The 249731-nt window shown below is 39.3% G+C and overlaps 6 protein-coding genes and 1 non-coding gene across 8 annotated transcripts; 1 reads left to right on the top strand and 6 right to left on the bottom strand.

Moving 5' to 3' along the window:
• Positions 1–2118: 2118 nt before the first annotated feature.
• On the bottom strand, positions 2119–34288 carry LOC139729942 (uncharacterized). The gene is made up of 16 exons (XM_071640862.1): positions 34176–34288; positions 31777–31843; positions 30324–30432; positions 28502–28760; positions 27864–28048; positions 25183–25366; positions 22683–22900; positions 21301–21718; positions 19803–19954; positions 16992–17113; positions 16063–16203; positions 14333–14492; positions 12959–13441; positions 6590–6892; positions 3579–3701; positions 2119–2711 (listed from the first exon to the last, which is right to left on the bottom strand). The coding sequence occupies exons 1-16, from the start codon at positions 34286–34288 to the stop codon at positions 2707–2709; spliced, it is 3042 nt and encodes a 1013-aa protein (XP_071496963.1). The 3' UTR covers positions 2119–2706.
• Positions 34289–49973: 15685 nt separating this feature from the next.
• On the bottom strand, positions 49974–98326 carry LOC139729931 (uncharacterized). 2 transcript variants are annotated; one of them, XM_071640851.1, is made up of 12 exons: positions 98077–98326; positions 67299–67539; positions 66694–66875; positions 62368–62743; positions 61639–61790; positions 61182–61303; positions 60212–60352; positions 58824–58983; positions 57337–57933; positions 56235–56537; positions 50862–50984; positions 49974–50113 (listed from the first exon to the last, which is right to left on the bottom strand). In XM_071640851.1, the coding sequence occupies exons 1-12, from the start codon at positions 98144–98146 to the stop codon at positions 50109–50111; spliced, it is 2472 nt and encodes an 823-aa protein (XP_071496952.1). In that variant the 5' UTR covers positions 98147–98326; the 3' UTR covers positions 49974–50108. The 2 variants fall into 2 exon arrangements, with proteins under 2 accessions (XP_071496952.1, XP_071496954.1); XM_071640853.1 differs by having other exon boundaries at positions 57337–57834.
• On the bottom strand, positions 63054–64680 carry LOC139729932 (uncharacterized). The gene is made up of 2 exons (XM_071640854.1): positions 64296–64680; positions 63054–63568 (listed from the first exon to the last, which is right to left on the bottom strand). The coding sequence occupies exons 1-2, from the start codon at positions 64678–64680 to the stop codon at positions 63054–63056; spliced, it is 900 nt and encodes a 299-aa protein (XP_071496955.1).
• LOC139729951 (uncharacterized) lies at positions 70948–79154 on the bottom strand. Its single transcript, XM_071640870.1, has 10 exons — positions 79151–79154; positions 78039–78413; positions 76888–77049; positions 76176–76331; positions 75493–75692; positions 74699–74921; positions 72976–73407; positions 72257–72519; positions 71564–71771; positions 70948–70988 (listed from the first exon to the last, which is right to left on the bottom strand). Exons 1-10 carry the CDS (start codon positions 79152–79154, stop codon positions 70948–70950), a joined length of 2064 nt encoding a protein of 687 aa, XP_071496971.1.
• An 18353-nt stretch (positions 98327–116679) lies between the features above and the next one.
• On the bottom strand, positions 116680–199542 carry LOC139729948 (histone-lysine N-methyltransferase 2C-like). Its single transcript, XM_071640869.1, has 52 exons — positions 199428–199542; positions 187501–187662; positions 183813–183850; positions 183280–183371; positions 182171–182539; positions 181254–181475; positions 179089–179222; positions 178377–178486; positions 176460–176564; positions 175808–175865; positions 175144–175324; positions 174259–174373; positions 173416–173609; positions 172738–172898; positions 172077–172255; positions 171373–171519; positions 170759–170878; positions 168855–168992; positions 167991–168095; positions 167213–167394; positions 166466–166630; positions 165186–165364; positions 163769–163984; positions 163007–163141; positions 162306–162437; positions 161511–161623; positions 159938–160159; positions 158315–158435; positions 157842–157988; positions 157079–157180; positions 156064–156298; positions 155423–155622; positions 154986–155059; positions 153339–153389; positions 151597–151753; positions 146753–149578; positions 138770–142807; positions 135577–135768; positions 130670–130840; positions 129961–130170; positions 128844–129529; positions 128191–128292; positions 127300–127409; positions 126835–127078; positions 125865–125977; positions 124580–124700; positions 122524–122686; positions 121855–121991; positions 121181–121311; positions 120614–120782; positions 119520–119822; positions 116680–117321 (listed from the first exon to the last, which is right to left on the bottom strand). Exons 2-52 carry the CDS (start codon positions 187505–187507, stop codon positions 117229–117231), a joined length of 14715 nt encoding a protein of 4904 aa, XP_071496970.1. The 5' UTR covers positions 187508–187662; positions 199428–199542; the 3' UTR covers positions 116680–117228.
• Positions 199543–220261: 20719 nt separating this feature from the next.
• On the top strand, positions 220262–220334 carry Trnak-cuu (transfer RNA lysine (anticodon CUU)). Its single transcript has one exon. It is a non-coding gene; the product is annotated as a tRNA-Lys (tRNA).
• Positions 220335–225008: 4674 nt separating this feature from the next.
• On the bottom strand, positions 225009–244112 carry LOC139729947 (ras-related protein Rab-11B-like). Its single transcript, XM_071640868.1, has 5 exons — positions 243797–244112; positions 238337–238532; positions 234105–234298; positions 231359–231439; positions 225009–230220 (listed from the first exon to the last, which is right to left on the bottom strand). Exons 1-5 carry the CDS (start codon positions 243834–243836, stop codon positions 230078–230080), a joined length of 654 nt encoding a protein of 217 aa, XP_071496969.1. The 5' UTR covers positions 243837–244112; the 3' UTR covers positions 225009–230077.
• Between the last annotated feature and the right edge of the window lie 5619 nt (positions 244113–249731).

Here is a 249731-nt window from a genome sequence, read left to right as displayed (position 1 = left end):
CCGCCTACTATTCTTGGTTGTACCCATCTACCTTCGCTATCACTGGTGTCAACTATAACACATAGGGATCAGTGGTTACAATCCATGCACGTGATTGGCGTGTGGCGTGTCAATCATTGTCTGTCTGCAATATTGAGAATTCGTATTGAGTGTATCTAAGCAATGTTACCGCGGCTGCGTTCTAATAGAAGGGCTGTCGGTTATTATCCTAGCTGGCTGGAGTAGAACTTGGCAAAAGTCACCAAGACAACGTCCGAGCAACATTTTGCGGGCACCGTTTCAACAGGCAGGGTAAAAAAAAAAAGAAAAAAAAAAGATTTCTAGGACACTACCCGGACGTTGTCATGGTAATTCTAGTTTGAAAGGCTCTGTTTAAATAAAACGGGCTAAGGGTTTAAAGTAAGTAATCGGGCCCCAATTTTGTCTTTGATAAATAATTACGCTCAATATTACTCACATATATGCATTACTCCTACAGCAGTAATCAGTACAGTGATTATTTATGAGTAAAGAGTCAATATGATTATATGATTGATATGTGTAATGGTGTTTGATGGATTTTGCAATAAGATTTTGATTTCTTTAATACGATAATGTTTGATTGTAAACTGTATATATAAAAACAATAGTAGTTATAATTCAGTGTCATATATTGTGACATTTTGATGACAGAACATGAGTTTGCGCTTAGCACAGATCACACAGTTGTGCATACTGCTGTAATGCAAGACGTCGCAACCAAACCACTTACGCCCTGGGTAATTTCACAGAATGTCATCATTGCTATATGTATTATTAAGTTATTACATATATTAAGTTATTACATTTACTTTTTGGTAATATCTAAATATATTTTATAAACATCAAATTGAATATATATATATATATATATATATATATATATATATATATAAATGTGTGTGTGTGTGTGTTGTATGTGTCCATATGTATACAATGCATGCATATTATGTATATAATGTATTTGTAGATATACATTAACATACATGACTGAAACCAATATACATATTTTATGTTTAAATGAAGGCAAAGTAAGATCAACATACTTCGGAAGAATGATAAAGGAATTGAATTTATGTTTTCATATGTATTGTTTATGATACACGTATACGTTTCTGTTGATGAGATGATGTTAGATTGTATTTTTGTTAAGTAAAATAATTGATTTGTGCAAAGGTAATATTTCAAAAGATCGATATCATCATTTTATATATATATATATATATATATATATATATATATATATATATATATAATATTCATACATCACGGCACATTATGCCATCTAGACAATTGTAATGTGTGTTTTCTTGGTAGATCCTGATGAAACCGTGACAGTACGAAAAGCTTGATGAAATGAAAAAAAAAATAGAATAGAGAGCAACATTCCCCTCAAATTTGATTTCTTCCACATAATAAATTATGCTCCTCAATTAGACGTTTCGGTCAGGATCGATCTCTCGCATTAAATATTATAAGTATTATATATAAGCATATATATATATATATATATATATATATATACACTATTTATCAGATGCCTCTCACATTCGTTGGTTGTTTACTTATAACATAGTCACCAACTTACATACACAGCTTTTGCTACCATAACACATGCAGTCTTCAGCGCACTATTTATCAGATGCCTCTCACATTCGTTGGTTGTTTACTTATAACATAGTCACCAACTTACATACACAGCTTTTGCTACCATAACACATGCAGTCTTCAGCGCAAGAACAGATACAAGCGATATATTGAAGGTCTTGATCGTTTATTATGCATAATCTTTCCTTGATATAGATTAGTTCGGACCATATATAATGCAGGCATATTTTAATGAGAACATAGAGAATAAGCATTGGTAGGGATATGGAAATGTAATTGCATTTATTTTGATCTCCACAGGTACACCCACACTTTATGAAAGTGTTTTTATGTTCCAAGTAACATTTCATTACATTGTCAGAAGATATGTATTAACTTGGGATTGTTACATTGTTTCTATTTTTACGTGCGATTAGCTAAGAACAGAAACAAGATTTGAAATGTTAAGGATTGAAACTTATATTGGAAAGAAAGATTACATGGAGGCTACATCACGTAATTACATTATACATGTACCTTGTTTTGAATACTGCAGAAAGAACTACCGAAATGCATCTTGCGATAAAATATTTAAAATCACGCCCGCCTACGATAAATCCATTTCGGTATTTCAATCTCGTAGTTATAAATCACTATTATTCATTTCCTTCTTATGTACAAAGGTTAAACAGAGAGACACGCGATATATTGTGCAACCCAACTGAGTCATTATTCTTTTCTCCCAGATGGTATCTTACATAATTATCATCCACTAGTACACTTTACCAAATATGCTGATCAAAATGTTTCATACTTTGTCGGTATTCTGGTATAAGAGTCATGACGTGACATGGGAATACCTTGGAATGTGTCTGTGTGTTCCATATGAACACACCAGTAACTACGAAGCTAGCACTCAGTTATGTACGTGAATCTCGCTGTAGACGATGGTACATTAATGACTGAACAAGGTAAATCTACAATAAATGTCAGCGTAAGTGTATGATGAACGTGATCACTGGACCGAGTCCGATAGCGCCTCATAGCTGATTTCTCCGATCCAACCATGAGGGCGTTTGGGTCGTTGAATTTTCAGCACGATTAATCTGGATGAAACACAGAGGACATAGTCGGTGAGAACTTTAGTTTTAAATCATGGACTACCGAGGTCAACCAAGGCTAAAGTGAAAATACAGTTCATTCTCATGGCAACGAATAATGTTCATTGAATCTTCATTGATCTACAGGACCTCTTAAGCTTTCCGGTCTAAAACTGTAACGTAATCTAGGTTGTACATCTTCGTTAGCTTCACTATACTTCATGATGAAACTTAACTGCAGGTATGTTATGATTATGACATGTAGTAAGTACCTAATTATTTCCAGCCGACTACTCAACGGATTCCTAGCGAAATACTGAGGGAACGCTATATAAAATCGTTGGGAAGCAAGTAAAAATTATTGCAAATAAAGAGTGACAAATTTCACTGGAAATCATAAAGAAAACTTAAGTTAAAAAAATACACGTAAATTTTCGATAACTTCTTTAAATCGAAACATCAGTCAGGGTTTATTTGTTTAGTTATTAAGCTCAATACTCGCACATTGTTAAAGGTTTTATTTTGATTTCGGTATTGATGAATATTCGCATCATTGAGATATTTTTAAATGGACTTCATCAGTATGATTATGTGTATCACAATTTCTTCTGTTTTTACTGATACAATGTTGACTGTACGTTTTTGGTTGTTTGTATCTTTCTTTCTTTTAAATGCAAGGACCCTTTAAAAATCATCCCTAACTGTCATTGTGACTGTACATGGCTGATAGGGTAATCTTTCCTATAAGTGAAGAATTGATATATAGAATGAAAACGGAATCTTTAAAACTTTGCTTTGTGTATAGGTACAAGAATGACTGCGTAAACAAGAAAGAGAGAGAGAGAGAAAAATCAATGTCCTTGTGCCACTTACTTTGACAATTTTGTCTCGAGCATGACACTATCTTGCCGCTTGAAGGTTGGGTCATCTCGTAGGATTGCGATCGGCCTTTGCCGAACTCCATGCAGAAGTACGTCTTGCGACCACATCCAAGTTCTGCAAAAGAATCGCGTAGAAAACAGAAAGATCTTTGCGTCTCGCCCCTATTAAGTTTCTGCGTGTGAGAACCTTATGGATTCTCTGGAAATATACAATGAAATGGAGTGGTTTGTTCCCAAAAATACAACTCAGAATGATATTCATTTATCACTTTCTGAATAACCTTTGAACCTTTGAACAAATAGTGCACTTTAACCTCGAAAACAAACTCAAATCTATTTGCATCATACCTTTTAATGATATTCACCTGAAAATGGATACGTAGTATTTTTTTTTTTTTTTTGGTTCTGAAAAGGAGTTTGAATGAAGTTTGAATAAGTTTCACTTATTGGAGTTTTATATCAAATCAAAATATCAAAATGCCAAAACAGCTGCCGTTAAAGTTCATGAGATGAAATAATCTCAGGAGGCCTTGAACTATTTACAATACAGCATACGGTAGAAAATGTGTGCTCAAATTACCAACAGTCACTATACTCTACACTCTAGGAGTAATACAAATATGTTCGACTTTGCGCCATTACGTGTGACAAGAGGCAATATTGTTGTACCTTTCAGACCAGTGAGTACCTTTAAAGGTGCACCTTAGCACCTTTCTGGTCTGAAACGTGCAAAATTCCACGCGTAAAGGAATGATTTCATGGAGCAAGCGAACGATTTGCGAAGGGCGTGAATGGCCAAATCCAGCATTCGTATGTTAGTCTGCAAAAGATCGCTAAACGAACGCGGAGGTTCGGAAGCGTCGTCAATAGTTCGCGGATGTCGTTTTTCCTTCAGCGGGAATTAAAAAAAAAGACATTTTTTGCAAATCTTTTCCGCACACTTGTTCGTGATTTGCTGTTGATTCGTTCTCGAAAGTGTCTTTAAAGCCTCGTCATATGCGCACGACCTTCGCAAGACATGCGAGATGTTCGCAAAATCTTCATAAAACCCTAAACAGACCCAGAAACTTTGGAGAATGTCTCGCGGAATATGCGAAATTTTTTCCGATCATTTTACGACGTAACCGCAAACTGTTCGCGTACCTTTTGAGACATTCTCTCAAACGTTTAGCGCATGTATTTAGGGCATGCATGACCTCTTTAAAGCTCTACGTTTTCTACAAATTAAAATCGTAGTGGTAGGACATCCACACATCAAACCATTATTGACAACTATATAGTAAAAAAAAAGTAAAGGCCAGCGAAGAGAGCAAATGTTTGATATACAAAAAAAAAAAAAAAACAGAACACACTTAGACTTAAAATGCAAAATTACATTTGAAACTAGAGATTATGTGTGGGAAAAACTGTAAAAAAAAAAGATCAGATGATTTACTAGTGGAGGTAAGTCCCCAGAAAAACTGTGGACACACACACAACAGAGAAATGTCTGGAAAAAGAAAGGAGAAATAATACAGGAAAGGGAAAACTTCGACTCAAGACAGCTATCATCTCTCCCTGGAAACGTTTCTACCATGATGACTAAAAAAAATTGCGTTGTTCGCATTTCCGTCGCGTGTTCTTAGGGATTTAGTGTATGTAACATGCTGTACTTTAGCAATGGTACACACAACATTCGCATATAGGTCGTGAGAACTTCGCACAAATTGTGCAAGAATGATTTTCAGCTTCGTTGTCGGAAAACACATTCGGAGAAAAACTTTTCCGAATGTTCGATTTTGCCATTTGCGTCCTTCGCAAATTGTTCGTGTGCTCCATGAGTGTGCACCCTAAAAGTGAACAGGTGAAATTAGTTTTCTCACAGTGTCTGGCTACGGAAATTGACAGTATATTAAGCCATTCTGATAATCGTACATTGAGTCCAACACGAAGAAGGGAAGTGCAAGGTTTTCCTGGAAAACGTGACTGATCGACTCAAAAAGTTTGATGTATATGTGTAAACGCAATATATTGTCCGATGGTCGAAGAGCAAATCAAAGTATGACTAAACGGCTACACGGCCGTATGGCAAGCCGTTTTAACATTTAATCCTATTTCTTGATATCAAGAATTCGACTTCTTGATATCAAGAAATATGATTAAATGTTAAAACGGCTTGCCATACGGCCGATTTAACTGTGCACGAGAAGGATTTGCTAGGAACGCGAATGTAAAAACATATCCAGCATTCTGAAAAGTTTTTCTTCGTGTTCCGACAATGAAGCCTAAAACCATTCTTGTGCAGATTGTGCGAAAATCTCGCGACTAGTAATGTACGGACGTCGTGTGTACCATTGTTAAAGTACACGGCCAGTCACAGTCATACACGAAGAACTTACAGTTGTATACGAAGAACTCCAATAATCGTGGAAGAAATGTTTCCGAAAAGAGTTTATAGCTGTCTTGTATAGTTTATCAACGATACACATGACAATCACACGTGCGTCGTGAGACGTTCACGAGTGTTTGGCGGCTCCGTAGGTGTTCTTCGTGTACGTGATGGGCTATACTTACGGTACACACGACATTCGCACATACGTCGTGAGAACTTCCCACAAACTGCGCAGAAATGGTTTTCGCTATCAGAACAGGTACGTTCGGAGAAAAATGTTGGATTTGTCATTCGCGTTCTTCGCAAATCGATTGCGTGCTCCGTGAAATTAGCCCTTAACACATTCGGAGAAAAAAAAAACTTTCCAAATATTGGACTTTGCCATTTTTTCGACATTCGCAAATTGTTTTCAAATCGTTTGCGGGATTCGTGAAATCATCATCATTTCAAGGAATATTGTGAGTGTAAATACATCTCGGTGACCGTGAAAGGTAGTCTAATAACAATGACTGGATAAAAAAACAAAAACAACAACAACGACAACAACGCACACACACACACACACACAAAACAAAAAAGAAACAAACAAGTACTGATAATTAGGTATTGTAATGATCGAATCAAGCTCTTACCTGCTACAGGGAATTCGAAGGAGACGCCGCGAATTGTCATATCTGATCCAGGTCTAAGGGGAGTCTTGGACTGCTTGATGGTCAAAACGTTATCTATGCGGTCGTACTCGGTTCCGCCTTGTTCTCTGTCGCTGGCGAAGACGGCCAGGTACCACTGCTGAGGGCCTTTTGGAATGCCCGAGTCTGCTGTAGATGACACGTGGAAATCCCCCCGCATTGTGCCTCTACCATTCTGGCCAACATTGCTGGCGCTAAACTGGCCCGACCGAACGCCAGTAAGTCTAACCGGCGCTGTGGTACTTCCTATTGAAAAGAAAGTGTAAAATGAAGTGTATCTTAGTCCTTTCAACATGATGATACTTACCTCAGATATGTCCACGGGAAAGCTTCGTAAAAGGAAAATAACAGAGCATTGTATCGTTTACTTTACAATGTTGGGTGGAATGATGCAAGAAGAAAGTGACAGAACGCATTTTGTACGATCTCACATCATGTAGTATGTAATGCATCGTTGAGTGCCATGTACAGATTTATGGAATTCATTGTTACTCTTCAGCAGATAAACCAATAAACTGAAAAAACCACATGATGCACAGACCGTGGGTGATGACATAGAAGGCTCACATATCATGTCAGTGATGAATATGATGAACGATGTAATCCCATTACAATACTACTTGCTTAACGATTGCACCTGTGTAGTATCTATGCATGCTTTCTTCTTTGGTTATGCGTGCTTTCTTCTTTGGTTGTGTTTCCTTGAGAGCCCAAGCACAATCATTCGAGCAGCAACTATTCACGTTGACAACAAAGGTGCGTACGGGCTGAGAAAATGTCCCCGAGAATCACGGTCTGTAAATCTCAGATTTTTATGTCAATGTCGGAGGAATGACCTATATCAATGATTTGTGCTCTGACTATATCATATCTACTTTTCGGAGACAATTGGAGGACATTATATACAACTTTGTGGTGTCATCTCTGGTGTGTGCCTGGAACTCGTATCCGTGAACTGGTGCATCAGTCCCATCCATAGCAGCTGGTGTAAGAACCCACAGATACAAAAGTAACCCAGGAACTAAAACCTTCAAGTATAAATTACCGAAAGGTATTACAAATGACAGTATCTTGTATGCCCTTGTTCTCATAAAAAACTGCCCACAAAACTGTACCTGAAGGGCTGAACGGAACTGACTTCTATCTTGGGGAACTAACGCAAGTGTACCCCAACCTAAACATCGAAATTTGCCGCCATTTTGTAGTCTCGAGGGTCTCAAGTGACACCAATGACGACCCTGAGACATCGACCCTTCATGATGACTCTATTGAGAATGATCCCGAGGAGAACGCAGTCAATCAAAGTGAGGACAAGTAGCGCTCCGCGGAATCAATGCCAGCTTTGTGATCTACAGTGTGATGCCAATTAACGGATTTGTATGCGCTGCAAGTGAACCAATCAACGGGTAGACCAGCTTTCAATGGACTTGAAGAAAGTCCAACATGCCGTGGAAGCTCTACTTGCCACCCCACTATACTACAGCATCGCATCTCCCCCAATCATCCCAAAGCAGATCGAACATGCGCCAAACATCTTCACTGCACCCGCTAACTACAACTCGGCCTCAGCATCCTCAACCAGTGCCCGGACAACATCCGCAATTACGCAACAACAACAGCAGCAACAACAACAGCAACAACCACAACTACTATCTCAACCAGCAACAACCAGCTCCATCACATTAATACCAACCACTGCATCCTTCCAGCCATCAGACACACCCACTTGCTCTACAAAGAGATGCCAGTGATCAACACCAATTCGGCCGACCTCTCGACCAATCAACGAGAATGGCGACATCACAAATTCCACCACCCGTGACCTTCAATACACAACATCGACATCCATACATGCCAAGCTGTGCTTCCGTCTTGCAAGCCCCACCCCCGATACGCGGTATGCCCCCACTGATGCCAAACTTTGGTCCGCCATTGAGTCACGGGAGCCCATACTACCTCATAGGATGCTAAAAGTGCGGTGAACCAAATCATCGTGCCTTGTCATGCAGACACACCTATCAGCTGCAATGTCGGAAATGTGCAAAATACGGCCATAAAGAAAAGTTCTGCCAATTCTAGGTCCTTGGCTAAGAAGAGAGCAGCCATTGAAGATAACGCTGACTCTGTACGCATTCCCATTCAGGATTTATGACGGAAAACAATTAATCTTAAAGATGATAATGATGATTTTACTGATGAGCATAGCAAATGTTATGCTAATCTCTCAAAGTGTAAGAGGTTAAAACTTGGTCACATAAATATACGTAGTTTATTTGACAAACTGGATGAAGTCCGATTTATGTTATAGAAAATTAAGCTCGATATCTTATGTATATCTGAAACATGGCTGCATAACAGAATACAAGATAATTTAATTCAAATCCCTGATTATACGGTAATAAGACAAGATAGACAAAATAATCGCGCGGAGGAGGTGTATGTATTTATACTCATACTTCACCCACTTTTATGAAAAGTTATGAGCTCTGTGATGATGCGCTTGAGGCTATTTGGATTGAGTTACCACAGGCTAAGTCTAATAAGTTGATTGTTGGTTGTCCTTATAGACCCCTAAATGCTGATAGTTTATATATAGATATTATATTTTATACATTAGAAAAGATCATAACGGAAGAAAAAGAACTCATAATTCTTGGGGATATGAATTATGATTATAAAAGAAATAGTGTAAATAGTGATATCAGTAACCCAATTAATGATATCGAGAATTTATTTATGATGACCCAACTTGTGAGTGAACCAACTAGGGTTGCTAAAACAAGTTGTAAATGTTTAGATCACATATTAACCTCTATCCCTGAATATCTTGATTTTTGTGGAGTGGCCAAGGTGTCCTTAAGTGATCATTATTTGATTTATACACGTGTGGTATCTCATAAGAAAGAGTATGGACATAATTTGATACATTTTCGTGATTATAGTAAGTTTGACTCTACTCATTTTATTGATGATTTAGAAAAGTGTAATATATTTCATTTTGAAAATGATATGGACGATACGATCGAAATGAAATGGAACAGATGGAAATCTGCATTCATGGACATTATATAATAAGCATGTTCCGATTAAACAATGTAGACTAAAACGTAGACACAATCCATAGATGACACGAGATATTATCAAGTTGATTTATAGAAAAGATTTTTGAAAAAGAAGTCTGTTTCTGTCAAATCTCAAGAAGTATCGTCAGAGTATCGACGAGTTACAAATAAGTTAACTGAAGAAATCAGATTGAGTAAGAAATTGTATTTTGATAATGTCACTCGAAAGTACTGCAAAAATAGTAAAGTGATATGGAAGGAATTGAATAGAATTCGAGGTGATAATAAGCATATGTCTACTATACCTGGGGAACTCGATGGTGATAAACTAAACAGTTTCTTTGTTAGTGTTGGTGAAACAATATCTAGATCTTTTAAATGGCATCACCCGCAGTGCATTCATTCTTTTAAGTTTGATAATATCGATTCAAACAGAATGCTCACATTATTATCGCATTTACCAACAGATAGTAGTATGGATGTGTTAGAAATAGATGCAAAGCTTCTGCAGATTGCTGCACCAGTGATTTATATGTCTCTTTGCTGTTTGTTTAATGAAAGCCTAACAACTAGTCAAGTACCTGTACATTGGAAGAAAGCAAGAACTACACCTGTTTACAAAGGCAAGGTTCGAAAAATGACCCTACCAATTACCGGCCAATCTCTGTAGTTTGCCACATATCTAAACTGTTGGAGAAAGAGGTCCAAAAACAGTTGTTGAAATATCTTCAGCGTAATGATCTAATCAATATTGATCAATTCACTTTTCTTCCCAAACATTCAACCCAAACTTGTTTGCATCGTGTTGTAGATGACTGGTATGAAGCGTTTGATAACAATGAATGTGTAGTAGCTTGTTATCTTGATTTATCTAAATGTTTCGATAGTATTCATGTGAATATTTTGCTGACCAAGCTTAAATCGTATGGAGTTCAGGAATATGAGTATAAATGGTTTTCCAGTTATTTACATGATCGAGCTGTCCGAGCACATGGATCTTTATCAAAGTTCCGTGACATTAGAGTGGGTGTGCCCCAGGGTAGTATTCTAGGGCCCATTCTATTTTTGTTATTCATGAATGATGTAACTCAGTGTCTTAGATTTTCACAATGTAACATATATGCGGATGATGCGATTATTTATACCACTAGTAGGCCAGTTGATGAAGCATCCTCACGTCTGCAGTCAGATTTGAATGATTTATATCTTTGGTATACTAGGAATAAGTTAAAGATCAATGTTCATAAAACTAAAGCAATGGTTTTGAGTATCTCCAAAAATATGATCTTGATATCTTTATTAATGCAGAACGTATAGAGCAAGTTCACAGTATCAGGTATTTAGGTATTTAAATTGATGATAAGTTATCATGGAATAATCATGTACGACAGTTAACGAAGCAGCTAGGTTGTAAAATCTATCTATTACAGAAAAATGTGTAACTTTGTCAATCAAAATGTGTTGAACTTTCTGTACCTCACACTGATACAACCTTGCATAGATTATGCTTCTTCTGTTTGGGACCATTGTACTTCTAAATCGTTGGATAATTTGTTACGTCTGCAAAAGAGAGCAGCAAGAGTAGTGAAAAGCAATTATGATTATGTTAATAGTCATGGTGCTGATCTTATCAAAGAACTTAAATGGCAATCATTTGAGCATCGGCGAGATTATTTTTTGGCAACATTAATGTACAAATGTATATATGGAATAGCTCCCACTCGTATGGTTAATGAAATAGAAATGGTCTGTGACAGGCATTCTCATAACACTCGTTCAGCCGACTCACTCAATGTGGTAATTCCAAAACCAAATCTTGCATGTTTCAAGAAGTCATTTCTCAGGAGCACACACGTATGGAATTCATTACCAGACACTCTACAAAATGCCCGGACTGTTCAGAATTTTAAATGTATATATAAGCAGTTATATTTTTTGTAATGTATACTTTTGTTGTAACCATCTCAGCTGCAGATAATCTTTCCTGCTACTTTTATGTCAGTATTGCCAATTGTTGACATGTTTTTTTTTTCTCTCTTTTTTGAACCTCCTTCTGCGAGAGACAGCGAGGGAATATTATCTTGTTTCTCATATGCTCATGAATCTTACGATTATTCATTGGTGTGTGTGTGTGTGTGTGTGTGTGTGTGTGTGTGTGTGTGTGTGTGTGTTTGTGTGTGTGTGAGTGGGTGGACATGTATGCTCATGACTGTGTGTGCTTAATTGCGTATTACTCCCATATTGACAAGTGTGACATATTTATATTTTTATGCCGGCATTTATGCCAACATGTTTTCTGATGCTAGTGTCAGTTTTTTCTGTGTCTTTCTCTGCAGTCTTTTCGCTAAAGGATCTACAAATATGAATCAGAAAATATGAATTTTATGTTGTTGATAATTAACTATCTTTCTGATTAATTATTTCTATTACTGCAGCTGATTTGGATTTTTATACTGATGAAAATTATTGTAATGTTTGAATTTTTTATTGTAATTTTATGTTTTATCTCAGGACCCTGATGAAAAACAGCTTATGCTGATCAAGCAATCCTGAATAGATACATTTCAATAAATAAGTAGATAAATGAATGAATAGAATTATGCATTCTTAAGTGAATATACTATGTCATCATCCTCGCTCATTGTGATTTTTTAATGGATTTTGAAAGCACCCGCATCGGTATCTCTGTCACAGTAATTATGAATCTCTGTACCCGGTATAGCATATTTCATGGACAATCAAATTCAAAAGTCGAAAAATCAACTGAACGTCTCTTTTAAAAGCTTACCCGCTTTCACATAACAGAAATGGCAGTAGCCACCATATATGGAAACGAAATGAGATGTTTGAGTTAGTTAGTAGACAGCCAATAGAGTTATACGGTGAGATTCTCCACGTGGTCGTTCAAAAATGTTTGACTTCATTAAATCTATGCGAACCCGTGATACAAGTTAGTGAAAAAGTGCTTTGCCTGGAATAATTTTACTGCTAACTCACCTGCACGCAACCTCCGATATATTTAGGGAGTCTGTGTAAGATCAACTACAATTTAAGAAATTATAATTTCATTGCTAGCACTACTTCACCCTATTGATAGTAAAGTAAAAATGACATTGGCTTCGTTTTTTGTTTTGTTTTTAATTGGGCAGGACCCCCATGAAGAAATATGCAGAATTGCTAAGGGTTTGTGAAAAACTACAAAGAAGTGAGGGATTTTTCTTCTTTTTTTTTTGCGGATAGCTGCTCTTACCACCTTGGCCACCGTCAGGGCGCGGAGGTTTGGGCTGGGATCCTGACGAGCCGTCCTGGTTCAAACAGGTGATAGGAGAACACTTTGTAAGGGCCTTTCTAGGCTTCCCCTTCAGCGCAAATGAGCCGGTCTTCGAGAGCTCCACACAGAGGAACTTGGTCTTCGAACACGTCTGTCCATCGAGATTGAAATTGTATTGGTGATTGTTGAATCGCAGTACGCCTCCCTTTTCAAACGGACGGTTGGCTTCGTAACCGATGTCGAGATTGGCAGCAGCCACCTTTCGTCCTTTGCCGTTCTTCTTCGAGCTCCCCCAGGCTTCCAACGTCCACCCTGGCTCCATGTCCAGGTCGGTTGTTGCCCTACCGTCGTAATTGACGCTGATGGTGAGGGTCATCCGGTTTGACTCGCCGGCGCGTACAGCGGTGAACGGTTCACGCACGATGCCCATGTTAGTGACGGTGAACGTTGGCTTCGGAGCGGCTAAATGTTCAGGTGGGACAGGGTTGACAGGAAAGATGGGGATGGCAGAATTGCGGAAAGAGTTGGCAATGGAAAGTGAATCGTCACTCGGCAAAGAAAGTATGATTTGGGTACAAGACAGTGATAAGTTTTGTAAGTAAACGAAAATTTAACCATACATAATTGGCAAAATATCACTGACTTTTAAGAGGTGCACTGCTACTTCTTTTGTATGGTTTCTAATAGTTGCAGTTTAGAAACACATGGAATGTCGATACCACCAATAAGTGGCATTGCATGATATCAGAATAATCTTAGCTGTGAAGCCGTCTTCAAGGCACAGATACAATATGTACCAAGAGTAAGGCAATATTAAATTTATATACGTTGATATCATTCAACAAACGTTAGCAGGGGGACATTTGTGAACGGAAAAATGGGAGAAAATTTGAAACTTCATAGAAAAAACGGCAGATCGGGAAGAGAGGACGTCAAACCATAGAAATAAATGTAGGAATCAATATAATGTATGTGCTGGTTAATGTTAGCCTCAAAGCTGTGCTTGTACACATCGGAAGAGGAAGGCTCTAAACCATTCTTGTGAAGTTACTAGTTTCTGAAAATTCAGCTGCTCTCAAGGAAGATTATGTTTATGGAGTTAGCCATTAAAGGATAATGTATCTCCTATCCAAAATGAAATAACGAAAAGGGTTCTTTTTAAGTCCTATCTCCAATCAGTAAATATATGTGTCCAAGCTTTGGCGCGCTTTCAACCTTTTACAGAAAGGTTTCATCAAAACGTCCAACAATTAAATGGACACTTGTAATCTCAAAGAGACAACAATGGCACCTCGGACTTCTGGATAGTTTGTGGCACCATCACTTTTTTCCAGTATCGCTGGCTTGCCTTACCAGCACATCTGACCTTCTTGCATCCCATGAGATTCGAAGCCTGATTTGATCGCGCCAGGAGCTGATAATTTGGGTTGGGATTGTCCTTCTGAAGTCTGACACACAGGAACTTTACGTCCGTACACTTCCGTCCACTCAAGTCGATGGTGTGAGAAACGCGCTGCAAGAAGCATAATCATTAAGGTAGGATGTTACTGACCATAGTTATATATATATAGTATGCATGTATGTATATATATATATATATAATCATACACGCACGTAATATTCTTTGTAAGTTTTACGATATATTATACACATAATATGTATTATATATATTCTTTATTCGTATTAAAACAAAAAATAGAGGGCGCATGCGCCCCCTTGATTTTGAAAGGCGCCTCCCATATTAAGGAATTCCTTGATCCGCCCCTGTTACCATAACTATTATAATCAGCGTTTCTATCATTGTCTTATCATCATCATTCATGATTAGTGATACTTTTGCTTTATTTCCCCCTTTCCTGAGCATGTACTTCTCATTGCCATAGACATATATCTTTAAATTTTTTATTGTTATGATATTACTTCTGAGGGAAAAATGTTTGTTTGCTTATTTTTGCTTGGTTAAAATTATTTCAATTTAATGAAAAAATTTTCCGTCTGATGTATGTCAAAGTTCATTAATTTTGATTGAAAATCGCATACTGTGTACAAATTGCATCTGAAATGTCTTCATTGTACATTAACAAGGAAACATAACAATTTTCATCTTTGTCTTTTTCGATTTCAAACTATCTTTGCCATTTTTTAGAATATAATGGTAAAAAAAGAAGAATTTTTGAAAAGTCAATTCTTACAAGTGAGGCCAATAAATCTTTGACATACAACAATAAAAAATAGAGTAAGTTAATTTCTCTCCATGACATGTCTCTTGTTCAAGGGGCCGTCACAACAAACATAATAATACTACGCAATGACGGTTGGTGAGATGACAGTCGTTTCCTCATGACAAAATGACTAGAAAAAAAAAGTTTCCAGGCTGTACTCACAAAGGAAAAGGAAAAGAGGGGAGGGAGGAATCATAAATACCCTGGTTTCATTTCAGGTAAATTTGAATATACCATATGATGACGAGAAAGAATTAACATATGCACTTGTCAATACTACACCATAGTTCAATATATTATTTTAGATAAGCGAAATTATGCATTTAATGATAAATATCTATTTATCCTCATTAATTGTAATCTTATAGAAGTTTTTAATCTTTTAAAAGGTTATGAAGGCTGTGAACTGTTTTGGACGGTTATGGAGAGCAAAAATGCATGAGATCTATGGTATGTTTTTGGATATCTCGTCTGTTGTTTTTTGGGGGTATCTATGGTAGTTTTTTGTTATTTCAAATGAATGTTATTGCAGGTACATGTTGGATGTTAATCTATGTTTTTATTGTATGGAAATTATTGTTATACCCTTGAGCAAAAATACATGAGATCTATGGTATGCTTTTGGATATCTCGTCTGTTGGTTTTTTTTTCTGGGGGGGGGGGTATCTATGGTATTTTTGTTATTTCAAATGAATGTTATTGCAGGTGCATGTTGGGTGTTAATCTATGTTTTTGTTGTATGGAAATTATTGTTATACCCTTTAGATTGACATTTTCCTTATACTGTATCATAAATGTTGCTGTTTCAAAAAGAAAAAAAAAAGGAAATAAAATGTGATCCATAAAGATACATGCACCTACCTCGAATCCGAAAGGTTGACTCGGCGTAAGAGGGGTGTCCTTTTGAAAGGTGCTGAGCACCTGGTCCGCGGCAGAAATTTGTGGCCCTGTCCCTGCGGCGTTCTTGCTCCCCCATGCCTGCAGCTTCCATAGGTTGGATCCCTACACGTGACAGAAGGTCACAAAAGAAGCCAACACGACAAAATTTAATTGAAAGACGGACATCAGCGTTTCCAATGCATCGAGAGTAGTGGAATAAAAATGTGCGTTTTATTCCTACCATTTAAAGTCAACAAGCATTTGAAAACCATCACACCTGCCTCAAAGTTTTTATACCTCTTCCTCCACACTCTATTGAAAAATTAGATTTGTTCCCCACCCCTCTTAATTTCGTTGTTTTATTCCAACAAGCAGGAAAGTATAATTATTAAGAACAAAAATAGTTTTTAAACCATATTTTCACGGCCTAAATATAATTTCAATCATAAAATAATGACATTGCTTAATTTCCTATTCCTCCCAAATTTCTCCACCCCCTTCTTTTCTCTTTCCTCTCTCCATTCTTTTCTCCTCGCCCTTCCCCTCACCTTCTCTTCTGCTCTACCACAAAATATGTAGGTTTTTAAACAAGAAAGTATTATGCAGAGGGGTGAACATTGAGGTATGACTTTTTCTTCAATGGGTATCCATTTTACAAAATGGAATTTGTAAGATCGCAAACTACTGATCTATGTTTTTGACAAAAATAGTCGATTCCTGCTGTTTTATATATATATATATATTTTGTCAGTATGCTCTGTTTAAATGCAGCTCACCAGTTGCGGTCTTACAAATTTCATTTGTGCATAAGGGGACAGATGGAAGTAAACTCAGACATAGGCTTTGTTGTGAGAAAGCAGTGAAAGAGGAAAAAAAATTGACAACGGCTTGAAGGTAGGTTATTCTCTCACCGATACTCTCGTGGTGTCATGCGTGTCGTATCTCACGTCGACATTAAAGGTGATATCGTTTCGTTGCCCTTCATTTAGTTCTACCGCCGTTGGTAGTACGCTATTCACACGGATGGTTGGCTCTGAAAGATAGCGATTTACATGTATGTTGGCAATGTTCGTCTAGTCTTCATAAGCCTACAAACACACACACACACACACACACACACACACACACACACACACACACATGATTTTGACAATCAATCTCATTCATGCCTTTGACCTTCCGAGTTATAGTTAAATTGAGAAGAGTGTCTGAGAGATCTTATTATGAAACTAGACTTGGAATTTGTCAACACTGACAAATTAGGTGATCCGATCTATTCGGAAATCAATGATTTGAGTCCTGATCCCAATATGCATGACCATACAGGTTTCATCTGTGTTTAGGGACATTGGCCGTGTGATGTTTGGATTCTCATTTAGAAAAGGGAGTCAGACCTGCCATCTTTGGTACCGAATTCCGTATACACTTCGAAGATACAGAATGAAGTATATTTGACCTTTGACCCCTCTTTGCACACCCAAGATGGAATCTGAGCAAAAAGTAGTTATTTTGTAAAATGATCCTTGCGACATCGTCTATACGTGTGCAAAATATGGCAAAGATAGGACAGGTATTCATCAAGATACAATATGTAACATTTATGACCTTTGACCCTAATTTACATACCAAAGATGGTGTCCGATCAAGTAGTTGTTATCTTATGAAATAATGTATGTGACATGAACTAAACATGTGCAAAATATGGGGGTGATAGGGCCTGTTTTTCTTGAGTTATTGAAAAGAAAGTTGCAAAAGAAAGAAATATCTCAATACATCGAAGATAAGCTTTAATTTCAACTAAGTTTTTTAACGTGATCCCGACATCGTATCAAAAAACGACGGTTACTCATAAGATAGCGCAAAGTCTCAGCTACAACATATTAAAATCTGAGAGAAATTCACCGAAGGGTAAGTGAGCTAGTGCTCGATAAAGACATGTAATCATGTCAATTTTCACATCTAGAAAAATTCCCTCCCATAGAGATAACACGTCATAACGAAGATAGAGAAAGAAGTACATATGACTTTTGACCGCACTTTGCACAGACAAGATGTCATCTGAGCAAAAAGTGGTTATTTTGTGAAATGATTCTTGTAACATGGTCTTTGCGTGTGCAAAATATGGGAAAGATAGGACATGTATTCACCAAGATACAGGATGAAACATTTATGACCTTTGACACTAATTTACATACCCAAGATGGTGTCCGATCTAGTAGTTGTTAATTTATGAAATAATGTACGTGACATGAATTAAAATATAGGGGTGATAGGGCTGTTTTTCATGAGTTATTGCAAAGAAAGTTGCAGAAAGAAAGAAATATCCCAATACATCGAAGATAAGCTTTAATTTCAATCAAATTTTTTAACGTGATTCCGACATTGTATGAAAAAACGAAGGGCATATTACAATAGCCCAAAGTCTCAGCTACAACATATTAAAAACATAAATGAGCTAGTGCTCGAAAAAGATAGTCATGTCAATTTTCATTTCCAGAAAAACTGCACTCCCATAGAGATAACACGTAAACTGGTCAAATTTGACAAGATTATTTTTAATCCATTTTTACGAGGTGATGCCGTCATCCACTCAAAATGTTGTTACTTCAATTATGAAAGAACATTAAATAAGCTACAACATACTGAAATCTGGATGAAAATCGGCAAAGGATAAGTGAGATACTCTCGAGTGAACTTGAAATTTGATGACGTCATTTTGAAAATTTACTTTTTTATTTTATTAAGAAATTTGATATTTTTTGATCATTTCTTCAGCATCACCAACCCATGAAATGACATGTACAATTCATCAGCTTTCAAAATATGTAAAGAAAATGGGGGTCACCGTCCATCCTGACGAATAAAATCGGATTTAAAATTGGCGGTTTTTTGCCATAGTTGCACTGTTACATATATCGCCATTGACGAGCGCGCGGAAGTTAAACTTTGACGGGCCCGTATGACGTCATATTGAGTCAGATTGACTTGAAACTTGGTATAAATATTCCTTGACATTTCAGACATCCGATAAAAGTGAAAAAACGTGAAATTTCTATTGTATATGAGCTGTGCGTGCGTATATGTGCGCGCGCGTACGCGTCCGTCCCATTTTTTCAATTTTTCAAAAAATACTTCAAATGGTCTGAAACGTGTGTAAAAAATTTTGAGCTCGATTGGAGCATGTAAATATTTCAATGCGCGCTTACGCGCACGTTTTAAGGGTATAGATGAATTTTGAGAATATGAGTAGAATTAACTTCACTTGAACTAAATGTGACGTGAATTTCATTGAAAAATTCAATTCCATTAAAGAGATATAAATGAAAATGTTTTTTCATGTAATGACGTCATAGTGACGTCACGGTCGACTGATCACAATGATTTTACTAGATCTGTCGTATTTGGGACACGATACATATATCGTATAATTTTGAAATTAATAGGCCGAGGACTTTCTGAGCTAACCTCTGCACAATTTTTGAGGAGAAAGAAGAAGAAGAAAGAATCCGTACAGACACAGGTGATCCAAAAAAACAAGCAAAGTTGTATCAGCTGAAAGGATATTATAACAGAGTGGCTTGTGAGAGGATTTATCCCCTTTATTTTGCATGTTGAAAAAAAAATTCGAACGTACCAATCATTCCAAGAATTACAAGTTTCGCAGTCGACGTTCATGCATTAATCGCAATTTTCTAAAACGTGCATGCATTTGATACACATACCTTGGGAGCACTGCTGTCTCTTGCACGAAACTATGGAATTCGTGGAATCTCTCCCTATCAGCGTGTACCTGGGTCTGGGGCGCCCTCCTTGACCAAACTCAAGACAGAGGAAAAGTTTTTGTGGAGAGCAACCGAGTCCACGTAAGTCTAACCTGCAAGTCAGATATGGAGTTGCGGAAAAAAACAAACAAACCTAAAACAATCATTCGTCTTTTAAGGAAAGCGTAATATGTGAATCATCACACCAACACTTACAGCAGGTCGCAAGTGTCATTGCAAATAGTGGGACAGAAATCAGCTGAGTCCGTGTCATAGAATCACTTCAAAATAAATCTTACTCTAAAACTCCATTCTGTGAAAAGATATGCACGATATCTGACCTCTGACGGCGTCTTAACAATTCTGGCACACTTTCATGAAAACATCTCCTCTAACAGCCAGCAGACATTGAAAATGTCAACTTTCTATCTAAAATCTAAATTTTACTCACACGGAATTGATAGCTTGGGCTTCAATTCGGCATTTCATTCCATAACAAGTTTTTAGGTAAAGTCAATGAGGCTAAATTTGCGTTTCTGACCACAAGACCTGCACCAATTCAAAGTGCTTCGTAGCGAGCACGGCGTGTACGTAACCTTCGGCTTTGATCGTCTGCTACAGGAATCGTTTCTTTCGGCGCTTTGCTTGAGTTTACTGCCATACGTGACCATCAATCTCTAAAAGTGGTTTTCTGTTTCTACTCTCAGGAGAAACTCAAGTACAGTGTGCAAATGAAGCAATAAATCGTCATTTTTGGTCAATTGTAAAATGTATATTCAAAGTCATTATCGATGTCTCCAAAACAAAGCAAACAGAATCAATATAAGATTTATGTAGGTCTGAGATACCGAAATAATCAAATCAAAATCTGTGTATCGCGCAAATATCACCAAGTTTTTTTCAACAGCCCTTGGTGCAGCTCTGTCTCGAGCAGTGCTGTGTAGAAACAATACTGTCCATCAGGAATGTGGTATCTTTGGAAGAGCTCTTTGACAGTCAAGGGATATTTTTGCTAGTTTTTATTTTTCAAAATCGGTAATAACTGGCAATTCTGTAGTTTTTATTTCTGCATATTTGTTTCATTCAAATTTGAGTTATTGCAGTCAGAATAACAGTTCTACGTAGTACTACGAGAATCAAAAAAGTCTACCTCGTGAAAGTTAGGTAAATGTGACATGTCTCAACTCGCACACTACAAGTATGTTTTCTCTTTATTTTATTTCTTTTCCCTAAGAAGGAGGCCTCCACCTACAATCACATATATGCTACCGTCAGGAGTGCAGACCTTAATTTATCTGTTCCCTTGTCATGTTTTGTCTTGTTTTTAAATTTGTTTCAACTTACGAGAATAAAGAAAGTTGCGAAATAGACGTTCATAGACAGTAGGTAGAGTGGTAGTTTATTGTCCTTCTGTCAAAATGTTTTACGATTTTGGACACTTAATTCCAGAACGACGTACCTTGTAGAGACGGTAAATGTGTTAGAAGCTCCACGGCTAATCTCCCGGTTCCGATCTGATCCCCTCAGTAGCTGCTCGTTTTCGTCGGTCCTGCTTTCCCCGCTGGAGTCAGAGCTTGTGAAGATGCCCAATCGCCACAGGTCGGAGGTCCCCGACCCACCAAAAGGATTTGGTGTTGGTTCCAAGCTCACGGATGCCTCCAAGTTTAGAGTTGTGGAGCCGTCTGGACGGTTTCCTGTACTGTCGGAACTCATTGCCCACCCAAAGGAGCGGATCCGAACCTGAGGATCGTTACTGCCTCCCCCACCAGCACCCCCGGAGCCACCAGCACCTCCGGATCCACCTGGACCACCGGACCCACCTGGACCACCGGACCCACCCGGACCGCCCGAGCCACCGGACCCACCAGGTCTTGATTCTGTACCAGAACACAAATATTTTAACAAAGATGATCACACACAACACACACACATACTCATACGAATTTTCTCTTTGTCCCCCTCACCCGTTCCCAATCCTTGTTTATTTTTTCTTTATTTTTTTTTTATCTTTGTTGATAGTAACGGCTTATTTGTTTCGTTTCGTTTTTGTCTCATACGCTCCTTCTCGCATGAAATCTCTATCATTTTTGTCCATCTTATTTTCCATCCTCTTTCCGGGCCTATATACATGTCATGTCATCATTATAATAACTATCACCAATTTACACATCTTTTCTTTTCACTTTGCACTTTCATATGTGATCACTACAATTGGGGACATATGATAAAAGTTGGACTAAATTGGATGAGTAAAATCTTACAAGCACATGTCGCAGCAACGAAGCTTTGATCAAAATCGGTGAAAATTAAGGAAGCTAAGAATTTTGAGGTTTCGCTCTTGTCATGAAAACAGTTCTTGGACAGACAATATCAACATGCAAATAATGAGTTGATGATGTCATCTTGAAATATTATCTTTTTTTCAGGGGGGGGGGGGTCAAGCATGATAAGACCACTGTCTAAACACTGCTCAAAAGCTACTTTATCGGTTTGATCATGATTTTGAAGTTGCACAATATTATTCACTTTAATTATTTGTATAAGATCAATGGATCGTATTGTAAATAAATGACATTATAAGCTTACTCTTTTGCATATTCATATCAATTGGTCAAGACCTATTTTGAAAAAAAAAATCTCTTACATTTTAAAGCTTCTTTACTTTTCATCATTTTGATCAGTGTTTTTTTTTTTTTTTTTTGCTTCTTTCTTTTTTTCTTTTTCTTTTTTTACTGTTGTTCTAGTAGCATTTCACTCTTTCTTCTCAGACCAACTTATTTCTGATCTGGAGTTCCTCTCTTAGAATTTACTAATGGGAAGCTGTGAGAATGGTGGCCTCACCTTCGCGGCAGCTCTGCTGTTGGCATGAAAGAACTTTCTCCAGCAAAAATTCAGTGGTTGGTCTCTCTCCTTTGTCGAATTCGATGCACAGGAATGGGTAGGTACATCCAATTTCTGCCGCCGGAAAGTTGAAAGATCCGCTGAACGTTACGGGCTGTCCCGGTCGCCAGATCTTGCGTCTTCCGAGGTAATCTAAAATATCTCGGACTTCGTTGAACCTGCCGATTGGTTCATAAATTGGTGGCTTGAATTCAATCAGTTTCATACGAAATACGACATTTAAAGCATGTTTATTGATTATCAATACTTACTGATATATCTGCTTGCAGAAGTCGGAGATAATTCCTGAGCTATATCTCGATTGAGCATGATACTGGCATTGATATTTCAAGAAAGCATAAAGTAACAAAATCTATAACCGTGCTTGATAAAATTCCCTGATCTTCCAACATTCCTTGATAGTTTTGGGGGTTTTTTTTTTCCTGTGGAGTGAAGATTACTTGTGTGTACAGTTCTATCTGTATTTTATTTCATATGTGTACATAATCATTTATAAGATGACTTTAGTGTCTTTATGAGATATAATCTACTAAAGTATTATTTCGGTGAACTATACATCGTACAAACTGAAAATATTGTCAGGTTTGTGCGTAAAAGCTGCTTGTAGAAATGTTGGCTAGGATGAGTAGACCTATACAATTTTACATGAGTGACATCAGACCATAATCTAAAATGGCTTATGATTGGTTCTCAAAGTGTCAACATTGTTGAAATATCGTTTCATTACGTGGATATTTCGTGGAGAACGAAAGACTCCTATCATGGTAGGACATATTTTGTATTTCAAAATAAAATGTAGGTTTTCTGCTATGGTTTCAGCCGCTTAGCTAAGACAACGAAAATTGTTGCTTGCTTGTTTTTACGCTTAAAAATGGACTGTAAGCAGATGTGCAGGAAATGTCTGCATACCGCGGAGTTTCGCGACACTGCATAAAAAATTAACAGGGTATTTGGGGTTCCAAGGAGGACCACAGTTCGGGGTTCCGACAAGTACTAAAGTTGGGCAGGAGCCAACGATTATAAAGGGAAATGACCCGCTACTCCAGACAGGGCATCATCACCAGCTTAGAACAACCAAGCAACCACGCAAGCTCAAGAACTGGAAACTTATCGAGTTTGTATTTATGTTCTTATCAAGCATGTAAACCATCTCAACTTTAGTATGTTGGCCAGTATAATGAAATCATTGTTTATTGTAAGAATACGGTGCGATTGGCTACTTATTTCGAGGCACACTAGCTGCGCAAGTAGAACGAGTTGATGAATGAATGGTCTGTTAACAATCTGTTGCGTTTAGAGATAGTCAACCATTGACTGTAGGTCCCTATAGAAAAGAGTCCCATGCAGTCGCAGGGAGAACTTCCGTTCCCCACATTAAAGGTACTGTCTACCATTGGGAGCAGTGCTTAAAAATTGAATCGAGATACATGTATTACATTTGATGTATATTCGTATAGGTCAAGGGTATCACATAACATTCTACAATATATCAAAAATTGCAATAAAGCCTAAGATATAAGGAGATATAACTATTTTTCTGAATAAACCATGATTGTAGACGGTTTAATCTAGACACATTCTTATCATAACCATTAGACACATTTTTATTGTAACCATTGTTCATACTTTGCACATTTAGATATACTTAACATTGATTGTGCCGAATCCAAAAAAAAAAAATGGTTGTTTCTATTCCGTACTCGCATTTTAGAAATATTTCGAAGCACTAAAGCTGGGTTTTTTTGTTTCATTTTTTCATTTGTTGTTGTTTTGTTTGTTTCATCTGCAAATTGTAAATTATGCCTTTAAAAGAGAAATTTGATTTTCACAATTCACATCATGCAGTATATAGAAACTCACTCTGGAAAGCCCGAACAAATTACACTGAGCAAGGATGATTACATAGAAGCTTCACTATGCTTGAAAATGCATAAGTGGGGGCTCACCATAACGAATGCACAAGTAGGAGGCTCATTACATTTCAGAAATGTAGCAATGGAATTCCATTACAATACCGGTTTAGAAGGTCACTCGTGTATGATTAATGCATGTTTTCTTCTTCTGTCCTGCTTCCTTGAATCCCTACTAATGCAATAACCAATTTATAATTTTTTCAAATATAATAATCTCAAAAGCATCCCGAGTTCTTCATTAAAAGTCCCCTGTGACAACTCCTTAAGTTTGTATCATCTGTTTGAGATGGAACTGAAACAAAACTGAATGAAAAATAAATACTACAAAACGGGTATGTTTTAATATTTACATTTCATCGTGACCCTCGGTATGTAAAGAACAATAAACACAGATAATCGTAGCTATAAGAGGTGAAGGTATTAATTGTACTCGTAATGCATGGACGTTTCCAGTCATTTCTGCTCCAACAGCTTGACTAGAAAGGCAACCAGTTTTAATACTGAACCGACGCAGCGGCCTTACGTACCTGCTATCGCCGTTTGCATCGTTGCTCGTAAACACGCCGACCCGCCACAGTCCGTCACCTGAGATTGTGTCCGTGTTTTGGCTTGGAGTGAGTGTCACGTGAAGAGTCATTCGAGCCTGCCCGTTGCTCCTAATGCTATAAGGATCTAGTGAGGCACTCATACCATCGTATCTGGCGGTAAGACCTGTAAGAGGGAATGAATAACAGATTTGTTGAGCATGACATTCAGGGAAATATCTCTGGAGAGCTTCCTTTGTTATACTACACGCATGTTCCAGTTACACCCCGCGCTTCCCTCTGACCCCCGTTTTAGCTTCTCTCACGAGGAAAGTATTACACAATACAATGTAATTAGCTCTTGTAGGATGTTCCTCCCACCCAAATCGAAAAGCTGCAAATTGCGTTATACCTGCCTTCAGCTGTTTTACCATGTGTTACTTCTTACCAGTTATACTTCAAACTTTGATTTATTTGTTTAGTTTGTGTCATGTTAATTCGTAAAAAGCGGAAGTAAATGAGCCGATGATCTTAATTGCGGCGTTCAATTTCCTAAATTGAAGATTTTATTGAAATTTGCTAATTTGAAAATGTTCCTAATTTGAACATTTTATTTGAAGATGATCAATTTTCTACATCGTGGAATCAATTAAATGAAGGAAATCGAACAGATTTATGAAGAAGGGGTAATGTGGGTAATGTGATGAGGATGGGGAGAGAGAGGCGAAAGTAACTCATATCAGCACAACGGTATACACCACTCACAAAGACTTATCATGTATGTAATTACACTGCGAGTCAGGTGTTAAATATGAAACACCGAGCTGGTGTTAAATTTTTGGTGTTCATTTTTTGGTGTTGAATGAACACCCCCGGGTGCGACTTCAAAATATAAGGCTTTCTTTTTAAAGACAGGTAATTAGTTATTGTTCTTCTTGTTGATTCTGAACTTAAACAAGATGAACAAGGACTTTCCGATAAAGTGCTTGATTTGAAAAAAAAAAAAAAAGTTGTAACCACATTGTCACCAGAGTAACACCAGTTAGTGTGGTCTCTTATTGACACTGAGTGGATGCTATACCATTGACATTAACACCAGGAATATCAAATCAACACCATGTTTTGTAATTGTTCAATTAACATTCACAGTGTCAAAAAATATCTCCAGTTACAATGTCAAACTAGCACTATGAATTTCCAGGTGAAAACTTTTCAACACTGTCGCAGCATAATTTCTACACCTGTTGGTGTGGTCCTCTACTGACACTTGATCAGTATTAGATACGCGTTTTAACACCCATAGTGTTGAATCTAACACCAATATTTTTCAGTGTATGTTTAAATGTAATGTATATATTTTGAAGAATGAGGGTAATGGGGTAAGGATGGGGGGCAGAAATGGGCGAAAGTTTCTTTTAAATCAAGCAAAGAGGTGGAGGTTTCCTACACAACCCACAACCCAGGCTTATATGCATTCAAATGCTTTTGTACTTATCATTCTGTGTTCATGTATTCTGAGTTTTTCATTTCAAGACATTTTGAATTATATTGTTATGGTCCAATCGGCAGTGCACCAAAGAATAAAATGACAAATTAGACATACCCCCTTGATGACACCGTACGCACTAAACCAAACAATGCAACAATTTAAAGAAAACTGACACACAACGATTTCACATAGTCCCGCAAGAGTTTAACAAATAAAATATCAATATACATAAACAACACGCATAGGCCTACAATGTTCGTAGTATCAGTTTTCATGTAGTCGAAATTGTTTTTCTCAAAGGTGTCAATCAACCTCCCCTATTATCACTGATTATGCTCGTTTGTATACAGTGCCTGATGTGCATTTATATGGCTGCCATTTTACCCTCGTTATGCTCATTAAGTTCAAATTTTAGATTGAACATGTGGATCTATTCACGGCCAAATAATCTTCATCATGAAGCTCAATCTATTCAAAGCTATTAAAAAACACACACATATACGGCAACAAGCTAACAAAGTGCAAGATTTCTTATGCGCTTATTTGGAACACGGTTGCATTTTCATGAATTTGAATGATCGACGAGATTCCATCGACGCGGCGTGCCGGCTTGAAATGAATTTGAATGCTTATTGCTGAAATGCATGCTACTACCTTTACAGATTTGAATGACGCAAATGAAAAACTGATTGCTCCGATTTCGAATTTGAATGACCGGATTTTGAATTCGATTGCTGCTTCAGTGCTACGTGCGTGAAATGCCTGAAATTGAATGCTCAGAATAGGAACTTGAATGACAAAATTATGAAATTGACGGGAAAAACCTACAACAAAAGCATTCACAATGTATTTTATAAGGGAAATAAAAATAATTGTCTACCAATCGGAAAATAGTTCTAACTCAACTGGGAGTCTTGATTCTTGATAATACCCGTACTTTCAAAGAACTTTTGAACATGTTGAAAGTTTCATTGCGACAAGAGTGTTTGCGACAATGAAAGCTTTTGTGAATTAGATTGCAACTGTTGACGAATTCTGACGAAACGTTAAATTCGCTACGTTGACAGACATTCACCGCCAAGTGAGATACTCTCTTTACATCTGTTCGGAAATAGAGAATATTGGGTATATAGTACATAAAGAAGATATGTAACTGTAAATATGGCAAATATGTATATTTTTACTTTGCCCTTACCTGATGGGCAGTTGAATTCGGAGCATAGTTTTACCATGCCTCCCTGGTGTGCCAGATTGAATGACGGAGAAGCGGCATCGTTCTTGGCAAACTCAATGCAGAAGTAGGGATGCCTGTTTGAGATGACGCAGACCTCTCGGAGATCAAATTGCGTTTGTCCTACGAGTTTCAACGGATTCCTCGCACTGAGGGCAAAAATAGATACAGGAAAATAAACGATTGAATTAATTGACGAATAAATAAATATATGAATTTCAAAAGTCAGTTAAGCAATGAATGCAATGAAAATAAGAAATAACTATGACAGATGAAAAATAAGAATGGGAGAAGAAAAAAAAGAAGAAGAAAGTGCGTCTCATGTTATTCGATTATTTACGGCCTAAACTGAGGATCTGACAAATGGGTCTATGAACAAAACAAGATCTTACCCGCAAAAGTCAGGACATGTGATAACGATTTGGTGATATCTCCATCTCCCAATGTTGGATATATCCCCACTCCCATCGTTTCGTCTTGCCTATGTACAAAACTGAGTTTTGCGATTGTTATTATAGATTCTTTTTGTTATTATATTATTTTTGCAAGCTAGTATTAGAACCTCTTTTTTCCATTATTTAGAAGTCATGGATCTCTCGTACGTGTGAGGTGTGCGCATGGTCCTAGAATCAAGAATGTTGTTCTGATAGGCATATTTCCGTCCCTCCCCGTACTGGTCGTCTGAGGCGTAGACGCCCATTCTCCACAGGTTCCTACCGCTAACGCTGTCCGAGCCGGTGTCGGGCGTGAGAGTCATAGAGACGTACATGCCGGTTAGGCCGTTGGGCTGGTAGCCGCCGGTGATGTTATAACCAACTTCCACATTCTGGAAGAGAACAGTCGGGCCTTGCTGGGCCGAGGCTGTTTATATCAAATTAGATTTTTTTTTATTAGAGAGACAAATGAAAAAAAGGATAAAGACGGTAATGAGAACAGTAGAATATGAACCCTTGACGCTGTCGAGGGAAGAAACTGAGTGGTTAGACAATTTATTTGGATCCCCATTTCCCAGGTATCAGCAACAGACATCAAAACCACAGCATCACTCGTGCCGCTCTCTTTTGATTCAAATACACATGGACAGAACCATACAACACATAACATCAAGTTTTCTCTCACACACGGGTACAAAACCCCATACACACAAACACACACACACACACACACACACACACACACACACTCACACACACGTATACATGCACACTCTGATCGGTCATACCACAACGGTAAGACGAGCAGACAAGTCGGGAAGGAACACAAGGGGGAACCACAAACTCTTAACATAACTTTTGTTGTGGGTATTACATAGACAGGTAGGGTTTGCGCTGGCAAACAAGTAACACAGACTCCTGACAAAAACATATACTTGAACACAGACAGACAGACAGACAGACACAGACGAACAAGAAGACAGACAATGCAACATGATGGTGATAATTCTGACATGGTTATGAAAATGTAATTTATGAAGTGTGCAGGAAGCGTAAGGGAGGGTGAACGGAAATATCAGTAACATCTCAACTCACCTGCATTTCAACTGTGCTGAAACCTTTGGACAAAAGCTTGGAAGAAAGAATTCAAATCCTCAAAAGACAAAACCATGTAAATGTTCTTTTCAAAGCCATAATGACATATGCATTACCCTCGAAGGTGGACACGCGCACGTTTACCTATATCAATCCTGAAGATTGACGAGATTATGAATTAAAGATAGTGACTACTAAGAAATTCTGGGATATCTCACCTATGATAATTTTACTACCTAAAGATCCGAGTCCCTCCATATCGTCGAATTTCTTTTAAAAATTTGAATTTCGTCGTCGTCATTACTTAGATTATTGTTTTATCGAAAGAATTCTAAAATACTGTAGCTCATGACTTTAAAAAAATCGGAGTATGCATGTTTTACCCTCTCTTCCAAACAGCAATCGAGATATTTTTTTTCCAGCCCCAAACACTAAGTAGGGTACATGTGCATTCACTCTGCACATGGTGGAAAACAGTATCACTTTCTTCGGTTTCTGTCTTTTGACAAAAACCCCTGAAATTTCTTCTTCTGAACAAAGTTTTCCCTTTCCCTGTCTCAGATGATCTTTCTTCGTTGGCATTTTCCTCCCTTCCCGAAACTGTGACCTTTGACCCCTTTACTTTTATCTCCAGAAACATGTTATGCCCTTAACTCTTTTCAACTTGTTCAATGCATCGATTGATAATTCCGAAAAGTCACTAGAAGATTACAGGCTTTTATGAGGACATAATTTGCATTGTGTGTTTTCCTTCATAATTATTCTAAGAACTAGTTCTTACTTATTCCCTGCTAACGAGTTCGTCGATTCACGTTTGGATTTTGTAATGACGTGTATGTCACTAAGACATTTAACGTCAATTGTCTGACATTCTTGAGAAAAATCGTAGTCAAACACGTTGCAGCCAAAGGCAGCGAGGTCTGTCTTGAATCTCCCATGGACGCCGGTATGGGCAGGGGAAGTTCCGCGACAATGGTTCGGGAGGAGACAATCTCGTCCAAGATCTATACGAGTGGGTGACGAGAAAAGACGGAAGAACATTAACTGAACATACCTCGCCTACTGCTGACGTGTGGCATTTACAAAGGAATTTAAACATAATTTATATGTACGTCTAGAGACATGTATGATGGGCTGTATAGCTTATTTTGCGATGAATCCGCTCCGTAATTACCCAGCCGTCTTATAAGTGCCATACGCTTTCTGCGACATTTATTATTTACGTACATGTATATAGGCCCTACTTGTTACTTCTTCCTTGTTTCAGAATGCGAACTGACATCAATTATGTCGATGACTGCGTTCGAAACAGACGTTGATACATCATGTGTTTTCATGTCAAAGGACTTTATCATTTTCCTGAACAGCATTCATAAATGCCGCAACAAGATCAAAAGGCATTGATAAGGACCGCCTTATATGCCTGAGAGGGAAATCATAAACATCATTAAGAAAAACATGCGCAACAAATAAAAACATAAACATCACATAATGATTGCGGTTCATATATAAAGCTGTTGCATCATGTCAAATTCTACAACTAAGGTTAACTTTTTCATGAACAAAGTGGTAGTTGATAGGTAACCCTTTGCCTACTTAAAGTCCCTTGCAAATACAGCAAGATGTCTTTTAATTTGCATCTTAAAAAAACCCCACGCAATAAATGTATCAATAATATGAACACTTGTGATGCCCCAATGTCCATAATGACTAGTTGCTTATGTCGCAAAGAAAGGCAGATAGAAGATATGAAGAGAGTAATGAGAACAAGAATGAAGGAAACAAAAGGTAGTGCTTCTCCAAATAACCGGGTTTTAAGTGAAATCTTAGGAAGGACGAATCATACGAATGTCTTGAGGAAATTCCACAAGATAATGAGAAAATTCGGCTCAGAATTAGAACTATGGCAGTATCAATCATTCCTGAAATGTTATTCACTATTCACTTTTATAATGAAACGGTGGTATCTTTCTTTTTATTCAACTCTTTTGACTTCATGGATTCAAGATTCAGTTAGCTTATAAAAAGTAGGTCAACTGTGTGTTGTCCCGTAGTCTCGTCCTCAACAGTTTGTTATATTTTATTCTAGGGTTTTGTTTTGTGTGTGTGTGTGTGTGTTTCATGACTACTAGTTTTCAAAGTAATAAATCTGCGAGATAAGCAAAATACCTGCTTCGCTACACGCCACCCTGTCAGAGCCGGTGTTCGTTTGTTGTTGTTGTTGTTTGATTTTTTGTTTCCTTCTTGGTTTTCATAATTTGATAATGATCTCCATAGCGAATCCCTGGCTCACAAAATTGAACACAAATAGAAAGGTCAGACCACGGAGATAGGATCCCTGCTCTGACCACGTGATCTAATATTACTAGTCCAAGGTCCTTTGGCATAGTGATGCCTAACTTCGTATCGACAGAGCTTACCAAAAAATAAAAGAGTTAAAAAGAAAAAAAAACTCTGGGAGCGACGGCGTGAGGCCTGCCAAAAGAATTAGGCTGCGGGAAATGTACTGCGTGTAGGTGTTGTAATTTCTGACAACGGATTCGAACCGAGGATTCGAATCGTGATGAAGATATTGTAATGAGTCACTAAAATGATTTTCAAAAAAAAAAGTATTGAACACTTGAAAAGAAAGCAAAGAGAGGAGAAGATATAATCAATGATTGATGTTTGTAGTTTCCACATAAAATCATACGCTATATGGGGTTCAAATTACGTTATTTCGCAGATGACAAATAGAACTTTGCTTTATCTAATTACAGTGCAGTTCCTATAGGACCTACATGTTTCTGATGACTTCAATAAACGGAGTAAAATCAACTGAAGTGAATGAAATGAATACGAAATTTCAATTTGACTGAATTCAATCGAAATGGCTGAGGTTTCATCAAAAATATGGAATGCAAAAGTTTCACAAGTTTTCATCGAAGTTACATAAGATGAAACAATTTCCCTGCACATTAGATGAGGCGACAGCCACTAACTGGCACCTCTCCTATTCAATTCTGCACAAACGTATCATCAAAACGGTGTATATGGTCCTGAACCTGGCAATTAGAAGCCTTTCCTACAAAACAGGTCATTGTTGCTTAGTTACATACTTGTATTTAATATCAACAATCATTCGGTGCTGAAGACAAAAGAAAAATGTTTTTGATGTCATGTTTAAACAAAATAAATTTAGGCGAAATTTTTGTAGGTAGTTTTCTGCTGATATCACGGACAAGACTTTGAATGCAAAAACAGATAAACACCATTTTCTCTTTTTTTGTGAAAGTAAGGACATCATCAACTAAAAAAAAATCTTTTCAATGATACTGCATTCGTTGCATAACAAGAAATGCTTTTGAAGATGTCATTGACATTACAGCTTATATTTTGATTTTTTGTTCTGTTTTCAAGCAGATTTAATGTCAACTCTCACAAATTTATAACAACGGATATATTGGTTTTTGTGGGTCTTTTTTGCAGTTTAACCCTTTATTTTGTGAAACTTTATATAACTTTCTAACTTCCTCCCAAGATCGATAAAATTTTCTGCAATTATTCATGTTTAATTTTACCCTAAATATTTACAGCAATATTGAACCTAGACTGAAATTTCACTTTGATAACAATTAAGTCTATTTCGTTCAAATTCATGAATTCTTCCGTCGAGATGTTTTCATTGCAACTGATATTGTCAATCATTTGCAAAGTCTATTTCAGTCTACAACTACAACTTTTTTCCACTTAGGGGTACAATGTATTATACTTTCTAACAGCTTTCGTACTGACCTTTAGAGAGCAAATGCGCATAACAGAACGGATGTGCCAAAGAGAGCTACCCGTAATGTTAAACGTGCAGTGCGAGGAAAGTTTCATCCCTCAATAGAACTCGACGAAGAATTGGTAGTTCATGCTGCAATTCACCTGAAAATAAAAAGTAACACAAGGACACGTGGTTGCCATAGATACGGATACAAACAGACCGGAGGAAGAAGGGTGGAATACCGTAAAAAGTCATTTTAAAAGCAAATTTAAATGTTTTTCAACATTATTTTCGAACGAGTTGACTGTATCTGCTCTTTTGATATTAGCGGGGAGACGTTTTGCTGCTATCAGTGGAAAGCTCATTTTACACTGGATAATCAATTTAGTGATGATTGGGGTTGAACTATAAGAGAAACCTTCAGTGGACTTGGAACGAGAATTTCTATTTAGAGGTGGTAACAATACAATTTGATTCTGGATGAATTCTGGACACAAGTTGGGCTCTAACCTTGTAAGCAGGAGAAAGTTATACAAACATTATTTTGAATTTCATCGCCTGTTGTATTAGCAGCCAGTGTTATTTACGCAAGATAAATAATTTTGCAGCTGAGTTTGGGAGTTTTGAATATTACTAACTTTTCAGCTGAGTATTGAAGTTTTTGAAGTTTACCAGTTTTTGTATCCGGAATCCACTCTTTAAAAAAAATGATATCACAACGGTCACGGCGTGACATTTGAGCGTGGAAGCACAAGTCACAAGCACATTTATACACGTTTTAATTTTCAAAGGTATTCATAGTATAGTTAGACGTCAAGTAAAACTTTCACTTTTACTATTAGATATGTCGTTTAATCTATTCATGAGTCCAAGTCTTTATAATTTCACATGCGGTCTGGAGCAGAATAAGGGGATCAAATCAGCATTAGTTGAAAAAAAAAATGATATCTATCTGAAACGTTGTCACCTTAATCACTGTCGATTGTTTGTAAGTCTTACCTCCTGGAGATGGTTGCCAACGGTCTCCCGGCACGGATCTTGCGGTACCGCGTCTGTCTCACCAGCGAGGTTAGCCTGGTCTCACCTGAGAGCTGGTACTCGGGGGATCCCATCTTCTCCTAGATGTCAGTTTCGTACTGCACGGCTCCGAAAAGAATCTATTTTCAAAAGGCCCCGGTCGGAGATGCTATCCCCCTCCTCCGACGTTTGAAGGGAGATACGGAGGAGGAGTTGTGCCGGTGAAAGAGATCTGGGTGTTTAACGCACGTTCACCAACCAATTGAAGCGCACCAGAGTGGCAGTATAATGTGTCTGCTTGTACGTGTTGGCTCGGCCGGGGACTAACATTTGCTTTATGACGTGGCGAGCGGAAGTACGTGTACGGTGATGTGGTGCGCTGTTTACTCATGAATACTGTTTATGTATTCATTCAAGATTACCATTGCTCCATGATCATAGCTTTGTCTTCCGGATATAGAATGCGACTGGAGTTAGGGCGTCCTTAATTGAAGATGCATGAAACTGCAGTCAATTATGGAATAAGCGATGAGTGCCTTTTCATGGACGCAAATCTATAAAACATATAACACTGATTATGCAAAACAGGAAGATTGATGAATAATGTAGCAGATACCTTAACATTTTTCGTCATGTGATCTGTCCATGGAAAAGTGCTTACCTATTCATTCTTGTCAGTCCGCGGACGATTGTTTGTTTGATTCATCTCCCTCCCCCCCCCCCCTTTTTTTTTCCCCGGTAGCAAGGGCACTGCAAGAGGTGGATCTTCAAACGTGTTATGACATCACTACATGTTTCACAATGATTGGCAGCACCCACTCTGTGGGTGTATTCAAATTGCGTTAGTGGCTCCACTCTCTAAAGCCATTAATCTCGCACAGACTGGGTGTATGGTAATAGAAACGACTGATTCGCAATCCAAACTTAGGATCAAAATTTGCTGGATCCCACGGGGAAAAGACTGCATGCAAAATTGATGCTGCAAAAATAAATGATAGAAGTATGTATATGATTTATGCACTCACTATACCGGAGGAACCTTACTCACACAAACTCGCTCACACCAATGCAGGGACGTGGACCTTCCTGCTCATACGTGACTAACTCACATACAGACATACACACGCACACCTAAAAAAATACAAGCGTTGGGTAAAAATACACATTCAGCAAACTTACCCATGGTTCAATCGAATTTCAGCTGACGCCGTTATGGCTGACCTTTCTCCGTGGCCTTCTGACTCACGGGGGAAAAAGAGATCTGATATATTTTTAAGTATCTGCGTCTCTTTCTGGGGCATCTTTATTTGTCATATTCAACTATAACGTCACTACATTACTCTGTTTGACATACAGTTTTAGGACGCTATGCGGCAATGAACAGAATTCTTTAAAACCCCTGTCTTTAGAAGCAATGATTTATCTAAGATAAATTATTTCTAGTCATTTCCCATTCCTATTATTTTTATGTCCACATTTGTATTTTTAGAAAAAAAGAACGAAATAGCGCAAATAATGAAAAGAGAGAGAGAGAGAGGGAGAGATGGAGAGATAGACCCAACATTGCACACCAGAAGCAAACAAATTGTTGTAACTAAACGGGAAGTTCACTCAATAGCATTATAATTATGTGGATTGATGGAACGCAGCATGCGATAAAATAAGTAGAAAACATGAACGAATAAAGTTAAGGAAATTGTGTCTGCGGACAATCCGTTCAAAAGTTCTGAATTATTAAAGTCTCAGTTCCGCCCTCGATAGGATGAGAAGACTGCAACAGTTCGTGACGTCACTGCAAGACAACTATACAAACGAAATGAAAATACTTTTTTTTTTCAAAGAACACATTCTCTCATCTTGTTACAGTTACTGCCGCAAGGGTAATATCATTCCCCGTGCTTTCTGATACAGATAAGTCGATGTTCTTTATGCTAGAAAATGAAAATATGCAGAATTCCCTTCATATTTTCTTTATGATGCGTGGTTATTCTGCAGTGACGTGAAAAATTGTAGTAGTCGTCTTATTCAGCACTGGATCTTTAAATAATAATATGTAACTTTTGAACGGAGTTCAATATTGCTCAAACTTGAGTGACGTGTTTGACTAACATTGCTGCATTAACTCATTAACCCTTTTAATACTTTTAACACATTTTCTCTTTCTGATAAGATATAATGTGATGATGATTTTCTCTCTCCCTTTTCATTTTCGCTTTTTCTCCCTTTCTCTCCCTTAAACACACAAACACACGCACATGTCCCCCCCCCACACACACAGTGACCCCCCCCCACACACACACACATACACAATTTCTGAGTCCAGCAAGGTTAGAATAGTACACGTGTACAATAATTATAATTCGGACTCTATACCTAATTGCTATAACTACATACTGCTTATGTCATATAAAGCAAGAAATATTCGCGGCTTGAAATTTTCCCTAATTGCCACTGGAAAATCCAATGCATTATAATGTAGACAAGAACTTTCGCGTGCATTCTAATTTCGAGAATCTTGGCTCTCTCGAAATTCAAGAAATGAAAAATCAAGCGCAAATTTCTGGTTCTGCAGCTCGTTATCCTTTCATCTCCTCTTTGCTGTATTCCTGTGGTTTTCTTGTTTTTCATGAAATTGTCAGTTTTCAAGCACTCTTTACATTTCCCCTTTATTTAATTTCGCCGTGTCCTTCTTTTCATTTTAAAGTTAAGGAATTGATTGAAATCAAAGTTTGAATTAAGATTAAATCAAAGAGAGTGAAAGTGACGTCATATTCGACGATGGTGGAGGTGGGGGGACTATAAAAGGGAAAAAAACATCTGTCCATGTTTGGCATTCGTTGAAGAGCAAACTACCTTGAAAAGAATTAGGCCATCTGTATTGTGGCCAACTACGAAGTAGAGGTATCCTGGTACTCCCTTGCGCGGGTAGCCCTTCCTTTCCATTTTCTTGCCTGCTGCGTGGGTTCGGTTGACATTTTGATCAACGATTTGTTACCAATAATCAGACAGTTCAGAGCGAGCTCATGTGCACATGGGTACAAATTGCCTTTTTCTTTTCTCAATTGGTTCGGTGCTACACTCGTTTTCAAAGCAACAAAATGCATAAGCTTGCCGACGTATAAAGTTGTATACATTTTATGGAATTCATCAACCATGTTCAAACAAAGGATGAACTTGCGCAGACCATGTGACCAGAATGATCCATCAATAAGCACTTGGGAAATCTTACAGATAGAAAACAATATGTTTATAGGAATGATAATGCCTCATCAGTGTGCAGTATTTCATGTGGAGAACCCCAAGGAAGCCTCCTTGGTCCATTATTGTTCTTGATATATATCAATGATACACAACTTTCTTCATGAAAGCTTTCTTTTGCGTTGTTCGGTGATGATTCGAATATTTTTATGATATTTTGATCTCATTCAGACCTTCGAGACCTTCATCATTTAGTCCAAATTATGAATGATGAATTACAAAATGTTGCGATTTGATTAAAGTCAAATAAATTATCTTTGAACGTGCAAAAAAACATCCTAATTACATGTTATTTAGTAATAAAGCCACTCTTTTAACATTTGTTTTGATAATTATTTACTTGATCAAGTAAAATCCACAAAATTTTTAGGTTTGATAATAGATAATAAGTTATTATGAAAGAACATATTTATTATATCTAGAAATTCTGGAGTTATGAATAACTTAAACATTTTTATACCTGTTCTGTTCTTCCTTAACTTTATTCTACTTTAATTCTTCTTCATTAATCTACATTATGGACTTCTGGCCTAGGGTAACTCAGGTAAACTTCTGACTGAGAACATTTATTTATTACAAAAGAAGGTCCTCCGTTTTATTTGTGACACTAACTTTTATTAACAGACCAAGCCTTTGTATTATGAACATTAGATTCTTAAAATGTCATATGATTTTCAATTAGGACAGTTTATGCATAAATTCAATCATGACTAAGTTCCGATAATATTATCTAAAACGTTTATCAAAAATAGTTTGGTTAATAATTACCCAACAGGACAGTCTACCTCACTACATTTACCTTTGAATTGAATATTATCTGCTGATATATTTTTTTTACATTCACAGTGCCTAAACTTTGGAATTCTTTGGGCACAAGTTTAAAGGAAATATCTACGTTGAGTAATTTTAAGAGGCAATTTAGGAATAAATTATTACAAAGATGTTCTGTTTGAAATTATCTATCCTCCTGCTTGATATCCTCTCTTCTCCATCTCTTCTCTCCCCAGTCATCTCAACTTGTCTTATCTATTCCCTCTATTTCATATCCTCTCCTGTAATCTCCCCCCCCTCTCTCTCTCTCTCTCTCTCTCTCTCTCTCTCTCTTATACCGGTATAAATTCTGTTTGTTGTTATATGTGTCTCATAATGATAACATTTGATTTTTTACAAGCTATTTGATTTAGTCTCTCCCACTTAGGTTTTCATGACTCCAAGTGATATTTTTAGTATATGTATTGTTGTTTCGATTATTTTTGTACATTAAGATGGACAAAATATTATCGTATAGTAATAATTGTAATAATCATTGTGTCTCAGTTACGTTTGTTTAATACTTTTGTGAACATAAAGTAGAAATAAATTGAAACAAAAATCTAATCGAATCATTTTGCAAAGAACGTGTAAACAATCTTTTCTTTTTTTCCACTGTCAGATAGCTAAGCTGGAAAGCTCCACCAGGGATTACTTGAATAATCTTGAATAATTACTTGAATAATCAGTGCATCACAGATGCTTATACCCCAGTGAATCTAAAAACAAACACGACCTTTTTTGTGCTCATGAGCAAAGAGGAACCCCGAACTGGCTTATTCACGATCGAAAACAGCGAAAGAGTTTTGAATTCTGTATCTCGGTTTCTTTCTCATTCCTCTTTGTTCTTCTGGCTCTTTTTTCGTCTCCTTTTCTCCTTTTCTTTTCGTCTTTTTCCTTCTCTTTATGTTGTTATTCTTTTTCATCTTTTGCTTTTATTTTTTATTCTTCTTCTCGTCTATGTAAACGGTTTTTCTTCCTCTCAAGTATTCTTGTTAAAGGGACTGTACAGTACTGGTTGAGGTGGGATTCATGTTTTGAACATTCCTAAGTGAGATAATGATAAACCTCTTATGAAATATGGAAGAGCATGTAATCTTAAGTAGGATTCAATGTTTATTTGATGAAAATTGGTTTTTCAGACGGCTAAGATATCCAAAAAAGTGATCCTAATAAAAGGCGACAGGCCACGCCTTTTATTAGGATCTCTTTGTTTCCCCTTGTTTTTGGATATCTCAGCCATTTCAAATCCGATTTTCATCAAACAAACTTTTGATACCCCTTAGAATTGCATGCTCTTTGACATCTCATAGAATGGTTTCTCAATATCTCACAAAACGTTAAAAGCTATATCCTCACCTCGACCAGAACTGTACACACCCTTTAATCTATCAATGTACCTTTCTGTTTCTCTCCCTCTTTCTCTCCCGTTATGATGGAGACTCCTGTCTGCTTCGTTTCTCACTTAAATTATGATACCCAAAATATTTACAAATTCAAAACAATACTAGCTTTTAAAAATGTGCACATTATATTGAAATGAAGTCTTTAAATGAGTATCTGCTTGAATACGCAGTAAACACTGTTTTTTGTGGGTTTTTGTGTGTTTGGGATTGTTTTTTATTATCAGCTGTGTTAGTCTCCAGCTGAGGTTAGCGGCACAAAATTTGGAAGGTTTTAAGGTCAAAGACGGATATTTTTCACTTCAATTGCTAGACAACAGCGCTCCGCCCACACCTGGTCAAATCGCACTGTGTTCGTATAGGTCAAGGTAGAACATGACGCGTGAATAGGAGAAAGGCACCCCGAGCGATACAATCCTATTCCCCTGTGCTCAATTTTCTTTCTTTCTCTCTCTCTCTCTCCTTCTCTCTCCTTTTCTCTCTATCTTTTTCTCCCATATAATCACTTTCTATCTCTCTCTTTCCCCTCTCTTTTTCTCTCCCTTTCTATATCTCTCTACGCAGGTGTACATGACATCGCCCTTCACAAAATTGAGCTTAACAAATCTGCGAAGAGAAAACCACTATTACATGTGGGAAAGTTTTAGGTGATTGTGAATTCGGACTCCCTGGAGTGTGTGGCGATTTGCTCTCATTCCGTTGATTCGCAGTATAGGAATTGAAAACAATTATCTAGAAATCGAAACTAGAAACGACAAAATGGCGGGAGAAATGTAGGTGATTTCACTAGACATCATGAATTCATATCTGTAGGTTTATTAATCAAAAGTTAGACATATAAGAAGGACGTTTTGCTATTTTTTCTATCCCCTCTCTCTCTCTCCTCTTCATTAACTGAGTATACTCTTCTTCTTATCTTCCCGTTCTTTAATTACTACTAAGAGCACACTAATCTATAACTTGCCACTAAAACTATTATTTCAGCTCATCCTTCTCCTCCTCCTTCATCTTTCCCTTCTTCTTCGTCTCTCCTTTTCGCTTCCTTCGCCCCAAACCTCCCCCCGCTTTTTTCACAGTTTTTCTTATTTCTTGTGCATCTCCTTCCAAAGGTCTCTCTTATTCTTCTTATTTTTGTAGGTCATCTGTCTCAGCGCATTTCGTGTCACGTCTTTCATTTCTTCTCCTTGGCTTCACTCGACACGAACTGACAGATTGCGACATAATCATGTCATGAATAATACTTGTCTGTGATATAGGGCTCACACGGGTAAATAATTTCCCATATAGAGAAGTGTGTTATTATTCAAAATATTCTGTAAAATAGCTGGGGGAAATGAGGTGTTTCATCTTCGGTAACCTGAAATAAGTGAGGTATACCCTTTCATCCATCAAATTTCAAAGGGGGTTCTTCTGCTCACAAATTCTGTCCAATTGTCCGCAAAGCCATGCAGACTACGAGTTCTTACTTAAAAATCACATATATTCCGTACATGCACCCAATCAAATATAGTACCTTCAAATTCTATGAGAAAAGCTTTCATCTTCCAACGAAAATGCAGTTTGTAGAGGAATTAATACTCAATATCTGCAGCTATTCAGTTTTGCCAAACTGCCTTTTCTGATTTTTGATTAAGTTTTTCTTCAATAATTTAAGTATTTTGTTACGATTTTGTAATGCGGTCAGGAACATTTCATTGTATTTGCAGGTGTGAGCCCAATAAAAGATTTGCGTAGTGCAGAGAATGACGTCATCATTGCAGTGCTCCAACGTACACCAGTAGTTATTTCTTACCAAGCATGTTCAATGTATTGAGAACTTCACCTCCTTTAAATAAGGACGTATAGACATGACTCCAGTTTTGTATACGCCCGCATACATTTGCAGATATTGCATTAATGAAGTTTCCCGTGACACTTGAATCACCAACGTTTCATATGCTTGCTGAATCGCATCTGTCTCTATGTTCTTATTTTTGATAGATTATCATATGACACTAAATAAAAAAATCGCTATTGAACTCTGACATAAAAAAAAAAATGACAATGAAAAGTTAACAAGAGGTTCAACCAGAATGCCTGAACCTCATGCAAGTAAAAACAGTCATATGTACGCATATACATATATATATATATATATATATATATATATATATATATATATATATTAATATATATAATCAAATAATAATACTAATAATGATACTAACAATAATAATCATCTTCAGTTCAGATATTTCAAGCGCATATAATTGTGAATTGAGGTAAAGTTTCTTTTGTCGATCGATACCACATTACCCCATCATGTTAAAATTGAATTCGTTAGACCTCAAATAGAATTTATTCGACTTTAAAAGCCTCTCATGTTTTATGAAACGGTGATGTTAAGAGCAATAGTAGGCCTACTATTAAAAGAGGAATTTTGCACCGATAAAAAGCTACACTGAATACAGAACGAAATTGTGTAAGCACAACAGTGAAAATTTGATCAAAATCAGATAAGATTTAGGAAAGATATGAAATTGTGAAGTTTCGCAAATGTTTGAATAGCAGTTCTCGAATATCATATATAATGGGTGAGCTCGAGATGTCATCTCCTCGCAAATGTCCATTGGTCCAAAATATACGACAATTAAATTTTCTGCAATAAAGGTGCAAAACATATTGTTATTTCTTGCTGAATATGTTCAAAATAGTGATCAATCTGATATATTAGGATTTGAGAATGTTACATTATTAGGATTTGAGAATGTTACATAATTGCGTTTGAACTCCCCAAAATTTCAAGATAGATCTTGTTCGCAAACAATATAGCAAGTTGTGAGGAGTGCATCATCAACTCACCCATTTGCATATTCACACTGACGGTTCAGCAATATTTTGTGAAAATCAGCAAAAGTTCATTATTTCATAACTTCCCTAGTTTTTACCCGACTTAGATCAAATTTGCAATGTTTACGGTGCATAGAATTTTACTCTTTATTATCAGACAAACTTTTGGCTAGTCTGGAACTCCGGCTTGACGCCCATCATTGTGCGTGTGTTTGCAAGTGTGATTAATTTTTGCGTTTGTATTATGTTCACTTTTTTTAGTGTATCTATTCTAAGTTTTCCCGTTGATTTTCACATTTTTAGAATTCAATTTCAAAACTTTTTCATGCAAATTCGTCCCGAGAAACTCACAGAATGCAAATCCTAACTTCAATTTAGTCAATTGTCATTGTAATTCGTTTTTCGTCAACCATTTTCAAAGACATCGCATTCAAAATCGTCGATTGTCAGTGAAATTTGTCCACGTAGAGCGCCCACTCTGTCTATGTGTGCGCACTCTACATGTGTAATTTTTGTTTTGCTTTGTTTTGATACCGTCATTGTCAAGACTCCTGAAGAAGGCCTAGGACGCCGAAAATTTGAGTCGAATAAATTCATGCTTTATTGGACAAAAATGCATTACAAGTTTGTTTCTTCATTTATATGTATATATATATATATATATATATATATAATATATATATATATATATACATATATATATAATGTTATTTCAGAATGCGTATTTATATATGTATAATACATGTGTATATATGTTGAGATTTCACGTATCAGCTGCACGAAGAAATGAAAAAACAAACTGGTAATGCATTTTTGGCCAATTAAAGGGATCGTATAGTTTTGGTTGAGACCTAATTTGAGGTTTCTAACATTTTTGGTGAGATAATGAGAAACCTCGTATAAAATATGAAAGAGCATGTAATTCTATGAGGAATTTAACGTTTATTTGATGAAAATTGATTTTGAAATGGCTGAGATATCCAAAAAACAGCAATTCTAATAAAGTGTGGGACCCACACTTTATTACGATCGCTTTGTGTTACTTTGTTTTTGGATGTTTCAGGCATTCCAAACCCGATTTTCATCAAGTAAACTTTGAATTCCTCTTAAAATGGTATGCTCTGTACTATATCATAAGCGTTTTCTTGGTATCTCACAAAAAGTTAAAAGCCCAATTCTCATCTCCACCAATACTGTACTATATCTTTAAGCATGAATAAACTCATGCTTTATGGGCCAAAAATGCATTAAAAGCTTGTTTCTTCTTTATATATATATATATATATATATATATATATATATATATATATATACATATATATATATATATATATATATATATATATATACATACATATATATATATATCATGTTTTTTTCAGAATGCGTATAAGTGTCTAGATCGTATTAATTTCTTTGTAGAGCATTTTCATTGTACATTATCATATGCGATTTACAATGGGTTTTTTTTAATGGAACAATTAAGTTTTTAGATATTTGTAAAGGCGTAAAGGGATTGCTGGTTGTGGAGAGTTTGGGGGAGACTAGTTGATTCTACAGTTTGGAAGCAGCAGATGAAAATGCTCTAGGTTTATGCTCTGTCGAATGACATTTTAAAAGAGTACCACATTTCAGTGATAATAATGTCACAATGAAATAAAGCGTCTCAATATTTATGCAGGTACATGTATCTCCTTTTCCCTGACTGGTGTTAAGTTTGAGCTCATCCAACATCAATTTCAAACTTGGATCCCTGGAGAGCGTTAAATAATGTGAGTCCGAATCATACTTCTCAGTCTATTGCAGCATAGCCTCAATCGTCCTTCCGCCGCAGAAAGATTGCAAACAAGAGGGTAATTCTCCTCCATTTCTTCCGAGTCGCCTCCATCCAGTTGTGGGGTTGTCTTTTCTGCTTGTGTCGTCACCTGCACGACGAGTGCTCTCCTACAAAGAGTTGTTGTGAGGTCTCAGCATGCGATGAACAAGACTCATTTTAACCACTTAAGGGCAATGACCGAATGACTGCCCATGGTGTGGTAGCCAAGCGTAGGAATTAGGCCAGTGGTGCCTAACCTGGTTTCAGAAATTGTATCCTAAACATGTTAAACAGCATGCTGAGCAGATGGTGCTGCATGCGTACTTCGTATTTTGAAAAGGTGTCGATGTCCTGTTATGGAATCCTGGCATGGGGAAACTGCTGTACAACTAGACTTAATTCTTTATTATTGATACAGAAAAGAGCTATACGGATAATTAACTTCGCCACATTTTTCGAACACACTAATGTCTTATTCTTTTCCAGTAGAACACTTAAGATCCAGGATTTATATCATTTTAATATCGGGTCATTTATGTATCAGTTAAACTCAGGTGGTCTCCCTGATGTGTTTTCTTCGATGTTTGTCAAAAATACTGAAGTTCATTTTTACCCTACTAGACAAAAAGATTCTTTTCATCTTTCTCCTGTACGAACCGTATCTGCTTTAAAAACAATAACCACTACAGGACCTAAATTTTGGAATGAGTTGGATAGAGAAATAATCCAATCTCAGTCTCTTTATTCATTTAAACATAAACTTAAACTAATTTTTCTGAATTCATATCTATAGCTATTCTTCAATCCTCCTCGATATTCTCTGTTCATACTTCACATTACTGACATTATCGATTATGTAACATGTGCCTCGCTCGTGATTTCTGTATTATCTCCTGAACTTCCTTTGTACACATTTGGTATCTCTGCTATTGTACACTGCATCTGACTTATACCTCGCTCGGGTGATCACGCAACACTCAAGAAGTCTGTGCCGCGGACATTGTTTTCATTGTTTTCTTTTTTCTTTTTCTTTTTACTTTTTGGCGTTTATATTTCTCCAATTCAGAAATTGTCATTCCTTTAATTACATACCCAAGTAAGAAATAATCTCACATCCGCATCTGGGAATCTACACAAGCAATGCTTCTATGTAGATTCCTCATATTTCACATGTTTTATTGTCTTATAAGCTGTACGTGACAATTCATCCAGGCTTTTGTATTGTGATGTTTATGTTTTATGTATTTGTTGAAATGTGGAATATGGAACAATAAAAAACAAACAAACAAACAAATGTCATAGATTTGTTGAGGAGTGTACAGACAGTTATAAGCCTTCCATTGGTATAATGAGAATTTGCACGCGGGAGGGGAAGTATGCTACATTGTTCTCTTCAAAGTCACATGTTCTACTCCGGAAACGAATGACAGCTCGGTCACAATAATGGTTCACATTTTTAGAATACATGTAGTTTTTATTTTCTCCTTTTTTTAATCACATAGGCACACCCCGCTTCTCTTATTTGGTACCATTAAATCGCCAGGTGTAATTTTCTATCCGTTCTCCGTTTCTTTTTCACAAACACTGATTACTCGGGGCTTACAGTCAAACAAGCTTGCTTTCATGTAGGTCCCGTCATACCTCTCTTTGTTCAACCCCATTTCCATTTCGACCAGTTGTCATTGCAATTGCTGTGTATTACCATGTATATTGTTTGTTTTTGCACATTGTTGACAAGGTAAGAGAACTTGGAACTATTATTTCTGATGTAATACTCATAAATGAGAAGTATGAAAATATAATTAGAAAAAAAATAAGAAGAATTTATGCCGACCAGAATACATAATACATGTATTCTTCACGTTTTCTTCGTGTGTATATTCTGTCAGGGTCATGATAGAACTTATTGGGAAGTGGACCCTTCTAAATTTAATGTTTGCATTTGTTAAAAAATGAACAGAGATAAGAAAGTCCCCTTTTTTCGTAATACCTAATGTAACTGGCAATGAAGGCAGAAAACAGTGAGAAAGCTAATCTAAACTAATGAGAAAGCTAGTGAGAAAGGAAATCAATGACTTTCACTTCACCGACAGAAAGACTACGATTTTCATCAGCATTTATACTGACTGAGGGTTCGATAACTGGCCAAGCCGCGTAGAAAAAAGTTCTACCCTGATAGATACAAATACATGTATACGTGTATGTGTTAACTCTGTTGAGCAAGTCGATCCCTGTGAACTGGACTTACACGAGGTTGGCTGTTTATACTCCTTTCGTCACACCTTATCTTGGCTGTTTATACTCCCTTCGTCACACCTTATCTTGGCTGTTTATACTCCCTTCGTCAAACCTTATCTTGGCTGTTTATACTCCCTTCGTCACACCTTATCTTGGCTGTTTATACTCCCTTCGTCACGCCTTATCTTGGTTGTTTATACTCCCTTCGTCACACCTTATCTTGGCTGTTTATACTCCCTTCGTCACACCTGATCTTGGCTGTCTATACTCCTTTCGTCACACCTTATCTTGGCTGTCTATACTCCCTTCGTCACACCTTATCTTGGTTGTTTATACTCCCTTCGTCACACCTTATCTTGGCTGTTTATACTCCCTTCGTCACACCTTATCTTGGCTGTTTATACTCCCTTCGTCACACCTTATCTTGGCTGTTTATACTCCCTTCGTCACACCTTATCTTGGCTGTTTATACTCCCCTCGTCAAACCTTATCTTGGCTGTTTATACTCCCTTCGTCAAACCTTATCTTGGCTGTTTATACTCCCTTCGTCACGCCTTATCTTGGTTGTTTATACTCCCTTCGTCACACCTTATCTTGGCTGTTTATACTCCCTTCGTCACACCTGATCTTGGCTGTCTATACTCCTTTCGTCACACCTTATCTTGGCTGTCTATACTCCTTTCGTCACACCTTATCTTGGCTGGCTATACTCCCTTCGTCACACCTTATCTTGGTTGTTTATACTCCCTTCGTCACACCTTATCTTGGCTGTTTATACTCCCTTCGTCACACCTTATCTTGGCTGTTTATACTCCCTTCGTCATTCCTTATCTTGGCTGTTTATACTCCCTTCGTCACAACTTATCTTGGCTGTTTATACTCCCTTCGTCACGCCTTATCTTGGCTGTTTATACTCCCTTCGTCAAACCTTATCTTGGCTGTTTATATTCCCTTCGTCACGGCTTATCTTGGCTGTTTATACTCCCTTCGTCACACCTTATCTTGGCTGTTTATACTCCCTTCGTCACACCTTATCTTGACTGTTTATACTCCCTTCGTCACACCTTATCTTGGCTGTTTATACTCCCTTCGTCACACCTTTTCTTGGCTGTTTATACTCCCTTCGTCACACCTTATCTTGGCTGTTTATACTCCCTTCGTCACACCTTATCTTGGTTGTTTATACTCCCTTCGTCACACCTTATCTAACAAGATTTATGAATGGTTCACACATCTCGTCGTCCCATTCATGAGTTCTCACGCCTATTTTCATCTCTCTAAGATTCTTTTAGCGATTGCCTCGGTTTCGCTCTCTTCCATTTACTATGTAGAGTCCATGCTTCCTCTAACCTATTATTTTTCTTAAAGGGATAGTACAGCATTGGTGGAGATGAGAATTGGGCTTTAACTTTTTGCGAGATACCAAGAAAACACTTATGATATACAGTAGTACAGAGCATACCATTTTAAGAGGACTTCAAAGTTTGTTTGATGAAAATCGGGCTTGGAATGACTGAAGCATCCAAATACAAAGTAAAACAAAGCGATCGTAATAAAATGTGGGTTCCACACTTTATTAAAATCGCTGGTTTTATAATACATCTACAAGTATCTCAGCCATTTCAAAACCAATTTTCATCAAATAAACGTTCAATTCCTCATAGAATTACATGTTCTTTCATATTTCATAAGAGGTTTCTCATTATCTCACCAAAAAATGTTAGAAACCTGAAATTAGGTCTCAACCAAAACTATACAATCCCTTTAACATCGGAAATACTTCTTTCCCCCTTATTTTCTCGAGAAAGTCATTCTGGTGTATTTTAGATCCGTAAATGCATCATGTATTGTGTTATTCTGATGAGAATGGGACATCGGTGATCTCACAGTACACTTAATGAAATTTTATGGCTAAAAGGCCAGTACACCTGTGTACTACAGGTGTAGTATATCGTAGTGAACATAGTTTTGGCGTACAGACAGATCCAACCTGGCTGAAAATCCGCCATTACGACGGTGTACCATTCGCGCAACGGACACATGCGAATGCATGATATAATACCGCGACTGGCTCGTGAACGCCGCAATATAGTTCATGCAGTCACCATACAAAGCGTGCGCGCTTGGGACACCGCAGTCGTGCGGATTTTCTACCAGGATGGATAGGTCGACTATATTACAGACAAGAAAGAGGATAATAAATCAAAAGATAAACGTCATGCAGTGCCATGGAATAGTTTATTGTGCATAATCATTTAATCATTTCTACATATAGGTCAGTCAAAACCATACGAAATTTAAGGCATTCCATATGAAGGAGAAGAGACGTGAGAGAGTTAAACAATGGAATTGTTGGCAATCCCTTTGCGTGATTAATGTACATAGGTATACTCACACTTTATGAAAGTGTTTTTTTTTTCATTCTTCGTCTTCTTGCTGTGAAATAGTTCTTCAAACTTCGAGATACAGGTAAAGCAAGACATCAGAAAATACTGATCAACCTGGGACTACGCCTTATTTTTCTATTTTACAAAAGATTCTTCAGACTGCAGAAAGTTTCAAATGTAACGTAATCATACATACATACATACACGTATAATACAAAGGTACATCCACACATTAGCAAGTGTTTTTTTATCATCCTTGAAGTGATTCTTTTTTTTTTAAAGAAACGGGTAAGGCAAGACATTATCAGAAGAAATAGATTAACCTATGATTACGCTTTTCTTCTAGTTTCCGGAAGATTTGCAGAAACGGAGTTTCAAATGTAAGGTAATAACATTAAAAATGACAAAGTGATATGACACACACACATACATACAGACACACACGGATGTGATGATTTGTCGGACTACGTAATTACACGAGACTTAATTTTTTGTATAGGGCCTACAGCAGGGATAACTAACAGAAGGGACCATGTACAGAAATGCTTTAAAACTGCGCAAACTTCTTATGTACAAAAGTTTCAGAAAACGAACAAGCAAACAAAAAAGGATCCCCCTAACGAAGAGATAGTCTTGTTATTTGCGTGATCACGATGGTCACGTGAACACAATGTTGAACAACAGAAAGTGAAAATTACTGATTGAAGTTTTTGAATGGGTCAGGACAATGTATTCACTTAATAAAAACAGTTTATTCTTTTTATCGTATCATTAACTGTTCTACGTTGTGATAGAGTCTTTTTGGGTGAGATGTCCTAAATAAAATCATTGGTTTTGTCTCAAACAAGAGAAAAACAGCTTGTCGGCTGGCAAAAGTAAAATAAGGATAGTAAAGTTGCCGATTGAAGCGTTACATACTTCTGCCAGTTGTTACGTAATTTCGTGACACCATGATACAAATGGAAGAATTATAGGAAGTTCGAAGAAGCTAGCACACAAAAATGCGTGTAAATGTCACTCTCGATGATGGCGTATGAATCCAACTGTCAGACGTTAGTGTGTACGTAGTGATCATAATCATAGGCTTGGGTTGCGTAGTACCGCACAGCTGGTGTCCTTATACGGTTTCTCTCAGCCAACCATGAGGGCGTTTGCGTTGGGGAATTTCAACAGGTTAATCTGGATGGAATGATGGAGGCAACTAGATCAGCTGCAACTGCCGTACATAATTAATCACAAGAAAACTGGTTGAGGGGTAAAAACAGCAATAGCTTAAATGAAGTCCATCTTCATTGCAACATTGCAATTGATCACATGCATACTTGAGTCATTTGACTTCAGCGTCATTCGGCGAAATGTTGTTACTACGTCGTTAAAGTCCAGTCAATACATCATTACGAATCTGAAGAGAAGCATATGTTGAAAGTTATGGTTACCGCGGGTGTCATTACTTTCAAGTGGATCCCTTTAGTACCCTTGATTGTTGGCCGGAGTTCAAAGGATAATTAGCAAATTGGGAAAATATTAAACGTGCCGAAGGTAATCTAGCTAGAAAATTTTCAGCGACATTTGAAAGGAAGCTACATTTTTCAAGATATATTTTTAAAATATATTGTCAGACAATATTATTATGTATCGACGGAAAGAAATATATTAAGTGATGCAATAACCGGTTTTTTTTTTAACTCGTGCTTATCTTTCTTTCCGCTAAAATTGTTCGCCCCTAAATTTCTAATCCCAATATAACATACATTGTTTCCCTACTGTTTTGTGACAGGATTTCGCAAATAAGATACCTATTGCTTTGGTGGATTAAAAACACTTCAAACTCAGGAAACTATTGTCCGCCGACACTATAGGACATTCGTGATCTTTGGAGACACGTACGACGCAAGAGTTGGACAAATTAAAATCATTATTCACTCACTTTGACAATTTTGTCTCGAGCATGACACGATCTTGCCACTCGAAGGTTGGACCATCTCATAGGACTGCGTTTGGCCTTTGCCGAACTCCATGCAGAAGTAAGCCTTGCGACCACATCCGATATCTGCCAAAAGAAGCGCATTACAAACAATAAGATGTCCCCTTCCTGCATTGACATAAATAATAATAATGATAATGAGCTAGTTCTTATAGGGCGCATTTCACACTTGTTAAGAATTTCAATGCGCTACACAGACTATAAAAAGAAATTATCTGCGTATTAATGGAAACCATGAAAAAGTTGCTTTTCACCGTGAATGCAAGTAGAATGATTACTATGTCCCAATGACCACAGGATAGAGTGGTTATCACACATCAAATTTGATAATTCTTTTAGGTTTACATGCACTCGTGAATTCATAGCCAATTTCATTAGGGCAATACATGTATTCTCATTTTGAATTTATGCGCCTTTTTGGGCTGGTATTCTCGTGAAAACGTAAGTGTAACTCTTTCTCAGGTCTAGAGAAAGAGTCAAGAAAATGTAGTTTCAACTAAACAGAGTTATATGATAAATTTAGATAAATCAAGTCGATAAGCAACACCTGACATTAAAAAGTAGGCGATTGAAAAGATATCCCTAAAAATCTCGACCGATATCTACTGACGCATTGGCTGGTCACAAATCGTACTCTGCCTGGGTTTCATAGCTGGCAGGGCCCAAACATATTACAATCAGAGGATACCATGTTTCTTAATTGAGAAACAGCACAGTGGCGTCTAGAGGAATGCTTTAATTCCATGGCCACGGACATTTTGATTGAATATCAATCAACGCAGTTTGATGGATTTTGACATAAATTCTGATTACCAGATGTACTAAGTTCAACAGAAAGGAACGAGTTGTAAAGCTTGTTACAAATCGTGATTTCCCAAACTGTTAACACACTGGCGGTCGTCTATCAAAACTAAACGCAAAAACTGTCTATAGATTAAACATTTTGGCGGAAAAAAAGAGTGGGCAAATGGGAAAAAGGAGTGAAGAGAGTGACGGTGAGAAGGTTTATAGCAAAATATGGCTGTCCACGTTGCTTTAATCCTTGCAATTAAAGGAAGCGCCTTCAGAATAATCAATTAACGGGTATCGAGTAATCACACATCTAAAAGATTTAGACAAAAAAAAAATAGAAGACAGAATGCTTTAAAGGCATAATTCACCATTTGCAGATGAAACAAAAATCCAGCTTTATAGTGCTTTAAAATAGGTCTAAAATGTGAGTTATGGATAGAAACAACCACTATAAAATTTTGAATCCGTATAATCGATGTTAAGTATTGTTAAATACACACAAACAAATAATATGACAATAGCTATAATAAAAATGTTTCCAGACTAAGCCGTCTACAGTTATGGTTTATTGAGAAAAAATGCTGATATCTCCTTACACTTGTATTTCAGGCTTTATTGCAAAAACTTTATACGGTAGGATGTTTTGTGATATAACAGACCTGTACATTATGCATCAAAATAAATGTGATATCTTGAAAAAAAAAATAAAAATCACTGCTCCTAAAGGTAAACAGGACCTTTAATAAATGGAATGAGACATAACCATTTATATACACTAATGTCTATTCGTTTTTCGTCCTTTTACGAGAAATGTTGAGAGCTCACAAGTCCATAGATCTGAGTTAATTATCAGAACCGTTATTCTTTAGTTCTGTTTATTTCAGGTCAGTTTTATTTCCTGCATTAGATTGTCAATACGATAAAGCACAATTTAACAAAGTTGCAGCGTAGTAGGAATCTATACGCAAAAGGTAGTACATGCGTACTTAGTGAAAACGTACGAAGAGAAATAAAAGATATAACGCCAACTGAAGGTACACTATCGCAGAGGGAACGCTTCGAATAAAGTTTTGGAAAAAATAGGGACCTATATAAATGAATATACATATAATTGGAAAAGCAGGATATCCTCTTCATTAGGAGATCGTGACTAGGAAGATGGTCCCAGGTAAACTTACGACAAATAGCAAACTATCATAAAATACGTTATAAACGTCGTAATATTCAGATTAAAAGCCATTAGACAAGCAACTTTTGCTTTTGCTCGTTAGCTTAAAACGATCTGCAGTAATTGACCGTTGTCCCTTTCGTGAGAAAGCATGCTGTCGTGAGTATTTCTATTAAGCCCAATCGAACGTAAAAACAAGCAATTTCACAACTAAGGAGAAAGTATAGACCTATAGTAGTGAGATAAGCGTTATTGGTATATGCAAGGCAGCTCAGGTCAATTTTTTTTTTCACTGACCGGAGAGAAGCTGCAATAACGTAACAATTGTAAACAATGACTGAATCAAGTTTGCGTTATTAGCCAGAGTACGAGCCTCCGATCGGTAGGATTTCTTGAAAATCCCATTCTCATAATTTATGTTGATTGGATTAGAGAAATTAGACTCGCAAACATATATTTTTCTTTATTCGACATCTCACTCTCTGGGAGGTATATAGAGTTAGTTGCAGCACAAACAAAGTAATCTTCTCTGTCATTGTTCGTTAATTGCTATAAAGGCGGAATTTGTTGCTATTTTGTGTTATCGAGGAGACCTAACTGTTTGATAACGTTTTATTTAATAAACTCTACTGTTTGATATTAGTAAAGTCACATTGCAGAAATAAAATGACAATATCAGCTCGAGCCGTGGTAGTAACTATGACCACAATATGTGGTAGTGTGTTAAAAAAAGATTAAATCCAGCCTAGTTTGCTTTTAAACATAAAGCTGAAGCTGAAGTAGACAAAAGTAGTGATTTACTGCACAAAAGTCATTGAGATATTCCGACATCGGAGCTAGCTGCAATCGGGCCCTCCATGCCTTCGACCAGTTTTACTGTTTTTGCTTCTCGTGAAAAACGCTGCACTAAAAAGAGTGGAGCGCTTTCACTCTTCTTTCACCTGACCAAAAGAAACAGACGAATTATAAATTTTGATAACGACTTTGAAAACTTGTAACATGTTTCTTAAGGGAAGGTTAATGACAAAACGAAGAAGTGAACATACATTAAAGGTGTAGTAACCCATTTCCTCTCATTCTCATATGTCAACTTAACCACTTAATTGACAAATGTACTTGAAGTTATGTAATAAATTTGATGTTTAAAACATTACATGGAAATTTTGTATTCAGCTATTCTTTCCAAGAAAACGAACATTACGTTAATTTCATTTGTCAAATTCAGTTAGAGCAGGGAGGTGAGCGTTTCTTCTCACCTCCCTGGTTAGAGTGTACTTACGACTGGTTGTAGTTTATTGATAGCCATACTTATAGTATTAGGAAAGTAAAGGGTAAATGGATATCGTTGTTATTTTACATTCTCAGGCAATCGGCTCTTGTGTTCAAGTGTTTTAATATCATAAAAGTACAATGTTATATCAATTGTTTTATGATGTTGCTTCATTTGCATTTGGTATATTCAAACTGCCAACTAAAAAGATTGCAAATTATACTCACTACAACCTGCAACAGGTAGAACCGAGAATAAAGTTAGCGTTCTTCTCTACTCAACATAAGGTGTTTGTTCCATGAACTTCTGTTGGAAGTTGCATTGAATAACATACTCTCAATATTCAAAAGAAGATATAATTTCTTTCTTGTCCATAAGAGATATCATAAATTTCCCGCTTTATTCAATGCATTACGTACTTCACGCTAATGACTTTTGCCTTCTTATCATGTGTTGTTCTTTCTATGGTTATGTAGTTCATTGTATTGTATTAATGTAGCATTCTAGCTGTAAATCTCGAGATCGGCCCTAGAAAGACTAAAGGTCTATGTTGATCCCCAAATGAAATGCCTGTTTTTATGCAGTCTTTCGTCTCTTATCAAAATGGCATAGGACTTTTTTTCTGTATCCTTTTCTGTTCTATGTATAGTTCTCATATCATGTGTATGCTTTTATCAGATGTGGAAATTAAATGAAACGAGATGAAATGAAATGAAACGAAATGAAACAAAATGAAATGAAATGAAATGAAATGAATTGAACTGAAATGAAATGAAATGAAATGAAATGAAATGATAAAAAAATGAAAACATGTTTCCATGTCCGCCACAAACAACTATAGCAATATTCCTTTAATTTCATCTTCACTGATAGCAGTGTATTAATGATTGCCTTTCATGACTACTGCATAGTTAATTCTCCACTGATATAATTAAGCATTACAATTCTTGGCACTAACACTATAGACGTACTATCTGCATCACATACATCGACCAAGACAATCTATTTTCTTTGCTTGTTCTCTATCATATAATAGCACGTAAAGATTCCACATCTGATAGTCTGATAGTAATAGACCCGAGTGCTGTAACAAACGTTGAAGTAGATCCGTTTGGTATATGCTCCTCCACAGACCTCGGTCTTCTTAACTGGTGACTACACCTTCCCCCCCCCCCCCCCCGAAAAACAATCAAAGCAAAAAATGAAACAAACACACGTCATGTGTTTATTTCTGCATTTATATGTATGTGTACATAATATACACAAAATAACGTAACTATTTTTTAAAGAAAATGTTTTGAGCAAAATAACGTGGCAGGGGTATTCTACATCCACTTCTGTGTGAAAATGAGAGTTACCTTCCGAGTCACGTTCGAGTGAGCCCATATTAAAAACAAAATGGTCAGTTATCGAAGAGTATAAGGGTCAGTGAAACATTAACATTCTGTTTTTGGTACAGGTTCAAGCGCTGTTGTTGTTTCATCATCCATTGTTTGACCCCCTCAGACCTAGCCTAAACTTATCTCTCTCTTCCTCTCCCTCTTAGACGGTTTGGTGAGCAAAATTGAACAGGGTAGTGGCTTTGTTCAACCTTTGTTAAACTGCAAAATCTCTCCAGTTAGTTCATGAAAGAACTGACATTACATTACATTACAATTTACATTGTAACCAACATGTAACAGCACATGATGTTGTTTGAACTTACGAGAGAGTCGTTATGTCGTGGTTGAATGAAAATAAGAAAAATATAAAATGTACTGTCGAAATTGCATTATGCGGTCAAACAATGAAACAAAACAGCCAGTAAGATATACCCCCTGCCATTGTAAATCACTTTGCTCAAAATATATTTTTTTAAGTTACGTCATTTTGACTGAGGGTTGCGGGAGTTACTTTTTGTTGTATGTAGCGTATACAAGAAATATTACACGATGCACCCAGAAATATAACAGAAAGTTTTCTCTCTGTTAAGAGAGAGAGAGAGATAACCTGGAGGAAGTGTATTCATCATAGGAAGTATGACATCATAATCGACAAAACATCCTGCTGACATTTCGTTACCGTAATGATCGAATCAAGCTCTTACCTGCTACAGGGAAATCAAAGGAGATGTCGCGAATTGTCATTTCGGTTCCAGGTCTGAGGGGAGTCTTGGACTGCTTAATAGTCAAGACGTTATCGATGCGGTCGTACTCGGCTCCACCCTGTTGCCTGTCGCTGGTGAAGACAGCAAGGTACCACTGCTGCGGGCCTTTTGGAATGTCCGAGTCTGCTGTAGAACGCACGAAGAACGTTGCCTCAACGGTGCCCCTCCCATCTCGGCCAACACCTCCGGGGACACTCATTTCGGACCGGGTAGAACTAAGGCGGACCTGCGGTGTGCTACTTCCTGTAGAAATACACAATCATTAAAAGGTGAGATATGACAGTCGTAATACATTCACAAAATTTCCGAATTTTCATACCGTACTGATTCTACACAGTTGGACTGGGATAAATCTCTTTGAAGAGAAATACAAAGCTCACGTTTAGAATAATTTCACAGAATAAAGTGGAGTTACGCATAATACAAAGTGACATTATCTTCAGACTTCAGAAAGATACAAGTGACCAAAGACTCTACTATCACCAAGATATCGGTTTATTGCCACTTGGTCAGATGGTCTACTCCCTAGTTCGACTAATACCACTACGGCTAAACTCATTTGGTCTACCATCAATTTCGTCTAATACCCTCTTGGTCTAATCCTCACTTGGTCCAATGCCCAGTTTGGTTATTTATTGCTTTGTCTAAGGACCACACAGTCTAATACAATTTCGTGTCCCTGGATTTTTTCCTCTTTGTCTAATGAACTGTGGCCATTAGACGAAGTGGGCAAAGCCCATCTAGAAATATATAGACGAACCGGTAATGAGGCCAAGTGATCATTGGACTAAATGGTCATTAGACTAAGTGGTTGTATATGAAACGGATTAAACAATGTGGGTTGAGACTAAATGGCTATTAGACGATGTGGAAGTAGACCAATTGATAGATCACCCCGTGATAAAGTAAAGTTGACTTTTATTTTCTTTTCTTTTTTATAATTGGCAGAATGCACGTTCAAAGTAAGAAAATGTGTCGAATTGCACATTGTAACAACCGCGAATATATGAGGGAAATTTTTCGAATGAATGCATGCTCTCACCGCCGCCGCCACCGCCGCCGCCACCAGGACGGGGAGGATCTGGCCTAGAGCCGCCTGTTGATGTACCATCTCCGTCCGTGCAGGTGACAGGGACACACTTAGTGAGGGCCTTCCTGGGTTTCCCCTTCAGCGAGAAGCGTCCGGTCTTGGAGAGCTCTACGCAGAGAAATCTGGTCTTTGAGCAAGACTGTCCGGCCAGATTGAGATTGTACGGGCGATCGTTGAATCGCACGACGTCTCCCGTTCGAAATCGACGAATGGCTTCGTAACCGAGGTTGAGGTTGGCTGTGGCTACCTTGCGTCCTTTGCCGTTCTTCTTCGAGCTCCCCCAGGCTTCCAACGTCCATCCTGGCTCCATATCCAGGTCGGTAGTCGATCTGCTGTCGTAATTGACACTGACATCGAGGGTCATCTGGTTTGATTGTCCAGCGCGCACGGCGCTGCGTGGCTCGCGCGCGATGCCCAGACTGGTGACGGTGAACGTTGGCTTCGGGGCGGCTAAAGGTTCGGATGGGGTAGGGTTGATGGGAAGGGAGGGATCGACAGTACCACGAGAAGGGTTGGCAGTAGAAAGTAAACCGTCACTTGAGTCAGTCCCTGCTTCATGAAAAAACACACACACACACACATCAACTAAAGCAATTATTTAGGTACAAACAGATGTCAATGTAAACCTACTGAAAGACAATATGAACATGATGTAGAATTAAAGAGATGTGGTGTCTTTGTTGCTTTTAATAGACGTTTCAGAAATCATGAAATATTCATACTTGTCATAGAATTCTCTTCATGGAACAATTTGGAGCGTTGATATTCCTACTATCAAGCAAATTAGAGACAACTAGCAATTGCGATTTGAAAACGGTTGAATGATATAAGAAATTGTTGTCGTGTCTAGAATGTCTGAAAAGTGACATGCGGGGGTGGATGGAATAATTGCCAGCATGTTTATTTTCATTTGACTTTTTTTTGGGGGGGGGAGGGAGTGTGAGGGGTGGTGGAGGGCTTACTTACTCATTGTTTTCATCTCGGCTTTTCCGAATCTTTTTTTTTTGGTTGTAATATTGAGTTAATTGATATTAAATTATTTAAGATGAATATTTTATGCCATATACTTGAATACAAGTGGGGATGACGAGTAGGATTTTTTTTTCTCAATAGAAATAACAATTTGTAAAGCGCATGAGCAAACACAAAAATCAAGGCTAGAGACATTTTACAGGTAGAGGCTTTTTTTAATTGAAGTGATTTAAAACGTTCGATCAATTCGCTACTGTAAAAGCGATACCAAATTCATCATTTCATCAAGCAGTTCTTTTCAGCATGTGTTTAGCGCACTGTATATCTCTTACATTTGCCGAAAGGTTTCATAAAAATGTCGAACATCAATAGAGACTAACATATTGCCAATAGCCATATCTCAGATTTCCAAATAGATAGTGGGATCGCATTTGTCTGGTATTTTTCGCTCTGTTACGAAACCTTACCAGTGCATCTGACCTTGCTACACCCCACGAGATTTGAAGCCTGATTCAAGCGCGCCATGAGCTGATAGGATGGGCTGGGATTGTCCTTCTGAAGTCTGACACACAGGAACTTTATGTCCGTACAACTTCGACCAGTCAAGTCGATGGTGTGTGAAACACGCTAAAAGAAGTATAATTTCATGCGTTAAGACGTTACACACAATTGGGGTTTGTTAAATGATAGACACACATTTCAACTGTTAAATATTAGTTGTAAGGTATTTATCTTCCTTCTGGTTGCGCGTTACTACATTGTGAAATAAAATATTATTGAAGTATGAAAAACGAGAGTTTGCAATTGACAATGATATGTACACATATATGTGTATTGTTACATACTAAAGGAATTAAAGTTAATTAAAATACAATTTTTGTCAAGACAATGCATTTCAGCAGATCTGAATCCTCCAGCTTAAAAACATGAATATAATAGCTTTCCCATTCTTTGTGAGTGTTTTTTTAAACGTTCGTCTTTTGACGGACATCTAGTAATTATTTCTATACTAAAAATCCTTTCATTTTTAACAGATAAATAGCCCAACTCACAATTCTGACTTTCATTGGCAAGGTACCTCGTGCTATTTATATATGCAACTTATTCAATTTCTGTAAAACACTTTGTTTCTGCTATAAATACAAGAAAATAAACGAATGACACGAGTCAGAGCTATAGATGCTATTTTTCAGACCACTGAAATGCTTCTTGATTTCTCAAGTGACATGGAAGACCATAATAGTTTACTTTATAAATCAAGTCATTAGAGAACTCGGCGTTTCACAAGGTTCCAGTTAAGTCACCTTATTTATTTGGTACAGCAATGTTAATCAACCTCATCCAAGATTCTTTCTTTTATTTGCTTTGAAAACGCTTTTTCTCATCGCAATTCCTGTACGCTTGTAACTGCACTGCATACTTTACAAAGGGACTCAATCTTATCCAATCAATGCAAAAAATCACCTCTTTATATTGGACAACTCATAACATGCTATTTAAATATTTTTAAATATCATCTATATTTAAGGCCAAGGACGAGGGTCTAGGCCTACCTGTCTCGATCTACAAGCCTTCTGATTTTTTGATACTTGTCTTTTATGGACTTGAAATTTCTCACTGGTATACCACTGAGCCATTTAATGTCTTGTTTCTGTACAACTCTAAGGTCAGAAGTATAAAAGCTCGAAAGCATGGCGATAAACCAAGTTGAACTTACACTACATCCACTGAATGCCTGTCTCCTCTTAGCGCAATGTACTATACCGTGCGTGTTAGGCATGTTATTATATCAGAGGAAATTAATATGGCGTGCAGTGTCACTTGCAGATGAATGGCGCTTTCACCATGTACCAACCTGGAATCCGAAAGGTTGTCTCGGCACAAGAGCGGTGTTTTCTTGAGAGTAGCTGAGCACCTGATCGGCAGCAGAAATTTGTGCCCCTGTTCCCGCGGCGTTCTTGCTCCCCCATGCCTGTAGCTTCCACAGGTTTGAACCCTTTATGTGGAAAAGTACAATTTATGGTGTATCAAATCAGAAATTTATCAAATATTTCAAAGCTTTCGAACAGTCAATTCAAGTGACAAATATGTATATCAGAGCAGTGCATTGGAGGTTCATGAATAAAACGTGCTACTTCACAGTCTTAGAAACAGTCCCGAACAACATAAAAAGTAACCTTCAGTAGTAGGCATCTGGTAATTTTCAGATTCACTAACACAGAGACACAAATCACAGAGACACACTCATACTTCTGTTTTATGAACATTATACAGGCCAAAAACCGCTTTTTTTGCAAAATAAGCCCTTCGTTGCCCTTCACAAATGACAACTCTTAATAACACTGACCTTTATTTTTGATTTGATTTGATTTGATTCATTGGTTTCTGTATCATCATTGTACATACTCACATTCATGTACAAACATAAATATGATAACATATAGTATTTTCTTGTTCATTGCCTGTGTACAATGTACAGCAAAAGTACAACAAAACATACAACAATGGATAATACAGTTTATACACAGTTCATTCAAAAATCAATGTCAGATTCATCACAATATTAACCACTAAAAGACGCAACGCATTATTATGTACATGTAACGCTTGATTATCCTCATAATCGGCAAACATCCCTTTCTTTATCACGCAGTAATGATACTTGTATATAATTTACCCTCCTGCTACCCTTTCCCCTTCCTTTCCCCCTCCCTCTTCCCTTTTCGCTCTCCTTGTCCATATACAAGAATGCAAAAACAAGAAAAACAAGTGTAGCAAAGGGAGAGGGGGCACCTGAACGGCTTGAATGAAGACTAGCATCCTACCTCAATTCTCGTGGTTTCTTCCGTGTCGTATCTCACATCGACATCGAAGGTGACATCATTACGTTGCCCTTCACGGAGTTCTACGGCTGTGGGCCGTACGCTATTCACACGGATCGTTGGCTCTGAAAACGGAACAAAGCAAAACAAAAATGAAAAATGAAAACAATAATCGTACAGCTTTCACCCAGACATACAAAAGGTATCCACGATCTCATAAATTTGTTGAATTAATGAAATCAATGAAATAAAATTGAGCAGGATGTGTCTGAGGAATTCATCGTGAATGAACGAGTGTCTCTGTAGAGCCATTAGAAGGATCATACAGCGTGGCCCGTGGAATTAGATGTCTTCTATTTTGTCACGTTTAGGAAAATTCGAGCAAAGCAGTCATTTCAAGAATATTCAAACGCATGTACAGCTCTATTTTCTGAAGAGCATACACACATTTGATACATACCTTGGGAGCACTCCTGTCTTTCGCACGAAACCATTGAATTGGTAGAACCTCTCCCTATCAGAGTGTAGCTTGGTCTGGGGCGCGATCCCTGGCCAAACTCAAGACAGAGGTAACGTTTTTCGGGAGAGCAACCCAATCCACGAATGTCTAACCTGGGAGTTCAATTAGAAAGAGAGAGAGAGAGAGAAACATATCCTGATATATCCTTTTTCTCTGTTTTTTCGAAATTGATAAGATATAACGCACTAATTTTAGCAAGCAGCAGCAACGCAATTACATTGAACCAAACAAGTTTGAGGGCTTGGTGTCAAACAAATCTTTACTGAAACTGTCCAAGGCAGGTAGATTTGGAGTGCTCTTATAAAGGCCAGTATAATTTAGCCAAGTCTGCAATAACTGACAGGATTGGTGCATGTTCATGCTTAACGCATAGGCTGGCTTTATTCAAATATGCGTCATCTCAGTCAGAATAAAATGTAAGTGTTTGTTTGTTCAATTTATGAATACAACAAAAGTCTAGTTACTCTCATACCTGAGATGTCTCCCTTACACCAACGCCATACGCTACAAGTAGGTCTTACATTGCATGCTTCTTCTCCAAGGAAAAAAAATCGAACAAACTGCACTCTCAAAAATACAAGGCGGACAAGTTCATGTGCGTTTAGTGGTCTACTGTTGATCCATATGACAATTATCAAAGATGTTTTGGTTGGTATCGGAAAGACGTACCTTGTAGTGACTGTATATGTGTTGGGTCTTCCGCTGCGAACCTCACGGTTCCGATCCGAGCCCCTCAGCAGCTGCTCGTTTTCATCAGCCCTCGTACTCCCGCTGGAGTCGGAGCTGGTGAAGATGCCCAATCGCCACAGGTCGGAGGTCCCCGACCCACCGAATGGATCTGGTGTTGGATCCATGCTTACTGTTGCCTCCACCTCCAGGGTTGAGGAACCGTCGGGACGGGTTGCTGTGTTTCCTGTGGTTCGAACTCCCCATGAGAAGGAGCGTAGACGCACCTCAGGATCGCCAGAGCTCCCACCCCCTGTGCCTCCGGATCCACCCTGACCTCCGGATCCACCCTGACCACCAGATCCACTCGGTGTTGTGTCTGTAGAAAAAAAAAACGCATGAAAATTGTCACTGACCAAGCTTAATCCAGCACTGTGGTTATCATAGTTGGACGGGAAAGATATACATACTAGTTAGGAAGAACAAGCCCTTATGATCACACAACTGAACCAGAATGATTCTAATAAAATATAATTGAGTGTTAGCGTACATGAATATTTCAGTAAATCTTCTCCGCAAATCAAGATGGAAGCTTCCTCTCTAAGGTTGGCATTAAACACAGAGGGTACTATATTGATGGCACACATGTGACACTTACGCAAAATATCAAATATCATTTAATTGCAAGCCTAACCCGCCTGACACGTAGACGGCTGACAAGACACGACCGAGTCGCCTCCTGGTAGAGGCATCTTAAAGTTTGGTATCGGAGCATCTCCCTTGCCAAACTCCACACACAAGTATCTCACGTCATCGCAACCAATTCTCCGCACATCGAACGTTGTCCTCACGGTAAACTCCAGAGGGGCTGCCGCATGCATTGGCATTGCAGCTTCTTGCTGATCTAACACCTGTCTTTGGTAACCAACTTTAGTTCCGGACCCCGTCATTGACTCGCTGCCATAGAGTCCAAGTCTCCAAAGACCCTCCCCGTGTATGTAATCAGTCCGCGGGGACGGAGTTATCCATGCTTGAAGGGTGACATCACTGGCACTGCTCTGATCGGGTTGAACATTCCAGCGGAAATTGCTGAGTCTGGCTACTTTGAGAATTGGCGAACGGGTCGGTTGAGGATTTGGGCGTGGGCGAGGATTGGGGCCAGGTCTTGGGCCTGGAGTTTCACCACGAGGTGGTCTTGTTTGATCTGAGTGTAGAAGCAAACTATTAAGATATCATCACTGGAACCCTTATTGTCCCATAGCTCGTGACAATTTCACTCATCAATAATCATTCACAAGGCTATACACATTTGGCGTTAGTCATTGTTACTCCTTTTTAGCAAAAATCTTCTTTAAGAAATCTTGTGCTTTGTAGAAGTAAGAAACTCCACTTTGTCATCCCCCTTACCTTGACTATACATTGTCAGTCACTCTAACCACCATCTGGTTGATATTTTACTTCATAGTATTATATTCATGGTATTATACGATTTATTGTATAAGCTTGTTGTGTATATACGTGCAATCTTCTATCTCACTTAAAGTCATCCACAACGTTTCCTTCTTTTTGGCAAATTTGTTTTCAGTCAGTTAAGTGAATCAAGTGATATCGACACGTTCTGGAAGGAGCAAGAGAAGGGACTTTATTCAACAAGTGGAATAGGAGGAGTACAGACAAGGGAAGAGGAGAGATATTACAAAGGAGGTGATATAGGAGCCATGATTGTTCGGAGGTTGGGATTTTTGGGGGGTGAGGTGGGGAGAGAATGGGGAAAGTAATGGTGAGCGGATGCTGTTCGATTGGAGAGAAGAAGAAATGACCACAGATGAAGGAGACAGAGCTTGGGGACAGACAAGCCAATTCACAAACGAGGGAACGATTAGCACAGAAACATCACACTGGAAGCATCACTGACAGCCACATTGACTGACCTGTAGTGCACCTATATAATTTACAGTCCACGAAGTGATTGTTAGCAATGGGAAGATTGAAATTCGGCCGTGGTCTGTCTCCCTTTGCGAACTCGAGGCACAAATATCGGGCGTTTCCGCAGCCGACCTCCCTCAAATCAATGTGGGTGTTGAGGTCGAAGCGGAGCGGTGACGATGCGGTCAGATCTCTGGCTGCCTCGTACTCGTTGAGAACCTGTCGAACGTAGTTTTGACGAACGCCGCTTCCGTCGCGACTGGCGGCGGAGAAGAGCCCCACACGCCACATGCCGGTCCCATGGATATACTCCGTGGTCGGTTCGGGCATGACGATTAACTGGAGACGGGCCTCGTTCTGACCGGCTATGGGAGTCAGCATCCACTGCATGCTTGAAATCCGGGCAGTCGGCAAGTTAGGAACACTCCCGCTGTTGTCTGCTTGCCGAGAACAGAGCTTAGTCAGTCAACAAAAGACGCAATTATCGTGCACATGCAAACATTCTCTATCATCAGGTGGGGCATTCACATCTACTGCTCGGTGCGTCTCCCGGTCAATGTGCGTGTTATCAGTGCATGGCGAGGAATACAACATGCTGCAAATTCTAAATCGTTCTCTAAGTCACACGTAATTCATGAAGGATGCAGCCAAGCTCCGATGACGTGCCAAGGGATTGCAATAACGCAAGAACACGACATCGCGACAGGTCTTCAAGAACAGAGCTGTCTTGATTCAAACATTCAATAAGCATATCTCGAGGCCTGTGACACATGTGTAAGTTGAAAGTGCCATGCGTAACATGCTCAGACTACTTAGAGAGGAGATGGCGACAGACGCTTTCTGATCGAAATACACTGTACTAGTATATCCACTATTTGGTTTTTTCCAAGAATTTAAAACAAACGAGTCACAACACACGAGAAGCACAAAAATGACAATTGGCAGTTAATACACTTGTTTTATGCGTGAATTACATATATCCGTCACATTCCTTTACCACTGAAAAATCTCTGATTGGAAGCTGCAGTTTTATCTTGTGAAAATGACCTGAGATGTCATAATTTGGATCATGTTCGTTATTTCGAAGGTGATTCCGAATCAAACAAATTTTTGAAACATCGATGTTTGTCAATTCGAGCATTTGTACCGCTAGCTATTACGAAGGTTCGTTATTTCGAAAATGATATAACCTTATTCCGAAGGTTCGTCAATCCGGAAATGAAAAGAAAGTGCGTTCTAACAAACCTTTGGAATGACGAATCTTATATTATTTTAATCTTACATCACTTTCGAAATAACGAATCTTATAATGAACCTTATTTCATTTTCGGAATTACGAATAACGAACAGTAACCACAAATCTTACGCAGCTCTGAGGTTAACGCGAGGACGTGACACGTCCCAGAGGCCGATAAAAGAGAGATAGCTGCACTCCAATTCATTCACACAAAAAAAACCCGCAGGAAATGATACATGCACACACGCACACACACACACAAAACCCACAGGAATGTCATGCACCATCCATAACCATCATCATCTGCTAATAACTAAAGACGAGCCATCTAATTGGCCGTGTCTCACGCACGTGTCACTATTCTGGCAAACTGTCGTATAAGAACGTGATGCTACGGAATCGTGCAAAACATCGGTCGTCATGCACGTCATAGGATACATAAGAATAATGATCATCTGTATAAAGCACAGAAAATCCAAGATTGACAGAAAATAAAACTGGTTTTAAAATAATAATAATAATAATAATAATAATAATAATAATAATAATAATAATAATTAGCCAGGCATGTAGAGGTGATTATGAATAATAACGTTTACGATATAACCTGAACTGTGAGGTTTATATAATTGATTCAGGGATCAAAATATGGATTTGAAATTACAGATGAGAATTTTGTGGGTTTCCTTTTATTACTGCACAGTCATTTCACTATGGCATATCCTAAAGTAGTTCTCTTTCAAACATCTCTTTCTTTTAGAGAGAGAGAGAGGGCAATTCAATGATATAATTTGCGGGGTTTTTTTTCATAGCAGTGTAAAACGAAGGATATCGTAAATATTGCCTACGTTAGCCGTCACGTGTTCACAACGTCATTATGTGGCCGTCCCATTCGGTTGTCTCCTCTCTGATAACTTGACCTATCGGCTGCTCGGATTACACAGAGCTGACAATGGCCCTAATTAAGAAAACTACGATTGTGTGTGGTTGTGGTATGAACAGAAAATCAGTTTCTGTTTTGAGTCATCCAGGACTGAGAGCGAATCTATACAATATGATTATTTACATGAAATAAATGTCGAACAAGCGGGAATATTAATTTCACGGTATAAGGAATCTCGGTAAGTATCTATTTTGCTCAAATTCCAGGTTTTCTTCGTTCTTACCTGGGCAGGTGTATACCGAACACATTGACACCACGCCTCCCTGGTGGGCTAGGCTGAATGACACGGAGGCAGCATCGTTCTTAGCAAACTCAATGCAGAAGTAGGGATGCCTGTTTCGGATGACACAAATCTCTCGGAGATCGAACTTCGTTTCCGCTTCCAGCACCAGCTGATCTCTGGGACTAAAATATTTAAAAGAGACCAAAAATAACATCAATGTTAGATAGATAAATGGACACATACAGACATGCGTCCCATGAAGCTCATCATTTATTCAACTTATGAAGTACAATTCAGCTTTCACATGCAGTCAGTAATGTAAAATATTTAGATGCCCTTCTCAACCGGTATCTGTTCACCTTGATCAAGCTGACTTTTGTGGCTACCTCAATTTGAGCTATTTTTGTATCTCCGTGACCACGAACGCACACACACACACATACACACACACACACGCACACGCACAAATAAAATAAGAACAGGTTGAAAATCAAGAGAAACGGTCATACGAAATATTATTTGCTATAAGAATGACTACCCAATAAAAGTACTAATCAAAGACCTCCCCTTTTGAAAAAGAAAAATTGTGATTTTGCGGCTCGTACTTGTGAGGTGTCTGCATGGCCGTCGCATCCAGAATGTTCCTCTGATAGGCGTATTTTGGTCCGTTGCCGTACTGGTCGTCCGAGGCGTAGACGCCCAATCTCCAGAGGTTCCTGCCGCGAACGCTGTCCGAGCCGGTGTCGGGCGTGAGCGTCATACTGACACGCATGTCGCTCAGGCCGTTGGGATTGTACTTGATCCTGTGCCAGTTCACGCTCGCATTCTGGAAGAGAACAGTTGGGCCTTGCTGGGCCGAGGATGCTTACATTGAAATTTTTGATGAATCAAGGGTTAAATAATCAGAAGCAGCATGATGGCACTTGAAAAGAAAAGTTGAATACCAACCGTAAACGCTGTCGAGAAAAGAGATTTTAGTGGTAAGAAAATCCATTTGGATCTCCATTTCCCAGATAGTACAACAGACATCGAAATATCAGCACGTCATGCACCAGCATTTCTATTCCAAATAATGAACATACACAGAGGTGGATGGGAACCATACACACGCAACAGCAGTAATTCATGGGGCACACCAAACATTAATCTTTCTCACGCACGGACATCGAAACATCCACACACACACACACACACACTTTGGTTCATCAGTCAACAATCGGACAAAAAAAAAGGAAGGAATACAGGGTGCAGGGTAAAAACAACAACTTTCGGCAAATGAGAAGAGGAAAACGGTAGGTCCTGTGCCCATTTTTACTGGAACAAAGGTTTTCAAGTTGATAGAGGTTGCCCTTGTGATACTAATCAAGCCTTACTCGGGTGACCCATTTTAATGCAATATGATAGTAGGGTCCCAATTTGGGGTTAATTGGAGTCAAAGTCTGAAATGCTCCGATTGTTCTAAAACATGATATGTCAAATTACTCGTCTTCAATATTTAAAAATCTGAATGACAAAAATATAGATATTGATTGCAGCATGCCTGACTCATCCTTAAATCACACAGAATAGGAATGTAAGCATGAATTGTACTAACCGTTTTGTTTGGCTTTGTTTTTACAAAATACGCGTTCAAGTGATATTTTGTTGTTTTACTCGACAAAGAGCAGAGTAACTTTCAAAAGGTCAAATTTTCACCATGAAATTTTAGCTACTTGTTGTAGATAACACCTCCTAACTTATCTCTGATTGCCAAAGAAAGCATTAATAACTGATGATGGCTGTATGTAGTTGACTATCTGCGGTTATCTAGTACAGCATTTCAAAACCTCATAACTTTAAAAGAATCGGCCTACATTTTATAACCATCCAACACAAACCTCTCGACAATTTCGCCGGATCAACCTGAAATGAATGATAGCATAATTATAACTCCATTCGACACCACAGCCTGACCAACGGGAGTGTCTCCCACCTATTTATATCAAGCGTCACGGTCTGTTTCCCTGTCTTTTAAAGCTGTTACGAAATACAACTTATCAAATTCATACTAAACCATTCGAATCCTTTTCGAATTATATGCATTATTGTGTATGTATGTATGTATGTACGTATGTGCGTGCGTGTGCGTGTGCGTGTGTGTGTGTGTGTGTGTTGGTCGTAACATTTTGCCACAGTGCACGTGTCACAGTCATGAAATAGTGCGTTGGTGATATACACGACCATGTAAGCCATGAGCGCTCTTGTCTCAGTCACAATGCACTCACATCTTGTCTTCATATTATTACTCTGAGCATCCCCACGCATACAACTGTACAAACACACACATACACAAGCTATTATCAAAATGAGAGTACACAATGTACCTCTCATATGCCGAAACCCTATGCTTTCAAGCAAAACGCACAGCTTTACCTGGTAATTGTGAAGGTGTCATCTATTGTCGCTTTCGGAGACCACCATGAGTAACGTGTTGTGGCCGGATGCCATATTAGGTATCGTGTCAAGATTACAATATTAGTCTGAAAGCTGCTTCTAGGAATATTATGTACAGAAGCCTCAAGGAAGATTAATGATATTGTTCTGCTGAACCTGCTGAAGAATCAGTACAAGCATCTTAGGGGAGGGCGTTATGACTGACGCCGTGGTCCAAATTGACCATTCAAAGAGCAATTTTGCATATTTCACGTTTCAATTGAAATCGCCTTGAATTTGACATTTCCTGTCATTGTGAGTTAAAAAGAAGTTGCGGATATAGTACCTCACTATAATTTTATACATTACTTTTTCTTTAATACAATGTTGTTAGACAGATCAGGGTCGACGCAACAGGGGGCCACCTATATCCGCCCCCCCCCCCCCCACACACACACACATTTTCGCATCATACAAAGGAATACATAGGATCTTACCTCTTGGGACCCCACTTTTTCCCCCGTAGTGGTAAGAGAAAATGTGGTTAAACTTTGATTATCCCCGGAAGTTGTACTAGAAAATTGCGGTGAAGACGTTTTTTTTTTTTTCTTTTTCTTTTTTTTTTTGCCTATCTAGGCTGATGAAACCCAGAAGTGGCACCAGAAATTGCACTGAAGGCCTTTCATTTTATCCTATTTTCTTATCTTATTATTTTTTTTTTTTTTTTTTTTTTGCTTAACAGCTGATGAAACCCGGAAGTACCACCCTAAATATAGACTGCTCCCCCCCCCCCCTTTTTAAAAACATGGCGCCGGCCGTGCAGATAATTTGAATTTTATTTGTAGCAATCTGAGCATGTTGGATGCTGTTATGAGCCGTCAATAAGGTTGGTTATGGGAAATTTCAGAGCTGTTTTGTTTGAAAAAAAAAAATAATTACACTACTTTTAAACAAATTTTGTAATAACATTTCAAATAGATTATCGCAGTATTCAAACATAGATGATTTCGCGCCCTGCAGAGTGTTTGGAGATTTCAAGACTAACCAAGCAGACAAACAAACGGAAATCGAGAGTTCTGAGTTAGCCAAGTTATGTTGATACGGCACAAAAGCGAAATGCTTTCTCGAGACAGTAGAGGACTGGTTGATTAATGTATCATATCCTATATAGTAAACAAATGAACATTTCGAGAGTCCAAAAGCCGTTTAACCTTCTTCAAATGGCCCTGCTGTCCTTGGTAGGGTTAAACAACATACAATTAGATCCACGACTTTTTATGGCAATGTTGAGAAATTTGGCATTTCATTGAATTTGAAAGTTCAATTCCCCACTGACATTTCCGGTCAATTTTAATGGTCACATATATAGCAACGCATTATTTCTGCGTTTTCTCTTTTGTTGTTGATAACTCAGAATTGCAGGTCGAGTACTTTGATGATTAAGCCATCAAAGCATTTTCAAATTTTCACCCCAACAGACTTGATAGAATTTTGAAGAGGGTTACCACAAGTAAATCTGCTTGGTACGACATGGGAAATCTAAATTCACTCTCAAACCTTTGTTTTGGCAAAGTGGTGTCAGGAACTACTAGTACACGTTTTTCCTCCACTCAAAGTTGCCGTATTGTTAGAACAGACAAGTAGGGAATATGCGCTGACAACACCGGCAGATTACTGACAAGGACATTTACTTCGACTCGGACAGACGAACAAACAAACAGACAGACAAAACCACACGACGATGATCTAACATGTTATGCAGTAGAGACTGTGCAGGGCGGTTGGGTTGGGTGAAAGCGAAGGGTTTAGCTTCAACATGTTTTTAACTCACCGGGGTTATGTTCACGCTGCTGCAATCTTTTCGTCAACGCTTTGCATCAACGCTTGGAGGAGATAAATTCACATCCTCAAAAGACAAAATCACTCGAGAAGTTGTTTTTAAAATAGAATGAGGTGCGGATTCCGGTAAAAGGCGGCTACCCATTCGCCGAGTTTCGACGTACATTCTGTAGGTAAAGTCTCCAAATTCTGATCTACGCACATGAAAACCTTAAATTGCTACCAAAGAGTTTTGCGAAGTCGACCTCTTGATAAAAGCTAAATACATATCTCTGACTGAATCCTTCAATGTTTTACATATCCAGATAGGTCTAATTGTGTGAGGTTTTTTTTTTTCTTTTTTTATATGTGTCTTAATATATATATATGTATATATATATATATATATATATATATATATATATATCATTCCTGCCTACATAGATAATAGAGAAGTTTCCGTCTGGCACACATGAAGATCGTAACCCTATAACTGTTTAAAATGAATTCTATTCAGTCGACCTCATAATTATTCCACCTCATCTCTTTTCCCTTACAAGCTGACAAACATCTGACAGTACTCATCTCAAAATGGTTATTGATCCATGATTATTTTGACTACACTCCGTTGTATACTCACTAGAAGGTATGGAAGGGGGAGGAATATCTGGCTGGCACCCTATCCTTCGGCACGACACCGCCTCATCGTTACGCAACGGCAGCTCAAAATCTGGCTCCGGGGAATCCCCCTTGGTAAACACAATGCAGATGTAGCTGTATTCAGACTCTGGACATCCCATACCCGTCACGTCGAGAGTGGTCTCGATGCTGTTATACACCAGTGGCACCTAAAGTAAGAAATTACATGGAGTTGAGGTGTGAATTTTCTTCCATTTGTCTCCCTCTACAAATGAAAATTAATGAAATACAAATGAAAAATGTGGAATTCTCGATGATCGTGCCTCATCCTAGGATCTGAGGGTTTCGAAATCATAACATTTTGCTGTAACACAGTAACAATCGCATCACAATTGGACGCACGTGCTTTGCTACTTAAGAGGTTTCGAAGAAAGGTATACATCCAAAAACCGCAGTTTGAGTTTTGGCCATTACTATCTCTACAATACTATCTCTACAATATGATCCGTGTAATGTGAGTGTGATTACTTTGGATTTTAGCACAAAGCACAAAGCAATTTTGAGCAATGGTAAAGGAGCAAAATGTAGACAGAAAATAATACGGAAATTTTTTGGTCGTTTTTATTTTCTTGTTTGTCTTTTTTTTTATTAGCCCTTGCAAGTGCTGTTGAGTCAGAAAGAAAATGATTCGTGCCTGGGGCGAGATGGGGATGGATGCTTGACTGTCGCTAAGAATTTGCTCTCGGTACTGGCCCCGGGTCCCACTCCCGTCACTGTTTGCGCTCGTAAAGAGACCCATCCTCCACAGACCTTCCCCGTCGGCCGAGGCGGACCCATTTGTTGTCGTAACTTGGGCACTGATTGAGATGTCGCTGGGACTGCCTATGCGACGGGAAAGCAGCGCCACGTTCCAATTCAGCGACGCGAGGCGTACCACAGGTAACCGGGTTGGCTCCTCTGATTGGATAACACAAAAAGAAAGCAATCTAATTAAAACAAGACATTTCCAATACCTGATATTTCTAGCACTAATCTAGACCCATGTTTTCAACAAAATAAACACTGATAGTGCAGTCTGTGATTTGCCAGGAGAAAAGAACGTAATTGGCGCAAAGGTGTACGTGTTCAGGATATTAACAAATTGGTGGTTACAGGGCTCCAAGTTCTGCAGTAATTGCGTGCATATAAACTTTGTCATATATGCGATACACGTTCATTTCGCAACTACTTATCTAAACAATCCTTGCCTGCACGAGTTTGTTTGGGAAACGTTCGTCAGTCCACTTCTCCATTTTTTTAAAGAAAACCTTTGGAGAAGAATTCAGAACGTCGAATGTAAGTGATGTATACATAATATTCAGTTGCTTAGGGCATCACACTTCGGTCTTCTGCTACGAATGTTTAGACCTGTACCTGGACAAGTCACCCTTTGGCACATTATGACCGGTCTCTGCTCGTCGTTGTGGAACACAAAGTCGGGCTGGGCACTGTCCCCTTTCGCGATCTCCAGGCACAGGTGTTTGTACACGGAGCAGCCAAGAGCCGAGACGTCAAACTGTGTGGGAAGAGGCGGGAATGCCAGCTTTGTATTCGGTCCCGCAGACTGCGAAGCCTGGGTTGGATTGAGCACCTGACGCACGTAGTTGAAGCGTTCGTTGGAGCTGCCATCAGCCGACGGACTGCCAAAGAGTCCCACGCGCCACAAGTCTCTGCCGCTCACCTCGTCGCTGCCCGGAATGAAGGTGATCACGACATTGAGCTCGATGTCGCTGGGAGCGCCGCGACGACCTCTTACCATCGTTATTCCCCACGACACGGGGCCGATTGCGATGCGATTGAGGGCGGCTGGCAAAAAGGATATTGAAGGGAGAAACGAAGAGATAATAAATGATTTGAAGCTTATTGACTAAAATGATGTTATGTCTTTGCTTTATTTCCCTCAGTCTCGATATAGCTTACGAACACTGTTGAATTCAATCTGTTTCCTGCCAAGTGAACTTGACCCAACTTCACAGGCTTAGACTGCATAATTGCAAGGGTATTTATAATTACTGCTCCTCATATATTCTCACGAAAGGAACATATAATATACTTTATTCGTCTCTAATTCAAACTCTCTCTTCTTCATTATTGTTTTCTAAATCCTTACTTGAACCAACACATTTCTATGCACATAACCGTAAACGTAAGTGACTTCGCGCCAGATTTTGTTCTCTACACGATATGAAATTCATATGCCGCACATTTTTCCGATTTCTATAGGCCGGTTTGGTAAGGACGAAGAGACTTTCTCCATTGCGGATATCTTGTTTGCGGTAACAATATGAAATACACACTGATAGAGTATACGATGGGGGGGGGGGGGGGGGGACTGACTAAAACAAGCCAACAGAAATAAATTGGCTCTATATGGATCTGCACCATTGGAATAACCATAATCATTCCTTACATTCCGTGTCTTTCAGACAGACAAACAAATAAAATCTTCAATCATTGCTTTTGTTTTTACTCATAAAGTTCTTGATCTACCTCTCTAGATGACCTGCCTTTGACTCTTTGACCCTTGGCATTTCATGTCTCCGAATGCATGATACTGTCTCATTCTCTTCTCCTGTTAACTGTCTTATTCTTAATATTTTATTATTCACTTTCTTTTTACTGCATTGTTTCGATGTTTCCGGAAAAAAAAATCACAAAAGATACAAACTTTTCTTACCACATTACTCTCTTATTCAGTAAATTCCTTATTTTTTATCAATTGATTCGATCGCAGGTCATACAAGAGCGAAGACCGAGCTTTCTACAACGTCTAAAGCCTCTCTGGTCGGCAGATGATTGTCAGAGGTTGTAAAAAGGTTTTGAGATGACGTAAAAATGGCTCACAGTATTCTGAAACCGAATTAGGTCGGATAGAGGTTTTTGATAGAGCATCGAACACTTTTTTTGTTTCGATTAGCTCTCTTTCGGTTCCCGCAGGTCAGCGACCAGTCCTCTCCAACTTATGTGACCGAGGCCTAATGACTGAATGATATGGAACTTCTTCTGGTGCAAGCTTTATTTTTATTGAGTTTTGCGAGTAAAACAAACATGAAAAGAAAAGTTAAATTGAAAGGGCTCATGAAAAGGGCAGGCTTACCTAGTGGATCACACGGTGCCACACGACAGCTTGTGAACACGTCTTTCCCGGAGTTCGTTTGGAAGGGAAAGTACGGCTCGGGATTTTCTCCCCTGGTGAACTCGACGCACATGTAGCCAAACTCATTGCAGCCGAGAGCAGTGATCTCAAACGGAAACCGTCCTTGGATGGGCAGGGGGAGTCCCGCCACCAAGGTTTGGCCAGAACCAGCCTCGTCCAAGATCTAGGAATAGGTGAGGAGAAAAGACGGAAGAACATTAACTGAGCCGCTGAGTACTGTAGCATAGTGACTTGACTTTTAATCGGAGGTCCCGGGTTCGAATCCCGTCGAGAGCATACGTACTCGGACTTGATATCTTCACCAATCGTGTCCTTCTCGACCAAGGTGCGTAAATGGGTACGGTAATGATAAGGGCAGGGTCCTCTGGTATAGTAGCGGCAACACTAGTCTGAAGAGGCTTATTTCCTGGCTACAAAAGGCATTGATATTACCCTAGTTGTTATTATTATCATTATTGTTATTATTGTTATTGTCAGTTGCCTGGAACTTGCACAGGCATAAACACATCATTAAGAAATCAAGAAAGCTGCTAGGCTCTTCAGATTATTAACGACCCGACTCTGAAATAGGCTGTTTCAGCATTTTCTCTTTCTTCAGCGAAGATGAACAATGTGAGATGGCACTATGACCTCTTCACACCACCTTCTTCTATTCTTCCAACAATCGATGTCCACACGTGGTGTGGTTATCATCCATGCGTCATGGTTATTCCTACAAATCCTCAAACACATACTTGGGGTATGTATCCAAATTTTGGTCCCGTGCCGTCGACGTTTGTGCTGCCGAAGACTCCCATCCGCCAAAGATTACTGCCTGCGACGCTCTCACTGGTCTCGTTGGCAAAAAGGAAGGCCTCTACCGTCACCTCTGGCACCTCCCCAGGCTCTGCGCTTGCCGCACGTGCCGACCAAAATATGCTCTCCATGATCACTCCTAGAATAAAAATAAAATGTCAAAACAACATGACTTAATCTGCTGTATAGGTGGCGTACTATAGGCTTCAGCAAGCACAGATTTAATTTACATATTATATGACTAACGGTCAGTCCATATTTTCTCTTTTTCACCATTATAATTGCCATCACTATCACCGTTATCTATGTACAGAAGATGATCATCATAATTTTCCATACATTATTCTTTTATAAATATTAAGATTTCAAAAAGCAACACATTATTCTTTTACATATGTGAAGATATAAAAGCGATCTTTTTTTTTACAAAGGTAAAGATTTAACAGACACATTTGGTTTTCCCTTACCGTCTTCATAAGCCACACTTAATATTCATCAAGGGAACGTACAAGTGATTAAGTTTGATCGTTACGGTTTATGACAAGCGGGCTGTTACACAACGCCAAAAAAAAAAATGTAGCCAAAAAAAAAATATATGTATATGTAAGTATTTAAAGTCTACCTGTTCTGCATTCTCCAAAGTATTCAACTTCAATGTTCGCCTGACTGCATCTCACCACGTTCTCCAGTTCGCATGAACTGACGTATGTAATGCCATCCGTTCCACAAACGGGCTCTCCGTCCTCGGAACACGCTTGGTGGCATGAGGTGTCGAAGTCTGTACGGTGTGTGACGTTTGTATAGGGATGTAACAGTGGATATTGATAATGTCTGTAAACTCCTACGAAAGTAAACACGGCATGGCCTCGTCTTCACGTTGCAATGGACACTTGGAGTTAAAGAAGTGCTGAATTTTCTTTGTTCTGTACACTATGTAATTACTTTCCAACAATTCAGGAAAGAAGAGCGAGCTTGTTGACGGATATTGTGGGCTTATGCAACCAGTATTGTGCATGTTTATCTCTACGGTGGTCTATTTTCCTAAATCATTTGATCAACTGCAGTTTCTTCAAAATATTGTTTTTGTTTTGTTTCGTTTTCATTGTTCTCTTTTAGTGTAAAGTTAAAGGAAACTTATATTGAAGGTCTAAAAGGTTCGCAATATTCTACTGCGGTATGATGAGTCGTTTACAGTTCAGTGACACTATAACACTACATCAGCGGGGGTCATTACATTATTTTTCTTACGTCTGCTTGAACTTGTAAATCCCATCCCCATCCCCCTCCCCCCCCCCCTCCCCCTCCCCCTGCAAAGGGTCTATTTCGCCACGTACCGTTTCCATCGTTACCATAACAGGGTATCTGCGTGCACAGAACGGCCGTGCCCGTGAACGAGCGGATGACCATGTTAAACTGCGGGCGCGGATTGTCCCCCTGGGAGAACTCGACGCAGAAGTAGTTGAAATCGCTGCATCCTACCTGAAATAACAAGAGGGCTGGTGTTTGGCGTTGCCATGGATACAAACATAAACAGACAGGAAGAGGAGAGGGTGGCACAGTGAGGAAAGGGTGAGGAAGGGTTATGAGAACGAACGATGTCAGTAAGTCGATTGATGAAGTGTACACCAAATTGTAATCAATTCACACTTTGAATGTTAAAATTCCTTGACTTTTATTTGTGACCCATTTGGTGACTGATTGATATTTCAACCATTGCCTGATTGATTAAAGCGTACTTTGAACACGGAGTTGAATTTCACCTCAACTGTTGTGTAATTTCATATTATATTCCTGTCTTCTATCATACACGCACGTAAAGTCCTGATCAGACTACAAGGACAATCAAAGAAACATTTGAATACAAATCGACAACATTATATACAATTGATACAAAGTTGTCAAAGCAAAGGGAAAGTGCAAAAGAAGAAGGCATATCCGCAACACGGCGTTTGGTATCATTCAGTCATGTCCGATTCGGTCCAATAAGTTATTGGACTTACTGCCAAGAAAGAAGTATACAGAGAAAAGAAGTTACCAAATAGCTATAGTCACTTATGAGGTAAGATGCAAATGAGAATGAAAGTTAATATCTTTTCTCACAAACGTCCATCATACATACAATGAACATAGTGCGTCCGTCCGTTGTGGCTTAGAAGGCAAGACTTATATGCGTAACATAATCACATCAACCCTGCAGGCTGGTTCGAGGAGATGAGACGAGAAGAAATTTGATGTATTACTCATGGTGAAAAAAAAGTGTTTGTTTGAAAGGCGTTAACAGACAAACATTTTGTGATACAGAGAAGAAGGTCATAACTAACATTTGGCTAAAATTTCAGTGCTACTATAGATAACTGATAAAAAGATCATAGTTTATTTCACTTTCAGTTGTTGTTGTTGTTGTTGGTGGTGGTGGTGTTGGTGGTTGTGATGGTAGTGGTGGTGGTTGTGATGGTAGTGGTGGTGGTGGTAGTGGTGGTGTTGCTGGTGGTGGTTCGGTGGTGGTGGGGGTGCATGGGGTGGGGGCATACCTCATTCAGGTCATACTGGGTTCGTAAATCAGTGAAGACGTGCGGTCTCCCAGCGCGGATCTTGCGGGACGCGTCAGCCTCACCCAAGAGCTGGTACACATAGGGGCCCATCCGGTCTCCGAAGCCATCCTCGAACTGGCTCCGAAAGAGTCCCATCTTCCAGAGACCCCTGCCGGAGATGCTGTCCCCCTCCGCCGACGTTTGCAGGGAGACGTTGATGGAGATGTTCGGGCGGAAGTGACCGAGGTGTTCACTTGCGTGCACGTCCCAGCTGAAGCGCTCCAGGATAACATTGCGGAGTGCTCGTGGGCTCCGTTGGAGACCGATTTCTGCATTGTGTGACGTGGCAGCGGAGATACATGTAACGTGTGTTTCGGTTTTTATACTCGTGAGAAATAATTTCTTTTATGGTCCTGACCTGATCTCGTGGCTTAAGTGCGAGTGAGCGTCGGCTATGTGTCAGTGACGTTCCAAATGGATGAATGAATTTATGGTAAATTTGCCAAATTAATGGATGATGGTTAAAATGTACAATTAGTTTCAATAGCCCTACATTGATAATGCACGAAGTGACTTTATGAAATATTACATTGTCTGCGTACATGTTATAATGACGAATTTAAATACCATGCAAAACAGAAAGAATGATGACTGATGCAACAGGTATAAGCGCCGTCGTAGGATCTATACACGGAAAAGTGCTTACCTGTTATTTTTTCTCCGTCCGCGGCCGATACGTTGTTGTTTTTCTTTATAGGTAACAAGTGCTCAGCAAGAGGTGAATCGTCATACAAACACGTCACACTACTCGATGTAATACATAATTCATGACCGACCGTGTGTAGTGGAATCTTCCAGTGGAACCATTATACTGACTTCACTCTCAGCTCCCTCTCTCCCTCCAGCCGGTCGCTGCGGAGATTTCGCACGTGGAAGTAATTGATGCACAATGCCATCAAACGGGCGACAATTATTGCTGGATCCCATGGGCGATGGTTGCAGTCAAGGTTGATGATGCAAAGACGAAATGATCCAATGATACATGCATGTACAGACACCCCCTCACCCATAGCAGCCACGTACACACAAGCTGAAACGCACACACACACACACACACACACACACACACATACACACACACACACAACGGGGTAAAACGAGTTGGGCAAAACAGATATTCTCTCAACTTACGTACCCAAGGCTCAATCATAGAGCGACAAGGTTCAATCGAATTTCAGCTGCCGCCGTTATGGCTGACCTTTCTCCATGGCCTTCTGACGAACGGGGAAAGAAAATCTTATTTTTCCCCTTGGGACACTTTTTCTTAACATTTCCTTCTCTTTATGTCAACATTTACTACGTCACTAACACTCTTTGAGTTAGGATATCAACGTCGGCAATGTACGAACACTAAATCCCAATCCAAAGCCTTTTTCTTTAGTTATACCTCGACAACTTTTTGGTAGTATTCCTGCAAATTTCTGACTTCTCCGACAGCTAGAGAGAAAGTTCTGTTTTTGTTCTACATAAGACATATCCACACTTAAGTCCCGAAAAATGCAACCATGAAAATTTGTTAATGTCAGGCTAAGTCTTCTTTAATAGTCCCCTAACTCTGATCTTCCAAAAACGCAGATGACATGTTGACATACTGATGTTAACATCATATTCATTATCATCATAATCGTAAACCTTTCCCGTCAGCTACTCTTCTTGGATTCATTTCAAGAAACATCTATTTGTTCAAATACATTTTGTCTCATCTCTCTTGGTACTTTACCTTTTCCCCCGATCCTAATTTCTTCTTTCCTTTCTCAAATTTGTGTTCTTTTATTTTCTTGTCGTTCTCCTTTTCTAGTTTTCTCCCAAGATGGCGATTTCTTATTGATATCAGATATTCTAGTCCAATCTTTCTTCTTCTTTAATTATCTTTTTTTTTAGGTTCCAAGGGGAGACAGTTTTCTATCATACTTTGAGTACATTACGGACACGAAACCATGCATGCGCGATGATATATTTTGATCCCTCATGACAACATGTCTGGATCGAATTTCCAAATCTAACTTGATTTTCATGTATCTATCGTCATCTCATCTCATATTTCTTTTCTTCTCATTCGGTTTGCTCCAACTCTAAGCAAAATGTAAAACAAATCATAAGAGGATAACATGTTGTGGTGTCATATTTGTTTTGGGGAGGAGAAAGAACTAGAGAAACCAACACAAAACCAGGTTCGAAAACACTTATACCTTGGGAAGTGGGGTAAAGTTAAACCAGCTTATTTACCCCTTGGTGTTGTCATCGTTAGTTCTGTTGCTTATCTTTTCTTTGTGTGGGTGTGCGTACGTGCCTCCAAAGAGCGAGGTAACATCTGTCTTGCTTGGAACTTGTGGAAGAACAAACCACCTTGAACAGAAATTGGCCATCTGTCTCCCTAACTGGTCCCTGATTGCATCCCCTCCATGCCATTCCACCTATAGCTGCTATTTTAGTTCAGTTGATGTGATTAGCAATTTGTTGCCACTTTAAATACGTCTTGCGTCAGAATCTGCAATCGATGAAGTAATTTCACCGTATAAAGTTGTGAGCTCTGTATCTTGCGTTCTTCCTCCTTTTTCTTTCTTTTTCTTTCTTTTATATATTTTCTTCTATTGTTCTTTCGTTCTTTCTGGTTTTGTTTTTGCATTCTTGCTCTTTTTTTCCCCTTCATTTTTCTCATGTTCTTATAGTTATTGTTATCTTAATCGTAGGTATTTTGCTACTTTTTCTTGGTCGTCGTTGTCTTCCATATATTCTTTTACCCCCCCCCCACCCTCACATTTCTCTGCGTGTCTGTCTGTCTGTCTGTCTATCTGTCTGTCTGTCTGCCCGTCTTTCTCTCTGTGAGTCTCTGCTTACTCAGACAATGATGCGTTTTCTGAGCATCAGCTAGATCGTCGTGCGCTGCAGCTTTAGCCTCCAGGGGTTACAGACACAGAATTCTGCAGGTGGGAAGGTCAAAGCCGGCAATATCTTTTCCCGCAACTGCAGCTGCCAGACGGTGCTCCGCCCACACCTGGTCAAGCCGCATAAGGTGCTCGTTGTAGGTCAAGTTTGAACATGACCCGTGAAAGAGGAGGAAGGTACGACGTGCGATGCGATTTTTCTTCCCCAGTGTGCCCCCCTCCAAGATGTCTTTCTCTCTCTCCCCTCAGGTGTCTGTACGGCGATTTGATATGACATTGGCCTTCATAATCTGAGTTTTATGCGACCTTTTCTGTGAAGAGAAAACTTTTTCATGTGGGGAAAAATCGCAAGATTTGTGACTTTTCCCATTAAGATAATGACGATTTGCTCTCTGTTTCTCTTTTTTAGTACTGCGACAGCTAGTTGAACGAAGGTGACATTATAGGAACACACTTTGAAGGAAACTGATATTTCACAGATTTGAATGATGTAAGTGACATAATTATCTTGAATGACAGTCTATGAGTCTACTAGTTACAAGTTTGAAAAAAAGGAGAAGATATCTATATATATATCTTATTATAGATATATTTATCTCTTCTTCCCTTCTCCCTCTTCCTGCTCCATTTCTCCTCTCATTTTCTTCCTTCTCTTTACTGCTCCTACTACGACTACCATTTCTATTACATGTACTTTTTTATCTTTTTGTTTTATGCTCTTCCTCCTCCTCCTATATACGCCTTCTTCGTCTTCTTCCTTTCTAGCACTAGTTCTCCGTTTATGTGTTCCCCTTATCTTTCTCCTTCTGCTTGCCTCTTTCTTTCCCCTTGCCTCTCAAGCCTACTTTCGAATACCTCGTCTGTCTCTTCGCAAACTTGTTGTTGGCGGTGTAGACAACACAGAGGGCGACATTTCATTTAGAACGCTTGTCCGTCGAAACTTGTTACGCAGCGGATCCGCGATTCCGCGTCGTACAAATTGCGACACTTGAGACATATATTGACATATAATATTGAGACGACAATACAAACACCTTACCAAGTGTAAGCTACATCTATGTATTGGGGTGGGAGGAATGCGGTATCTGATTCTTCTTAAACTCCTGTTGATGAGAATTGTATACTGTCAAGAATTGAATTTCAGGGGGTTATACACACACACGAAATTCATAAAAGTACATTTCTCTGGCATATAATAGAAACAATCTCTGTGCTTGCTTTGTTAAGTAGTAGGCATATTTGTTTTATTCTTCTTTGCTTCTTATTTTGAATTTATTGATTATCATGACAAAAAGAATGAAAAACAAGAAAGAATTGAAAGTGCAACTCTGAATTTTAAAAAAAAAGAGAGACGGAACAGATCATTTCATACAAAAAGCGATTATTCTATGTGCTGACATATTTAACATCGAGTGTAGCATAAGAGCTTGGACGGCGTGCAGGTGGAAACATTCGCTTAAATGTCTTGTCATTTTATAACCAAAACGTCTGCCAAATTATCCCATGTATTTTGTGAGTTGACGGATAGACACGAAACAGGTGAAGGTCTACGATCTTGGCATATTTTTTCCCCAAGGACACATCTCATGCTAAGAAACGAAAGTCATGTACGAGGTAAGTGGAGAAGGTCTGTAGGAGGGAGGAAGAGGAAATAGCCCCCTACTGAGAGAGATCTCATTTCTGCCATCTTAAAGGGCGACACCACTTTACGTTTCAGCTTGCTTTGATGTCGTAATATCAGATTAATTTGCAAATGCTTTAGGTTGGTCGACGAGGAGTTTGAGCATGCCGCTACGACATTCTCAAATTATTTTGCAACATTCTCAAAAGCCAGCAACATGCTATGCAACATCCTCGAGAATCGGCAACATGCTCAAAATAATGTGTAACAAATATGTGAAAAACGTGTGTTAACCTGAGAAACATCAAACTACTTAGAAAATTAAAATGTGCGCAGAACATGACACAGAACATCAAACGTCGACAGCACAGTGGGAAATAAGTTGCAAAATATTGCGCGCTACCCTCTCGTGATATGCACTCACATACAATATTTACGTCCTCACATTCAAAGCGTGCAACATGCTCAAATTTCAAGTTGCGGACCACCCTGGTCATGCTTTATCATAATAGGGATCCAAATTTGAAAGTGATGTTATCATAACTTCCACATATGTTCAGGACACGGGGGCATAAGACAACGAGTATCACACAATGGTAATAAGGTGAGGTGATGGTGTCACCGCCTGAAAAGATTTCCATTGACCTGCTTACAAATCTTCCCAAAAGAGTATCCCTTGAATGCATGGAATATTAAATAGATAGTTCATGAAAGAATTTCTTGTTGTCGTGGTTGTGTTGCAATAACTTACATTTCCATCATATTTCTTTAGCATTTATATATAGAGCCAAACTCACAAAGATTGACCGCCATGTTCTATTATGTTCACAATGATTTATCGTGCATCCTAGCCGGATATTGTGTTTCACTTTCATTTACTACATTTGATGTATATTCCTTCATAGAGAAATATATGAAAATAAATTGAATGAAATTGAATTGAATTGAATTTCATCATAATGATTTATTTTTTTGGAAGTGATGCAGAGGTAGGATGATATACTAAATTCATGACTTCTATGATATAAGTTTTGTCGTGCATGAAACCAATGGCAGAGTTTTAAGTTGATGACTCATCAAAAAATTCACTTATCATATTGTTAAGACAAATAGCACCATTTGGCGAATACATGCGGAGCTTTGAAAGTCACAACTTTCCTGCTTATTCTGTTCAATATTGATGACCATTTTACCATAACAAGGTCAATTACAGCATGGTGTGGAATCCAGCTTTATTAGGGGAATGCAGCACATTCGCAAACAAATTTGCAAACATACGTTTCGTTTTTCGTACCATCAAAGTGAAACATTATTGAAACAGGAAGCTACTTCATGCAGGTTATTGATGGCCTTTTCATGGTATAGATAATTTCAGTTAAAATATGAAATCGAAGTATGACTTAGCCTACACATCTCATATTTGGTTATTGGAAGTACCAACATGCCGATAGTGGGTTGTCACATGCTGACTAACGGATATCTATTCAAAAGTTTGAGCAAACGCAGCTTAAAGTATAATGCTTGAGATATAAAGGAATTGCTGTGAGTATGAGGAAAAATATTGCAGACAGGAAGAATATGAATTATTACAAGACCAATATTCCTTGCGGAGTTGCTCTGAAACATGATATATAAACATGGGAATAGATACAGAAACGAACAAGGCTCTCGAAAAATTGAATGATTAAGTTATAAATCTTATTGACATGAATGAGAAGCAGCTGCTCTTTTATCATAAGCGCGTTCGAAGAAACATAAAAAACAAAACCAATGACACTATGAGATATGCACGAATACATATTGTATGACATAAAGCGGTTTCGAAGCACAACGACCAAAAGCACAGCGATTAGCTAAAAGGCGATGGATATGAAATCAATGACAGAACTTACCTTGATAGTCATATGGTCACAATTTAATGAATAGTATAAGATTTTGACACGATATCACCTTTCTTCATATTACGGATGATCGTGGTGGCAAATTACAGGTTAGAGCAATGCGAAGGGTTCCATGCAGAGAAGAGACAACACTTAACAAGACAACAATATATCATATTGCTTCACAACAAAGAACACATTTATACATAAAATTTACATATTCACACAAGCACGTGACGGAACAGACACAACCGGTCGGTATTCTTGGAAATGATTGAAGGGGAAGACCCCTCCCCCCCCCCCAAAAAAAAAAGTGAAATGAAAACAAAAACAAAATCTCCTGCACAATAGAAGGTAAGTGCATGCTTGTAAACCTCATCCCTCCAGAATTCAACTGTGTATAGGTTTACAACTTTACTAAGTTGAATTTCATCACTTGATTAAAATGATAAAAATGTCCAATACAAGAGACTAGACTAGACATAAAGGGCCGAATTCACGAAGGTGGTACAATTGAAACCATGTTTTAAACCATGGACATTTCGTTACGAAATTAGTCATTTCGTCGACGAAATGTTGTCATTTCGTTGACGAAATGACAACATTCGTAACGAAATACTAGTAGGCCATGCGATACTTGGCGCTCCATACGAATTGCCCATGGTTTAAAACATTGTTTCAATCGTACCACCTTCGTGAATTCGGGCCAAAGTGGATAGCATTAATGTATTAAAAATTTGGCTGCATTGAGTAAAGGGCGTAGACAGAATCAAGGTGTTGCCATCCACTGCAACTAATTGAAATGTCTAGGGTGCTGGCAGAGGAAATTGAAGCGATGTTTGGTATTGATGGAGGTAGAATATTTCTCTGGCAAAGAAAAATTGGGAAGGATAGGCCGACATTTCCAAAAACACCGGCCGGAGAGGAAGAACATTGACGATTGTACAGAGGGTGTGGAAACAAACGCACATACCACATTCGACCACTTCTCAACTCATCGAACATTCAACGGGGCACACAAGCGTGATCAAACAACACACATTACAGCATATCATCATAACGACATATCCCCCTGCCAAAACAACAACAACAACAACAACAACAACAACAATTCACGCTCCACGACACAACACAACACAACACAAGAAATCGTTGCTTCTTCGAGCCCAGTATTCATCTAATGACATCAACTCTTCCAATTCAAACAGCAGTCTGTGAAATTCGAGGAGAGCGTTTATGAAGAAGTTTTTTTTCCCCCTCCGGAAGTTGATATCGTAAAAAGAAATATCGAAACATTTGCATAAAATTCTTGTCTGACAGGGTTTTCATCCAAATTACAGAACTGGAATAAGCCCTGTCATATTTAAGTCAGAATCGTCTGATGCTTGGATTTGTCACTCTTCTGATTCATTCAGAAATAAGAAACGTTAACATTTTAAAACGAGTAATTGATATATAAACATGGGAACCTTGATATTTTCGAATCGTTTCACATATTTCACAAAGTGCATTAGAAAATTCTGATACTCAAGCCTTGTGGCGGCTGAGGGGAATTTATGAGTCAATTTTTTTAGAACTTATTATCTGCACCAATCACACACTCAAGCACATCAAAATAACTGTCCTCTGGCACATTAATGAATTTTTTTTCAGACATGGAGGACAACGCTTGCAGAGAAATACTTTCGTTGTGTATGTAAAAGTAATAAAGCACAAATATGATGTCGAACTTATAACAATAATCATAAATAAGAAAATCGTACTCATAAACAGTTGTTATAATCTTTTTGTTTTTGAAAACTGCCGTGCAATATAACGCGTTTCACTTTATAAAGAGAAATGTGAAGTCACTATCGTTTTAATTCCACGAATAGGAAAGAGCCATGGCAACGGAATGGTGGTCTCGAGTTCAAACTAATTTCGCCAAAGGTTATCACAAGTCGGAAATATGACTACGACATGACCGAACGGGACAAACCAACACTTTATCATTAAAGTACTCGTGTCTTTCCAGGTCTAATTAGATCTTTTTATTTCAGTTTGATGTGACAATGACAGATAACCCTTGATATGACGCAGTCGGGAAAAAATACGTGGGCCTATACGTGCATACAAAATCATGCATTGAATATGTCGAGAGGTGGTTAGATGTTATTATTTTAACATATAGGTCCTACTGTAAATAGATCTGAATAATTGCAATCATCAGCAAAGATCGTTTCAACGTCACGGGGCCCTGTATAATGTTTTTTTTTGTGTGTGTGTGAATGTGTGTGTATTACTGTATGCATGTGCAATGTGTATATTAATTGTACATATGTGTTTATCTTCGTCACTCGAATGATATAAGCACATGACTCCCCCTTTAACTTTAACCCTAATTCTAACAATATTCTAAAAATACTTGCGTCTCCTTATACGCCGTAAGTTTCCATGGCATCGTTAAAATTTCTCGTTGCTTCTACAAAACAGTCTAAATGATGGAATGGTGCTGCTTTGATTTGATACGTATAGGCCTATCATCTTATCACTGACATTACCTACTTTTAACTTGTTGAATTCAACATACTGAACAAGACGTCTCGATGTAATAGGAGACTTTCACCTCAGCTATTACGTTCCAGCTGCGCCCGCTGCATGACCGCGAGGAGGCGCAAGGCTGTTTTGCGAAATATCTGGAGCAAGGTTCTTGTCAAGTATGGTGCAAAACACTGTATATCTAATCGAACAAGACGGCAGATGTGTTAGGGATCACTTCTAAAGGTCATCCATTTCCTCCCCTATTTATCGTATGCCGACATATCACCTTTATGGGAGGGTGAAGAAAAATATTCACGTCGCGGAAGTGGTGCTTGGGAGGTGAAACGTGTCGGCGTGTGGCAAGTAAAAGAAGGAGAAACAAGAACAACGAATTAGGAATCGTTGATTTAATCTTTCTATAGCTATTTGAGGGTGTGAAGTATGTCACGAGCTTTAGCGGTGTCATGAGCGGACGATTAGATTGATAGTACGGGGACTATAGCCCGGGGACATTTAAGAGGAAAATATGGTCAAAACTGTTAAAACAAAACAAAACGAAAAGGCTTAAACTTGCTATGTCATTTACATATTTATATCATTATGATTTAAATGTTTCGGCAAAGCGAATGCTGTAAATAACATTTCAAAGCCCTTTGGGAGAAAATTCGTCGCATTTCGTCATATAAATAAATAAATAAATAAATGAATATATATATAATATACATTATTCAAAGCTATATCTAGATTTACGAATTTATTCATAATCCATATGAAAAAGGGCTTTATGTCGTAATCTTTCCGCATGGGATTTTGTTTGTTAATATTATGATGTGTGAGTGTGTGTGTGTGTGTATGTGTGAGTCCATGTGTGTGCGTGTTTTTTTTTCAATGTTCACTTTTCAGCTATAACAATGAGTTCTGCCACCTCCCTCCTTGTTGACTCGTATAAAAAAATAATAATTAAATGGAAGTAATTTACAAATGTGTAGATTGATAGGAGACACTTCGTAAGCCATATTGTTATCACACACATTCTTGAAAATTCTTCCCCCCCCCCCCCCATTATGATTGAATCAAAATGTCAACTGCAGAGATTTGATTCCGAATGGATGATCGGTCTATCTGGATTCTTTCTTCTTCCCCCTTCAAGTTAACAGTATTTCCCTTGGCGCCTCCCCACCCCCTTCTCGCTCTCTACATTTTTATCTCACTGTAATCCTAATTCCCTCCATGGTGCTATCGTTCACTATACATCAATCTAGCTCTCCTCTAAGTTTTCATTAGACTCTATTTGCTAAAACGGGAAACCAAATATTTGAATCTCTTTTTTTTTCATGATTGGTTTGTTTTCATCGATCGCGAATGTCAGTCCTAATTGTTTAAAAATATACATGTTATTTGTCGCTTGTCATTTCAGAGTTCAAATTGACAACTTGGAGAAAAAGAAAAGAGGGATGGAATGTTATGGTGAGCCTTCATCCACTGAATAAATGCAGGAGATTTCCTGTTTCGTAAGGTTTGATCATGTTGATATCGAGACGTAATGAGCCACATTTCCTTCGGTCCAGTCCAAAGCAAATGTCATTTCTTTCTCAACCCTAATTCTCCTATATTCGACCCGACGCACGGATTAATATAGAAACTTGACTTGTGTGCTGGCAAAACAACTCCGTGGTCGTCTGTCGTCTTAGCGTCATTTTTTCTGTCTTCTTTGTCATCACACCATTATTTTTGTCCTCCTCGGCTTAATAGGCTAATTTCACCGGCATTTTAGGAATGGGACAAGTCTGTGCAGCTTTGAATCGGATGCCCACAATGCGATTGCTACCAGGACTTGTTAAAGGGTACCGAGGCATCCGCTTATAGCTCTCAGGAACGCGCAGCAATTATTGCAAGACTTCTTCTCATGTGGTGATATCCGAGAGAGAAAGAAATCGACAGAGGAGGGCAGTCTATTGGAGCCAACGAAAATTGCGCATTATGTCATCCACGCATGCGCAGATCTGACGTAAACTAATCCGTAAATGTTCTGTAATTCTATATAATTATACATGACGATCTCTCTCTCAACTTTCTTTTTGCAGTCATATGACGAAAATCTAAGCAAGGATATTTCTAAGTGTATTGATCATATAGTTGACAACGTATTCTCTTAGTAACCAGTACCTATATAGTAAACACTACTTTATATTAAAATCGGACGATTAACAGCTGGAGGACCTCGCCCCTTTCATCTGGTCATAAGTTTTCTTATTCTTAGCGCGAGAGTTGAAATAATGTGGAAGCTGCTTTTTGTTTTTAGCCTACTTATTCTACAAAACTGTTCTATACATTGAAAGCATTCGTTTCATCATCGACCAGAGATGCCTAGAGTCATCAAAAGCGCCGTTAGTTGCCAAGTTAAAGGTGTCAGTAATAGCGTAGAAATAAGACTATTCGTATCTTACAGACGATGTCACAGGTTACGCAATGTAATGTCTCTATACAACGATCTTCGCAACTGAGGAATGCTGACGTCACGGCGTTCGTCCGCCCAAGAGGAGCGCGTCCTGGGCAGCGCCGGTCGGCGATCCATGGGCAGAAAGAAGAGGGAGAGCTGAAGCTCATCTCCAGCTGAATGAAAATAGCTCGGATTTCCGAACTATGGCACCATGGGGCAACCGTCTCTGTGCCGACAACAACCCCATGCGATCATCGCATGCCGCCCGCCCAAACACCGCATCCCCATGTCTCCACGGTGATGGCATGAACTGTCGACGTGGGATCCCTCGTAAATTAAAAAATATATATATCCTCCTTACTGAGAAATCATTGCAAACCTCTCGAAGAATCGGAGAGTCTGCGAGTTTTCCCCTAAATAGCTACAGTAAGGTGGCAAGGTATGAAACTAAAAGAGTATCTGACAATATACGCTTACTTACAAAAATATAAGCACATTGAGATAGAATCTAGAAATCTCAAGAAAAGCTTCATTTCGCGCTTTAACGTAATCCAGTCACCATGCAAGACAGTGCAGATAATTTTCTCCCTATATGATACGGTTTTCTGTTTAGCTCATTGTCCATGATGTCTGGTCATTTTTGCCCATCACATCAAATCAAAGTCTATCTCCTCCTCTTCATGTACTAATCGATTATCATGTCTGCAGAATAATGTGGATTATTTATTCAATACTTTCGAATTGACGAGTTGGGCGAACATATCTAGCTACTAGTAATCATCGGCTTCATTTTCCAATGGCCCCGTCGCCAGAAACTTCGCGTTTACACGCAACAAGAAAAAACAAAACGCAAGTCCCCTAATTCGTGTTTAAATGCACGTCCGTTGCTGAAAGGACTTGCGTTTGATTTCGTAAGCAAATATGAAATGCAACTTCGCATTGAATAGAGTTGTATTCGATTCGTAGTAGTTAATAAAACCGCCGAAATGGCAGCAAAAAAGGCGCAGTTACAACCAGTGTGCTGATATTTTTCGTATGATACTGGCCTACGAAACAGGACAACTCCTTTGGGCGTAGTGATATATAATTCATCAGAAATTACTAGCTCAGACGACAAACAGACATTTGATACGAGCACAATTAATTTGACTGCGAATTATAAAGAACATGACGCGAACGTCATTCCATCTGGATCGTCGTCTTACGAAGATAGCATTACATGTGTGTAGATAGCAGTGTTCACTGAGGTACGTGTAATGCTGTATCTGAGTGACGTACACGGCACTTGCAATGACAACCCCCGCGAAATTTAAATCATATTCGAAGTCGCAACCAGCAGGATTTTTTTCCCCCGTTACAGTGTTGTATTGACCATCAAATGTACCAAATGAAAGCATCATAATTCACACGTCAGAAATCATTTTGAATGTAAAATACGAGCTGCGATAAATGCGACCGTAAAAACTCCAGCCAACAAAGTCGCCGCAGTATAGGCCCTATCAAATGATACCAGAAGTTGCGTTTTAAGGTATTGTTTACCATTGAGAGCAGTGATTTTAAAAAAAAAGAATGTTTGAGTTATCACAATTAATGCATATAAAAGGTCAGTTGTATCGCAATACATCCTACCATATAAAAATTTCGCAATAAAGCCTCAAATATAACTACTGGCTTTGATCCTGGAGAAGGTCACTTCGATATTTGCAACTTTTTTTTCAACCTGAATCATCAATTTCAGCAAAGTTTTAAGCCTTTGAGGACGAGTCCCGGCAATACTCGGGCAAGTGTCTGTGGGAAATGCGTGTTAAAGCAAAAGCAGTCCGTCCTCAACGTGTAGGCCTAATCATGCTAAAAGACAAGTCTGGTTTTAATCCTTCCGAACATGGGATTTCGTTCTGAACGTGTACTTTCATAGTAATCACATTCATTTCCGTCATTCACATTTCACAAGTACAGCAATGGGAACACTATGCTGTTATGTCTCGGGATCAGCTAACTATCGAGTAATGTATTTATACATTTCGTTTTGTTTTCCTTATTAAAACGCTTCGATCATGAATATACCATTGCTATATCGAAAGTTCACTTACTGTTAAGATGCAAGCCCATTATTTCCATCAGGGAGGTGGATTGAGGCTATACATGTATCTCCTGCGCTTTATGTTATCGTCAGTTACTTTTTCCCTTTACATCACTTATCAGTATCTTTAGTTTAAAAATCGCATAAGCCTATAACCCCAAACTGATCGTTCGCGGTTGGTGGTGATCGAAAATGACCATGTTATGCGTGATTTAGAATATAAGTCAAAGCATTGACACCAGTTATGTCAGCATGGGCATAGAAGTATTAGCACTTACGCAGAATGAGGAAATTCATAATTCCTGTCTCTAAAAGCCTAAAATAGTGTGCAATAACTTTCCTCTCAGATTAACTGCAATGAAAGTCTTTCCTAAACCAGCTTCAAGTACTGAGGACGACCTGACCCGTCGCTAAATTTTGTGATGTGTGTATAACATGAGCTCCGCTGGAGGAGCGGAACTACGGAATAAAAGGGAGAAAATGAGGTAAATGGAGGAACAATTCAAAGATATGAGCTAAATGCATTGAAAAATGCCTTGATGCATTTCCACCAATCATGGAGCTCCTTGTTTCAAGAGCCTATAAGAGTGAGAAAAAAGAAAATTTATGGTCCCCCAATAAAAGGATACTATAGAGATCTCAATGTGAGGAATGTCGAAATGCCTATGACAGCCGATTGTCGTCAACCTGCATTAAAATTAGAACAAAATGCTCCCTATGGAACGAGAATGATAACTTCATAACCCAAGCTGCAATGTCCTCCTTCTCATGCTTCTGAAACAATTTTTAACACACCAACCTCCGCAAGGATGAAGCAATTCCCACGGTTATGAAATGCGCTATATAAGAATTAGCCATTTTCCTTACTAGTATTTTGACTGGAAAGAGAATTGAAGACCGCTGCGCGCATATGCTCCGTCTCTTGCTGCAGATCGTGCAGTCATCACACTCAACATACAAAGAACCTTGAGTTTCAAAAGTTTTTTTCCAACTAAAGTTTTACGCGCACACCTGCTTCGTTTTGTTTTCAGGTAGGAGATAGTTTTGACGACGGCAGACATGCTGTGACATTCATGTCATCTCATGACATTTATTGTCTCACATACTCTGACCTTGGGACCCCATTACGAGCTTACTTTTTTATGATCATCACTGAGTAGAAGCACTGCTTTCGTCGCAGTCCTTTCTTTTAAAGAGAATATCAACATCGCAGCGCGCCAACAATCGAGAGAGAGAGAGAGAGATGTAAATCAAATTGCTGAAAGCATCATATCGCCCTCGGGAATTTCAAATTGCATTATTCGTTGTCATGGATAGTATACATGTACATTCTTTCCGTCTAATTTGAATTGTTGAGGAAAACAAGTTGATGCTCATAGATCAAACATACAAAACGAACAAGTCACATGGGAATACAGTACATTGGCATGTATCATATTCGTAGATCAAATACAACATAATACTGATTCGTTTAGTTCTGTTTTAAGGGAATTAAACTTCAGCTTCTACATAAAGAGCTTTTTTCATTGCGTGCAAAATTCTATTGAGTAAAAGAACAGCTTCAGGATATACAACACGCACTATTTTTACTTTCATCATAAGTCAAGAATATGCCCGTGCAATGTCAAAAAATGTGGTGTTTTTTTGTGTGTGGTGTTGATTTCATGAAGGCACGAAACTTCCCTATGTGCGTTTTAATAGAGAATATCCTAAGAATAACCTGTACATGTATAGTGTGGACAACTTTGATACGAATACATCATATAATTAGAGTTCGCCCTGTCAATGAAATCATCTGAATGCGACATAAGATTAAGAACCACTAAAACTATGACAGTGCTTTGCTAAGAGCATTATTGCCTCTTTGAGTTTGCTTCACCATTATTTATGGAAAATTCGGAAGGAAAAATTCCCAGAATTTGTGGTTTAAGAACCACTAAAACTATGACAGTGCTTTGTAAAGAGCATTATTGCCTTTTATGGTTTGCTTTGCCCTTTATGAAAGCTCTGAAGGAAGATTCTCTGAATAGAAGAACGTGATTCTGTTTGCTTTGGACAAGATATATTTTCCGTCGGATTAAAGTTTACCCATCGACCCGCAATGAACCTATCCCACAAATTCCGTTTTGCTGATCACTTTTAGACTGTCCAAATTTGACAGCCTGTTTTCACATTGCTGGTTGTGGTGTATATAAAAGTAAAACTGACGCTCCCAGTTTCCTGTGGTTATAGAGTTTACGCTCTTGATCCAACGAAGATATCCTTTATTACACTCCTTTGTCCTTCCTGAAGAAATCCGTTCTACCAGGGAGGTTACCATTTCCCTGGTTCTACCTGTGACGCACGACATATCTGGGCCAGCAATTCCCCATGTTGCCAATTATATGTACTTGAGTCTGATTACGGGTACAACTAGGGTGGGAGAGGGGATGGGCGAGACGACACTAGTAAGAAATGAAAGAGTTAAATGATTACTTAATACCTTGTACCAAGGAAATTACAAAGTAATTTTCTCGGTATTTCGCTAAATTGTCATCGATTGTTGTGTTTTGGATCGGTTAAGTTTATGGAGGTACTACGTACGTTTACAGAAGCAGCTCACTCATTTGCGTATTCATATCCACTGTACAAGAATTGTTTTGCAGAAATTAGCAAGATTTCAAAATGTCAGAACTTCCCTTATTTTTCATCCGAGTTCAGTCACATATTTACCGTTACACTCGTAAGTTTTTACTCTTTTTTTTTATGAGACTAACTTATATTTGGACGCGAATTCCCCTTTAAGATTCTGGGTCTTTTCGAATCATACAATTTCTTCATATATCTTACATTCATGTTACCCACTAAGGAACTTCCTTGATGTTACACAATTGGCTGTCATACTATGAATGGTTGAATGGGGGTGGAGTCTGGACAGTGCTTCATAGTAAAGACAGGCTTTCGATAGGGAAAACTTTAGTTGTTATAGAAACAAAGGCGGGATCGGTTTTAGAAAGGAGGTAGTTCTTGGATTTGGACTCAACAACAATTCTAAGTAATGGAATGCTTACGACAGGATGTTTGGGTTTGACTCAACTGGCCGTAACTTGTGGTTTGATTGTAATGTGACTTTAACTGTAACTGTAACTGTAACAGTTCCAAATCTTTAAACGTTCCGAGATAAAAAAGGCCAATTTCTGAAACTGAAAGAAGAGGGAACTCTGCTGATTTCGCTATTTTTTATTGGGTGATGGAAATCACTTTCATTGCCACTCTCTGTGTTAAAATCACGCAGGATTCGACGTCAAAGGTCATAATAAATCATCATAAATGCATTTGTCAAGCAGTCAAATACACTTTCTCCTGTGAAAATGCTTTAGTACTAATATTATGATCCACAGAATACATTGGAATGCACCTTTCCCTCACGGAGCAAAGACAGAGCATGTTTCCCTAGACGGAGCATGTTACCTTTAGCTGTCTTTTGTTAATTATATTAAAAGTAACATGAAACCAGCTGACTTGTGTTGCTTCATATACCCCATTTTTGGTTGTCCCTTGAGTTTTGTGATTTAGAGTCTTATGACTGAAAGTAACGTTCTTTTTCATATTGGTGGTGCATCAATGATAGGATTCCCACCGCAATTGTTTCATCTAGTACTCGATTTCTTTTGTTTATCCCTGGTATATATAGAAATGGATTTCGGTAAAAGGAAGAAGACGAAAAGAAAACAAAAACTCTTTCAAATAAACTGTGGGAAAAGGCTTTGGGAAAGAGAGATAAAAAAATTAATCGACAGATACCCCATCTGATCATACCAATACCCTCCCCCTCCCTCACACACACACACACGTTCGCATTTAAAGGGATGGTAAAGTTTCGGTTAAAAATGCGGCTTCAGGTTTCCAACTTTTTTGATGATGAATTGTTGTTGTTTTTTAGATAATGAGAAATCTCTTATGAAATATGAAACATCATATAATTCTACGAGGAATTCAAAGTTTATTTGATGAAAATTGGTTTTGGAATGGCCGAGATATCCAAAACAAAGCGATCCTAATAAAAGCTAGGTGGGACCCACCTTTTATCACACTCTCAAAACATCCGAGTCAAAAGTGACGCGGAAACTGGGTCCGTTGGGGTCACACACCGTTCTGGGTCAAAAATGACTTGGAATTTGGTCTTGAAGACCCCGAATGGGGTCACCCTAAGGGATTTGTGCGTCAGGCAAAAGTGGTAAAACAATCGAAGATTTCCATCTCCATCTTCTCAGGACCACTGTAAAAAAAAACCCTCCAAAACAAAGATATCTTACCATTGTTGTACATTGCAGTAATGTCTTTAGCCAGGATAGGGTTAACAATTGTTAGATTGTAATGGTCCCAATGGGATCAATGCACGACCGCTGACCGAATTATATAAAGAGTCGATGTCAAGGTTTAGGAGGCCTTGACACGTGCACGTTGTACGAGTTGTAACGACACTCCCACGTTCAAGTTTAAATAAGGAAACAATATTACCTCCTCGCGAGTGAATTTGAAGATGTAAGAAGTTTCTCCCAGCTTCTATCACTCTTCTTGACCGACAATGAACGTGAATTGTGCCAAGGTAATTGATGACCTCACCAGCCATCTTATACCATACAGGCCTATTTTATTGATGTTCAAACCCATTAATTCAATACAAGTATTCATTAAAAGGTTGGTACTCGAAAAAAGTGAGAGCTCTCCGACCTATTCTACTACACCATGGCTTAATTCAAAGATGGAAACAATTTGATACCAAGAGTTATGGGAAGTAGGAATAGCCCATGGGTTGTGCGATGGGGTATTTCGCAAAAAAAAAAACGCGTTGGATCCTTTCTTACAGAATACAGTCGAACAGAATCAAATCTCTTTCGATGAGTTCTTTCTTCAGCATTGGCTTGTTTATGTGGTACCATTAATCACAAAGCGGTCCTGATATTAAAGGTGGGTCCAACCTTCTATATAGGACGTCTCTTTTTTTCTTGGATATCTCAGCCATTTCTAAACCAATTTTCATCAAATAAACTTTGGATTTCTCTTAGAATTGTATGCTCTTCTATATTCAAAAGAGGTTCCTCATTATCTCACACCTGTAAAACCTGAAGCCTCATCCAAACCAAAACTATAGATCCCTACACACGAGATGGGCCTAATTAATACTGCCTTCCACCATTACATTGCTGAATGTCCCAAACAAAATTTTTCAGTGTCACTCGAATCTCTCGATCGCTCGTCATCGATTCTTTTCTCTATCGCTACATCTTTCGCCCTCTACCTGTCTTCTTCTTCTTCTTCTTCTTCTTCTTCTTCTTCTTCTTCTTCTGTAGAAGTGCATCCTTCATAGTTGAAGATGAGAGCACTGCTTGCTCTTTATGTACAATATTATTTTTAGATCGTTATGGATGTTTTACGTATTCCTGTCTGTGTGAGGGCCTATTATGTGTGTGTATACACGCAAAAGAGATATGTAAGACCTATTATGTCAATTTATTTATAATGAATTTTTACAATCACATTCGAGGAAAAAATCTGGAAACACAGATTAGAGAGAGTGAATTGGAAAAAAAAAAAGGTTACGTTCCTTCTGTAAAATACGTTCAGTTCCTTTTGACGTCACAATAGGACGTCTGCAGTTTTCTGTGTTATTCCGCCATAGCACCCTGTCAATCGGAAACGGTAAACGGAAAGCTATTTCCCTTCCAAAGAATAACATTAGTGCCCCGACCACCAGCAGTTGCCTGGTTATGTTGTACCAGTCGGTCTTTTGGGAGGTGGAGGTGGTTCACAAAATAGGACCATTAAAGACCATCGACAACCATTACAACTGGACCATAGCATCCTATCCATGTCAAAGAAAGAAAAAAGATTCCGGAGAGACTGGCTGGAAATCTTTGTTTTTGCTTTATACAGACGAACGTATGCAATTCTAAGTTTATATAGGCTCACAGGTGGGAGGAATGCTGTTTTGTGTGCTCATTCCGCGGACGTCAGCTGTGAGATTATGTTCTGTGATGTTTTTGTTATCTTACTAAAGTGTATTTATTTGTGTATTTATTTTGTTCCTAATCATGCTAATATATCTAAATGCATCACGACATCATGAGTCGTTTCATATCTATCATATTCATATTGCACGGCAAGCTTTCTTCTCATTCTCCATTCATTTTAGAAACTGGAATTAGACCAATTGTTATGTAATCTTAAGAGTAACATGCATACGTGCGTGGTATATAGTATCTTTAATCAATATGATAATCAACTCACTTTAGCCAATTATGAACAGACATTGACTCTTAGCATCAAATACACTTTGGTTATAGTGTCCATACTTTAGAAACAGCTAGTTCCTAAACATATCGTAGACGTCTATCACCATAGTACATTATACTGATGACAATGCCCGCACATAGATTAAAGAAAAATTATGCGCAATTATCATCTAACTGCATTGTGTTGTAGTCGATGCAGTAATATGATAAACGATAAAGAACGAACATTACCTTGCTGTGGAGTGACGAAAACGACTAAACACGTCAAGACGACCAGATGAAGCACTATACTGTCGGCCATCTTTGTAGTTTTATCCCTTGACGACGAAAAAGAAGAAAAGTGGTGACGATACACCAATTAATTGTGATGTGCTGCGATCCTTATTCTGTCTCCGGGTCGCAGCTACCGAGAAACAAAGATGAATCTTCGTCTCTCGCTCTCCAGTCTTCTGACGCTCTCACTGGATGCTCTGCTCGTGAATGCGACAGGCGCGCGAAGAACACGTTACCATCAATTCCAGTCTTTTTATAGCCGATTGTCCAACCGGCGGAAGTGGCGTGTGATGAAGTCGGTACCAGGGCGCGATTACGCTGCCTAGACGTGCTTCAGCCAACTTGTAATATTCCGAGAAAGATGCCATCAGCTTGATCGTAGAGTTGAACAACCCCATCAGTCATATTCGAGAGATGCAATGTATGTATGAATGCAGTGATCACTTCTATTTCGAACGTAAAATGAAATAAAAGTATTTTTTTTAGATAGATCATTTTGTTTGAAAAGCATTTTCACGACAGTTGATAACACACTTGCTATGTATGTGCAGAATGCAAGTTATTAGGTGTTGATGCGTCTACTGATAACAGTGACTGGTCATGAGAATGTGAAAACAACAACATCTGTAATACAATTACGTAATGATAATGATAGTCCTCACAATAGTCATGATAATGCTGCCTATTACTACAGTCCGACGTTTGGTTGTTTATCATCCAAGAATAACATGCACCCACAAAGAAACGTTGAATTGCTGTTATGAGGTTTCATTCCTGTACGATTTTCCAGGTAGAATAACCATTGCAATATAAAGTAGGATAAGAATGTTATATCCTGTAATCAAGGAGGGGGAAAAAGCAATACTGGAGACCACCATAAAACAAGTAAAGGTTAAATTATGGATGCTGTAAAAATAATGAATACAAATAAAAACATTATACATGCACACATACACACCCACATTATATACATATGTATGTATGTATGTATTATATATATATATATATATATATATATATATATATATATATATATATAACGAAGAATCAAGAAATAACCTGGTAATGAATTATTTTGCCAATAAAGAATGAGATTATGAATGAGTCTGTATATGAGTGCGCCCTCTTCATGTCCAATTTCTGTTTTGGTACCGTCATTCCCCGTCGAGACTCCTGAAGAAGGTAGAAGCCACCGAAAATTTAAAGGGCTTTTTACACTTGTAAATTTTTGCTTAGCCCCACCGTTGGTACGGGACTATCCTTAGCCCACTTTCTGTTTACACTCGTTTTTGCCAAAGTGGGATAGCCCCACCGATAATCCCGTACTATCTGGCCCTGCAAAATAGCAGGGTTAGCACCGCAAGCAAGTGAGTGTAAACAGAACGAAAAAAATAATCCTGGGCTAAGCGAAGGAGACGAAGTCCGACCCTCACTGACCAATCAGAAACGAGGTAATCAAGTGCTGCCGGTGCGTGCGTGTACGTGTACAGTACACAGCGTAATCATGAATATTCATGTGGTTTGGAAAGTACCGGACTAAGAAATGCAAGTGTAAAAAGGTCAATTTTCTCCTTAGCCCCGGACAAGAGCTTAGTACGGGACTAATCGGCGAGTGTAAAAGGCTGAAAAAATTGGTACGGGACTAACGATAGTCCTTGGTCAGAGAAAGTCTGGGGTTAAGAAACACAAGTGTAAAAAGGGCTTTAGTACAATAAACTCATTCTTTATTGGCAAAATAATGCATTACTAGTTTATTTCTTGATTCTTCGTTATATTGCAGCCAATACGTGAATTCGCAACATGTTTGGACCTAGACGATATATAATATATATATATATATATATATATATATATATATATATACTTAGCACCATAAACTGTTATTACCATATCAAACATATTTTCCAAAATAGAAAATAACAATATTAACTAAAATAAAAGAGAAGGAAGGCCTACGTATGTTATGAAGGAATATTATGTTAATTAGGATACAAATTTCGAATACAAATAAAAACATTATACATGCACACATACACACCCACATATATACATATCATCATATTATATGTATGTAATATATATATATATATATATATATATATATATATACATAAACATATCACCATAAGCTGTTATTACCATATTAAACATATTTTCTAAAATAGAAAATAACAATATTAACTAAAATAAAAGAGAAGGAATGCCTACGCACGTTATGAAGGAATATTATGTTGATTAGGATACAAATTTCGAATACAAATAAAAACATTGTACATGCACACATACACACCCACATATATACATATTATGTATGCATGTAATATATAGTATATATATATATATATATATATATATATATATAAACATATCACCATAAGCTGTTATTACAATATTGAACATATTTTCCCAGTGGAAAATGAAATTATTAACTAACATAACAGAGAAGGTAGGCCTACGTACGTTATGAAGGAATATTATGTTAATTAGAATAAAAATTTCGGAATATTAAATATTCCACTCCACTTGATTGTCATGGCAGCCCAAGATGCTTATCAATCAAAGTGATTAGACGTCGCGATTTCTGCATTCTTACTATTTGATCTTTCCTAATTGCGTTTAAGTAGCTTTGCACAAACATATCATACTTTAGTACCTTGTGATATGCTAGTCCGAGATATATTGTCTTTACACGTCTTCTTCCTTGTTTTTATGATTAGTCATGATTAGTCGGAATTTTACGGAACAGGAAGAAGGTCTTTACATTTCCCAATCATAAATATAAAACACAATGAAAGCAAAGTTTGTACAAGGAAAAGAAACATGTGTCATTCAGAGAAGGAAGCCGCAACGCTCTGAGGTCTATTCCATGTCGCCGTGGCATTGGCTGTTCCTTTCTCCTAAACATCCATCTTCCATTTCGACCTTTCTCTCATCTTCTTGCCTCCTTTTCCTTTCTTTTCTTATTCCTCTTTTTTGTCCTTTTCCTTCTTCCATCCGCTTGTCTCCAAATCTCACCAACCCTCCGATTCATGTCAGGAGCCACCGCGCAATTGAAGTGACAGAATTTGTTGGCAAGGACTACAGGACGGTAATTACCTGGATCCCGACAAGACAAGTCACCCGGCCCGGCTTGGCATAGATGGCGCGGATTCCAGAGGACTCCGCGCGCTCGTCCAACAAGACAAGAATGTTTTACAGACCTCACGTCAAGTTCAACCATGGCATCCGAAGTTATGTCATCTTAAAGTCATGTCATAAATACAACCACCCCCCCCCCCCAATTCATTTTGCTACGGTGTTTTCCACATCTGCGTCTGCTTCTACTGCTTCCTTCATCCTTTATTCCAAGCAAAATGAAGACTGGACTCAATGGCATGTTACCATCCCGGGTTGCCATCGAAGTAATCCTATTCTTATTTGTCATATCTCTCATCATTTTGCTATATACTGGATAGTTTTTGAACATTGTTATGCCTTGCACACAGTTCGCTCAATAATCTGAATAGTCTGGACGTCTGCATGTTTTTTGAGGGGGTGATTTTTTGTTGTTTTGTTTATTAGTATTTGTCTTCTGTGTTATTCTTTTTTGGTGAACACTCGTCGTTAAATATGATGTATGTCCCTAAGATTTCATTCTGTTGATAAAAGTAAGTATAGTAGAAGAGGTCTTTTTTTTTCTTGTCTTCACCCATTCATAGTGGTAGGAAGTTTTAAGGAAATTTGAAATTTAAAAATGATGGTAAATGAAGATTAAGATAGTATGCAAGAAATTTTGTGACCAAATAAGATCCTCCGGGGTTTTTTTTTTGTGTGTGTGTGTGATTTGTTCAGCTGACGTTTGAGTGTATATTTGATAAACATAATGTGTATTTTTCAAATAAAATCTTTATAATAAGATGTAAGCTTTATAAGTGCTTAGATTTAATGAGCCAAACCGAATTAGCATGATGAAATCATTCACACGCAGTTTCGGTTTAATCGGTATTATTTTTTGTCATTGTCAGAGAAAACAAGATACGATGTTATATGCATAAATTATAATATTCAGCATTGTGGTAAAGCACTTTGTGAAGAGTGTACTCGTGTTGACTTTTTTTCCTGCCATTCCAAACTGACTTCAAACGAAAGTAAATTCAAGATCTCACGCGTGGGCCTGACGGTACGATTTGATTGAAAGAGTGCATACCATTGATTAATTTTCCTGACTTGCTTTGATAAATCATATATCAGACTTACTCAAGATAGTTATTCAATAAAGTAGGGTAAACGAGGGAAAAGTCAAAGTGTGAGTTTTGTTTATGATGTTTTCAGAAAGTGTATGAAATTTTGATAACTTATTCAAAATGTTTCCGACATTTTCAGATGAATAATGTAAACTGACAAATTGGCAATAAAAGGAATTCCAGGGATTCTTCTTTTGAAAAACAGGGTGCATGATTTCTTTCTTTGCGCACTCAATAAGTGTCCGCCACAAGACGAAATGTTTTCACTGACATTGACGCACGTCGCTCTTGACCTACAAGTCATTCCACAGACAGTTGGAAGATTAAAGGGACTGCACAGTACTGGTTGAGGTGAGGATTCAGCTTGTAATGTTTTGCGCGATATGTAGAAACCACTCTATGAAATGATAAAGAGCGTACAATTCTTAGGGGAATCAAAAGTTTATTTGATGAAAATCGGTTTTGAAATGACTGCGATATCTAAAAACAAGGAAAAACAAAGAGATCCTAATAAAAGTCGTGGCCTGTCAATCTTATTAGGATCACTTTTTGGATATCTCAGCCATTTCAAGGCCAATTTTCATCAAATAAACGTTGGATTCTTCTTGAAATTACATGCTCTGTCAGATTTCATAAGAGGTTTCTCATTATCTCACCAAAAATGTTACAAACCTGAATCCTCACCTCAACCAGTACTGTACAGTCCCTTTAAAGGGGACTTTCACGTATTAACATAGCTTATTTTAACGGGTGCTTTTTGATCATTTTTGAATCTACAGAAATATCACAGATTTGGAAAAGAGTCTGAACACATTTTATTGATTAAAAAAATGACTATATAAAGGCAGGCCTACAAGTTAATCTTTGCCGAATTTGAAATTGTCCAATAGAGAAAATCGTGTAAAGCATAGGTATGATACTGCATTTTACATTCGACGACATAATGATTGATGAAATGTACATCACTTCATTTCAAACTGTTTTGTTTCCTTTGATCTCTCTGTGCTTACTTTTCTGTCTTCTAGTTTAATGTCAATCTTGGTATCTACCTATTCATCTATATACACGTTTATCCTTTCCCTTTATTTCGATATAGGGAAAACATGAAATGAGTTTAATTGTTTCTGTCTTCTGTTGCTTGTAAAATTTTGCCATATTTATCTACAATCGCTCCGAGGAGAGTAAATCCTATCGGATATTTTCATATATATATATATATATATATATATATATATATAATATAATATACATATGCCTATATGCAACATGATAATGTCACAAATTTCTCAATAAAGGAGATGGTCTGAGAGGGTCATGTATGACAAAAACTGTTTCTGCCACCCAAGCAAATGACCTAGATAACGCCATAAGAATGATAGCATTGGATGAAAAACAAAACAACAACAACCGACAAACAAACAGAAACACACACACACAAAAAAAATCAGCCAACAGGTTCTGGTCCGTAGGAGGTCGAAACGGACCAGGTTAAAGTGCTGAGAAGTTGATATCGTCAATATTGTTTACCATCGGCGAGAAAAAGATGATAAATCGATGATTAAACCCAAGGAGATGGTTGGTCCGATGCGGGGCTGAATCTGTTTGAGTGTCCTTAAAATTTAACCCTGCTGGCTGGCTCAAAGCCAGGGGCCTACAGAAAAGCAGGTAAGGGTAACTGTAAATTGACCATTTTTATTTCCGTCGAATAACATAAAGATTGTACAGTTGTCACGTAATATTCGTCTGGTTTTTTGTGTTTGTTTGTTTGTTTGTTGTCGCTGTTGTTGTTGTTGTTGCTGTTGTTGTTGTTGTTGTTGTTATTTTTCAAGTGCAGTGCAATTTTATATAGAGTTGAAATATAAATAGCAGCAGAAAAACAAACAAAGACCCTCCAATACAAGTTGTAAAAGATTGATCGTTTCCCTTATTCATTTCGTTTATTTCATCTCCAACAAATACAATTATAAAATTTGCTTGAATACACATCGTTATGACACGGCAATGTCATAAAAAGCAAACAAACCAACAAACTGTGAACTGGGATAAAATGCCGTAAGTTGTTGGTAATGGAGATGGAAAATATTAATTGATATATAGCGCTTGAAATCAACGGGTTCGATATACTTTTAAGCGATATACTTTTGTATTCGTCGTATGCAACTTACTTATATCGTCACATCACCAAAAAAAAAAAAAAAAAAAAAAAAAAAACAAAAAAAAAACCACGTGTCACTCACCTAAACACTCATATTCTACAAAAATCATGATAATGTTTTAACTGTAGGCCCCTTCCCTTTAAACCATCATCGCTGGTGATATCTAAAGCATTACGCTGGTCGACTGCTTCTTATTAAGCGATTTTAAAGAAACCTGATCACAGCGATGTTACAACATAGGCCTACGGTATACATAGGCCTACAACTTAATTGTTATTCGAAAAATTAAATTTTGAGTTTCCTTTTATAAGTTTTTTCATGACACATGATAGACGGAGTTGTTGTGGTAAAGTGTTTCAGATAAGAGATCCAGCATACGAGAATGTGCGTTCGACTGCCTTAAAACTCAAAGCTCCCGTATCTTTCTCATGCTTGAGCCCGATTCTATTGAAATTTTGAGCATTCGTTTTGGGTTGTTTTTATTTATTTATTTATAGAAAGCACTTGAGTTGTCAGAAATTGTAATTAAGGAATCCTCAATCTCACTTCTATAATTTCTCTGAATTTCTTTTCAGCGTTCGTGGTTTAGAAGGGGGAAAATGAAATGTGTGACAAGAATAAGATTATACACCACAGACAGCACAATTGTGTTTAACGAGCTAAGTTTCTATGGGTAGATCACCTTGCTTAGCTATACTGTAATAAGTGATCAAGGGAGACGTATCAGTACGTAGTTATAAATGCAACTATTGTTGGAACTTGTCTGTATTCGCGCGGTGTTGATGTCGTTGTCCCTCTAACCATTATTATGGATTCGGGTAGATCCAGAAAAAAAAGAAACAACTTTTAACCCCTAAAACCAGTTGGGCAGTACACTCTTTAAAACAATTGTGGTCAATGCTACGACGATAAACAAGTCAAACAATCTTTTAACGATGCCCTCTCGAAATGCAGCACTTCTTCGATGTAATGGGTCCTTTATGTACTGATATCGACTAGTTCCAAGAAGTATTTCAACTCAGGCCCAAAAGGCATGAAATGTATCGTCTAGATTCTAAAACCTTGGGATGTAAATAGAATTATATTTGTTCTTTAATCTTAGAAAGCGTTTGAAATGCCGAGAAAAAACAAAACAAATTTATAATTTATTCCTTGGACATCTGGACCACAAATCTGGCGAAGCCCGAACCTTTTCAAGTTTCAGAACTCTAAATGGCGACGTGTTACACCGCCAGCTTCGGAACGACACAAACAAGGCCTCTCGGGTCCCTTGTGGCCCGAACCAGTTTGACCCAATGTTGTTCCGTAAGCAGCCAACTACCACTACGGTGATATCTTCGGGGGTGAAAGCTCTCCTAATGGGATACAAATTGAATTTGAACTGGCCTTATGACTAAACGGAAAGAAAAGGAAAAAAAATGAAGGTGGGGGGGAGAATATTGCAATCCTCAGCCAGAAATCGGCGGAAGTGAGAGCGTTCATCTCCTAGCACATGGTGGCAATCAAGACGAATCCGTCGTCACCATTCCACCACTGTCTTCATTCTATACCAAGGCGAGGTCTTGACATCGACCGAGATGTACAGCCTCCTTCTGCGCAAAGACTCTCTTTTGGAGAATTCCAAGTCGTGTTTTTAAAGAGAAAAATTACAGTTTAGTCCCTCGTTTTCTCCCCCCCCCCCCCACAATTTACTATCATCGTGCTTCGACATACATATCGCCCATTAATATTTTGGTGGGAACGGTCAAATTGTTTTACAAAATCGCATATATTTCTCTTAAAGCTTACGTGATGAACGGCACAAAAATAACCTCTTTCTCCAATGTTGCCTAACAATGTTATATAGTAAGTCCTACTGTCATACAAACCCAGTCACTAATAACAATACTACATAGACCTATATACCTATATACACACATAATCATAGAGGTTTTTTTCTTGTTGTTGTTTTTGTTTTTCATACACTTATTCATGTGTATTGTGTATCACATCATGTTTTGATGAAACCGGTAATATTACTTTAATGTGAGCTCATCTCATATTTTTTTCTTTTTTTTTTTTTGGTAGACACAACCCAATTATTTTACCCGCGAGGCACAGTTTTCCCAAAACTGTAGTTCCGCGAAATCGGATTTAGCTGTTGAGTGGCATTGATTATAGAGTCATTAATTCACCTTCAGCGGCGATTATCTTCATGTTTTGTACTTTTCACTGGGGTCGTGGAAATACCACGTCCTCACGAATGTCAGTGATCGGTGGCGTTGTCGTCTCCAGTTGGTTCTTCCTTGCCTCTGCCTATTATTTTACACTATGTTCATGAATCGATAGAAGTTTCAAAAGACCCTGCAAGAGTTTGCTTTTCTGAATGTGAAAGCTGAAAAATAAGGCATGGGAATCCTTGGAGCTTATGATGGTGGTCTCCTGTATTTCTGTTATATCCAGCATGTCCAGAGTTGCTTCATTAAAATGTCTTTTGAACGACAGATACACGAGATCCTATGTTTGCATAAATATATATGCATAAAACAATGCCTGTTTGTTTTCATTTTGCATTGTGTCAGAATAAAATGTTAGATATTTGAATTAATCATTTATATCTTTAAACTGCCAGATTCAAATCATACTGTGCTCAATTAGTTCGTTCAACTGACTTTGTATTCCACCTATGTATGAAAAAGAAGTTAAGAAATCAAATCAAATCAAAAACAAAAAATAAAATCAAAATCCCCCCTCGCAAAAAAAAAAACAACAACCCACAAGAATAACGACGAAAAAAAGAACAACAAAGAGTCCAGCCATCATTACCTATGCTGACAGGTTCACTAGCAGCTAACATTAACTAAAACAGTGTTTATCTATCACCAATGATTTCATTATGACTTTTCACGTTTCTGCACATTGTGTCGGTCAAGTTCTATGTTTCTGGTAAAGTTCCTAGTTCCAGGGGGTCCATAAAGGAATTTGGATTCGCCATTAGATCTGTACACAAGCCTCACTGGATTTCCCTATATGACAAGAAGTGTGCATAGTCCACTCTAGTTTAGTTATTGATCAACTTATTGTATCATTGAAATAAAGTAAGGGGTAGAATTACTATTCTTGTGTTATCTTTAGTGCAAGCACTCCTCAAGAAAGCTGTGAGTGGGCTACTACGGGCATCGTCTCTTCTAGTGTGTTCATCAATAGCACTGTTTACTTTAAAGGGATAGTTCTAGGCCCTTTAGTTTTTAATGACACATTTGCTTGAGATGGGGCTTCACGTTTCCAACCTTTTATGAGATAATGAGAAACCTCTTATAAGGAATATGAAAGAGCATACAATTGAAATAGACATTTAAAGTTTGTTTGAAGAAAATTGGTTTTGAAATGTCTGAAATATAAAAAGAAAAGAAACAAACCCCCCCCCCCCATCCAAAAAAAAAAATAATAATAAGGGGGACCCACCTTTTATTACGACCGCTTTGCTTTACTTTCTGTTTTGATATCTCAACCATTTCAAAATTGATTTTTATCAAACTTTGAATCCCTCTTAGAATTCTATTCTCTTTGATACTTCATAAGAAGTTTCTAATTATCTTAAATTATCTTTAAAAAGTTACAATTTGAATCCCCGATCTCAACCAATAGACCAGTTCGTAGTTCCACTTTACGCATGAGCAGAAAAAGGTCATTTGTGACAACAGGCATTTTGATTTGTTAATTTAGGCCTACTGAGATAAGCATCTGTGGTGTGATGATTATTCATATATCCTTATATTGATATAGACTAGATGGTGCTTGCCAGCACATCCACCTGACAGCAAGCCTGCATGGTATTTGGCAATATCAAAAGAAAAAGTGGTTCGTGCATTCAATACAAAACAATGAAATGGATGCCTCCTGAAACGTCAACTGGCCATTCGGGTCCCCTTAGGCTGGTCTAAACGCAAGTTCATTGTTTGTTTGAATATGAATTCCATAAATTGTTACGTCGGGCAAGTTTATGCATTATGTCGCTTTGAAAACAAGTGATAAAAGAAAGGTAATTTGTACCAATGTGTACTCGAGCTAATTATGAACTGGCTTATTATTGAAAAAAAAAAAACAACAACAACAAAACAAAGAATGTGATAATTCATCCGTAACTCTCTTCATCTTTGTCCGATCTTGCTATGATGAGTTTGTGGCTACCGGGGACTTGGAGTGGCATGTCATTTTAACTGGTTAGTTGGTGTTGGATACATTCCAACTTGACTTTGAATAATTGAAATTTAATGTTCCATGCGCTCACATGATATAAATATGCAGATCAGGGGAGTGTTTCCCCTAGCTAGCCTCCTGTTCGTCAGTCGCTGGAGCTTAAGATGACAATAATCCGCATTTGAGATATCAACTTTTAAATCTGTATGCCTTATTTTTCTAGTTTTTTTACCCCTCGTTGACCTTGTAGGTAATGAGGATAAGGTATCCGCACTGTTTTGTTCTGTTTCTTTTGTTTTGTGTTTTTGGAGGGTTGCGCTTTTTAACGATGATACATATACATGTATATATATATATATATATATATATATATATATATATATATATATATATAATCTATTTTTTTCTGGTATCTAGTTTTTGCTATATGTGTGGTAACGTACCTATATGTTATTATGTAATGCTTGGTTTTATTGTTAATTTGGTTTGACTGATTTGTTAGCTGTTATGCTGTTTGTTGTTGTTGTTGTTGTTGTTGTTGTTGTTGTTGTAACACTGTCTTCACGGCCTCTCTGAAAAACAGCCTCACCTGGCTGATTGGGGTAATTTTATCCCGTGATTATATAAAATAAAACAAACAAACAAACAAACGGTAAGGAGATACGGCAACCATGTTACAGCAGGGAGGTGTCTCACCTCCCTGGATACAGTAGAGGCCTCGGCCAGGGAGGTGTGAGATTCTCACCTCCATGCCTCGGCGCACCGAGCACATCAGTAAAAAAATCACCCCCAAAAAATGTATTTTTATGTCAAAATCAAGTGCAACAAAATCACAAGTTGAAGATCTATTTTGTAACAAATTTGTTAGCGGAGAAGTTATGTATGTCCTTGGTCTCAAGCAGTTGTCACCCCTTGATCCCCGCCCTCTGTAAGTCCCATGCATTTTTTTTTTTTTTTTGCATTTTAAGCTACATGTTTGAATGAGATTAGCCCAGGCTATATTAATTGAAAGGATCAAGATCAGCCGAGGATACAATCCTGATTGATGAAGAGGCTCTGACCTATAGCATCGTTCCGGAAAAATATAAGTAAGTAAGTAAAGTAAGTAACAGAACTAGACAATTCCAAAAGGAATTTGGCGCACCATAAATAGCAAAAAACCTGAAAGTTGCCGTTACCGTGTTCGGTGTGCCGAGGCCGAAAAGAGGAAATTGCGTGCCCGGTCTCCCTGCATTATATCATCCCTCCATCTGTTATAGACACATGATGGTGTTTATTTTGTTCTTGTTCTTGTTTTTTCCTTCCTGGGGGTGGGGTGAGGGATGGAAAGGTGGCCTCTGGAAGGAAATAATGGCAACAAGATTAGAACATTCCCATGGCTCATTAGGGTCCACGTCTGTCGGGTGTGCGTAGGCGGTGGTATCCGGGGGAGAAACTCAATTTACATGAAATTACAAGAAATCGTTTTCTAAGAACTTTATAATCAACCTTGAAGTGAAATGCCGACATTTTCTTGTGTTGATTTTAAAGACTAGACAAATGATTATGATGATTGTATTACTCTGTTTTACTTTGTTTTTTGGATATCTAAGAAATTCAAGACCGATTTTCATCGAATAAACATTTCCTCTTAGAATTGTATTTATTTTATATAAGTGGGTTCTAATTATCTAGCACAAAGGTAAAACCTGAATCCCCATCTCAACCATCCCTTTTCCATCCCTTTAAAGATTAACTTATTGTGTACGACTTCGTAGGAATAAAACAGCAGAGACAACGGTGAAACCATTGACCAGTCGCAGCTCACCATCCAATGCAACGTCTAACGTGTTGAATAGCAAATTGTTGGTTTCGAGCCCAAGAAAAACAACGACAGCAGCAACTTACGAATAAGATGTTTACACATGCTAGGAAAAAAAAAAACCCTAAAAACTGAAACGAAATGCGCCACATTCGTTAAAACTAAAGTGAAGTGAAAAGTGAAGTCACATACAACAAGTATTTTGAGTTAAAGACCTGTCGCGTTGGAAAACATGGGTGGTCCGATTGAATCGAGTCGACTTCAGTCGAGTTCAGTCGAGATTCTTCGGCTGTGTGTGTACTCACGTTGAAATCAGTGATAAAGCTATACACATTGGTTACGGGGATTCTCGAATATATCCGAGCCACGCCAGTCTTCCAACTCCATGGTATCTCCACGCTACACCGGGTCTTTAACCCTCAGCAATCGGGAGGAGTGAGGGGGCGTGGGGCGAGAGAGTAAGTAGCTCCATCTCCCGGGAGCAGTAACCGAGGAATCTTTGTCAGACACCGATATATCAAAGCTCAGGAAGGTACAGCCATGAACATTCACCGACTTGCCCCGGTGATGAGCTATCAATTCATTCTTCCGTTCTTGTGCTTCTTCCAATTTAGTGTCTGTAGATCAATTTTGATTAGCTTACGTCAGTTGTCTGCAGTTCGGGGAAAGACGCAGCTTTTGTGAAAACTTTTTTTTTCAAGATAGCATCGTACGGACAGGACTACAATTCGAACACACTGTCAGTGGTGTCTGTCTTGAAGTTGTTGATATCTTCATTATGATATATAACTTGAATAGCAAAAATGAGATTTTAAAAAAATGACTGACATGAGAAGTTTGATGATTCTATAGGCCTGTACACAATCCACCAATAGTGAGATCACCATCAACCTCACATATGTTTGCCCGGTCTTCCCTCTCACCGTTCATTGTTTCAAGTTCATTATCCTGATAAAGCAGTGATATGGGAGCTACAAATAAAGCGTCATGTAACTGTTTATACATATAGGCTAAGTAATATCATAGGCCATAATATACCAGAATGATACAAGAATTGATACACTTCTACTCCCAGTTCTCGATGCGTGCACAGCTCCTTCTCTGTTGTAGGCCTATCCTGATCTCTAAACCGTGTCTCTCACATCAGGACACCAACACATCATAACAGATGCCAAGAATGCTACAACTATTTGTCCGGAAATACGTACAAGTAAAAAGATGGTGCTAGGGTTGTTGTGGTCTGCAATAGACAGGATATGCTGAGAACATAATCGGGATCTATCGATGGCAGCCGCATCCAGATCCATCGGAGTAACCCCTTTCCTTACTATCACCCGACATTGCCAGGTACACATTCAAACACCCGATTCCAAAAAGGAAAACAAGGGGAAATAGCATCTTGCGTCTAAAGGAGAACTCGGCGTGCAGAATTCAAAGCCAGGACCTTCTGTTGAAAAAAAAAAAACCAAAAAAAAAAAAAAAACAGTGCCTTATCCACTCTGCATAGCGCTGCTGGCTTACAGCTCTCGGCTCTTCATGCCCTTATACTCCCTAATCATATACTTGTGGATAGTGAAAATATTCTTTCTGTAAGTGACCAAGTTGAATTTCAGGGATTAAAATCGTACAGGGCATCTTGTTCAAAGACTAGAGCGAAAAAAGAAGAAGAAGAAGAAGAAGAAGAAGAAGAAGAAGAAGAAGAAGAAGAAGAAGAAGAAGAAGAAGAAAAGAGCAACCTTTCTCAATGTTTCTCACTAGACGTACTGTCCCCGATTGTTTTATCGTGTCATTAGCTTATTTTTTGAGGACACTGCTCTCTGTGGAGGATTCAATCACTCATCTCACGATCTGATCCCACCATGATGTCAGTGTTTTTTCATTACCTTCATGTCTGCATCCATCTCCTAGCTTCTCCTGATGATCTGACGATATGGGAGCAGCAGCACCCGGGGGATCGTCCAACCGGTAACCGCGGGAATGATGGCTCGTATGTGTGTGATTGTCACGTGACTTCCCTCGGGACTTTCCCCCATCCCAACAATACTATGCGTCGAGACGTCAACATCCACATGACAATGGTGCGGTTATAGGTAATAGCAGGAGATTCCCTACAGATGTCCTGGAATGCGGAAAAGAAGTTCCACCGAGAGAAGACCCGTCAGTTCTGACACATTAATTGGGGCAAAATGCGCTCAGCATGCTGACGGTAGGGGCAAGAAATTTACCCTTCCCCCTTCACACAAACACACATACCCTCACACACACACACACGTACACACATAACGACACAAAGCGACGAGAAAAATCTGTTTCAACTATTACAGTGTACCTATTTGAAGGCTCTAATCCTGCTAATTTTCCCCAGCATATGCTTGATTTATGATTAACATCAAACAGCTTGCCTTCTTGCCCAATGTTGTGCTATTCTTTCTCTCTGTCCCTCACCATTTCACTCTCTCTTCCTCCCGCCACGTTTGATATCCTCTCCTTGCTTCTCCTTCTCCACCGTTTTTCTATCTGCCCGTCTTTTTTTCCTTCCTCTTCTTTCCTTACAAACCTACAAATGCTGATAAAAGTATTCATGTACATGAAAGTAACACTTCACATCTTACATTTCATAATCTCACAAGCGCGCGCACACACACACACACACACACACAATGCATCATAGCTGTCATTTCCATGGCAACAGTCAGACATCAACAAAACAGTCGTGTGTACAGAATTACGTAAGTCTGTCACAGTGACAATTATATCATCACAAGTAATTTTTGTAACCCCTACATGAAAATGGGCCGAAAGACAGTTCAGCTAAGCCTTCTACAAGCATATAATACATTAGTAGTATGAACTCTCTTCCACCAGGCACATGACACACAAGTAATCAATGCATTACTCTGGAAATATTATTTTGTAACAAGTACATGACTTATCATCTCTGAAAGGTTTGATACTTTATTGGCAAATACGTTTGCTGACAAAAGAAAACAAACAAGTACATACATGAACGAGAACAAACACACACCAATACACCACATGCATGCTTAAAAATACAGGGAGAGTGAGAAAGAGAGTGAGAGAGAGCGAGAGAGGGAGAGGAGAGACGAGCATGGCTCATAAACTTATAAGACTATGTACAGTACAGCAAAAAGGCAAAAGAAATACTGCTTCTCCAGGGCAGTTTCACTCAAGTCGGGATGTTGACAGGAACAAATAGTACCTTTTGATAATGTTTTACATGTACAAGATTCATTGCCAAGAAAAAAGGGGGAAAATCAACAAAAACAACAACAAAAAGTCCATCAAATGTATACAATCACACAGGAAATGAAAAAAAAAATGGATGCAACATAATACATATACACTCAACTGGAGAACCTATAACATACTCTTAACCAATTTCAAAATAGACTGGAAAAATCTTATTTGCATACCTAATTTTCATATACAATGGGGTTGTGGGTAGGGGGATAAAGAATGTGTTAAAAATATTAGAAAGCTGCTGTAATCATATTCACAATTTACAGGCAAAACTTTTCTTTTTCTTATATATTAAACAAATTTTCTTGTACTTCAAATATATATATATATGCTTGTGTTGTCAAAGAAAATACCATGTTGACACACACATTATGCTACAACCTCTGAAATTACAATGTGATAAAATAGACTTTCATCAAAACACTTTGTTTACGTCTGAGAATACAACAAATGCTATTGGTGCATAGCAACCACACATAATTACATATGAAAATATGGCGTACCAATTTATCCATTCTACGATTAACTCATGGGCATGAATGCTATCTGATCGAAGGTATGCAACCATCGTGTAAGATAACTGCGGTGCTTTCGATGCATGTCCACAAAGAAAAAAAAAAAAAATACACAGAGTATCAGCTTAATGATATGCTCATTCTAATACAACCGATACATGATTTTACTTAGCATATGGCACTGAAAAATTGTGCGTGAAAATATCACTGCCTGACTTGATTTCATCATTTCAAGTTACTGTAACCCCCGAGTGAATATTTTATTCAAGTCTTACCAGAACACGATTGTCTGAAAATTAGCACAAATTGCCCATCAAGGGGGCCAGTGGTGGCTTTCCCCCCCAAAAAAAATCACCAATTTCTATTGCAGGAGAAGAGAGAAAAGCTTTTAACCCACACTGATCCCTTACAGCTTTCAACACTCGGCTCACAGAGCAATCTACACACACACACAATGATAACGTTTTTTTCTGCCAAGACAAATATCTCTCTGTATGATAAATACTTTTCATCTTTCTTTCTTTTTTTTCTCTATCTTAACTCTTCATTGCAGCACAAAACGGAAATTTCAATAATCATAAACTTCTATTGTACATCGACTCCAAACAAAAGTAAAGTCCTTAGTCTCCAAATTGGCAACACAATATTTCTGTACTCTACTAAGTGACCTATGAAGCACCATCCTAGTCATCAGAGTCCAATATTACCGCAAAATTAAACAAACGAAACAAAACCTTTCAGTCACAATATCTCTAAATATCCATCGCTGTTACAGATGAGATGGAAACAAAATTAATACTGGCATAGAAAACCTTCATATTTACAACACTACATGAAATTCCACTCTACAAAATTATTTCTTTTTACTAGTAAAGAAGATGCTCATTTTTAAAAACTTTACAGTGAGGTAACTAATACAAAAGTGTTCACTTTATACAAGAAAGAAACCTATCATTTCAGGCTGTGTATAAGTAGCTAATACACACCAGTAATAACAAACTGTACAAATTTGTTGACCATACAACTGAAATGAATATACAACATGTCTAGTTTGTCTGCCATGCTCATAAGCAAATGAGTATTTACAGAACATTCAACTTACCTAAGAACAAATACAACAATAAAGACATCCATTGCATGATAAAGTGGCTATTTCATCTGCTTTCTTTTTTGCTCAGCAAATCATATTTACCAATTCTCTGCACCAAGAAAAAAAGAAAGAACAAATACACTATAAGATGTCAGTTTCATACTCCAAGTGTATTTACAGATATCTACACGAAAGGGAAATATTTACATGTAAATGTACAATATATACAAAATATGGAGGAATGACTTGATTGAGAACATGATTGATTGATGAATATTCAATAATGTAACTTGTCTGAGGCACTGATATATATATACTCATATATATATATATTTATATGTTCACGCAGAAGAAAACTGCCCTACATGCCTCCTTTCAGCATTGGCAGCAGAATTACAATTTGACATGATACACACACAGTGCAATACGTGACACGCACAAATTATATGTATCTTGACAGAAATATGTACAAACAGATGTGTGCTAAAACATTAACATTTCCAATATTTGTTGTAATGGCTATGAAAATCGCAAAACATTCGCAATTCAATTCCACGCAGAAATTTCACTCTACGTTGCCACACGGGAAAGAGTGGTAAATTGACGAAAGAGTGGCAAGGTCATAAACAAACACTTGGGGGGGGGGGGGGGGCGATTTGCTGCTGCCTGGCTGGGAGAATACCAAAGCATGCTCTCATTTCCTACAATCACATCCTATGTCCAAAAATTGAGCAGGAATTACAGTTTGTTGAAAAGCAATTTAGTGCTGCATGCTTTTCACACATTCCACATAATCGGAACTCTGGCGAACAGCAGAGCAGCCTTATGGGCAAGGAATACATTTTCAAACCAAGCACTAAAACGGGTCGAATCCAGGATTTTTCGCAGCTGTGTGTTTCAGACAGGTATACAATGAGAAAAAAAAAAAAGATACCTGTGATTAACTGTTCTTGTTGACAATATCCGACATCAAAAAAGCTTTTATCACTGCAATTACATGATTTTTTTTTCTTTTAGAAAATGAATGTACCGAGTCAAATTTGAAAGAAAGTGATATGCAAGTAAGCCAAAGCTCTCCGAGGATACTAGACAGTCCTACACCCTTTGTTCCTTGGGTTTTCATGATTTATTACCAGGTATTCAAACATTTCAGTAGAAAGATGGAAAGAACACGTACGGCTTACAATTATGAGTTGTATGATGCAGCCATTGATTGAGTAACATGATCAGATAGCACATCTGTGATACACACAATAAAGAGCCTCTTCCTTTATATTAAATATTTCTTGGGGCATGAGGTGGGGAGGGGGGGGGGGGGGTGTGAGGTTCCGTCTGTTTTCATTCAGGGTTAATGCATGATAGACAGCCTTTTTCATCAAACTAATGCCAAGCACATAATCACCGAAATCGTGATCTATTCATCTAGTAAATCAAAATGAAAGAGGAAGCGCAGAGACCACGGAAAGAGGAAATGAAATTTTGCGTCCACGGTTTTCCTGCAACTGAAGCACAGCAGTTCTATCTTGCCATAATGAGATTGCATGCTTACTCAACTAATATATTCTCAGCTACTAGCACCCCCATCCCCTGTGGTGAAGACATCTAATGTTCACGGTGAGGGTTGACAGACTGCAGGAGTAAAATACGGTGGTCCCTAACACGCCTCCACAATCATGGCAACATCTTGAAAACTTCTTTATTGCTCAAATAGGAAAAAAAAAGGAGTACTATTTACTGTGGATAGACAGTAGATTCTCTCTGCTCTTTGTCTGGATAAGCAGTCAACTCTTTGTAACACAATGAGAGTCGATTCATCGTGCGGGCCCAGCGTTCTGATTCCAAGATGGCTGACATGAGACGCGGTCACGTGATGAGCGTGGCGACATCAATTCATCCACTTGCGACAGTTGGGCGCCTTGCACAGACACGGAATCTTGTTCTGGACATCCTCCAGTTCGAACTTGTAGTCGTAGGTCAGCTGCATTTTGGATAGGTAACATGAATGATGATACAAACAGTATTACAATCAAAGCATCAGACCATTGTGTATTGTTCATCACTGAACAACATTGTGGTAAAGTCCTTATTTATTGCAACACAAGGATGCAATACACTCACAATGACTGTGCTTCCCTCAAACGGGTACTTCCTCAGGCCGATGCTAATGGTGTAAACTGTCTATGATATAATCATAGCTCATAACCTTCATATCAATCCGAATGTCATTTTCACAGTAACAGAGGCATAAAAACTATTTAAAAAAACCCACCAAAAATATCCTATCTAAAACTGCAACTCTTGTAATTACAGGATCATGTCTCATGTCATCAGAATCTTAACCAGATCCTTTTATCTTTGAACATTTTCATGGAAGTTTGGGGAGCTAACTAAAGAGGGCAATCACTGTTAAAATGCAAAGGATTATCAACAGCTAACCCTTTGGTAGTCGATTCTGCTGGGAAAGAAGAAAATACATATGATTCAATGAAATCTGCTGTGTAAGTCAATATTTACATCTACTATGCAAGAGGACAATGAGGAAGGGAAATTTCAATGCGTCCACCACAAGGATGGCCTTTAATTTGAGCCAGATCCCTCTGGTATTGAAGATGTTGATGGGTTTCCAATGAAATCATTGCAAACAAATTTTATCAACTGGGTCAACAGCAAGTTATCAACACAGACAGACAGGTACAGACGGATGGAGAGAGATGGGAGAGAGAGGGACTTAAGCCACGGTCACACTAGCAAAACATTGCACAGTTTGACTTTGAGAAGTCTGCGTGATGTTTCCTCGTCCATTCATGCTGGTGGCATAACTTGCTGAAGTTTCTGTTCTCAAAGTTTGGGTCACTGGTGTGCATGTGCAACATAGAAGAGAGCGCACACCGTCTGACAGCTAATAGTGGGGCAGATATGTGAAAAAAATGCTCACATCCGGCGGAAAGTATGAAATTTTGCATATAGGGGTATTTTGAGGCGCTGATTTCAAAAATTGCCGGATCCAAGAGATCTGATCACGGGGTCGGCCGCCAATTTGAATTCCAAAATGGCCGCCGTCAAAGATCCCTATCTTCAGTTCTGAATGACATTAGCCATTGGAATTTGATATATAAAAGCATGAAGATATGATGACTTCAATAACAGACTTACTTGATATGTCTGACAAGCTGCACGGCAGCCAATTTGAGTTTAATACATATCTGCCATGTTGGAGTGTTAAAAATCTCTATCTCGGGTTTGTAAATTAGGCTACCTGATTGAGCGCGCGTTTGTAACTGATAGAGTGCGCGCTGATGTATTTACATTGTGACGTCGGTGAAAGGTGCATTATGCTTCCTTTTTTCTGCACTTTTTGACATGCCCGTGAATGTTAGTCGTGATGTTTGTCTTCGTAGCCACATTGGAATTCAAAATAGCAGGCATTGCGTTTGTCAGACACATCACATCAGTTAATAGTTTAACTCAGTATGTTAAAATACTTGTTTACACCAAATTTCAGGGTCACTCACCACTTAGAAATCTAGATAGAGATTTTGAATATTTCGTCGAGGCGGCCATATTGGAATTCAAAATGGTGGCCATTCGATGTTTGTCAGACACTCCGAATCAATCTGTCATCAAATTCAATGTGTCAAAACGCTCATGTGTACCAAATTTTGGTGCCACAGGTCATTCAGAACTGAAGATATGGATCTTTGAATTTGTTTTGTGATGGCGGCCATATTGGAATTCAAAATGGCGGCCGACCCCGTGGTCAAATCTCTTGGATCCGGCAATATTTGAAATCAGCGCCCCAAAATACCCCTATATGCAAAATTTCATACTTTCCGCCGGATGTGAGCATTTCGACCAATTTTTGTTACATATCTGCCCTACTATAATGATTGTGACGTAATAAAGCATACACTGCTATGACGGCACACCCAGTTTCAGTTGCGTGCGTCCAGACTGCGCTGACTTCGAGAAGATTTGCAGGGGTTCAGGAAATTTCCCAAGTTTGAGAGGGAAGTTTCGCGAGAAGTTTCGCAAGAAGTTTTCTGGACGTTTGCCTTCACACTGGCAAAACTTCAAGAACTCAAACTTTAGAGTGTTTTGCCAGTTTGCCCGCAGCTACAGAGAGAGGGGGAGCACGACAGAAAGAGAGCAAGGAAAAAGAAGGGAACATATCCTCACCTCTTCTCCTTTCTGCAGTCTCCTGGAAGAGATAATGATGATTTTCTTCTGGTCCTTGTCAAAGTTCACCACCTCCGCCACGCAGTTCGGGTTGCACGAGTGGTTGATGTACCGTGCCGGGTTGCCGCTGCGCGTGGCGTCCACCACGGTGTTGTCGTCGAGCCGAAACATGTAGACGCCGCGGTTGGCTTCCTCGTACTCCCGCTCGCACTTGTTGGCCACCTCGTTGCGGATCAGCGTGCCAATGTACTCAATGACCATGGTGTGCTTCTCGATGTCGTGGGCGGCGTACAACCCTAAGCCCTGTTCAAATGTTAGATAGCACCCCAAAATCAGACTTCTCTCATCAGCCTCTGCCTTTCACCTATTTCCTAACCCTTTAGGACTTCGCTGACTTTTTTTCTTTTTGTGTTTGATTCTAAACAAAACAGACACCCAAAAATCATGTGATTATTTACACATATCATACACATCTTTTTGATGACCAAGGGCCCTGTTGCCTAAAAAGATGCAATCAGACATAAGTCAGAAAATAAAACTTAAGTCAGGTATCAGCCAATCACAGACTTAAGTTTGATACTCTGACATACATGTGATCTCAATTTTTTTGCAATAGGGCTCTATTCACAAAGATGTACAACATCATATTCAAAATAGGTGATACCTACAGGGCACAATCAATACAGCAAAATCGAAGATAAATACTCCTATGCTTCCATAAATGTAGATAAACTACCTTGTGGAAGACTAGCAGCTCCATTTCACAACTTGGAGTCTGTTTGATTGTGTTCCCTCTCATAAACTGCATTACATGCGGTTCTCTTGATGAATCTGGGAATTATATCACTGATATCACTGTACTTGCTAATAGTCAATTTCCTTTTGTTTGAGTGTCTTCCAAATCCAGTGGCAAAAGACAAGCTCCAAGTTGCATAGTATCCTTTCAGTAATGAAGTACAAACACCAGTATCCCTTGAGCAAGTGCATTTCTTTGTAATCTGTTAGAACTGACCTTCCTACTTGACAACGATTCTATGCATGCTTCAGTAAATGCTACAAATAGTTGAAAGATAAGAAGTGGTTTATTTCCGCACCTGGATCTGTGAGCGAGCCAAGTAGACGTTGGTCTTCCACTCCGTCTTGAGGCGCTTGTACTGCGAGGACTTGGAGTGGACAAACTGCTTGTTGTACGGCGACGCCACCTCTCCAGCCAGGGTGGTGTGGAAGGAGCGAGACGTGGTGTTGCTGGTCAGTGTGTGAGGTCTGCAAAGCAGGAAATGGAAAGCAGGGTACAAGTATTGTAGATTTTGACGATTTTGTCTCCAAATTAGGTATCTGCATTCAGCCAAGTATTATATATTTTGGGTGTTTTCACAGGCAGTTCTTGCCCCAAAGCACTGAGACTGAACTGTGGACATCTAAAGATCACCAATGTGCATGATCTCAGAGCAAAGAAGTATGCAGGCGAGTATATTTTTTCTCACTAGCTGCACGTTGCACAAAGCACACAAAAAATTTGCACAACACAAATATTCCGTGTGTATTAAGTATTCAGGAAATACTCCTGGATGGAATCCTAAAAACTGTAACAGCAAAGCAGAAAGAAGACATTTCAAATTTGCAACTACACTTCCGAGAGATACACAGCAGACCGGGCTTACCTCTTGAGGTGAGTCTGTCTACGCGGTTCGGCCCTGGCACAGCCCGTCGGGTTGACTGCCAGAGGCAGGTCTATGAGCGGCGAGCGGCCAAAGCGGAATGTGTAGTGCTGGATCAGATCCACACCAGGAAGCTGTGAGGAGGCAAGAAAAGGGGGAGAAGGAGTCAGCCATCAGCATCACAGTAATTCCCAGCATTACTGACCACAAGTTGCCAAGACAGAGTGCACACTGTTCAGTGACCTGCTTTGGAAGATTGGTTGCTCGTTTCATTTTCCCTCTGCAAGCATTGATCAACTGCTTAACTGTCCCAAAATCCTTAGTAAAGGACTCTTACCCTGAAAGTGAACAAGCACAACTGAGTTCTTACAAAAGGGGCTTTAAAGAGATTTTCTTGTTTGTTAAACTTTGGGCTTCTTTTCACTACCTCTTGGAGCACTGCTCTAGAGCAATGCTGCTACTTTCATGATTTTGAATGACATCTTATTACCTTGACAACAAAGAAAGGTCCTGCAGAGTGAGCCATAGCTTTATGTGAAAGTACATGTAGTACATATCGCAAATTACGACTAGATAATGCCTTTCACGTGATGGGGTCTAAGGTAAAACACTTTGTGAAGTTTGACCTGAAAGCATTAACAGCACCTCAAACTTTGGTGCCAGAACAAGATACTGACCGACTCGGTAATCCTCTGGATGGCCGGCTCAGTGAGGCCAAAGAGATCCTCCCCGGTCAGGAAGGTTGGGAAGAGTTTCAGCATGTCGGCATCTCGCCTTAGCTTGGCAATCTGCTCAAGGACCTTGTACCAAACGTCTAGCAGGGAGGAGGGACACAGAATAGATACATGTAAAAATCACAATCTAAGCATAAATCTGTACGAATAGAATCAATCAACACATCTTGAATATTTTGAAGCTTAAATCACTACTATCCGCTACCATTTACACCTTGATATTGTTAATTCTCGATGACCAAACACTCACATCAATATTGTCAAAACGGTAATGAAAGACATCCAAACAAGTTTAAAGGGGGCACATGCACTAGAGCTTTTTTTTTTTGTAAAGCTGATGAACAATGTCATGATGGTTTCAAAGTATGCTAACTCACAATCGGGTCTGAGCTGTATCAAGCTGCTGTGAAATAATGTAAGAATTTAGCTTTCCTACACAAACTTGTCACATTCAGTAATCCAAGAACCAAGAAATTTTGCATAGATTACAACAAAAGAATTCAGCATGCTTCAACAACATCCACCCATAGATTGAGAAGAAACCCATCTGGATAAGAACGTAAGTTTGACAAACAAAGAGTCTCTGTACGAATTAAATCATTTCCAACTCACTCCTGGGCGTGTCAGCCTTGTAGGTGACGTCCTCGTGGCCCTGCTCAATGATACGGATGCTGAACTCTGGGCGCCCATTCTGGTCCTGGATGGTGCAGGAGTAGCTGCAGCGCTTGTTGGTGTAGCGCATACTCCAGTAGAGACGGATGCTCTCATATCCGACCTGGTGAGAGATAACGTGGAGAATGAGGATAGAAGGGATGGCCTCCAAACTACATAACTACTGGGTGCAATTTTCAGTGGTCCTCTTTGCAAGCCCTCCATACTTCTTAAAAACGGAGGAAAATATGTGGCTAATACGCACCAAGTACGCGTCAAACCTTAAATCAAATTCTACCCATTAATAGCAGGTACGGAGACGACCAAGTCAGTCTTCATCAAAATCCTTTTTTATTGTCTCTGAGTAATTTCCATGTCCCTTAGCAGTCTTACAAGCATGACCAACTTCAAGAGCAGTTTGAATTTTCAGTTATATCAGTACAAATCCAAAAATCGCTAATGACTTTTGCTACACCCACTTTTATTCCTCCCCCCCCAAAAAAAAAAAAATATGTATTCGTAATGCACACACATAAATGGATGATCATCCTGAAATTTTCATGTTTTAACTAGAAATATCACTGAAGGTGATTAATACCCCCGCCCCGTGATGAGTCTTACCCAAGGAATGATCTTTCCTTGATCTTCTGCCATTTAAATGCCGTTACCATGGCAACGCAGCTTCCGACACGTCCGAAAAATATGTCTTGCACATCTTCCCACCAAGACTATTGTGTGTGCCACATTTCATAAGCTTTTGTCAAAAACTGAGGAAGTAGTTCAATCCACAAGATCTTTCCTTGATCTTCCGCCATTAATATGCCGTTACCATGGCAACGCAGCTTCCGACACGTCCAAAAAATATGTCTTGCACATCTTCCCACCAAGACCAATGTGTGTGCCACATTTCATGAGCTTCAGTCGAATACAGAGGAAGTAGTTCAATTCGCAAGATCTTTCCTTGATCTTCTGCCATTTATATGCCGTTACCATGGCAACGCAGCTTCCGACACGTCTGAAAAATATGTCTTCCACATCTTCCCACCAAGATCAAGGTGTGTGCCACATTTCATAAGCTTTGGTCAAAAAACTGAGGAAGTAGTTAAATCCGCAAGATCTTTCCTTGATCTTCTGCCATTAATATGCCGTTATCATGGCAACATACTTTCGGGTACTGTCAAAAAATGCATCTTACACATCTACAACCAAAGGCACACATCTGTACCAAGTTTCATGGAAATTGGGCAAAAACTGAGGAAGTAGTTTGCAACACAAAATTTTCCATCATTTTAGCTCATAATATGTGAGCTGTTACCATGGCAACATACTTTTTGTCACTGTCAAGAAATGTGTCATGCTGACCTATATCCTAAGACAAACATTCAATATGAATTCCATGAGAATTGGAAGAACACTGATGAAGCAGTTTTGCCATGAAGCATTTTGCCCTATATTTTACCAATAACATGCCGTTACCATGGCAACACACTTTTTGCCACTGCGGAAATATGTGTCTTGCACATTAACATATTCAGATGAACATCTGTACCTAATTTCATAAAAATTGATCAAAAACTGTGGGAGGAGTTCACGACGCAAGATTTGTACCCATTTTTGCCCATAATATGCCGTTACCATGGCAACGTACTTTTGGGTACTGTCAAAAAATACGTCTTGCACATCTACAACCCAAGGCACACATCTGTGCCAAGTTTTATGGGAATCGGTTGAAAACTGAGGAAGTAGTTCGCGACGCAAGATTTGCAACGGACCGACCGCCCGCCCGACCGCCCGCCCGACCGCCCGACTGACCGACCGCCCGACCGTCCGCTGATTCCTATATACCCCCTTCAAACTTCGTTTGGCGGGGGTATAATTACCATCATGCAACAGACCTAAGAAGGAAAAGCTGATGATTCCTTTGGGTTTATATTCATCTCCCTAAAATAACTTGTCTCTGTGAAATATGCAACTGCTCAGCCACTGAAAGGAATCATGACTTGTGCGGGCAACTTACTGGGTAGATGGAAGTGAGAGAATGGAACAGATGCATCTGGTGAGGTAGTAGCTGGCCTAGAGACTGGAAGACAAGACTGCCGACGCGCAGAGTGAACTTTCGGTCGGTCATTGTCATGATGCTGAGCAGGAGAAAAAAAAAATGATACTAGTAAATCACACAAATATATACAGGGAGAGTGTATAGTCACATAGACCATTCCTCCACTGTTACATGTAAGATGCATGTTCAGATGCAGCAAAATTCCAATACAATATTTCAGTGACTTCAAGCAGTAATGGACGATAAGAAGCTCATCTCTAAAATGTCTTCCAAGGCGAGTATTGAAAATACTCCATAAAACAAATGCAAAGCAAAAAAATTAAAAATAAAAAATAAAAAGGGATAAATATAGATAGTGATTTTAACACACACACATAATATGTGTGACTGTGCATCACAAAACCAACAAGTCGCACCCCTTGATTTTATGTGAGGACTCGAAAAAGGTGAAATGGGTCAACTAAGCCTTGGTTTTTTCATGTTTTCTGGGAGATCTATTCTTCTTCTACATTAATCTGTAGTTAGGGATCATAAAATAAATGGGAAAGTGTGTTTTCAGCAGTTTTCTGGATCTTTTTTTTTTGTAGCGTAGTGTGATCAGGTATGTCTTAGAGGTTGCTTTTCATTTTTTTAAAATCCTTTGCAAACTCCTCACTTTCAACTCTAATAACTTTTCAAAAGATAATGCTACTGCTTTGAAAGTTGGCATTAATCATGGACAGAATGTGTTAATAGAGCATGCTCAATTTCAGCTTAATCTGATAATCCCTTCATTGTTGTTGCTCTGGTGGTTCACATCCTGTTTTTTGTCCCATTCACCGCGCAGCTGGCACGGCTTAGTAAAAATTAAGCGCTTGAATAGACCCTGTACTTCAGAGCCTCTTTTCTCAGTTCACTCTTTTCCACAGTGTGTGCTTTCTTTCCAATATTTAGATACGTAAGGTGAGTCCATCTGAATTGAGTTATACATCATTTTAAAGCTTAAAGTCTACTCTTTCAGAATCTGAGCTAAACTAAGAGTCCATGTCTGGCGACTTTTTGTTGAATTTGTGATGCAAGATCACATATATTCAGCTTGCAGCTATAAAACACAGACCCTAATTAAGTATGTCACTTCAGTGTTCCAACGTCTGCCTCCAATGCAACTGATCCATGGCTACTTTGGTTGGCCAAATGTGGCCAGCATTGCCATGTGCATTGCTTCCTTGTGGAATATTCCGACAAACAGGTGCATGAGACATACCTTGCTACTTGCTTGTGCTCATCCCTGTTGATGTAGACACGGCGGTAGACCACATGAGAATGGAGTGTACTCTCAGTAGGCTTGGAAGGCGCGTGCAGAGGACACATCATCGTCTGTCACAGGAATAGTTTGACAAGAAGGAAAATAAACATGAAGAAAAAGAAAGACCACTCATTACACAAATCCTGATAAATTACATCTGTGCATTTTCTGCATAGAAACAGCAACAACATGGAGTTCTTCACTTATAAACAGCACTGCAGTACTTTGAGCGCTGACAAGACATATTTTGGTTTAACAAAAAACATTATTTTGCCCTTCCTTGCAATACAGGAGTAGTAATACATTTGTGGAAAACGCATTTTTACCAAAAAAAGGGAAAATACAAAATATTAAAAGTACTGCAAAAAAATAAAAAATAAACAAATAAAGAAACAAAAGTGTCCAAAGTCAAAGTATCCTTTATCATGGCACAGAGGATGCATGATCCTTGCAACTTGTGCAGCAATTAAAATTTCAAAATTTGGTGGCCTATCCCTTCACTATCAGCATGTACCAAACAGTTAGCAGATGAAACACAGCGTCACTGCCTAATACAAAATCACATATGTCTGTAATTATTACATGTTACTGAAATCGTAAGCATGTCAGATGTCTTGTGTGACCACAGAAACAATGTGTACCAGCACCCAATACCACGGTTCTGACTACATCAATATACAGCAGCAGGTAGGCTGCCACACGGTTATCCACCTACTGCCATGTAACAACTTGTCACCCGTGCATGCATAACAGAATATCAAAAGCCTTCGTCGTACATCTATTCGTTGAGACACTGATAATGCAAGCAATTCAACCAAAATGACAACAGACTTTTTCACTTAGTTAATCCAAGCAACATCTGAAGTACAAGAGAAACTGTTGACAGCACTTGCAATGCATGAGTTGAAGGATTTGAAAACACACTCACCTTATCCTTGAAGAACATGCAGTGGTCCTGGATGGCACAGTTGAAGTGGTAGACGTTGCAGCAGCGCTGCTTGTGGCAAGAGATGGTGGCACCAAGCTTGCTGCAGTAGCAGCAGTGGCAGGTCTGGCCACGCTTGAGGGCTATCTCCACGTTCATGAGGGATCCATTCAGGGTCTCGTAGACCTCGTCTGACCACAAGGCACAGTTCAGATGCACCCAGGAGTCTACATTCAGGTTCAGCAATCTGGGGGAAAGGACAATGAAAAAAATGGTGAAATCTACTTTTTGACAACACATTACTGGGTCAGCTTTGGATACACTCAATGCACGAACGGGTGCTTGTAGTCGATTATTGTGTTTTTACAGCAGCATACTGGATATGTTTTTGTTTGCGTTGGGACACAAAGATATCTCACACGATGACCTTAAAAGTGACACTTGAATATATGGAAAGATGTTCTGTACCTGGCTGGTCCATTGGTTTCTCCATCTCCAAGCTCACTGCACAACACACAGGCTCTGGCGTCTCGCAGCGAGCTACCTGATCTCAAGGACGTGCCAAGTTTCTTGATCAGCTGTGTGAGTCAAGAGAGAAATGAAAGCCATTCAGATGGGGGTATTATTACAGAAGGTAGTGTCAGGTATACGGCCGTTTCCCATCGTTGAACACTTCACTTCATTTCACACAGAGATTGTCCCCAACGTACAGCAACTGCATTGTTAAAACATTGGTTATGAGTAATCACAACCATTTTGTAACTACAACAGCACCTGAACTAGAGAGTGTAAGTTCTACAGTGGGAATACATTGACAAACAGTTGCTGTGAAATTGAAAAGATATGATGAACAGTGATCCAGAAATCAGCTCTGCAGGATGCTTTCTCTCATTCATCATACTACGTGTCTAGGAAAAAAAAAAATCTCACACAGAGTGAATCATATACCACATACAGTGGCTGAATTAGGAAATTCGAACAAAGTGAGTGAGAGATATGTACGTCCCTTTTCAAGAGAAAATTTAGCAGTATTCTACCTAGAATACAATATAGAATGCATTTGTGCTTCAAGAGGCAATATTCTATGGAGTTCGTAAATTTGCGAATTTCGTTAAGTAGACTTGCAAAACTCATAAATATACAAAAACACTGCAAAATATGCTGCGCAAAGAAGAAGAAGAAAAAACCAACACACAGATATTCTTATACAAGCTGCTTCGAGTACTCAAAGACGGAAGACATTACCTCTATTACTACATGGTGTTCATATTTCTAAAAGTCAGTTTGGTAAACACCTGTCGGAAATCATATCTGTTACTCCATCCCTTCAATTTTTTTAATGCTAATGGTCTCACAAACCTGGTCTATGTCTTGGTCACTTGGTGGACGGTATTTCTTGGCTTGAGAGAAAGATCCATGCCAGCGTCTCCATCTGATGTTCTTCCACTTCTTCACAAGAGGCTGCAATAAATTGGAGGAAACATCAATAAGTCAACATCTCATCATTACTGTTCATCATGAGTTGCACATTTGTGTACCATGCATTTTGTCTCTACTTCCCTCCCTCATAACTAACCATTAAATGCCATATCTGGCCAAGGTCTGTGGTTATATAAATAATGGTATTGGCACTCTTAACCACATTTGCCTATTCCCAAGTCTTCCAGAACCCATTTGTACAACTGAGTGAGACATGACAGTATGACACAATGTCCATAGGCATTTACAACAAAGCAAGATTGGAACTCAACGTGTCTGGTTGAAAAGTCCGAGACACTCTCCACTTTGCAAGTTAAACTATAAAACTGACTTCTTAAAGTATCATTAAATGAACTTGAAACAATTAATCAACCATACTTCTGTGGCAACTAAAGGAGAAAACTAAGAAAGAAACTTTGGCGCTGAACAATGTTGAAATCGTGTACACTATCAACGACTATCAGTGGCACGCTAGCTGCTATGGATACATGAGTAGGAGCTCTGATGATTACTACATAGTAAATCATCCTCACCACCTCATCTCCCAGAGCAGCCCTCCTCCTCGTTGCTGTCTTGAGTGTCATCTTTAGCTCCTCCCTTCCACCCTCCGCTTTGCCCTCGTCGGTCTCTTTGCATACATCAGGCTTCTTCACAATCTCCACTATCTCCTTGCTCTCCCGGGCAGGAGACACCTCCTCGTTCGATGCCGGCGTGGCCACATTCACCTCCGAGGACACATTGGCAGGCTGGGCGGCAATCGGAGACAATATCGCGGGCTGCGCCGGTTGGGAGCGGGGCGAGATGGGGTTGGACTTGGACTGGGGCGGGGTCTTGGGAATCGGGTTCGGCGATGTCGGGAGCGAGCTGCTGAACTTGGGTGAGGTGACAGTGAGCTGGCTGACGGCCGGATCGGAGCTGCGGTGGTTGACCACCCGACCTGCCTGGGCCTCCGTACGGGCCACCTGGGCCCGCTGAGAAATGGTGTACTGCAGGTAGCAGGCACTGCTGCAGAAGACCATATTCTGGTCGCTGGAACTGGTGGACTTGCGAACGCCTTCCCCAACAACCAGGACATCACAGTGTCTACAGAAGTGAAGCTTGGGATCATCCAAAGCACCACTCCCAGATGACGACTTCAAAGTAGCCTTTGCTGGGACCACAGGAGTGGTTGAGGCTGTCGTTTTGGCAAATTTCTCTGGAGATATCTTTACTGCAACTTCTACAGTAGAAAAGAAAACAGTTTTGGATATGAAACAGTAAAGATACAAGGAAACGTGTAATGCAATATGCTTCTAGATAATTGAATTTCAGACAAATCCCACCAAAGAGTCAAACATCAATCAATCCAGTTATCCATTCAGAAACGTTGAATTTCAACATAGCGCTTTTTGCCCATTAACTGTTCCCTGGATCAATGCCACAATAAACAGTTATATCTCCCATGCATTCCAATAACCTGAGAAGAGAAAACAAAGACCCTCCACACAAAGAATTCATATTTGTTGTGTATTGTCTCCATGGGACACGAGTAAACAATGGCGTGAGTGGTCATTTCACCTGACAGATTCAAAGAACTGTATGGACACATTGTTTGAACATCGAATTCTGATAGAGAGAAAAGAAACAATCAGAAAGAGAGCAAAGACTCACCAGTAGGGGTGGTGGGACTCGGCGTCCACTTTCCATGCCTCTCCTTCTGCCCGGCCTCGTTGACCACTTCAAAATTGACCGGCTCCTTGATGCCGAGCAGCTTGGAGAAGGCCGAGAGGACGCCCTGGACGTTGTGCGTCACCTCCGGCATGAGGGACAGGGTCACAGATGTCGTGGCATTGCTGTTCCCGAGTGTCAGCGGACCTTCGGCTGTTCCAATGAAATTATTGAAATTGAAGTCAGTTTTGAGATGTATGACACCCTTTTGTGGCATTCGACTAGAGCCCAGCCTGACATTCTGCATAAAATATTTCTTACACAAGTCTTGTTGATACCTGTGCAACTTCTTGCACAAGGAAAATGTAAAGTATATCAACTCACAGCGATTACTATGATCTTGACTTTCTTGACCTAAATTTCTGTTCAGGCCTGTGATATCAATTTCGCATAATTCATTACTGTGTTTCCGGTACTGAAACTGTTGGAAACTATTGAAATACTCGGCTTTTGGTATTTTTGCTCTTTCAATCAAATATTAGTGTTCATAAGCAGATGCATATATGTGTGCCCAGATTAGGGTTAAGGAATTTAAGGCGTTTGGGTTGCCTACATTAATGAGTTCTCACTTGTCGAAAAACACTCACGATAAGAACAACCTGTTAGGTCTGCGACCAGTTATGAGGGGTCGCGCGGCTTTGGGTTGACATACCTTTCCTGGGCGTCGGCTTGATGATGGCAATGGTGGGCGAGCCCGATCTCCTCTGGTCAGCCAGGACCTGCTCCACGTCCTGGGTGAACATGCGCAGCCCCTTCATCTTGCTCGGCTCCTGGGCCTCACCCTCCTCGCACTCCGGGGATGATGAGATGATGACATCTCCCCCTTTACCAACACAATCACACACAGCATTATGTCACGTAAAGAGTCAAAAGATGGCCTGCACTTCTCTCACACAAAAGTATTCTTGAAGTCATGAACACGCTTCTCAGTGATGACATGAATGCACACAAATGTACACTCTCTTAAGTTCACCTTTCCCCACCCCCCTTCCCGACACTGCATAGTACACATAGTCCATGCGTAATCTTTCAATGACATACAGGCATAACATGCCTTTAATCTATACAAATACCGTATCATCTGATAAATTTCAGCATGCAGAGAAGTCAGTCTTCATTTCACGACAGACACAAAGCATCTAAAACTTGATAGGAAGGCATGGAGGAAGATATTCAAAAAGGACACACATATAAAATGATAAACACAATACTGAAAGAGTCAACTGGCAAAGTCCATACAGCTGACCAAAAGGTACACGGAAACAGTACTTTGGTAACAGGTTATGAAACAGTAGCACACTTGAAAGAGTACGTAACAATAACAGAGACAATGTACTGATGTGCTTCCTTCTTGGATCAGAATCCCGTGGCAAAGAAAGAGATGAATTTTGCGGATGCAAAACTTCTAAATTTGCTGCAGAAGTGATTTTAGAATCATTGTGTACATGGAATTGTTTTTTCTTAATTTTCTCTGGTACTTCGCTGGTGTTAACCCATATCGGGCCACCTACAGGATATTCCGTAGTTCGTCCGAATGCTACAGAGGTCACATACGGTATATCCCGTAGTGAATGAAATGACATATAAATGACGTCATTCCAAAGTTCTTTCACCTTCTAACCTTTGACGACATATCCCAGAATGCTTTGCTACACTGTCTGCGATAATTCAAGAAGAATTTGTCAGTCCAACGCTAACAATATCATAAAAATCACCGAAAAAATGTGTGTTTACATGGAATAACGCAAATAACCACAAAGCGTCAGTGGGTGCTATCTACAGCTGTACGGAGTGCTCGATTTTGGATTTTCTGCCGCAGTTTTTGAGGAGGTTTGGACACTTGCCGGGCAATGATTCGACTGTGATAACAGTCCCACATGTACATCCACATGTATGTACAATTGTATAATTCAGTCGAAACTGAAAAGCTGTAACGCCAACGGTTAGATCTATGGATATCGTGACGAGTTTCGCTTCAACATACTATAGGATGTACACATTATACTATCGACTTCCCATGCACTCGCAATGGCTTCATCGTCATCAACATAAATATAAACATGCAATTATTGTATCAATGGTCATGATATTCATATGTCCAGAAAGCTGACACTCTGAGCATTTCATTTCCGGTACTGGATGTGTAAAATTACAACATTTGCTATCTTAATCCATGAATGAAAGCAAACAAACAAATTGATTTCGTAACTTTTGGATTACTGTACTTCACTTCTGCTGAGTACTATGACTGCACTGTGCATTGAATGGTAGCATGTTACCATTTTAAAGGGAATTTTATCCTCTTTCAAATGACATATAACTTGTCTATGTTTTGTTCATTGCTTGCTAATGAAGAGCGACTGTTTGGAGAGTTGTCTGCCTGTCGGCGTGTGTGCGCAAACGGTGCTGGGCCACTGCGGTGTTTGTTTGTACAACACAAGTGCGTTAGCCTGATATGGGTTAAGAGTCACTAACTTTGGCTGAAACTTATCAAATATCTGTCCCTCCCCAAACATGACATGGAACTTCATGCCATTCATTAATGGGGGGATGTAATTTCTTCCTTGTATATGTTCTACTACAGTTGGCAACTCTTTGGAACTCACACATTCCCATACACTCAATTCCTATTTCAGAAAAGGTGGGGTAACAACTCTCTTATACCCCTTTCACACTAGTCACTCTGGGAATCACCCAGGAGATTCAACGGGGGAATCAAGCATGAAACACCTGCAAAAAGTTTCCTTCAAACCAGCGAATGTGCTCCCAGACTATAATTTTTCTCATTCACTCTTGCGAGGTGGACGCACACATTACAGCACTTAGGCGAAATGGTCCGCAACACATTTAATCTGGGGGTTTAACATCAATGCCTTTCACACTACAGCATCATCCACAAGTTCCCGGGGATGGTTGGGAATTTACAAGGGATGGTTCTAAAGTAACATTTCTGAAAAGTCAACCTGCAATTTACCCAGGATTTCACCCATGGGGCCATGAGACCATTCATACTATGAGATCTCCCTGGTGAAATTTGCTCAGTGTAAAAGGGGTACTTAAGTATACAACACAGAGCGATAGAGTGACCTTCATTGAGACCCTTTTGTGTTCACAATTTAAGGTGTGATTCCACACCACACTTTTGTTTTTATGACTAGAATGTAAAAGGAATGGTAGAGGTGTAAAAAAAAAAAATTGAGTTTAAATTGAGAAGGCCATATTTCAAAATTTTACACATTTTCAGGAAATTGTGATATCGGGAGCAACACTGTGTGCAAAACTGGAGAAAGTGATTATGGTTACATTCATACTCACTAATAGTACTTGGTGAAAACATATAAAAACCAATCTTGATGAACTGTATACCATTCTGTTGTTTGTCTATACTCTACTCATTAAAGTCAACTGTGGTAGCTGTGAGACCTCTTTTTCTTCCGCACAATAGGATTAGGAATAATAACTGCACGTCTAAACTTCAGTGTGAACATGAAAGCTTTAATCCATGATCAATATCAGCACTGTGTACTACAACCATTAAAGCCACCAGGTGAACTATGATATAGCAGCATATAGATAAGTGCCAGAACTGACATGCTATGCACAGAATAGCGTGCAAGTCTTAATTTCTTTCTTTCTCTCTCTCTCTCTCTCTCTCTCTCTCTCTCTTCCTCTGTCTGTCTCTTAACGGATAGATATATCTATCAAAATTTGTGAGCTTTGGTCATGTAAATAGAAATATGGGTTTCATATGTTACACTTCTTAACTCATAACAAGAAGATGGCAGACGTCTTTCCAGCCCCCCAATGGAAAGGAGACAGCAATGAAGTGTTACTGACAAAAAAAAAAAGAAAAAAAAAAAGTGAGGCGCTAGAACAGGTTTTCTTTCACCTGAAATACAGCTTCCGAGCTTTCAAATAATAGAGTTACAATGACTGCCATGATCATTTTCTTATGTCCATGCACAGCTAGCACTGGATTTTGCATGCACTTATACTGTATCTCTTGCAAATACAACACTGTAACTCAAACACTGAACAACTACGGCATTGAGATTACAAGGGCAAGCACTTCTCCTGTACTGACCTACAGACCTTTTCTGCAAAAACAAACTGCAGTTCCATACAGAGATATTCTGACAACCATGGTTTACTTAATGTCAAATTAAAAACACTTGCAGTAGGCACAAGAGAATGGATGTACTCATGAGAAAAGCATGATGGGTCAGTGTGAACAGCACAGCAGCATAAAAACTAAAAGTCAGGCCATATTGCACAATAAAGCTTCGGTCACAACTCACCGTACGTTTTTGGCGGAGGCCACGGCCGCCACGTTTATCTGAAAACGTGGGCGAGGAGTGGCAAGGGCATGAAGGGAGTACTATCGCGCAAGGTGTAAGTACGTGCCATAAGCGGTCGCGTCCATCGTACGTTGCGCGCATGGTAAGTTGCACGTGCTGACAACATGCTCACAACGTACGATTTCCATGCGACTGCCACATTGTCGTACCGTGGAGGTACTTTCATTATTCTGCTGCTCAGGAACGTTGTAAGTGCGTGCAAGTTGGTTGTACAGAGCACGCACGTCACCCGTACTGGGGTGAATTTGTCGCCCGACCACAGCTCAAACGCAGCGAAAGTTCTGCATGAACTAAAAGTGGAACTGAAAGTGCTACGTCGTGTCTGCGTACTCCCAAATCCGCACCGAGGCGGTACTTACTATGCATGGATCCACAAATTTTGCCCACGTTTCAGCAAGTAGACAGCACGCACTTGCAAGTACGGCGAGTTGTGACCAAGGCATCAGCAAGACATGCATGCGTGTGAATAGCAGGAGGCAATGCTCAAAGAATGACTGCACAGCAAGATGTTAGCACACATAAATATATTTATTATACATATTTAATGTCTCTTCCAGGAATGCATCCTCCAAGGCAACCATTTCGATTTGAAACCAGCACTCTTGAATGACAGGAATCAAATAGCCAGACCTTGGGAGAGACAGAAAAGTTAACACTCCATGCCATGCTGTGCGATTCACATCCACAGAACACTCATGATGACCAACTTAACATAGGAGTCATTCAAACATCAAGCACTTGAAATGGTAGGGTCTATAGCATCTGGATGATACACACGATCATCAGCTGCAAAGCAACCCCCTTGGCTCAGACATCCACCTGACCACAGTGACAAAAACTACACAAACCATCACATATTTAGGGAGTGGAAATAGGACACAACCATGAAACATAATAGTTCTGATGTTGACAAAGCTCACGAGGTTGCATTAGACTGGACGTTAGGGCAAAGACAATGACGAAATAGCCCTCTTCCACAGAAGTGAGTAGCTTGGACAAACTTGGCACAACAAATAGGAAGGTAATAAATGGCAGCTGCAGATATATGGGGATATATAAATATATACAGAGACACAGCGCAACACCAAACAGGACAGCTGAAAACTCAAACCTTTTTTTGTGTGCGTGTCACTGCTTTCTGCTTTTTTGGCGCTTTTCTGCTCTGAAAGCACAATTTTGCACAAGTGGACTGCAGCCTCACCTTGCAAGTTAGTGGAGGGCGGCGGGGTGGGCAGGCCAGCCAAGAGGTGTCCCCCTGCCCCACTGTACGCATGGTTCATGGTGCGTGTGATTGTGCGCTGGTGTGCCTGCATCTCTCGCATGACCTCATCACCTGTCAGGACAGTGACCTCTGAACTTTGAACTGTGGTGGTGATGGTGGTGGTGGTGGTGGCTGAGGAAAGGGGGGCAAGAGGATGCATGCACCACTCAAGAGCACATCACATTTTGTCAACTGCTTTTTGGTTTGTTTCTGAAGCTACACGCAAAAAAAAGACACACAAAAAAAGTGCACACAGTCATAGTTTCTTTTTCCTTCTTTTTTTTTCCAGCTTGAGGCACATCGAAACACTAACAGTATCATTACCCTCCCCACCTCAAGAAGAGGTAAATAACTGTCAACATCTGTGATTAACACCTGATCACGCAATGCTCACACCGAACCATTCTTTCTGTAGGATTTTACATCTACGCTGGTTCTTCTCCAGTGACACCTACCAGTAACACCTTTTAAATGAGCTGATACGAACTGATTCTTATAAAGCTCCTATTGTCTCCTTGTCAAATTCCCCAGATTTATAATTTTGATAAGGGCAAATATTATCACTCAAATGATCCAAATTCTAGCCAGCTGTAATGCCACTCACTTCATAAATGCCCATAAATGATCATAACATTTATAGCTTGATATGTGTCCTTCTAACAAACATTCATTCCTTTTTATCTTTTTCCCTCCCCTTTGTCTCTGTATACCTTGGTTCTAGATCTCTGAAATTTGATTTTTATTCTCCAACAAATTTCCCTCTTACCATTGCATACTATCTCTATTCCCCTTTCAATATTTCAGCTGTCATTTACATACAAGTAGCTTTTTGATCTACAAGAGCACACTAATTCTGAAGATAATTTTGGCCCAAACAATATCACAAATGACTACCTCCCCCCCCACCCCCCCCCAAAAAAAGTAAAAGCTTCCTTATTTTTCTTTCTCCTATAATTCTGTATCTGCAACCAACATGTTGCAGCCCAGCACATAGGTCATCTTTTGACATCCTTTCCTAGATCGCAAAGCTAAAGCACATCTGCAAGAACTCATTACGCACACATAAAATCTGTACTTTTTTCTTTTCATCTAAAGCACAACGGCTAGTAACACATAGTAGGTGTAACAACAAATGTTCCAGCCTTTACAGTGTGGCTACTCCGACAGCAAGCATGGACTGGGATATAGCAAGAAACGGGGCTTGGGGGGAAGGTGGCAACATTCAGTGTGTAAAGCATGCTGAAAACATCAAATTCACTGATCCAACTCCCTTCTGCTGCACATGTTTAAATGCACACTTCTAGAATCTCCCATTCATCATCATCATCTTCCTGTGATCCAAGCACAATGTACACAGCCTTTCCTACCCCTCCCCACACAGACAAAAGCTTGTGCTGATGTAGCCTTTTGACAAGGCCTCGTGGCTGAATACTGAGACTAACTCGCCACACCGAGCACTGCGAGAAACGGGTGAACGTGAGACCAAGTGGCGCAGCCACGAGGCCTTTTGAAACCTGGGTTTTTTCCCCTACCGCCTCCCGACGAAGGCAAATATGATTTATTCATATATTCATGAGTCAGATCACAGTTGGTATGCTATTGACGACGTGTCAACGCTGCGTATTCGTTAGATGCGACGGCGTGGTGAGCAATGCGGTCGCTGATTGGCTGCTACCTTTTTTGGTAGGAGAATCGGCGAGAAACAATGCTCAAGTTAAGAAATTCATGTCAAGTTTCAAAAGGCCTCGCGGCTGCACCGCTCGGTCTCGCATTCACCCGTTCTCTCGCACTTAGTCTCTTTTTCAGCCACGAGGCCTTGCCAAAAGGCTAGTGCTGATGGGAAGCGGTGCTTTTCGATGGCAGATTGCGGCAAAGAATAATCACTTCACAATCTGCCCTGAGGCATGTGATTTTTAAACTGCATGATTTGCAGTGCAGAATAAGAACTTGGGGAAGTAAATATCACACTGATTTCCATTTGGTAAACTTTCTTGCTTGTAAACTTGGAAAAACATTGAATTTTAGGTAGTGTTGTACTATATCAGTGTCATTGACATCTTCCACAAAGCCGTTCAACAAGCTCACAGGAAACAAGGTGCATCATGGTTGCATTTTTCCATTTTCACAATAAGGCCAACACATCAAAAATCAACTGATCCAGTGGAAAAAAAAAAATGAATAATTAAATAAATGAATAAATAAAAATAGGTCTATACGACCTATATTGCCATGAAAGCCTGTGCAATCAGAAAGATGCACTTTGTTCATGCGAAACACACATCAATATGTCCTTGCGAAGAAAAAGCAGAAGTTACAATAACTCCAGTCAACATCTAATATAAACTTTCAGAAGGAGGGGTGTAGTCAAAACACCTGTTTCCTATCCTGTTTAAAGTAAAATATGCTCTAAAACTCCCACATTGCGCAGTGAAACAAATTCTTCCCGGCTTAACCTGCCCTTTTCATCTGCTCCTTGGCAAATGTAACACATATGGAAAATATTACCCTATGATAGCATTGTGGTAACCATTGCAGAATGCAAGGTGCAACAAAAGCAGCTCTGATAAACAACTTTGAGAGTTTATCTAGTAAATGTAGCTACCAACAACTTTGTAAGTTCTATGATCATGTTCAGTTGAGATCTCCCTCAATTTATCTGAGCTAATGATTATAATGTAATGTTCAAAAGTTGTTACCACACAATCAGTAATACTGCCCAATAAAGCACTCCTGAGAAATACAGAAAGCTGCCAACCATTACTAGTATGTTGTCACACCCAAATTGCTTTGAAGTGTATGTTGATTTTGCATTTTTGATTTGTATTGACTCCACATATCCTTGAAATCAGTACTGCAGACATTGCAGATGGAAACTCCTTCTTGAAATTGCAGAAAAGGCCATGGTTTACTGCTAAGTCAAATTTGGGTATACCTTGCCACTTAAGACTGGTGATCAAAGCTTGTTGAGATTAACAAGTATCAGCGAACATGTGAATGTCGGAAGTGCTGTGATCTGTTATAGGTTAACCACAATGCAAATATCCTGGGCATAAAGTGATAGTGCCACATGCAATTAAGAATGATGCAGTGCAGTAGTTGCTACTTTTAAGCGAAGATTTTTTTTTTTACTCACCTTGTCCTTTGCGACTGACTTCCGTCAAAGCAGTGGGTCCATTAACAACACCGAGCGGAAGCTTGACTTTGCTGTCCGGCGAACCTTTGCTGAGGTGGTCATAGAAGTCGGGCACCCCGTCAAGGATGGCATGTCCAAATGCGCCACGTAGACGGGTGGAGCCGTTGGCAGTCCCACTTCCAAAGAGAGGGCACAGAGAAAAGTTGATGCCAACTTCTGGCTCTGACAGTTGCAATACCGGCATCTGCTTTAGGGCTGACATCAACTCCTCGACTGAAGAATAGCGACCCTCTTTGTTCTTCTTGGACTTTTTCTCCTTGTGTTTCTTCTTTTCCTTGTGCTTGTGCTTCACTGGCAGTGGAGACGTTGGAGGTGGCCCAGGTGTAGGTGCCTTTTCTTTGGCAACAGACAGAGAGTAATCTAACTTTCCTTGCCTGTGTATCTCCAGCAGCATCTGGTGGTCATTTTCTGCAGGTTTCCCATCTTTTTTAACATAGGGCAGCTGCTCAATGATTTCAAGCTGCTTCTGCTGTTCCGATGTTAGCTTTATGGGGCCTTCTTCATCATGCACTTCAGATAATATCTCACCACGTGGTTGCGCCAGAACAGAATCCACATTTCCTGTCCCTGCACCGGGCTTTTCCAGGTCTGCCTGACCTGGAACCGATGCCTTGCCAATCATGCTTTTCAGCCCAGCGGCACAAATTGAGGGACCCTGTAGAAGCTGCTTCAGCAGTTGATTCTGGCTGCTCTTCGATAAGCCATCTTTGGCTTCCTTTGCATTGATATCTCCTATCATTAGCATAGCTTGGCTCTGCTGAAGCTTGGTGAGATCAACATTGGCTGTGGGATCATTCGCCATGATGGATTGTAATGCCTGGTGAGTGGCGCTTCCTGGGGCAGTGTGCTGCAGTATGTTTTTGACACTTAGCATCATGCTGCTCTTTTCCTGTGTATGTCCAACTGCTGCCAACACTGCATTTTCATCAAATGTAGGAAGGGAAGTGGGGGGAACGGGAGTGGGCGGGGCACTGAAGGAATCACTAGGTTTCTTTTTGACTCGCTTCTTCTTGGACTTGGTCACCTTTGTTTGCATTCCTGGATAACTTGGAGGCATGGGAAAGCCTTCGGTTGTTGGTGTTGTGCTCTGCCCAGGTATCAAACCCTGCTGAGCTGAATCTCTAGGAAACTGAGACTGAACTGGTGACTGCACTGGAGGTGTCATCTGATGCTGCGGTGATGGGAAAGGAGGTCGAATGCTCATAGGGCTGCCATGTACTTGCGGACCATGGCCAGGGGACATTCCTGGATTCTGTTGCTGACCAAATGGGACAACTCCGCCGTGTTGTTGTGGTACAGGAAGTCTGGCTTGATTTATAATTGGTCCTGCATTCATCTGCTGTTGCTCCAATCTTTGCATTGCTCGAACATGTTCAAGCTCTTGTGCAAGCTGTATTCTTTGTCTTTCTTGCTGCTCTCTAAGTCTTTCCATTCGTTCCCTTTGCTGGAATGTTTCACTAAATGGGTTATTGTCATGTCCAATGTTGATTTGCATTCGCTTGTCTGTGCTGGACTGCAGAGGCATGCCCTTTCCTGATGCTGGAGAATTGAGGGGGGACTGGATTGCTGTTCCACTCTGACTCCCAGCATACTTCATTCCAACCTGAGTATTGGGCTGATGTGGTGCAGACTGATTGGATGCTGAAATAGGTGACTGCTGACCAGGGTGGATCATCATGGGTGATGGAGGTGGCATCATTGGTGATGGATGGCTGCTGTTTGATGCAGGCATTTGTCCTTGCGGTACCATTGGAGACTGCTGATCTGATAAAATCATTGGGGACTGCTGACCAGGCTGCACCAAGGGGGACTGACCACCAGGTGGTCCCATGGGTGACTGTGAACCAGGGGGAACCATAGGAGATGCAACTCCTGGGGTAACAACTGGTGACTGATGAGAAGTGGATCCAACTGGTGATCGCTCACTATTTTGCATTGGTGATTGCTGCTGAGTCATAGGAGACTGTTGTTGGCCTGATGAGACTGCAGGTGACTGATGGCCACCATGAAGAATTGGAGATTGAGGAACCATGGGTGACTGAACTGCCATTGGTGACTGCTGTTGAGGAGAAGGGCCAACACTACCTGGGTGCACTGGGTGTGACATGGGTGACTGCTGGGATGGTTGTATGGGCTGTTGTTGTGGCTGATTTCCTCCACGTACCATGCTCATCTGCTGACTTCCACCTGGTAGCATGCCGCTCTGATTGGTACCAGGCAAACTAGGAGTCTGTGGACTATTTATGGGGATCATTGGGGTTGGAGGTTTGCTACCAGGCATCAGCGGTGTCTGTGGGTTGCTACCTGGTAGATGAGGGGATGGCTGGCTATTATTTGTCATCATTGGTGATGACTGAGGCATGTGTCCATTTCCTTGAATCATGTGCATATGTTGGTTAACAGGAGACTGCTCTGCTGAGTTTGGAACCATTGGACTCCCATGTCCTGGCATGACCACCATCCCTTGATTGACACCCGGCATCATCTGCTGACCATGCATCATTGGCGACTGTTGACCTGACCTCACAGGGAATGGAGCTCTCTCACCAGTTATTGGTGACCGCATTGGATGTGGGATCGGTGGGGTCATCTGACGCATCATCTGTCCTGGAGGTGCACCACCCTGCATCATACCAGCATGTGGTCCTTGCATTAAGGAAGGGGATGGGGATGGTATAGACATTCCCTGATTGATCAATACATCTGGTGGTACATTTGGTGAGGTTCCCCCAGGTGGAACAAGAGTTGGCTGTTGACCTGCCATCATGGGGTTATGCATGCCAGGGTTCTGCCCCTGGCCTGGCATCATAAGACCCTGTGGAGACATCATGCCTGGCATCACAGCATTGTGATGACCAAGTGGTGAATGGTTTGGTGCCATCTTTTGTTGTTGCTTCATACGGAATTCCTGCAATAGAATTGCATGCTGTCTCTGCTGTTTGCGAACGTTCTCCAGACACTTTTGTTGCTTTGAATGCCTTCCCTGCACTGCCTCGAGTTCAAGTCGGTCACTTTCTGGAAATTGCTTGTTGTTTTTCTTACAGGCTCGTTGTCTTGATGTCAGGGCCTTCTTCTTTTTCCTTTCCTTGCCCACCTCATTTTCAAAGAATTTCAGTTTGAATTGCAGCTTCCTGTCCTTATTAAATATCCATTCCTCATACTCTGGGCTATTAGTGTCCTCCGGTGCTTTGTCCTCTGTGTTGTCATATGGGTCAAAGTTCAACATTGCCTGAGACATCCCATCCATAGCCATGTTGAAAAACGGAGACGGCATACGCTGCATATTCGGGGATATGAACCTTCCTGGGAATCTGAAGTTATGAGACTGAGGTTGGCCTGGCATACGGTTTATCATAGGCATTCCCATTCTAGATCCTGGACCGGGCAATCTTGGCATGCCATGCATTGGCATTTGATCTCCGGGATGACTTCCTGCCATATGCATCCCAGACCCCGGCATAGGAGGCCTTCCTCCAATGCCTGGATTCTGCACCACCATTGGTCCTCTAGGTCTCATGCCAAAGTGATTCTGAGGCACTGAGGACATTGGAGATATGGGGCCTGGGCTGGGGTGTGCCTGAATACCATCATGAGCATTGAATCTGGGGCCTTGTGGGAACACTTGCATCTGGGGATGACTGGGGGAGAATGGTCCCATTTCTTGACCATGGGCATTCATATTTGGCATTCCCTGAGCTCCTTGAGGTGTCTGAGGAGCCTGCTTGAAAAGATCAGCGCTATTGCTCCTCAGTGGATCCTTGAGGAGGTCTACACCATGGAAATCTCCTGCCTGTGGAGTCCTGGGAGGTCTCATTCCTGGAGAGGCAGGAGGAATCCCTTGCACCACTGACTGCTGCTGCTGCTGCTGCTGCTGCTGCTCAGCTATCTGACGCTGCATCTGTACCTGATACTGACGATTCATTGCCAGGAGAAGCTGTGCATGAGGACCAGGTGGCTTAATGGTGAAGTCTTCAGCGTCTGAATAGGGGAAGACATGAACACAAAGAGAGCAAAAAAAAAAAAAAAATCCATGAACCACATGTATTTTACCTTTGTTTAGTAAACTGTCATTTCCTTCAACAACAACAAAAAAAGCTTTTGTATCCATTACACACACACACACACACACACACACACACACACACATAAAAATTAACACAATTATTGCCAGCAGCTAAGAAGCATACAGGCACTAAGAAGAGAATATTCAGAATCAGCAAATTCACTTTGACCACAAATAAAAGCTTCATGAAAGAGTATACATTTTTATGTTTACTAGCTATCAAGCTGTCTGAAAAACTGTCGTATTTGAAGAGTGCTCAATCTTAAAGGGATTGTATAGTTTTGGTTGAGACCTAACTTCAGGTTTCTAAATATTTTTTTTTTTTAGATAATGAGAAACCTCTTATGAAATGTGAAAGAGCACGTTATTCCAAGAGGAATTCAACGATTATTTGATGAAAATTGGTTTTGCAATGGCTGAGATATCCAAAAGAGAGCAATTCTACTAAAAGGTGGGACCAACCTTTTATTACGATCGCTTCGTTTTACTTTGTCTTCGGCTGTCTAAGCCATTCCAAAACAGATATTCATCAAATAACCTTTGAATTGCTCTTAGAATGGCATACTTTGTACTATTTTATTTATATGTGGTTTCTTGGTATTTCACAAAAAGTGAAAAGCCCAATCCTCATCTCCACAAATATTATACCATCCCTTTAAGAAGTAAATGAAACTAGAAATGTCGCTATGCGACGGTATGCCTCCGAAATAATGCATGATTCTCCTAATAGGTCTATAGTACATGTGGACAATGTGTGATTACATTTTCACAAAATTGACAAAATATTAAAATGACTTTGTCACAAATGTGTTGAATGTTCATCTTCCTTGACTTAGGTTTAATTGGATGAATAGGAGAGCATGTATTTGGGGATTTAAGGACTTATAACTTGACTTTGACCCTTTCATAAGTTTAGGCACTGAGTAATTTTCAAGGTATGGAGAAAAAGTGCAATTTCTGTTTTGAATAGTAAATTATTACCATTTTCATCTGGCCTTTGACCCTAAAATTCATAAGAGAATCACTGTCAGGCAGAACATGCATAAATATGTACTAAGTTTCAAGATAACTGGAGCCACTTCCGAGATATGGAGGAAGAAGTAAGTTCAGCACTTTTACTTGATCTTTGACCTTTTGACCTTTGACCTTTTTGGCAAAAAAAAACCTGCTGGCATTGCATAAATATGAGGGAAATAGTAAAATTTTGAATTGTTGCCCTTGACCTTTGACCCCTGACCTTTGACCCCATGAACCCCAAATTCCCTAGATAATCACTGCCAGTCAGTACATGCATATATACTATGTTCCATGAAGACACCTTGAACAATTTGCAAGATACGGAGAAAAAATGAAATTTTAACATTTTTACTTGACCTTTTGACCTTTGACCTCACGACCCCAAACTTTCACCAGAGAATCTTAATTGGGTAATGCATGTATACACTAGGTTTCAAGAAAATATCTTCCAGCAGTGCATAGATATGGGGGAAATAGTGAAATTTTAAGCATTTGACTTTGACCATTTGACCTTTGACCTTGAGCATGTGCACCCAAAAGTTGATAGGCACAACTTCACCCCCTAATACACATACATGCCAAGTTTCATTAAGATACCTCAAAAGGTTTTTTAGTTACGCTGTCCACAAAATTCATTAAGGACGGACAGACGGACGGACAACCCGAAAACATAATGCTTCTGGCACCACTTCGTGGCGGAGGCATAAAGACTAGAAATGTCGCTATGGCGACTGATGCCTCCGCCATAATGCATGATTCTCCCAATAGGCGTATAGTACAATGTCTTCACAATGTGTGATCCATGACAGTGTCACATAACTGGCAAAATATTGAAATGACAGGTTTGTCAGAAATGTTTTGAACTGGGTTTGCTATAATTTTCTAAGAGTGCAGGTACACATATTTGGGGAATTGAGAATTTTTACTTGAATTCTGACGGACCTTTTTATAAGTTTATGCATTGAGTAATTTCCAAGGTATGAAGAAAGAGTGTAATGACGGTACAAAATAGATTTTTTTTTTTTGGGGGGGGGGGGGCGCATTGAAACCTGGCCTATGACCCTTAACCTCTGACCTTCTGGCTGGAAATTTCTTGGAGAATCTCCATTAGGTAATGCATGTATTAAGTTTTGAAACTAATAATGCAAGCATTGCATATACTAGTATATGAGGGAAATAGTAAAATTTTGAGGAGTTGACCTTGACCTTTGACCCCTGACTATTGACTCATGACCCCTAAATTCCCTAAATAATCCCTGCCAGTCAGTACATGCGTATGTACCAAGTTCCACAAAGATACATTGAACCATTTGCGAGAAAAGTGATATTGCAACATTTTCACCTAACCTTTGACCTTTTGACCTTTGAACTTATGACATGAAACTCTCTCTGGAGAATCTTTATGCAGTAGAACATGTCCACACCAAGTTTCAAGAAAATACCTTTGGGTATTGCATAGATATGGGGGGAAATTGCAACATTTGTAGCATTTGACCTTGACCTTTTGACCTTTGACCTCTTGCCAATGTCACTAAAATCTACTCAACTAATTGTCCCATCATACATCATTCTTGGACCAAGTTTGGTGAAAGCTGCTTCATCCAGTTTTGAGTTATCACGTAAACAGATAAATTTTAGGATTTGACCTTGATCTTTGATCTTTGACCTTTGTCCGATTTCACTGAAAAACTAATCAAGTAATTGTCCCACCATACATCATCTTCTAACAAAGTTTGGTGAAATTTGCTCTATCCAGTCTTCAGTTATCGCGTAAACGGATACAATTTCATGATTTGACCTTGACCTTTGACCTTTAGCCAATTTCACCCAAAATCTAATCAAATAATTGCCCCATCATACTTCATACTTGGACCAAGTTTGGTAAAATTCCAGTAAATATTACTCAAGTTATCGCGTAAACGAAAGCGGACGGACGTAAGGACGGACGTAAGGACGGACGGACAACCCGAAAACATAATGCCTCCGGCACCACTTCGTGGCGGAGGCATAAAAAGTCTTAACCCTAACTAGGCTGGGCTATTTAGGTAGATGATAGAGCCGGTGGGGGGGCCCTCCAGATCTTGGCCGTTGACCACGCGATCACGACGAAAATTGGCACACACATTGTCTGTGACGTAATCTAAAATACGGTGAAGTTGATTTTTCAAAAAAATTATAATTTATGCTAAATTATGCTAATTTATGCATAATGATGCATGAAATCGGACTATTTGGTATAAATCATTAAATAAAGCTCAAAACAGGCACATTTTTTTGTGGATATATTCTTTTTAATGTCCTTAGCAAATATAAGAGAAAAAAATTGTGCCATTAGAAAAGTTTCTTAAGTATTCTATTGTTTTTTTGATTTCTTATGTATTTCGTTGTTTTTTCCACTTTTTGATTTTCACTGTTTTTTTCGATGAAATTTGTCCGCGACATTGTTCCGAACACGAAAATATGTTATGAATTGATTTTAATCACTAAAACCCCCAAATAATCATGCTTTCATGAAATGTGCCTGTAAGCACAGTTTGCATTGAAATTGTACATGAATTCACGTTTTAGAGCAATTTTTGGTCTGACATGCATGTACATATTTATGCCTAAATTCAGAACCGCGCGCCCGGGCATCGTAAATTTAGTGTGCAAAGATGCCGGAGACTCGAAAGAAGAAAGTCATGAAACATCGCGGCGACAGCTTTTCGCGGTGGCGATACATCACGTGGAACGTCAAGGGGGGGCCTCTCTAAGGCCCCCCCCCCCCCCCCCCCCCCCCCCCCCCCCCCCCCCCCGGTCTGGTTAGGGTTAAAGGGTAACGTGTATGGATTTGAACAGCTTACCTTTGGCAATCATCTTTGCCTCTGCTTGCAACCTCTCCAGATCCATGTTGTCTATAAAAAGGTCTGAATTCTTGTTCTTGTTATCACCCTTTACCACACTTGCTGCATCTGCAAGAGTTGGCTGTCCTTTTTGCTGATTCAGTTTCTGCTGTTCTTGTTTCTCTTTTTCCAACAGATCTTGCAGGAGTAGGGGTTGCTCATGGAGCAGGGTAGGCCTTCGTCCAGCTCCATGTGTGCTGCTCTCCCCAGGAGTTACTGCAGCAGATGCCGCTGATGTTTGCGTCTCTGGAGGGACAGGCTGTTGTTGCGGAGTCTGTGCTGTGACAGTTTGAGGGTTTGGGTTGTCAAACCCAAGTGAAGCACTTGTGGATGCAGGTTGAGAAGTACTGTTAGTCTGGTTACTTGTCACATGACTGGGGATTTGATCTGCCACTTGGCTACTGCTAGACACAACCTGACTGACATGTGATGATGCCGCAGGTGTGACTTCTCCACCTGCTGAAGGATTCTGGCCGACAGCTGTGACAGCCTCGGACAAATTAGCTGATGCGACACTTTCAATTAGGGGTTTCACAACCGACCGATTAGCTTCAACAGAACCAGCTGTTTTTTGTGCCACTGCTTTCTCACTATTTTGATGACACTCTGACTTTACATCTTCTGTCTCTGTTTTCATTTTTGATTGGATTGATGAGAGAGCTTCTGACGTTACAGCCTTAGTGGAACTTGCATTTGTTGAATTTTTCGTGGGACCATTGGCTTTGACAGTTTCTCCAGACCCATCAGTAGCATTCATAGCATTGCTTTCCTCCGCAGAGCACCCTGCTTTGTCAGGCTGACTCCGTTGCAGCTCAAGATTGCCTCCATCCTTGGTAATGGTTACAGCTGAGCCACCAGGGGATTTGGGGGCATGATTTACAGAAAGTCCTTGTGAAGACTGTTCACCTTGCATTGAAGGTTTCGGTACAGCAGATTCCTTGTCCACTGCTACTGCACCTTTATCATCCCCTGCTAGCATCTTTGAAGTATGTAGCTCAGATCCCCCTTGCTCCCCTACAGTTTTCACTGGTGTGCCCCTAGCAACAGGCTCATCTGAGGGATTTCCATGTCTGCTTTCAGACAGGGATTGCTCTGTGGAATTTGCTTGGAGTTGATGGTTATCTGAGGCTGCACCAACAGCTGTGTCTGGAGGTTTTTCTCCATCCTTCAGGGTTGGTGCAGAGCTCATACCTTCATCTATAGCTTCGTCACTCAACCCAAAGTCTTTGAAGAGTTGCTGGTTTTCTGCAGAGTGCTTGTTGGTATCCAAATCAGTGCCAGCGAAGTCGATGAGACTGAATTCTCCTGAAAGAAGAAGGTCTTCCAGTTGGGCATCATGGTCTTCCTGTTGTGGTGTCATGGCAGGGTCCTGACCTGCAGGTAGGTGCAGTTCCGCTGGGACTCCTGATGGTTGCTGACTGGAAATGGCATTGTGAATGCGTCCAGATTGGCTCTGCATGGGATTTGCATTCTGGGCAGGGAAAGGAGCATTATGCTGTGGGAACATATGTGCTTGCTGACCTGGGTGATCTGTAATGGGTGACATCATGGGTGGTCTACTGGCAAAATTCTGATGGGGAAGTTGGCGTGGTGCTGGTGGCCTGCTATGAGACTGCCGGACAAGGTGATCATACGGGTCAAGTGAATTTGACCCCATGGACGATCTCTGCTGAGAAATCATTGCCCTGTGATGAATCTTTTCTTGAAGCAGGGCTCCAATGTTTCTTGGTCTTGGGACAGGTGAAGGGGCAGACACTGGAAGTCGAACTCCTTGCTCAAATCTTCTAAGCTCAATGAATTGTCCCGGACCGGGAGGTCGATTCCCAGCATCACTGCCTCTCCGTGACAATCCAGCAGGAAAGAGCCCCTGCCGCCACGACTCATCTGTCTGCTCCTGACCAACATGAAATTGCTCTTGCCCTGCAGAGAATGGAGCTTGAGTTCTTTGTCCAATATATACCTGCTGCCCATCTGCAGGTCTTGGTGTGCTGGGAGCACTGGGAAATGAATTCACCTGATCACTATTAGCAATTGGTGGCACCTGATCTGTAGACACACTGGACCCATGAGGATACGGAGGAGGTGGTCGCTGATGAGCCTCTCCACTCCAATTTTGATTTTGCATTTGCTGCTGCTCGCGTCGCTTCCTTCGCTGCTCTTGTTGACGAACTAGAAGCTCCCTGATGTGCTGCCTCTGCGCATGCTTATTGCCCTCTGCCACAACAGTCCTCTCTTGCACAGGGGGAGCAGCGGGGGGAAAATTGGGGCCATTGCTGCCTTCTGGAAATACCGGATTCTGAAGGAATGGAGCCTGTTGTGGAGACGGGAGTGGCATGTCTGTCTGCATCACCGCATGCCCAGGAGACATATTTCCCACCACAGGTGGCACCTGCTGTGAGACCGGCCCATGTGGCATTCCAGGAGATTGGAGTCTGTCTATGATGGACTGATTGTTGGAAACAGGAAGATGCTCCGTGGCTGGTACTTGGGGCACTCCTTGCCCTGCCATCAAGGACACCAGCTGGTGTGAGTGTGCATTGACAGTACCACCTCCTCCGTGATCAATTTCTCCTGGGTGAGGAGACCGGCCGGGCAGCATGCTGGGGGCTGCAGTGCCTGTCTGCTGAAGATGTACGCTGGGAGGCTGGGCCACCATAGGGGACTGAGGCATGGAATCGGTGTTCATGGCAGCAGGTGATGGGGCTGGGATTGACATGTGAACAGGAAGACTGCCGTGGCCTGACATCCCCCGAGTATTCATGTTCACCAAACTGGAATGTGGCATGTCTGCATAGGTAAGAAATGATATAGCAATGGGTTAGAATTGTGTTTGTGTACACATACAGCCACAAGGCAAACTAACAGATATCTGTTGAAAATGTAGGAAAATAACCTCAGGACAATTGAAAACACTACAAGGTACCAATGATTGTTCAGCATATGGCACAAAGGTATGAATATACCCATGAGACAGTATCTGTACAAGCAAAAGTGACCCGTAGTAGAGTTCATACAGTTTATCAAAGATTAGCAGTCTTTACATTGAAACATAATAAAATAATTTGACAATATTTGCATGGCATACCAATTTTCTGCCGTATTGACACAAACAAAAAACATTTTTTTTTAAAAAAATGGCTATGTGGCAATGTTGATGTAAGCATTGCACTTTGCACAGCATTTACTTTTTTTTTTTGGTGTGTGTGTCTCGGAAATTCGTGTCATTTTACTCTTTTGAAGAGAAATGTTTTCTTTCCAAAAATGTAATATAAAACACACAAGAAGCAATCTTCAAAAGGTAAGTAAGAAATAATGTTCGCATTAGCTAAAACTTCTCTTCATCACAAACACTGGAGGAATAGGAAATCAGTTCTCAATGAAAATTCACCAACAATTGTTTTCAGTTTTCATAATCATGATTATTGATTTACTCCAATGGAGGAGCTAATCCAAGTATCTAATAATAATAACTAGAAATGTCGCTATGGCGACTGGTATGCCTCCGCCACAATGCATGATTCTCCTACTAGGTCTAGATAGTACATGTGGACAATGAGTGATTACATTTTCACAAAACTGGCAAAATATTAAAATGACAAGTTTGTCACATATGTGTTGAATGTTCAACTTCCTTGACCTAGGTTTAATTGGATGAATAGGAAAGCATGTATTTGGTATTTAAGGACTTTAACTTGACTTTGACCCATTCATACGTTTATGCATTGAATAATTTTCAAGGTATGGAGAAAAAGTGCAATTTCTGTATTGAATAGTAAATTGTTACCATTTTCATCTGGCCTTTGACCCTAAAAGTCATAAGATAATCACTGTCAGGCAGAACATGCATAAATATGTAGTACGTTTCAAGATAACTTGAGCCACTTCCGAGATATGGATGAAAAACTTAGTTCAGCACTTTCACTTGATCTTTGACCTTTTGACCTTTGAGGCAAAAACAAAAGAAAAAAAAAATTTCCAGAGAATCTCTATTAGGTTATACATGCATACACCAAGCACAAAAAAAAAAAAATAATCCTGCTGGCATTGCATAAACATGAGGGAAATAGTAAAATTTTGAAGTGTTGCCCTTGACCTTTGACCCCTGTGACCTTTGACCTCATAAACCCTAAATTCTCTAGATAATCACTGCCAGTCACCACATGTATATATACTATGTTCCATGAAGATACCTTGAACACTTTCCAAGGTACGGAGAAAAAAGGTGAAGTTTTAATAGTTTTACTCGACCTTTTGACCTTTTGACCTTTGACCTCACGACCCAAACTTTCACCAGAGAATCTTAATCGGGTAAAACATGTATACACTAAGGTTCAAGAAAATATCTTCAGGTATTGGATAGATATGATGGAAATAGTGAAATTTTATGTATTTGACCTTGACCTTTTGACCTTTGACCTTGAGCATGTGCACCCAAAAGTTGCTGGGCACAACTTCACCCCCTAATACACATACATGCCAAGTTTCATTAGGATACCTCAAAAGGTTTTGATAGTTACCCTGTCCACAAAATTCATTACGGACGGACGGAAGGACCGACGGAAGGACGGATGGAAGACGGAAGGACGAACGGACGGACGGAAGGACGGACAACCTGAAAACATAATGCCTCCGGCACCACTTCGTGGCGGAGGCATAAAAACAGGAACATACTTGCACAGCAATAAGATTCTTTTGCACTTATCTGTTCATCGTGATTCAGGGACACTATAAATCAAGGCAGCTTTCTCTCCAAAGTAAGTAGTAACTAGATGGTAAGGGTTGCTACATTTTGCACTCATACGTACCTGTAGCAGGAGACACTGGGGTTCCCGGCAAGGACTGTGGGCTAGGCTGGGGCTGAGAGGCAGGTGTGGACGGTGGCTGAGCCTGCCGCAGATTGGCTGCGTCAGGTGTTGGACTTGTGAGACTGCTGTCAGACTTGTGGCGCTTCTGCTGGTTCACCTGCGAGAGAGATATGAACACTTCACATTTCAACGGCCACAAAAGATCTCTGCTTGAAAGATTTTGAGTTTACTCTCAAGCACATCTCAACAATGGGCAATCAGTTTGGGAGTTGAAATGCCCAGCTGGCTAGCTGTGACTACTTGCCCCTTTGTCCATTTGGTTCATTTCTGTTGAAACGAGCACAACACTTAAATTGGTGTTATTAACCTGATGTCCAAGGACTTCATTCATATCGTACAGTGCCATTATCAATCCCTATAGTGATGGCTATGACAATTTTTATCACTCAACCAAAGACATTTGGTAGAGTACCTTCCTTCCTCCTACACAAGATGTCTAAATATTTCTATCACACATGAGCACACACAGAGAAATATATATATATATATTTTTTTTTTTCTAATTTCTTTTAATTAAAGCTTTCTGGATATAAAACAACGGATATGCTAGAAATGGGTAACTTCTTACACATAAATAAAAAGTCTCCCAAGAGTTATTTAGCCTAATATTCATCAGAACCAAAAAAAAAAACTTTGATGATGCATGGTTCATTAAGATGCTGTCAGTCAATGACAAGAACTTGACAAAGGGTAAACAATTGGTCACGGGACTCATGGCAGGCTAAGGTGTATTGTCTGAAACAATGCACGCGATCAAATCTAGGTGTTATACAAAAGTGGGATAGAGAGGTCCTCAGACCTGGGGGCATGATTTGAGCACTGTACATGAATACACAGAGTTTCATTAAAAAAAAAACAAAAAAAACCTTGAAGCATAGATATGGCTGAAATAGTGATTCTAAGAATTTGACCTTGACCTTTGACCATTAACCTGAAGTATGTGCACCCAAAAGTTAACAGGCACAACTTCATGCCATCATGATACCTCGGTTTTTCAGTTATGCTGTTCATAATTATGGGCAAAAAACGGACAGATGGACAGACGGACGGATGGTCAACCCAAATACATAATGCCTCCGGCAACACTCTGTGGCGGAGGCGTCAAAACAAGAATCTCTTGATACTAGTATTTATCATATGACCAAATGATTAGAGTCCATTCTTAGGTGAACAAGACAAAGGATTGTAGAAATTGTTTCACAGTATGCAACTCACTAAGCATTGGCACATGCACTGAATATTTTATGATAGAGGGGAAACAGTAAATGAACACTGAAATATGCTGGGTGAACAATTGTGTGATTGCACCATTACAGTCAACAACTCTACATGCATAATGTAACACAAAAAAAATTGTCAATATAATTCATGTCCATTATTGTTTTCTCATTGCCCAAACATGCAGAAGAGTGAGAATAATCAGGACATGGTTTGGCATCTAAGGAGAATTTACCAGCACTGATGCACGGTTTGTGATGAATGTTTGCCCTTCATGTTCTTCAATGACATATTTCAACAGCATGAAACTTGTAAAAGGCCTGCTTTAAGCTTTTGAACACTTGGAATTAGCACCCAACAGCAGTGACATGGGTATTGTCATGAATATGGTATTGGAATTTGGAGGTGAGCCATGGAGCAAGAGCAAGAAGGGATGTGAATTGGACAGAGCGAAGTAGGCATACCTTCTGGGCTTCCTTAATTCGCTGCGATGCTCGGTTCTCCCGGGCCCGTTGCTGCAAAGGGGAGGGGAAAAAAAAGTGGGGGAGCCGAGAGCCGGCACATGCTTATCACAATGGTTGCTGGTGAACATGCATGATAGTTTACATTCCGTACATGGGCAACACCTGCTAAGATGCATACGTGTCTTTTGTTGGAGCCAATAAGCGCCTTGTTGGCACAAGTGATTATGAACATGTAAGGGTATTCTGATGGGGGAAGGGGGGAAAATGGTGTCGCAACTGAAGATAGTAATACAGGAAATGAAGCTGTTGACTCAAGCAACATACAATGGAATAGGTGGACTGGTATAGACAACTAAACTCAAATACAGCACAACAGCTTTTTGCCGTATGGTAATATACACATTGGGTTTTGTCATGCAAATAGTCAACAAGAAGCAATTGGCCTGGCCTGGGGAATTGGAGCAAACCTCATGAATTTGGTCTCTGCCATTGGCCACTTGATGTGCCATATCAGAAATTTATATCTCCCTGATAAATACTTGCCTCTACTTACCTATATGGAAAAAAAAAGAAAAAAACAAAACTGATGCATCAAGGGCTTTGACTAGATAATTGTTTGTGTTATTCTCATTTAGTTATCTCCTTTGTTGATGATGTAATATAGCATTGATGCTGAATGTAACAAGTTGGACAACAGAATGCTGAAAAAGAAAAGAAATTACAAAAAATTTTCCTCCATATTTTGAAAGACACCCCTGAAAACTGAGTTTCTTCATTTTACAATGGCAATGAAGAGCATGTTGTTTTCTTTAATGAATGAAGACATAAAAGGAAACTAACTTAGGCCTAATGTGACTCTATCTTTTTAACTCTTCTGCAAGTATGATGCTTTTTTGCTTCCTTTTCAGAAACAATATGTGATACTGTGTGTCAGTGTCTCGTACAAGCATGTACACAAAAACTATAGAATAAGGTATCTGATTTCAGTCTCATTAGGTACATACTAAAAAAGCAGAAATTTTCGAGAATAATTTGTCGCGCTCGGCCAGGTTAAAGATAAATTCCATGTGTTTTCAATTCCACACAATTAATATCTAAAACAGTATTACATATGTATCAAACAAAAAATTTGCATGCTTTTTTTTTGTGCTAGTTTCATGTCACATGAAATGCATGAAAATTTCAGTTTCTTCAATATTTTTCATACATGCACATGCTTGCAAAGAAATGCAGCATATATAACCTGCTAATACCTATCTTTGGTATTTTTGCCATTGAGAACTGCAGTGTCAAACACAGGTTTTTCTCCTCATAACAACTGAAATTCACATATCTATTGAGAAGGCTGTTACCCAGGCCTAAACTAGGAAGCATTAGTCCGACAACACTCATATTATATTTGTAACATATTCAACATCACATCCCATACACACACTGGTAAAAATTGCTTTGCACTGCACAAGGGTTTGCATGTTGCCATGAATGTCCTTTTTTGGAATGTAACAAGTGAAGTGCACATGTATACACACACACACACACTCATAGTGATTAGGATGGGAAGGAAGGAGTTCGGTTTACTCAGCTGTAAAGTGAGATTCACATTCCAACTCGGTTGGGACAGAATAGAGCAAGAAATGTTCTACTCACCAGGAATGGTTTCTTGTTCAACGAGCCCGCTTTTCTCCACAGTTTGGCAATCTGCTTGGCACGTGATGGCCAATCTGAAATAAAATAGGTAATGAGAAGAAGAAATCAACCTCAAGACTGAGGGATAAAAATCATGAAAGTTGCACAAATTTGATACCAGACACGCAGCAGAGTAATCAATATGTGCCATAAAACAATGAACAAGAGTTTCATTTAACCCCCCCAAGACACTGAGCCAAAATAGTAGATATATGGTACACATGTAAAACACCCTATCTAACCTGTCTGCATGGTGTTATGTCTCAATTTTACACACAAAGCACCAGGTTACAAGCAAGATATAACAGAATGGTTGAAGTGGACGTTGAAGATGTGAAGTAATAGTGTGAATATGCAACAGCACAGTTAGAAATGAGAGACAAACAATCAAGTGTCACCTGGAAAGTCCTTCTTCAGGTCGGGATAATTGATGTTTGCATAGAGCACTGGTGATATGGTGGCCTGGTCACCTAGCGGTTCATCCTTCTCCCACTTCTTGATGTTGCGCTGATTGTAGGACAGCGTCTCGCTGTCTCCATCCCCTGCCCCACTGGACCATGGGCTTGGGGGCTCAGCGAAGTCAGGACTGAAGGCAGGGCTGGGAGGAGGGGAGTACAATGTCACAAGATTAATATAAGCAATTCCTATCAGAAAAATTCAACTAAGTGCAGGTGCATCAGCAGCAGAGCCAAGTCGTTTTTGTTCTTGTTTCTTAATCCTTCAGGTGCCCAGGCACTAAGCTTCACTTGAAGAACTTTTTCATTAGTGTTCAGTAATTCCTCTCAACTTGATCTAGTTGTAAAGTTAGCTAGCCTATTCAAGCATAGCATTGTGCCTCAGTCAACCAAGAAGGCCATAGGGAATATAGGGATTATATAATCTCTATTCACCGGCAACTCGTTTCAAGACATCCGTGCCTTTCAGCAAAGAAAGCACTGCAGAGTGCTTGTCAATAGGCAAACAAAGCATGTAACGGGTTAAGTAGAATTCAATGTCCTGTTCACTTAACTTCAACAAATCAACAAAGATGATTACTTACCTGGAAACCTGGTGGCCGACAGTAGCAGCTTGTACAAGCTGTTGTGTCAGAGGCAGGTGTGGCAATGTCTGTTTCTGCATCGGCGGCTGCTGTTGCTGCTGCTGAGGTTGCGGCTGTTGTGGTGGCAGTGGTGGAGGTGGTGGTGGTGGCGGCTGTTGCTGCTGGGCCTCCTGAGGGGTCTGTTGAGATTGTTGTGGGGCGGTCGAAGCTGTGGTTGCGGCTGTACCATCAGCAGCTGTTTTCAAATCAAAATGGAAACAACATGACATGAAATTGTTAAAAAAAAAAAAAAAAAATCTTTCCGTGGGTTCCTAAACAGAAAGATGGTGCGCTAAGAAAATTTTTCATCAAAGAAAACTTTACATTTACATGTGACCCTGGCATCACAATATGTGCACATAAAGTTGCTTAGGTTGAATTTCTTGTAGGCCTAAAATATATTAAAGAGAGACCACTCATGCCAGAGATTAATGGGAACATATAGTCTGTGAGTAAATAAGTTTTATGCGATGAATCAAACATGCATGGTATATTGATGTCCCACCTCAGCATTCTTATACTTTGTACACTCTGCACTGATAATTTTCAGAGAAGATTAAGGCTCCAATAAGCATGTCGGTCAGTTTGCGTGGCCAGTTAAGGATGTAAAGAAGATTTAGGAAGGGAAACATACGGTAACCCCTTTTTGCTTTCACAGCATCTAGGCCGTCTACACTGACAAACCAGTCATGTACTACCAACTTTATACACAGAGAACTAACTCTCTTTGCTGAATTAGTTGAAGTTGCACCTAGATAAGAAAACAAGGCTGACAACTTGCAAGAATGTAAAGTCTGGCATGCCATTAACGATGGCAAATTACCATTAAAATGACACTTGGCTTGAACCACTGAAACACACATTCTCACCTACGCCTGGTGAACAAAAGAGGACAAAGTCATTGTCTGCCTCATACCCACCACAGCTGGACTGCTGGTGGCTTTTACTCTTTGACTCACAGTGAAAATGAACTTACCTGGTGTAGGGGTGCTTGTAGCCCCCGCATTGTGATGTCCCTCAGGACTCAGCACTCCGGAGAAGAGATCTTCCACTTCCTTGCTGTCTATGTGTGCTAGATCTGCCAGGTGACAAACACACATCATATTTACCAACGATGAGTAATAAACCAAGTATACATGCCACAGATCACACTCAACATGCTACCAACACGGGAATCAGTACATGGGACAAACAAGAGCAAAAGTTTGATTAATTCGAGAATTGCAGCTCAGTTATAATAATAATAATAATATATCAATTTATAAAGCACAAAACCTATAGACATATATTCTTCTGCACTGCAAAAGCTTCTGATGTGCTTGATGATGAACAGTTAAATGAAAAGATGTGTTTGGAGTCGTGATTTAAAGACTGCTACAGTTGGGGATTTCTGGACTTCTAATTCCAGAGTTTGGGAGCTGCACAGGGAAATGCTCTGCCTCCCAATGTTACTTTAGTTTTACGTGTTGGAATTTGTAAGAGAAGAGTGTCCTTGAAACTGCGCAAATTATGAGTATGTCTATGAGATTTAAATACTGATAATTCGGATATGTAACTTGGGGCTTGACCGATGACCAGTTATCACATGGTTTAACTTTGTTTTTGCAACATTTTACTCTAACAGACAAGGATTACATCTTTTTGACAAGCAGAAGTGAAGAAAATAAGACATATAATTAGGCTTGCTATTCCTAGTTTCAGACAAGTTTCAGATTGGACGTAAGAGACATGTAACGTACCATCAGGGACAATTTGAAGGTTGTACGACAGGAGCGAGTCCAGGTCATTCATGTGATCTGAGGTTGAGGCAGCCTGCGTCGTTGGGCCGTTATGCTCAGCAGTACTTGTCTGTGGGGCTTCGGCATCGATGCCGTCGATGTCTAAACCTGGAATGCCAACACCACCGATCGAAAGAGTTCAGCATGTATATCCTATCCTTTTGTCTTGTCTTTGGTTATTTCTCCCCCGTACTAGCAAGTACAGCAACCTCCTAGACCTTCAAAACAACTCTACACAAATATCTGTTACTTTCACATTAGTTTTTTCATCGTACAATTCCACCAGTATGATTACCACACTGGTTCCTTTATCAAACACTTACATTTTGTGAAAAGGGTTGCAAAAGTATTTGGAACATTACAGGTGTATTCAGCAGGTCACTATGATTGGGCATCACTCTGCCAGACTAGACTGGAACCATTTTTTCACTCACTCTCTCCATTTTTGCCCAGGCCATCCCCAATGAGCATTCCCAGGAGCTCCTCTTGGGGCAGAAAATTGAGGGGGTCCTCGCCAGACCCGAGATCACCTGCTCCATCTGCAGCGCTGTTTGCCTGAAAGAAAGAAAAACAAAAGTTAAGTAAAAAAAAATGTAGAAAAAAAAGCTGCTGAAAATTGCTTATCCAATAGTGGCAAGCCAATGGAGTTAAAAAAAAGAAAAAAAAAGAAAGAAAAAAAGCTGGTTCAGATGCATACCTGTCCCAACATCTGTACCACATGAACCTCCAGAGGTACTTTGAATTCAATTTTTTTAAAAAGAAGGAAGACATAAGAAATAACTAGATATATCGCTACGGCTACTGATATGCCTCCGCCATAATGCATGGTTCTCCTAATAGGTCTATAGTACAATGTCTTGACAATGTGTGATGACAGTTTCACACAATTGGCAAAATATTAAAATGACAGGTTTGACACAAATGTGCTGAATGTTCACTTTTTCTAGAACTAGGTTCAATTGGATGAATGATTAAAATGTCAGAGTGCAGGTATTTGGGGAACTGATGATTTTTACTTGACTTTTGACCCTTTTATAAGTCTATGCATTGAGTAATTGTCAAGGTATTGAGAAAAAGCATAATTTCAGTATCAAATGGGAAAATAGCATTATCTAAACCTGGCCTTTGACCTTTGATCTCACAGTTCCAAAGAGAATCACTGTTAGGTTGAACATGCATAAATATGTAAGTTTCATGACGATACCTTGAGTTACTTTCGAGATATGGAGGAAAAAGTGCAATTTAGCACTTTCACTTGACCTTTTACCTTTTGACCTTTGACCTTTTGGCAAGAAACTTCCCCAAAAATATATATTGGGTAATACATGCCATACATCAAGTTTGAAAAAAAAAAAACCCTTCAGGCATATTGCATTTTAAGGAAAGTAGTGATATTTTGAGGAGTTGACCTTGACCTTTGACCCCCTGACCTTTGACCCATGACCCCAACTTCCCTAGATAATCACTGCCCATCGGTACAAGCATATATACTAAGTTCCATGAAGATACCTTGAACCATTTGCGAGATATGGAGAAAAACATGAAATTTCAATTTTTTTTTCACAAAATAACCTGTGACCTTTGACCTTTGACCCTGTGACCTTAAAATCCACACAAAGTATCATCCCCCAAGGATATACCCTCATACCAAGTTTGATGTAAAACCACCACACGGTTCTTGAGATATCGACAAAAACAAAACGGGACGGACGGACGTACGGACGGACGTACAGACGTACGGACGTACGGACGTACGGACGGACGGACGGACGGACGGACGGACGGATGACCCGAAAACATAATGCCTCCGGCCACTTCGTTGCGGAGGCATAAAAAGGACCTACAAGTGCAATATATTAGTCACAAGAAATAAAAAAAAGCTTCTTCTCACAACACATGCATGCTCACACATGGCGCTGTCTTTTACAACATAAAGTTCCTTACAAGAACATTATACAATCAAACATGTAGTCTACAACCCAAGATATCTTCTTCTTGCTGTTGTTGGAGAAATACACATTCATGTTTCAAGAGTCTAAAACAGGAAGAAGAGGTGCTCTCACCTCTGCCTGATTTTGTTGGGGCTGCTTGCTTGTGTCTCCCCCTGTTGCCGTTGCTGTTGATTTCTGGTCGACAGTGGAAGAGACTTTCAGTATTTCAGTGTCTTTGTGCTCTTGGGCTGGCGGCTGCTTCGTCTCCTCGTCGGAAATGTCAAGGGTCGTGTTCACAGTCTGCTTCTCCTTGCTGGAGTCCAGTAATGACTTGCCGAAAAATGCCTCCTGTTTAGACATGAAATTACGTACAATTTAGTATTTAGGATGGTATGAGCATGCCTGCCATGTGCATCCATCTGTCATAGAGATGAGTTACATGAGAGCAACATCAACAACAAGAATATCAAAGACAGACAGGAGGCCATGATTGGAATAGAAACGCAATAACTAAACTTTTCAATCTTGTCACACGGGCAGGTAATGTGCACAAAATGGACAAAAATTGGGGAAAACAGGTTTGATGCGGGCATCCTAATGCCACTGACCCATTACGAGTAGTACCTCCTCCCCAGTTTACGTAAGGCCAAAAAAAAAAAATTGTTGCATTGGCGTAACCCGCCCGACCCTAAAAATTCCGCCGACCCCATGTTTTTTTATTATTTTTTTTTGCTATCGATATCAAATATCTTGTTGATTGCGATCGCGATCGCACAAATCCGGAAGTGGAAACGGCTCTGGGGATATCGGATGTACGAGGGAGAGATCTAGCGCCTCGCATAAGCCTTCCTTGATCAGTACGTCATCTGTTTCCAACACGGACACGTACTCTAACAAGATTTATTCAGTGTATACGTAGCATTCAGACTGCGATGTATTGTGCACAGTTTTGCCATAGGTTTCTTGTGTGGAGAACTTACACGAATCTGTATATGTGGGACTGTAATAGAGATCGCCGTGTGCGATGAAAAGATCGTACATATGGGTCAATTTGCATCTATCTTATCTAAGTCAAAATAGTAAAATATGAAGTAAAAACATTCAGGATAGGGATTTCAACATCTTTAAATTCTGTGAAGGGGTATAATTCCAGTAATATCGGCCTCATAAATGATTTGTAGAATAGATGAACACAGCACATTCGGTGCAGCAGTTGTAACTGTTTACTGAGCTGAGCACGAGTTTTACACGTAAAATGCAGGTAGCAAAAAAAAAAAAAAAAAAAAATCCGCCCGACCGACCCTATTTGAAAATCTCATGTTACGCCAATGCAACATTTTTTTTTTTTTGGCCTAAGACAATTATTTCCTGCAGTGTCAACTATGGTTTGAAAACAATGGTTACTTAAACAAAATGGTGGCTTTTGAGAATCAAAAACAAATTCATACTGACTGATCTTGATCTTGCCATGCAATACACGACATTAAAGATTAATGCACTTATAGGCAACTGATGTCTTAGTCTATATCAAGATTAACATACCTCACATTCTTCACATTTTTGGAGTTCCCATTTTGATATAGCATTGCCAATACCTGGTTCGCTGGGGGAAAAATCAAACTGTTTCTTTTTTTAATCAAACTGCCCATGAACACAGCACACGCTACACAGCATGATATATAGTTATATGAATACAAACCTGAAGGTAGAATGGAAACTGGTTTTCAAGCTGGCTTCTCTTCCGTGATCTTTTCCTCTTTTTCACCTTCTCAAAATGAGTGTCTTCACCGAGTGAATGAGCTCTTTGAAGGACTAAAATATAAGATTGAAAGAGGCTTTTGTTAAGAGGCAAAATAGTAGATGTTTTTTTCCTTCGTTTTTGTTGTTGTTGGTGTACCAGAGTAACAAAGTTTATTGAGAAAAACTGGTGAACAGAAGTACTTCAGAAATCATGATATCGAAGTCTAAGAGCATATGTGATAGTCCTAGCAAATTGACTTAGATAAGCATGCATTTACAAGATGAAGAGTTTATGCTATATCTACTCTACTGGAATCTTCACATTTGTAACAAACATGTATACAATTGCATATCAGAACTCATAGCTACATGTGGTAGCATTTTGACACATTGAGTCATGCCCTTAACTGTATTGGCTTTCATTGCAGTAGCCCAGTGTTATGTTATATGTGCTCTAAACACTGTGATATGAATATAGTCAATTGTCAATTAGAAATGATCATGCTCTAGACACTGTGATATGAAAACAATCAACTGCTAGTCAAAAATGATCAAGCTATTGATCAATTAAAGTATTTATGAAACGGTAACAGCTGCCTTTGCTTTGTAAGCAGTTGAATAATATTGATGTCAGAGGTTTTAACATAAACATAAATCAGTTTTGCTACAAAGAACTATGAGGAAAGGTATCAGCACTGAGTTGACATGGCTTAAGTATACACTGGACACAAAAAATGATGGTAAAAGAGCTCACCATCAGAGATCTCCCGTGAGGTATCCATGGACTCTGTAGCTCCCCCTTCTGATAAGCTTCTGCTGATGGAAGCCATTGTGTTTTCCTTGTGTGAATGAAAGCCCCTTGGCTTGGCTATGAAGCCACCAACACCTACAGGATGACACAGCAAATAACGCTCAAATGACTCGATCCAATAACTGCATAGCATCAGAAGCCTTTCCATTAATTCAGCATGACATATGGCTTTCTGTTTCTGCAGTTAAATTCTCATTCAGATTTGCAGTAAATCATTCTGTAGTTACTCTCAGTGACAAATGAACATTTTTATACAACAATTTTCCTCAATGTTCAATTGTGTAATCATTCTGGTGTTAAAACCTATGTGCTTACAAAGCTGATCAAGGGACAGCAAAAGCACGGTTCTATATGAATACGCTCCATAAATGTTAGATCTGAAAGTTCCCTGCGGATTTAAATGATATCCTCTACCTTGAATAAACGACTGAAGCTTCACCAAAACAACAGAATGAAAAAAAAAAAAAATCACCACCTTTCATATCTTTGTTCTAATCATTTTTAAATAGCACATTATTTTATTCATTCATTAATTTTTTTATTGCACAGACATCAAGAAACATTCATGCTAACTAGGAGAAAAACACACAGATGGAGCAAACACATGACATCTTTTATATGGATTGCCACGCGCGAAATCTCACCCGGTCTCAGCGCTGTTCTGTGCTTCGACTTCTTCTTGTCATGGTGGTGGTGGTGGTGGTGGTGGTGATGCTTTCCTTCTCCTCCGCTGCTCTCATGTCGATCGAAGTGACTAGGTCCCTTCCAGGTATCGGGATCTAAACAATGACATTGTCACATACACACAAAAAAAAAATGCCAGTGTTGGTCAAGCACTAAATCCACAACTGATAAGAAGGATTAACACTAACTAAAGACCTGGCCTTCCAGGCCCCTGCCTCTCAGGAAAAAATAACAACTCTTTGGGTGTTGGGAATTGTTCTTTGAAATCACTCTATTCGGATCTTTTTGAACATATTTGTGATTTTACCAAGATGCAGAGATGTCATGGCAACTTCATATTTACATATTTCAATAATGTGGATGTGTCAATGTCACATATACTGGATGACCCTTTAAAACCTCTTTGTTTGGAAGAGACAGAAATGAATGTTCCATAATCTCATTCACATCATATTAAATCGTACATTATTAATGACAAACAGGCCCAACATTAGAGAAATGTGACATGGTACATGTGCAATGTATCATTCATGAAGTATTATCTGGCAACTGCCTGCAACAATAAGAAAACGTGACAAAATCAACCTGCTTCAGGTTGCTTTGTTTTGTTCTTTTTCTTGACGATTTCTCTATCCCCCACCCCCCCCCCCCCATGTGAAATCAATGAAAGTATGGTGACAGATGAGAGAGATATGTAAAATGGCAGAGATAGACCCCCTTACCTCTCCCAAGACCTTCCGGATCGTACTCCTGATCGGCAATCTTGGAGATCTCCGAGTTGGGGTCCGCCAGGCTCCTCAGCAGGGCCAGGCTGCCGATCTTAATGCTCGATCTCCTGCGGGACCTCTTGTGGGTGCGCGCCATGGCCAGGCTGCTGATCTGCTTGAAGCCACTTTCGGTCAGACTCACCCCCTCCACCGAGAACTGTTTGCTGACTTCTTGTTGAGGAAACAAAAGTAAATATAAACTGAGTTGAAAAACGTACGAAACGTTACCTCACAAAGTTGTGCATGCATCCTCCTCTATCATACTGTATTTTTCTTCATATTTCATTCTTTACAAGTTTGGATGCTTACAATGAGAGAGAAAGTTTGGGTGGCTCACAGATTTTAGGGTATCTCAAATACTTTATATCTACATAGCTCTAAAAAAAATCACTGCAGTATAAATGCATATTACTGTAAGATACAAGATAACATAAAAGAAGATTGATTACTGATAAATGCATGTAGAACATTACTGACCTGCATTCAATGCATCATGAGCACAGCAATACCACTAACTAGAGATACTACTTCACAATCATCAGCATAGAATAACTCAAATATATCATCTAGGAACGTGCAAAATATATATGTGACCCTGCATCACAAAGCCAACAAAAAGTCCCCATCCATAGATTTTTAGTTAAGGGCAGAGCCTGAAAGAGCAAACTCTAAGCTAAAAAATGATGTATAACTCATTTTAAATGGACTCTCCTGTCCTATCTAAATACTAAAGAAAGCACACACTCTGGAAAAGCGTAAACTGAGAAAAAGAGGCTCTGAATTACAGGGTCTATTCAAGCATTTAATCTTTACCAAGCCGTGCTAGCTGTGTGATGAATGGGACAAAAAAACAGGATGTAAACCCTGGAGCAACAACAATGAAGGGATTATTAGATTAAGCTGAAATTGAGCAAGCTCTATGAACACATTCTGTCCATGATTAATGCCCACTTTCAAAGCAGTAGCATTATCCTTTGAAAAGTCCTTAATAGAGTTGGCAGTGAAGAGTGTGCAAAGGATTTTCAAGAAATGAAAAGGGGCTTCTACGACGTACCTGATCACATTACTCTACAAGAAAAGGGTTGTAGAAAATCTGCTGAAAACACACTTTCCAATTCATTTCATTATCCCAAACTTAGGAATAATGTAGAAGAACAGCTATTTCAGAGAATATGAAAAACTCAAGATTGACTTGGGTGACCAGTTTCATCTTTTTTGAGTGTTCCCAGGGTGCAACTTTTTGTTTGTTGATTTTGTGATACACGGTCACACATGTGGCATGAATCAGAGAAGATGGTGAGATGAATTGCACTATCAACATAAAAGTGAATCTACATATATCACGCAATCCTAATGGCCTCTCCTGCCTTACCTGGTTCCTTTATTGCTAGTTTGGGTACTTTGGGAGTTGGATCTTCATGGCTGGGTTCTGGAAGCTGAGGTTCTGGCTCCGGAAAGAGCGGTCTGCATAGAAGACAGATGTAGCCCTTGTCCATGGCTCGCTCCACTTCATCCTCTGTGTACATGCCATCACAGATCGCATGTAACCACCTGCGCAAAAAAAAAAGGAGACATTAATAATAAAATGTATAGTGTAATGGGAAACTCCTGAGCTTGACCTGTTAAAGACAGGCTGATATTGGTACATCGAGCACTTCCCATAGACACTTGCCTGTTGCCCGAGTATACTCAGGACTCGTCCTTAACGGGTTAATAATCAGTATAAAAAGAGGATGTTCAATGAAATTTTACACATCATAACTATTTCATACAACACCTAAAAAGATTCTAGCTATCTGATTACTCATCATGTGACATGCAATTAAAAGTATCACTGCAAACCGTCACTGTTGAGCTGTGAAGTTTTGTTTGGCAAAAGCGGCTTGCACAAAGCTGATATCACCAATTTACACTGACTCCCGTGTTAAACCCACACTCAGCTTGTAGTTTTTGTCCCATTGCGCATCTTTGACATCACAATGAATATAACTTTGTCGTGCACACCCATCAGTTACAAGCGTACAGTCAGTCGCTCATTTTACTGTCAACAACTTCAACGAATCGCTTTTTTGTGTACAACTGACTGTACTGTGCCACCCATTTGCTCTTCATGCCAAAATAGTTGCCATTTCTGTTCTAAAGTAAACAAATCTGTGTGGACCACATTTGTCGACGTCCAAGGTGATGTTAAAGCAAATAGTGTATGGTCTTTACTTGTGCAATGGAACACAATTTCGCACTCGGTGAAAGATGAGGCACCTTTTTCTTTCACCTCGTGCAAAATCTTGTACCATCGCACTCATAACCATTCACTATTTGTATGCAACCAAACTAATAGATAAATACTGTATACACCAAATGTTTCGCGAGGTTTTTATTTTCGTGAATTTCGCGAGTCAGGAGCTATTCGCGAAATAAAAGACACGCGAAAATAATTACTCTGATGTCAATATGAGTGTGACACACACGAATACATTTCTCCGTTCAGTGCAGTACTCCACGATCGTGAATTTAATCACTCGCGAAATCATCGGGAAGTCCCGATTCGCAAAAATTTAGACGCACTAAATACACGGCGTATACAGTACTACATCAAGCTCACAGAGGTGAAGCATTGATGATCAAGACTACAGAAATCAGTGACTTCCTTGCCTTTCACAATGAGAGCACTGGCAAATGAGCTCTCCGTCCCGGTAGCTCTTGAAGCAGATGGCGCAATGGGAGAGGCTGGCGCAGGGACCACACTGGGTGTAGTTGTTCATCCAGTCACAGTTGTTGCCCGGTGTCACTGCCCCGCAGTGAGTACAGCAAACACACCTGGGGAAAAAAGTGAATGAAAAATTAAAAGAGGACAGGCAAAATGATGGCAAATGAACTGCTGAATCTCTTGCTAATCTTGGGGAGAGAATTAAATATAATGTGCAGTTTTCATCACACCAGCAAAGGATCTGACGCCAAAAGATCAAGAAGAAGACATGGCTATGGTGACAGGAAAAAATCAACAGCATGAAATCTTATAGTTTTTTCCCCTACTTGACATAACATCACTTCCTCGCCTGTTAATACCAATTCAAACAGCATTTTGCCTTCATCACACAGAAGATTTCATACAATTTTTCTGTCCAAAGTATGATGTTCTATTAGTATAGTTATCACAGAGTAATCACACTATGGTTTACAAACCGACAGCTGACAAGCTTCTGGTGATTAACTGATAAGCACTTCAATAAAAGCCCCCAGTCTTAATTTTTCCCTTGCAACTGAAGAAAAAAAAAATCTTTACAAAAAATTAACAATGTGATGGTGCACACAAGGCTGAAATTTGTGATAGGTGACAAATATGATGTCTGTCTGATTCATATATTGTTGGTGGGCTATCAGAGTTGGTGGTAAACTCACCACTTGCATTTCCATCCGCCCTTGGGCACGGTCTGGAGCGGCGGGTCCAGGCAGTAGGTGTGGTAGCTGATGTCACAGTCATCACAGAGCAGTAGCCTGGCCTCATCGCTCGACTTTCCGCAACCTTCGCATACGGTGCAGTCCAGACAGCGCCAGCCCTTGGACAGCACCACCTTCGTGATCTGGATTTGAAAGAAACACCAGGACTTGTGGTGACACAAAACTAAAAATGCACTGCTGTTTTACTGTTTCACCTTCCATCGTCTTGCTGAGCACAACTACCCTTGAATACACATGCAAACTAGAAGAATAAATAATAAATGCCGTAACTTGAAAATAATGTTGAAGAATTGCTTTCAGAAAATATGAAATTCTCAAGATATAATAGGTTGACCCGTTTCACCTATTTTGAGTCTTAACGTAAAATTAGGGCGAGCGATTTTTTGTTGGTTTTGTGATGCTCACCCACATATCGTAATTCCTACGCAAACAAGGATATGCTTTCAAAATAAAGACCCACAAAAAAAACCCCAAAAAACAACTATTCTTTTATACTGGATGCACAATGTAGACATGCTACATAAATCAAAGCAAAATCAGTGTTTCCCACATAGAAGTAAGATATCAGCGTTGTTGTTTGTCGTAAATTATTTGCCAAAACTTCACTGTTGTTCATCATTACCGAAATGCCAATGCAATGCAAGAACACAATTCATGTATCATCTAACAGTAAGCTCCCTTTCCCTAAACATTAAAATGTAGAAGGGGAGACACATACCTTGATGTTGACACAATACGGATGGTAGCATTGGCCACATTGCGAACACGTTAATAACCGTCCCTCTGGTCCCAGTCCGAAGCTGCCACAGCTCAAACACATGTCCTGCAAAGAAATATCAGTCATAAAACTTAGCATCAGATTAAGAGAACACATTATGATGTTTGACGAGCTAAGTTACAACCAAAATAGACACACACACACAAACATTTCTAGCAGGTAATATGTTTTTACAAATAAAAAGTGAGTTATAAAACAACTGTTTACTTTGTTTCATTCACATTGAGAAAAAAAAACATAACCCCTGGCAAAACCAATTGCCACTACTTTACACTTCTACTCCCAAGCTTGGTGGTACATACATGCTTTAAATGCTTGGAAACCTTACCGCTTTCCTACATTAAAACATCCCAGATACATAAAATGTATGTTGGCATTTGTTTTAAAATCCAGAGGAACTGCAGTACACTAAAGGCATACCGAAATAAACGGCACCTCTTGGGCAATCTCTAGTCCCTTTCATCAACTCATTCACCCTAACTTCAGAGTTAAAGCACAATCTTTTTGATTTACAAACAAGCATTCCACTCATTCAGTGCTATGACAAATATAGAACAGATACATGGCATATATAGCTGAGGTTTTGACCATACTGCCCATATATCTCTCTCTCTTCCTCTCAGTTCTATGTCCCCACCCTCAATGTATCATCATGGGCACACACAGTCCTTGTCACAGGCAGGCATATGAATAGCTTTGATGATAAGAGTGATGACAGTCTTAACACAGGGACTACAGACTCAAGGACCCCAAAGAGAGCTAATATGTAAATCAGAGACTACACACACAAGAGGCATCACCTACCTGGGTGGATGTGAACTTGTCCTCCAAGGAGAACAGGACGACTGTGGTGTGCATGGATGAGTCCTCCTCGTCCTTCTCCTTGGCACTGGTCGTTTTCTCCACCACCACAGGTTCAGCTGGCACCACCTGACTGGATGGCTGCAGAACAAAAACACATGGATTCCTTCCGCTTTAGTCACTTGTAATTTCCCCTTTACATGTTACAGTTTTGTTTTTGTATGTGACAACTGGGTGTGACCCATAGCTCGAAAAAGATAGAGTCATTACAATACGAACTAGAAGAGCACTCGAAGAGCGCAGACCTCTGCCAAGCATCTTATTTCCACTCATTCACACATATTATACTAAAAATTGCCCTATTTCCCAGTGACAGAAGCTCAATTGTTTACCTCCTGCTTCCTGCAGCAGCTGTACCTCAGGCGCATGTTTAGCACTTGTACCCAAGCCTCAAATACGTGCAGCTTGAACTCCCAAGTTTATTGACCCTACTTGCTAAAGATGAGAATCCTTCAAAAATGTCACAAAAAATTTTGGGATCACTACCAAAATTTAATTATCTGTTCCTTGTGTGATTACTGACTTTTCCTCTAAGTTTCGTCAAAATCCATCACAGCTTTTCGAGTTAGTTTGCAAACAGACAGACAAGACAGACAAACCAATGCCAGCAAAAACATAATCACCTTGGCAGAGGTAATCGCCATACCACAACCCGGGGCGTCCTATCCTGCTCTTTCATCACATGGGAGAAATCTGGAATATCTGAGGCTATTTAAGCTATCTAATCTTTTTCCCTTTCATGAACACATAATGCACATGCCCATACACTCATGAGATTGAGCACTTCTATGGATGGCACAAAACAATAGGCTTGACCCCAAATCCAGGATGTAGGTTCACCTCCTGGACTCTGCTATTCATATGGGATTAGGACAGGAGAACCCTGCTGGGCTCCTCTTCTATTCAATATACAATGGTTGGGCAAAGTCATGCTGAGCTCTCTCTCTCTCTCCAGTTGCTTGTTCACAAAAGGTTCTCAACATGAGGAAAACCTCACTATGGACATGGCAAACAAAATATCCAGTACACTGAACACTCTTTTAAACTCGCCTTTGAAGCATAAAGTCAGCCATGAGCTCATGTGTGATTGAGTACACTGACCTGTGCTACTGCATTCTTTCTTCAGCTGGTTATCATGAGCTAAATATCAAGTGCAAATACATTTTCTCTTTCTCTGAAAACTTCCACAGCTGAAAGAATGCTTGCCTTCACAGCCAAATTATAAGTGTCATTTACACACAATATATTGCTTACAACACTGGGTGCATTTGAGCACTCAAAAGCAAGCCAAAGCAAACCGAACCAAAGCAAACTGTACCGTACTGTGCCAGATTTACAGCATTCGAGCGCGCTGTGGAGAAAGCTACATCATGAATTATTTTTAGAGGGAGTCACACAATGTGCAGCAACACATTCATTCATCTAACACACTTAAGCTACTTACAGATGTCCCGAACAAAGTGAATGAAATCATTGCATTATGACATATGTGCGTATTACGTGCATTCTTCACATGCCAACTTCTGGTACAGTTTTGGTACATTTTTGGAGCACATTGGGAAGGGGTCCACTTTTGGCTTGGTTCAGATTCTGTACAGTACACTTCAGGAGCATTTGGGCGCTCCTCTGACGTGGGTACGGTACGGTTTAGTACCCTTTAGGAGAGTGCTCAAACACACCAATTGTTGCAAACACTGCATTACAGAGTTTTCCCAACTACTTCTCACAGCAAAATTGCCTGAAAGCAGAAGTTTGTGATTCATTCGCTTGCAAAAAAACAAAACAAAACAAACAAACAAACAAAAACTAGCACCCAGTTGCACTAGAGGGCCCTGTGGTTTCCATACCTGTGGTGTGGCAGGCGGCAAAGCTGTAATCTTGATCCTGGTCTTGGAGCCTCTCTTGGCAACATGGCTACCATGCCTTCTCCTCCTGCCCACTGCTGCATAGCTACTACTGCCTCGCCCCTGTTCATGCATGCACATTGAATGCAATGATGAGAAACTAGGTCTTCTAAAATCTTATCATTTGCACCATCAGAAAATAACATGCTGAATCAATTTGCATGAATAACCAATAATATCAGGAAGTCGCACCAGGAAAATAAACTTTATAACAGAGCTTGTCTCCAAAGAATAAAACCCTCTAATGAAAGCACCAAAAAGTCCCACAAATATCTCATGTAGATTGCATATACTGAAATTATAAAGGATCAATTGGATCATCGCATGCTTTAACGTTTGATATAAAGCATGGGATGCCTAGGAAATTATAGATGAAGTAAAACATGCTAATAAGCTGTGCTGTCAAGTCAGCACTTAAAACATTGTTTTGGGCACTTTTATCTTAGTGACGGATGATCTTCCAGTGAATTACAGTATGATCAAGATCATTTATTGGGAGAGGGATGGTTTCACCACGTCAAGAAAAAAGTAAGGGGGGGGGGGATGTAGCCACCTACCCTGGGCCTTCCGGCAAATCTCCTCCTGCCCATTCTCTCCAGCTGACTGAGCCTGTCCAATGGCTTACCGCCCCCATGGGGCCTTGCCAGAGGGGCGATGGTGACCGACACACCCTTACTCGTCGTTGACACAGTCGATGACAGCTCCTGATGCATAAAGATTACACAATGGGAGTTGCATGAATTTGTGGGGATGTTTCTGGACTGAATGTTATTTGCTCATAAAGGAAGAACAGATTGAAGGAAACAAATTGATGATAATCACACTTGCTGTGAGATATTTGATATCTGAAATATGATAACAAAAGTGGACATAGTAATGCATGACCACTGAAAGATAAGTTGCAAATGAAATAGGCACTTGCAGTTACTTAGAACTACTAGAAAGCTGTTTCTCAGCAAGAAGTTGGGCAGCAAAGCACTGATTTTATGCTCATTATACAAAGAAAAAGGTGGTAGAAATGACCCTCGTTTGAGAATAGTTCTGTTTCAGCAGTCAAAGTACTCATCAACAACCCATACAGATGGTTATTTCTACAGTACTCCCCATTCCCATGCTCTTGGGTGCTCTTCTCTTGCTCTTTAATCTTTGCAATTGTTGTTTTGTGTCTATATATGCTGCATATTGAGCCTGAAAAAGGAAATAAAGGATAGACCTCTTTCCTCTCAGACCATTCAAGCAATGGAAGCTGCACAAGACATACCTCTGGTTTCCTATCATCTGATGCTATGGTGTAGTCCGTGTCGATGCTGCTCAGGCTCAGGCTGTCTTCCTGCACGCTGGACGCACTCAAGGAGAGGTCCTGCGATGTGTCATCTGGAATGGGCAAATACGGGGGTGTTCTGGAGCTTGTGGCATGGCTGGGACTCCTGCCAAATGCCCCTGGAAGTGTGCCAATGAAAAAGTGTGGTTCCATGTTCATAGACTGGATTCACAGGACATCTCCTTGCATAGTAATAATGATCATAATAATACTGATTAAACAAGAAAACAAACTGTCAGAGTGAGAAACTTCGACCACCAGTCCAGTAAGCTGTACAAACTACAACAAATACGATTGCCACTTGATTGTGCGTAAATCAAGCAACAGGATGATCTTAATGGGGAACTAAGGAAGTCATACTGCCGAGCACTTGTAGCGCAATTGTGGTGCGCTTCCCTTTCACTTTCATAGGGCAATATTGCTATTTGAACATTTTCTCTGAAACAAAACAAAACGCAAGATCAAACCACATTAACCACATTAGCCACATCCATCTACACAATCACAGTACTTATGCTCATCCTAGTTGTATGTCGTTTGGTCTAAGTGTAAGTGTGTGTGTGTGTTCTAGAAAGCCAGAAAATGAGTAAAATGGTCATACCTTCGTCAAATGGACTTGCTGACCGCCGCCTCTCCAATTCACCTGCCTTGTGTGGTCTGATGCGGCATTCGGGACACTTGTACGGGGTGGGCTGACCCGCAGCCTTCATCTGCTGGTAGTTGCTAACTATTGTCCTATCTTCACATTCAGCATGCACATATCTACGAAGCATGGACAGGAGGCAAAAGTAAGAACCTAATGCTGAAGGCAGGATAACACTTAAAACAAAACAAAACAAAAATTTATTGTAAACACCACAAAAGAGATGAAATTTTCTACTTTAAACTTGCACACACCAGTGATCTTGATTTGATTCATTGCCTGCTAACAGGTTACTTCATATGATCAACATCCATCCCACATGAAATAGCTGGGGAAGATGGCTTGCTAATAAATCAGACTGCCTCACAGGCAGGAGTCAGAAGTTCAAAGCATTACACTGGTGACAAAAGTTATATCACACTTGGAGCACAGTAGGTATGAAAAATCTCTATTCACACCTCACATCGAAGCAGCAGGGAACATTCATACCACAGTTCTACACAGCTGCAAACAATCACTTTAGACATCTTAATCATCAGTTGAAACTGGTAATACACATCCGAACAGTGGACCTCACTCATTTAAACAGCAGCAAACCCCTCATATTCTCCGACCAATCAGGTGGGCATTACACACCTGCTACAAAGGTGACACTGAACCATGACTTTGTGCGTAGTATGGTGCCGGTACGCCTTCCCACAGATTGGGCAGCAGTAGCCCTTATTGCGCTGTTGATAGCAACTATCACAGACGGTGTAGTTGTGGTGCCACCGTGAGCTGGGACCATTCCCGGGTGTTCTCGCCCCACAATCCGTGCACACCCGACAGTTCTGTGAAATAACACAAAAGCAATTGCAGTTGGACTTAGTACATGGTGTTGTGAACTACTTCGCAGTGCTGTAAGATACAGATGAAAAATATAGACATTTTGCCATGACTTGCTCACTATTTGAGAACTTTTCGACTTTAAGTCTCTGAAATGCAGTTCTTAGAAGGACACAAAGTAATACACCAACAATGAGTAACACTTTATCTCAAACTCTGCGACTCCAGTACACAAAAATTTAAGAGTCTCATGTGTAGCATCTACATGGGCTAGAAGGATGTCAACCAGGCACAAAATATACAGATGTAATATATCAGAAGATAAACATAAATTGATATTTTAGAAAGTATACTGTATACGCCATATATTTCATGAATTGAAACTTGTCAGACAATTTCACAAGTAAATGAATTTGAGATCACAAACCAAATTGGCAGAATGGGATAGAAATATATGTTTTAAAGAAAAAAGCAAAACAAATGTACAAAGCATTTGAATAATGGAATGCATTTTGTTTGTTTTGTTGCGAATTGTTAAATCTCATGAAACATGCTCCATACATGGTAGATGACATACTGCAGTAATACAGGCTTTAACAATCCACATAAAGAGGGAGGACTCCACAGAAAGGGGGAAAACTACACCCAACTTACTTTGCATTTCCACCCATTCTTTGGAATGGTGATCATAGCTGGCTTGAGACAGAATGTGTGGTAGCCCTTGTCACAGGTGTCGCATACCAGCATCTTGTTGTCATCCCCAGGTTGCCTGCAATGTTGTTCATAAGTTGACTTGATTGTAGTCACATCATACACATTAGGCAGGGCTCGGACACTAACGGTGGCCCGGTGGCCCAGGGCCACCAAAAATGAAAGTCGGGCCACCAAATTTTAAAAAAGGGCAAATTTGGTGGCCCGCCTCGGGCCACCAAAATATTTTGAAAAGTATGTCAATAAATTCGAAACTTTTTGCGCCGGAAATTAGCAGTTAAATTTTTTCAAAGGATGGATGAAAAGGACTGAATGAATGCCTGAGAGTGAGTGTTACAAGTTTGTTGAAGTTTATTTATGAGTAGATATGTCCAACTTCTAATTCTTACTATCATAAATCTTAAATATTTGACTCATGAAAAAAGGACTTTCAATGTTTTTTATTGGGTTTTTTTTTCGGGACACCAAATTTTTCTCTCGGGCCACCAAAAATTTGAAATTTAGGATTTTGGTGGCCCCATCGGGCCACCAAACAAAAAAGTTAGTGTCGAGCTATGCATTAGGCAATGATGGGCCTTGATACAAGCAACACACACATAAATTAACTTCCTTGTCAAATCTAGCCTAGAAAGCTACCTGTATCAAGCTTTACTCTGAGCAACTCAGTTGCATCTTACCAAGTCACTTGCTCTTTTTACATATCATTTGATGGGAGGGAAGTTTCCTGATTTGAACTCCATTTCACATAGTACAGAGACTCACTGAAAAGACATAGTATTAAATTCAGATTATTTTATGCAGTCTGAAATTGGAGGTGTCTTTCTTTACCTGCACGTCTGACAGATCTTGCAGTTCGGGCACTGCCACCCAGCTCGGACGATGGGATCTATAGATACCGTGGGATCCAGGCAAGAACCATGGTAGTGCTGGCCACAGCTGGTGCAGAACAGCGACTCGGACAGGTTGCCGGGAAGGTCACAAATGGCACATTCTAACTCCTCCATTTCAACTGTAAGGTGGAGGACAAGTCACAGGGCATTGTAAATATACACTTGGCAGGATACTGTTAAGGCTTTTATTCATTCATTTTTATCTATTTTTTTTGGGGGGGGGAGGGGGTGGGTCCATTAATGGCATGAAACACAATGTGACAAATATTGGTAAATGAATATGAAGAATTAATCAAAGGATGGATATAAACTTTGTAGAACTGTTTAAAATAAATGCATTCAGCGGATTCCCGTTACAATGAAGTCCGCGGGACCAGCAGTTTTCTTTCGTTTTATCTAAATTTTTTTTATAACCGAACAAATTTAAACAATAAAAATACATAGAGTAGATAATGTGGTGGTGAGAAATTTTACTTTGTTGTAACCAGAATTTTGTTATAACCATGTTCGTTATAACAAGAGTGCACTGTATCTTTTGTGAAAAGTCAATCCATTCATGTATTTCACTTTTGACGGATGGGGATGATGCGTAAGAAACTCACCTCTCTCTTCTGCTAGATCCAGATGTTCAGGGCATAAGAGAATGAGTGACTTGATACCCTGTTCCGAAACAAAAGAATTTAATAATGACATTAATGATCACCATATTTCTCTGTGTGAATAGGCACAAGGAGATACACATCTCTGGTACAGCTTAAAATAGATTTCATTCTCTGGAACAGGCCATGTCATTAAATCCCTATTCACATTGGGATTTGAAGTCACATTCATGCATCCCTAGCTTCAAATTGACAACTCGTCAAAACTCTTCACATAGATGCAGCCATGCAGGAAACATAGTCACATATTTCATTTTGACAGCTAATATCACCACTTTGAAAACAAACAAGTTGACCTCGCATTTGGCATGCACAATAGAGGGCTTCATAGAAAGCACATGTAAGGATCTATTACTCATATCATTCTAAGTTAAAAGCAACATAAAATATTACAGTCATCTTGCACAAGTCAAAGTCGCATGAGTAATACCATGCCTGGCCAAACTATGAAAAAATGTGTTGGGAGTGTATTCTGTTAGTTGAACATTGCCCCAGTCATGGCTTACGCTCCGAGCCAAATACACTCAACTTGTGCAGGGTTGAAGAGTTGGCTGGTGTCTTACAAACACAAGTACAGTGTGCAAAGGAATCTTACCTGAAAGGAACCACTACTTGCAGCACATGGGTAGTGATAGACTCTATTGCAGCCTTGCTCTACACAATGGATGGTGGCTCCATACCTGTGACAGTAACTGCAGTGCTGCATGATGGATACAGATAAGAGAAGTGACACAAAAACTTCAGTATCAAGATCCCCAATGAGATGTGAGTGCAAACCAGCATGGGCTTGCAGGCACGCCCCTCTACTAGTGTTAGAATATGATGTACAAACTTGAGTGATTATGTTATAGTTATGTTATCAAAATATTTTTTTGCACAAGCTAACTTGGGCAAAGGGTCAAATGTCTAATGAAATGGAAAGGTAGATTCCTTACAATTAACCTGCCCTACAATGTTTTCGGATGCCTGTGAGATGGAGGCATGTGGATTTGCAACATCACACTTTAGTCAACATTATCCGATGTATCAGCAGCTTAACACAAAGTACAACTAAGTACAAAGTAAATCCTTCCTAACTTCACACAAACACTGCATTTAAACGTACATAAGAGAAAAAAGAGAAACATGAAAAAGAAAACAAATCACCAAAATTTTCGCATGATGATGTTACGATTTAGTATTGCCATTTCAGCAAATGTCCTGCCAGACTGTGAGGAAATATGGTTGTCCTGCATTGTGTACAAGAGGAAACTAGAAATGTCGCTATGGCGACTGTTATGCCTCCGCCATAATGCATGATTCTCCTAATAGGTCTAGATAGTACATGTGGACAATGTGTGATTACATTTTCACAAAACTGGCAAAATATTGAAATGACAAGTTTGTCACAAATGTGTTGAATGTTCACCTTCCTTGACCTTGGTTTAATTGGATGAATAGGAGAGCATGTATTTGGGGATTTAAGGACTTTAACTTGACTTTGACCCATTCATACATTTATGCATTGAGTAATTTTCATGGTACTGGTATGGAGAAAAGTGCAATTTCTGTACTGAATAGTAAATTGTTACCATGTTCATCTGGCCTTTGACCCTAAAATTCATAAGATAATCACTTTCAGGTAGAACATGCATAGATATGCAGTAAGTTTCACAATAAATTGAGCCACTTCCGAGATATGGAGGAAAAAGTTAGTTCAGCACTTTCACTTGATCTTTGACCTTTTGACCTTTGAGGCAATAAAAAAGAAAAAGAAAAAAAACTCTCCAGAGAATTTCTATTAGGTTACACACGCATACACCAAGTGTAAAAAAAAAAATACTAATCCTGCTGGCATTGCATGAACATGAGGGAAATAGTAAAATTTTGAAGTGTTGCACTTGACCTTTTGACCCCTGACCTTTGACCCCATGAACCCTACATTCTCTAGATAATCACTGCCAGTCAGTACATGTATATATACCATGTTCCATGAAGATACCTTGAACAATTTTCCAATTTACAGAGAAAAAAAAAGAAGTTTTAATACTTTTACTCTACCTTTTGACCTTTGACCTTTGACCTCATGACCCAAACTTTCACCAGAGAATCTAAATTGGGTAATACATGCATACACTAAGTTTCAAGAAAATATCTTCAGGCATTGCATAGATATGGTGGAAATAGTGAAATTTTATGTATTTGACCTTGACCTTTGACCTTGAGCACGTGCACCCAAAAGTTGATAGGCACAACTTCACCCCCTAATACACATACATGCCAAGTTTCATTAGGATACCTCAACAGCTTTGGATAGTTACCTTGTCCACAAAATTCATTACGGACGGACGGAAAGACGGACGGACGGACGGAAGGACGGACGGACGGACGGACGGACGGACGGACGGAAGGACGGACGGACGGACGGACGGACGGACGGACGGACAACCCGAAAACATAATGCCTCCGGCACCACTTCGTGGCGGAGGCATAAAAACAGAGAGGTGAGGATTCTACTGTGGCAGACACTTACCTGAGTGATACCTGAGAACACAGCTTTATCCACATTCAGGAGTTGAAAGTTTTCATTTTGGCACACACCATCCGACCATGCAGCACAGCAATGATGCGCTGTTGTGTGACCTGTGGCGCATAGAGTGAATGACAAGTCGTACATGGATGACTGAAATCCAATATGTTTGGGATGTTTGATCACAGGATTTACTTTCTTGGGGGGATTGGAGAATTAATATTACATAAACAGCCATATATTATATAGACTTGCAAATGTTTGTAAATACCACTGAAAAGAGAATTAGTCATTCAATACATTCTCATGACATTCATCTCATTAGAGGCTGTACATATTTGTACAGACAGAGCTTTGATACAACAACATGACTCACTGAAAAATATACACTTACAAATCGTCGGTTGAGAATGATAGGGCGTTAAGTTGTCACAAAACCCGTAGTGTTCAAGATGACTTAACGCCCTTCTCATTCTCAACAGACGAAATACTGATGAACTATACATTTGCATAGTGATGCTGACTTGAGCAAAGTTGATTTCCTGAGACCTAAATTTTGATTTAATTGACACAAGGCTTTCTTTCTACTTTTCATGGAAATGAAATGGCTCCATCTTCTTCAGCTCACTGCCCTCCATCCCCCCCCCAAAAAAAAAAATAAAGGGGAAAAAAATAAAAAAATAATAAATAACGTACTTGTATGTCTGAAATTTACCTGATGGTTCAAACAGAGTATGTAGATCAGGTTCCTCCCCGTGACCTACATGGCTGAGCTCATCCATGCCCTCAAGAGATGGGTCCTTGATGGAGTCAGGGTTGGTTCGCCGCGGTGATTTACTCCTGTCCCTGCTTCAGGGCGTTAGAGCAGAGTGAGGGGAAAGCGTTATTGTGGAGTCTTAAAAAAATAATCCACAATAAACGATGGTGAAGTAAAAATCATGATGCTTTTGCAATCATAGTATGAATCTTGAGTGTATTGTGATTGCATCTGCATGACAGTTCTTTCTTTTAAATAAAACACTAATCTTAAACAATATTATGTCTCTGAAAGTATCAGCAATATCTCACAGATTTGATCTTCTATATGAGAAATAACCTTGGTGACATCAAACTTAGCTTCATAAAGACATAAGTTTAGAGTAGCAAGGATGAACTGCATGAACTGTGGACAAAACAGTCATGTGTTGACACATGAATCATAAAATTTTCATCTCCACTTGAGTGGTTCTAGCCACAATTCATTATTAGTGGATAGACAGTGGAAAATTTGGGCTTCTTTATAAGAGTATCTTGTATGTACCTTGCTAACTGCTGTTACCATGGTACAGTCAGTCCGCAGCGCGAGCGAAAACGCACGTATTTATTCAAGTCGTATGCACGGCTGAGCGGTGCTTGCATACGTAATGAGCAGATACATGGTCATGAATAAATCCGTGTAGAACGAGTATTTCTCGTCAGTTTTCGACACTTTTAGTATCGACTGAAAGAGAAAACATAAGCAAATATGCTCACGATCAAAATAAACAGAAAAGAAGAATATAGAATATCAAAATCCCTCTCGAAGTTCGGTATTGTATTCAAAAATATTCCTTCACGTTTGACGCCAAAAAAATAACCTGAAATCTTTCATGCCCCTCTAAAATATGGCAAAGACTATGTCCGCTAAAGTATATAGTATCACAATAAGGGCACGTTTTCCCATCTTCATGTCAATACGGGTCAGGAACTAGCAAAATTCAGAGACATGTCTAGCGTCGAGTTTAAAAAGATTATCCTCGCATTCGCACCGGAATTCCGGGTCTGTGATTGGTCGAAATCTGTCGCAAGACGCGGCGTGTCGCATTGCGTAGTGTCCATTGGCTGCTGACTCAATGCTGTGAGTTTTAAATGTTAGGTTCCAGATTGTGATCGAATTTTCACTCTCTATACAAAACTTGAACTTTACACAGGAACCAATGATGTGTATGTGAGCTGTGCACTTACAATGACCCTGAACAATGGACCTGGCTGCCACCTGTCCCGAGCTCTGCTGCAAGGCACATGAATGCTTAATCAATCATTCATGTGGATTGCCCCGAGCACTACTAGTCTGAATTCTTTACACAGGGTGAAATGCATGCACATGAAAGAAGTAAGCACATGTTTCCATGTGCTTGCACACACCACATTTCAGAATGAACAGAGACTAGCTGCGATAGTGGAATTCCTCATGAAACATTCCAATCCTGGCCATTGTCCACGACCATTGTCTGGGTATCAACAACACATTCCACGCGTGTTCATTCACTACCCCACTTCCAGTAAGAAAACGTAATTTGCCTTGTTTTCAACAGGAAAATTCACAACCTTAAAAATGGTGCCCCTCTTCGTTTTTTAATTGATCATACTCGCTCAAGTTTCACGATTGTGAAATCGAAGAAATTACGGAGATCTATTTTCAATACCAGTCAGGAACTAGCAAAACATCAAACTATGATCTAAAAGCTTCTTGAACATTGGCAAAATAATCGTTTACTTTGATGCTAAAATGGACTACTATATTGACATCAAAAATAGGGAAATTAGGTATCAAATTAATGTGCATAATCAGCTCCATAACTTACCTAACCATCCTGGATCAAACAATGCACTGCGAAAGCTATGAAAGCTGTTGTTGCGACCTCTGCAAAAACTCTCGCAAAGTATCGCGGAATCTCGTCAGTCTCAAGGGCACAAACTGCGTAAACGTGATTCTGAATAAAATTGTCGTTCGTGCCTCATTATCGCACACGCTGCGGACTGACTGGGTATATGGAGCTACATATTGTATCTCTGTATGGGATAAGAATGAGAAGTTTTTCTTTGTATGTAACAGTGATTGGAATCATACTGTGTTGTTACCTCTGTGACTTAGGAGGACCCCGCGCTCTCCGCCATGTGAGGTGCTTCTGGCTCCTCTCATGAGGACTGTATGCTGTGTCGTCGTCATGGTTTCTCTTCGGGCGGGGCAAGGGCTTCCGGAAGGGATTGAATCCCGGGGTAGGGTCAAAGCGCAGAAGGTCCCCCTGTCCCAACAGGCTGCGTTCACCGCAGCAGCACAGCGAGCACGAGGGCTCACTGCTACTGGAATAGGATGCGTTATGAAAACTGATTTCGTTAGTTCTGCCCAGTTATCAAATTCAATAGTCTGGTCAACATATGGCTGTCCTTTTTCTGTGAACAGTTTATCCATGTCAGGGCATGTAGTGTATATTTCTTCAATGAGCGATCATTAGATATGCTTTTAGCATCTTCTTTAAAATACTTATGTGTACACAATTTCCTCCTTAACATGCATTATGTCATCTCGAAGGTCAGCTACAGTTCCCTGGATAATTCCCCTCTCCCTATATATATAACATACACGCAAGAACACTGGAAATATGATCTTTATAGTTTTATCTTTAATGTTCAAAAATTTGCTAAAGCAATGCAGTGCCTCTTCCTGAAGTGTGTATGACTGCAGTATATTTGCCATGATTTCATTACATATCCTGCAAATGAAATACGCATGTAGGGTTCACCAGACAAATTCAAATACATACAGTGATACACATTTCTTAATCTAAGATTCTTCACTTGCAATCCACTCGTTTGGCATGACCATGTCATTCCACTGAGAAATCACTGTGTTCACAATTCACTAAAAATAGCCACAGTCAAAAAATATACCACCTTTGGCTCCCTTTGCAGTCAGTAGCAATTCATTAAAAAACATCAACACAACAAAACAAAGAAAGAAAAATACACATAAAAGGCAAAAAAATGCTGCAACTTACCCATTATTACACACTTCCATCATTTCCCCCTCATACTGGTTCCCATCTGTAACGCCCATCCCATAACCTCCCTGGCCCAGGTGGCCAGGGCTGACCCCCCTATTGCTCAGTTCAGGCGAGGTCACCCCACTGTCCGTTGCAGCACTGTAAGAGTCCAAAGATTTGACCAGTGACTGGTCACTAGAAGTCCTCTCTACAAGGTGTTCTGCATCATCTGCCACATTGGACACATCCCCAGGGTCATCGTCCAGTGGCTCATCATCCACAATTTGTTTGGGGGCCGGGGAGGCGTCCGCCTCTGGCCCGGCCGGAGTTGTTTCCATGTTTATTGCAAGATCTGTTGGCTCGTCATCCCCTGTACCCTCCAATCTACAGAAGATGTGAAAAGTAAAGCAGGGTTTGCAGCTCACGAACTTTCCTCATAACTTTCATGTTTTCTCACTCTTGCTCACTTATCAGAGAACCTGTAAACCTGATAATATTCCTTGAAGAAAAAAATGCTTGACTGCTTTATCAATTTTTTAAGCATACAGTTGTTCAAAGTCCATGAATTCAATGTACTCTGTATGCATGGAATGACCCATCAGTATTGTTTTATCCTCACTCTACTTTTAAGAGTAGTCATTTATTTTGCCCTTACAAACACTCAACCTGTAATTCCTGAATACCCAGATTCTTTACATATATTTCATATTTTCTGAATACAATTTGTTGTGTCCTGTTGAAAATGTACACTGCTGTACTTACAAAATGGCCTTCACCTTCTCTATATTCCATAACGTGGAAACATCAAAATATGAACACTAGTAGCTTAAGTACACTATTTTGTACTTGAATGGAAGCAAATACTTTTCATTTCAGATTGGATCAAGCAGAGCATATGAGAACTTACAATGCATTTGTCAAGTAAACTCATTATTTGCCATAGTAATGCAATCAGATGTATAATTTCATAATCTAACCCCCCTCCAAAAAACAAACAAACAAACAAACAAACAAACAAACAAAAACCAAATAACAAAAAGACCCTTGAAGAACACTAACAAATGTAACTATCAGAGTAGATTAGATTCAAAACGGTAGGCGGTAAATGTAATGGAAGCACTCACCTCAGACCCCTTCGTCTTTCATTGATGGTATATGTCTCACGTTTTGGCCGTCCCCGTCCTCTACGTTGTGGAATCTCCACTTCCATCGAGACCTGAAATGAAAAGTTGACAATCCACTGAATACATGAAGAGTTGGAATCAGATTGCACAACTTCTCTCTTTCTTGACATAAATCCCGGCCTTTATGATTATTTTCATCAACAAGGTGTGAAGTTTTGTAAAGCGCATGTACGGGAAGAGTTCTTTTCCTCAGCCTTGTATGCAGAAGAGCAATATCCGGTAATGATTAAGTGACTTGCTAAATTCTTGTTCACAAAAAGAGCACAAGATGTGCAACAGTATGTACACTGCTGAATAAGTCTATCAAAAATAACTTTAATCTGGCTAGATGGGATGACATGAGCAGGAGGGTTAGGAAGGAATACCCTGCACTCTGTATTGAACAATTACAAGTGAAAATGGGTCCCTCGAGTCATTAAGGATGTAAGGCCTATTTCCAATGATTGTAATGAAAACACACAAGCAGGACTTACCTCAGGTTCTGGCTTGGGGCCAAGTCTTCGCCTGCGTCCTACAAAGCAAGAATTTCCAATATGTGCAAAGTCAGAAAATATGCTGATACCTCAAGATTGTATTGGCATAATACAAGATGATATGCAAAGTGAACATCTAATTGTACATACGACATTATCTGACATGATTTGCAACAAGCTTGTTATCCTATTAACAACCTTATTTTGTTCCTCAAATTTGTCATTTCCATGACATTTGGGAATAGGCTGAAAAGATATTCTTTGTGATAATTCAGAACTTCTTGGAAGATGTGCTCACACTTAAATAAAATTAGTTTCACTCTTTGAAGCTTTTATCATGATTTTAGTACACTACTGTGTCTTAAACCTTTTACATAAAAGAATCAATCCCTCATTTACAATGTACATGTACGTCTTTTTGCAATAAGCAGCATGTTTTATGAAGTGAGTTTCAATGAAGTTTTATCATTTTGCAAAAGCTATGCCAGCAATATATTAGGAAATGTGTACCTGCTCTAAAATGCCTAGTTTACAGGTTTACTGTTGATGGTGACTGATGAAGATGATGACACCGATGGCTACATGTACAACAGTGTAATTGAGTAATGTGTAATGCTGTGGATTCACAATTCAGGGCAATGCCAGCATTGTGTCACCACAAGAAAAAAAAATAAACAAATGCAGTGTACAGAGAGGGGGAAAAGCTCAATAGAACCAACATAATGTGTACGATGATACACATGTACTGTATCACGGAGCACTGGTCACCTGTAGCATTAGTTATGGGGGTGAATCAAAGAGGGCATATGACTGCCCAATAAAAGCTACAATTTGTACACTGTACAGTGTACATGTATAAAATGTTCGAATCCCACTTTTACATTGTATTGTTCAATTTGCCGGACTTTTAAAAAACAATGCATTGTCCTACAGTTTTGCGATTATTCTGCAACCTTCCTATGATAAAGAAATATACAGACAAGAAAGGATACATGAGACTTAATGTAAAGTGTTCTAAAAATTCATTTGTTTTATATTGAACTGCTACACCCTATATTTGTATGTTCAAAGTGTTCATTGTACATGCACATAACTACATGTACATGTACAAATTGTAGCATGTTGACTCTAGATTCTTGTAATCTTTTTGACATTATACATGTACCCCTCAATGCTCTCTATTGAGACAAATTTTGTGACAAAATATAAGTCAGATTTTTGGAAGCACTGTGCATTGCTTTGATAAATGCATTTAGTTTGACATAACTGGGCCCTGTTTTATAAAGAGTTACATTGATTATAAATATAGTTGATTTCTAAAGTCTATGGGAGCCTGTGTAGTGAGCGAATTTACAATTGATTATGATCTTTTTATAAAACGGGGTCCTGGATGACAACATAAAGCACTGATTAGTATTCTACAAGTATTTAATCACTTTCCTACATTAATTGTACCTTCTATTTGTCTCAACATGTATTTCAGCAACCATTTTGATCATGTTTAATGTCATATTGCCCTCAGAAATATGAATTATTATATTAATTATGCCTTAACAAGCTGGTACAGAGCATACCATCTAAAGTGCAACTCTGGTCCATTTACAGTGTATATTCAAATTAAATTCAATAAAGTGTAAATGGAATACACACAATGGGAAAGGTTATAATGTACATCACATTACATACAGTAAAGGATTTATAGTGATTTCCACATGTTTTCATGAAGTAGTGATGGTGGTCACAAGCAACTAAATGCAACTTATAGAGGAGGTGATGTCATCATTTCACAAGTTTCCTGGTACTCTCAACCCAAATCTTCACTACATGTCTCTATTTGCAAATTATGTAATTCAATAAGTACAAGGTACAACTTGTATGTTCTTTGCATCAAATTATCGTAGTGTGGTAGTAACTGGCTATGATGATTCTCAGGGGCAAAGGGGTTGTAGTTACGTATTACAACATCATCCACTCAAAAAAAAAGTGCTTAAAAATACTTCTGCTCACAAACTAATGAGAGTTATGGGGTGATGGCATATTTCCCTTACAAATTTGCATGAGAATGCGACCCAGATACAACATACATTTGTAAAATGCATCACTATTCGCTGGAAAGTCCATGAAACTGAAAAATTCTGTATGCATTTCATCCTCTGTCAGACTGCGGTAATACCACTACTACAAATCTGTTTCTCTGATTTTACTAAAAAATGTGTGACCTTGCACTTTAAGGAATTCAAATGGGAAAATCATCCTTTTCTACACCTGTGCCACAAGCCACAAGTGTGGGCATACACACAAAGATGTAGGCCTAGTATGTATTTGATAAATTTGTTTACAAATGCCATAGTGCATAAATGTACATTGTACAATGTACAGACTGTATGCCTTGTAAAAATCGACATGTACAATGTACATGTACAATTGTCTGTAGATGTCAGATTGATACGACATGAACATGTTGGGCACGACTGATGTTTGTGTGCCAAGTACTATGTATACATCTGCACCATGTGGGAAAAAAAATTATCAAATTGTGATATAAAGACAATATGCAGATTGTAGTATTGTACATGTACAGTACATGACAGATATCACGGGATCTACATGTGAACAGTTGCACATACAGTGTATGAATATGATAACACACAAAAATATCACCACCTGATCTTGATCGCATCAAATTTACAGACAGTCATTAGTGTACTTAAGTTGTACGATAACCTCAGCGCAAATTGTGAGAAAAAATTAAAAAATCTTGTGAAAATGTCAGTGGCCTCATTATTCCCAAAAATATTTGTATGTGAAAATAACAGCTTTTACAGTAGGTACAGTATGTACCCTACCTGGTATGTTACTACAGGTACCAAATGACAAAGGCATACAATGAGTTGTAGAACAAGTTCATAAGTAACTGTCTCTGCCTGGAGCAAGCTTTGTTCTCACTCCACAGTACATTGTTCATTGTACGTGTACAATGTACATGTGTACATCATACCATTATAGTGTATGAAAAACGGATTGCCACCATCTTATTTGTTATTGCTGTGGAAAATATTACAAAAATCAAGACATTTGGACACTGCAGAAAAAGAAAAAGAAAAAGAGATTTGCCATTCTTATATTTCAGTCGGACAGGAGAAAAGGAAAATTATTCTTAAATGGACAAAAAAAAAAAAAAAAAGCCCTCCTCTTCTAGAAGTATGTATGCACAATGTAAGTGAAGGTACATAACATGCATGTTTGTTCCATGATCCATAAAAACAAATGCACATGTATACAACTGTACACTGTAAAGTACATGTAGCAAACAATACATCCGGTTAGAATTCTTGACATCCCTGTGACATTTAGATGAGGTACACATTTCATATATATAGGATACTGTAAGCACCATACATTTTGTGAGCATATTATTTCGCAGATCAAGATTTTGGATCAACAAGTTTGCGAGTGGTTAGATTTGCAATTCATAGCAATGGCAATGCAATGAGAAGAAAGTTTCATTGCTTTTCAAGAAGCAAAGTTAGTGATATTATGATCTTGGAGACAATATCTGTTATACATGTACAGCGTTGTATGTACATTGCATTTGTGGTAATAAAATCAGCACAAAATATAGGGCGTGTACAGTACACTCTCACATACATGTATTAACATCAAGATAGACTAGACATGCAATTCTCACCTGACATTCTCTCTGAATCTGCTCCAGTGATTGGTTAGTGGACCAGCACAGAGAGCTTACTTGGAGAGCTAGGGTATTTATTACAGCATGATAATGGCGTGGTACAGGTGTGATGGTGTAAAAGCGATGAAAGGGTGTGAATAGCAGCCGATCTGACAAAATCTAGCATGTAATATGCAAAGAGGGAATTAGAGTTCCATTAAATACTGAAAGTATAAAAGACTGATGACACTGCAAAAGTTACATATACACTGTATACAAGGGTATAACTTTTCTTCATATAAAATATAGATGCAAAATGGCATAATGCAAGATCTTCGGAAAATGAAGTACAGTGTAATATGCTACTCCCGTACTGTAAAAGACCATTAAAAAAAAATTAAGTGTACATCATGTATCACACCTAGACAATGCCACACAAACTGTTCTAGAATTGCCCTTCAGCTTGGATACACAGTAAATGTACACAATTTAGAACATTTTTTAGGAGAGCTCAAACTTCTCTGTTAGTTTCTGTACCGAAGTAAATTAAGCCACTTTTGATTGTCTGGACAACTAAAAGTTTGTTTACTGGGCACATATTTTGTAAGGTACAAAGCCTAACTATAAAATCACAATGTAGCATCTTTATAAGCCAGTACTTTTACTTTACTATTTCTTTGTGAAGGGCATCTTCAAATGAAAGTTGTTGTAATCATCCCAGATAGTTTAAAGGGAATACTTTTGGTTGAGACCTAACTTCAGGTTTCCAACATATTTGTTGAGATAACAAGAAACCCCTTATGGAATGTGAAAGAGCATGTCATTCCAAGAGGAATTCAACATTTATTTAATGAAAATTGGTTTTGAAATGGCCGAGATATCCAAAACAGAGCAATCCTAAAAAAAGGCGGGACCCACCTTTTATTATGATTGCTTTGTTTTACTTTGTTTTTGGATGTCTCAGCCTTTCCCAAAACCGACTTTCATCAAATAAACTTTGAATTCCTCTTTATGCTCTGTACTCTTTCATAAGTGGTTTCTTGGTATCTTGCAAAAAGTTAAAATCCCAATTTTCATCTCCACCAATACTATGTTGATATGGTATTAAAACAAAAGTATCATAATTGCTTTATTGTTATTTGTAAACGTGGTTGTAATAGAAAATGATGAAACAAGTTTAGAAGAAGCAATTCAGAAGGACAAGAAGCTGATGAATAAGATTTAACAGGAAAAATATATGGAAAAAATGAACACTGTTTTCTACTACAATGTACTGTACCTGTCATTCAATATCACTCCAGACATTTTATTGTATGTACTCATGTCACACATTAGTCATGCACATCATGTTTTCCTTTGCCAGCATCACAAAATATGTACTTTCAACATACTTCCCAAGTATATGATGAAGCTGCGAGATTTTTTTCTCATTTTGTTGGCTTAAAATCAAAACACTACTTGCTACTGTACAGTGTATGTACCAACTGTATATATACAATGTGCACAGACTGTCCACTGCATGGGGAATGAGTTCATGTCCATTCCAGGCAACAGCACATACAATTAAGTGCATATTTGATGATTTCATCACAAACATGTACAATGAATGTGCATACGGTACATCTACTAATATTATGTACAGTGTAATCATTCTCTAATTGTAGGACGTAAAAATTCAATGTATGATAAATTATGACGTAACAATGTAGATGACACCAACAGCTGTACATACAGGTACAGTGTACATTGTGTGTCATCAGGCAGAAACACAGATGTAGAATATACTGTAAATGTTTGTTAAGGCAGACAGCATTGCATTTTTATAAGATACAGTTTGTAGAATGTTACTTTGACAGAAAGGTAGTTAGTAGCCCAGGGTTGAAGCCATCACACATCCATCTACATTTCCTCACAAAGCATGAAACAATCAATGGAAGCAAACCCAGTAAAGGGATGATGTATAGTTTTGGTTGAGATGGGCCTTCAGGTTTCCAAATTTTCGTTAAGATAATGAGAAACTTCTTAAAAACATACAATTCTAAGAGGAATTTAAAATTTATTTGATGATAATTGGTTTTGAAATGGCTGAGACATCAAAAAACAAAGAGGTCTTTAATAAAAGGTGGGACCCATCTTTTAAATGACCACTTTGGTTTACTTTGTTTTTTAATATCTCAGTCATTTCTGAACCAATTTTCAAATAAACTTGGAAGTCCTCTAAGAATTGTGTGCTCTTTTTATAGTATTTTATAAGTGGCTTGTAATTACAATTTGTAACTTGCTAAAAGTTCAATTCTGAATCCCCCATCTCAAACAAAACTTAACCATCCCTTTAAAAACACATACAACAGCAACATTCCTTCATTCATCAAGCAAATCAGGATTCCTAGATATACTGTGGGAGTGTTTCATTTGGACTATTTGTTCCACTCCAAACTCTATTTATTAAAAAAAAAAAAATCAAAATAAAGCAAAGACATCATAAAGCATGGAGAGGATAAAGTACTTCTACAGATATCATTAAAACTTTTTGCTCAGTTACAGATAAGCATATTATACGTAGCACAATTGGTGTAAACAACTTACAAGTCATAATGGTGTCTCTTTACATAGATTTGCTCAGTGTGCTTTGTAACATGCACTGGAACCATAACTACTGTACAGTTACTGCATTCGCCGGCGATATTAAGGCCTCACTATTTTTTAACAAAAAATAAAGCTGTAAAGTCTGGGTAAGCCCTACAATGTACATGTATAAGCCTGCACAGGCAAATTATTGTCTTTCCAACTCAGAGAATCACCTGCCTAACCAACACTTAAAATCATGTACAGTATCAATGGGACTACATTGTATGCTATGAGCCAATGAGCAAATTCTACATCAACCACTATTATATGCTATGTTCTGCAATCAAGTGACAACATGTTTTGTCAGACAATCCATTCACACGTTATGATTTTCTGAAGTTTCAGTGCCGCTATTGTTGGATGAAAAGATTACATTTGTAAGTACATTTTGTGACGTTATATGCTTAGAATGGTCTAAAGAAAATACATGTACACAGTGTACAGAGAATTCCATAAAACTTAATAACTTCTTTTGAAAAGTACACACTCCCTCAACTTATGACAGAATACGTCAAGGGTAATATCATTCCCCTTGCCTTGTGAGAGAGGCAAGTACTGTAAGGTGTTCTAATATCATGCAAGAAAAGTTAAAATAAGTGTCTTTATATCTTCTTTATATACTGTACATGTACATGTATACATGTACATATACATTATGTACACTGTACACCAGGCATTTGTACGTGAATGAATGAATGAATTATGAATGACAGCATTGGACATTGTCGTCAATGGTTAAATACTTCTTTCTTTCATATGTATCTTGTACATGTAGGCCTACATGTACAATTTGTATGTGTCCTACTGTTTGCACAATTTTCTTGTATGAGATACCTCACTGCATCAAAGTGCAGTTATGTACAAGAAATTTGCCTACATGTACATACACTGTAATGTACCGGTATATGTAGTGTATATGAGAAAGACACACGGTCTGTACATTGTACCTTCAATGAAGTCTTCGAAACAATTGATAAGCTTCAGTATGTGTGACATAGTGAAATGGTTGAGAAAGATGTTGTTGTTTTTTCTTTTTAGTACAGTACATGTGTTTAGTAGTGCACATTCATTTTCTTTTTTGTATTACATTGATCAGCAGTGTGTGCGCAACAAATCCCTGTATAACTATAAAGATATCATTTAAATCATAATTTTTTAATGGTTGGCAATTCACAAATGTATTATGTGTCATGCCGCAAAAAAGGCCATCAGTTCTAATTTGTGATAGTTTCATGCCACAAGTGCTTACATGTACCTTTACAGTACTACAAAGCACAATTTACCTCGCTGAATTTTGATTTATAGATCATTCTCAGCTGTAACCCAAAAAGGTGCAGATCCTAAACTAGGTCATGTTGAAGATTAAAGGTCAATTTCTTACGTTTGTCAAGATGTTTCAATCACTGACATGACATCTAAATTAGAAACTACCTGACCTCCTTGGTCATCTTCATTGCTTACCCTATATTTGTACATTGTGTAAGGAATACCCCTTGTTTACTTTGTGTACCATCTCTACCACACTCATAATGTACTTTACGGGGAGTTCTCATGTGGTCCCTTAATTGAACAGATCTTCACCACCTGGATGCTTTGTAGACTGATAGGCCACACAATTTACAAAAGACTATGAGCCTCATATACACTTGTACATGTACAGTACTTTCTACTGCGAAGTCAATACAGGTAGTTGGTTCTTTATGCCAACAGCTTCCATTACTTCATACATATACAGCTGTACAGTAACTTTCCCGGGACAACTTCCCTTCTTTCAAATGCTATGTGACCAAAACGTATCATCTTTGAAGTCTACACATGAGATCGCAATAGCTTGATGTCATTCTTGAAAAAGAAAAAAAGCATTGACAAATTATAAATTCCACAGGTTGTTTCAAAAGCGCATTTTCATCTATGACTCTTGACGGGGAACAAATATAAGCATTATAACAATTAGGGCCTAATCCACAAAATAACAGTGGAAACTACACATGTACACTGTAATTTTCGTGACTCACTGCAAGAAGTGTACCACTATATCAAATATTTACTATACAATGTACTCCTACAAAAACTAAAAGACAATTACCAATGTATCTCAATATGTAACATACACACATTTGTAACCCTAGGGCCTTTCAACAGTTAATGGCATTATAATGTACATTGCAACAAGAACCAGTTCTGGGACAATTACCCCAGACTCATCCCCTAACCCTAATCTTCACGTAACCTTATCACTAGCCAGTATTTAGCCAGGGGGTAATTGTCCTCGGGGTCAATCTTATTTGTAAATTTCAAGAGCATTTTCATTGACCCCAAGTATTTTCATTTTTCTATCAAAATAAAATAGCACTTGACTTACCTCTTTCAGAAAGAAGGGGAATATCATCCTAAACAATTGTCTGCAACAAGTCAATGGAACATGTACTTTCCATGAAAAACAAAATCATGTGGAATTCTCCTTATATATTTTCTTTATATTGTTGTCCAAAATGACATCATGAGTGCCATGCAATCTTCCAATATCCAGCAATGATGGCACCAAAACTTCAAAAATTCATAACTTTTGAGTCAATTGTCTGATTTTCCTCAAACTTTCACTGATGTGTTCTACTAATTGCTGCTTTCACTCAATCCACATTTATATTTGGCTTTGGTTTCCTTTCAGGCCCAAGGGGGTACCTTAGGGGTATGTACAAATACATGTACACCTGTGCATTCTGCATACCGTTAGTGCCTGCATGTACAGTATAGGCAAATAGTAGTTCGCAAGATTAATTAAGGACAAGTCCACCTTCATATACACTGTACATTGTACATAAGGATTGAGAGAATGCAGCAATATCAATAGAACACAACAGTGAAAGTTTGAGGAAAATTGGACAATCGGTTCAAAAGTTGTGAATTTTTGAATTTTCAATGCTGCCATCACTGGATGAGAAGACTACAACAGCTTGTGATGTTACGTGCGTAGAACCGATATAAGGAAAGTATAAAGAAATTCAACATCCGATTTATGTATTTTCACTTTTTTGCATAATAATACAATACAGCACTTGGCTTGCCTCTTTCAGAAGGCAGGGGGAATAATACTACCCTAATTAACATATGTCAGTAGCTGTTGGAGGGAATGTGCACGTTTTTTCTAAAACTGAAATTTTGTGGAATTCTCTTTATATTCCCTAAACATCATTCTATGCATGTGACATCATACACTCTCGTACAACTGTAGTCTTCTCATCCAGCAGTGACTGTGCAGAAACCTTAAAAATTCATAACTTTGGAATGGATTGCCAAATTTTCCATAAAAACTTTCACTGATGTGTTCCACTAATATTGCTGCGTTCATTCAAATCCTTATTATGCATATGAAAGTGAACTTGTCCTTTAAATGGGGAAACTCAAAATTTGTACACATACACATTGTACAATGTACAGTACAACTTGTATATGCCTGATTGTTGTATTTGCATCCATACTCTACATGAAGTCAAATTTTTTACTAACTAAAATGAATGTAAAAATCATCAAAATATAGAAAAAATAGAATGTTTTCGGAAACAAATAATGGAATATGCCTGGTTACCTTGAGCAAACTACTATCATACATGTACAACGTGTACATGAACCCCAAGATGAATCCTCGTACAGTGTACAAATACATGTGTGTGTGTGTTGTCAAAATGGAAAAGGTCATCCTATAATCTACAACCTAAATAATCTCAAATATTATTTACATTGTAAGTCATAATTTCTTGTGAAGTATAAGGTGAAAGGGATGGTACAGTTTCAGTTGAGATGAAGCTTCAGGTTTCCAACATTCTTTGATGATATTTTGAGATTTAATGAGAAATACAACCGCATGAAAGAGCATATAATTCTAAGAGGAATTCAAAGTTTAATTGGTGAAAATTGGTTTTGAAATGGCTGATATATCCAAAACAAAGCAATCCTAATGAAAGGAGGGATCCAACTTTTATTAGGATTGCTTTGTTTTACTTTGTTTTTGTATATCTCAGCCATTTCAAAATCGCTTTTCATCGAGTAAACTTTGAATTCCTCAAGAATTGTTTGCTCTTTATCATTTCATAAACTGGTTTCTAAGTACCTTGCCAAAAGTGAACAGCTGAATCCTCACCTCAAGCACCTACATGTAGTATACATTGTACCATCCCTCGAATACCTTGCAACTGCTGGACAATTGAACCGTGTATCGCAAGATCATCTGAATAAAGCAGTTTGTGGTTCTGATTACATCTAACAAGGCAAAAATAATGGGTAAAAAGTTTGCTACACTGAAGTTTGTTTACACACTATAAAGTGGTGCTCCCACTAAAGGGATGTGTACCTAATTACATTTTAAATGTACTTGGTGATCTGCCCTAAACTACATGTACATGTATATATTTTATGAACCTACAGTGTACGTGTACAGTACATGTACGACCCTATTTACACATGGGCCGGCTTTATCGAGTCGGCCTCACACCAGCGTCAAGCCGCCTCCCCAAAAATTTGAAAGTGTGTCTACAAATAGCAGAAATGTTGGCTGTACGCTGCCTTGAAGTCGGCTTGACTACCCCCGTTTACACATACGGCGGCTTGGCCAGTCTGCGTGGCGAGACTTTCATTTGAACAATGATTTATTTCTTTTCGTGCTTCCATCGTGGTCGATCTCAAATCCTGTGACTTTCATTATGCGATTTTGCCACTAGTGTAGTATTTTAGCACTTTTCACTTATCTGTTCTCCTGTTACAGACGCGTTTTCTTCATAGCTATGAAGTTTGATGATGTGAAGGAGCTCATCGAGCGAAATCGATTGAGATTTCATTCAAGTTGGTCATTTGGCATTCAGATTTCTGACGCGCAATACCGAGGTCAACAAATTCACGAACGATGACGTATCCGCACTATTGCACAAGCCCATGATGATCATGTGACTCTCGAAAACCGGCGTCAGTCCGCTTTGTGTTTACACATACGTGAAGGCGGCGAGAGGCCACCTTGAAGCCGACCTCAAACCACTTCCAGAGGTGAACCGAAACTGGGGCGTCCTCAAGCCGCCGTCAGTCCACTTGTGTGTTTACACTTACGTTTGAGGTGGCGTGAAGCCGGCCTCACGCCGGCGTCAGTCGTAAGTGTAAATGGGGTGTATATCTCATCATACTGATATACCACATTTCAGATCCAATAAAATTCCAACATGCATGGTCAGCCACAGAGTACAAATCTAAACTGTATTAAAACTTTTAACAGCATGCCACCATAAATTCCTTGCCAATGCTATAATGGAGTAGGATGCTGCAAGCATTACTTTCACATGCTTTATTTTACAAAAGAAGAAAGTATTTAAGAAAAAAAAATCACATGCTCTATACAATATCGCCAAGTGCTTTCTAAATTTTCTAGCTAAACAACTGATTCAGATCGCATTTTATAAACTTTCTTATCCCATGTTTTTTGTTTTGTTTTTGTATGTGAGCAGTGGACATTAGCAAATGTTTGCCACACAGCAAATACCAGGTACTACTCTCGCAGTGTATGGATGCATCTGGGAACTTCTCTTGTGGTATTTCTACCAACCTGGTTTCATCAGAATTTCTCCCAAGTACAAAAACTGCCACTATGAGATCATGTCAAAACACTTTGGATATTGTCTTGGTCTATACTGTACCATGCCATTGTTTGATTGCATTATTCCTTACCGAACTATAATCGATACACCTTTTTTTTTTTTTTTTTTTCTGGTTGTTTACATCAGCTTTAAGGCACTTACTGTTTACCACTGGGAGCAGTGATTTAAAAAAAAATGTTTGAGTTATCATATATGATGTATACAGTATACATGAAGGTCAGTTGTATAACAGAACATTCTACCATTAAAAAAAAGAAAAAATAAGAAGAATAAATTATAAGGGCATACAGGGTATCACTATTTTTTGCAATAAGCCATAACTGTCTACAGATGGTCTATGCTAGAAACAATTCTATTTTACCTATTCTTCACATTTTGCATATTTACACTGTAACAATACTTATCATTGCTTATACTAATTAATATCCATTGGTTGTTTCTATCCCTAACTCATATTTAAGAACTATTTTGAAGCACTAAAGTTTGGTTATTGTTTCATCTGCAAATGATAAATAATGCCTCAAAGGCAATGCTGCACACTGGCACTGGTCTGACGGTCCGTGACCAGTAACAATCACTGTTGGACCAGTAACCCTGGGGCGCTCCTTCACACATTTTTTATACTGTGGGAGGGCCCTCCGTCAACAGAGTGGTGTCTGTGTACGATAAAAAAAAAAAAAAAATACAAATTTAAGTGCCTCTAAAAGTGTCCTATCTTACCAGCAAAAGGCTTACTTTTAAACTATACATACATTCCGTAAGTATCTTTTCATACTGGTTGTACACTTGCTCATTTCCAGATTGATCCATGGTCTTGAAAAGAAAAAAAGTTCATCTACATACATGTACCCTCCATTCATGCCTTCGTTTTTCGATACAACCTTTGCGTGGCACATTGCGCATCGGCGATATGAATACAGTTGTATGCATGAAAGCTGCGATGTCTTTAGCCTTTGGACAAGGCCCTTTTGCTGTGTAGTGGCGAATGAAGGGTTCAAGTGAAACGCGCACAGCAGAGAACGATCGGATGCCACACGATGTCGCGCAGCAAAAAAGCCCCGTCAAAAGGCTACATTGCTACCAGCTAGAGCATGTGCACACGTTTCAAATCCATTGTACAGAGCAGTTGTCGTTCTGACAGATTCCTCTCGACCGAATCATTTAAAGTTATCAATGGACAGAAATGGACTATTGGAGCAGGCTGTATTGGAGGAACCAAATGTTCAACATCCTGTTTTCAATAATTGGACTACATGTGTTTGTATTGAAATTGAAGAAATTTTTAGTATTTAAGTTGGAATTTAGCCAAGATGCTACCCCGTTCGAGACCCAAAGTCCTATTATCTAAAGCGTTAGGGCTGGTCGCATTTATCGGACCTGTAATTTTTTCAGGAATGGATCAGTAAAAAATAGAAAAACTGGGTATCTACTGGTCCAATGGACAGGTTGGACCAGTAGAAAAAAATGGGTGTGCAGTCCTGCTTTAAATAGAGTCATACTGTATTGCAACTTTTTGTCTTTCTAAGCTGGAAGTTCAGCTTACATACATGTACAGCCTGTATGCACCATGTACATTGTATGTATCTTTTTTTTTTTTAATCACAGAACATTAAAACACTAAAGACATTTTAGTTAAATTTTCTTTGGAAAAACTACTCATTTTGATAAATTGAGGAATTCTGAAAAAATTTGTGGCATTTCATCCATTCAATACAAAAGATCTACAGCTGTACTAGAACTCACTGTTTTCACACCTCAAAATGTAAAGCTGAAAATTTACACAGAATTTCCAAATAAAAGAAAAATAATAATACATGAAAGGAATACAAAGACTAAAAGTCAGCAAGCATTGAACATCAAGAATATTTGCCAACATGCATTCAAAAACTCACTTGTCCTTTGCTACAGTAGTAAATCTCCTTGGTTTTCAGACCAACTCTTTCACTACCCCCCCCCCCCCCCCCCCGCCCCCAATCCACCCAAAATCAACCAACCAAATAGAAGAGAAGAATGAAAAGAGTGTCCCCATAAATTGCAGTTGCAACACTAACATTATGCGCTCACACATTTTCACTGACTAAAGTTCACGCTTGTTAAAATCCGGAGTGCAACAGAAATTCACAAACATCAGATTTCTGTCATTTTGTGTACATAAAAAAGTATCAGCAGAGTCAAGTGAATATGATGGCAGCAATATCAACTGATGTTGCATTTATACACACACATATCTACCATACAGTTAACCGCAGCAGCGACCCCATACGGACAAATACGTACCGTAAAGGCTGTTACTGTGTTACAGCGCCCCGCGACGGGGTTACCATACAGTGTACTGTGTACAACAATTAACAAGCATCAGTCAGAAGATTTTCATCAATCTGCTGTTATCTAGACAACCTGCAGCAATATAGCGGGCTGATGGGGGGGGGGGGGTGGGTTGAGACTGGGAACGCAGCAACAGGGAAGGTTTCTGGAGTTTTTAACATCATGCCAATGGAGTCGGTTTTTATGCCACTTTTTTTCTTTTTTAATTTGATTGTTCTTTCAGTTTGACTTTGCATACATGTTCGGTTATTTATCCATCTATGGATCTATCATGTACTATTTCGTGTTGTTCTCCCTCTATGTTATGTATATATTGTATTTGTTATGCTTCGTCATCTATATGAGAATGTAAAAATTCCGCACTGAATTTCCTGTAATGTTTTTTATTGGATGATTAAAATGAATTGGATTGAAATGAATTGAATCATAATGAAGTCAAGGCATCCGTTCATGAATATGTTGGACTTGGTGACAATGGGAATGATCCATGACTCAGGAGGAGCAGGCTGTTCAATTCTTTTATCAGTCAGGTGAAGGAAAATATATTTACATTGTTCCTCACAATACATTACAACATGTTGTTACACTCTACAGCTCTAAAAAAAAAAAAAAAAAAAAAAAAATGTCAGTTGCATACAAGTGTTAGACCTCTTACGTTACATTTGCTTGGGATTCCTTCAATTCTTGTCAATTGCACATGCAACCTTTACATGTCATTGTATAGCATAGATTGTGTCCCCAAATCATTTTAATTGAGCCATGGCATTGAGGTTTCTACCGATGCCTTTTATGTTTGTCATTCACTCCTCGCAAACTAACAGCACAAAATCCCACTTGATACCAATGCTCAAACAGTGATCTCTTCTACTTCACTTAAATTACTATTAATACACAGTCTTTTAGCGTGCTTCAGTTCTAGAGCATACCAACACTACCAACACTCACAGCATTACAGCAATGCACGCATTCTCATTTTCAAACATCACACCCACACACACGCTCTCTCGAAGTCACGTTACAAACACACTTACACAGAACGTTTGCATGGGATCGCACCACACAGAAAACATCGCTAACATCACGCAGATATCAAAATTGTTTCCAGCATTATTAGAGAATCAGAAAATTGCTTGCTAACTGAAAACATGCGATGAAAATACGGTAGTCAAGATGAATATTAGTGAAGCACAGCTCAAGCTTCAAGGGCAGCAGCACGCTCAGCTCTCTCAACCTCCTCAGCCAAGCGGACGTGTAATTTGTTAATTAAACGATGGAATTTACCTGCATGTACATGCATATTTTGCGTTTCAAATGCAAGTTAGCAACCAATAAAAGGAAAAATAACATAGAACTCACAATGTACGACGTCTCGCAGGAACAATTCTACCGGGATAATGAGCCCGTTTGAAGAAACAAAGGGTTCGAATATTTTCATCACGATTACTTGTCTACTGATGCCGCCATATTGAATGCCTCTTCACCCTTTGTGACCTCCAAAACAGGGAGATTTAAATGAAAAAATGTAGATCCCCTCAATCAGTCGTAAATATCTTTATTACCTCATACAGGCGGAACATGGATACATAATGTCAATCTTTCTTAGATTAAGACATTTTCTAGGTTTTATCACCTGGAAAACACATTTGATGACATACAGATTTTAGTTACATTACGCGGATGAATCTCATGTTCTGAATGAACCGACCTTTTTTATTATGCTAAAAAATACTACACACACTCGCGATAGCATTGCAGTGCCAGTGTGCAGTGTGGCACCCATCCCTGTGTGTGTGTGAGGGAAGGACCGCCGCTGAATGGCACCAACCTCGCGCAGTTTCTCGTCGCAAACGATCATTTTTTTTTTCTAATATTTACGATAATATCGTGAGTTTGGTTTATTGATCTCAAGATGTACCAAATATCATCGGCAAATCATATTTGATAGCAGGGACGGACATGATGTTCGCAAATGAGTGGGGTTCGGAGGAGTTTATTCGTTCGTATTGGTGCGCTGGCGAAATGGATTTTATCATACGCAGCCACAGCAAAATGTACACAGCAATAAAGATGGCCTGGACTCCGTTATTGTGCCCCACCCCCGCTTTGAAAACACCCAGTATGATCGTACACATGGGACATGTTTAAATGGCCTGCTCAATACATTGTAATACATTGTACTATGCGAGTTTAATTCTTTCTCCTTTTTACCCTCTTGGGTATCTTTCTTCCATGTATACGCAGAAGAAAAGATTTGTGGTTTTGTTTTGTTTTGTTTTTCTGCTTTGGACAGTGCTATACTACTCCGGTAGGCCTGTGTACGTCCAGAAAAAAAAGAAAAAAAAAAGAAAATAAGGTCGCCACTCGGTCTGTCGCTTTTATTTCTGTTTTCCCCGCTGGTCTGCACATAGTAGGCCCTATGTATACGAAACTGTTTTATATTCTGGCTCATTAGGCCCTGCTCATTTTTTTTTTTTTTTTTTTACTGCAAAAGTAATGTGTAAATCGTCGCTGCATACTCACGTCTGGCAGTATGATGCAAATTCTCAGTCGAGAGGAAATCGGAAAAGATTTTTCGTTTCTTTTAGAAAGTTTTCATATTTTCGGTGAAACAAGCTATACAAATATTATGAACAGCGTTGCTGGATAAATATTGAAGAACATAATACACAGCGCCTTCGTTAGTTTTCTCCAGTTAGGCCTATCAAAACTGGCTAGGCCTATAGGCACCTACATTTCTGCCTTATAGCAGTAATATAGTGACGGCTGATGTTATTCATTCATTCATTCATTCATTTCATTTCCACACGGGCACTTGCTTCAGCCACAGCTAGGCTGACTGTTTTTCCACAAGTCCACGGTTAACTGCATGGGTTAACACACGAACACACAGGAACAATATACGCAGATCATACGAAAGCAAAAACGAAATAAGGCCTATTATGAAAACACAAAACAACATCAAAAAGACACCAACATTTGAGTTTACAGGCTGCAAATCACAATCCCCATATCCATCACAAGCCCCCCCCCCCCCCCCGTTCCCACTCACACACGAACTTAAAACTTCCATGCTAAATCATTCGTGTTTGAACTTTCACAAATAAACTACAAGCCCATGTAGGCTACACAAAGCATATAAAGTTTAATTCAGGCCTATCTACGACTGAAAACAGTCTCATTAAATAGAAATTATATATTCAACTTAAATCTGATGGTGAAGGACATTGCTTTCAGATCCCTATAGGCAATCGGTTCCATTCTTCGATTCCAAATGAAAAACTCCGTTTCTTGATGGTTACCTAATACACGGTTTAGGTATAACTCAATAAGCACATTTCTTTAACCACAATAATATTCTTTAATTACAAAATGTCTTAAAATTTCTCCCAGTATCATAATCATATGCAATCTTCATAGCCCCTACTGAGCGATCATATGAAAAATTCGCTATCAGTAAGATTATCAATTGTCAAAATATCAAACAAATTATATGACTCGGAAAACTCCATTCCTTCTTCAGTACATACAATTTTTTGTTCTTTCAATACAATTTGTTTTCCGAAAAATGTGAAATTTCAAAATGACATATATATCTTCCTTATTTCTTATCCGATTTTTGTCATTTTTGTATCGTTCTGTAGGAAATATACACTCAACCAAAAAAGTAAGTTCCCCCTAGCATCATCTTTGGATATATCTAAAAAGTATTTTACTGATTTTCATAATTCAAACGGGAATGGATAGGGAATTTTATTACTCATTATAACATGTATGGCATATCATTGCCACCAGATATCATTATTGGTGTGAAAAAAAATAATGCATTTGATGTCATAGAGGGAAAAGTTGCACTTAAGGTTATAATAATGAAGCATATTGTGTACATTACATATATGCAAGCTAGCAAGTAATGACCTTTTTAAATTGTTATGTAATTCTCAGATCCCCTGACTGTAATCCGACAGAGAATCTTTGGGATATCATTAAGCAGAAAGCGAGCAAGAAGGTGAAAGATGACACTTCACTGCAAGAATTTCAGCGCATCTTGCAGAGAGCATTATAGGCCAACATTGAGCAGCGCCAAGTACAGACTTTAGTTAACAGTGTATATGAGGAAGAGATACCGGCTGCTTGGTCATTGAAGCAGATGGTGGACATATCAATTATTAGATACTTCACTGTGTGCTCATGAAAAGAAAGAGATAGAGAAATATGCAATAAACCATGCTTAAAAGTTCAGAATCATGAGTGATTGTTTGATTATTTGTGTAAAAGTCAATGCAAATCACTAAAGTGCAACTTTTACTATAGTGCAATTTTTTTCCCCATGCATTTTGACATAAAATGCATTTTTTTCATACCAATAATGATATCTGCTGGCAATGATATGCCATTCATGTGAATTATGAGTAATAAAATTCCCTATCCATTCCCTTTTGAATTATGAAAATCGGTAAAATACTTTTTGAGATATATCCAAAAATGCTTATAGGGGGAACTTACTTTTTTGGTTGAGTGTATATAGTTCCCTTTCTTTTGAAGTGTGTCTATTTTTTTGGTGGACTTTCTCTCTGTAAGCCCTCGTGCAAGTCTCACATCGAGGCCGAAAACCTCTATTGGTGAAGCAGAACTGCGCTTCTTAACTGTTACATATTATCTTATACTTTTCCCTGAGAGTTAAAACTGAGTTAAAACTATACGGGCAGAGGTGACTCCAAAAAATAGGCCTTAGGTTATACTTTCCGCTCAGGGGCGCAGCCCCAAAGAAAACAGGGGTGCACGTCACGAGTTCGACCCGCAGCGAGTCATACATCCCACGAGAATACAGCCCACGAGTCATACAGTCCATGAGCTCGACACTTACAGGCAGATAAGGCCCATGAGTCCGACACTAATAGGCAAGCAATAAGGCCCATGACAAGTTCGACACTAAGCATAATAGACCCACGGAGTTTGACACATTAAGCCCCATGAAATGATGACGATTGTAATGCCGAACTCCTGGGCCTTTTTTGCTCAATGCCAATTCATGGGCCTTGTTTGCCCAGTGTCGGACTCGTGGGCCTCGTTTGCCTGCTATCGAACTCATGGGCCTTATTTGCCTGGTGTCGAGCCCATGGGCTGCATGACTCATGGGTGACGGTCTCCTGGAATGACTCCGTAAATGCTAAGCACATACCTTCGAGGCACCGAGGCACTACCGACAATATATAGTTTTAAACAGAAACTTGAAATCAGGCATAGTATATTTCTTTTATATCTAAGATTAAAAGAAGGGGAAAGTACTAGTATGTCGAGGTGAAGTCGTGTGAGAAAAGAAAAAAGAAGAAAAGAAAACAGATGAGGGACAAAGATAAAAACAAGAGGAAGAAAAGATGATAGAGAAGAAATTTAAGAAGAAATGAAGAAGAACAGGAAGAATAATAAAGGTAAATGACTGATGGAGGAGAAAAGAAAAATAAACGAAGAAGATGAAGACGAAGAAGTATCCCTTTATTGTTTTATTCGTCATTGCGTGTTACTCCGGTATTACTTTGAGTTTCTTGAATAATTATTGTAACTGTTTTATGTAGATACGTGTACTAGGAAATTCAAAATGTGCGCTCTTAAATACACGCAAAGTAACGACTGTATATATTATGAAGGTCAACACAAAACTCGGACGTGCATGGATACATTTACACACGCAGAGCAGACACACACACATGCTTCATGTACATACAAACATGCACAAACCACTTTATGAAATGTTAAAGAGCATACAATTTTAAGGGGAAAAACTTTATTTCATGACAGTCGGTTTTGAAATGGACGAGTCCAAAAACAAAATAAAACAAAGCGATCCTAATTAATGGTGGATCCCACCTTTTATTGGGATGGTTTGGAATATCTCAGCCATTTCTAAACAAATTTTGATTAAAAAAAACCTTGAATTCCTTTTAGAATTATATGGTCTTTCATATCTCATTATTGCCAGGGAACATATTTTGCTGGTTTGATTGGTTTTGTAGAAGATAAGTTAGCTTACGTAATGACTCCCCAGTACAGTGCTCCTTGAGCTTCTTTAGTTGTTTTAAACACGTATAGAGATAAGGTGGGGCAAGAATGGGCTGTGGCAAGCTGCTGGTTCCCTTGGGCAAATTACTGTATTGTTCGAAACAGGTGGTTGTCCCTTCTTCTGGGGTGGCATGCATTGGGAGTGCAACCTGGTATTTTGGAAGATAATAAGACTTTGATTCATTAGCTTTGCCTCTATAATGCAGTCCTGTAGTTGAGATCTCAGCAGTTTTCAACTATAGATCGAATTGTTTTCATTGTGTTTTAACGTGTGAATGATGTGAATTTAATGGATACTATTTTGTAGGGTTAGAAATGTAAAGGTGGAAAGATTGTTTCAGTGTGCAACACCCTGTGCGTGGATGAGGTCACTGGTTGACAGCTCTTTTACATCAACTTGGGAGCACCTGTGTGGCAACCATTGGCCTGGGTCTGCCCATAGGTTTCAGTTTCCCAAGAGACTGTGGTGTGTAGAATCCCAAAGAGACGGCTGTGGAGCTCGGCTCTTTTCCCTGCTTTATGAATAAATGAGCAACAATTATCCACAACATCCCTGTCTAAAGACGCTGACAAAATGGTGGCGAGGATGGGTTGCTGTGACGACTGACTGAAAGAGACGCTGACCCAGTCACTGCAGCCAGAGGTCAGTGGGGAGACATCAGTTTTGCTGCAACTGTTGACACATCGGATGACTGAGGGAGACACTGACCCCTTCACTGCTGCCAGAGGTCTGCAGGGAGACATCAGTGCTGCTGCGACTGTTGACACATCGGATGACTGAGGGAGACACTGACCCCTGCACTGCTGCCAGAGGTCAGCGGGGAGACATCAGTGTTGCTGCGACTGTTGACACATCAGATGACTGAGGGAGATGCTGACCCCTTCACTGCTGCCAGAGGTCAGCGGGGAGACATCAGTGTTGCTGAGACTGTTGACACATTGGCTGACTGAGGGAGACACTGACCCCTTCACTGCTGCCAGAGCTCAGCGGGGAGACATCAGTGCTGCTGCGACTGTTGACACATCGGATGACTGAGGGAGACACTGACCCCTGCACTGCTGCCAGAGGTCAGTGGGGAGACATCAGTGTTGTTGCAATTGTTGACACTGGGTGACTGAGGGAGATGCTGACCCCTTCAGTGCTGCCAGAGGTCAACAGGGAGACATCAGTGTTTCTGAGACTGTTGACACATTGGCTGACTGAGGGAGACACTGACCCCTTCACTGCTGCCAAAGGTCAGTGCGGAGACATCAGTGTTGTTGCGACTGTTGACACATCGGATGACTAAGGTAGATGCTGACCCCTTCACTGCTGCCAGAGGTCAGCGGGGAGACATCAGTGTTTTTGCTACTGTTGACACATCAGATGACTGAGGGGGATGCTAACCCTTCACTGCTGCCAGAGGCCAGCGGGGAGACAACAGTGTTGCTGAGACACTTGACACATAGGATGACTGAGGGAGATGCTGACCCCCTTACTGCTGCCAGAGGTCAGCAGGGAGACATCAGTGTTGTTGCGACTGTTGACACATCGGATGACTGAGGGACACACTGACCCCTTCAATGCTGCCAGAGGTCAGCGGAGAGACATCAGTGTGGAATTACTGCGACTGTTCAACACATCAGATGACTGAAGGAAATGCTGGTCACTCCCTTACTGCTGCCAGGGGTCAGCAGGGAGACATCAGTGTTGTTGCGACTGTTGACACATCATATGACTGAGGGAGACACTGACCCCTTCAATGCTGCCAGAGGTCAGCGGAGAGACATCAGTGTTGCTGCGCGCGACTGTTGACACATCAGATGACTGAAGAAAATGCTGGTCACTCCCTTACTGCTGCCAGAGGTCAGCAGGGAGACATCAGTGCTGCTGTGACTGTTGACACATTCAATGACTGAGCGAGACACTGACCCCTTCACTGCTGCCAGAGGTCAGTGGGGAGACATCAATGATGCTGCGACTGTTGACACATCAGATGATTGAGGGAGATACTGACCCCTGCACTGCTGCCAGAGGTCAGTGGGGAGACATCAGAGTTGTTGCGACTGTTGACACATCGGATGACTGAGGGAGAGGCTGACCCCTTCAATGCTGCCAGAGGTCAGTGGAGAGACATCAGTGTTGCCGAGACTGTTGACACATGAGATGACTGAAGGGAATGCTGGTCACTCTCTACTGCTGCCAGAGGTCAGTGGGGAGACAACAGTTTTGCTGCAACTGTAGACACATTGGATGACTGAGGGAGACGCTGACCCCTTCACTGCTGCCAGAGGTCAGCGAAGAGACATCAGTGTTGCTGAGACTGTTGACACATTGGATTACTAAGGGAGACACTGACCCCTTCACTGCTGCCAGAGGTCAGTGGGGAGACATCAGTGTTGTTGTGACTGTTGACATTGGATGACTGAGGGAGATGCTGACCCCTTCATTGCTGCCAGAGCTCAACAGGGAGACATCAGCGTTGCTGCGACTATTGACACATCGGATGAGTGAGGGAGACGCTGATCCCTTTACTACTGCCAGAGATCAGTGTCGCTGCGACTGTTGACACATCGGGTGACTGAGGGAGATGCTGATCCCTTCACTGCTGCCAAGGGTCAATTTTAATTTAAGGGTTAATTACTATCTGGTCTACAGTCAATTTGTCTCATAATAGCCATTTGGTCTATTTTTGGTCTAACACCAAATAGTAATTAAACCAAATAACAATTATCGGTAGACCAAACAGTAATTGGACGAAATGATGACTAGACCAACTGGTTATTAGACCAACTGATATTGAAGAGTCTATTAGACCAACTGGCTGTAGACCAAATGGTAATAGAGTGTAAACCGATCCGGACGATAGCCTCTTTGAAATGGTTGTTTGAAGGTTTAAAAGTACCAACGCACCCTTTCGGCAAAACCGGGGGGGGGGGGGGGGGGGCTTTGGACGAAGGTGGGGTTCCAGTCAACGCGATGCGACCCAACGCTCCCAACGCACCCTTTCGGTAAAACCGGGGGGGGGGGGGGGGGGCTTTGGACGAAGGGTGGTGTTCCCATTAACGCGACGCGCCACCATCCAACCCACCCTTTCGGCACAAGCCCACTGTGTGACGTACGTTAAACAGCATTGGGCTTTTCTTCCACGTACAGTATCCTTCCTACTCGTGGCGGGGCCGATTTCCACGACATAGCATGTTTTCCCCTTGCTCTTTCTTTTCTTCCTTCGTTTTATTATCGGAAGGACTTCATAATGTCCCTGGACTAATGTAACCAGTAAATACAACCCTACCCAGTACGGTTAAACCGAAATCTAACCCGCTCGCTAACGCACGGATGCACGCACACTGCGATGGGGCCGATTTCACGACTTTGCCGGTCATAGAACGTAGCAGGTTGATAGTCCCGCGTGTTTTTTTTTTTTTTTTAGACGGCACAGATTGGGGACCCTAACCCTAACCCTAACCCTAGCCCTAACCCTAACCATCAAACCCTAAACCTAACCCTAAACCTAACCCTAACCCTAAACTCTAACCCTAACCCAACGTGTTTCCCATAGGTTTAATACGCGCCATGCCCCAATCTGTGCCGTCTAAAAAAAAAACGCGCAACTTTTCACCCTGTACAACAGTTACTGCAGGATACCCCATCAATGAGTGGTATTGGTAGTAGGTGGTGCGCCTAGCAGGTCGACCCCTTCATCTGCTCTCAATATCCCCCCTGAATGCTTTGGACATTTCATTTGAAGTTTCTTCACAATAGTAACAGAGGTTTGGATATATCTTGAGGAACACTGGACGATTTCTGGACATTTTCAGCCTGTGGTGTGTGTGCTTGAAGGATATCATGTTTTGCCTCAGCTGGCATTGAGTTTCCCTGCGTGAGCCATTTTGTGTTGAGTTCACTGGTCATTGCTGCCTGTCTACAAGCATGACTTATTCAAGTTCAGTCAGCCACGACAACAAAGGACGCATGTCTTAGTTGCCCTTTCATGCCCCAAGGTAACAATGGAGACGGTCTGCTACCACAAGTATTGTTCTCATTGTTCTTACTGTCTTGGCCTTAACGCTGCCTTCTTCAGAATTGGACACTGAATTCAAAATGGCTGTTACTGCACAGGACAGTATACGACTTATTTACGATAGATATTTTCTTCTACACCTGAATCCTCATAGCAGAGAGGTTGACATACTCATGCAGGCACCTGTTAATCTTCTCTTGAAATCAAAAGACAGTGCTGGTCATCAGAGAAGATGCAGGAAGCATCGTGGCAAGCGTGGTGGAAGGCGAAAACAGAGACAGATTCGTGTATACACGGCATCGAATCTCACCGATAGGATTTGGCGCTATGAGGTACGTAATGACAATGGCAGAAATCTGAGTAACATTGTGAATGTACCTCAGGAACATGATTGTAAACTGAATGTTCAATGTTATAATGGAACTGCAATTCGGTGAGGAACAAGACTAACCTCCTGCTTGAACATGTTATTGATAGCAATGTGGATATCATGTTCCTTACGGAAACCTGGTTGCATAGTGTTGTAGTGCCGGATGTTGTCATTGATGAGTGCACACCAGCGGGTTATACATTCTTAAATGTGGACCGTGGTAGGAATGACCCTCATGGTGGGATAGCAGTCATCTACAAAACTGCATTGAACTTGTCCACTGCAAACATCAACATCCTGTCTTCCCACGACACCTTTGAACTAGCTGCTGTTACCAACCCCTCACGGTCAATATGTTATGTTGTCATCTACAGACCCCCACCCTCCATGAGGAATGGTTTGAAGACAAAGAAGTTTCTTCAGGAGTTTGGGGAACTTGTTTGTGAGCTGACTACGTATTCCTGGAAGCTTCATATCTTGGGTGATTTCAACATGCACGTAGATACCCCTCGTAAGCCGGATGTAGCATGTTTCTTGGAAATCATTGAGGAAGCAGGTCTGCAGCAGCATGTCACACTGCAACACACAAATTAGGCCACACTCTTGATCTCGTAATCTCCAGGCTGGATGAGTCAACTGTGGTCGACTGTCGAGCTTGTGATAAACTGTGCTCGGATCATTTCATCATTAGCTGTACTATTGATGCAGCTAAACCTAAGCAACATGATGCAACATCGCATTGCAGAAACTTTCGAAACTTAGACAAGGGTTCCTTCATCACTGACATCAGTGAAGTGTTTCATGACTTTCCTTTCGACGGTGATGTTGATGATCAGGTTGCATTCTACCACAGTACCATTCTGGATGTGCTCAACAAACATTGTCCGTCCACCAAGCGTGTTCATCGTTTTTGCCTTCATCCACCTTGGTATACGAATGAAATTCACCAAGCGAGACGCTCACGGCGAAAACTCGAAAGGCGCTGGAGAAAGTTACAAACACCCGAGAGCCGCCATCAGTACCTAACTCAGATTCATGCCGTTTGTCGTCTCATTCACAAGGAGAAATCAAAGTATTACAGAGAAAAGTTGAAAAGTGCAGATGTGAAGAACGTGTTTCGTGTCCTGAACACACTCTTGAATAGCTCACCAGCAATCCTACCTGCAGACATGCCATCTACATGTACATCATTGCCTGACAGATTTGCCACATTCTTTGTAAAGAAAGTGGAAAAGATTAGAGAAAATCTCCAACTTAGGAACGAGGAATCGCATACTGACGTCTGTTCAAGTGAATCGATTGTGGATACATCTGGAGCCGAGCTGGCAGATTTTGATGCCATCACAGCCCAGGAGGTGTACAAATTAATTCACTCTGCGCCTAATAAGTCATGTTTGCTAGACCCACTGCCTACGTGGCTACTGAAGGAGACCATCAACACATTTCTCCCCTACATTGCATCAATTGTTGACACATCACTCAGTAGTGGCGTCTTCCATCGTCGTTGAAGGAAGCTGTGGTGACTCCTCTGATCAAGAAACCAAACCTAAATCGTGATAACTTGAAAAACTACAGACCAGTCTCCAATCTCTCATTTCTTTCAAAGATAATTGAGAAAGCTGCTTTGTCTCAAGTCTCCAACTACCTGGATACGAATGATCTCTATGTTGAGAACCAGTCAGCTTACCGACGTTGGCATAGTACTGAGACTGCTCTCTTGAAGGTACAAGACGACATCCTCAGATCACTGGACAACAAGCTCGTTACCTTCATCGTCTTCTTAGACCTGTCTGCCGCATTATTGACTGTATTGACCATGATATTATGCTGGCTCGCTTAACGAGCAACTTTGGCATCTCCGGGAGTGTGAAAGCTTGGTTCACCTCTTACCTCTCCGACCGCAGCTTCAGGTTGAAGGTTACAGGTGAGCTTTCGGAACCAATGTCTCTTGCTTTCGGAGTTCCTCAAGGTTCCGTACTAGGCCCGCAACTTTTCAGTCTATATACTCAACCCATAGCTGACATCATCAGTCACCATGAGGGCATACAGCATCATAGCTATGCTGACGACGTGCAACTCTACACCTCTGCAGACCCGAAGGACAGTCAGGCAATTGAACTTGCTCTCACCACATTATCTGCATACATGTGTCAGGGACCTACAGCTGTGGATGGAGGATAATCTGTTGAAACTGAACTGTGACAAAACTGAATTCCTTGCTGTTGCTAATCCGCGGTTCCATCCCTTGATATCTGATGTCACCCTGACTGTTGGTAATGTCGTCATTCATCCATCAAGTTCAGTTAGAAGCCTGGGTGTCGAAATTGACTCCTCCATGAAGCTGAATCACCACGTTTCTTCTCTAAGCACTTCGCTTCATTTTCATCTCTCAAATATTGCACGTATCAGGCCTTTCCTCGATCAGAAAGCTTGTGAGCATGCTGTGAGAGCTCTCGTTACCTCAATAATAGACTATGCAAACTCCATGCTGTCAGGTACTTCTTCAAGTAATGTCCAGCGCCTTCAACGTGCTCAAAACCGTGCTGCAAAGCTGGTTTTTCTAGCCAAGAAGCGTGACCATGCCTCTCCTCTTTACACTGGTAAAAGCGAATCATTTACAAAATCCTGTCAATCACGTACAAATGCCTTCAGAATTGTGCTTCATCTTACCTCCTGAGTCTACTTTCACATCACCAATCTAAAAGACAAGGAATGCGGTCAGGCCAAGACCCAACCCGGCTGTCTGTTCCTAGGACTCTCACTCGGACAGGAGACAGATCCTTCTCGGCAGCTGCCCCACGCCTGTGGAATCAGCTCCCTAAAAGTATCAGGGAATCACCATCTCTGTCAGTTTTCCAGAAGTCGTTGAAGACTTTCCTTTTCAATAACTGATTGATTCATTATGTACTTTCTTTTTCTTTCTCTCCTTGTTTGTTGTATTTTTTTCTATCTTTCTTTTCTCCTACCTCCCGAGTGAAAGATGGATTTGTGAAGCGCTGTGATACAATATGTACTATTTGTAAGAGCGCTATAGAAATACTAATAATTATTGTATTGTATTGTATTGTATCAAGAGGTACTAGTAGGCGAGTAGCTACAAAAGTATTAAGGCGCTAGGCGAGTATCTCCCATGACTGGCCGGCTGCAGAGTTCTGTGGTGGTTGCGAAGAAGCTAGCGCTAGCTTCTATACTCTTTGGTGGTTGCAAGCAAAGAGGTTCTATCGAACCTCTTTGGTCGGTTGCAAGACGTCTAACGTTACGTCGCCGTCGGCGTGCGGTACGGTCGCTACCATAGAGATATATACCAAGAACACTAGAGGGCGGACTCCGTAAAATCCCTGTGACCGATAGAAGGAGGCGTTCGCCACTTTGGTCCGGGCAAATTTGGATGGAGCGGGGCACAGAACTCTACAGAGTTCTGTGGAGCGGGGTCTGTTGCAAAATCTTGCGTCGCGAACTCCTTCTACAGTTTTGAAGCAATTTGAATGAAACTTAGAGTAAATGATGATATTGAGGTATAGATGTGCAAGACATGTTTTTTTTGTGTGTGTGTTTGTAGGACAATGCGTTGCCATGGTAACCACAATTTTACCAAAACCTTGTGGAGCTAGGAACTACTTCCATAGTATTTAAGCATTCAATTTCAAAATTGGTATCTATGATGATCTATAGGTGTAGTTATGCAAGACACTCTTTGTGTTTGTAGTTGACAAAGCATTGCCATGGTAACCGCATGTTTTCTTCGAAATCCTGTGGAGTGAACAACTTCCACAGTTTTGAAGCAACTGAAATCAAATTTGGTAGGCATTATGGCCTTGAGGCAAAGATGTGGAACACAATTTTTGTGTTTGTCGGACAAAGCGTTGCCTTGGTAATCATAATTTTACCAAAACCTTGTGGATTGAATAACTTCCACATCATTCAAGCAATTAAGGTCAAATTTAGTATGTATGATGATCGGGAGGTGTAGTTATGCAAGACATCAATGTGTAAATATAAAGAAAAATGTGTTGTAACCACTCATTTTTATATCAAATTGAACCATTTAATCTATGAAGGTGAAATTTGGTGTGTATGATTATCTTTAAGTGTAGTTTTGCAAAAATAGTAATGTCCTTTGTATTTGTATCGGACAATGTGTTGCCATGGTAACCGCATTTCTTTTTTACAATTTAATCCTGTGGAGTGAACTTCTTCCACAGTTTTCAAGCAATTGAAACCAAATTTGGTAGGCATTTTGTCCCTGAGGTATAGATGTGGAACACATAATTTTGTGTTTGTCACACGAACCGTTGCCATGGTAACCACAATTTTACCAAAACCTTGCAGATCGAATAACTTTTCCATCATTCAAGCAATTAAAGTCAAATTTAGTATGTATCATGATCTAGAAGTGTAGTTTTGCAAGACACCAATGTGTTAGTATAAGGAAAATGTGTTGCCACGGTAACCACTCATTTTTTTTTGATCAAAATAAACCATTCAAGCTATGAAGGTCAAATTTGATGTGTATGATGGTCGTTAAGTGTAGTTATGCAAAATGTCCCTTGTGTTTGTATCAGACAATGCGTTGCCATGGTAACCACACTTTTTACCCAATCCTTGTGGAACTCAGTGTCAACTCTGTAATTGTACAGTAAACTAAAATTATTCTGTTTCCAATTCGACAAGTGCACAAACTTGGTATTAACGTCATTGCCCTCATGACATCACATACTATAAAGCAATTGGGGGCGTCAGTGATAATTCTAGTTAATCACTGTATCGATGAAAAAATTATACATGCATATAAAAGTATAAAAATATAAAGATAGTGAATTGCATCTTGTATAGAATAACGATGGGGTGACTAATTGGCACTTTCTCCAACCCCCTCTTTTTATGGCAACCAAATAGTAAAATTATATCACAGAAAAAATAAAAGTTTAAAGTGTGAATGGGTAACTCCCCCCCCCCCCCTACACACACACACACACACACACACACACACAAGCCTGGTTGGGTTTGGGATTCGGGTGAACATGGTGAAAGGGCTCCCTCTTTTACAAATTAAATTCTTGATCCGCTCACGTAAAGCCTGCATTTTTCCATAATGATTTTCGCTCGACTATTTTGTTGATAAATAACTGATATCAATGATTAATTGCGTTACTTTATTTACTTATACAGATTGATTCAAGACAAAAAAAAAAAGAAAAGGAAAAGGTCTTGCAAAATTCGTCAGGGGCACTCCGCCCTCCCTAGCCATTCTCGATCTAGTGCTACGAAGTTATAGCTAATACATAACTATAATATGCAAGGTCGGCGGAACGGGGGGGGGGGGGCATTTCAAGTGCCTCCTTTCCACACACAAAAAAAACACCCAAAAACTACCCTTTTTACTTTTAAAAAGTGCTCTATTCTGAGTGCCCTATTTGGCCCTTGAGCCCCCCCCCCCCAAAAAAAAAAAAAAAACCCTCACCCTTTGCTATACCAGCAGTTAATTTTACTATGGTGATATAGTGTGAAAAAAGCTAGCATACCAAATAATATGCCTGATGACACGACATAATGCTCCGGCATTGATATCTCTCTGAAAATAGAGTTAGCATCATGGGTCTGATTGGGCTTTTGATTCAGGGCAGGGTGAGGATTAGGATTAGGGTTAGGGTTTGGGTTAGGGTTTATGTAAGCTTCAACATTAGCATTTCAAACTGGAGCATGTGTCATGGAACCAATATGCCTACACGTACTTTTAAAAATGATTTCAAAACGGGACAACGTGTAATTAAGTGTTCCCCTTTGGCGGCTTTCCTTCCAGGAGAACACTTTCAACAGTTGTCCCAATGAAAACTTCGAATGAACTCATCAAGCAAATCCAAACTGAAGTCGTGTCCCCTGTAAGATACACAGTATTCTATAGACTTAAGTGAACACTTCTCGGAGCAAGACCTGTCGCAAGAAGATGATATCATGGAAACCAGCTTTCTGAAAACTGTTTTGCATCATTAGGCCTATGGCTGTTTGTTCACTGAAAGCAGTAGGTATGTAAAAAACAACCAAGCGTCCAAGCGACATTTACTGACCAAGGAAATGTTGTGGAATGGGGAATAATCAGGTACGATTATTAATTGCAAACACAATAAGGAACATGTTTTAGAGCAGCAAACCATCCCAGACAATGTGAATTAATCTATTTCACAGTACAAAGACTGACGCAGCTTAGGAAAGTTTGATGTAATTGGGGTAATTATATATCACAAAGGGGCACCCGGTTGTCTGGAGATCAAGAGAACCCTTTGTATTGCATTAACTATGGTCGTGTTTGTCGGCTTGAAAGTATTACCTCGTGGAGAATAAGGTAAAATTTTGTTTAATTTTCATTTTCTTTACCATTCATAATAAGAGATTGCTAGCAGCTTAAACTTTTGAGTTGTTTCCTTATCTCATCTCCGACCCCCTCATCTTCTTTCTGAAATGCGTATAAATACAAGTGTTTGAGCGCTAAGTGTATGTTTACGTGTCCCACTACTACTGCGCTGCCCGGACCATGAAGCTCGCTGCCCGGACGCGTGTTTTTTTTTTTTTTTAGACAGCACAGATTGGGGACCCTAACCCTATAACCCTAACCCAAACCATAAATCCTAACCCTAACCCAACCTGTTTCCCATAGGTTTAATACGCGCCATGCCCCAATCTGTGCCGTCTAAAAAAAAAAAAAAAACGCTGCCCGGACAAAGATGGCGCGCGCGCTGGACTTACCGCTCCTTTCTAGCGGTAAGTCTTCAAATTAGCGGTAAATTTTGTAATCCTTGATGCTGATTGGCTGTGACGCCTAATTTTGACGGTAGTTACCATTGAATTTCAACGGTAAGTTTTATGCAACGGGCCCCTAGTATTCTTTAGTATATACCACAGAAGAGTTCTGTGGTATACTTAGTAGACCGATTCTGTGACGCGCTACAGTAATGAGTATGTGTATTTTTGGCATGGGCAGCGCCATCAACGCGGTGTCTTAGCCGACCCCCCCCCCCCCTCCCCTATTCCCCACCCCCTTCCGCGCGCGGAATGAAAAACTGATGCATGGTCGCTTTACAGAGACTCCAACTCTCCCGTTTTCGACGGGAGATCTCCCGCCGAAAGCCCATTTTTGCAGAATCTCCCGTTCTCCCGCTGAAGATTTGATTTCTCCCGCCCTGGCTCTGTGTCTCCCCCTGTGGTAAGGATTTCTTACTTATTGCTATCGAACATCTAGAACCTAGGAACTTCGCGGCTCGCACACATCAACTTGGAGTCTCCCGTTTGCTTGGGGTTTCGCGCGGGAGAATCTCCAGATCAGAAGGTGCTTGGGGTTGGAGTCTTTGGTTTTAGCCAATAGGCGTCTCGTACTGAGTGCGCGAATGCTTGCTTAGTGCGCCAACCTTTGTTAACATGCGCGCGATAAACATATTGCTCGTGGGGTGGGGGGAGAGGAGGGGGGTCGGCTAAGACACCTCAAAATGAGCTTATGGCTGCGCCCAGTGCGACACAAATTGTCTGCTGCCCTCAACGAACCCGAATCGGTCTATTGACCGATTCGGGTTCGTTGAGGGCAGCAGACATTTTACGGCACAGGGCGCAGCCATAGTGGGTGTATCGGTGTGTATCAGCCGACCCCCCCCCCCCCCCCTGCTCTCCCCCACCCCCGGGCAACATGTTTATCACGCACTTGTAACAAAGGTTCGCGCACTAGCAAGCATTCGCGCACTCAGTACGAGACGCCCATTGGCTAAAGCAGTTTTTCATTCTGCGCGCGTGCTAATGTAGGGAGAGGGGTGGGGGAGTGCGGAGGGGGGGGGGGGGGGGTCGGATGATACACCCAGTATGGCGCTGCCCATGCCAAAAATACACATAGCGCGTCACAGAATCGGTCAATATGGACAGATTCGGGTTCGTTGAGGGCAGCAGACAATTTGTCTCCTCTCCCCCACCCCACGAGCAACATGTTTATCGCGCACTTGTAACAAAGTTGAAAGTTGAAAGTTTATTTACTCACAACCCAAACTCTGGGTATCGGAGTCCAATGAAAAACATATAGCACATTATGATATCAATAAATAATAATTGCAAATAACTCTGAAAAGTGTACAAAACAACTATAACAAAAGGATAGAGAATACTAATAATCTAAACATGTGTCATTATATGATTACAAAACTTGGTTAAATTGGAAAGGACTGTTGAGGGCAGCAGACAATTTGTCTCCTCTCCCCAACCCCACGAGCAACATGTTTATCGCGCACTTGTAACAAAGTTGAAAGTTGAAAGTTGAAAGTTTATTTACTCACAACCCAAACTCTGTGTATCGGAGTCCAATGAAAAACATTATGACATCAATAAATAATAATTGCAAATAACTATGAAAAGTGTACAAAACAACTATAACAAAAAAATAAGAATGAAATGCGATTGATGAAAAATGAAAAATGTACAGAAATATACAATATATACACGATATATGGTGAAACAAAAACAAAACAAAAACAAAACAAAGAAAGGGAAATATGACGAGAGAGAGAGGAGAGAGAGAGAGAGAGAGGGATATGGAGGTAAAGAGGGAGAGTGAGAAGGACACAAGACTGGTGAATTAACAAAAGATATACGAGTGATTTTTGGTTCAGGAAAAAAAAAGAAAAAATAGAAACAGAAAAAAGAAAAACGCAAAGACATACGGAAATGAATTCATACGCTAAGTGAACAAGAATGAAGGAAATATGGAGACGGGAACGAGAAGAAGAAGAAGTAGAGAGATGGAAGAAAAAAGGAGGAGAGAGTGAAGAGACAAATAAGTTATAATATATCAATTGTAAAGAAGGCACAGCCTGTAAAAAAGGCATGTAGTATATTTGCAAAAAGGATAGAGAATACTAATAATCTAAACATGTGTCATTATATGATTACAAAACTTGGTTAAATTGGAAAGGACTGTTTTCTTTTGACAATTAAATAATTGATCCATCTTCATAGTGTTTGGGTATTTTCCAGTAATATTTTTTAAAGTATTTCTTTCGTTGTTCATTGAAGAGTCTACACTGAAAAAGGAAGTGAAATTCATCGCCAATTTTCTCTTCATTACAATGGGTACAAAATCGTTCGTTTCTTGGAATCTGATTGTATCTTCCAGAAACAATTGGCAGTTTATGATTAGCGCAACGGAATTTACATAAAATTTTTGTCTGTGAATCATTAAGGTGTCGAAAATACTTCTCAAAATGAAGATCCTGCTTAAAAATTCGATAATTTAAACATTGAGAATTTTTGTCTACATTACTATGCCATTCTTGTTTATAAATATCATTTAATCTGGTACTAACTAAACTTTTGAAGCCAGCTTAAGTGAGATGTGATGCTTGGCTGTTCCAAATTGCAGTTAGACCTAAGTTGTTAAATATTTCTTTTATCCTAATTACCCATGTCATCGAATTTGTTTGCCTCGCCTATAAAATATATTGAAAATTATACAAAACTTGCGCTATCTTTGACATATATATTATTACTGTTAACAAGTTTAAACCAAAACATTAACATCCGAAGGGTCACTGTTTTTTGTAATCTATCTTTACCTATTTCCCTGTAAACCACACAATTCGGAGTTCGCTTATGTAATCCAAGAAGTTCCTTACAATATCTACAAAAGAAAGTTTCAATTTGGGCGAGGTCTTCAAAACCCCAAATTTCACTGCCGTAAAGCAAAATAGGCATGATCAAATGTTCAAGTAGCTCTAGTTTTACGTCGATTGGAAGGAGGAGATGTAAAATTTTACTTTTCATGGAATACAACGCTCTTTTGGCTTGGGTTACTTGTTTGTCTATAGCTTTCTTAAAATTATTATTATGATTGAACGTCGTTCCTAAGTAAACATAATCATCGCAGACACAAATTTTGTCATCTCCGAAAAGAAAGGTAGGAGCTGTTCTAACTTTTCCACGGGAAAAAATAACAAAGGTTCGCGCACTAAGCAAGCATTCGCGCACTCAGTACGAGACGCCCATTGGCTAAAACAACCATGCATCAGTTTTTCATTCCGTGCGCGTGAGAGGGGTGGGGGGAGAGGGTGGGGGGGGGGGGAGTAATGGCGCTGCCCATGCCAAAAATACACATAGCGCGTCACAGAATCGGGATCCAAATGGCGTCCGTCCGTCGTCCGTCCGTCGTCCGTCTCAAATGTTAAAGTTTACCTGCAAGAACTTGGGGTGGGGATGTGTATACAATGTATTTGCATTCATCCAACCCGAGAACACAGGTCGCTACCAGTCGATGTGCAATGTGAGCTGTTTGATGTCCTTGTTGCTCCAATTTTACTGTATGAAAGTGAGGTTTGGGGTCATGAAAATTTAGAATGTATTGAAATGTTTTATAAGAAATTTCTTAAGAGTCTTTTAGGTTTGAAGCGTGGAACAGCTAACTGTCTATGGCGTTTGGTGAGCTCGGGAGGGTAAGCCTGACTTACAACATTGAGAAGCGCATGGTGAACTTTTGGCTTAGATTAAATGGAAATGTAAATGGGAGATCAAAACTGTCTTGTATTATTTATAACCTTTTACGTCAATTGCACGATAAAGAAATTTTTAGGTCTAAGTGGATAGTAAAGGTGAAAGATATTCTCGACAAATGCGGTATGTCTAATATTTGGTCTGATCGAGCCATTATCCTCAATCTAAAATGGGTTGAATCAGCCGTCAGTCTTCGTTTTATAAATGATATTGGTCAGCAGAACTGGTGGGCGGAAGTAAATAGAAACCGCCTTTGCACTAACTATAGGATATTGAAAGAAAGCTACATTTTTGAGAAATATTTGATTAAGCTTGATTATTTGGAACGGTTAGCATTATGTAGATTTAGATGTGGAAATCACAGATTACCTGTTAGTGAAGGACGTTATCTCCCTAATCAACAAGTTAAATCCTGCACCTTGTGTAAAATGAATGATCCAGGTGACGAGTTTCATTTTTTGTTTAAATGTCCATTCTTTGAAACGGATCGCAAAGTTTTAATTAAGACCTATTATGCTCGCAGACCGAATGTTTTGAAAATGAAGCAGCTTTTTAATTCTAAGAACATAAGAGTTTTAAAGAAATTGTCACGTTTCTGTCAGATCATAATGGCCAGATTTTGATGTCTCGTTATTACTTTCCTTTTAGATTGTACATGTATATATTGTAAGATACTACTGCCACTGTTTGCCATTAAGTACCGATTGTCTTACTTTTTCGATCGATTTTTTGTTAACTGTCGTTGTTTGCTTTATGAAGTTCATTATATGTACATAGTATATATATGCTTTCTGTATTACATCTTTATTTATGGCTTTGTTTAGCCATAAAACATTTACTTGTTTGTTATTCTTAGCTATTCTTCCATGCCCCCTGGCGGGGCCGTTCAAGAATAAAATTCATTGTCATTGTCATTGTCATTGTCATTGTCACCACGTCGCTACCCGTACCCTCACACATCAAACGCAAAACACGTACGCGTCGCGCGGTTTCAGCGTTCATGACCTAGTCAACGTCACTGCTTTATGCATATGTGGGACTATGCACGGCACAACAAATAGTTATGTCGTTGTAAACATCAAACCATGGTTATTTGAGCGCTCATATTTGCTTGAAAAAAAAATAGTTATTTTCAACTGAAATGCCAAAGATACATAAAAATGATTTAAGCTATATTTTGTAAGTGTCCTAGTCAAATTCTTCTGACTAAAGTTTATAAACTCTTATGTAGCCACACATACTGTGTAGCCCGGTTAGCTCAGTCGGTAGAGCATGGGACTCTTAATCCCAGGGTCGTGGGTTCGAGCCCCACATTGGGCGCAATTTTTTTTTTTTTCTCTCTCTCTCTCTCTTTCTCTTTCTCTTGCTCCCCCTTTTTTTTCTCCTGCGGGAATTATTATCCATCGTCTGTAATTGCTAATCACTATGTGTGTGTGCACGTGTTTGGATAGGAGGTATGGGCATACTGTTACTTTTTTTTCTTTTGATAATGAAATTTACTATAATTATGGAAACTAATATAAGGTTGCAAGATTACCGTCATTGGTAGATTTGAAGAGTGTATTGTGAATTATTTGTGAGGAAGAAAAGAAGAAAAGATCTCCATTAAAAGAAATAAATTGGATTTTCATTTGAAATGAGAGTGTTTTAATTGTTACAAGATGATTACTCTCATCCCTCCCCTCCCCCACCCACCCGTAGGCATCTTGGTGTTGTATTATTGTCATTTCTATTATTATATTGAAAAATGGAAACGTATAGTTATTTCAGTTATTTGTAAAAGAATCATTATCTTATGTCGTACAGTATTGAATTGATGTTTCTTGTATTATTTGATTGGAAGTGAATAAATATCATTTGAAGAAAAAAAAATGTTGTTTGTTAATTACAAGTGTGCCATCCTGTCCTTGCTATATTTATTTTGAATTGGGTAAGAGAATACCAGTATATTCCAGTAGTTGTTTTTTATATATCCATTGCTTTTGTTTAAAACATAGTAAAAATAGTATTTCGTAACTTATATTGTGCCAAATCCATTCTGTTGGGTGCTCAATAAAGGCACATACAAGTACATGTATACTCACATACTGTAGGGCCTACCCCTGTCACTGATGAATGCATTACTTTCAAGCAGCACTGACAGCATAATGTAGACAATAGCATGACATTGAAGATTTGAATGTTTTTAAACAAATTGTATTTCCCATGCAATAAACACTACTTTTTAATTACTTCTTTGAATGCGATGAAATTATTTAAAAAAATGAATAACATATTTTCATTACCTAGCTGTAAATCAAGTAGTGTAGGCCTACTGTACAGTGTATTATTCATTTGACAAAAGAGCATCTAAAGCAGTTTGGCATCTCTACACACACACGCACACACACACACACACACACATACACACACACACAAACGCACACATATACATATAGGCCCACCTCATCACTCATACATTAATGTATACATTAAACATTTTTTTTAAAGCTAGAATTATCCATATTCCAAATACAATTTATTTTCCAAATCAAGATATGCAACACATGCGCCTACACATTATGCTAAATTTCCACGAGGCACTGAACTTTCATATTGGCTACTTTTAGTTATAGTCATCATACCCAGTTATCTATTCCAGTGGGAATGTGTGTTCACCAGTTGATATAAGTTATTCAGAGCAAATTCAGTCCACTTTCTCTCACTCTCTCTTCCTATGTCTGTGAAATAAAAGGTAATTATGCAACTAGTAATAAAGAGAATTGCAGTGACAGCAATGAAGGACTAGTGACAATAAGTAATGAACATAAACATTTTGGGCTTGGTGTAGTGTAATTCATTTTGTTCTTTTTCATAGGTTGGCAAAATGAACAGCAAAATTATAAATGTAACAATATTTCATACCCTTCATGAAAGTAGATCACACTGGAAAGTCCTCTCAGTTTCAAAGTGAGTCCATAGAAATACAGATATGTGGCACTAATTATTAGTAAAACTGAAACATAACCACTCCCACACTCTGGAAATGGTCCGAAACATTTTTGAAACTCTCCGTCATCATCTCAAGGTCTACCAAGTTAAGGCAAGGAGCAAGCTTTTGCAACACTACATCATAATAAAACAAACATTTTACAAAACCTACTTGAGAGGTCCCCAGTGGCGACATCTAAACGACAAAAATTACTCTAACTTTCTTCACTTTTGCTTCATTTTCAACAATCAACTGACTTTCTTTCATTTCAGTCATTTTCATGATTTTCTCCTTCAGGTGTGTCATCCTGTGACCTTTTTTCTTGCAGTGTACACATTATGATATGTTTTGTTATTGTCACCACAACCTGGGGCCCATTTCATAAAGTCATCACATAAAAGTCATTACATAAATCTCAGAATGGCCAAATTTGCTCATATGTAGCTATAAGAAACTTTTAACGTGAAATAAAATCCATTTCATGAAGTCTCTCGCATTTGTGTCTTATGAGCGAAATGCCTTTCATATAAGACTTTTATGAAACGAACCCCTGGTCGAAATGGCCGATATCATTGATGCATTATGAATGATTGTCCTAGGAGCAGTTTGGAGCATGGTAAATGTTAGTAGATTGTATCTTGTATGTGCGCTTGTGTGTGTGTGTGTGTGTGTGTGTGTGTGTGTGTGTGTGTGTGTGTGTGTGTGTGTGTGTGTGTGTAGGGAAATTTAGGAAGAATTTCACGTTGGATGAGTGGACCTTGACTAAGCAGATTTAGGCCAAGAAGCAATCAGATGATGATTTTGAGTATACATGCATGTGCTGATGAACAGATAACATCACTTATTCCTCAATTATCATTTTCTCTTTTTTTCTTTTTCTTTTTTGGAAGGGTTGGGGGGGGGGGGTGGGGCACAAAATCCCATCAAACAATGAGGCTATTATTCAGAACTGTCACTACAAAGACTCATGTTACAATAAAGTATTCAGGACCAGCAGTTTTCTTTCGTTATATCAAAATTTTGTTATAGCCAAACAAATGCATGTACAGTACGTGTACATATAAAAGATAAATACAAGTACAATAGATAGTAATTTTGGGACCCGAGTTTGTTCTTAATTGTAACAACATTTCATTATAACAATTGTTTCCTTTTTTTTTTAACAGGAGTGCACAGTACTTCGAAGAGCATGTTTCTTTTCACATTTGATGTACAGTATATTGATTAGCTGTCAGTCTAAAATGTGAGCTTATTTAAAGGACACCTCTGGATGATTTTCAAACTTTTACATTTGAACAACTATAAATTGGTAACACTGGGTGCAGATTTTCAGAATTTGTAGTGATTGGGATGAGGAATATAGGAGTGTTTTCATAATTAATAACAAATCACAATGAACAAGGGTGATGACATGGCAACCTCACAACAAAAATGCATGAGTTAAGGCTGGAGGAAGCAGAACAATAGAAAGTATGCATAAATTCTACACAGGTGAACTTGTTAAGCATGTGATATTGTAATGGAATTACATTGCTACATTTCTGAAATATGTGAGGCTCCTATGTCATCATCTTTGTTCAGTGTAATTTGTTTTGGATTTTCATAGTATTGATTTCTCTGCTCAAGGACCACAATAAATTCCACAAATCTATACTTGGAGCTTTTGATTTATGTACTACAGGATGTGAAATTACGAAAATCATCTGGAATGCTCCTTTGAATATGTTTTTCCAATTGCGTATGGTGTGGAGATGTTATCCAATCAAAAATGACTTGACTCTTGGCATGCACTTGCAATCCAAACAGTCTAACCTCCAAGGACATGAGTGAGGTGGAGCCAAGTTTGTCTGAACCTTCACTTATGTACATATACAGTCGACCTTGCTTAATCGACCTCGTGTAAGTCGAATAGTGGCCTAAGTTGAAGGTCTTTTCAAGTCCTCTTTATATTCTATTGATTTTAATCCCTCTAGTCAAATTTTTTCTAAGTCAAAGCTATTTCTTCAGTCCAAATAGATTCAACTTTGGCAAGGTTGACTGTAGGACCCCGTTTACAGTGAGTGAAAAGGCCAGGCTCGGCCGTGGCCAAGCCCGGCCTTCATTTCAGTGTAAACGCGCAAAAGGCCAAATGCGGTACCAAAATCGGCCACGCATTTGGCCAAGCTCTGGAGGTAGTCTCGGCAGCGGCCGAGCCCGGCCTTTTCTCACTGTAAATGCAAACTGGGCCAAATGCGGTACCAAATTGTAACCGGCGCACTCCCGGTCGTTTGTTTACAAGCAGAGCCCAACTACGACAAAATATTGAAAGGTTTGAATGAAAAGCCCAGGCCGAGCCTGGCACTGTAAACGGACAAAAATTGCGGGGCCCCGAGTACAGCAATTGAGGTCGGGCTCGGCCCGGCCCTGCACTGTAAATGGGGTCATAGGATCCTACGTTACCTGTATAATATCTTTATCAGCCCCTTATCTATTTTTTTTTAAATCTTCATAAAATGTAGCAAAAGTCTTAAGTAAATAACCTTATGAATGCTATGCTACTGTGATTTTTGTTTTGTTCTGTCTTGAAGTAACAATTTTGGGTGGGGTGTTTTTTCTTTCTTTTTTATGTTAAAGCATTTTTGTTTTCTAATCATTATGTTTAACACACATTTAACACTACAGCAACAATACGTTCAAAACTGTTGTATCCTTCAAATAATGTCTTTTTAATACATGTAATAAGTGCCTTGTGGCGGTTAGGGAGGGTGTCACAGCACATACATGATGTGATAGCTTCCCTTCCCTCAATTTGTGGCAACAGCCAACCAAACTGAGATGCCATTCCTACTGAGCAAAGCATGACAGTGCCAAGCCTATGAAATGCAGGAATGGAAACACTTATTACTATACCAAATCAGAATTGCATTTACCGTCACTTCTCACTTCTGCAACTCATTGACAGGACTGATGGAACAATGAAAGTATGCCTTACATGTCTGCAAACACTATGAACACAGTAAACAAATCAACAATTATCTAACATCTTCTTTTCACCAAGAAGTAATTGTTTAACAGCCATGAAGCAATTTATTTTCAAATACTTAAAGAGCAAGGATACATGGACAACACTTGCTTACATAAACAGGAATACAAACTTCTCCTTGAATAGCCTTCCACCTCGCGAGATTAACATGTGTTTGATGTAAACAAAAAATCAATATATATATAGCAACAATCATCTTTTATATCATCACACGTCTATCGATGCAATATATATTTCTGTTTGAAACACATGTTGACATGAAAAGCAGATGCACCTTCAATGATAGTCAACCAAAGAAACAAATGAACTCAACACTCGTACGAACCAAGATTTCGACAGATGGTAGTTGCCTGATGATAGTACAGTGTACAAACTTTAAATGCTTTGTACAGCATTCACACCACTGAATTGCATCTTTAAACATTTGAATCATATAATTGCTTCACTGAAATTTACAGTATAAATATAATATTGAAATTTTCTCATACAAAAAGAAAAAAAAATGTAGTGTGTGGAAATCAGTCAAGTACACAGAGGGGGAGCCTTATTTCTCATACAGTACAGCCCTACACTACTAGCATATTTTTAATGCCAACTCCGGGCTCAATTACCATCTAGCATTTTGCTGAGGATATCATGAACTCTATGGAGGATCAAGCAATACTGTTCTTTGACACTTTGAAAAAATTAGCAATGCCAAATATGCCAAGTCAAGACAAACTGCATATCTGTGAGAAAACAACATCATATCAATTTAATATGGATGCCTCCAAATCTGCATTTGCGTGGTTGTTTGTTTGCTAGTTTGTTTCCCATCATAGTGCACATATCTGAACAAGACAATGAAATAAATGGCAAAACTATCACCTAGTTTTGGTCTCCACCTAAAAATGCATTTTAAAAAAAGTAATAATAATAATAATGCCTCCAGCACCCATCAGGGCTAATGCATGAAAAGAAATCAGAAATGGGAAAGGCATGACCTTCAAGGAAAAGTTGTGGACATCTAGAAGTCCATCAAGGAATGCAGTCCATTATCTTTTAAGTCATTTACCACTGAATTCGCACACTGGGTATATGGGAGGCTTCGTCCTTTATTGTGGGTATGTGTTACCACAAACCGAGTGCCTGAATGCTTTAATTTTACGGTCAGTGGACATTATTACATCACTTGTGAACGAGTCAACTTATTTGCTTGGCACAAACTGCTGAGAAATCTTCACTAAAGATGTATCAATGACATTCACTTGATTTGCTTGCTTTGATACGCGAGATTTACAGAAGGGATTACATAATGAAACATTTTTAAGACTGTAAAAAAAAAATTTTATGTTTCGTGAATCAGATACCACATCCTGCTGATTCACATTTTATGCATGCTTTATTCACAAAATTTGCCTGAACAATGAAAGAAGCATGCCTGAAGGCTTGCCAGACCTAGCAATAGCTAAGTGAATTCCTGGCTATTAATCTTAATGGGAGGGAGCAGGTGAATGCAATACTTTGTTACTAGGCTGTAAGAAAAGAAACATCCATAAATTGTAATAAATTACAGAAACGGTCTATTACGCACCAAATGATCCCTTTACAAAATTCACAGGTTTGGGATTTTATCCTAGGATAGCTCTTACCTTTTCAGCTCCCGATCCTAAGTCACTCTTATTCACTTTCATTGCATTGAGCTGTTTTAAGATCACACTGCTGGCAGACTCTGTCTATGGGATTGCATATCGTTGCAGTTTACATTAAAATTCTCTTCCCATTAAACAAAAAAAGAAATCTGCTCAGTGAGATTAATATGCATGCACTCATGTGTTTCACAATCAAGCATACAAATAAGCACTGCTAATTTACTCCACAGGGCTCGACAGACAAATTCATCAAGTGATAACACTGACAAGGCTTTACAGCCCAATTTTGTAACAGACTCAAAAGGTAATGCATCCTTTATTCATTCAGATAGCAATGACAATTGTACATCTTCATCTTCACCGATGTTCTTGGGACAACCGCCTGCTCGACAACCGTATGAACACTTTGCTGATACAATGTACATGGCATACAAAATAAGACTGCAAGTCAGTGTAACAACTCATAGATGGGAGATTTCGAAACAGAAGCAAAACAAAAAAAGCAAAACAAAACAAATTGGAATCTTGTGAACTGGTCAATTGACAGTGGCCATATTCTTAACAGGGATAAGGCAGAATATCGGTAATGGAATCCTCTAGAATTTCCATTCCTCAGCATTTACAAGCAGAAAAAAGTAGCTATACTTATTTAGGCATCTATCGGACATAGCCAAGCATATGCATCTTGTAATCTGTACTCATACCTTCCGACTTCATAAACTCTGCTGTGCTATGTAATGCACAAGTTTTCTACAATCTCACTCAGGATAATACAGCTACGACAAATCTGTAAGTAGACCTCTACAATGCACACGACTGTGCAGTGCATACACTGTACTGTCTTTACTTCACATTCGGAGACCACTATCACCAAAATGCTGAAAATATTGTTGAAAGAAGAATGCGAATAACAAAACCGACAGAAACTGCCACAGTTTATGTCCCAGACGGTACACACAGGATTCTGCCGCATACAGGGTCAAGCACTCAAAGTGACCTGCAAATACACCACAAAGTTGTTGATGGAAAAACTGAGACAAAAAAAAAAAAATGTTCTATAACATGTCCTGTGTGTGTGCTACCGAGTTCCAGCCTAGAACGAACATTTCACAATACTCAACAAGGGAGTTAACAAGATGCTAGTATAGCCCGTTAACAGGAAATACTCAATTCAAATAGAGCACTCATTTCCTGTCACGTAGCACTCCCTTCTCTTTTGTACACAAATTTCTTTTGTATATCTCTTTTGTTCACTTCGTACAGGCTATTACATTTTTGTGGATAATGTACAGCATATGTGGGTGATGATGTACTGACATTAGACAACGGATTGACTCCATGGATTCAAACCTGTACTGTGTCAAAAGTATATCCTTCCATTCATCAGAACTGTAGGAAAGCCTTGAAGCCACCAATCGATATGGATGAGAAATGATGGCGGTGGTGATAGTGGTATTGGTGGCTGTTTGTGTGTATGTGGAGGGAAGGGGGAGGGGGAAGGGGCAGGTACTGCTCTTTTCAATCTGATAAATTATGTGACATTTTGCATATGAAAAGATTTTGTCAAAGAGCTAATGCACTGTGATTATTTCTCCTTTGCAAGGATTATCACACGCCACAAAGTACATCCTACACATTAATTTAGGTTTGGTATGCAGTGCACTCTAATCACCGACATGCTCACGGATAACACATATTACAGATGTAGTAGTAGTAGTAGTAGTTGGTGTAATAGTGGTAGTAGAAGTAGTAGCTGCTACACCTAATTAATTTCATAACAAATGTTTCCTTATGAGTCTGTACAGATCCTTTGTGTCTAAATCATTCCTTAGCGTAATTCTAGCATGGCCCGGCCAAGGTACTGCATAAAAACACATACAATCATGGCAGTATTTACAAATGCTCACATACATATCAAATTAGTTCTTTTTCATTCTTTTATGAAATCTCAAGGAAAACAATGACAAACATTACAATACTTTCAAATAATATTCTATCCTATGAACAGTGTGAAATTACAGTCCATTTATTTGTCTAGATTATACCGTAACAGGATTATTTCTTTTTTATCTAAATGTGTTGGTAGTCTGAAAACTCAGTCTTCGACATGACAGACTCGACCTTGACAAGAAGTGTGGATTATTCACTTCACTGTTTCAGTGTAAATTAACTCACTAGCACAAATAACAACATTTCTTCAAATGAAGCCTATGTATATATTCCAATATGTATACATCATATATATATATATTTATATCATATATGTCTCATGATACCAGGGAAACCATGTAAGTGACATTTGGGATATATTTTAACTACACGGCCAATTGCAAGGACGGTGTTAACCTGACGTTTACAAGCTCATACGAATTAGTATTTGGAGCTCGACCCTAGATGAAACTTGTTTTGTTATCAATAGGTCAAGTGCATGGAGAGAGAGTTTATAAAGTTTCTCTTCACTAACGCTCGGTACTGGAAAAAAAAAAGGCCACATGCGTAATTTAGGTAAAAATGGGGATGAACCACGGAGCCCATTCTTGCTAAAGAGTAAAAATTTACAAACAAGCTGGGAGGTCACACAATCCCCATTTGTTTTATGCAGCTCACTCATTACGGGGTATTGTACACGAGTACGGAACACTGTTTTGTTTTTCCATGAACACAAACGAAATTGATTTCAGACTTATACCATTTGATGCTGCAATTTTTCATCAAATCGTTATCCAAAAAGGATCAGGGTATTCATGATCAGTTTCACAGCATCCTTTGGACTAAGACACAGCAAAACGTTACATAAAATTATGTAACTCCCCCCTCTCTCCCCCGAATTAGATAAAAAAAGAAATGGGTAACTAAACTGAGTTTGACACAAGAGCGATGTACAAATGGGTAGTTCACACAAAACCCCATGAAGCTTATACACATGCTTCAGTGTGTGCAGTAAATAAAATGACTATTCATTTATCCTACAGATTCCTATGGAATGCATTCACCTCTTGGCCAGTGCGAGAAAGATCTGTCAAGTGTAACATTCTGCTACGGTTTACATTACGCTTGGCAAGATGTTCCCGTCATTCTCTTTCTCTCTCACACCCCAGAAGAGTTCTCTCAACTTGCAGTACTGACAAGCGTGTCTTACCCCGTCGCTGGTACCGCACAGTTTCACTGACAAGTCTCTTGTAATTTACACACACACACCAAAAGAATTTGTACAAAATATAAAGCGGTGAATCTGCCATTTCTACTTCTAACCCCCACATAGGCCACTCACATGACCAATCATGGGATATATTACATAATATTCTCAATATCTACTTGTCATCTTCTTATCTCTGAATTTAAACTTTCTCAACATTTTCTCTCCTTTTTTTTTCATTTTTTTTTCCATTGAGTGTGTCGGCATTGAGAGTATGGAGCCAGAATGAAGGAAGAATATATCTTATGATTGACAGCACTTCCTCTTGTTGGGTTCATTGTAGCCATTTGTGGGTGGAATGGTGATGGGCTTGACATCTGAGCTGGGTGAATCTTCGCCGTTGCCTCCGTCCCTGATGTTCTTCTGCGACACAATCTTGTAGATTTCTGCAGGGATTAGGTTGGAAAACAAGGAATGAGGAAATTTTGTTTGCGCAAAAATGTATAGTGCATGGCTGATGTCATCCATTTCCATTGACTACCGTGATAAACTCACGATTGACTCGAATCTTTTGTTCTATCGCACGGTTCTGATGTCACAATAAACGAACATTTGCCACGCGTACTCAACAATTACAAGCGCATACTTTTGTCACTCATTTTTTTAAACAACTTCAACCGATCGGCTTCCTGTACGTATGTACACGGCGACTGTGACTGTGCTGCTACTCATTCGTCTTTCATGGAAAATGGTTGCCATTTCTGTGCTAGATTGAAGAATCTGTGTGCACCACATCTCTTGACATTCGAGGTGTTGTATAATACAAATAGTGTATGGCCTCTACTCGTGTAATGGAACAAGATTTCGCACTCGGTGAAAGATGAGGTGCACTATTCAACTCTACTTTGCCTCATTGAATACTGTAAAACGAGGAATGTTTGCGTGCATTTTAATTTCGCCAATTTCGCAAGCGCCAAGATTCGCGAAATTAAGATGCACACGAAATTTCTTGTCTACACTATACGCATTAAACGCCAGTGGCAATTCGCGAAAATTTCATGCCACGAAAAAGGCTGTCGGCTCCAATTCGCGAAAATTTTGTGCCGTGAATATATCATATTTCACAGTAGAGCGCCTCTATCTTTCACCTTGAGCGAAATCCTGTCCCATTGCACTCGTGACCATTCCACTATTTGTATAATGTCATATAACAAACAATCAATGCTCTGGCACACCTTACCAATCAAAGTACTCCATTAATGAATTTAGAAGAAAAAAAGAATCCTAGCGAACAACAGACAACGATCCAGAATTCTCCCTATCACATGTAGCCGATATCTGATTGTTCGCTTTGGGGACGTATACTTCCGGTTTTGTGGTTCTGGAAAATCGTACCAAAGATCTTACTGTTAACACAGTCCTTTCAAGACTACCACAATTGGTACTTTTAAAACAAATGATAGAAAATTTACAACCATACTAATATCATCTAAGCGCATATTCAATAATGATGGGCAAGTATTGTGATGGATGAATGAAAAGGATAAATACTTTTGAGACTTTCAGAGAAATCCATTATCTTACCTGTCAATATTTGAACGAAGGCCTGTTCCACATTTGTTGAATCCAAGGCTGAGGTTTCAATGAAGGATAGCGTATTTCTCTCTGTTTACAAAGATAAAAATCATTGAAAGAGGTTGACATGTACATGTACAAGTGAACATCCTTTATAGTGTAGCTCTATCAAAAACTGCACACACATTACGTGTATCCTTTCAAAACTACAGGAATTCACCGGGTCATGACAGCTTCAAATCAGGGTCATTTTTTTTTTAGTGCTGTCAGTACAACTACAAAGTATCATGACAACTGCATGATAAAGACTTTTGTGAAGCATACAGAAGTAGGTTCACTTGTAAGTCTGCCTCTTTTCAAGGAAGTACTATAAAAATTGTTTTTGTTCCAGTAACTTTTTTTCTTTCCATTGTGGCTCTTTCCAAAGCAAGAAATGTAAAAGGAGGTCTCTAATTTCTGTGCCAGGAGGTCTTTAATTTCTGTGCCAGGAGTGTCACTGTGTGAACAGGTATGACTCCATTATCATTACAATAATTATCTTTATTATTATTATCATTATTATTACTACTACTATTATTACTATTATCACTATAATCATTATTATCATCATCATCATCATCATCATAATCAAAATGGGGGACCTGACAATGCTTCCAACAACTAGCAGAGCCATCTGGTACAGCAGTGGCAACACTGAAGAGGCTATGCTGGTTGATTAAAAGAAGACCTTATTATTATTATTATCCGAGTTGACAAATACTCAATTATCCATCTGCTTGCACACACACACACACACACACACACACACACACAAAAGAAATTAAGAGAGAGAATGGCTACAAAAAGGAGAAATATCTACTGAATGGAAATTATGATGAGAAATGTGGACAATGGATTGGGTGACATTGATACAGAACAAATACCAGCATACAATTTTGTATTATCAAGAAAAGTGTGCCATATGGTTGTAGTGCAGTTCTATGTGCAAACCTATGAAAATGTCCATGAATTTGTGCTGATATTGCATCTCCAGTTGCTTGTTTTGCACCCCCAGATGAAATACAAAACCACAACTGGTTTGTGAATATTAGAGTACAGTGTACAAGTATGATGGTAAAAGGAGGAAATACATGTACCTTTGGTGCACAATCCTATAACATATGGAATAGAGCCTGTACATAAACCTGATGGAAAATGGGCACAGGTTTTTCTCAAAACAAAGGTAACATTTCACATCAAATTGTATTTCTTGGAGGCTGCTGCTAATTACATTGTCTATTGATATGCTTCCCCTTTGATTCTTACATCACTGAATTATTTTTCTTTCTTGAAATTCTTGTATAACAGCTATTAGCAAAATACTGAGGTTATAACAAGCTTGAACTTAATTTATTTGGACATTGTAGAGTGCCCTGATAACACTTTTAAGAGATATTTTTAATCAGTCCCAAAAGCTTTACAATGAATGCATTCTATCTAAAACTATATTCTCCAGCCGCCATGGAGATGCCGTGGCTAAGAGGATAAGAATGCTCTGAATGACATGAGCATGGTAGGGGGTTCATGGGTTTGAACCCATGCGAAGCCCGATATGTTTGCCCTTCAGCAAGGCACTTTTATTTTTTATTTTTTTTTTTGGGGGGGGGGGCAATTTGCTTTATCACTGTGATTTCTGAAATCCTGTGATTCTTTGCAACTGATTGACAAATTGCCCTACACCAGCATCTGGTGATTCTTCTTGCAATATGTTCTGCTAATCCCATCAAGGCTTACCTTGATTTAAACTCAAGTGCCAGTATTGTCTTTAACCCTATTCTAACTGGGGGGTCAAATTGCCCCCCCCCCCCTCGACATTTCGTGCCACAATTCCGCAACGCTCAAAAGATTTTGCTGTGCCTTTTCATGACTTTTTTTCATTGAAGTCTCCTGCATATTTTGAGACCACATTTGCGACGTCCGGGTACACCGTTCTGAAGTTACATAATGTTTTGCATATGCGCGTGTCAACCCGAAATCAGCTCAAACTCATGATATCGTGTCTTTTTGTTTGTTGAATTGATTATTTCAACTTTTACCCATTGAAATTAATAAATTCTAATGTAGATAAGCTTGAAAAAGTGCCTGCAACAAATATTGGCAAAAAAACAATAAAAAACAAAAGGCCGAAAAAAACAATAAAATACATAAGAAATTAACAAAACAATAAAAAACAAAAGAAACTGATTTTGATTGTGCTATCTTTTTTAAGAAAACTGGTCAATGTGTCTTGAGGAACTCTGACAGAAAAATTTAGCAATCCTTCAGTCTTTTTAATAGAGTTATAGGTGAAAACAGGATTTCATGCATAAATTTGCATAATTAATTTACTGTAAATGGAAAGCCAATTTTTTTCTATTGTATGACCATGTAATCTTGTAGTTGACATCCGGCTCTATCTTCAGGCAAAATTTTGCGGCGATCACATGATCAGCAGCCGAGATCTGAAGGGGGGGGGTTCAAATTTACAGTTGAAGGGCCGTAGTGGTAGCACCTCTCAGGCAACTCCCACGCAACTTGCCCGTAACTAGAACATGAGTAGAACATAAGTAGCACACGTCCAGCAGGTAAGATGGACGCGAAACTCACCCAAATCCTTGTCCGCCCGCAGAAAATTATCCTGCATGCTGGAAAATCCATACATGCAACAAGCCCGCGTAGCTTGCCTGGAAAGGTGCGACAGGGCTTTACAGATCTTGACAACTCACAATCAACTCACCTGCAAAGACTTTGGCTTCGTCTGTTGGGACTGCCCTCAAGTGCCGTAGGTCACTCTTGTTGCCGACTAACATTATTACAATATTATTATCTGCATGGTCCCGCAGCTCCTTGAGCCATCGTTCTACATTCTCGTATGTCAGGTGCTTTGCTATATCGTACACGAGTAGCGCTCCGACTGCACCACGGTAATATCTGCATGTGAAGACAATAGAAAAACAAATAGTATACCATGCAGTGAAGATTGCACTTAAAGGGATAGTACAGTTTTGGTGGAGATGAGAATTGGGTTTTTAACTTTTTGCGAGATACCAAGAAAACACTTATGATATAGTACAGAACATACCATTTTAAGAGGAATTCAAAGTTTATTTGACGAAGATCGGGTTTGGAATGATTGAAACATCAAAAAACAAAGTAAAACAAAGCGATCGTAATAAAGTGTGGGTCCCACACTTTATTAGAATTGCTCTTTTTTGATATCTCAGCCATTTCAAAACCAATTTTCATCAAATAAACGTTGAATTCCTCATAGAATTACATGCTCTTTCACATTTTATAAGAGGTTTCTCATTATCTCATCAACATATGTTAGAAACCTGAAATTACTGTAGGTCTCAACCGTAACTGTACAATCCCTTCAACACAAGTACATGTATGAGCATTCATATAAAACAGGATATTGAAGAATGCAACTGCAACTCATTAAAAAAATTCATGAAGCCTATTTTACTATTGAACATGCAGCTCTTGGAGCATCCACAAGAAATTCTCATTCACAACATGAAGCATTGTGGAATGTGTGAGGACTTTCAGAAGGGATTGCTACTTTACACACGTTATGTTCATGCACATGTACTGTAAAACATGATATATTCGCAGCATGAATTTTTCGCCAACTGGAGCCGACGGCCTCTTTTGCGGCATGAAATTTTCGCGAACTGCCACTGTCATTCAATGCACATGGTGTAGACATGAACTTTCGCGTGCATTTTAATTTTGCGAATCTTGGCGCTCACGAAATTCGCGAAATTGAAATGCATGCGAACATTTCTCGTTTTACAGTATGTTCCTCTTGACTCAGAAAAATTAACTACAGTCAACCTTGCTTATTAAAGTCAACCTCGCATAAAGTCGAATAATCGCCTAAGTCGAAGGTCTTTTCAAGTCCTCTTCTCTCTATATTCTATTGATTCTTATCTCTCATACAATTGTAAGTTGCATTTTCTCTAAGTCACAGCTATTTCTTCAGTCCAAATAGATTCAACTTCGGCAAGGTTGACTGTAATCAATAATTGATACAACACTTGACACATATGTACCACATTGCAAACAAATTATCAGCTGATTATGATGCATTGAATTTGGGCATGTACATGGTACAATGCCCACGTAATAAATAAATACCAGTGGGCCACTGTGATTCAAGTCTTACTCATTTATACCAGATGACTCACTTTGCACACATGGGCTGCATTATGCACTTCAGTGTCAACACAATGTAAAGTAAGTGTACAACTGTACACAGATAAACAGCATGACACAATGTAGGTCTACAGTATACTTCCTTGTAACAGTGCAATGTTTGCTTGTCTGGCCAAAGAGGAGCCAAAGTACTGCTGACCATTCACAGTCACACATGAGCCAAACCACTTGGATGCATTCTGATTCATCACACTGGAATCTGAGAATACTGTAATCATGCTTCTACAATGTACGCTATCCACCCACCTACATGCCCCCCCCCCCCCTTCATAACAGATTTTATGATCTACAAACTGGAATAACGACACATTCATATGTACCTAAATTGCATATCAGTGTACAGCAAACATGATATTAAACAGAACAGGCGGCTCCATCATAACAAAGTCCTTGAGACAAGCAGTTTTTTTTTTTTACACCACACCAAAATTTTGTTATCCCCTGCAGCAGAACAAATAATGTTTGTAAAGATATGTACATTGCACACATGTACAATGTACTTGTACACAGTATAATAAATTTGGGGTCTGAATTTTACTTTGTTGTATGCAAAATTTTGTTACAACAGGTGTGCCCTGTAGTTACATTTTGTAGGTACAGTTTGTACGATAATCCTGTGCATACATATCGCAATAAAGGGGCTAAATACAATCATCAGGATTTGATAATTTATGGTAATACTATACATATTCTCCAGGGGTGATGGCTCTACACTTGCTAACCACAAATCACAGGGCATGTACAAAGAATATCATGTGGGCAGATACAGGCTGTATTTGGTTGAGAAAACTCAATGTTGACTGTAGAGTAGGGCGTGTCACTGCTGGGCAGGGCCACATGCAAATTTTTGTCTACACCACTCAACCACAGAGCAACAATTTGGCCTTGGGTACTGTACAGTAGCTACATGAGGTCATTCCTTGTCAACCTTCATCTACTGTCCATGAGTTTATGAGATCTCTTTCAAACACTGCGCCCTAAATTATGATCATAGGGCACAATTAGGGAAAATGGGTATTGACATATATGTGTCAGCTTGTCCACATCCCCCCCCCCCCTTTTCTCATGAAGGCCGCAACTACATACAGTGTAGGCCTACACGTACTCGAATCAGCTATGAGGGATGCAATTGATGCTCTAAATTTTCGGAATGCTTAGTAATGGCATACAGTACATGTGTTGTATAGGCCTACAGCTATAGTCATTAATGTGTGCCCCAAACTGTTCTAAATATAACCATTTTTATTACCAACTTCCTCTTGGTCACTCTACATACAGTATTAATGATTATATTTTTATTAGATTGATGTGATGGTCCATCTAGGTTAAAATCTGAAAATCTTTTCAGATTTGGATTGAATTATTATTGCCATACACTGTACTTATAGGCCTACATAAAATGCTATTTCTTGACCAACTGTGTCATGGCATATGTACTTCTGTCCATTTCCCTCTCACATGTATCAATGAGGGGTATCAACTTTGCTTTGCCGTCAAAGCAATCGGAACTCAAGCTTAATAAAGATGCACCTACAGTACATCATAAATTAGTTCCTGAAACCCAGCAAATATACAGCTGCACTACCATTGTGATCAGGAAATGCCTCTACCTTCTTTAAGCTGCCTTGACACTTGCTAGAATTTAACTTTCACACTGCCTCCTCATTATGGCGTGTCAGTATGTGCTGCATAGTAGCATGTAGGATGTAGTCCTTTTTTGGTCTTCGGGAAGTCAAGTTTCGCAATCTTCGGGACACACATTGTTATATCATGTTTAAGCCACACTTGCATAATATGCACACATTTTTTACACATTTGTATTCATTGCCACAACATACGTACAGACAGTCTGAGTCACATTCTTGCAACTACACTCATCATATTAAGCTCTATGCATCATATGCTGCATGAATCAAGTCTCAAAACATTTGAAAAGACCTTCAAGTCTCAGTCTTAGACAAGGAACTTTAACATTATTTAAATCCATTAATAAGAATCTCTCAAATATCTCCCATTTGCAAATAGCCTTATACAGATGTGTACATACACAGATTGTATGTGCCTCACTATATTATATTGTAGGGGATAATGCAAAACCAGAAACATTTACGGTATGAAATTTTTGCAAATTGCAGCTAACAGCCTTTTTGGTTGCATGAAACTTTTGAAAATTGCCACTGAAAGCCAATATCATGTGTAGATAAACACTTTCATGTGCATTTTATTTTTGCGAATCTTGGCTCACATACAGTGTAAGTGTCATGTACGCGAAATTTTCTGGTTTTACAGTAATTCATCCCATAGGAAATTGGATTGCTATAATATAATCCATCCAATGTGGCATCCCCGGAGGACCTCACAATAAGTTTCAGCTAACGTGTTCTTGACATCATATGCAGAAAACAGCCAAAGAGTACCATGCCAGCAATGGTAAAGTATCTGCCAAATACAACTCCTTTCTACAGTGCACTGCTTGTACTGTGACGATAGCTATAATTATAACTTATACCAACACTCATATGGTCCTCACTTCCTAGAAAGTTGACTAATGGTGATTTAGGTCTTTATCTAAAGATCATACATCTTCTCTCTCCTGTCACAAGTTAAAACAACAAACAATGCATACCAACAATACCTCCATATTATATGCAACATGTACAAAAAAAAAAAAATTCAAATTAGCTCAGCAAAGCAACTACCAGTATTACAATGTACACTTCAAAATAAATACACACTTCAGATACTTACGCACTAGTTATGGCTCTATATCTTTCTTGGCCTGCTGTGTCCCATATTTGTGCTTTAATCGTTTTGGAGTCGACTTGTATGCTTCTCGTGGCAAACTCTACACCGATCGTACTTTTGCTCTCCAAGTTGAACTCATTTCTTGTGAATCTTGACAGCAAGTTGCTCTTCCCAACCCCAGAGTCTCCAATCAGGACAACTGCATTTCAACAGGCCGGAAAACAAAACAACAACAACAAAACAAAGGGTGAGTGCATGTAGTTAAAAGGCAGTGCTCATATTCATGAGGTCTCAGCTAACATGGTGACAAACAAAGCATTTATTAATGAAAACAAAAACATAAAATTCACTACATTTACTGTACAACGTACAAGTAATGTGAAAGTTGAAGCCATCCCCAGCACATCGTGGAATGAGTTGTGCAGGATAAGATTCCCTCTAGCCTGGAATAAAGGCTTGTTGATACATGACACATCATTCAATGCAGGCTCAGATTGCAGCATTTCAAAGAATAGCAGGATGCATCCATAGTGTGATGTCGTGAGCATTTGCTGTGGGTGATGCAGGTAGGTGATATCAGCTGTAGAGAGTAACAGTGGAGTACCTCAACAGGATACTCCTTCAACCAACCAGGATGCATTGCTGTGCATTCTAGGCCAGCAGAACATACAACTTACAAGTGTGGATAACGAATGTTAGGAACACCCCTGACAGCATGCACATGTACTGTACAGGTCCTGTAAATGTAGAGCCCTAAATCTCTTTCCAAAAATTGATGTTCTGAATGTGGGCTTCACACCCACAATTAAATATGTGTTCTGATTTTTCTAATACTGAAGCCAAGGAATTTATCCATGAGTTTAGAGTAACCACTGAAAGGACAGAAAAACACACTGCACAAAAATAGAAACTCTTTTCATCAATTATGCAAAGTAAATGCAGTATACAATGTATGCCAAAGTGATGATTAAAAAGAAATAACTGCTTTTATTCTTCTTCCCAAAAAAAGTACAGATTCTTGTTATTATTATTTCTTTTTGAAATACAGAAGTCTTAAATGTCACTTCCAGTTCCACTTCTACATTTTTATTAAAGTGAGTATCCCACTGGGCTGGAGACTAGTTGGCAAGCTGGTGGCAACTCGAGTCCCCGTATTCAAGGAGACGTCTTCGCGACGTCTCTGCAACGTCTCCTAGAATGTAGCCAAGTCTCTTGGAGTCATGAGAGAATCAACGATGTTTGCAGTCTCCCACTTTGGGCTGAGGAGATTCTTTGGTCACCTACAAAAATTGTACACATCTCTGCAACATCTCTTAGAATGTAGCCGAGTCTCCAAGGAGTTGCGAGAGAATCAGAGATGTTTGATTTTTTCAGAGACGTCTCCTTCTAGTCAAGGCCAAATTGTGGAGACTTCAGTGTAATTCTTTTTTTATGCGGTCTCTGAGACATCTCCGCGACTTTGGGCTGCGGAGACCAATTGGCAACCTACATGTGCCACAGAGGCATCTCTGCGAATGAGAAGACGTTTCTATGACAAATGAATTATCATCTTATTTGGAGATGTCTTTGAAGTCGCCCTGAAGTCGCCTTCTTGCTGAGCGCCAGTCATTTTTTTGTGTGTGTGTGTGTCTTTCATGTCACATAAAGTCACAGCAACTGATCTGTGGAAGCAGTCACGAGTTCAAACTGGCTAAAATTATTCACACAGGCATCAGTTTTCTAGGGATGCCAAAAGAATTCCACAGGTGCAATTATATCACTGATGATCAGGGTTCAACTCTAAGATTTAATTGGGTATATTTCGCTTGTTTATTCATACATTAAATTTTACCCAACTATAGAATACAGTTGAACCTCTCGTATCCGGACAAGTCGGGACCGGGGCTCATCCGGATAAGGGATTTGGCCGGATACGGGAGACTCAATGCTTTGTACATGTACATAATTTTACATACACATGTACTGATGTAGCCCATTGTAGTACCACATGTAGTAGTACTGCAACCTTTTCATTGTTACACTCAGTAACAGACCCCAAAATAGAGGTTCGTGTTTGCAAGAATGAAATCATTTTCTTTTATAAATTCTTGGGATGATTTACCTAAAAAGAAATGTATCAACTATATGTAATTCATGTGTGTTTGTGTAGGAGTTCTCAAGGAGTTGGGAATCCCCCTTTCCTCCCGTAATTATAAAAAAAAAAATCACGGCGAGATTGCGTCCGTATAATAGAGAGATCTGGATAAAGGGAGGCCGGATAAGAGAGGTTCAACTGTACATAAAACAATTGAGTCAACCCCATTCAGAAATATGTGTGCATTTAGTGTACAAATACTGTAAGAGCTTTGTGCTTTCAGAGTGTTTAAAACTGTACCATCCTAGAAAGCCGAATGTCATTTTCTTCTTATCATTTCCATCAACTGATATGGTATATTAAATTACACCCTAGATACTACACAAGTGCTCATGCATGCATAGGTGTACATTGTGTGCACCACCCCCTGGTACTGTACATTATACCCTTTACTCTGCAATCGCGAATTCCTGCACAGTAATTGCAACTGGGTTCTTTTCTCCCCTTTGTTTGAAACCAAAAGGTGTGCTTTAAACACTGAACACTTTCCTTAACCCATTGAAGATGGACTGATTTTGCTACAACACGCATTTCCCACAGACACTTGCCCAAGTATACTTGCGTCTCATCCTCAACGGGTTACAAAAAAAAAGGACTTTGAAATTTGATCTTGCATGCCTTCCTGTATGCCTTTCTCTGTGATCATTCATAGCATGGGCATGTAGAATGTTTTATAAATACATATTTATATCCACAGTTAAGTATTGATTACCCAGAATGAATGCGAGAATGTCGGGGGAATGTGAGATAAAAACTCAGCCCCTTTATTTGGGTCATGAGAAGTTCCCATCAAATTCATGTTAAAGAATTTTACAATTCATAATGAAATCTGGTCAGATTTTGACTTTCCTGACACTTTATGCGTTTGATCTTAGCTCTGATAACATCTTGCCGCGCCCTGGCCGACTAGCACATGCATGTGTGTCGATTGAATGTGCACATTGGACGTGTGTTGTCAATGTTCAATCGAACATTCATTGAGCTTGTACATGGATGTACATGTAGCTCACCGCATGCACACAGTGAAGCTTTGCTATAAAGCATAAAATAGCGTAAGTTGGTGGCTTTTCATACTGGATGCTAACTGGATGGAGGTCGTGAAACTGACGAGTCAAAAACTTTCTTTGTAAGTACCCACAGCAACTGATAGGGAATCTTTGGAAAGTTATTTTGGTTTCAAGGTACCAGTAGCTTTTTGTGGAAAATATGAAAAAAATAGTGTCCCATTCATCAGAGGTCTGTGCCAAATCATCCCGTGAAAAAAGCTCCACCATTTGTGTTGGTGATTTACGTGCTCTCCCCCCCCCCCCCCCCCCATTGGCCATTGTGTGTGTGTGTGTGTGTATGCATGTAAATTGGCAACTGTACAGACAGTAACACTGTTAACAGACTGGTGGATCAGTATTTTTTTTGTGTGTATTTTTTTTCTTTTGTTCATTATTTCACTGAATAATTTCGCCAAGGACAGTGGAGTATGCCGTCTGGAATAGGTTAATGATCCCCTGATCGAGATATAGCTCAGTATCCATTCAATTTCTTAAAATCATGAATGAAGGACAAAAGTTTACAACTGTTGAGTTGTATCGTGCCATGCATGCACAGCACCCGCATCCCGTCTCTGCTCGATCACACCGTGCAGGGCCAGGGGCAGGGGGAAGGGCATTAGAGCAACGGTGTGGCTAGACAGAAAGATCCGTCTGTCCGGAGGACTCTTTTGTATTTTGCCATTAACGCCGTCCTCCGTAGACAGACGGAAGGTTGTAGTACCCATTGCTGTGTGGATGTTCTTAACCACTGTCTCTATGGAAAATTGGGTGAGGTACCTCACCCTTCTCGATTGCGTCTAATTCACGGCCCTAGGTCGGCAATTTTAAGCTTGAATAGTTAAATCAACTATTCAAGAATAGACTACACTCACCAGATTAATGAATAATCCAATATTTCGGTCGAATTTTCAACGCAAAACACACATCAACCAGCCCGTCGCGTCGTCACGTTCAAACTGCAGAAACATACAGTATGAATCTATTAGCCAATCACATGCGAGGTAGTTCCTACGTGTTTTTTTTACTTAATAAAGGACCTCGCATGTGATTGGTTTACAGATTCAAAATGGCGACCTACAGCTAGCGAACGGCGATGTTGCGATATGGATAAAATTTCTGCATTATAACCGCGTTACTGTGAGTATTTCGATTGCAAAATGTGAGAAATTAACCCCAAATATTGCTGCATAATGTGTCATGTCATGTCAAACTTGTTTGAATGTAAAAAAGCTGTCTGAAATTTGGTTTATCGTAACGTTTGATCTGTGCGCTACTGCCACACAGGAGCTGGCATCATTGACTTCGGTCTGTATACGGAGGGGATCCGTGAAGCCAGACGCAGTCTCCGCGGAACATTCCCCGACGGACAGATACAGACCGATCTTTCGGTCAACGGTGTGGCATACCATAAGTGCTTTCATTACGCACACACATCGACACATGCACACGGGTACACACATCCGGTTTTATCCAACGCGAGATCCCATACACCTCCCTGCATCTGCACACAGTAACGGAACACACAAGTGTAACGTTACACATGCTGCTGTCGACCCGTAATTCCCAATATCGCGACAGGTACTCGAATTTGCATGCACTGCTTGATTACTTAGGGTAAAATTTTGCATTGATCAAGTTGATAATAGTAAATAGGGCCGTAAAGTGCATGATTGCCATGTCTACAGCCAGCCATCATTATTTACATTACAGATCTAAAAATTTATCTAGCCTAGTCAAACTTTGTTACACTTCATTAAATAGCTGCTAGAGGCTAGTGCTGCTCTTCCTGTGCACTGCCTGTGTCAAGGCAAACGTGAGTCAAGCACAATCAAATTTACAAACTGGCGCTGGCAGCATACTAATTTAGACTTTAGAGATCGACACTTGTAAGTTGTATTAACTGCCGTACAATAGAGTTGTGGTTGTCTCTACATTACACGACACAGGCATTCATTAGAGTCTACTTATTAGGCAACGGTAACGGTGCGGTTACCAAGTACCGATACCGGTACTTGTTATAATGTACTAGGCCTAATATGTTACACTTGCAGACAGACCGTCTATACATTGTAGATGAAATGGCCCATATAGCATTACGTGTAGCAACGGCAGACGTATACTATTGTTACTGTGTACGGCCATTGTGTACTGCACAACCGAAAGAATCGACTTTCTTACCCATAAGATATTCACCCTCATAGATGAAAACCATATCATATTCACAAACCGGTGGGTACATTTCGTATCTTCTTTATACAGACTCATATTCTGTCTGGAACTCACCTTTGAATAAATAGTCGTACTCATCATCTTTCGTACCCATCTTGGTAGTGTCTACTTCAACCTGTTCGGTTACGCCCCTGAGTAGTGACTTCCGGATATGTCACCGGTAGGGATTCCCTTATAAACATGTAATGATTGAGACTAATTTGACAAATAGAACTGCTACTTTTCGAATCTATATATCTCCAACCCAGCAGATTAATTTGGATGATGGTAACCCGCTGATGGTGCTAGATTTAGACGATGAGATATGATGTATGGAGATAAACATTAGCCTTCAAAATCCGTACAATGGCGGCGTACAAGACGCCCACAGTGGAATGACGTCATGCACTGCGATGGCCGTGTTGGATTGTGTGTGAACAGAGTGTGTGTGTGTGTTCGATGTCATCTATGCGTTGAGATTACGATGTTCCACGTCCCCTGCTGATTCGTTGCGATCAAATGTTTGAAGATTACGTTTGCACAAAAATATTTCATCTAGATAAAGACACGTTGCTGTTGTTTTTTTTTTATCGTTCTTTGATAAAAAAAAAAAGAGTTGCACTTAAAGTGCAATTTAGAAATGTAGAATATATCATCTACTTCTAGAGACCTATTTAATTGTTTAATCATGATTTTATAGTGCGTTATTAGTTTAGATTATCTTTTTTTTCTGTTAAACTAGGGCTTACTATACATTCTGGGACTTTAAGCTTATCAAAAGTAAAAAAAAAAATGAATAAATAAAAACATGAACATATCGAAATGGCCTTCCAGAATACTTGAGTGTTGTCAACATAGTTGGTACCCATTGTAAGTTGCATGATAGCGAACTCCTATGTGATAAAAATCCAAAACCCTACCTTTGTAGTGGCGTATCCAGAGGGGGCGCACCGGGCGCACGCCCCTCTTTATTTTTTTTTAAACAAAAGAAATAAAAAGAAAATGGGGGTGCGTGCGCTCCACCCCCCCCCCCCCCCCCCCTTTTCATTTTACAAAGGCGCCTCCCTTAAGGAATTCCTGGATCCGCCCCTGCTTTGGGATACGGAAAAAAAGTCCTACAGCAATAGGCCTATGTGCGCATAATATAAGATAGGCCTATTGAGAGAAATAGAAAGTCTTACAACTGAGTCTTTTATATGCCTACCTTATCTAGGCCGAGGCCTTATAGATAGCTTACTATATGCCTTGGCCTATTTGTTTTCAGTGTAGGATAAATCATTTTCTTTCAATTTACGAATAGAGGCAGGGGAGGGGTCTAAATTAGTCACTAGAACACGGCTTGGATTATAACGGGTTTGTATATAATAATGGTAAGAAAGATTGAAATATACTGATCTTTATAAACATCGCAATTTCCACTATTACTGCATGAGATGGATACTTTAACCGGTGGGCCGCAGAAGGTTATTGGGCGAATCGGGCCCGGTATTTCAAAACTTCGCGGGCGAACAAGGAGACACTGAGGATTTCATGCTGTTGTGAGGATTGGTGTATCCCTATAGTCTATGCACCCCCATTACTCTATCGACAGACTTTACGGAACAGTGCCTTAGAATCGCCATGGGAGAATTTCTGATATCAAATCATGAGAATAAGAGATCGAAAAAGCCTCACTGAATCAGGGAGACTTTTGAACTCTGCGATGATGATAATTATTCAATTAATCAGTAATAAACAGAATAGAGTTCGTCTTTTTTTTTACTTTCAAGGAAACGGGAAAAATAAACGACAATATTGGTGCATGCAGACATACGCGAAATGTAGTATTTATTTCATTTTCAGAAACGTGACATTATCAAATTGATAAAAACTGGTGTTTTAGTTAATCAGTTAGTTAGTGAATTAGTAACTTAGTGGGTTGCTTACTTGTTTTGTTTGTGTATATGTCATGAATGTTATATATGTCATGAATGTTTAGAGAGTCAATTATTGCTTCCATCAAACTTACTATTTGGAGGTCATGACGCTGTGATCGATTTGATACCTATAGGACCTAAGTCTGGATTTTAACCTTGGTAACTTGAGCCAATTAGTCTTCGCTTTGTATTAGTCGCGCTTGGTTCTGCTACGTGAGCTTCATGATAGGGAGCACTTATCATCTTTATGACCCACATTATGCTAAATCCAGTCACTATCACTGTTTTCTCCCGGTTGCTATATTGACATTGTTGTTGATGTTGTTGTTGTTGTTGTTGTTGTTGTTTTAGTTGTTGTTGTTGTTGACATATTGTTGTTGTCGTTATGATTTACATCATTATTATTATTATCATCATCATCAGCGTCATCAGTCAGTGTCATTAGCAATATCATCATTAATATTTCATTTCATTTCATTTCATTGCGTTGCATTTCATGCATGAATGATGATATTATGTCATCATTGGCATCATCATTAATATTATTTTAGTTATTATTACTATAATCACATTATCAAGTTAGACACGTTAATTTAAATGACGGCTGATGACAAATATACTATTTCTTAGAGAGCCTCATAGTGAATTAGAATTTCCGAGTCGCAAATCTGCGACACCGCTGTCAGAAAATTTTTAAAGTCTCGTGATGGCGCTCTTTACATTGTGAGGTTCAATCACGAGCCATAACTTGAAAAGCGAAAGCTCATTTTGATAAATGAGATTATACTTACCCTGTCATCATTGATGAATAGATAATCATGCTGTATCAAATATTCCCAAGACCCTGCCCAGCCTCTTGATATTGTCAGCCCTCTCTCCTTCTATTCTTTTTTTTTTCAGAATCAAAGCATGATTTATTTTCATTGTTAAGAGATCACAATAATCGAATTTTCTTTAGCAAAAAGCCAACGATACGTTCTCACAATTGAGCTGTTTTAGAATGAGCATAAAATATTAGAAAATTATCATACTTTTAGAAAACAGCGATCTATATGAGGATTCATTTTTGTGCTCTTTATGTTGTTTGTTTTGTTTTTGTTTTGTTTTTGGTTCTTTTACAGTCACCACCATTTGGGTCTCGATGAATGTATACTATTGAAAGATGATACTACATCAAGTAAAACTTGTGCGAAAGATTCATTTAAAACGACACAACGTAAAAGGGTCTCTTCGAAAAAACTTTTTTTTAATTGTCTCTGTTATGATCTATTTTTTTATGCCTATGTCACATGAAAAATATTGCAAATAATAAGAAGACCATTTCAGAGCCTTTCACAGTCATAAATTATTACTTCATAATTTGGTCTTATACTCCTTCAGTAATAAAGTAAAAAAAAAACTCAATTCCATCAACTATTATATATAATTTATTGTTAACTGAAATTGGAACAGAAAAACAAGCGAAATCTGACTGACATGGTTGTTTGTTTGTGATTGCCATGGCAACCAGCAACAGTAGACATATAGCTGAACTATATATGAAGATGCTTGCTATACACATTTAAGGAAAAGTCAACAAATTTGGTTGAAGTTGGGTAAGGGCGAAGGAGTGGCAAATGAAATGTGGTATCGGGAGCGCAGTATGCTCCCTTCCCCCCCCCCCCCCACTTTTATAGGGCTAACATGCATATAAGGCGGGGTCAATGTGTTCATCGTCTAAAAGCTCTTTCTGTTTTGTTTTGCTTTTTTTGTTTTGTTTTGTTTTGTCTTGTTTTGTTTTGTTTTGTGTTTTTTGGGGGGTGCATATTTTTTTTTTTTTTTTTGGTGGTGGTGGTGGTGGTGGGGGGGGGGGGGTCGATAACTAGGCGGACCCTGAACACTAGTAAATCTTATTACACCTTTTGCATATAGCTTATTATTGTATTTTAAATTTTCACGTAGATTTTGTGCATGTGTGCGTGTGTGCGTGTGCATGTGCAGCATCGTCACCCCCTTCTTGCGTTTTGAATTTTAAAAAATTCATTGTAAATTCAAACATGGACTAACTTTCATTTTGATTCCGTAGCCTGTGTACTCATTAATGCATGTGAATTTAAAAATGTATATAACATATTGACAGCTTAACTCACAAGATGTGACATGTTGTCATCTGACGCGTACTGAATGGCCGCCATAAATAGCCAAAACAACAAAACTGTGTTTATTTTCGACTTTTTTGTTGGTGCCCCTCTCTTGCTTGCGGGTTACCATATACAGTGGTGATTAGAATTCGTCATTGTTGAAAGGCCGTTGATAAGATCTCACCCTTCGCTTGGAATCTTTATTTGTTCTCCGAGAATTAAGTTCAACAAAAATAACGTCTCATAGCCTGCAAAGGACCGAAGTCCACTTTAAATTCTCTGCATGGATTTGATGCATAGCTTTAAATAAGTAAGGGGAACTTTTAGGACCAATCACTTGTATGGAATATTCGAGCCACCTTGCCTGCAAGATTAATTGCTCACATGCCTTTCGCAGAAATCGATCGGATCCATTACAAATTAACGGGGAATTCGTGCACGTATTCTTCAGCCTGCGCGTGAGAGTAAAGGGGGTAAGTATAGAAATGAGCAGAAGTTGTAAATAGTAAATATATATGATAACTATATGTATAGCTAAAACCTCGTTGACTGTACTGCAGAGAACGCCTATAGCATCAAACACAACGAGTTCCACAGATCTATTGACGCTTAATTGTATATCTTATTGCACTCCTGTATAAGTATATATTATGCTCAAATTAACGCGGGAGAGCCGTTGATATTGAGTTCAAGTTAAATGTGGTGCAGGCCAATAGTGTCGTCTGTAGTCGTCTTCGTGTAGTAGTGGGGAAACGGTGTTCTTGGGCCAATCAGTGTTCTTGGTTCATTCAATAATACTAATGTGCAAAATGCCCAGCTGATGTACATAAGGGTATATTTACATCAAACATTTTACGTGGATCCAGTGAATGCAGAGATATATAATGTAGAACCCCTTACGAGGAGTTTGAAGAAAATCCGTTCAAAATTTATGCATTATTAAAGATTTCGATTAACTCCCTGGTCAAGAAGGCTACAGCAATGTATGCTATCAAACAAGAAGAACGGTTTCAGAAAAAAATGGTCCACAAATTCTACAAGAGGATTCCGCAAAATTATTGTTTTATGAAGAGCACGCACTCCTCGACAGACACTTATCACTTATCATTCGAAGGGTGTATTACCCTCCCCTTCTGAAAGAGGTAAGTCAAGTGCTCCATCACTGTATGCTTGAAAGATTTAGATGATATAGAATTCTTTTTATATAATATCATAGGCCTATACTAATGCGACAAAACGGACGTAACTAAATCTTTTTAAAACATTTACAACTTAAGAACGAAATATCAAATATCACTGGCGTGTTCTACGGACATTTCTGCATAAATACTGAATACACGATAGCCACCGTTATTGCATTCTCTGACATCTTACTGAAATTTAGACGCATGCACAGATGGTGACACACTGGTCTTTTATACTCCCTCTGATAAAGAGCGTATATGAGTCAGACAGTAGCAACAGCTAGAAAATAAACACATTAATGGATGAATTGTCTTAAATTATGACGTAAAGGACACTCATTTTAGCAGAATATGTAGCACAATTTAATGTTTTTTCTGTATGTTTATTTTTGTTTTTGTTTTTGAGGGTTTTTTTTTCATGTGACCAGATTACAGTGGTGACAATCATATTGTCTGAACCACTGGTGACATCACCTATTACAGTATACCCACGGGCATTTAGTGCGTCAGTAGCTGAGTACTAGTATCCTCCAATCAGCCGCTGTGACGTCATTGGTGAAAGCGTTCTACATCGACCCTGCTCAATGTGTCACTCTACATGCGTTACCTATCACTGATGACTACGGACTTCTTGATGTCATTCATTATATCAAAACGTGAATAACTTGGTCTCTAGAAATCCCACGGTCCTATGCCAAGGTTTTTAAGTAGGTCCTATATTGGAAAATGTCACCTATTAACGACTTCTGATTGCTCCAGTACAATACTTTCAAAAGCCGGTAATACATAT

This window comes from Diadema antillarum, unplaced genomic scaffold (genome assembly GCF_040938485.1).
Source record: "Diadema antillarum isolate AM-2024a unplaced genomic scaffold, OU_Dant_1.0 seq00000271_RagTag, whole genome shotgun sequence".
Taxonomy (NCBI): Eukaryota; Metazoa; Echinodermata; class Echinoidea; order Diadematoida; family Diadematidae; genus Diadema; species Diadema antillarum.
This window is presented reverse-complemented; position numbering and strand designations above follow the sequence as displayed.

Coding starts and splice junctions, on each gene's coding strand:
- LOC139729942 (XM_071640862.1), bottom strand. CDS start 34,288: ATGGGATCCCCCGAGTACCAGCTCTCAGGTGAGACCAGGCTAACCTCG. Junction 25,367..27,863: donor CGAATTCAACTGCCCATCAG/GTAAGGGCAAAG, acceptor TCCCTCTTACAG/GTCTTACCGCCAGATACGAT. Junction 16,204..16,991: donor ATGACACCACGAGAGTATCG/GTGAGAGAATAA, acceptor TGTCACGTGTAG/GGATCCAACCTATGGAAGCT.
- LOC139729932 (XM_071640854.1), bottom strand. CDS start 64,680: ATGCAGTGGATGCTGACTCCCATAGCCGGTCAGAACGAGGCCCGTCTC. Junction 63,569..64,295: donor ATTATATAGGTGCACTACAG/GTCAGTCAATGT, acceptor TTCTACACTCAG/ATCAAACAAGACCACCTCGT.
- LOC139729951 (XM_071640870.1), bottom strand. Junction 76,332..76,887: donor TTATGGTAACGATGGAAACG/GTACGTGGCGAA, acceptor CACACCGTACAG/ACTTCGACACCTCATGCCAC. Junction 74,922..75,492: donor AATTTGGATACATACCCCAA/GTATGTGTTTGA, acceptor ACCTATTCCTAG/ATCTTGGACGAGGCTGGTTC.
- LOC139729931 (XM_071640851.1), bottom strand. CDS start 98,146: ATGGCCGACAGTATAGTGCTTCATCTGGTCGTCTTGACGTGTTTAGTC. Junction 67,540..98,076: donor TTTCGTCACTCCACAGCAAG/GTAATGTTCGTT, acceptor CGGCCCAGCAAG/GCCCAACTGTTCTCTTCCAG. Junction 56,538..57,336: donor CGGCGGCGGTGGCGGCGGCG/GTGAGAGCATGC, acceptor GTATTTCTACAG/GAAGTAGCACACCGCAGGTC.
- LOC139729948 (XM_071640869.1), bottom strand. Junction 178,487..179,088: donor TACTCTGTTTGAACCATCAG/GTAAATTTCAGA, acceptor TATGCGCCACAG/GTCACACAACAGCGCATCAT. Junction 153,390..154,985: donor TGAACAAGAAACCATTCCTG/GTGAGTAGAACA, acceptor TCCCCTTTGCAG/CAACGGGCCCGGGAGAACCG.
- LOC139729947 (XM_071640868.1), bottom strand. CDS start 243,836: ATGGGTACGAAAGATGATGAGTACGACTATTTATTCAAAG. Junction 238,533..243,796: donor GTACGACTATTTATTCAAAG/GTGAGTTCCAGA, acceptor GTTGAAATGCAG/TTGTCCTGATTGGAGACTCT. Junction 234,299..238,336: donor TATAGAGCCATAACTAGTGC/GTAAGTATCTGA, acceptor CTTCACATGCAG/ATATTACCGTGGTGCAGTCG.